This window comes from Phocoena phocoena, chromosome 18 (assembly GCF_963924675.1).
Source record: "Phocoena phocoena chromosome 18, mPhoPho1.1, whole genome shotgun sequence".
Taxonomy (NCBI): Eukaryota; Metazoa; Chordata; class Mammalia; order Artiodactyla; family Phocoenidae; genus Phocoena; species Phocoena phocoena.
This window is the reverse complement of record NC_089236.1, coordinates 21,434,154-21,702,725: the sequence shown is the minus strand read 5'-3', so window position 1 is coordinate 21,702,725 and position 268,572 is coordinate 21,434,154. Positions and strand designations below refer to the sequence as shown.

Sequence of the window (268,572 nt, the reverse complement as noted above, 5' to 3'; positions counted from 1 at the left end):
CCCATTAGATTGTGAATTCTGTGAAGAAAAGAGCCTATATTTCTTATTAGTATCATTTCCAGGGCCTAGCTGAAATATAATAGATACACAGTAAAGTTTGTGGGAGAGAGAGTGTTGGGTGGAAGGATGGATGGATGGATGATGGATGGATACATTAATACACGGAGAAAAACTATTTTTGCTTCCTAAATACTAGCAGTAAAAACTTCAGGTTTTTCCAGAGTGAAGCAGAGCGGAAATGTTAGAGGTACCACAAGGAGGCACTAGAATTCCACATGGGTTCCCTCTGCCAAGAAAAGGCAGATCCAAGTGTCTTGACCTGGGCTGATGCCTTGTGACAGATGCCTGGCTGAGCCCGAATGGGCCAAGAGGGATGATTTGAAAAGGGGACTGAGGGGAAAATTAATGCAAGGCGATTACGGCGCAGCTACGGCAAAGAGGAATGATCGCTTTAAAGGGACTCTAACACAGAAGGACCCTCTCCACCTTTGGAAACATCCCACCGCCCTGGGAAGCCATGTCATGTTGTTGCCTCTCCCATTTTCCTCCTCCACTAATTAAGCAAAATACTCAGGCTCATACTACAGCGATTTCATTCTACGGCCACGATATTTCCCCACTGAATCCTCTCTTCCTCATTCAATGAGAATGAGGAAAATAGAACTGTCACAAATACTATTACCACTTCCCCTTTTTCTTCCCAAGAGGTCACTGAAACTTTCATCCCAGACCTTGGAACCCTGGCTTTCTGTGTAGGCTGGCAAAGAAAAGAAAAAATCCTTTTAAATCTCAAATATATGTCTCTAACTCCTGTGAGGGACTGAGAAATGTAACCATGGAAACCAGAGTATGCCTGTAACCATGGAGACCCATTTAAACCAGCTGGGCCATTATCATCTAGAAGCTGGTAAGGCTTTGGCTGTTAGGAGGCCAGTTAATATGGTTGAATGATTTCAGTTTAGGCGAGTGTTTTACAGACAAGTAATTTCTGGGTACTGCCAATACTGTAAAATGTTAGAGAGAAAGCCTTTTGATAGGACTTCCTCTGTTAGACTAATTTCTAAACGATCTCCCAGATCTTTCTCCCTCACCCTCCAGAGCCATCACTTTATCAGAAAACACACGTTAATCACCTTGGTGTGCAGGGCACTCTGCTGGATCCCACCATCTGTGTATCCCAGATAATACATTCTCTGTCCCATCAGCTTTAATGTTGAGGCAAGTCCTTGAATAAAGGATGTACTTATCAAAAGGCTTCTCGGGACTTCCCTGGCAGTCCAGTGGTTAGAACTCTGGGCTTCCACTGCAGGGGGCCTGGGTTCAATCCCTGGTTGGGGACTAAGATCCCACATGCCGTGCGGTGTGGCCAAAAAAGAAAAAAAAAAAGCCTTCTTTACCAGAACCCATCGGAATTTGGCTTTGTATTTCTAGTACGTGAGATGTGAACTAGCCTATTTTCATTTTGAAGGAAACTTTCACTAGCCAGTGTCTTAGCAGTGCTTCACAAAGTTCACGAGCATTCTGTTTATCCGTTTCTTTTGTTCCTTCCCTGTGTGTGTTACAATTCCATTATCGCCCCTGCAACCACAGCTTCAAAGGCCTGATGACAATTTGCTCTGCGAGCTGCTCTGTGGCGTGTTTTGTACACCAGGGTGTTAAAAGGCAGAGCACTGGCGTCAGATCCCTTGTGTCTGCCACTCACCAGTGTGTGACCCTAGGCAAGTGGCTGGACCTTTCTAAAGTTTCCCCATCTAGGGGCTTCTCTGGTGGCGCAGTGGCTGAGAGTCCGCCTGCCATTGCAGGGGACACGGGTTCGTGCCCCGGTCCGGGAGGATCCCACATGCCGCGGAGCGGCTTGGCCCGTGAGCCGTGGCCGCTGAGCCTGCGCGTCCGAAGCCTGTGCTCCGCAACGGGAGAGGCCACAACAGTGAGAGGCCCGCGTACCGCAAAAAAAATTTTTTTAAAAATAAAAATAAAGTTTCCCCATCTAGAAAAGGGAAGTAAGACCCATGTCTCATTATTATAGGTTATTGAGTAATAACTTTGCACACCTCTGAAGATTTACACTGTTAGCAAGTCTTATCTTCTGGTCTTATCTGCATCCCCCAGCATCACTCAGCACTCTTTCATGTTCTTTCATGTTCTTCTCCTATTTTACTCAACAGCTGGTCCAAATCTTTACAACCTCCAGCTTGCACCCGAAACCCTCTGGCTCCGCAGATAATCATGGAGCAGAAGATGATAGTAACAATAAATGTTATACGGTGCTGATTATATGCCCAGACTGTTCTAAGCCCTTCACATATTTTAACCCATTTAATTCTTACAACGATCCATTGAGGATTATTATCATCTCCATTGTACAGATGAGGAAACTGAGGCACACGGTGTTTGGGTCAATTTCTCAAGGTCATAAGCTAGTGAATGGCAGAAAGAGAATGTGAACCCCAGCAGTGCCCCCGGAGTCTGCACCACTATGGGATGGTCACCCTCCCTCCAATGATGGTGTTTCCTAGCTCACTGAGTGTAGAGTCCACGGGCACAGTCTCCCTCAAACATCTTTTGGTCAGCCCCTACTCTCGCCACTACTAGTAGACATGTTCATGAGCACCTGTCCCCACGCCCTTCCTCGACGTTTCAGAGGAAAGGATCAGCCTTCCTCCAGCCCTGCAGTCCCGTCAAATCCCTCGACGCCTTGATTATCCCCTTCCTTCCTGATCCTCAGTCCATCTCTCATTTGGCACTTTCCAATTGAGACGTAAGTAGGTCCAGTCTGTTGTCTCTTACTAAAAAAAATTTTTTTCGACTGTCTCTGCTCATCATCTTCTCTTTCCTTTTCACAACTCAATTCCTAGAAAAAGCTTTCTACCTTTGTCTTTAGGCTTCCTGACTCCCACTCCACTACGGTTGCTCTTCCAGTGGCCCCCCAAAGTTGCTAAAATATGTGACTTTTTTTAAGGTCCTGCTCCTCTCTGCAGCATTTAACTTTATCCATCACTTTTTGCCCTTAAAACTTTCACCTGGCCATGACCTTCTCCGGTTCTTCCTCCGTCTCTTTTGCTGGCTCCTCCCGCACTGCCTATTCTTATGTCTGTGTGTCCCTGGAGATCTTTAACCTGCATCACCTCTCGCTGGGGACTGTCAGTGTTGAGCCTGTATCTTTATTTCTTTATTTTTTTAATATTTATTTATTTTGGCTGCGCCAGGTCTTAGTTTCGGCACACGGGATCCTCGCCGCGGCATGTGGGTTTCTTAGTTGCGGCACACAGAATTCTTAGGTGTGGCACGCGGATTTCTTAGTTGTGGCATGCAAACTCTTGGTTGAGGCATGCATGCGGGATCTAGTTCCCGGACCAGGGATCGAACCCGGGCCCCTTGCATTGGGAGCACCGAGTCTTACCCACTGGACCACCAGGGAAGTCCCAAGTCTGTACTCTAACCAGAACTTTCTTCTGAGTTTCAGAGCAGTATATAAAAATGCCATTAACCATCTTGACTGGAGGATCGTGGACTCCTCATCCTCAACTCATTACCACCATCCACCGAGGACACCTAGTCACCAAACCAGAAGTCATCCTCCAGTCCTTCTCTATCCCCCATGTCACCAGGACCTCTTACATGTACATCTTAAAATGCCTCTCTGTTCTTCATCCAGCCCCTCCACCAGGCTCTCATCCCTTCTCTCTCAAAATATTCAGATCACCTCCTCACTGGTCTCCCTCTACCTTAAGCCTCAACCTCTGTCAACAATAATGATACCAGCAAGCTGTCTCTAATATGCATATCAGTCCAGTCCTCAAAATTCACTAATGCTAGCATGATGAAAACCAGTGCCTTTGCATAACAAGAAAGGCCCTTCATGACCTGACTCCTGCCTTTCTCTCGAGCCTCATCACTTGCGTCTCTGCCTCCGTAACCACTGCCTCCGTAACCACTGCCTCTCATGCTACGGCTGCAAAACAGGATTGGACGTAACGACCACGAGCATTTCACTCACACTTCCTCACTTGGCACATTCCATCCCTTCTTTCTAGAACTGCATCCCCAGTTTGTCCATCAGGTAAAGCCCTCATCCCTATTCTCTACCCGCTCTGTGCCACCACCCATCCCCTCCCCATCCTCTCACTGGCCTGGCTTCCCTTGTGCTTTCCACGCACTCCCATCCAACAGTTTATCTTTTTTTTTTTTTTTTTTTTTTTTTTTGCGGTACGCAGGCCTCTCACTGTTGTGGCCTCTCCCGTTGCGGAGCACAGGCTCCGGACGCGCAGGCTCAGCGGCCATGGCTCACGGGCCCAGCCGCTCCGCGGCATGTGGGATCTTCCCGGACCGGGGCACGAACCCGCGTCCCCTGCATCGGCAGGCGGACTCTCAACCACTGCGCCACCAGGGAAGCCCCCCAACAGTTTATCTTATTGTACTGTAATTATTTGACTGGTCTATCTCCTTTTCTAGACTTACTAGTTCCTTAAAGGCAAGTACTATTTTTTTTTCCTGGTATTTTTGTCCCTTCAGTGTCCCGCAAAATGTCTTCAAAATAGCCGACATTTATTAAATATTAGAAATTAATATTGTTATCAAGAGGATGACAGAGAAATTCCCTTGGCAGCTAACACTTTTCATCATGATCATGATCATCAGCACACACTGAATGCTGTTGGTAGGAATTTTACTCAGCCATAAAGAGGAACAAAATCATGCCATTTGCAGAGACGTGGATGGACCTAGAGACTGTCATACAGAGTGAAGAAAGTCAGAAAGAGAAAAGCAAATATCGTATAATATCGCTTATATGTGGAATCTGGAAAAATGATACAGATGAACTTATCTTCAAGCAGAAATAGAGACACAGACGTAGAGAACAAACATGGATACCAAGGGGGGTTAAAGAGGGTGGGATGAATTGGGAGAATGGGGCTGACATATATACACTACTATGTATAAAATAGATAACTAATGAGAACCTACTGTATAGAACAGGGAGCTCTACTCAATGCTCTGTGGTGACCTAAATGGGAAGGAAATCAAAAAAAGAGGGGATATATGTATACGTATAGCTGATTCACTTTGCTGTACAGCAGAAACTAACACAACATTGTAAAGCAACTATACTCCAGTAAATATTAATTTTTTTAAAAAATGCTGTTGATAACTGAACAAAGAGCATTGACTATGAAATAGTGTAGAGCCAGAGGGATGTATTAGTATAGATACCCACATGGATGACATAAAATCATTGGCATACAGACATCATAAATTCACATACCAGGTAAGGGCTACACCAGATGACTTCTCAGGTCTCTTCAAACTGACATTCTGTGAATGCAGGTATCAAACCAAGACATCCAATCAATCAGTGCCATTATGTGCAAACTATTTCCCTAAGTGCTGTAATGAATAGAATAGAATGTCACCAGCATTTAAATCAAAGATAAATATAATTAAAGACCATTTAGATGTGAGATTGGAAGAGTTAAATAGGGGGAGACAAAGGAAAGCATTCATTCAATTTGTTCAGCCAACATTAGGGACACTGTTCAGTCTGTTACTGAACCAAATTCGGGTCCACTCACCGGACACGAAGCAAAGCCAATCTACTGACACTGGCTTGTGGTGAAGGAAGAAAGTATAACATTTATTGCAAGGCCAAGCAAGAAAAATGGACAACTCATGCTTAAAAGACCCGAACTCCCCAATGGCTTTCAGGGAAGGGTTTTTTTTTTTTTTTTTCAGGGAAGGGTTTTTAAAGGCAAGATGAGGGAGAGGGGGACTTCCCTGGTGCTGCAGTGGTTAAAAATCCACCTGCCAATGCAGGGGAAACGGTTTGATCCCTGGTCCGGGAAGATCCCACACGCCACGGAGCAACTAAGCCCGTGCTCCTCGAGCCCATGCTCCACAACAAGAGAAGCCACTGCAATGAGAAGCCCGTGCACAGCAATGAAGACCCAATGCTGCAAAAAAAAAAAAAAATTAAAATAAATAAATTAAAAATAGATGAGAGAGAGGGTTGTGGGGTACATGATCAGCTCGTGGACATGCTTCGGACTGGTTGGTGGTGAGGTGACACGGTGGTGTTTCGGGGGTTAACGTCATCAAGCTTCTGATTCCAGCTGGTCTGGGGCCTGCTTGCTTGCGGTCAGCAGGCAGTTAACTTCTTCCACCTGGTGCGGGTTTTAATATCTGCAAAACAACTCGAGTATGGCTCAGGATATTATCTATATCCCTTGAGGAGGAATTAAAGGTCCTTGACTGTGTTTTATGGCTAAACTATTATTATTTTGTCTTGCTAGGCTGTTTTCCTTTGTTTCTTCATTTTCTTACTTCTCTGATTAAATTTGCTCTTTGGAACTCGGGGAAGGTCTAGGAAGCTAAAGGTTTTCTACAAACAAGAGATGGGGGACATGGAGGGAGTCTCTTCCCAGGAAAGCCCCACAGTGCCCTGTTCAGTTTCATGTCAGAAGCTGGGGTATAACAAAGAAAACCATGTGTTCTGTCGTCAGCGTGCTCATGGCCCAGCCAGGCAGACAGACACATGACCGTCAAATACAAAAGGCAGGGGGAAACTGCTGTGATTGATTCTGCCTGAAGAGGGAACGCAGAAGGGAGCACAGGTCTCAGTGAATTTCCCAGACGTGGCATTTGGTCTGGCTTTTGAGGGGCGAGTGTGGTTTCTCAAGTGGAGAAGAGAGAGTTCTACACCGAGGGAACTGAATGAACAGAAACCCACAGGGTTCGAAGCTGAGGCACCTTGGAAACCATTGATTTTTCTCCAGGACACATATAGCAACAGCCGAGCTGCTTGCTCAGAACTCCATAGGGAGTTCCAGAGCCCGAGTGATGATGCATGGGTAGTTCTGGGGGGAGTGATGGGCAGTGGGGAGGTGGGGAAATAGAGCAGGGTCACCGAAAGTTAACTGTTTAATCTACCACTGATCTAGCCTTCCTTCTCTGCATTATCCACACCTTTGCCAGGTAAAGAAGTAACTCTGTATCTAATACAGTAATTTGACAATCTGCGTAGGTAACCTGTGGCTCTCAGATAGCTCACCTTGCCCCCTGCTTCTCTTCCTGAAGGAGTATTGAGTTCCATGGTTTTTACAACCTTATCATGGCCGGGAAGAGCTGGGGACTTCAAGAACCTGGGAAGGCATCTCTTTTCCCTGGGGTACTGCCTGCCGTGCTGGTATCTGAGACTGAAAATCCATGGCAACTCTGGTCTAACTCAGCTGGACCCAGCCCAGCAGCGTTCCCTGAACTCTGAGCCCTCAGTGGGCCCCCGTTGCTCTGAGGTCTGTCTGTGACTCGCCATCAACCCAGGCTTGGGTGTTCTTCCCTGCACAGGTCTTAGCTGTAGAACTACCGCTCCTCTGCCAATCAAGCTCCTCAGCCACACTCGGATTTTATCCGTGCGTGCCGTACTGGAGTTGAGGGAGGCTTTGGACAGCTGAACCTCGGCGACTCCCTCTGTCTCACCAAGATGAAACGGTTGCACCACGAGCAATTCAAAACATTTAAGAGCCCTTGAGGAGATATCTGCACTGTCATGTTCATACACTATAGCCAAGAGGTAGAAGCAGCCCAAGTGTCCAATGATGGGTGAATGAAGGAAGAAAATGTGATCTATACATACAATGGAATATTATTCAGCCTTCAAAGGAAGGAAATCCTGTCACATGCTAACATCGTGGATGAACCTTAAGGAGATTATGTGGAGCGAAATAAGCCAGACACAAAAGGACAAATACTGTACGAATCCACTTAGATGAGGGACCGAGAGGAGTTGAATTCATAGAAGCAGAAAGGGGCTGGAGGGAGGGAGGGAAAGGGGAGTTTTGTCTAATGGGGAGAGAGTTTCAGATTTCCAAAACTAATAAGTTCTAGAGATCTGCTTTACGACAATGTGAATATACTGAGTACTGCTGAACTCAACTTAATAATGGTTAAGATGGCAAATTGTTTTTTTAGGCCACACTGTACGGTATGCAGGATATTAGTTCCCCGACCAGGGATCGAACCCATGCCCCGTGCCTTGGGAGCACGGAGTCTTATCCACTGGACCACCAGGGAAGTCCCAAGAAGGTAAATTGTATGTCATGTGTTTTTTAACCACAATTTTAGAAAACGAAAATATTGAAAAGCCCAGCGAGCACAAACACTGTGCAGTCCGAATGGACACTGGTCCTTAACGAGCCCCATCAGGCAGTCAGAACGGGCTGCAAACTCCCAGGACTGCTCCATGGGTGAAGACCGGCACGGGAGCGTCCTCCGTTAAGGCCTCTGTCCTCCCCAACTGATCTATATTCCATCTCCTCACCAGGCACAGTTCTGCCCACTGTGTTCTCCTCTCACTCCTCTTATTCTTCTCGCCTATTTCTCAAGCCTAAGGAGGCTTATATTACATACTTCAAGTACTATGCATGCACAGTTTTTACATGCAAGGAACAGAACTGACTCTGACATAGTTAAGGGGCAAAGGAACTCATCAGAAGGACATTGGTAACTTGCAGGGTCCTAGGGAGTACCAAACCTAGGCACCGAGGCTCTGCAGCCAGGAATGCTCAGGATAAGGCCTTAGAGACACTGCTGTTGCTATGGACCCTGGACCCCACAGCTTACTCCACTGACAACATTGGACACTGGATGCTGCCAAGGTCACTGTCATCAGCCATCACTGTAACTGACCCTGCAACTCACCTGCTTCTTCCAAATACCAGCTTTCGAATCAAAGTCGGGGTAGATGTATCTGCCTGGCAAGTGGTGCCCTCATGTATATCTCAGGAAGGCTGGGAAAGCAAGTATCTGGTACTTTCTGATTCTACACTGAGTACAGACTCTGCTCAAATAGAGAAAAGGGCTTCAAAGTTTGGATGGTCAGTATGATTAGCATGCCCTAGACTTCGCTCACATCTTATTCTCCTATTACTGTATAAGTAGTACTTGCCTTGCTGTCCTAGATCTTAGGGGTACGACTGTCAAGTTTAACAAATAAAAATACAAGAAGCCCAGTTAAATTCGAATTTCACATTAACAGTGAATAATTTTTTTGCTATAAGTATGTCCCATACAATATTTGGAACAGACTTATACTAAAAAAAGTATTCCTTGTTTATCTGAAATTCAAATTTAATGGGGCATCCTGTATTTTATCTGGTGATCCTCCCTAGGAATATCCTTTTTATATTTCACTATACTTTTCTACACTATACCAGGGCCTGCTTCCTGGGTTTGCTAAACTACTAACGTACAAAATCCGTATTCAAGACAATAACTTAGGGACTTCCCTGATGGCACAGTGGAAAAGAATCTGCCTGCCAATGCAGGGTACACGGGTTTGATCCCCAGTCCAGGAAGATCCCACATGCCTTGGAGCAACTAAGCCCGTGTGCCACAAATACTGAACCTGTGCTCTAGAGCCCGTGAGCCACAACTACTGAGCCCACGTGCCACAACTACCGACGCCCACAAGCCTAGAGCCCGTGCTCCGCAACAAGAGAAGCCACCGCAGTGAGAAGCCCACGCACCGCAACGAAGAGTAGCCCCCGCTCGCCGCAACTAGAGAAAGCCCACACGCAGCAACAAAGACCCAACGCAGCCAAAAATAAATAAAAATTAAATCTTTAAAAAAAAAAAAGACAATAGCTTAGCTGCCAAATCCTGGTTTTGAATTCCAAAAATTGGAAACTACCCTGTCTTTCTCTCAGCTTTCCTCCCATAAAAGATTTTCATCTCCTCCAAATCAGATACATACCTTTACTAAGGTGAAAGTTATGTCCTTGGGAAAGCAAAGGAGAGAAGCACATTAAAACTCAAAAACAAAAACGATCACCCAGTTGCAGTAAGGAAAAGTGGAGTAAACAGTGCAGAAAGATTTCATGAATTTTTTATACTGGGCTCTCTCAAATTCTAGAACCTCAAGTTTACTATGACTCACACGTAACAAGGCTTTAATAGGAGGTGAAATTATAAAGTAAATGAAACCAATTTCCCTGTGCAGCGTATGGAAATGAGTCTCCGTGAGTCAACGATTATTGTTGCTCTCACCTCCCACATAGCAAGGTGGATTCATTACCCAAATGCCAATTTGTTCCTTTCATGCAAAAAGTCAAATGATTTTCAAAACACCGAATTTCAATATATTGTAGACAGAAATTCTAGAACCACGTCCTAATGTTACTTAAAATCATAAATAACACAAACCAGGCACACAACTTTGTCAAATTCCTCTAAGGAACATACTCAAACATTTCACTCATTTACCCAGGTCTTATATGAGGAATAGTTAGACCTTCCCAAACCAGTGTCAGCTTTCTCTGGGCTGCCAGACCAACCGCGGTGGGATATTTCCAAGCCACAGAAAATAAATGGTTTCTTTTAGACCATTAGGTATGCACATTAGAATATATTTCACAAACCAGCCTCAGATCCTTGGGAAGAAAACAGGTTTATGTATTTGCTTCAATTACACCTTTTTTCAATTCCTCAAATATGCCTTGTGCCTTTTCTTCGTACATGCTGTTCTCTCCTCCTGGAACCCTCTTCCTTGCTCCATCTAATCAAGTCCTGTAGATCTCTGCTGAAACAAGTCAATTCCCTGACTCCCCAGACTAGAACAGAGCTTCCTTTTTATGCTTTCAGAGTTCACCCTACCATTCCTTCATAGGTTTTATTTATTTAGTTATTTATTAGTATAGGTGCTGCCTAAGCGAGCACACTTGGTAGGATTTATAAATCTATAGCTGTGTGGTTTTTGGCTTAATGTCTGTCTCCCTGTATGCTTTAGCAATGGAAGTTTTAACTGCATGCATGCCAGCCAGAGACCACATTTCCCAGCCTCCCTTGCAGCTAGATATGATCATATGACTAGAGTCTGGCGAATGGGTTGTGTTCAGCTTCTGAGTGTAGCCCTTAGAAGGTATGGAGCACACCCTCCCTATTCTTTTTCCTCCTGCTAGCAGCCTGGAAGGCAAATATAATGATGAATGGTCTTTACTGATGCAGGGATGAAGGGATGGAAGAACAGCAGGATGAAAGTGGTGAGCATCGCCATAACCACCAGATCAGCCCTCAACTAATGATCAGGATTATTACATGAGAAACACTTAAACTATTTTCTTGTTTAAGCCACTGTATTGTGTCTCTTATTAAAGCAGCCTGGGCTTCCCTGGTGGCACAGTGGTTGGGAGTCCACCTGCCGATTCAGGGAACACGGGTTCGTGCCCCGATCCGGGAAGATCCCACATGCCCGTGGAGCGGCTGGGCCCATGAGCCGTGGCCGCTGGGCCTGCACGTCCGGAGCCTGTGCTCCGCGGCAGGAGAGGCCACAGCAGTGAGAGGCCCGCGTACCGCAAAAATAAAAAAATAACAAAAGATAAAGCAGCCTATAGCCAGCAAATGCAGATTTGAACCCAAGGATACTTGACCCCAAAGCAAGCTTTTGGGGGTTGCAAGCCCCCCAAACCACCACATGATGTTATTCCACACCATCTACCTCTTCTCTGTATATACTTTACATCATATATCACAGATCATATAGTAGAACACTTTGATGAAGGTGGTTCTCACACCCTGGATCTACATTAGATCTCAGAGTGAATAAAAGACGGTACCCTCCAGGAGTTTTTTCCATATTTCTTCCTTCTCTCTCCATTTTCATGTTTTACCTGTGGGAGCTCCTTGTAAGGTCCTAAGGACCACCTTAATGTCTATTATTATAAATAAGTAATTTGGCTCCCACATGCCAAGCAGCAGGCCCTTCCCCCATCACAGCCAGGCGAGGGCAAGCCAGCCATGATCAAGAATCTTAATCTCTCTTAGAGGTCAGTATTGCTTAAGGCTGTCACTCCCTCTGCTAGTAACGTGAACATTTCAGAGATGATGGAATCAAAGCTAAAAAGCAGCCCTTGACCTAAGGAAAGACCTGCATAATTTTTTAACTTAGTTCTTTCCATATCACGTATAATTTTACATAAATATGTATCATGTGCTATTATTATTTTGGTACAGTGCTTTTCCTTTTTTCTTTTCTACTTGGTTTCCTCCTTCCTTTCCTCTTTTTCTTCCTCCCCTCCAACACCAGCCATTCCCACACTAACAAGCACACAAACCAGGTCACCAACCAAGTATGCATTCTCCCACATTTTTCTCCATGCTCACAGAAGCACATACAGAGATTTGGAGGGTTTTTGTCATGGGCAGCGGGGAGGGGGGGCTTTACAAAAGTGAGATCATATTATACACACTTTTCTGCATCTTTCTCTTCTCATTCAACAATAATCTCATAAAAATCTCTCTAAGTCAATTGGTTTAGATTTAACTCAGTCTTTCTAATGGCTGAATAATAATTCATGGTGTTGGTGTGCCATAAATTATTCAGCCCTGGGCTTTGTTTCTTGCTTTTTGTCACAACAAATAATGCTACAATAGCTATCCACGTACATGTGTTTTTATGGTGGTTTTTGTCTCTGTAGGATTGATTCCCAGGTGTGGGCTTGCTGGGTCAAAAGGCATATGAATTTTTAATTTTAATAAATATTATCTTCAGTGGCAATTGATAGCTTGTGAGGTCTTAGTTCCCTGAGCAGGGATCAAACCTGGGCCCTTGGCAGTGAGAGTGCAGAGTCCTAACCACTAGACCGCCAGGGAATTCCCAGAGCCAACCTTTTTTTCCCTTTGCTCCCTATAACTCTCCTCTTTCCCCGCTTTCTGCTACATCCTTTCTCTCTTTCATTTTCTATAATTAAAAGGCTGACATGTTCATTTTAGGTCTAATCTTATAGGCTAAAATGTCATTTGTTTGTGCTAATCTGTGAAAATACAATGAATATTATAAAATTGGAAAAAAAAATCATCGTTGTTTTAAAAGGCTCTCTCAGGAAGAGAGAAGCCCTCTTCTACAGGGAACCAAGTAATTAATAACGTGACCAGAGATATGTAACACAATACCTATTTTCCCTCTTTCTGTATTTAATCAAGATACGTGTTCACAAACATCCAGGCACTATGGTATGGCAACTGAATATTAACAGCAGCAAATTTTGTGATCCCCTGCCAACGTTTCGTAGGTCGTTCATTATATGGAGTACTGCTTTCCTGAGTCATAATCTGCCCCCAAGTCCTGCTCCCAGGACCATGTATTCACTTGACAAATATTTACAGAGTTACTCCTATCCGCTAAACACTGTACTAGATGGTGAACACATAGCACTGAATAAGAGGGACAAGGTCCCGCTCTAGCTCCAGGGAAAGATGTTAAACAACTAATTACACATGTGTTTGGATAATTTTTTTATTGTGATTAATATACATGTAACATGAGACTTATTTAAGCCACTATACCGTGTCTCTTAGTAAAGCAGCCTGTATCCAGGAGTGCACAGTTAACCATTTCTGTGTATACAGTTCAGTGGCATTAAGTACATCCACATTGTTGTGAACCATCAATGACATCCATTTCCATAACTCTTTTACCTTGCAGAACTGAAAATCTATACCCATTAAACAGCTCCCCACTCCCTTCTCCCCCAGCCCCTGGCAACCACCATTCTGTTTTCTGTTTCTATGAATTTGACTACACTCATGTAAGTGAAATCACACAGTATGTCTTTTTATGACTGGCTTATTTCACTGATCATTATGTCCTCAGGGTTCATCCATGTTGTAGCATGTGATAGAATTTCCTTCCTTTTTTTTTTTTAAAGCATCTTTATTTATCATTATACATTGAGATCCAGAGTCAAGTAACTATTCAGGGTTTTTTTGTTTTGTTTTGTTTTTGCGGTAAGCGGGCCTCTCACTGTTGTGGCCTCTCCCATTGCGGAGCACAGGCTCCGGACACACAGGCTCAGCGGCCATGGCTCACGGGCCTAGCCACTCCGCGGCATGTGGGATCCTCCCAGACCGGGTCACAAACGCGTGTCCCCTGCATCGGCAGGCGGACTCTCAACCACTGCACCACCAGGGAAGCCCCAGGTTTTTTTTTTTAACGGTTGCTCCACACGGCATGCGGGATCTTAGTTCCCCAACCAGGGATAGAACCCACACCCCCTGCAATGGAAGCACAGAGTCTCAACCACTGGACCGCCAGGGATGTGTCAGAATTTCCTTCCCTTTGAAGGCCAAACAAGATCTTATTGTATGTGTAGATACTTTGTTTATTTATTCACCAGTGGACCCTTGGGTTGCTTCCACCTTTTGGATAGTATTTTTAAACTTTTTTCCCGTTATTTTATTTTTTATTTTTTTAAAGGGATTTAAGCTCCCACGCTAGACTTACAGAGCAGGTAAAGACTGGCAAATTATATCTCCCACACAACTTTCACTACACATTCCCAGAGAGTAAACATATGTTTGAACTACTATTTTTAAAATATTAACCAATGTTTTCTCTCTCTAGTGATTTCCTTGCCTCTCCTTGCTTTCTCCCTTTGAAATAGTGAGGTTGTGTACATTGCCCCAGAGGAGGTGTGGCAGGGCACAGAGTTTTCCAAGCATCTCTCTGACTGCTGTTGTTCAACAGCCGAGGTGCCTAAGGAAATAGAACCAGAGAGGACTCTGGGAATCTGAGCAGACAGCTTCAGGGACAGATGACACTAAAGACAAAATGATCACCCTCAACGCTTCTTGTCCTCCCCTTCCTCTCTCCAACTATAGAACTTTAGTCCTTCAGAACTAGAGAAACTTTGGGGACCCCCAAGTTGACTGAAACTATATTTCTACCACTGTGGTTGAATGGGATCTTGAAGTATAAATTAAGTTCTATTTCTTGCTCACCTGAGCTGTGGACTATCTCTATGCCTATACATAATGAATGATTTATTACAGTGGTATCACATGCTGTGAAAGAAGGACTGGGTTCTTTGAGAGTATGACAGGGGCCTCATCGGGATGAGAGGAAGGGGATGGCTGGAGATCAAGTTAGATTTTCTTGCAGTTTAGCTGAGAGCTCAAGGATGAATAGGAAGCCCTTAAAGAGGATGTGAAAAAATAAATTAAAAAAAATAAAAAGGATGTGGGCCAAGCACTTCTTATCTCCAGTGCTGCTAGAGTGCATATTCCCATGTCCTCTTCCTGGAAGAAAACAAAAAAATCCCCACCATTGCTTTGTTACCAGGAAAATTTGTCCAGCACATCCCCTTGCAATAGCCCTAGTTTCCCAATTTTTGTTAGTATTGTTGAGATGTCCAAAGCTCCTTGTGGATGTTATCATTTTCTAGGAATTTTAATTTGAGAATTCTCTAGATGTTTCAAGATGCCATCTTGGTCTTTGCAGCATATCTGTTAAACATCTGAGCATTCTTTATACAACACAGACATATCAGCTGACATATTTTTTCCCTTGTGGCATTCATATTCAATCCTAACACTCTATCCTTTATCATGCAAAGCCATCATGTTGAAAAGTAAATAAAGAAAACATATTTTTCCCACGTCATTAATTACTCCATTTTTAAGCAGACACAAACACTTTTCCTCTTTGGCTTTGGAACAGCTACTGTGGCTGCCAGCTGGGACTCCCGGGGGCTTTAAGAGCCTTAATCACTAGAATAAGCTTTGTTCTTTTTAAGGAAAATAAGACTAAATTAAAGGCACACTCAGACATTTTCTTCCTGGTTAGAATAGGCACAAAATCTACCCACCAGTGACTTTTTTTTCAGTTACTATAATTTTAATAAATTTTTATTAAAATGTAAGCAAATTATAATTTAACTATTTAGCCTAAATCTGTTTTCTGAGCTTCAAACTCATTTCCGGTTACCTACAACATCTCCCCTTAACTCTCTCACGAGTATCTGAAGGGAAAAATTTTCTCGACTCACGTTGCTTCTGATGCCAAATGTGTAAGTTCTTTTCCCCACACCAAACAATTTTCCAGTTCTCTGTGGACGCCAACTAGGTGTCCTACAACTCATTTCAGTTCTGACACTCTACCTGGAGTTAGCATCAGATGCCACAAGTTAAGGGTTCGGTTCCACAAGGGCCCTCACTTCACACACCAGTCACAAGTCCCAGGTCGCTACCTGTTCTTCTGACCAACCAGCTAGAAGTTAGGGTTCTCAGGACCCCCTTCTGAGGTGCATAACTCGGTAGAATGGCTCACAGAACTCAGGGAAACATTTTACTTATTATTACTGGTTTTTTATAAAGGATACAGCTGAGGAAGAACCAAGTGGAAGAGATGCATAAGGCGAAGTAAGGGGGGAGGGGTGGATGTGTGCCCTCTCTGGGTGTGCCACCCTCCTGGTGAAACTGTTACCAGAGGGGGACCCCTTCCAGGGCCCGAGAGTGGGCTCCTGTCTAACACTAGGAACTGAATTGTCCGAGGAGACACACATACTGACAAAGCAAAAGACTTTACTGGGAAGGGGCACCTGGGCAAGGGGCAGCAGGGTAAGGGAACCCAGGAGAACTGCTCTGCCACATGGCTCGCAGCCTCAGGTTTTATGGTAATGGAGTTGGCTTTCTGGGTCATCTCTGGCCAGTCATCTTGCTTGTTGCCTGTATGTGGTCTGACTCAGGTCCTTCCTGGTGGTGCGTGCATCTCTCAGCCAAGATGGATTCCCGTGTGTGGGTTTCTGGGAGGTTAGCAGGACATATTATGGGCTGGCGTCTCCTCCCTCCTTTTGGCCCCTCCCGAATTCTCCTTCCTATTGTGAGACAACTCATGCAAGCCGTTATAGCGTGCCTGGCCAAGGCAAGCGGTTTCTTTCTTTTTTTTTTTTTCAATATTTGAATTTTATTTAATTTATTTTTTAATACAGCAGGTTCTTATTAGTTATGTATTTTATACATATTAGTGTATATATTGTCAATCCCAATCTCCCAATTCATCCCACCACCACCAACCCCGCCACTTTCCCACCTTGGTGTCCATACATTTGTTCTCTATATCTGTGTCTCTATTTCAAGGCAGGTGGTTTCTGTCAACGGTTCCTTAACAGAACCACACCCCAGATGGCACCCAAACCCAGTCACACCTCAGATGAGATGCAAACCCACAGTCTTCCAGCTGAAACCGCACAATTCATCTCAGGACTTAATGAAGCTCAGGTTCTTTATATCTCTGCGCAGAAAGAATTCCGTGAGAGACAAAGCGATAGGTAAGAAGTGGATTTATTTAGAGAGATACACATCCTATAAGCAGAATGTGGTCCATATCAGAAAGTGAGAGCAGCCCTGAGAGACAGATGCATACTCCACAGACAGAGTGTGGGCCATCTCCGAAGGCAAAAGAGGCCCCGGAGTGCGTGGGTGGTCAGTTTTTACAGGCTGGCTAGTTTCACAGGCTAAGGAGTGGGAGGATTATTCTACTATACTATTTTGGGGAAGGGGCGGGGCTATCCCAGAATTGGGCCATCGCCCACTTTTTGGCCTTTTACGGTTGGCCTCGGAACTGTCATGGCACCTGTGAGTGTGTTATTCAGCAGATGCTAATGTGTTATAATGAGCGTACCATGAGGCTTACTGGACGTCCAGTCTTCCTCCATCTTGGGCCTAGTTGGTTCTAACCAGTTTATGTTGTATCCTCACCAGCTCTGTCATTCTTTTAATGGTTGTGCCCTGCCCCCTTCCCTCCTGTCTCAGCAGCACCTCCTTGTATTCACCAACTCAGAAGCTCTCTAAACCCTGTTGTTTAGGGTTTTTATTAAGGCTTCATTACATAGGCATGATTGATTAATTAATTGGCCACTGATGATTAAGTCAATCTCCAGCCCCACACCCCTCCCCAGAGGCAGGGTGGGGAGCTGAAAGTTCCTACTCCCTGGTCACAGGGTTAGTTCTTCTGACAACCACTCCCAACCTCCAAGAGTCACTGCATTAGCTTAAACGCAGGTGTAGCGGAAGGACTTATTGTGAATAAGGAAGTTACAAGGATTTTAGAAGCTCTGTGCCAGGAACCAGGAGCTAAGAACAAATGTATGTTTCTTATTATGTCACAGCATCTCAAGATAATCATGTCCAAACCTGAAACCTTGATCTTTTTCCGCAAATTAATATTGTTGATATCCTGCATGTGCCGTTTCCAGATTCTGGAAGGCATTTACACAGACCATCTTCCCTTCCTGCCCAGAATGCTTCTCCCCCATCTTTCAGACTTCAGCTTAAACATCACTTTGTCAAAAAAGATCTTCCTTGATGCTCTCTCAGTCTAAATGCTATTCTCTCAAGTTTCCTTCACTTCTTCATCGCTCTTATTGCAGTTTTAAATAATGTGTTTGATGATTATTTGGTAGTGTCTGGCTCCCCTGCTGGTGTGTTAAGTGTGAAGAAACAGGAGACCCGACTCTTCCTGTGAGCCCCCAGCCGAGTGCCTGCTGCCCAGTGCTCAGTGTTTTTGGATGAATGAGTGAATTGTCTATATCTGTAAGCTCCACAGAAATTGCTCTCACGGATGATGATATATTTTTCCCGACTGAAGGGTTCTGCAGTCAAGGAAGTTTGAAGAATAACGGAGTTAAACAAAGTTAAACAGGTCTCTGTACTGCAGGATTTCTCAGAACCTATAATTTGTCCAGGAGCACTGTGGATACAGTACAGGAGAGGGGAAATGAACTGTAGAACCTTTATATCACAGAGTGCCTTTCGAGACAAACATTCTATAGCTCTTAGGGAAAATTCTAGCAAACAGTAATTATTTAGCATTTAACTTAATAAATACTCCTTTTAGAAATATATCTGTATATAAAGTATCTCCATTCTGTGGTCACTAAGTCTTCTGTAAGCATTATTTCATTTACTTTTTTTTCTTTTTTGAGACTTTATTGTTTTAGAACAGTTTTAGGTTTACAACAAAATTGAGAGGAAGATACAGAGATTTCCCATATACCCTGCATGTGTATACCCTCCCCATTATCAACATCACTCACCAGAATAGTGTATTTTTTAACCAAAGATGAACCTACATTGACACATCATGATCACCCAAAGTCCTTAGCTAACCTTATTGTTCACTCTTGGTGTTGTACATTTTATGGGTTTGGATAAATGTATAATGACATGTATGCATTTAAGGTTCCTCCATTTCTTTTCATGACTTGTTAGCTCATCTCTTTTTAGTGCTCAATAATATTCCATTGTCTGGAAGTACTATAGTTTATTTACCCATTTACCTATTAAAGGACATGTTGATTGTTTCCAAGTTTTGGCAATTATGAATAAAGCTTCTATAAATATCCATGTGCAGGTTTTTGTCTGGACATAAGTTTTCAACTCCTTTGAGTAGATACCAAGGAATGCAATTGCCAGATTATATGGTAAAAGTATGTTTAGTTTTGTAAGAAACCGTCAAGCTACTCCCAAAGTGGCTGTACCATTTTACATTCCCTCCAGCAATGAATGAGAGTTCCTGTTGCCCCACCTCCTCACCAGCATTTGGTGTTCTCACTCTTCCACACTTTGGCCATTCAAGTAGGTGTTTATATTTCATTTACTTTTCAGAACATTCCTTGATAGTATGTAATTTATGGAACATCAGACAGCTTATAAGAGATGGAGTCAGGATTTAAATCTGGTCACGTAGACTGCAAAGCCTAAGCTCTTAACTATGCAACAACACAGACTCTCAAAATATCCTCCAGAATCTTCCACGTCATCTGCACACATAGTCCCCTGACATGGAGATGGTTACAGCTCCACATGTAATACAGCAGCATGTCTTGCACAAAAGCTCTTTTGTATTATTATTATTCTCTTTTTTGTGCACGTAGTAGTTTTCTATTTCTGTATAACAAATTGCCACACATTTAGCAGCTTAAAACAACCCTCATTTATGAGCTCACAGTTCTACAGATCAAAACTCTGGACAGGCTTGATTGGACTCTCTGCTCAGGGTCTTATATGGTGTATATCAAGGTGCTGGCCCACCTGTGTTCCTTTCTAGAGGCAAAAAATTTCACTTCCTAGCTCATTCAGGTTCTTGGCCAAATTTAGTTCTTTGTGGTTGTAGGACTGAGGTCCCTCTTTCCTCTCAGGGGTTGCTCCCATCTCCTAGAGGCTGCACACATTCCTTGCTACATGGTCCCTTCCATCTTCAATGAAGAACCTTCTTCACTCTGAATTCCTCTCACACCTTAAGTCTCTGACTTCCCCATCTCTGACCTCTAGACACTGACTTGAAGGGATCATGTAATGAGGTCAGGCCCATCTGGATAAAATCTCCCTATTTTAAAGTCAACTGATTTGGGATGTTAATTACATCATCAAAATCTCTTCACAGCAGTACCTAGATTATTGTTTAATTTACTAGATGGGAGAAGGTGTTTGCACACCAGGGACTGGTATCTTGGAGACTGTCTTACCTACATGCCTTACCTACCTACATGCCTACCACAATGCATGCATGCTTTCTTCACTGGATCGTAAGCCATCCAAAAGCAGGGACCATATTTTATTCGCATTGTATCTTTAATGTCAGTACTTATCATAGAGAAGGTGCTCACTTGACACTTCTTGATGCTTAGTTATCACCAACCTGTCACCATCATGCACAGGATCCTCCTTGTAAATTTTTTGTCTTTAAGGTTTTTTTGTATGTGTGTTTTTGTTTTTGTTTTGTTTTGTTTTCGGTACACGGACCTCTCACTGTTGTGGCCTCTCTCGTTGTGGAGCACAGGCTGTGGATGTGCAGGCTCAGCAGCCATGGCTCACGGGCCCAGCCGCTCCGCAGCATGTGGGATCTTCCCAGACCGTGGCATGAACCCGTGTACCCTGCATCGGCAGGTGGACTCTCAACCGCTGCGCCACCGGGGAAGCCCATGTCCTTAAGTTTTCATTAATTTATTTTGCTATAAGTGATGCTTTTCAAAATAATGACTAGAAAAGTTAAGTTATAAGATCCAAATTCAACTCTTTTCAGTAATTACTCAGAACTTTGATGTCAATACTATAGAAAATGGGGAGGAGAGTTTCAAAACTTGATGACTCTTTCAGAGCAGAGCTGTGGACCATTATCTAGAAAATTCAGTAATTTCTTCCCTTGGCTATTTTAGAGTAAAAATGTCAGAGAAGGGGTGTGCTAGTAACCTTGCATGCTTGCATTACAAATTTCTTAAATCCGTGAATATGTGCAAATTAGAAAGAAGAGTGCATTATGTAGTTCCATAATAACTTTCTGCCCACAAATCCTGGTGTCTACAACTGAATGCTATGACATGCAAATTGATAGATGCTGCTTTTAGGACTCTGTGGCTACAAATAACAAGAACCAATTCAAGCTGGCCTAAGCAAAAAGATGGAACTTCGGAAGGTGTCAAACTTGCAAAGGCTGCTAGCTCCCTCTCCCAGTCCACCCCTGCCCTGATAAACTGGATTACAATAATGACGGAACAATTCTGTAAATTTATTAAAATTAAAAGAGCTTGGGGACTTCCCTGGTGGCTCAGTGGTTAAGATCCTCCTGCCAGTGCAGGAGGGTTCGACATGGGTTTGATCCCTGGTCTGGGAAGATCCCACATGCCGCGAAGCAACTAAACCTGTGCGCCACAGCTACTGAAACCCGCGCGCCTAGAGCCCGTGCTCTGCAACAAGAGAAGCCACCACAATCTCACCGCAACTAGAGAAAGCCCGCACGCAGCAATGAAGACCCAACACAGCCAATAAATAAATAAATTTTAAAATAAATAAATAAAATAAAATTTTTTAAAAAGAGCTTAACATTTTAATAGGAGGAGACAGATAATAAATAAGTAAATATATAGACTTTTGATGCTAATAAATGCTATAGAGAAAAAGTGTATGGACCTAGAGACCTACAAAGACAGTTGAGAGCTCTTCTCACCTCCCTCTTCGGGAGAGAGAAAAAGTGCTTGTGATCTGGTGCTGGAGGACACTCAGAAAGAAGGAGGGATCTTCTCTTTCTTCTGATGATTGCAGTCTAGAACTAAAGCCAGGTGATCCCCAGTGTGTTGGAGAAGGAAGCAGCGTTGGCTGGAGACCAACCAGAGGAAAGCAAGAATGTGGTATCATACTTTTCTTATGTGGGCGAAAGACAGATTTTTTTGTGTGCAAGAAAGTGCTAGGGAAAAGTAAATATAATTAAAGGTCTTAATTCAGTTTACCCAGTAGAAATCTGGAAAGGAGAGATGAATCCAGAAAATTAAAGTGTAGAAAATATAAGATAAAATGTCAAAAAAAAAAAAGCCAGAAATAAATGAAAATGTTGAACTCACCATTTAGAAGGTAGAGTCTTAAAAAAATTAATAAGATCTAGTAACATTTTAACCACATGAAGAGACACACTTAAAAAGGATCTAGACAGATAAAACATAAAGAGATGGGAAAAGATTAAGGTATGGGAACTGAAAGATAACCAAGATACCAATTTTAATATTAGAAAAAATAGGATTCAAAGTTTAAACGTCATAGACAATAAAGGGAATGTCACATATTGAAAAAAGGAACAATAGATCATAGATCAACAATAACTCCAAAATTTATAAAGCATCAATGGACAGAATCCCAGAGAGAAACAAGTATATCAACAAGTATTTTTGGAGATTTTAAACACAACACCTCCAGAAACTGATAGAGCATATGGGGGGAGGGGTAAGATTATTTGAAAAACTTATTTAACAATTATTTATTGAGCACCTGTTATGTGCCAAGTGCTTTAGATACTAGAGCTGTAGCAGTGAGCAAAACAGTCAAAACCCTATCTTCCAAATTTATAAAGACAGAAGGAGATCAGTGGTTGTCTGGGACTGGGATGGAGGGGAAATTAACTGTAAAGGGGCACAAGGAAACTTTCTGGGGTGAAGAAAATGTTCTAGATATGATGATGATTGATCCATAAATTTACCAAATTAAAAGAACTCACATTTAAAAAAAATTTTTATTGAAATATAGTTGATTTACAATGTTGTGTTAGTTTCAGGTGTACAGTAAAGTGATTCGGTTATACACACACACACATATATATACACGTATGTATTCTTTTTTTTAGATTCTTTTCCATTATAGGTTATTACAAGGTATTGAATATAGTTCTCTGTGCTATACAGTAGGTCCTTGTTGTTTATCTATTTTATATATAGTAGTATGTATGTTTCAATCCCAAACTCCTAACTTATCCCTCTCCCCTTTTCCTTTTGGTAACCATAAGTTTGTTTTCTATGTCTGTGAGTCTATTTCTGTTTTGTAAATAAGTTCATTTGTATCATATTTTTAGGTTCCACATGTAAGCGATATCATATATTTGTCTTTCTCTGACTTACTTCACTTAGTATGATAATCTCTAGGTCCATCCATGTTGCTACAAATGGCATTAAAAAGAACTCACATTTTAGTGTGGGGAAATAGACGATAAGTAATAAAGAAGGAAAATATATGCTATGTTTGACGGTAATAAGTGCTGCAGAGAAAAATAAAACAGGGAAGGGGAATGGAGAGGGAGGAAGAATTGCAAGTTTGAATAGAGTGGGCAAGGAAGACCGCTGAGAAGGTGACATTTAAATGACAATTGGAAGGAGGGGAGAGAGCTTTGTGGAGCTCTGGGTGGAGGGGGGGTGATGTTCTAAGCAGAAAAATAAGAAAACAGACAATCAAAAACCAAAATACTAAAATCACATGAGCTTAAGAAGTCAGAAAATAAGCAACAGGTCACACCCAAAGAAACCAGAAGAAAGAAATCAATAAAAATAAAAGCAGAGAACATCAGCTTTTAGAAAACTAAAAGCTGGGTTTTTTTTTAACTGATCAAGAAAACAGTAGATAAGAAGCAACTAAATCACAAAATAGAAAAGTAACTGCAAACACCGCAGTTTAAAGTAATAATAAAATGAGTAACTATTTGACAACCTAGATAAAAGAGATTTGTTCAGAAAAAACCCAAAAATGTCAAAATTGATACAAGAGGGAAAAGAAATTTGAAGAGACTGATGATAGTTAAAGAAATTGACATTGTTATCAAGGACATCCCCAATCTTACCCTCAATAAAGAGGCCTGCTCTAAATGGTTTTACTGTTGAGTTTTGATGATTTTCAAGGAACAGAAAATAACCATTTATACAAATCATCCCAGAAAATAGAAAAAGAGGGATAACCTCTTTTCTTGAGGCTGGTATAACTCTGATTTCAAACCCAGGCAGTATTGAGACAAGAAAAGGAAATCTGGGCCCTTTGTACTTCTGAGCATGGATGCAAACATCTAAATAAAATATTAACCATCTAAATCCAGCAGTATATTACAAATAAGATACATCACGATCAAGCAGTGTTTTTCCTAGGAATGCAAGAGTGGGCAACATTAAACCTCTACCAGTGTGTATACTGTGGTGTATGATAAATGCTCAATAAATATTATTGGTCATTTATTGATTAGTAATGGTGGTGGGAGCACAAGCTAGTACAATGCTTTAGAAAACAATCTGACATTATCTTGTAATGTTAAACATATGTAACTTCCAACTCAGCAATTCCACTCCTAGAAATATACCCTAAAGATTCTTAATTATGGGCACTTGTAGACATATGCAAGAATATTGTTAGCAGCTTTCTTTGAAATAGCAAAAAAGGAAATTTTAAATTTTTTTTAAAAAGGAAGCAGCCTAGTTCCCTGGTGGTCTAGTGGTTAGGATTTGGTGCTTTCACTGCTGTGGCCTGGGTTCAGTCCCTGGTCGGGGACCTGAGACCCTGCAAGTCACATGTCGCAGCCAAAATTTTAAAAAATAAAAACAAAAGTAAAAAGGAAGCAACCTAAGTGTCCAACCATTGGAAAATGGATAAACAACTTGTGTTATAGTCACAATGGATTGCTATTAAGCAGTGGGATTGAGGTAAGAAAATGGAGGTTGAAGATGAAAGAGGAAAAGGAGGGGGGATTTGTACCATTAAATGAGCCTAGTGTGCTGTAATCTGCAACTGAGTAAGACAGAAATGAAAAGGCAAGCATTTGTTGTAAAGATAACGATGTTACTTCCTGGTCCACAAGCACAGGAATGTGGCTGGGCTCGGCTTCAGAAAGCTACTGAAATTAAGGTCTGCAAAGCTTCTAGGTCTCTTTCTCCATCTCTCATCTCTGCTTCTCCATATGGATTTGTTACACTCCTCTCTCTGAGGACTTATTTCCTCTGCATCCTCTGCAGGTTCACAGTGAAGGTGGCTGCTTCATGGCTGTTAAATTTGTAAGTTGCAGCTCCAGCCACCTAATGTGTACCACCTAATTCTTCCTGGATCTCAATTAAAAATTTCCAGAAAAGAGATTCCTTTACAGGGTCAAGTGCTAGCTCTAAAAACTATGGATCCTATGATACAAATACAGCTGCCAGAGGTCCACTCCAGAGACCTGTGGATCGGGATGGCAGTTCCCCAGAGCAGGGGATCCTTGTGAGCTGAACAGTACTTGCAAATGACCAATGTCAGAATCAAACTGACGGGATGGGGAAGCTGAGACGAAGTGAGAGAGTAGCATTGACGTATATACACTACCAAATGTAAAATAGATAGCTAGTAGGAAACAGCTGCATAGCACAGGGAGATCAGCTCGGTGCTTTGTGACCACCTAGAGGGGTGGGATAGGGAGGGTGGGAGCTCAAGAGGGAGGGGATATGGGGATATATGTATACGTAGAGCTGATTCACTTTGTTATACAACATAAACTAACACAGCATTGTAAAGCAATTATACTCCAATAAAGATGTTAAAAAAAAAAAAGAATCAAACTGATATTCATGTACAGGTCAAAGGACAAGGAGCTTGGCTCTGGTGCCCAAATTCTGGGTTTGCAAGCACAGTCATTTTGCCTACACCCTCAACCAATTCATCATTTGAAGTGATCCAGAGACATCTTCCAGATAGATGTCTGGAAGGGCAGTTTCTAACATTGTCTAACATTGTCAGAAAGAAGGAGGCATTAGGGCTTCCCTTGTGGCGCAGTGGTTGAGAGTCCGCCTGCCGATGCAGGGGACACGGGTTCGTGCCCCGATCCGGGAAGATCCCACATGCCGCAGAGCGGCTAGGCCTGTGAGCCATGGCCACTGAGCCTGCGCGTCCGGAGCTGTGCTCTGCAGTGGGAGAGGCCACAGCAGTGAGAGGCCCACATACCGCAAAAAGAAAAAGAAAAAGAAAAAGAAAGAAGGAGGCATTAAATGGGCATCCCAAGGGAGGAGTGGCAGGGCCCCTGATGTGACCTCTGCACTGCTTCCATATTGGAGTCCCAAATGGGGAGGAAGGAAGGCAGAGTAGGTGGAGTCAGATTGTAAAATATTTTGTGTGCCTGGCATTTGAATTTAATTTTGACAACGGAGGGAGCCCCTGAAGGTTCTAGAGCACAGGGGTGTTGTGTGTGTCCTTTACAATTAAGGCAAATAAGTTCAGAGGACTTAGCATAGTCCCCAAACTTAAATGATGAAAAACAATCATGGTTCCTGGTGGAAATTATTTCTTGAATTTATTCTGGTTTTCACTTAATTTATATTTATTGGCAAATATCTCTCAGATATATCAGAGAAGTTGTTAAGCAGTCGTTGCCCTGGACAGTGAATACACAGAATCCTCTTCACCACCTGCAGAACAGAAGGCAAAACACTACACCTTCACCTGCTGCGCCGTTGGAGGACTTTATACGTAGAGTCTGTGGAGAAGGCTCATTGCATTGTGCCTCCCAGGAAAAGCCAGCACATTGCAAATTCATGGCAGTCCAGTTGCAGACAAAGAGTAGGAGATGCTCTGAAAGTCAGTGATATGAACGAGCCATACTTTAAGCAGGTTGCTCTAAGTGTGCTGCCCTTCTTCTATCTGAATACCAGTATTTCACCCCACTTATAAGGTAACCTGTCCTTCTGTACAGCTTATCTTTCCACACTGATTAATTAACATCTGGTTCAATAAGGTTTCACAGCCCATTGACTTTCTTTTTCTTGAAGTATAGTTGATTTACAATGTTGTGTTTGTTTCAGGTGTACAGCAAAGTGATTCAGTTTTACATATATAAAAATATACAGATTCTTTTCCATATTCTTTTCCATTATAGTTTATTATAAGATATTGAATATAGTTCCCCATGCTATACGGTATGACCTTACTGCTTATCTATTTTATATATAGTAGTATGTTTCTGTTAATCTCAAACTCCTAATTTATCCTCCCCTTCCCACTTTGGTAACCATAAGTTTGTTTTCTATGTCTGTGAGTCTGTTTCTATTTTGTAAATAAGTTCATTTGTATCATTTTTTAAGATTCCACATATAAGTGATATCATACGATATTTGTCTTTGGCCTACTTCACTTAGTATGATCATCTCTAGGTCCATCCATGTTGCTGCAAATGGCATTATTTCATTCTTTTTTATGGCTGAGTAATAGTCCCTTGTGTATATGTACCACATCCTCTTTATCCATTCCTCTGTTGATGGGCACTTGGTTTGCTTCCATGTCTTGGCTATTGTAAACAGTGCTGCTATGAACATTGGGGTGCATGTATCTTTTCAAATTAGTGTTTTCACCTTTTCCATATACATGCCCAGGAGTGGGATTTCTGGATCATATGGTAACTCTACTTTTAGTTGTTTAAGGAACCTCCATGCTATTCTCCGTAGTGCACAGCCCATTGACTTCTGACAAGCTAATCATGCTCCCATAGTGATAATTCTACTTATGTCTATATGAACTCATGGTCCATCTTTATTTCCACTAATCCCACAACAATTCTTGTGCAGGCAGTTGCCAGAGCAGAACTTGAACTTGATTTAACTGTGCGGTTCTGAGTAGCTGTTGCCTAGTCGTGGTTCACCACAGGGCCGAAGAGCAGAGCAAAATCAACACACTGATGGTCCGTGGGAGAATCAGGCAGTTGCCAGCTTTGCCACTTCCACACGTAAAGGCAGGAAAGCATCTCTCCCTTCTTTCCGAGGGCAGTTTGTGTGAGGAAAGTCAAGAAATACAGATATCTTTTTAAATGGAAATAATAACAGCTTCAATTCCTTCCTCACCGAGTTATTATGAAGATCCAATGAGAAGCAGTTGAAATTCCTTTGTAAGCTGTAAAGGGCAAACTTGCTCTGTGCCTAAAACCCCCCAAAGTCTCCCTCAGGTCCTTGGAATGAAATCCAGAGTCTGTGCACGGCTCACCTCTGCAGAGGTCTCCTGTCTCTCAGCCACCTCCAACTCTAGGTACCCCATCACCTTTGCTCAGGCCAGTCCCTGTCTGTAACCTTCCTTCCCTTCTCCTCCCTTTCACCCTCATCTGAGTGGGGGATCCTCATCAGTGCTTCCTTAGCAACTCGTGCTTTCCCCAGGGCAGCGTTTCTCAGTGGCATCACTGACGTTTGGGGCTGGATAGTTTTTAGTGAGGAAGCCTGTCCTGTGCACTGTAGGGTGTTTAGCAGCATCGATGACCTCTATCAACTAGAGGCCACTAACACAACCGTCCCCCCGCCCCCGTTCTGACAACCAAAAATGTCTCCAGACACTACCAAATGTCCGCTGGGGAGCAGAATTGCACCCACTGAAAACCCCTGCTACTGCTTATATTGGGGCCAATTATACCCCAGATACTTTCAGATGCTAAGGAAAAAAAGAAGAAGAAAAAGATTCCATTATTTGCTAATAGTGGTCTGATCTTGCCTTCAAGCCACCATCACACTAATGAGAGAAAACACTTCCGCTTGCTAGTTAAAGGTACCCTGTTCTCTTCTGGTTGAAAACCATCTCTTTCTTGTGTGAAATGTGGAAAGTTCTTCTCTGAAATTTGATTTCATGTTTACTCATGAATAGCAGCTACTCACAAAAGTTGTTCACTTTTAAATAAATTATAAGTTTGACTCTGAGCACATAAACGTCCTAAAGGTTTATTTTATCTTGTGACTCAAGAGAAGCAAGTGGGACTGAATGAGCTGACTGTTGATCAGGTCGCAGACCTGAGAGGAGGGAACGGGCCCTGTTTCTGGCCGTCCCCCTGCCTAGATCTATTTCCAGCTTACCACCTAAGCAGGTGCGTGATGGATTCAGCACTTACCTCAGGGCACTTAATAATGTGCCAATATTTATCCAGAAAAGAGAGGAACAATACCCCTTACTCTGAAATCTCCCCAGAACTTTTCCGGTTATTTAAAACCTCTCCCCTCCCCCAACTTTGGGGAGGATGAAGGAGAGGGGCGACCAGCCCACGTGGTTGCCTCCCCTGCCTTCTTTCTCCTCTGCCTCACCTCTCAGAACCCAACAGGATTTGTTTTTCCTTCCCTGCCTGCCCGGCAGGGATTTCACCCATGTCATATTCCCTTCCTTTCCAAATTCCCTGTTCCGCTTCCCTGCGGGCATAATGGCAGAGGGGCTGTAGTGAAAGAATCACTACAGGGGCAATAGGAGGAGTTAATTGAAAAGTACCTCCCTTTCCTCACACATCAGCCAATGGTCATCTCTTTCCTTGTTGTGTCCCTTGCAGGGCAGGGTTGTGTTTGCCTTGGGGACCATTGTATCCCCAGCACCTAGCATGGTGCTGTGTAACAAATCACCTGGGATGGAGCCCCCTAAAATAACACATATTTATTAGATCACAGTTTCTGTACCTTGGGAGACCTGATGTGGCATAGCTGGGTCCTCTGCTCCGGGTTTCGCAAAGCTGCGATCAGGTGTCAGTGTCAGGAGATGGAGTCTCACCTGAGGTTCCAAGTGCTCTTCCAGCCTTACCTGGTTGCTGGCAAAATTCTCCTTGCAGTTATAGAGCTCATGATGGCTGCTTCAAGGCCAGCAGGAGAACCTTACACTCTCAAGAGTTTCATCTGATTCAGATCCACCCAGGTAATTTCCCTTTTGATTAACTCAAAATCAACTGATGGGCAAAATCCCTTAACCTTCGCCGTAAGTACACAACCTCATCACAGGAGTGACACACGTCATATTCACAGATCCTGCCCACCTTCAAAAGGAGGGATTATACAAGGTCATTGGGTGGTCATCTTAGAATTCTGTGTACCACATCCCCCCAAAATATGTGCCTTTGATTGTGCACCAGATATTCTATACCGTTTCTGTGTCTGGCCCACATTGGCTTCTTTTTCTTCCCTGCCTCTTTACTTCTCCTCATCTATTTATGATCTTCTATCAGCAATGCACTCTTCATCTGCCTTTGTGCTGATAGACCCATTTTTATCACATGGAAACTCCATATTACATATTAAAGTCCCTCCTTTGTAGTATAACATGCATAATACATAAGCAATCATCCCACCACAATTTCACAGCACGCCAGGCATAAATCCAAGGCAGAAGACGTTTGTTTGTATATTTTCATAATTCACTTTAGGCTTTAATTTCAATGAGGCAATAAAAGAAAGATATGAAGACATTGATCTTGTGGCTGGCATCTTCGTCATTCGCTTCGTGTTGACAATTCCCAGTGATATTCAAGCAGCTCTCTCTGCACTTCAGCTGCTGTTCTCCAGTCTGCTGAGAGCGTCCAAAACAAGTTACCTGCAGCCTTATGAATATCCAGCTCATTCTGCCCTACTTCTCCTGAGACACAAAACAAAACAAACCTTTAGGGTATTTATGTGCTCAGAGACAGACTCCTAATTTACTCAAAAGTGAACCTCTTTTGAGAGCAGCTGCTATTCATGAGTAAACATGAAATCAAATTTCAGAGAGGAACTCTTTACATTTCACCCAAATAAACCTTTTAATTGTGACTTTCTTAAAGTCAGACAAAATGGTAAAGGGACCTCCCGAACGTAGCTAGATTGTCCAAAGGAAGATTTTACTGAGGAGATATGAACATTTGGAGCCACAAAGCCTGTTTGCCTCACCCCCTAAACCTGCTCCCTATAAGTATTCCATTCTATTGATTCTCCTTCCACCATCCAACTTGATTCATTGAAATGGAAAGAGGGAACAGCATGTACAAAACATGGAGACATGGAAGAACCTTTCATTGGTGGAAATAAAAGCAGTTAATCACACCTTGAGGTCAGGGGAAATAGTGGGTGTTAGGACTTGAAAGATAGCCGGGACCTATAGTCAGGACCTTCTGTTAAGGAGTTTGTGTTCTTCCCAGAGATGCTCTGAATGGAGTGCCCTCTGATGGTTGAATGGTGTCCCACCCCCAAAAGACTTGTCTACGTCCTAACCCCTGGAATCTGTGAATGTTACCTTATTTGCTGATGTAATTGATTTAAGCATCTTGGGATGAGGTCATGCTGGGTCATCCAAGTGGGCCCTAAATTCAATGACAAGTGTGCTTAAAAGGGACAGAAGAGAAGGCCAGCGTGAAGATGGAGGCAGAGACTGGTGTAATGTGACCCCAAGCCAAGGAAGCCAGTAACCACCAGAAGGTGGAAGAGGCAAGGAAGGGAGTCTCCCCCAGAACCTCCGGGGAAGCGTTCAACCTGCCAACGTCTTGATTTCGGTCATCTGGCTTCCAGAATTGTGGCAGAATACATTTCTGTGACTGCAGCCCTAGGGATCAGATTCACCCTTCCACACCCCGGTCTTTATGGAGATCTGCTGTCCATCTTTCAAACTCAGCTCAGGTGCTGTGCTCTCTGGAAAGACTCCGCTGACCAGCCCAGGTAGAGGCAGGCCCTCCCTGCTCTCAGGTGGCCCCTACTTTCCCAGTGGCTCTCACACTTCCCAGGTTGTTCTTCCCATTGCTCCTTGTTGCATTTTCTGGTGACGCCCAGCTGTCCCTGGCCATCTCTTCTGCACAGGTGCACAACACCTAAACCCTTCTGGGACCATCTACAAGGATTCCCAGACCCCTTTCCAGAGGTGTGACTAAAACCTTGGGACTCAGTCTTACATTTAAGTGATCCCCTGCCCCTTCACTTGCTCACATGGGTTTTGAAGGGAGGGCAAAGCAGATTTAGATGTGTTCCCTAGAACAGTACCAAGAGCAAGCCTGCAGATAAGTTTCTTATCCATCGGTGGCAACCTTTCCTCACCTTCTTCCACTCTTGCCTTCAGAGATTGGCTCTCCTGGCTTCTCTTCGCTGTGTTGAAACAACTCATGAAAGCTGTGCAGCTGCCTTCCTGGGACAAAGGCCAGAACTCATCAACTCACAAAATCTCTAATAAAGAGGTTAAATACATATTCTGAGGCACAACTAACGCAAAAAGGAAGGGAATTTGTGAACTCTAGGAAATGGTACATTCACTTCCAAAATCCTTTCTACTTACCCTGCGTCCGGGGTTTACCTCTCCGTCCTTCCTCTGCGCAGGCTTTCTTGTCACTGGCTTCGGGGGCCTTCCTCTCAGAATCCCCATCCCACCTGCCACCTTCAAATTCTCCCCTCTGGAACACAGAAGGTTCCATTCTGGCTCAGGGCTTACTCTGAAATGCAAGCTCAGCAAAGGCAGAAGCCCATCCTCCTGAGGCAGTTTCTCACCTGAACATCCCAGGGGGAGAATTATCCCTCGCCCCATGCAGTGCATCGTGCATCTCATCCCAGCATACACAGTGCTTTCCTTGATAGGTCAAGTGAAAGAAATTCTGTCCATCTTCTGAAACACATATAACTTTTATAATCAGAAAAAAACTTTACGCAAAAATCAGATAACGTGTGCAACTGTAGTGTATATCATACCCAGGCTGAAATAATTGTGAAGGCGTGCCCTGACTATTGATAGAATTATGGTATCAGGAAATCTTCTAGGAAGTTTGCCAGGATCTATCAGTGGTTGAATATGCTTCCTCTCATATCTGGAAATCCTCCCCCCCTGAGGCTCTATGCCATAGAAGAATCTCTCGGAAGAGTATCTAGATATACATTCAAGGTGCTGGCGTAATAACAAACGCCAGAGAGAGATTGTTTATGGATAAATAAGAAAATAGTTAAATAAATGGCAGTACATTCACACAGGAATGCCCATGATGTATATATTGTGACCTGAAAGGATGCTTATGGTACATTGATAAATGTTTATTCTTCACCTGTGTCAGGGTTGTGAATTTGCTCACACAGCACTCAGATGTGTGAATAGAATGTTAGGCCATCGTATCCCATAACAAATCTGACCTTACGAACTCACATCATTTGGGGTAGCAAGGGTAAAAAGTTAGTCCAGCACCACAATCTTAATCCAGTCCCATGATCTCAATGACCACTTGAGTTACCTCTTCTCTGCTTGGATAACTTAGGCAAATGCTCTGGCCTAGTTCTGTCCAAGAGGAGGTCTGGCTCTACAGGGAGGAGTATGGTTTGGGGGGACTCCTGGCACTGGGGGAAAAGGGGCCTGGCCTCTTGCTCACTCTCATAGGGTCTCACAGAGCGTCTGCTGAGTGTGGTTTGTCCAGTCCTAATCCCTGGATCCTTTGCTGGCGTCACACTCTCCCCTTCCCTCCAACCTGTACCCCAACTGCTGTCAGAGTCATCTTTTTGAGAATGCAAATCTCATCAGGTCACTCCTTTGTATAGCAATCCTTAACACCTCCTCATCGTCCTTAGGAGAAAGACATGAGCCTGAAGCCCATCTGGGAGCCCTTGCACGTATCACGCCTTACTTTCCCCGCTGCCTCACACTGTACAAGCCAACCCCCCACCCCTGGCCCTTCTTTCAGTTCCTTGAACACAGAAGCCTTTTGTACCTGCCGTCCTCCTGTATCCCCTTCCCCTTGTTAATTCCTATTCTTCCTCCAGATCCTTTCCTCAGCTTCACTTTCTTTGATCTCCTTCATGTCCACAGTATACCTCTCTTCAAAGCACAGTTGTAACTATTTATGACACGTATCACAGTTGTAACTTTATTTGTGACACATACGGTGCCTGAACCGTATCAGATGCTGGATAAATATTAATTTCTCCTTCTCCTTCCTGATTTATAATTTAGGCCCATATACCAGGTTGGTGTTCCCCAAGAGAATGCTTGTTATCCTGCCAGCTATTTCCCACTGGAGATTAATAAGTTGAAATTTGAGTTTATAAAGCAGTTGGCGAATTTTGGTTATAATGAATCAGCTCTCCAAAGCCCAGCAGCATGACACCTCAGGGCTGTCTTAGTTTTCTGGGGCCATTGTGGCAAATGGCGACAGACTTGGAAAACTTAGAACAACAGAAATTTATTCTCTCACAGTTCTGGGAGACCAGAAGTCCAAAATCAAGGTGTCCCCAGGGCATGCTTTTTCTGTAGGCTCTAAGGGAGGATCCTTCCTTGCTGCTTCCTAACTTCTGGGAGATCTGCCAGCCGTCCTTGGTACTCCTTGGCTTGAAGACATCACAACAATCTCTGCCTCCATCATCACATGGCTTTTGCTCAGTGTGTCTGCGTCCAAATTTCCTCTTCCAGTAATGATATCAGTCATTGGATTAGGGCCCACCCTAATCCAGAAAGACCTCACTTTAATCTGATTAATTACATCTGCAAAGACCTTACTTCCAAATAAGGTCACCTTCTGATGTTCTGGGTGAATATAAATTTGGGGGGACACTATTCAACCTAGTACAAAGATCCATAAGTCATCATTAATTATGTCTCATTTTTCGACTTTTTAACATGCTTACAACCAAAGGAGTAGTAAACAAACGATTCCTTTCTCTAGGTAATAAAGTCATAGAATAAATCTCAAAGCAAACTGAAGTCTCCTTTAAAAGTAATAGCCACAGCATTTGCTGACATGAAAGAAGGTTTGTGAAACATTGTTCAGTGTTTGTTCTCCCGTGCCATAGCTGTCAGTTCACTCCCACTACACCAGGTCCATAAATATAATGTTGCTCCATTATGTTCCATTAACTTATCTGGTCTCACCTACTGCCACTATGATACGAAAAAGAAAACGCTGGAAGAAAAAAATTGAAAAATAAGTCAAAAGAAATATCTTCAGACTACAGACTTTTCTTCCTTTGTGTGAGTTGAATATTCATTATCTAATTCCTTGTGACTTGAGTTTTCCCCTTGTCTGCTTTAGATGTAATTTCTTATAGCAAATATATTTGTATTTAATACTTTATATTTGATCAATGATTAGTTGGTTTTTTTTTTTTTTTTTTTTTTTCACAAAACCCTGGGACTAAGTACTCTCTTATTTGCTTTGCAAAAGAGAAAATCAAAGCATAGAGAGGTGATCTACCTGAAAAGCCAGGTCCTGAGTCACCTGTCCTGGTCCACAGCGGTGAGGACTCTCTCACTGCTGCCATAGGAATGACCTCTGATCCCTTGGAACTTTAGCCAAATATTTCTTCTTGACAGACTCCCAAGCTCAACATTAAAGGTTAGTGCTTTCTTACCATACTGTTTCTTACCATTCAACCTTATGGACTCTTCAGGATGAAAGAGAGTTAGAGGACATAGCAACCAGTTACAAATGTCTGATTCTGGACTGAATCTTGGTATGGACAAATGAACTCTCAAGGGCATTTCTGGAACAATTATGGGAAACTGAATATGGACTGGGTGTTAGATAATATTAAGGAACTATTATTAATTTTAAGATGCTGATGTTACTTCAGCCACCTAGGAAAGTAAGAAATGTTTTTAAACTTTTAGCAATGCATACTCAAATAAAGCAATTATTTTTAAGCAACATTTTGAACTAGAAAGTTCGAAGAATCAAATTGTTAACAACAGTTATTTACGGTGAAGGGGTTGGAAAAGAGGCAATTTTTATTTCTACTTGAAAGACTTCTCTGAATTCTTTGCAATGCACGTGTAATATGTATATTTAAAACTATTCCATCAAGAAACACACAGATAAATCCAAAATTGAGAGACATTTAAAAAGTAACTGGCTTGTGTACGTCAAAAATATTAAGGATAGGGCTTCCCTGGTGCCGCAGTGGTTGAGTCCGCCTGCCGATGCAGGGGACACGGGTTTGTGCCCCGGTCCCGGAGGATCCCACATGCCGCGGAGCGGCTGGGCCCGTGAGCCATGGCCGCTGAGCCTGCGCGTCCAGAGCCTGTGCTCCGCAACGGGAGAGGCCACAGCAGTGAGAGGCCCGCGTACCGCAAAAAATAATAATAAAAAATAAATAAAAATAAAAATAACTGGCTTGTGTACGTTAAAAATATTAAGGATAGGGCTTCCCTGGTGGCGCAGTGGTTGAGAGTCCGCCTGCCGATGCAGGGGACACGGGTTCGTGCCCCAGTCCGGGAGGATCCCACAGGCTGCGGGGCGGCTGGGCCCGTGAGCCATGGCCGCTGAGCCTGCGCGTCCGGAGCCTGTGCTCCGCAGGGGGAGAGGCCACAACAGTGAGAGGCCCGCGTACCACAAAAAAAAAAAAAAAAAAAAAAAAAAAAAAAAAAAATATATATATATATATATATATATATATAATTAAGGATAAGACAAAACCTGAAAAACTGTTCCAGTTAAGGGAGACTAAATTGGCTTTGAGAACTAAATGCAATTTGTGAGTCTGAATTGCATCTTGGACCAGAAAAAAAGATATTATTTTTATTTTTTCTATAAATAACATTATTGGAACAGTAGGCAAAGCATAAAGTCTGTAGACTAGAGGATAGAATGTTATCAATGTTAAGTTCCAGATTTCGATTATTGTACTGTAGTTATGTAAGTGAATGTTCTTGTTAGAAAATATATACTGAGGGTTATCATGTCTGAAACTTACTCTTAAATGGTTCAGAAGGAAAAAATATAGTGTGTTTGTGCATGTGTGTGTATTTGTGTGTGTATGGAGAGAAAAAGAGAAGATAAAGCAAATGTGGTAAAATGTTAACAAGTGGGGAATCTGAAAAGTAAACAAGAGTTCTTTGTACAATTCTTGCAACTTTCCTTAATTAAAAGTTCCCGTAAGGGCTTCCCTGGTGGCACAGTGGTTGAGAGTCCGCCTGCCGATGCAGGGGACACGGGTTCGTGCCCCGGTCCGGGAAGATCCCACATGCTGCGGAGCGGCTGGACCCATGAGCCATGGCCGCTGAGCCTGCGAGTCCGGAGCCTGTGCTCTGCAACAGGAGAGGCCACAACAATGAGAGGCCCGCATACCGCAAAAAAAAAAGAAAGTTCCCGTAGTATCCCTTCTTTACCTTCAGAAGAGATTGGAAAAGTTGCTTCCTCATCTGCTAATAGAAATAAATAATAGTACTTATCTCTTGTTCATGTGATGATTAAATTAGATAATGTAGGTAAAGGGCTTATCATATCGCAAGACAAAAAGTGAACTATCAACTTCCAAAATAGTTGAGAATAGAATCCTCTCTGGCTAGTTTAAGTACAACCAGATTTATTGAGGGGGACAAAGAACTCACAAAACTGTTGACAAAAACCAAATAAAAATTTTAAAAACTCAAAAACATAGACTCACAAACCAAAACCATACTCACTGAAGAACTGCCGAGTCTGCCAAGATGGCTGCTGCCCCTGCCACTACTAGGAAGCTGTCTACTCGGGAAGCCACAAGACGATGCAACATCTGTCATCACCCAAAACAGCCAAGAGGTGACTCAGAGCCTGATTCTCTCTCCATAGTCTTCATTCCAAGTCAACATTTCAGTTGTGCATCCAATCAGGGAAGCCTGAAATATATCTGGAGCCTAACTGCAAAGGATTCTGGGAGTGTAGTTTCTCGGGTGATATGGTGCAGACAGCCAGGCCAGCAGGTGGTTGGAATGGGTGTGGAGAGTCAGTATCTGCAACAGTCCACAACTGTAGCTACTCAACCTCTGAACTTTCTCATATTTAAATTTCTAAATAACAGACTATCTGCTTAACCTAAGTCACTCCCCTTCTCCCTAAGATGGGAAGCCAAAGCCACATGAGTCCCTGCATCTATTTTTTCTTTTTTTGAATTTTTGAAATTTATTTTATTTATTTTTTTTATACAGCATGTTCTTATTAGTTATCCATTTTATACATATTAGTGTATATATGTCATATTAGTGTATATATGTCAATCCCAATCTCCCAATTCATCCCACCACCACCACCCCACCCCTGCCACTTTCCCCCCTTGGTGTCCATACGTTTGCTCTCTACATCTGTGTCTCTATTTCTGCCCTTCAAACTGGTTCATCTGTACCATTTTTTCAGGTTCCACATATATGTGTTAATATACGATATTTGTTTTTCTCTTTCTGACTGACTTCACTCTGTATGACAGTCTCTAGATCCATCCACGTCTCTACAAATGACCCAATTTCATTTCTTTTTATGATGGAGTAATATTCCACTGTATATATGTACCACATCTGCTTTATCCATTTGTCTGTCGATGGGCATTTCGGTTGCTTCCATGACCTGGCTATTGTAAATAGTGCTGCAATGAACATTGTGGTACATGTGTCTTTTTGAATTATGGTTTTATCTGGGTATACGCCCAGTAGTGGGATTGCTGGGTCTTATGGTAATTCTATTTTTAGTTTTTTAAGGAACCTCCATACTATTCTCCATAGTGGCTGTATCAATTTACATTCCCACCAACAGTGCAAGAGGGTTCCCTTTTCTCTACACCCTCTCTAGCATTTGTTGTTTGTAGATTTTCTGATGATGTCCATTCTAACTGGTGTGAGGTGATATCTCATTGTAGTTTTGATTTGCATTTCTCTAATAATTAGTGATGTTGAGCAGCTTTTCATGTGCTTCTTGGCCATCTGTATGTCTGCTTTGGAGAAATGTCTATTTAGGTCTTCTCCCCATTTTTGGATTGGGTTGTTTGTTTTTTTAATATTGAGCTGCAGAAGCTGTTTATATATTTTGGAGATTAATGCTTTGTCTGTTGATTCGTTTGCAAATATTTTCTCCCATTCTGAGGGTTGTCTTTTCGTCTTGTTTATGGTTTCCTTTGCTTTGCAAAAGCTTTTAAGTTTCATTAGGTCCCATTTGTTTATTTTTGTTTTTATTTCCATGACTCTAGGAGGTGGCTCAAAAAAGATCTTGCTGTGATTTATGTCAAAGAGTGTTCTTCCTATGTTTTCCTCTAAGAGTTTTATAGTGTCCGGTCTTATATTTAGGTCTCTAATCCATTTTGAGTTTATTTTTGTGTATGGTGTTAGGGAGTGTTCTAATTTCATTCTTTTACATGTAGCTGTCTAGTTTTCCCAGCACCACTTATTGAAGAGACTGCCTTTTCTCCATTGTACATCCTTGCCTCCTTTGTCATAGATTTGAATCTGAATGAGGTCCTTGCCGGGTTGAGTAATCTTGGTTGTAGGTTCTTCCCTTTCATCACTTTAAATATATCACACCACTCCTTTCTGGCTTGTAGAGTTTCTACTGAGAAATCAGCTGTTAACCTTATTGGAGTTCCCTTGTATGTTATTTGTCGTTTTTCCCTTGTTGCTTTCAATAATTTTTCTTTGTCTTTAATTTTTGTCAGTTTGATTACTATGTGTCTTGGTGTGTTTCTCCTTGGGTTTATCCTGCCTGAGACTCTCTGTGCTTCCTGGACTTGGGTGGCTATTTCCTTTCCCATGTTAGGGAAGTTTTTGACTGTAATCGCTTCAAATATTTTCTCAGGTACTTTCTCTCTCTCTTCTCCTTCTGGAACCCCTATAATGTGAATGTGTCTGCGTTTAATGTTGTCCCAGAGGTCTCTTAGGCTGTCTTCATTTCTTTTCATTCTTTTTTCTTTATTCTGTTCCATGGCAGTGAATTCCACCATTCTGTCTTCCAGGTCACTTATCCGTTCTTCTGCCTCAGTTATTCTGCTATTAATTCCTTCTAGTGTATCTTTCATTTCAGTTACTGTATAGTTCAACTCTGTTTGTTCTTTAATTCTTCTAGATGTTTGTTCTTTAATTCTTCTAGCTCTTTGTTAAACATTTCCTGCATCTTCTTGATCTTTGCCTCCATTCTTTTTCCGAGGTCCTGGATCATCTTCACTATCATTATTCTGAATTCTTTTTCTGGAAGGTTGCCTATCTCCACTTCATTTAGTTGTTTTTCTGGGGATTTTTCTTGTTCCCTCATCTGGTACAAAGTCCTCTGCCTTTTCATTTTGTCTATCTTTCTTTGAATGTGGTTTTCCTTCCACAGGGTGCAGAATTGTAGTTCTTCTTGCTTCTGCTCTCTGCCCTCTCCCTACATGTATTTCTAAGGGAATTTTATTCTTCTAGATTAATCACATTCTGTCTTAATATCCTGTAATCTGTGGACTAAATTAAAATTTAAGTAGAACCAAAACACATATAAAATAATAAGGAAAACTGGTTAAGGGAGAAGGAGTGAGGCAGGGCAGGGGAGGAAAAACCATGTTAATGCATATAAAAATAAATACCTAACAGATAGAGTTAACAGATACACAAATTGGATGAATGCTTAGTGGCCAAACATTAAAACAAATCCTTTGACAAAGGTCAGACCAAAGCTAAACATTACCATCATAGGACTTCTGGGATTTAACAAGAAATCTCAAATATTATCAAAATGTTTAAATTAGTATTATAAATTTTAGAGGCCTACTTAAAAGTTTTAAAATTTTGTATTGGAGTATAGTTGCTTTACAATAATGTGTTAGTTTCTACTGTACAGCAAAGTGAATCAGCTGTATATATACATATATCCCCTCTTTTTTGGATTTCCTTCCCATTTACGTCACCAGAGAGCATTGAATAGACTTCCCAGTGCTACACAGTAGGTTTTCATTAGTTATCTATTGTATACACAGTATCAATTGTGTATAGATGTCAATCCCAATCTCCCAATTCATCCAACCCCTCCCCCAAAGTTTTTATAGTGCAGAACATTCTCAGCCACTGGCTTATCTTGTGGTCACCATACTGCACATTAGGAATACTAAATCATCACTTGCTTTCAACTGAAGTTGGAAGAGTAGCAAGACTTTTGTTTCTAGCTCTGCCAACAGTCTTTGGCTGGTGGGGATGGTACCACTACAGTATAAAGCTTTCCTTCTTCTCTAATCATAATTGACTAAAGTAAAGACTCATTTTCAACTCCTGGCCTTGAAGATTGGTAAATCATGACAATGCACTTTCTCTGAAGCACCTCACACACTGAAGCCCTGTGCACTGCTTGGAAGTGCTTTCTGCATATTTTCAGAGATAGACAGGAGATTGGAGTAGTGATTTGTGCTCTTCCATTTCTAGCATTTTAGCATGATTTTCAGCTTCAGACAATCACTTATGAAAATTCTGTCCTCAAATCTTGAAAGTAGAAATTTTTCAGGGAACAATATGATTCGTTTGACTAGAGAGAACAAAACATATTTTGGAGACTTCAGTGTTCTCCACCCACTTTCTTCTCTTCTTCATACCTTTTCTATTCTTCATCACGCCTGGATCACAAATTATTGTCATGATCCACGTGATTTTGGAGGGTTTTTTTTGCCCGTGAAATGTTGAGGTGGCAGAGTTGATATTCTACTTTAAAATTAAAATTCAGCATCACGAAATATGAAGAAATCTCTAATAGGACTTAAAAACAAACAAACAAACAGAAAACCCTAAGGCCTAAACTTCATTAATATTGTGTTGGCCAAAAAGTTAGTTCAGGTTTGTCTGTAAGATCGGACCCCAAAACCCGAATGAACTTTTTGGCCAACCCAATACCCAAAAAATTACTGTGTTGCTGGCCAGAGCCAGAACCGAATTCAGGTTTGCTGCTTGCCACTCAGAAGGCCAATACTTGAGAGACAAGTGTTGGTTAAAAAGGAAAAGGTGTTTTATTCAGGAAGATGACAAACTAGTGTTCCCAAAACCATCTCCTTTGTTAGAGGACAAAGGTTTTAAATGGGAGTTTCGGTGGTGTACAGGCAGGGGGGCTACCTGTAGAACAGCACAGTTAGCTCTGGTAATCATCTCAAAACTAGTTGTGTGGTGGTCTGGTTAGTGTCATGTTGATGGCTTTATACACAATTAATCTTCTACTCCAGGGTCAGTTTGCTCCCATTTCCTTGAAGCCAGTTCCTGGAATTGTGCAAGCCACAGATTCAGTACTGCTCAAGATGGAACAGCTTATGTCATGGCTCCAGTCTGGTCATCATACAGTTAGCTTTTTCCCTCTGGTGGCAATTTTAGTATCTGCAAGACAACCCAGGAATGTGCATCAGACACTGTTATCTATGTCCTTTAGGGAGAAACTAAAGATTCTGTGACAGCTATATGGCTGATCTGTTGTTTTCATTGTTACCAGTTCTCCTGGCCCAACTGCCATCTTTTGTTACTGTATGTTCACATTCTTCCAGTCCTTAACTCTTGAGCTAGCCTTTTTTGACTCATGGGAGGCCTGGGAGATTAAAGCTTTTCTACAAACAAGAGGCAGGCAGAGGATATGGCAGTGGAGGGGGCTGGGGGCAGGTCTGTCTGGGGAAGTCTCCATAGGGTCCTGCTCCGTTACAATGTAAATTCTTGGGGACGTCCCTGGTGGTCCAGTGGCTAAGACTCTGTGCTTCCAATGCAGGGGGCCCGGATTCAATCCATGGTCAGGGAACTAGGTCCCATATGCCGCAACTAAGAGGTCATATGCCACAACTAAAAGATCCCGCATGCTGCAACTAAGACCCAGCGCAGCCAAATAAATAAACAAACAAATAAATATTAAAAAAATATTCTTAAAGGAAACACATTTGCCTACTATTATGCTTCAGCCCATTGTAGAAGAGGAACATAAGAAAAAGGGAGTAAAGAACACAGCCAGAAGACAGAAGACAATGAGGCAGACACGGGAGTGGTAGCTGGTCAAACATCCATCCCTGGGGAACTAGATTTGGGGAAGCACGAGGTGCTGAGCTTGCACTTGAGAGTAAGTGCATACTTAAATTTTGAGCCCTGAGTACCTTGTTTACCTGACCCTAGATTGGTACTTCTGAGTTTCCATTAGTATGCATGCAGCAAGGATGCAAGTTGTGAGACAGTGGTCTTCTATGGGTCTTGTTGCAGTGGGGCAAGATGACCCTACAGCAGAGGCTGCAGATGTATTACTGAAAAAGGAAGTGGAGTAAAGGACAGAGATTCAGGGAATAGGAAGGGCTATTGAGACAATGTTCCCAAGAGCATTCTTTTTTTTTTTGGATTCTTCGTTGTAGCAGCCCTCCATCTTCCTGCTCCAATAAGGACTAGTCTCCCAAGCCAGATGTAGAGATGTCATTGTGTCTTTCAACACCTTCTCTCCTGTGTTGTGTCCCCTCTTACTGGTGTATTACTAGACAATTTTGGAGACTATCCTCCACTAGCTTCCTGCAAAAAGGTGCATGGGAGTTTACTTTTTGAAACTTTACATGGCTGAAACATTTTTTATTTCATCGTCAAATCCCATTGATAATTTGGCTGGGAATAGAACTATGCATTGAAAATTATGTTCTTACAGAATGTTGAAAGCAACACTCCATTATCTTCTGTTTCCCATACAGTTTGAGAAACCAGAGAACATGTTTATTTCTTATGTTTTATTGTGTCCTGTTCCCCACCTCTTGCCCTGTCCCCAAATCTCTTAGAATTTTTTTTTGTTTTTTTAGGAATTTACTCTTGGTATATAACTTTCTATATTTATTTTGCTGGGTAATCTGAGAGTATTAATGAAAATACTTAAAGTTTTCTCTTAAATTCCTTTTTTAAAAAAATTATTTGTTTAGGTCTCTGTCTTTCATGTTGAAGATCTTAGTAAACTACTTAGTGATCCCAGGCTGCACATTCATGATAAAAAGTGAGGCACTAAATATCTGATTGGCTTTCTCTGTTTCTGGCCACAGTGGAATAACAATGACCAGATTTATTTCTTCTATTTGAAACAAAACAAAACAAAAAACAGAAAGATGTATAAAACAATGGTTTTCAGACAGTCAGCATCAGGCAGCATGGGACAATGATTTCTGAGAACAGGAAAAATACATAACATAAGCCCTGCAAATGTCCCAGCTTACTGGGTTTAGTACGATTGCAGAATATAAGTTCAATACCAAAAAAACCGAATTGTATTTGTACATACTAGCTTGCACAGAAGTTGAAATTTTAAAACAATACAATTTATGGCCATGTCACAAATGTGAAATATTTAGGAATAAATTTGTCAATGGATGTGCAAGACCTGTATATTGAAAACTCAAAACACGGGTGAGAGAAATTAAAGCCATAAGTAAATGGAGAAATATACTGTGTTTGTTGATCAGAAGACTCAATGTTATCAAGAAGGCAATTCCTTTCAAATTGATCTGTAGAGTCAGTGAAATCTCAATCAAAATCCCAGCAGGTAGTTTTGCAGAAATTGGCAAGCTGTTTCTAAATTTCAGCTGGAAATGCAAAAAGACTAGGATAGCCAAAGCAATTCTGTAAAAGAACAAAGTTGGAGGACTCACAGTACCTGATCTCAAGCCTTATAATAAACTATGGTTATCAAGACAGTGAGCTATTAAAGTAAAGATAAACATATAGGTCAATGGAACAGAATAGAGATATGGTCATATATGACATATACAGTCAGTTGATTTTTGACAATGGTATCAAGGCAATTCAATGAGGAATAGATAATCTCAGTTAATTATCCTGGGATAACTGGATTGTCATATGCCAAAAAAAAAAAGAAGAACTTTTATCCTTACCCTTACCTAATACCATAAATAAAAATTGACTAAAAATTAACCACATGCCTAATGTAGGGTTAAAACTATAAAGTTTCTAAAAGAAAACATAAGAGAAACTCTTAGTAGCCTTGCACAGGCAAAGATTTCCTAAGAGACAAAAAGTATGAATTCTAAGAGAAAAATTGGTTAAACTGGACTTCATCTAAATTAATGACTTTCACTCTTTAAAAGACACTGTCAAGAAAATGAAAAATCAAGCTATAGAGTGAAAGATAATATTCACAAAACACGTATCTGACAAAGGATTTGTATCTAGAATATACCAAGAACTCTCACAACTCAATAACACAAGACAAACAACCCAATTTTAAAAATGGGCAAAATATATGAACAGACACTTAACCAAAGAAGATATGTGGATGGAGAATAAGTACATGGAAAGATGCTCAGCGCTGTTAGTCATTGGGAAAATGCAAATTAAAACCACAATGAAATACCACTACATACCCACTAGAATGGCTTAAGGTAAAAGACTGTCATACCGAATGTTGCAAGGATGCAGATCAACTGGAGTTCTCAAACAATGTTGGAAGGAATATAAAATAGAACAATCACTTTGAAAAACAGTTTAACAATTTCTTAAAAAGTTAAGCATACACCTATGTTATGGCCCAGCTATTCCAATCCTGATATTTACCCAAAGAAATGAATGCATATGTTCGCCCAAAGACTTGTACGTGAATGTTCATAGCACTTTATTTCTAATATTCCGAATGTCCATCAATCAGTGAATGGCTAAACAAATTGTGGTATATCCATATAACAGAACACTACTCAGCTATATAACAGTGAATTATTAATATATGCAACAACATGGCAGAATCTCAAAATTATTATGGTGGATAAAAGAGGTGAAACAAAAAAAAGCACGTACTGTGTGATTCCACATATATAAAATTCTAGAAAGTACAAATTGATCTGTAGGACAGAAAGACTAATTTTGCCTGGACACTGGGGGGGAAGTGGTGGGTCAGGGAGAACCAGATCACAAAGGAACAAGAGGAAACATTTCAGAATGATCAAAATGTTTATTATCCTGATTTTACAAGTGTAGACATAGGAAAAAATCAAATTGTACATATGAAAATATGCAGTGTATTGTATGTTAATACACCTCAATAAAACTTGGGAGGGAACTCCCTGGTGGTCCAGTGGTTAGGACTCTGTGCTTTCACTGCCGAGGGCCCCGGTTCAATCCCTGGTGGGGGAACTAAGATCCCGAAAGCGGCGTGGTGTGACCAAAAAATAAATAACTAAAATAAAACGGGAAAAAAACGTTGATTGGCTTCTTTGTGTGTGCAGATTGATTCAAAAGCTCACTGTGTTGAACTGTCTGTAGGATTTTCTCTGCTGGAGAGGAATACTCACTGTTACTTGTACTCAGTCTAATCCCAAATTTATTAGTATTTCAGTAATTAATGTTCCTTTAAGTACGCACAAACTACTTACACAGCTAATAAATCAAAGTCATAATTTTGCAAACGAGTTTTCTCCGAGCATTCAAACATCAATTGCAAATTTAGTCAGTTAAATTCTTTGCAAGTCTAATGCCTTAGATTCCTTTAGATGCAGTAATTACTTTAAAGGCAAGGAAAACATTTATATAATAGTTCAATGATTACAAAAGTGATTGGAATACTGATAATAAACATGATGAAAGAGTAAGTACTGTTTGTTTAAGGGCCCAGCAGTAAGGAATTGGAGAAACACGAAACAGTAGCCAACACTCAATGCACGAATTAGTCTGTTTATTGGACACAGCACCCAACACAGGTTAGTCAAAGTAGGGAAAAGGGTGTAATGAACCACTCCAGGGAGAAGCGCGGGGAAGAGGCATCTCAGCATGAGCAGTGGTCTGGCAACGGGTTTCCCGACAAGCATGAATGGGAAGTCACCTTCTGCTCCAGCAAGACCCCAGGCAGTGTCCGTCTGGAACAGCTCTCAGCAGCATGGAGTCGGGTCCTCCAGCGAAGGGGCTTCAAGTCACTAAGTCTAGTGGTCTCTCGTTAAGGAGTAACAGTTACCTCTAGGGAAGAGATCTTGACACTATCAGTTGCTCCTTGTGTTCCAGTAATGGGCATTGCCCATCAAACTTCTTATCAAAAGTAATACTCTTTATTTTATTTTATTTATTTATTTTTGGCTGTGTTGGGTCTCCGTTGCTGCGTGCGGGCTTTCTCTAGTTGCGGTGAGCAGGGGCTACTCTTCATTGCGGTGCGCGGGCTTCTCACTGTGGTGGCTTCTCTTGTTGTGGAGCATGGGCTCTAGGTGCACAGTCTTCAGTAACACTTTTTTTTTTTTTTTTTTTTTGCCGTGCCACACGACTTGTGAAATTTTAGTTCCTGACCAGGGATTTAACCCGGGCCTCGGCAGTGAGAGCACAGAGTCCTAACCAGTGGACCACCAAGGAATTCCCTCAAAAGTAATAATCTTAGTTTATCACTCTAAGACACTCGAACTCTTCCAGCAGATGTTTCAAAATCACTAATATGGAAGTTCACGTTGGCCACCGTGATTCCATTTTGAAATACTTAACATGGCTTAACACAACTTAAATACTATACATTTCACACAATATGTGAAATGTATAGTTATAGTAGGAATGTATGGTTATAGTAGGAACCATAACACAAAAGAAATCACATCACAAGTGCTAAAACTATAGACTTAAATTTATTTTTTCATTATATTGGTGTTTATCCTTCCCCTACCTTTGGCCTATTTCTTATTTCTATTTCTTCCCAGGGGCACAGTTTTAATGAAACCCAGAGAAGCCATATTTATTCTCAGACAGGGCAAGCTGGTGGATTCAGGTGGACCATTGACATTTCAGGACAGGAAACAAGTTGCCTGGGAGGCTCTCCCAGGATGATTTGCCCTCAGTCCATCACCCAATCCGCTAGGTCCCTTATAGGCCATTACATCAGGAAAATGTACAATGATCCATCCTGACCAAACAGAAAGAGTCTGATTTCTTCAACCCTAGTTGTGTTTTTTTGGAAGTGCTTGTCCTGAACAGCTCCAGAACACAGACAAAATAGCATATTTCACGAATCCTTGTTTTGAAACATGGCCTGATACGGTTTGCTTAACCTTAAGCTTTTGGTCAAGCTGTTTCACCAAAACTCATAGAAGCAGGAAGTAGAATGGCCATTGCCTGGCACTGTGGGGAAAGAGAAGCAGGGAGCTGTTGTTTAATGGATGGCAAGTTTCAGTCCTGCGTGGTGAAAAAGTTCTAGAGATCTGTAGTGCAACAATGTGCATATAGTTAGTAATTCAGTACTGTACTCTTAAAATTTTGCTGAGAGGGTAGATTTAAAAATTTGTTAAAAAAAAAAAAAAAAATTTGTTAGAGGGACTTCCCTGGCAGTCCAGTGGTTAGGACTCTGGGCTTCCACTGCAGGGGGCCCGGGTTCAATCCCTGGCTGGGGAACTAAGATTCCACATCCCACATGCCATGTGGCGTGGCTAAAAAAAATTTTTAATTAAAAAAAAATTTGTTAGAGAGCATGTGTTTTTCACCACAATTTTTTTTTCTTGTTGGCTATTTATTTTAAATATAGCAGTGTGTACATGTCAATCCCAAACTCCCTAATTATCCCTTCCCCCAACCCTTCCCCTCGGTAACCGTAAGTTAGTTCTCTAAGTCTGAGTCTGCTTCTGTTTTGTAAATAAGTTCATTTGTATCATTTTTTTTTTAGATTCTGCATATAAGCGATATCATATGATATTTCTCTTTCTCTGGCTGACTTATTTCACTCAGTATGACAATCTCTAGGTCCATCCATGTTGCTTTTCACCGCAATTTAAAAACAAAACAAAACAAAACTTTTCTTTTACATTAACACTAAGACAAAAATGACAGTGACAAGAAGTATCAGTAGGTCTGTTCTCTGAGGATTTTCCCTTTTTCCAGAAAGGGAACCTTTGGACTCCTGCCTGATTGCTACACAGATGCTAGCATTCCAGGAGCAAGGCAGCCTCCTTGGAGTTTCACCGTTCCACATGCAAACTTCCCCTGAATCCCCTTCTTTCTGTCTGGATCTTCACTCTTGCCTTCTGCTAAGCCTAGTGTCCTCTGATCCAGAGCCTCTCTTCCTTCAGTTTCTTTAGGGAATAGGTCCTATCTCCATAAGGGAGAGAGGGGGCAAGGTTGAGTGCTGGCAGGATGGGTGTAGGAGACAATCCACAGAGGTGTCCACCTGGATTAGCAACAGGTTTTCAACACATTTCAAGGATTTCAGCTTGCTTTTCGTTCCTTCCACAGGACCTGACGCCTTTTAGGCAAATCACTCATCTTTCGTGGGTATATATGGCCAAGCCTATCAGATACCTACTTGATATCTAGTTCCTCCTTGTGCTCTGCTAACGGGATATCAGTTACCTTTAAGACACAGGTGCCCAGCCTCAGGCAAGGTACTTACTTACCCAGCCTCCCCGTGTAGCCACAGAGACCAAATATAACCACTTTTGTTGTAAGCAGCAGTCTGCTGGAGAGACTTATAAAAACGTTTGTTTTCCCAATAGAAAGGGATGGATGTGACTGTCATGAGGCTTCTCCTTTACCTATTCTTTCTTCGATGCAGACATGATACCTGGAGCTGCAGGGAGCAACTTGTGACCATGAGGCAAACAAAAGTCAACTAGCTAAGGATTGCTGAGCAGAAAGATAGAACCCGGCATAGGTGAATAGCTGAACTAATGCTGGGAAACCACTTTCCTCTGGACCTCTTCTGATATGAGAAAAGCAAACCCTGGATACTGAAGCCTCTGCTTGTTACATAGTCCATTACATGCCGCTGAACACATCCCTAACTGACATCTCTTTCCCCAGGCACTTAGATTGTACCTTTCTCCATGCTGCTGTCAGTCTTCATTCTTCTATCTATTTTCTAGCTTCCCAAATGGGGCTTAACTCTTTCCTCATTTGCTGTTATTCTATTCTTAAAAAAATATATTTAGGGGCTTCCCTGGTGGCGCAGTGGTTGAGAGTCCGCCTGCCGATGCAGGGCACACGGGTTCGTGCCCCGGTCCGGGAAGATCCCCCATGCCACGGAGCAGCTGGGCCCGTGAGCCGTGGCCGCTGAGCCTGCGCGTCCGGAGCCTGTGCTCCACAACGGGAGAGGCCACAACAGTGAGAGGCCCGCGTACCGCAAAAAAAAAATTTTTTTTAACAAATAAAAATGTGTTTAAAGATAACGTCCTTTTAGTGGGAATTTGAGGGAAGACAAAATAGGAAATAAATCTGTAGTTAACACTTCCCGTGTTTGACTGCAAGTCCTTCTACCACCTCCCTGCTCCTAGGCTTCCCCACTCGGTCCACATTCTGGTTTGAGAAATCTTTCTAAATTGCAAGTTTTACCATGGTGTTCATCTGCTTGAATCCATTTGTTTTTGTTACATAAGAGTAATAATGAGTTGGCCCAAGACTTGATAGTAAGAGTTATACTTCACCCGGAATGGATGTGATTAGTTATTTTTTCCTAAGATCCTAATATATTGCCCTGAGAGGAAGAACGAGCCCATATCCCACCGTTTCCACCTGGGGAAAATCACAGGCTACCATTGCTAATTGGTGCATGTTGTATCCCTGGATGCAGTACAAATGAAAAGGTAATTGAGACCCGCTATTTAAAAAGATTTTGTGCAAAAGAGGTGAGGAGTGGAGCCAGTAGAGATGAATAAATGAAAGGTGAAGTCAGTAATGAGCTTGTTATTACTGCCTGACATAAACTAGCTGCACAGAATGGGGTTTCTTGTTAGGGAGGAGAGAGAAATAATAACAGTGATTGCGTGTCCACTGTGATGTGTACCCACAGACGGCCTTCAGCTAATCAGCCCCTTCACGGATTACCTGAACTGTGTAGACAGAAGTCAAGCCCCTTCCTGGGGCAGCCCACATCCAATAACTGATTGACAGAGGGTGTCTGAGTCAGCTCGGGCTGTTGTAACAAATGCCACAGACGGGGTCGCTTAAACAACACACATTTACTTTCTTGCTGTTCTGTAAGCTGGAAGTCCAAGATCAGGGTGCCATCACAGTCAGGTTCTTGGTGAGAGCTCTCTTCCTGACTTGCAGATGGCCACCTTCTCACTGTGTTCTCACACAGTGGGGAGAGAAAGAGCTCTGGGACACACTAATCCCATCACAGGGTGCCACCCTCATAATCACAGTTCAATTTAATAACCTTCCCGATGCCTCACCTCCATATACCATCACATGGGAGTTAAGGCTTTGACTATGAATTTGGGAAGGATGCAAACATTCAGTTCATAACAGAGGGGAAAGAAGGCCTGGCCATATTAGCCCTATTTGGGACAATCCTGAAGGGTCATTCTAGCTTCAGAGCTAATCTGGATTTGTGCAAAATTTACTGTCCCCAGGAATAGTAATTTACACATGCTTTGCAATTTACAAGTAGCTTTGGACCTCATGTTCTCAGTACCTTCTTTAATCCCCATGAACAACATTGTGAGGGCTCACTATTTTTCTGCCTTTAAGGATAAGAGAACTGAAGGTCAGAGAGGGTACTTGCCCAGGACCTTATGGCTTGTTAAAAATAAGATTGGAACTGACCTTTAAGGAGGTGAGTAGAACTGAAAAAACAAAAAAAGAAACAAAAAACAAACCAGGCCTGTGCTATAGGCTGGGTTGGAGAATTTGGTACCCACAGCCAGACCACTCATGCTTCTATTTTCTATAGCAAGGCTGCACTGTCATTTCTGAGAGTGTTCTCATTTAGACGCCAACATGTTCACAAGTTATACTCCAAGGCCAGAGGCACTCAAAACATCAAAGAGACCAGCAGAATTTAAAATGTTGGCTGCCTTAATGAGTTTTCAGGTTTTCTCTCCGGGAAAGTAACAGGCGAAGCTGCTGTAATTCTTTGCAAGCAATATGGCACCTAGGACACAGAGATGCCAATGGTCTCCTTAGCAACCACCCAAAATTGAGTTGCTAGAAGATGAAATCCTGATCTCTATTCATACAACAGATCACATGGGGCCAGGCACTGTTTATCTCTCTGGCAGAAACCACAAGTCACTGGGATTTTAACTGCATCCTTCAGATCAGTAAGAAAAGAAGTAAACAGGAGAAATGAGGGCAGTTACTAACAAGCATGCAGTGAACATAAAACATTCAGCTAGCTCCTTTGAAGCGTAGTTTTGTAAAGTGTGCTTCAGAAGCCATTGCTTACACACACACACACACACACACACACACACACACACACACATTCTTTAGGGCTTCAAACACTGCCTTCTCTTCATTATAATTCTAAACCCACAAACCAAGCTCATTTCTGAATGTTTGGTTTGGGAGGATTTTTCCGTTACATGGTCATTTGACCATTATATGTTTGCCTCATCCAGCATTGCTTTTAACAGTCTTGCTTCCCCAAAGACCTAAATATTGAGCAATCCTGGAGTCAAACTGAAACCAAAGAGTATAAATCAATGTTATCCCTTTTCATTAAAATAGCCTTGCTGTGGTAACAGGCGGTGACTGGTCATGTAACCAGCTGCTGAGTCCTTGACAGATGCGGGTCTAAATTATTTTTTCTGTTGTCTTTCGGAACTCTGCTTCAGTTATTTATTTAACAGATATTTATTGATATGTTCTTGATATTAATATATGTCAGGCGCTCATTAAGATTTTAAAGGACTGTTAAACAGTGGTATAATTATTATGACAAAAATATCCCCCAGGGGCTTCCCTGGTGGCGCAGTGGTTGAGAGTCTGCCTGCCAATGCAGGGGACACGGGTTCGTGCCCCGGTCCGGGAAGATCCCACATGCCGCGGAGCGGCTGGGCCCGTGAGCCATGGCCGCTGAGCCTGCGCGTCCGGAGCCTGTGCTCCGCAGGGGGAGAGGCCACAACAGTGAGAGGCCTGCGTACCGCAAAAAAAAAAAAAAATTTCCCCCAACAAATAATCTGAACCATGTTGTTTAATCACATTTGTATAGATTTACAGGACCAAAGATGTTACAGCCAAATAGCACCCTGCTTCTCATATGCATAAAAAGCGGAAAACACTTTGCAAGGGTTAAAAAAGAAGCGATCTTATAAAATCCACAAAGTATTTTGTGTTAAAAATCAATTTTTTCCTTCAGCCTTTAAGAAGAGTCGTCTTGTAAATCTGTCCACTGAGGGAAAGGAAATGACTTTTTAAAAGAATAGCTTTATGGGATAGGGAGGGTGGGAGGGAGTGAGACGCAAGAGGGAAGAGATATGGGAACATATGTATAACTGATTCACTTTGTTATAAAGCAGAAACTAACACACCATTGTAAAGCAATTATACCCCAATAAAGATGTTAAAAAAATAAAATAAAATAAAATAATAGCTTTAGGGCTTCCCTGGTGGCGCAGTGGTTGGGAGTCCGCCTGCCAATGCAGGGAACGCGGGTTCGTGCCCCGGTCCTGGAGGATCCCACATGCCGCGGAGCGGCTGGGCCCGTGAGCCATGGCCGCTGAGCCTGCACGTCCGGAGCCTGTGCTCCGCAACGGGAGAAGCCACAACAGTGAGAGGCCCGCGTACCGCAAAAAAAAAAAAAAAAAAAAAAAAAAAAAGTTATAATATAATAGCTTTAGCTTTTTCTTCATGACTGCTAAATGAAGGCGTTAGACCATAGGCAGGCAGCCGGGGGCACCTGGGACCAGTGAATAGGAATGGAGGTCAGTTCTGATGTACTGTACTTCTTTTTCATCTTTCTTTTTCTTTTTTCTGTCCGTTTATTCTCCTCCCCATTTTCTTTTTTTTTACTGCCTAAAGGCCTATTCATGAAATTTAAAAGATAAAAGATGTTTCTAGACCTGTGGCTAGCGGCAAATAGCAAGTTTTGGCTTTGTTGTTATAGGTGGACCTCTGCCATTTTTTCTAGCACCATGGCTTAGCATTAGAGATGTAACTTTGCAAGACACAACAGTGGATGCCTGACATGCTGTCAGAATCTCACTGTTTCCAAAATACTGTGAACTTTCACAGCGATTTGTGGAGCAATTCTGAAATTCGAGTCAGAGAACCTTGGAATCCTTAAGGAGACAATTTGTAGCAAGCTGTCAGCGGCAGCAGTGGGTGTTTTAACGTATATGCTCATACTTCTACTCCAGTTTTAGGGTAGAGTTATAATCTTGAAGGAATTTCCACACACACCCCACCCCGCTTTCTCTGGCACCTGTTTTTCTATTCAGAGTTTCATGGTACTGTCACCATGTGATGGTAGGAGAAAAGCTAGAGAAAAATAATTCTACCTGTCAAAGAATTAGATTTCAAAAATGTAAAGCTTTAGAGCTGGAAGAGAACTGAAAGTTTCTGACTTGCCTTGTTCACTGCTCTATCCCCAGTGCCATGAATATTTATTGACTAATGAGTATATGAATTAACCGCCCCCATCCCACCTCCATTCTCAAAGTTTCAAGTGCATATGAATCACCTGGGGATGTTCAAAATGCAGATTCTGATTCAGTAGGTCTAGGGTAGGGCTTTAAATTCTGCATTTCTCACAAAGCTCTGAAGTGATACGATATTGTTAGTCTGGGGACCACACTTTGAATAATGAGGCTCTAAACCATAAATTTTAAACTTCCCATTAGTATTTTCATCTTAAAACATACACAGCTGAATTTTCCTATGGTAGTGGCTATTTTGTTTTATTCATTAGAGTAGAGATTTTTAAATTGGATTGTGTTATAATTGTTGCGTTTACAAATGAGCATTTGGGGACCATATGCATACTAAATAAACTGACTCATCTAGTTGCTGAGAGAAAGAGAGAGAGGAACAGGTGGAAAGCTAGCCTTGTTATCCTAGCCGTGGAAATCATATAATTTCACTTTCATAGCATTCTTTTTGTTTGAAGTGAGTCACTGTATCAAGGGGTAGGGGTCCTAGGCTTCACATTTTGAAGGAAGGACTATCAAAGAATTGAGATATATTTTATTTTATTGTTCAATTTTAATATTATTTTATTGAAATTTAGTTGATTTTCAATGTTGTGTTAATTTCTGCTTTATAGCAAAGTGATTCAGTTATACATATATATACATTCTTTTTAAAATATTCTTTTCCATATGGTTTATCATAGGATGTTGAATGTAGTTCTCTGTGCTCTACAGTAGGACCTTGTTTTTTTTACTTATTCTCTATATAAAAGCTGACATCTGCCAACCCCAAACTCCCACTCCATCCCTCCCCCAGCCCCCTCCCCCTCGGCAACCACCAGCCTGTTCTCTATGTCCGTGATTCTGTTTCTGTTTCATAGATAGGTTCATTTGTGCCATTTTTTTCTTTTTAATTTAATTTAATTTATTTTTTTATTGTAGTATAGTTGATTTACAGTGCTGTGCCAATCTCTGCTGTACAGCAAAGTGACTCAGTTATACACACACATTCTTTTTTTTACTATTCTTTTCCATTATGGTTTATCACAGGACATTGAATATAGTTCCCCGTGCTGTACTGTAGGACCTTATTGTTTATCCATCCTGTATATAATAGTTTACATCTGCTAATCCCACACTCCCAGTCCTTCCCTTCCCCACCCCCTCCCCCTTGGCAACCACAAGTCTGTTCTCTATGTCTGTGAGTCTGTTTCTGTTTTGTAGATAGGTTCGTTTGTGCTGTATTTTAGATTCCACATGTAAGTGATATCATATGGTATTTGGCTTCCTGACTTACTTCACTTAGTATGATAATCTGTAGTTGCATTCACATTGCTGCAAATGACATTATTTCATTCTTTTTTTATGGCTGAGTAGTATTCCATTGTATATATGTACCACATCTTCTTTATCTATTCATCTATCAATGGACATTTAGGTTGTTTCCATGTTTTGGCTATTGTGAATAGTGCTGCTATGAGCATTGGGGTGCGTGTATCTTTTTGAATTATAGTTTTGTCTGGGTACATGCCCAGGAGTGGGATTGCTGGATCATATGGTAATTCTATTTTTACTTTTCTGAGGAACCTCCATACTATTTTCCACAGTGGCTGCACCAACTCACGTTCCCACCAACAGTGTGGGAGGGTTCCCCTTTCTCCACACCCTCTCCAGCATTTGTTATTTGTAGACTTTTTAATGATGGCCATTCTGACTGGTGTGAGGTGATAGCTCATTGTAGCTTTGATTTGCATTTCTCTAATAATTAACGATGTCGAGCATCTTTTCACGTGCCTATTGGCCATCTGTATTTCTTCTTCGGAGAAATGTCTATTTAGGTCTTCTGCCCATTTTTCGATTGGGTTTTTTGTTTTTTTGTTGTTGAGTTGTATGAGCTGTTTTTATATTTTGGAAATTAAGCCCTTGTCGGTCACATCGTTTGCAAATATTTTCTCCCATTCTGTAGGTTTTTTCATTTTGTTTTTGGTTTCCTTTGCTGTGCAAAAGCTTGTAAGTTTGATTAGGCTGGGATATATTTTAAAACCACTCCAGAGTCATAGCCAATGGCAGCAATAGGAGTTGCCCAGGAAGATAGGCAGTAACTCCCGTCCAATAGTAGCTTGCTCTGGCATTCTCTCAATAGAAGTATTATAGTTTTCCTTTTTCTTGCCTGGTGGAATTTAAATAGTACATAGAGAGTTCATCTAAATTCAAATAGTAACATAGCAGGTGCGGCATACTTGCTCTAGTCTGCCTAGTCACACAAGAGGATATTGGTTAAATCTGTCTGGATATGGACAGGAATTTTTATCCTGGCATTTGTCTCTCTACCACCTGCCAACCCCACCACTACAACCAATACGGAAAATCAGGACTGTTAAGTTCACTTTGTAAATCATCAGTGACCCAAGAAAAGACAGACAGATGGGGGCGGGGGGTGGGAGAGAGAGAGAGAGAGATGTTTTAGTCATTGAGGGAAGAGATTCTTGGAAAGAATTCTCATACAATAAATGAATAATCTAAGTCTAAAGATTCACAGTAATTATTTTATTTAGACATGATAGAAGAGAAAAAATCCATTGAAAACAAATCTGCATTAGAGCTAAGTAAAAAAATGCTCCATTATAATATTTGTAAGACTAATGGTCAATTCTTCATCTGGGTTCTTAGTGAGTATTGGATTCCTGATTTACAAAGAGCGTGTTTGACCCCAGGGAAAGCAATTAACACCCTTTTCACAAGAAAGCATTCATGGCTCAAGGTCTCTGCAAGCTGGAAGGAATTGCAAAAGAATCAATATAACAAAATCAATTTTAAAGTGTGATTTACATAATGCTCTTTGGCTTCAGGAAATAGGCAAATTCTCATTATCTTATTAATGAGGAGTACATAGGAACAAAAGGATATAAAATAATAAGTAATTGCTAAGGGCTTTCTCTCCTGCTAGAGTTGAATCTGAGCCTTGAAGCCAGAAAAATAAAATAGCAGTGGACCAGAAATATCACTAACTACTGACTCCTCTCAGGAGTCATTCCGTCTTGATCAGTTCTGTCCTCCCAGAGGACAGTAAACAAGTAGCTTGTTTACTGGTCCTGAGGCATTGCAGAGATGTGTCCACATGGGGCAGCTACTTACAGAGCAGACTTGTGACCCAGCCTAGTTTATCCCCACGCAGAGCCGAACTTTTGTGCAAATTGAATGGAGTTACTCTGCACTTGATTCTCTTAGTTTAGCAAAGACAGTGCTTTTCTTTCTGGATGCTTGAGAGGCAAATGCTGTAGAAATCTATCATGTGTAGAAACAAAAACAATTAGGCAATCAGCCAGTAGCAAATTTGGGAGCTCCAATTTTAATAGGCCATGGAAGCTCTTCTTGGTGGGTGATCAAAGGATGTTGCAGGAAAATAAAACAGAAAAGGCTATGGCTTTGGGGTTGAAGGGTGAAGAGGATGCAAGACTGGGCATCAGAGTACTACAGGTGGATTGAGAGCTGAACCCCCTGGAGTACTCCTCCAGCCTAAAAGTGTCTCTGTTAATGTAGGTTAAAATGTTTAATGTAGTACCTAAGAGATAGTCCATCCAAATAAACCCATACACAGTAACCTTGAGTCATTGTGTCAATGAATCCACATGGGGAGCCTAAGCCAGTGGTGGGTGGGTTGGTGGTTAATGTGCCGCAACCCCTCAGCCCAGGTCCCCACTGGCTCCTCTGGGGCAGCCTCTGTCTCAGGACAGCAGCGACTCAGCCCAGCACCTGGAATATAACGATTTTGCAATCCCTAATGAATTGTTGGGTCTAAGCAATACTCATCGATGGTTGCCAACATCGCAAGAAGGAAAGAAAGCTAGATGTGATCTCTCTCTGGCCGGAAGTGCACGAGAGCACACAGGAAGGAAATCATCTTCACCTCCACCAAAATCAAGCCCGAGTCTGATCGTGCCTCAAGATCTAACTAGCAGTTTGTAGGAAATAAAAGGGAAGGAGAAACATCATAAATGATACCCTCAGATGCAATGAGTGAAATACAGAATGTAGAAAAGTGTATAGTTAAAGAACTATATCTAAGAAACTAGTTTCTTTAACAACGAGACTGAGACAGAGAGAGAAAGACAGAGAGAGACTGAGAACTAAGAGACATTTCAACCAGTCACAACATATGGCCCTTATTTGGATCCCAATTCAGACTACAATTTTTTTTTTTAATTTTAGGTGTTTGTAAAAATTGTGGTACAATATACAGAACATTTACCATCTTATCCATTCAGTGGCATTAAGTTCATTCACATTTTTGTGCAACCATTACCATCACCCAACTCCAAAATTCTCGCATCTTGCAAGACTGAAACTCTGTACTCATTAAACTACAACTCCCGTTCCCCCCTTCTAGCCCCTGGCAACCTCTATTCTACCTTTTTTTCTGCCATGTTTTTATGAGTTTGACTACTCTAGGTACCTCTTGTCGTGGAATCACACATACTCATCTTTCTGTGACCGGCTTATTTCACTTAGAATAATGTCATTGAGGTTCATCCATGTTGCAGCAGGTGACAGAATTTCATTCCTTTTCTAATGCTGAATAATACCCCATTGTATGTATAGGCCACATTTTGTTTATCCATTCATCTGTTCTTGGATACTTGAGTTGCTTCCACCTCTTGGCTCTTGTGAATAATGCTGCCATGAAAAAAATATATTTTGAAGCTCTGGCCAAAGTGATGTATAATTCTTTTCCCCTTTTCCTTCTCCTGCTGGTTGGAAGATGCAGACTTTGTGGTCCATCATGCAGAGGAGGACAACACCCCAGAGATGACAAAATAATAAGATGGAAGAAGCCTAGGTTCCCAGCAAGTACATGGAGCAGAGCCATCATCATCTCAGTTGTTAGTTACATGAGAGAGAAGTAAAAAATGCATTGACAAAGCTATTGCAAGAGCTCTACTTACAGAAAGGAGCCTTAAACTGAACTTTCAACTTTACCCATTGATGGGTAGGCACATCCTTGCTTTAGCTAATATTTTCACCTCACCTTGCATGTGAAAACTATTCCTGTCCCTGATGTTTATGTATTTGGGTGGGAAGTCAGAGCCATCAATAAGGAAGGGCCTCGCTTTTGCTCTTAGCAGGAACATGGACATAATTCCTCATTGATATTCAGCACACATGGCCTCCCTGGCTTTGAAATCTGAACACTAGTGAGGATCCATCTGTTTAATATGATATTTTAGGACTTACTGTTATTTGTGATTTTTATCTGGGCACTTTGATCAAGGGTTTCAGTGCTGTTTCCTAACTATAATTTTATTTAATATATAAAGTATGATATAAATGTTTTGGTAAATCATATATGAAAACAAATTGGACTTCATTACAGCAATGACAAATTAAATTTTCTCATGCTTTATTTAACACTTTATTCCCAGAGTAATCCCTAATGGGCAATTAAACTGACTTACTGAGACTGAGGGCTTTTAGCAGGCCACAGTAACCATATGTTACATCAGACATAAGACACTTAACAAAAGCAATTCAACTGAATTGTGTTATCCATCAGGGAAAATACATGCAGAGTCTTGTCTCATCTCCCAGAAGGAGCAAAGCTATGTGTGTTTATGTGTGTGTCTTTTGTTCTATTTTCTTGTACTGAGTTATCACTTGGTACATGGTCCTATTTTTTTTTCATTGAAGTATAGTTGATTTACAAAATTTCATTAGTTTCAGATGTATAATGCAGTGATTCAATATTTTTATAGATTATACCCCATTTAAAGTTATTACAAAATAATGTCTATATTTCCCTGTACTATACAATATATCCTTGATGTTTATTTTATACATAATAGTTTGTATCCCCTTAATCCCCTCGCTCCCCCCTCCCCTCTCCCCACCAGTAACCACTAGTTTGTTCTCTATATCTGTGAGTCTTTTTCTGTTTTGTTATATTCATTGGTTTGTTTTATTTTTTAGATTCCACTTGTAAGTGATAACATACAGTATTTGTCTTTCTCTGTCTGGATTATTTCAGTACACATAATACCTTCTAGATCTAGAACATTGTTGCAAATGGTGGAATTTCATTCTTTTATATGGCTGAGTAGTATTCCATTATATATATATATATATATATCTCACATCTTTACCCATTCATCTGTTGATGGACACTTAGTTTTCTTCCATATCTTGGCTACTGTAAATAATGCTGCTATGAACATTGGGGCACATGTATCTTTTTGAATTAGTATTTTTGTTTTCTTCAAATATATACCCAAGAGGGGAATTGCTGGATCATATATGGTAATTCTATTTTTAGGTTTTTTTTAGATTTATTTATTATTTATTTATTTATTTGGCTGCATGGGGTCTTAGTTGTGGCACGTGGGATCTTCGTCGAGGCATGTGGGCTTCTCTCTAGTTGTGGTATGTGGGTTTTCTCTCTCTAGCTGTGGCGCGCAGGCTGCAGAGTGCATAGGCTCTGTAGTTTGTGTCACGCAGGCTCTCTGGTTGAGGCATGCGAGCTCAGTAGTTGTGCATGGGCTTATTTGCCCCATGGCATGTGGGATCTTAGTTCTCTGAGCAGGGATTGAACCCGCGTCCCCTGCATTGTAAAGCAGATTCTTTACCGCTGAACCACCAGGGAAGTCCCTATTTTTGTTTTTTTTTTAATTTTTAAAAATATTTAATTAATTTATTTATTTGGCTGAACCAGGTCTTAGTTGCAGCACACAGGATCTTTGCTGTGGCACATGGATCTCTTAGTTGCGGCATGCTGACTCCTAGTTGCGGCATGCATGTGGAATCCAGTTCCCCAACCAGGGGTTGAACCCAGGTCCCCTGCATTGGCACTGTGGAGTCCCAGCCACTGGACCACAGGGAAGTCCCTATTTTTAGTTTTTTGAAGAACCTCTGTTCTGTTTTCCATAGTGGCTGCCCCAATTTACATTCCCACCCACAGCATATAGTCCCTTTCCTCTATATCCTTGCCAGAGTTTTTTATTTGTAGACTTTTTGATGATAACCATTCTGACAGGTGTGAAGTGATATCTCACTGTGCTTTTGATTTTGCATTTCTCTGATGATTAGTGATGAGCATCTTTTCATGTGCCCATTTTCCATCTGTATGTCTTCTTTGGAAAAATATCTATTCAGGTCTTCTGCCCAGTAAATGGTCCTATTTTGCTACACAGCAAGGAATCACAAAGCCTTGTCAATTCGATCTCCTAAATCTGTCTATATGTTTCCAGTTCATCTACTTCTTTTTATCTCCACTTTCCTCATGCAAACCACTGCTCCTTCCAACGTGGATTAGTGCAGTAATGTCTGAACTGGTCTCTTGGTTTCCATTCTGGCCCCTAACTATCCACTTTTTTTCCCCACAGTAGCTAAAGAGATCTTTTTTAAAGTGTAAATTTGGGGCTTCCCTGGTGGCGCGGTGGTTGCGAGTCCCCCTGCCGATGCAGGGGATGTGGGTTCGTATCCCGGTCCGGGAGGATCCCACACGCCACAGAGCGGCTGGGCCCGTGAGCCATGGCCGCTGAGCCTGCGTGTCCGGAGCCTGTGCTCCACAACGGGAGAGGCCGCAGCAGTGAGAGGCCCGCGTACCACAAAAAAAAAAAAAAAAAAAAAAAAGCAAATCTGATAATTTTATACTCAGACTTAAAACTCTTCTTCAGGGAATGCCCTGGCAGTCCAGCGGGTAGGACTCCACGCTTTCACTACTGAGGGCCTGGGCTGATCTCTGGTCAGGGAACTAAGATACCACAAGCCGCATGGCGCAGCCAAAAAAAAACCTGCTTCTTCAAGTTTATATTTGATCTGAACAAGGCCTGCAAGGCCTTGCATGGGCTGACCTCCCATTCTCTCTCCAACTGGTGGCATTATCACTGCTTTGTCACTCACTCACTGTGCCCTGCCTACTGGCATCCCCCTGCTCCACAGACACCAACACATAGGTCCCTTTGGGGTTTGCAGATGCTACTCCCTTTTTTTTTTTAAAATGGGGTATAGTTGTTTTATAATGTTGTGTTAGTTTCTGCTGTACAGCAAAGTGGAGTTCCCTATGCTATACAGCAGGTTCTCATGCTACTCCCTTTTCTCCAGAACACTAATGATTAAATAAATTATACTGAACACCAAGATAATAAAACGAAAAACTCATCACTTCTCAATTATTTTACTGTATTTTACGATTGTCTATGCGCTCTATTTCCATCTAATGTAGCCATTGGGTGAAAATACTATACGATGCCATGCTAATATGCATCTCATCCAACTTCACACTGCAAATCAGGCAAACAGGGACTTCCCTGGAGGTCCAGTGGTTAGGACTCTGCGGTTCTACTGCAGGGGGCCCAGATTCGATCCCTGGTCAGGGAACTAAGCCACGAGGTGTGGCCAAAAAAAAAAAAATTTTTTTTTAAGTAAATAAACTGAATCCTCAAAAAAAAAAATCAGGCAAACATTACAAACCAGGGCTTTTTCTGGGGGTTAGAAAAAGCCAGTTGTTAAACATCTACCAGCATACCACTGCCTATAATAAATTTTTTGTGTTTCCTTTCAATTATTTGACCCAATATAATTAATGCAGTTACCACATAGTTTTCACATTGTAGTGTTAAGTCTTTTTTTTTTTTTTTTTTTTTTTGCGGTACGCGGGCCTCTCTCACTGTTGTGGCCTCTCCCGTTGCGGAGCACAGGCTCTGGACGCGCAGGCTCAGCGGCCATGGCTCACGGGCCCAGCCGCTCCGCGGCATGTGGGATCTTCCCGGACCAGGGCACGAACCCGGGTCCTCTGCATCGAGCAGGCAGACTCAACCACTGCGCCACCAGGGAAGCCCAAGTCTTTTTGCTTTATTTTCACATTTAATCATGTCAGAACTCTACAAGGTAGGTATAATAATCCCATTATAAGCTAGGAATTAGGTGCCGAGATGAAGAAATAATTAAGGTAGTAGGCAGCAATACTATAACTTGAAGCCATGACTCCACAGCTCATGCTCAACAATTTGCTCGTGCTAACAACATGGAAACTATTGGAGGGAGTATTTCTTTTTGTTTGTGGATGACTGGGGAAGAAAGGACTCTGCCGGGGAAGGCAGGTATTCTGTGAGAGAGAGAACTGAGAGGTCAAAGGGAGAGGCAGGGAGAATTTACGGATGGGATCATATAGCCGTGGTGTGATATCAAAGCAAAATTATCGATCTATACCATCACTAGTGTAGGGAAAATCTAATTAATGACCACATTGCCACATTCATTTGTAATTTTTTGGGTTTTTTTTGCGGTACGCAGGCCTCTCACTGTTGTGGCCTTTCCCATTGCGGAGCACAGGCTCCGGACACGCAGACTCAGCGGCTGTAGCTCACTGGCTTAGCCGCTCCGCGGCACGTGGAATCTTCCCGGACTGGGGCACGAACCCGTGTCCCCTGCATCGGCAGGCGGACTCTCAACCACTGTGCCACCAGGGAAGCCCCATTTGTAATTTTTGAATGAAAATCTTTATGTTAATAACCAATACAGAGTAAGTCTGGCTTATCGAGAAGGATTTTGCAAAAGTTACAAATTCCAGTTATAAGATAAATAAACACTAGGGATATAATGTACAACATGATAAATATAATTAACACTGCTGTATGTTATATATGAACATTGTCAAGAGGGTAAATCCTGAGTTCTCATCACAAGGAAAAATATTTTACTCTGTTTCTTTGATTTTGTATGTATATGAGATAATGGATGTTCACTAAACTTATTGTGATAATCATTTCAGGTTGTAAGTCAAATCATTATGATGTATACCTTAAACTTATACAGTACTGTATGTCAATTATATCTCAATAAAATTGGAAGAAAAAAATTTTTAAAAAGGAAGGATTTTGTGATCATGTTTTTCTGCCTATATGAATGCCGCTGAAGGTAATACTTCTCTTGCTAGAATGTTTCTGAGTAAGTATGAACAAAGAGAATCTCTAGAGAGACACTGAGCCTCTATGGGAGGGCCAAGGACAAAATCTGAAAGTGGACTCAGCTACTGTTAATATCATTCTAATTCCCTCAACTCGCTTGTAACATCTCCTCTAATGACTGCTGCTTATCCTCTAATGGCTACATGATAGAACTGTGGTGTTCTAAATTTACAAAACATGTCGTGTTCTTGAAAATTTTCCCGCCATTAGTGAGTTCTTGAGCCTTTCCTCCTTGGCTTGCATTTGTGCCTTAAAAGATTTAATAAAAACTTGAGGGGGGTGGTCAAGGGCGCGCAGACACCCGGTCGCGGGCCGCCGGAACATGCTGAGTGGCTTGTGCGGCCAGCTCGCCTCAGCGCTGCGGGGGACACACGCAGAGCCGTCCGCGGGCGCCCAGAGGCATCTGCACGCGTTGGTGTCGCGGCCGTCCACAGACAAGAGCGAGAGGATGAGGAAACCGCTCCGCGCCTTCGACCCAGCGCTGCTGCTGTTCCTGGTGTGCCCGCTCTCCAAGAAGCCGCTGAGATGTGAAGCATCGACCAATGAATTGATTAACGAAGAGTTAGGAATAGCCTATCCAACTGTTGATGGGATTCATAATATGATACCACAGGCAGCTAGGATGACACATCAAAATAAGAAGCAAGAAGAAATGAAGGAGCCATAGGTCATACTCGAAAACAACAGCACAACTAGATTTTCTAAATTCCATCCACCTTTTAAAAAGCCAGAGTGGGGACTTCCCTGGTGGCACAGTGGTTGAGAATCCGCCTAACAATGCAGGGGACACGGGTTCGATCCCTGGTCCGGGATGATCCCAGATGCCACGGAGCAACTAGGCCCATGTGCCACAACTACTGCTTGTGCTCTAGAGGCCATGAGCCACAACTACTGAGCCCGTGAGCCACAACTGCTGAGCCTGTGTGCTGCAACTACTGAAGCCAGCGCACCTAGATCCCGTGCTCTGCAACAAGAGAAGCCACCGCAATGAGAAGCCCGTGCACCGCAACGAAGAGTAGCCCCCGCTCGCCACAACTAGAGAAAGACTGCATGCAGCAACGAAATAGATAAAATAAATAAATCTATATAAAAAGAAAAAAGTCAGAGTGGTGTGTAAAAAGTGGAGCAAAAGAATGTTTCTGTCTCTTTCTACATTGACTGCCCTTATTCCATTGGTCTCTTTAGCAGGACTGTTATACTCGGCCTCTGTGGTGTGCTTTTACAGTCTGCTCTTGTTGATTACCATACCCATTTATGTGTTCTTCCACCTATGGACTTGGACGGGTATTAAACTCTTCAGACATAATTAATACAACCAGAGCCAAGATGGTGTATCCTAAGGATATGCTTGAGTGTCTGTCCCTGAAAGCTCAACTACATGGAAATACTGGAAACCCACTTAGTTTGCAAGAAAGATGCTTTGCCTAGCTTCTGTCAGAGGTTTAGGACTATGGGAGGCTTAAGCTGCGGAGGCTTCTTTATTGTACTTTGGTTCTGCCCTATTTTTTGGTGGTTTTCATTTATATCTGGGGTATCAGAAAAAACATTTCAACAAAGTGTCTTGTTGGAAATTAATATCCCCGGCCATCATCTGATGACTTTATTTCTTATCCCATTCATAATTAAAAGTTACTAATTTGAAATTTTATACGTTTATTTTACATTCAAAGTCTTTGGTAAAGTCACATGCTAAGGATGACTGAAATAAGTCCAGGGGAGCTCTGTTGAAGGAACTGTAGAGAAATGCATTTGAACTAATGTGGTATAAAACTGTAATAAAATGGAAATTTCTTGTATTTGCCAAAATTCTGAGTTTGTAAAATTACCTTCATTTCTTTGGCATCACATACTTACATTAATAATAATAAGATAAGGTATTGACATTTTCCATTAAAAAAAATCTTGACTAGTCAATCATCTGGGAGAGTAAAGAATTTGTGAGTTTCCTTTTTGTGTGGTGACCTCTGTATCTGTCTGTGATGGTTAATTTTATGTGCCAACCTGACTGGGCCTCAGTTTGTCCAGATATTTGGTCCAACGATATTGTGGGTGTGTCTGTGAGGGTATTTCTGGATGAATTAACGTTTGAATCAGTAGAGTGAGTAAAGCAGATTGTCCTCCCCAATATGGGTGAGCTTCACCCAATCAGTTGAAGGCCAAAGTAGAAAAAAAGGTTCAGTAAGGGAGAATGCACTCTCTCTGCCTGTCTTCAAGCTGGGACATTAATCATCTCCTGCCTTCAGATTTGGACTGGAACTTACACCATCATCTCTCCTGCCTCTCAGGCCTTTGAACTCAGACTAGGAGCATACCTTTGGCTCTTCTGGTCTTCAGCTTGCCAAATGCAGATCTTAGGACTTCTCAGCCTCCATAATCATGTGAGCCAATTCCTATACAGTAAATGCCTATCTATCTATCTATCTATCTATGTATCTATCATGTGTTTCTCTGGAGAATCCTGACTAATACTTATTTGGTACTGAGAATGATCCTAGAGGAACATGGTGTTAAGGATAGGTTTTCCTAAATTGGTTCTGGGTTTTTGGAACTGGCTGTCTAATCTAGTTAGATTTAAAGATGCTAATGACCCTATTTCAAGTAGTAAAGAGAACACCAAAGGTCTCTGGCATGATTGGGCAATAGAGATACCTGAAATATCTGCACTGGGTATGCCTAATTGACCACAAGCAGAAATCCATAGAACCTGTGTGGGAATGGATATTAAGGGTATGGGATCATGGTGGAAAGAACACAAAGCTGGATTGGGCCAAAATTATCGATGTCTGGCATATAATAGGCCCTTAGGAGGGTGAAGGATCTAGCTGTAATATATGCTACCCTGTTGGTCTCCAAAGTAAATCTGTGAATCTGCTTCATGGAGCCCGCATCCTCCTTTCCTCTCACAGCTCATAAGCATCCTCTTCAAGCTGGAAGGAAATTTGAAAAGGACAGATAGAAGAAGTCTGTTCTTTATTCAGCAATGTAGGAGGATGAGGTGCTCAATAAGTTTTTTTTTCTTCTTCTTCCTTATATAATAATTTTAAAATATTCACTTTTTCCTTTCTTCTCTAGGCATTTCTTCTTCTTTAGCTATTTGTTCTCCCCCAATCCCTGTAAACACATACACACACACACACACACACACACACATTTTTAGGGTTCCCATAAGCCACAGATCAAGGCCAAGGTTCTAATCCTTTACTCTAAAGGTCATTACTAGGGTCATCCAGACTACATTAAGTCTCTTCTCTTATGGTCTCATATTTTTTTTTTTTTTTTTTTTTTTTTTTTTTTTTTTTGCGGTACGTGGGCCTCTCACTGTTGTGGCCTCTCCCACTGCGGAGCACAGGCTCCGGACGCGCAGGCTCAGCGGCCATGGCTCACGGGCCCAGCCGCTCCACAGCATGTGGGATCTTCCCAGACCGGGGCACGAACCTGCGTCCCCTGCATCGGCAGGCGGACTCTCAACCACTGCGCCACCAGGGAAGCCCCTCATATTTTAATTTATTCCTTCTATTTGATCAAAGCTTAAAGCAGCTCTCTTTATCCGCTTGTCCTTTATATCTTTTAAGGCCATTTCCCAAGCTGTAACACAAGAATGCAATCTTCCTTTTTAACACATGCCTCGTCTCCTACTTTTCCTGTTAGTTTTCCCAGCTGATCTCAGTGACCTGACAGCTTTTTCTAGCCCTATGCTGTACAGACATGGAATTTCTTCAATTATGTGTACGGTTCTGATGCAGGATTCAATACATTACTTGCCGTTCTTACAATATCTTACTGTCTGTTTCTCTTTCAGCAAATGTTCATTCATCCAAAGCCTATTGAAATCTGACAGGGTGTCAAGCATTGTGCCAGATGCTGTGAATAAAAAATGAATAAAACACTATTTCTGCCTAGGAGGAGCTCATAGTCTCGAAAGCAAAGGCAGCATGTAAACATGTATATTATAATGCATCGTGCTAAGTATCGCACACTGTGATGTGAAGAAAAATGAAACTTCCTCTGGGGGAGTTGATGAAAGAGCTCATAGGAAGTGACATTTCCATTACTCTTGACACCGAAGTAGGAGTCTGCCAATCAGAAGACAGAGGTGAGAATGAGGGTAAGGGAAGAATAGGGCATCTGAGTAAAGGGAATCCAGTGTGCAGAGGCTCTGAAATAACTGAGGAACATTCTGCTGTATTCAGGGAGGTCTGATGGGTTAGGTGTGGATGGATGTGTGGTGCATTGAGTGGCAGGTATCAAACTGAGAGGGCCTGTGTGGAGAGGATTGAATTTTATTCTAGAGGCAAGAAAAGAGAGAGGAAATTCTATAAGCAGGGAAGTTTAACAATCAGATTTGTCTGTTACATGTCTATTGTCATTGACCTAATTACAGGGCTCCGGGTTTTGGAGTCTAAAAGGGGTGCACTCTGCTTGTTTAATTGGAGGTGTTCAGGGTGCCTTTCAATTGAGACCACTTGTGCTAATTCACTTTATTACTCCTACCCTGTCCTCCAAATGCTGTCTCTCTCTCCTTGGCCAGGGTTGGACAGATACTGACAGCCTTTGTCTCTTTGAACCCCATTTTTCTGTTTTGACACCTTCTTTCTTCAGTTACGCTGACCTAGTCTTCGAAAGTATTGCTGACGTTTTGGCCCATCCCACCTTATGCTCTTATCACTCGGGCACAGCCCACGGCAGTAGCCACACCCACTCAAGAAGTTGCCTGCTCAGGAAGTTTGTCTGCAGCAGTGCGCCGTACTGACGGTAGCAGCGCGCAGGCGCAGTTCCCGGCTCCCGGCGGCGTGTTCCTCTTTTCCCGGGACCCCAGCGTCCCAGCAGGTGAACCCCGGCTATACACAGTCAGCCTCCGGCTCCGGCTTGCGCTGTGCTCCGGTCCCTCGCTCCGCAGTCCCCCAGCTTCCGGGGCCGCTGCTCTGGCCCGCACGCCTCCGCCGGCGACAGACCCATGGCCGAGCGCGGGGAACTCGATCTGACAGGCGCCAAGCAGAACACCGGAGTGTGGCTGGTCAAGGTAAGGTTTGCGCGGCTCCCGCTTGCGCTCCTCCTTAAAGTAGTTTCAGTGACTTGAGACTGTCCCACCCCGTGCGCCTTTTAAAGTTCTTTACGGCCTTCTCATTAGAGTTTCAGTTAACTTGAGAGGCAGGATTCATTGTTATGCTCGTTTGCAGACGAGAAGATTAGTTAAGGGACGCCCAGTGTTTTTCAGCCAATTAAGAGCCCGAGCCTGCCTGGCATGGATCTCCTTTCCCCACGACCTGGTTTTTCTGGGGCCCTGTCTTGGTGTCCCCCAATGTGAGCGGTGCGTTTAACCCCAAGCTGAAAAATTTCTGCATCTTCTCTTGGTGAAACTGATTTTAGTTATCAGTCTGTATAAGGAAGTTGAGTGTCTGCTTCCTGTTAAAATTTTCTCAGCCAGAAAGTAGAACTGGTCTCTGCGTACCCTTAAAGTATTCTTTTAGGTTGTTGGTTCTTATGCAGTTCTCAGGAGAGCTGAGAGCTCTGAACTCAGGAAAGGAGAGGCCGTGGACTGGAGTGTTCTTTTAGAGCATGACCTGGTCTCCTGAAACTGTCAGCAAACGTCTTTCCTTTTGTTTTGTTTTGTAAAGACAGCAATCTTGATTAGCCCTTAGTGAGCACAGTATTTGTGCTTTACTTTTTCATATTGGGGAGTGTTGTCTTTTAGGAGGGTTTTATAAGACATATGTAATGTTCAAAATGTGATTGTGACAGTATCCGAAACTCAAGTAAAATGTAGGGACCTTGGTTTGTTAGATTTTTAAAAACTTATATCACATGGCTGAGTTTTCATCAGTTAAATCTGAGAGGCCCGTCCTGTCTGCCTCTCTGAAGTAGCTCTCTTATGCTTATTTGCTAGCCGGTCGAACCTGTATTATATTCTTCAAAGCACTTTTCAGAGTCCAAAGTGATTCTGTGTTCAGTGTTGGTTACCTCCTTTCCCCAGCACACGCACAGTCACATTTCTCGAGACTAGGCTTCTTGCCTGTCACACCCCGATCTGTGTTTGGCACATGGTAATAGCTCAGATATGTGATGAATGAATGAATGAACTCTTATCCTTCATTGCTAGCCTTAGTCTCTGGTACTCATTTGACTTATCACGGCGTTATCAGTGTGATTTAAATAATGGAGTAGAGACTCCCCTGGTGGCGCAGTGGTTAAGAATCCGCCTGCCAATGCAGGGGACACTGCGGGTTTGAACCCTGGTTTGGGAAGATCCCACATGCCGCGGAGCAGCTAAGCCCCCTGCGTGCGCCACAACTACTGAGCCTGCGTTCTAGGGCCCGCGAGCCACAACTGCTGAAGCCCGCGTGCCTAGAGCCCACGCTCCGCAACAAGAGAAGCCACCGCATTGAGAAGCCCGCGCACCGCAACGAAGAGTAACCCCCACTCACCGCAACTAGAGAAAGCCCGTGTGCAGCAACATCTCTCTCCTCCTGCGTGCTAAATGGAGGGGAATCATTAGGGAGGAGAGCTCCTCTACAGACTGAAAGAGCTTGAAAAGATGGTGATGCTTGAGATGATGTGTTTGTGCTTGGAGCACAGTAAATGCTCAAGAAAGGTTGTTTGCCTTACAGAGAGATTTGGATGGGTGGACAGAGTCCACCATAGTATCTCCGTAGTATACCATGGAGAGTGGAACTGAAATGCAGGAGTGAAAATGCACAGTAACATGCTGTATCCTGGAAATCAGAGAGGAGATTATTATGCCTCGAGTAGAGGCTTGGGACTGATCCTGTCACATTGTGAAATGGGGATGTTTTAACTTTAGTCTACAAGAAGTGAGGAAACTTTTGGAGGTTTTTGAGTAAGGCAGGGATGCAAATGATTCTTTTAGGGGGAAAAAAAAACTTGAGGGGAAGATAACAAAATTAGAGTCAAAATTAGAAAATTATCACAGGATCATAGGGGTTTGATAGTGAATTCTGAGGAGTTAGGGAAACTTTTTCAGCAAAAGTTGTCAGGATGTGGTGACTGACTAAATGAGGATGTGAAAGAAAACAATGAATCTAAAGTTAAGAAATTTTAGTGTTCTTTCATATATGGCCATTTGAATACATTTTATCACTTTAAAAACTTACCTCAGACTAAGGATTTGTTCTGTTTTATAAAGGTAGTTATAATGTTTCAATTATTTATTGTTTGCTGTATCATTGTTTCCTTACATCAATTTGGCCTGTAGTATTTCTTCTTTTTCTAACCTTATGTATCAAAGAAAAGTAACAGGCTTGCAAATACTACATCTTTCCAGAGTGTGAAAGGACTTTTTTTTTGCCAGTTCTTGTCCTCTGACAACCTTATCTCTTAAAGAGGATGAGAATTGCTATCAAATACTTTCTGTTCTAAAATCCATTCATGTTCCCTCTTTGTTTGATAACTTTTATTTCTGCTTTAGTTAAAGGAATGCTAGTAGGCAGTGAGGTTTGATTTGCACACCTGTCAGATAGTTTGAATTTGTTTCATTTGCGCTGGGATTAGCATCCAGTACGATTTTCATGCCCATATCCTAAGCATATTTGGATTTTTATCTCTGAATTATAGGAATAAGTTATATGAGAGCTTCAAGTTGTAATGGTTAATTTCATTTCCAGCTTGCTTTGTGTGATGTTAAAATATAATATGTTGTTTATAGAGTTTGTTTTCATTCTTACCCAATTAGAATTTGTGAATAGAACTACATACGACTTTAAATCTTTTCAGTACACGTTAATATTTCTTATAAATAACGCCTTGAGTTCTGATCTTTGAGGATCATTTGTTGTAAAATACATGAGTTTCTTCCTAGAGTGTTGCAAGTTCATGGGCCATTTTGTTCATATTTTATTAATTCCATCACTAGACAGGTATAGAAAAGGATAAATACAAGTAAGGGTTATACATACAAGCTCTCTGAGAGGTTTTTGTTTTTTTTTTTTTTTTTTTTTTGCGGTACGGGTACGCGGGCCTCTCACTGTTGTGGCCTCTCCCGTTGCGGAGCACAGGCTCAGCGGCCATGGCTCACGGGCCCAGTCACTCCACGGCACGTGGGATCTTCCCGGACCCGGGCACGAACCCGCGTCCCCTGCATCGGCAGGTGGACTCTCAACCACTGCGCCACCAGGGAAGCCCTCTGAGAGTTTTAAGTAGGAAAAAAGTTGTTAGGTGGGAACAGGGAAGACTTTGGGGAAGGTGACATTTAAGAAGAGCCTATGGAGTTGATTAGTTAGAAAAGACTTCCCAGCAGGGCTGGTGAGTGTGTTCAGGAAAAGGCAAATATAGTGGAAGATTGTGTACCAGAATATCCACTACCTGTAACTGTTCTGGCCTAATGAAATGCCATTTCTGGAGTTTTGAATATCTTAAATCTACAAGAGAATGATCTAAATAAGTTTTGATAGATAATAGACATGATTGGATTTAACTTCACAATAGATGCCACCTGCTAAGGAACATAAACAGCCGCCGTTTTTACCTGGTCAGGGAGCTAGTCCCTTGTAGTTTGCATTGCCCTATTTCTGTTGCTTAGTCTATGCCACTGTTAGGTTGCCAGCTGGTCACACTACTACTATACACCCGGTATGAAATCAGGATCTAAAAATGATATTTAAAAAAATTTTAGCATAGTTCTTCTGTTTGGCTTCCAATATTTATTTAAAATTTATTTATTTATTTTTGTCTGCATTGGGTCTTCGTTGCCGCACGCAGGCTTTTCTCTAGTTGCGGCAAGTGAGGGCTACTCTTCATTGCGGGGCGAGGGCTTCTCATTGCGGTGTTTTCTCTTGTGGAGCACGGGCTCTAGGCACGCGGGCTTCAGTAGTTGTGGCACGTGGGCTCAGTAGTTGTGGCTCATTGGCTCTAGAGCACAGGCTCAGTAGTTGTGGCGCACGGGCTTTGTTCCTCCGCGGCATGTGGGATCTTCCCGGACCAGGGCTCGAACCCGTGTCCCCTGCATTGGCAGGTGGATTCTCAACCACTGCGCCACCATGGAAACCCAGCTTCCAATATTTAGACTTCTGGAAAAAAATCATCTTATCTAGTTATGATTGGCAGGAGGGTAGGGTACCTGATGGGGAAGAGGGGGAGATAAAGTTGGCAGGGTTTTTAGGAGTGGTGGGGTTTTTGTAAGTAATGAATATCATACTGGAGCTTGAATTATAAGAAATGCTATCTTGTGAGGGAAATGGACAGGTGGAGGTATTGACAAGCGCTGCAATGGGTCCAACCAACAGCTCCCTAGCCAGCAAAAAGGTGTGTTTCAAGCCCCATCAGCCTTCCTCTTATAAGCATTTTGATTGATACTTGTTGGAGGAGAGGATCAGGACAAGAGAGATGGACACCATCCCCTGTGAATATTGGGTCCTCCATTCAACAACTCAGATGCCACCAAGCTCAACTTTTATTTTTTCACAGACAGTTAAACAGTTGGACATTGACAGCCAGAGAGAAAGCTGTGTACCAGGGAGAGATGAAACCGGAATGGGTGATACCTCGAAGTCTTGCAGGAGAAAAAGGAACTTAGATTTATAATGTACCAAGTATTTTACACAGCAAACCTGTGAAGTAGGTACTAATTATATTTTTCAGATGATAAAATTGAGGCTTAGGGAGGTTAATTATCTTGCCCAAGCATGGAACAGTAATTCAAATTTAGGTCTGTTTGGCTACAAAGCTTATGCCAGGAATAGGAAATGTCTTTTTTTCCCCTTGGTTCCCTTTAATGAATCATCTCCCTGGAGACCAGAGGTGAGGTGGGGGACTTTGTGTTTTTTTTGTTTTGTTTTGTTTTTTGTTTTTTTACGGTACACGGGCCTCTCACTGTGGTGGCCCCTCCCGCTGCGGAGCACAGGCTCCGGACACACAGGCTCAGCAGCCATGGCTCACGGGCCCAGCCGCTCCGCGGCATGTGGGATCCTCCCGGGCCGGGGCACGAACCCATGTCCCCTGCATCGGCAGGCGGACTCTCAACCACGGCGCCACCAGGGAAGCCCTGGGACTGTTTTTATGGCCTTGGGTCTTGTCAGCTCCATATGTTGACCTTCAAGTAAACGTGTGAGTAGAAGCTGCCTGTCATAGGTTGGGTTCCCAGGGAAGCTGGTTCTGAGGAGAAGGTTAGCATGCAGAGGTTTGTTATGGAGTGCTCCTGGGATCATCACCTGTGGAAGGAAAAGGACTTATGCAGGATTGGGCACAGGGTGGTTTGCCCCAGGAACAGTGGGCGATCGTGGCCAAAGGGCCTGTCTTCAGTGGAGGCAATTCCACAGAGAGCTAACAGCTGAGGGCTCTCTGTGGTCACTCCCAGCAGCTAGGGGAATAAGGCCTTCAATCCTAAACGAGGAAAAGGGTGTCACATCACTGTCTAATACAGTGTCCAATACTCTGGGAGAAACAGGGCTTTGGAGACTAGTAGTTGGGGAACTAGATATTTGATGACGCAAAGTTGGCAAACAAGCTTAGGGGAGTAACTACTGTATATATCCCCTTAGCACCTTGGATTCAAAGGCACTGTTGACCTTAAAATTGACCTGTAGCTTGAGCGAGCGGATTGATTCATCCAACAAGCTTTCCGTGATCACCAGTCATTGTTCTGGGCTCTGAGTGTGTTATGGTGAGCAAGAACAGACAGGCCTGGGCTCTGTAAACCCGGATCTGTAGTCTGTGCTGGAGAGAGACATCAGTCAAGTCCTAATGAAGGCGGTTCCAGACAGATGAGGGCACTGAAGCAAGGAGTACTGTTGTGTGAGTGTGAATAGCAAAGGAACTTGACTTAGTCTGGGAGGTCAAGGGAGTTTCCCTGAGGAAATAATGCTTAAGTGAGTCATTTTCTGGTCTTGGGAAATCTGAGAAAATATCCCTGTACTCATTATCTTGTCTTCATCTCATTTTCTTTAATGAATGTGTAGACAGTGGAAACAACACAGATATCTCACAAGTGACATGTTGACAAGAGTGTTTTGTGGAAATTTACTAAGAATAGAATTCAGGTGTTCTCATCCAGAAACAAAGGTAATTATGTGAGGAGACGATATGTTAATTAGCTTGACTAGCGTAATCATTTCACTGCATATATCAAATCATCATGTTGTACACCTTAAAAATAAAATATAATGTTTTAATTAAAAATAGCAGCTGTCCAGGGGCTTCCCTGGAGGCGCAGTGGATAAGAATCTGTCTACCACTGCAGGGGACATGGGTTCCATCCTTGGTCTGGGAAGATCCCACATGCCACGGAGCAACTAAGCCCGGACACCACAACTACTGAGCCTGCGCTCTAGAACCTATGCGCCACAACTACTGACCATGAGCCTAGGGCAACAAGAGAAGCCTGTACACCGCAACAGAGAGTAGCCCCCGCTCGCCACAACTAGAGAAAGCCTGCGTGCAGCAATGAAGACCCAACACAGCCAAAAATAAATAAAATTAAATCTTAAAAATAAAATTAAAATAACAATAAAAATATCAGCTGTCCAAAAAAAGTATTTTGGAGCCTTGGAACCATATATACCGTTATTTTTCCTTTTCCTTCTACCTCTTTTTTCACAACTTAATGGGCTGGGACTTCTGGGAAGCCCATTTCCGTAAGCTCTTGGTGTAGAAAGTTATATATGATTGACATAGTATCCTCATTGTATTCTGTTTTTCATTACAAGGGTATAGAATTTTGGCAGCCTTTTGAATTAAATAAACTGGTAGGCTTACCTGGGAACTTCCTTTTTTCTTTTTTTTTTTTTGGCCACATTGCACGCAGCATGCCAGATCTTAGTTCCTCGACCAGGGACTGAACCTGCGCCCCCTGCAGTTGGAAGCGCAGAGTCTTAACCGCTGGACCACCAGGGAAGTTCCGTGGGAACTTACAGTTTTATTATAACAATGATGACAATGCAGTATGAGTTCCAAACTTGTTTTTATCAATTAACTTCTGGGACGTAATCTTTGTTTTAGTTGGCAATTGCTTGTATTAGATACAATTATTGTACTGGATTTGATTCTTAAATTTGTTTTAGTGTATGATATATACTTAACGTCACTTAGAACTATTGTCTTGTTGTTTGGTGGCCTAAATTGTAGTCTCCAGCAGTTTGATCATAGAATCTTCTGACCTGGTTAATGTATTGAAGAACAGTGGTCTCATCAAGAGCTCCAGAACATTCTTTTTTTTAAAATTAATTAATTAATTTATTTTTGGCTGTGTTGGGTCTCCGTTGCTGCACACAGGCTTTCTCTAGTTGTGGCGAGCGGGGGCTACTCTTCGTTGTGGTGCGCAGGCTTCTCACTGCGGTGGCTTCTCTTGTTGTGGAGCACAGGCTCTAGTCATGCGGGCTTCAGTAGTTGTGGCTCACAGGCTCTAGAGTGCAGGCTCAGTAGTTGTGGCATGCGGGCTCAATAGTTGTGGCTCATGGGCTCTAGAGCACAGGCTCAGTAGTTGTGGCGCACGGGCTTAGTTGCTCCGTGGCATGTGGGATCGTCCTGGACCAGGGATCGAACCCATGTCCCCTGCATTGGCGGGCGAATTCTTAACCACTGCACCACCAGGGAAGCCTCAAGAGCTCCAGAACATTCTTGTCTTCCCTTTATCTTAATAACATTTCAGGGAACCAGCAATGAGGGGACAGTGGCAGGTTGGAAAATGCTCCACTCTACTATTGGTGTTTTCCTCTCTTCCCCCATATTTTAAGGTAGATCTCTGAAATAAGGTTTCCCTTTGAGAATGCAGTGAGAGTTATTAAAATTAAATTCTGCATCCTGGATTTATCCTAATAACACCATCATTTTCATTACACTAACATTTCTTCAACAATATCCAGTCATTAAAATAATAACTCTGTTCCTACTGTGTGCCAGGCTATTCTAGATGCTAGGGATGTGGCAGTAAACAAAACACACAAAATATCTACCTCGTGCAGATTGCATTCTAATGGGGAGGGAGAATGGACAATAAACAGATATGTATATAGCAGGTGATTAGTGCTCTGAAGAAAAACAAATCAGGGTAAAAGGTGTAGAAGGTAGCTGGGGATGCTATTTTAATGGCGTGGGGAAGGGCCTCACTGATAAGGTGGGCCTTGAGCAGAGACCTGAAGGAAGTTATGGGGATGCCCTTCAGATATCTGGAGGAAGAGCATTCCAGACAGAAGTAACAACGAATCAAAGGCCCTCGGATGGGATGGTGTTGGGAGCGTTCACAAATCTGTGTGATTAGAGTCGAGTGAAGGCAGTAGGAGGGTCATGAATCCATAGATCCATGAGGCCATGGATTACAGAGGGCTGAATCATCTAAGACATTATAGAGGATTTTTACAATGAGTGACATGGGAAGCGAGTAGCCATAGAGAGGCAGCTTGGCATGCTGACAGTGGGGCTAGACTGCCTAGGTTAGAATCCTGGCTTCCCACCGCTAGTAACTGTGAGACTTTGGACAAATGATAACTTTTTGGTGCCTTAGTTTCTTCATCTGCAAAATGGAATAATAATAGAGTTGTTATGAGGATTAAGTGAAGTAAAATTCTAAAGTGCCTAGAAAAGTACCCGGCACATGTTAAGCACTACGTAGATGTCTGTTAAATAAATTGAAAGGCTTTGAGCAGGACAGGATCATGTGACTTTGGTTTTAATATGGTCACTCTGGCTGCTGTACTGAGGCTAAAGTGTGCATGGACAAGAGTGGAAGCAAGGGAATCAGCAGGCTCTTACAGTAAGAGATGGCTGTTACAAGAGATGATGGTGACTTGGATTAGGCTGGTAACCCTGGAATTGGTGAGAAGGACATGGAGTCCGGATGTAATTTGAAGGTGTTGCTGACAGGCTATGTTAGTTAATTGGATGTGGAATGTGAGAAAAAAGGAGCCATTCAGGGTAACTCCACTTTCAGACTGAGTGCCTGGAAGGACGGAGTCGACTTTTACTGAGATAGGAAAATTGCAGGAGGAACAGGTTTATGAGGGAGAAATAAGAGTTCTGGTGTGGATATTTTGAGTTTGAAATGTCTAGTGAATATTCAGATGGAGAGTTTGAGTAGGCAGTTGGATATATAAGTTGGGATTTGGAGGGGAGAGCTATAAATTTGGGAGTTGTCAATATACAGAGGGTATTTAAAGTCAAGAGATTGGATGAGATTACATAAGATTGAGTGTGGACAGAGAAGAGGAAAGGTCTGAGGACTGAAATCAGGGCCCTCTGAGATTAAGAGGTCAGGAAGATGAGAATCTAGATGTGTGGAGACCAAAAAAGGAGAGTCCAGAGAAGTAGGAGGAAAAGGCAGAGAGATTGGAGTGACGTGAAGCCAAGTAAAGAAAGTGTTTGAAGAAGGAGGAAACAGTAAGTTCTCAAGTATTGTTGATAGGTCTGCAAGACGAGGACTAAACATTGGCTTGGCGATATGGCGAGCTTTTGTAACCATGGGAACCAGTTTCAGCAGAGTAGTAGCGGGGAAGCCTGTTTACAGCAGAACAAAGTGGCAGAGGAGGAACTGTAGGCAGCCAGCAGAGATGGCTCTTCCAAGAGCTTTGCTGTAGAGAGGCAGAGAGACGGGACAGTGGCTGGAAAGAACTTTAGAGCCTGCCCTTACCAGGTGTGTGATCATGAATTACTTTGCTAACCTCCCTGTGCCTCAGTTTCCTCATTTGTAAAATGGAGACAATAAAAGGATTGTGTGAGAGTTAAATGGTTAATATATTTAAAACATTTAAAAGAGTGCTTGTCACTTAATGTGTTAGTTATCTATTGCTATATAACATTATCACCACAGGCTTAAAATAGTGTGCATTTATTATTTCATAGTTTCTGTGGATCAGGAGTCCTGGTGTGGCTTACCTGGGTCCTCTGCTTCAGAGTCTCTCACAGGATGCAGTCCGGGTGTCAGCCAGGGCTGGACTCTCAGCTGAAGCTGTGCCTGTGGAAAGATTGTTTCCAAGGTTCCGTGGCTGGCAGAATTCAGTTCCTCTAAGGTTGTGGGACCGAGGGCCTAAATTCCTAGTTGACTGTTGGCTGGAGCCTGCCCTTAGTTTCCTGCCACATGGGCTTCGAAGCAAGACAGAGATCACAATCTGATGTAACCTAATCACAGAAGTAACATCCCATCCATCACCTTTGCCATATTGCATTGACCAGAAGGAAGTCACAGGTCCTATTCTCACCCAGGGAGAGGCAGTTACCCAAGGGTGCGAATATCAGGAGGTGGGGATCATTGGGGGCCATCTTAGAGTCTTCTGCCACATTTAGTAAGCGCTCTGAGTGTTAGCTCCCACCATCATCATTGTTACTGCAATGGGGGAATGATTACGTAAAGGGAGTGAAGGAAAGGGTAGAATTGAAAGAAAGATGTCCTTGATTAGACTACAGGGAAAAATTCAGTGCACACCTGGAGGGATTGGCCATACATAGTTCACCTGTTAAAAGGGGAAAGCAGAGTAAAAGCCCCACCTGTGGCTAAGCGGTAGATTGATTGATTGACTGACTGATTGATTTTTTGGCCAAGCAGTATGGCATGCAGGATCTTAGTTCTCAAGGCATGTGGGGTCGAACCCGCGCCCCCTGCAGTGGAATCTCAGAGACTTAACCACTGGACTGCCAGGGAAGTCCTAAGTGGTAGATTTGGAAGTATCCTTTTGATTGTTCGTCTTTCCTCAGTGGAAGAGGAAGGAAGAAGTGTTACATATTTGAGGAGTGAAGAGAACGTGTGACCTGTCTGCAGTGGCTTTCCCACTGCAGGTGAGAATTGACCAGGGAGGTCGAGAAATTGCCTGGCACCTTGAAGGGCTTACTTGATGTTAGTAGCCGTGTATTTCAAGGGAGACCGTTGAGCATGATTGTTTTTCTTCAGCTGCTCAGGTGCAAGTGTAGAGGAAGAATAGAGCACGATCAAATAAAACAATAAATAGATAAATTCATAAAATAAGTAGTAGTATAGCTTGGCTTTAATCCGGATGAGGTTCTGCCAGGCCAGTATGATGGAGGGAGTTAGGGGCAAGAGAATGGTTATAAATGATGGGTTGTGAAATGTAGCTCCGTTAAAGAGAGGCGTGAGGACATAAGCAGACAGGGACAGTGTACAGATGTAGAGTCTATGATTTGAGGGATGGAAGAATTGTTGGAGTCGAAGTACTGAGGAAAGGGCCAGGAAGTTAGGAGGTGGTGGTCAGAATTGTTCCTTGAAATACAGTTTGCGGAGAGGGGTACTGTTACTGATAACGAGAAAGTTTTACAGTATGTAAATGTAGGGCTCATTTGAATCAGTAACTTGGAATATGATGAAGAAAAGCCACCATCTTTCCCCTAAAGACTTTGTTAGGGAATACAGCTTGTGATCTCTTGGTAGAGTAGGCTGCTATCTGTAGAACATAATTTTCTCTTTGTGTTAGAGTAATTGACAAGAAGGTTCCCTGGGGCTAAAAATCAAAGACAAGCAAGAAGCAAAGGCTCACTTGTTAGGCAGTATTTCAAGATTGAGGCCATGAGGGAATAATTTACATAGTTCAAGGATTCAGGGTTTTATTTGATGTTGTAACAGGATCTTTTACATACTCTTATTTAGTTGTATAACAAAGAGAGCATCTGACCGATCTGGAGGCCTCTCGCGGCTGTTACTAGCTAACCATGTTATTTCAACCCCCTGAGTCTGGGTTTTCTTATCTATAGAATGAGGAGAGCGGAAGCAGTTTTGCAGGGTGATTGGGAGGATTAAATGGCATAGTGGGTATAACATGTGTAGCCCTGTACCTGACACTGTTGGCTCCCTTCCCCTTCATCTTTTCTAGCATATTGTCTGACACAGTAGTTGTTCAGTACATTTCAGTGTAAAGAATGAACAAATACCATTAGGATCTTCTTTTATTCTTGAATTTTTACTATATCCAGAGCACTGCTATTTGTTTGACTAATGGTCAAGTGGTTCTTTTTGCAAAAGAAATTGTGCTAGATAGAATTTTTTTTTTCCTTTCCAGCCTTGGAAGGTCTCTCTGACTCAGTTACACATTCATGTTCATGTTGTCATTCCAGGATTACTGTGGGAAATAATAATGACACCTGACACTCACTGAGTGCTTGTTTGTGTGAGGCATTATGCTTCATACTTTACATGTACATATAAAGTATGAAGCATACCTTAAAAGTATGTACTGATTCCCGAGTTCAAACTACTTGTTAGAAGAAATGAGATAAGGTCCATAGTAGACATTCAGCATATATTCCCTTAATCTTTTTGAGAATTAAAACCCTTCTGATTACATATATCTAATTTCAGACACAACACAGTTAAGAACATAGATGCTGGAACCACACTGCCTGGATTTGAATCCTGGCTCCTCATTTGCTAATTATATACCGTTGGCTAAATTTTATAGTCCCTGGGTGCTCCAAATTCATAATCTGGAAAATGGGGATATTCCCTGGTGGTGCAGTGGTTAGGAATCCACCTGCCAATGCAGGGGACACGGGTTCGAGCCCTGGTTTGGGAAGATTCCACATGCCATGGAGCAGCTAAGCCTGTGCGCCACAACGACTGAGCCTGTGCTCTAGAGCTCACAAGCCACAACTACTGAGCCTGCGTGCCACAACGCTTAGAGCCTGTGCTCTGCAACAAGAAGCCACTGTAATGAGAAGCCCGTGCACTGCAAAGAAGAGTAGCCCCCGCTCACCGCAACTAGAGAAAGCCCACATGCAGCAACGAAGACCCAACGCAGCCAAAAATAAAATTAATTAATTGATTTTTAAAAAAGTTCCCTGTAGAGACGTGAGGTATAAATGTATAAAAAGTGCATATAAGTGTCAGGAAAGTACTATTATATAACTGTTAGCTGTTATATTGAATAATTTCTTTTATTTCAGCAGATCCTTCCATCATATTGGTCAGTTATAATCTTAGACATAATAAATATATGTAAAATATATAAAAATATAAAATATGACTTTTGAATCATCTTAAGCTCAGTAGTGTCTCTAAATAATATCATGTCAGGTGGCGCCCTGGTGGCGCAGTGGTAGAGAGTCCGTCTGCTGATGCAGGGGACACAGGTTCGTGCCCCGGCCCGGGAGGATCCCACATGCCGTGGAGCAGCTGGGCCCGTGAGCCATGGCCGCTGAGCCTGCGCGTCCGGAGCCTGTGCTCCGCAACGGGAGAGGCCACAGCAGTGAGAGGCCCGCGTACCACACACACACACACACACACACACACACACACTAATAATAATAATAATAATAATATCATGTCAGAATGTTATGCTCCTCCAAGAAGCCTCTTCTGGTAGCCTTTCTCATCTCTGAACTTTTATTGGACTTATCTGGGAACATAAGTTAGCACTTCATTATTGTTAAGTTATATGGCCAGTTTTAGTTTTGTGTCATCACCTCAACTGACTTTAAACACTTTGAGAGCTAAAATCATTTCTTACATATCTTAGTACCTCTTTAGTGCAAAACATATAATGAGAGCTTGCTACTTAATTAGCAATTATTACAGACAGAAAGTATATATAGAAACCATATATCACTTTATGTTTAAAAAGATTTGTTAGCATCTAAAACATAGTCTAATAGTGTCTTATTTTGTTTTAGGTTCCTAAATATTTGTCACAGCAATGGACTAAAGCCCCTGGAAGAGGTGAAGTTGGGAAACTGCGGATTGCCAAGTAAGTTATTTATGAATTTTTGACATTTTATAAAACTTTTTTGAATTTTTTTGTACAAGTGCTTTTAAATGTAATTAGAGTTCTTTTTCAAACAGAGAATTTACCTGAAAAATAAGAAGTAATGAGCATGCCAAGGCTTGTCAAGAGATGATTAGGTGCCCTGTAAGGATTCGTGTGTACACACACACACACACACACACACACACACACATTCCTCTAATGAAAGGTGTAAATATCAAGTAAAATTTATTGGTAAAGCCTATTGGCAGTGAAGTAGCAGAGTATGTAGTTCCCTCATCCATCTGTCCGCTCCGCATCTTTGAGGAGGTATGCTTGAGTTGGGCGTAACTGGATGCACCAAGTTAAGGACTTCAGGAGAAGGATTTTGCCATTGTGCCACCATACCTATTTATAGAGGCTTTGGAAGAGGGTGGGGAACACCTAGTAAACAATCTAAGAGTATTGTTTCCTGGTTGAGAAAATAACCTTGTTTGAAAAGGAAGCCTCCATAGCTCAGCTGGTGTCAGCCATAGGCCTTGTGTTCCCCTCTTACTGTCCATTCATTCTTAATCCAGCTCTAATCAGATTTCCATGCCCACTACTCTATTCAAATGGCTCTTGTATACCACCAATATCCACCTCTTTATCACTGAGTTTTTGTTTCGTAACAAACCACCCCAAAGTTTAGTGGCTTAGAACAAAACCATTTTATTAGCTTATAATTCTATGGGGCCGTTCTAGACAGTTCTGGTTGAGGCTGACCTGGCTGGTCTTCCTGGCTAGAATGGCCTCATTTATGTGTCCGGTGGTTGGCTTGCTGTCAGCTGGGGCAGTTGCCACGTGTTTTTCATCTCCAGCGTGCTTCTTCACACGGTGGTGAAAGAGTTCCTAGTAGCAAGAGAGAGGGAAGCCCCACTACACAAGTGCTTTGCAAGCTGTGCTTGCATCATGTTTGCCAAATGTAAATGTAACTTGCAGTAGACTCTACCTCTTGATGGGATTTGAGGCAAATAATTTGTAGTCCTAAAAATTTTTTTTTTTTTTACAATCTACCACATCCACATTCTTTTTTTTTTTAAGTTTTTAAAAAAATTTATTTTATTTTATTTTTGGCTGTGTTGAGTCTTCATTGCTGTGCGTGGGCTTTCTCTAGTTGCGGAGAGCAGGGGCTACTCTTCGCTGTGGTGCGCAGGCTTCTCATTGCATTGGCTTCTCTTGCTGTGGAGCATGGGCTCTAGGCGCGCGGGCTTCAGTAGTTGTGGCACGTGGGCTCAGTAGTTGTGGCACTTGGACTGTAGAGCGCAGACTCCGTAGTTGTGGCACACGGGCTTAGTTGCTCTGCGGCATGTGGGACCTTCCCAGACCAGGGCTCAAACCCGTGTTCCCTGCGTTGGCAGGCGGATTCTTAACCCCTGCGTCACCAGGGAAACCCCTACCACATCCACATTGTTAAATCTAAGAGTCAACTAGCAGCTCTTCTCAATTGACATTCAACAGAATTTGACATAGTTGATCACTTCTACCCTCAAACCCTTTTTTTTCACCTCACTTCTGAGACATCACTCTCTTGCTGGCTCCTTCTCATCTTCTCAATTTCTAAATGTTATTTGGACACCTTCTGGGTTTTGTTCTTTGGAGGAGCAATCCTGTGTTCTTGGATGATGTCGTGTCTTTAAAGTAAGAAGGTTTGATACTTTCATGGTTTATGCCCTAAATATCAATATTTTTGTTCTTTATCTTACTTGCATTTGTTTCAGACAGATCTTTTAATTCTTCCTTTTGTTTTCACAAGATAATTATTGGAAATGGGCATGATTTTATATCCAAAGTTCTAATGTTAGGTAGAGAGAAGTAACGTCTTCTTTTCTTAAGAAACAGCTACATGTTTCATAGCAGAACTGGGCTTAAATTCAGTCCTTTGAGTGGTAAGAAAACTCCAACAGGTTCCAGTGCCAGCTCTGTCACTTACTATCAGTGAGACTTTGGACAGATACTTAATCTTCTGAGTTTAGATTCGCTACCTTTCCCTACCATGAATATTGCATTCCTGAAAACCTCTGTGTGAAGAAAATACCTAGTTGAGGAATGTAAAATCTTTTGGTGTGGGGAGGAGGGAGCTGGTATGGGAAACAGAGTTAAAGGAGCCAAGCTCTAGGGAAACCTATGTAAGCGCTAAGTACTGCTTTCATCCCTAAGGTAAATATTAGAGATAGCATGCTAAATAAACAGTAGTGGGTGTGCTGTGATCACCTTTTCTTGATCACCCTTTGTTTGGAAGAAAATTTCAAGCTTGTCCTTAGTTTAAAGCAGATGTTTTACATAGTTACATCTAATATGCATAGGGAGGCCGTATCCCTAGGTTGTGACCCGTTTACATGTTTTACAGCGCTGGTTTACATATTTTTCCTGTGTAATTATTAATAGTGTCCCCTCTTTCACTCTCCAGAGTGTCCTGGTTTTGGCAATAAACTGTATGTTTGCCCTTAATATTAACAGATGTGTGTATGTGTATTTTATATGTAAATTAAAAATCTAGCAGATTTTCTACCTAACATGAAATATAATCTTGCCGTGTAGAAGAGCTAGATGCTTTTAATGGTGGGAACAGATTTTTAGTAGTTGGTATCCTAAGATTGCTATGGAAATGCTTGAAAACAGCTTGTTCTAGAGTAGGTCTACTGGCTATCTTATTTATGTTTCTAATTTACTTAGTTTTCATTCTTCTTACTGATTACCAGATTCACTATTAAACAAGTGTAGGATGAGCAAGGAGTGGCTTAGCAGTGCCTGTGACTAAGCTATCAATACTTTAATTTCAGCTAAATATGACTCATCAAGGTTTTGTGGCTATAAACAGAAGGCTCCCTTAATAGATGATTGTTGTTTAGGATGAAGTGGGATGATAACCCCACTCTTCTTTGCCAGTGAGCTTCCAGAGCAAACACTGTGTTCAGTTTTTAGTGCTGCACTTAGAGATGTGGACAGATAAGTTCATTCAGGGGAGTGAGACTAGGACAATGAGAAAACTAAAATCAATTTCCTGTGAGGAACGTTTGAAGGCACGATGGCTGTTTAATAAGAGACGACTTAGGGCAAACCAGTGAAACTGTCTTCAGATATTTTTAAAAACTAGAAGACGTATGATCAACTATTGATCCTTAGAGGCACATTAACCATTTGGTGGGTTATCTGTGTGGTTGAAAAAACGTATATTTGGGTAAAAACTGAAAAATACCTAAGGTTTTAAAAAAGCAGTGTGGTATAGCGATAATGAGTATGGACTCAGGAGTCAGTCAGCTCCGGGCTTTATCCGGGCCTTGTCATTTCCCAGCTCTGTGACTTCGGGGAAGTTGCTTATCACCCTCTCTGTTTCCTCATCTGTGAAAGGAGATGGTATTAATACCTCATAGGTTAAGTGCATGTAAAATACTCCGTAAGTGTTCACCTGCTGTCATGCCCCACATACCACAGAGTACAGGCAGTAGAGCCTGCATCGTGTCTGGCACCTCCCCTCCCCGTCAGCTCTCCCAGAGTTGAGCAGCAGCACCAGCTTGCTGTGCAGTAGGCCAGAAGCTAGGGAGAAGTACATGGTGTGTACGCTGATTCCAGCAGAGACAGGCCCTGTGGAGTAAAGGAGTCAAGAGAGGCAGAGGGGAGGGGAACACGTGCTGCTGGGAGCGCAGCTCTACCCAAATTTGGTTCTTGTAATACCTGAAAAAAGGAGAGTCCAGAATAAGATGAGAGTAACAGCTTCTTTTAACAGTTGGTAACATTTGGGCCATTTTCATCAAGCAATTCATGCCATGTCCCTAAATCACTGTACTTGGACTATTCTTATACCTTTGGACATCTGATGTGTACTGCATTTTAATTGGTCTCTAGTTTTGCTTTAGTTTGTTTAATTTTAAAACCAGCCTTTCTACATTACCACCCTGCCTCAGCAAACTTCAGTGTTCAAAATGTTTGATATATGTCCTATTTTACTGACAGTCATACAGTTTGTGCTAATACAGCTTCTTTCAGAGACGTTTAACTTCTTGTTTTATTTCTAAACACACTTAACTTCCAAGGTCATATCGGAGCCCACTAATAATAGAAAATATGCAAATAAAACACATCAGTGAGATAATTTTTTGTTATAAAAATTGACTAAGTTTAGAACAGTGTTATACTGTTGATAGGAGTTTAAATCAGTACAAACTTTCTGAAGGGCAGTGTGGCAAAACATATATGTATATCAATGCACATATATATATACACACATATACGTATATATACGTATATAATACACACACATATGTACAGATACACATTGCTGATCAAAACAAAGTAGAATAATAATCCCACTGTTTCCTCTGCCGGTTAGTTCACAGTGCAAGCATTATGTTCAGGTCTTGGTGCTGCCCTTACAGGAAGACACTGAGAGACTCAATTTATCATCATTTATTCTTATGTTCAAATTGTCCAAAGTTTAGCCAATGGAAGCTCCTTCTAGCTGGCACTCATGATCTTTGTTTTCTTTATTGTGGTAAAGAATACATATAAAATTTACCACCTTAACCATTTTTAAGTGTGCAGTCCCATAGACTTCGGGCATGTCTTCATCATTCTTTGAGCACTTACTTTTTGTTAAGGAAAGATGTTTTAGACTCATCTTGTACATTTCTGTCTGAGCCCCAGAGTCAGTCATTTCTCCAAAGAGGCTTGGTTTCCTCTAGAGGAAAATGGGATTTGGAAACTAAGCTCTGGATACCACAGGCGCTCATGGCTGCTCCCAGACCCTCTAAGTGGCTGTGTATGTACACACACATACCTCTAGGTCTGCATTTATTTTTATATTTACATGTGTTGAAGATCATGAATTTATACCAATACCCAGGGGCTTCCCTGGTGGCACAGTGGTTGAGAGTCCGCCTGCCGATGCAGGGGACATGGGTTCGTGCCCCGGTCCGGGAAGATCCCACATGCCGTGGAGCGGCTGAGCCCATGAGCCATGGCTGCTGGGCCTGCACGTCCGGAGCCTGTGCTCCGCAACGGGAGAGGCCACAGCAGTGAGAGGCCCGCATACTGAAAACAAATAAAAAATTATACAGTATCCTATACCAATACCCAGCTCCAGTTCAGCACCACAGGGTGTGTTCTAGTTTCCTCCCATTTCATATTCGTACCTCTTTTCTGAAAGTGAGAAACCTGGTTCCTGTTATTCTTAATATATTCACTTATTTGTTCAGGCCTCTGTTCTTACTTGTTCAGAGTCCCCCACTTCTCCCCGCATTGGTGATTGCCCTCCTCACCCTCCTTGCGCTATAGCAACCCTTGTTAGGCTGTTGTTAACCTTTGCCGCCCTCCACAGGGATGCTCTCCTCAGCCCGTCTAGGCTTCCACCCCCTGTTCTGAGACTGCCCTCTCCTCAGAGGCATGCCTCCTTCCCCTGCTAGGGCTCCAATAGCCTGTTTCGGGCTGTCCTTCCATGTGGATGCCCTCGCCTCACTAGGCTCTGACCCATTTCTTGTTGAGCTGTTCCCTTATGGGGTGCCCTCCTTTACCCCACGGGCTCTGGCGCCTTGCCCCGGCCTGCCCTCTCTACCCCAGGCACTTCCTTTCCACTTGGGCTGTGACTGCTCTGCTCAACCCACTCTGCAGAAGCCTACCTTGCTTGGCCTCCCCTATTGGTTTTTGAGCTATATTGTTCAAGAAGGGGACATATGACTAGGAATTCAAAATGAAACAAAACAAAAACCACAAAAAATCCTGTGGGAGCACAGGGTTATTATTATTATTATTTGGTTGGTTTTCTCATCCTGAAGAAGCAGGTGATTTATTGGTTATCAGTGATTAGTGAAAAGTCTGGCCCCATTGGTGTCAAATCTAAGATGTATTTTAAGAGTGTAAGAAAAAGGAAAGACATTAATTTTTTTAAAAAAGGCAAGAGGAACGAGGTTGGAGTCTAAAGAAGTATCTGTGGAGTATTGAGAAACAGACTCAGAGTAACGAGAAACATTATGAGACTTTCAGTGAAAGGGTGGGCCAGGTGTTTACTTCATCCATTTCTGAAGCCATTACTGTGTTTTACAGTAGTGGATGTTTATAACTTTGACCACAGATCATCATGGGAAGGGTATATTTTAGTTGTAATGTAGAATGACAAAAGGTCATGTATACTTCATACGTTCATATACCAAGACAAAGCAATACATAATCCTTTTAAAATAAATTTTAAGTTTTCAAGGGTTAATACTTATTCTAGAAAATTAACTCATCCAGAGTTGATCAATCTCTTATCACTCCAACTAAGGTGTTATTATTATACAGCTGTCCCTTGAACAATAAGAGTTTGAACTGTACAGGTCCACTGATTATATGGGTTTTTTTCAGTCAGTATATGCTACAGTTCCACACGTTTGCTGTTGGTTGAATCCATGGACATGGAACCATGAACGTAGAGGGTGTCGTCTGCCCTAACCCTTGCATTGTTCAAGGGTCAACTGTATATGAAAAGGAAGTTGACCTCCCCTCCTGTGTTCCCTAATTGCATCTGGGTGATTTCTAGTCACTGACGGGAAATGGCAGCATGATCTTTAATCCATCCTTTTTCCTTTGCTGCCCACTTTCAGTCATTTCCTCTTCTATCAATGGTTTTTTTTTTTTTTACATCTGTATTGGAGTATAATTGCTTTACAATGGTATGTTAGTTTCTGCTTTATAACAAAGTGAATCAGTTATACATATACATATGTTCCCGTATCTCTTCCCTCTTGCGTCTCCCTCCCTCCCGCCCTCCATATCCCACCCCTGTAGGTGATCACAAAGCACTGAGCTGGTCTCCCTGTGCTATGCGGCTGCTTCCCACTAGCTATCTACCTTACTTTTGGTAGTGTATATATGTCCATGCCTCTCTCTCACTGTGTCACAGCTTACCCTTCCCCCTCCCCATATCCTCAAGTCCATTCTCTAGTAGGTCTGTGTCTTTATTCCTGTCTTACCCCTAGGTTCTTCATGACATTTTTTTCCCTTAAATTCCATATATATGTGTTAGCATACGGTATTTGTCTTTCTCTTTCTGACTTACTTCACTCTGTATGACAGACTCTAGGTCTATCCACCTCATTACAAAAAGCTCAGTTTCGTTTCTTCTTATGGCTGAGTCATATTCCATTGTATGTATGTGCCACATCTTCTTTATGCATTCATCCGATGATGGACACTTAGGTTGTTTCCATCTCTGGGCAATTGTAAATAGAGCTGCAATGAACATTTTGGTACATGACTCCTTTTGAATTATGGTTTTCTCAGGATATATGCCAGTAGTGGGATTGCTGGGTCATATGGTAGTTCTATTTGTAGTTTTTTAGGGAACCTCCATACTGTTCTCCATAGTGGCTGCACCAATTCACATTCCCACCAGCAGTGCAAGAGTGTCCCTTTTCTCCACACCCTCTCCAGCATTTATTGTTTCCAGATTTTTTGATGATGGCCACACTCCTCCTTGAATTCTACAGCTGTCTGGTTCAGGCCTTCATTACTTTTTATATGCGTTTCTGCATTAACCTCAGTTCAATTCAGTAAACATTATGTGAGTGCCTTCTGTGTCTTTCCCTTTGCTTTGCCTACAGTGCCTCTCTCTTAGGGTAGCTAAATTCAATTCCTCTAGAAGGAAAGTTCTGGAGAGATAGGGAAGGGACTGTAGTGAATTCAGTGCCTGACTGCATGTTGAGGGGATTGTTGTCATGCCGAATTGGGAGCACATTGTTGCCAGATCTTCCGGTCTTGTAAGAGAAGCTGGAAATTCATTATTTTTATGTGAAATCTTAAACTTTTTTCACCTCTTTTCTAGGTACTTCCCCAACAAAAAGAAGATTGACATTGTATTTTAATGTATGAAAGACTGGGAATTCCTACAGTAAACAAATCTCTGTAAGAATCTGGAATCCTTAGTCTGGCCTAAAAGGCTCTTTACCACTTGACTCCAACCTACCGTTCACTGATGTTAGAAGGAATATGCTGGATACTTTCTCATTTCTGGTGTTTAGTTGGATTCTTCTCTTAGCCTGGAATGGCCACTTGTTGTTGATCTCATCCCCCACTTAGTTCATCTTTTCCTAGCTTTCATATCTGCATTTCCATGACAGTTTGTTATACCTCTGTCTTGAAATTATTGTCCTGTTTGTAGTTGTTCTGGATTGGAGCTGTTTTTTTTTTTTCATTAGACTGGGACCTTCTTGAGGATAAAGACCTATATTCATACTATACCATGCATTTGTCACAGTGCCTAGTGGATGTATAGCAGACACTTAATGACAGTGAATGACTGAACCACTGAAGGAAGACAGGTTGGAACTCAGCCGGGTGTTATGGAGAACTAGCAGTTTTCTGACTGGTCTCCATATCCATTCTATGTATATTTTCTGATGTCAGTCTCTTGGAACATGTCTTTGTACTTGTTATACTTTGGTTCAAACAATGCTTGTAGCTCTCCATTGCCTAAAGAGTGAAGTCCATGCTCTGTGCTGTGATATTCAAGATCTTATATGGTCTGGCCCCATTTCTCCTTTATAGTTCATCTCCTACTATTCTTTAGTTTGTACTTTCCCTCCCAGCCAAATCTGATCACATTTTCCTGGCTTTGCTTAGCAATTTACTTTGCTTTTTTTTTTTGGCCCTGTCACGAAGCATGCAGGATCTTAGTTCCCCCGACCTGGGATCAAACCTGCGTCCCCTGCAGTGGAAGTGCAGAGTCTTAACCACTCAACCGCCAGGGAAGTCCCACTTAGCTATTTACTTTTGTTTTTTTTTTTAACATCTTTATTGGAGTATAATTGCTTTACAATGGTGTGTTAGTTTCTGCTTTATAACAAAGTGAATCAGTTATACATATACGTATGTTCCCATATCTCTTCCCTCTTGCGTCTCCCTCCCTCCCACCCTAGGTATCCCACCCCTTTAGGTGGTCACAAAGCACCGAGCTGATCTCCCTGTGCTATGCGGCTGCTTCCCACTAGCTATCTGTTTTACGTTTGATACTATAGCTCAAAAGCTGCCTCTTGTTGAGCCAGTCCTTAACTCTTAAAATGGAAGAAGTGGTGTACTCCTACCTAATCCTAGCACATTGTGGCTCTCTTAATTAAAATTAAAATTTATCTCATTTTATAGTTATGCATTTAACTTTTTTTTTTTTTTTTTTGTGGTATGCGGGCCTCTCACTGTTGTGGCCTCTCCTGTTGTGGAGCACAGGCTCCGTGGTCATGGCTCACGGGCCCAGCCGCTCCGCGGCGTGTGGGATTTTCCCAGACCAGGGCGCGAACCCGTGTCTCCTGCATTGGCAGGCAGACTCTCAACCACTGCGCCACCAGGGAAGCCCCTGGATTTAGCTTTTATATCTTCTGCTGGCTGGGGATAGGGGCCTTCCACTCAGTACTTTGCAGGTATTTAATACATGATTTTCTTTTTAATTAGGCTATTATTAGGGTGTACATTGATCCCATATTTATTAAGAAAAAGAAAAAGAAAAATTTTTAAATGTAATACAAATAAATTAAAAATCGTATGGAAATATATTTACTGGGGATAACAGTAGATGTTAACAGTAGAATCTTGGCTAATTTAAAACTTTTGGGTTGTCTGTAATAAAATTATTTCTACATGGGCATATATTATTTTTATAGCAGAGAAAATTGCTTGTAATTTAAAAATAATTTTTGGTCTTTAAGATTTTGTTAGGTAAGTGAAACTTCTTCAGCTAGACAAAATAAATAGTAAAATTTGTTGAAGTTCTATATATCTGGTATTAAATATGCCATTCACATGCTGCTGAATGCTAAAAATACTCAGAGGGCTACTCTGGTGGCGCAGTGGTTAAGAATCCGCCTGTGAATGCAGGGGACACGGGTTCGAGCCCTGGGCCGGGAAGATCCCACATACCGTGGAGCAGCTAAGCCCGTGCGCCACAACTCCTGAGCCTGTGCTCTAGAGCCCACAAGCCACAACTACTAAGCTCGTGTGCCACAACTACTGAAGCCAGCATGCCTAGAGCCGTGCTGCGCAGTAAGAGAAGCCACCGCAATGAGAAGCCCGCACACCGCAACGAAGAGTAGCCCCCGCTCGCCGCAACTAGAGAAAGCCCGTGCGCAGCAACAAAGACCCAACGCAGCCAAAAATAATAAATATCTAATAAATTAAAATACTCAGAAATTAAAATAAGAATTGTAATAAGATCATTATTTGGATAAAATATTATTAGGTCAGGTTGTAATAGTGTTAAGAGACACAAACTCATAATATCTAAAATACTCATGTGGGATTAATGCGTATTTGTTTTTCCTATAGGATTACAAATAGAATAGTTTAGGAGAGCCAAGGATAAATATTAGTTAATTTCTGTAAATATAATATTTTTATGTAAATATGAAGTAGCATTATTTCTTTTAGTTCTTAGCTTACATTTGAAAAAAATATGAAATTAAATAATTGAAAATTTTTTCTTTCCTCTCTTTCAGAAATCAAGGAAGGACCGAGGTAAGATTATTTCTATGGAAATTTTATTTAAAACATTAGATTATTTTACTATGCATTAGTAATAGTAAAGAGAGGGTAGTGTTTGCGTTCTGGAAAACTCCACATCAAGCTGGTGGCTGGTCAGGAACACATACTAGTATAAATGCCACTCCTGTGTGAATGAATAGGCTCCTTTCTACTTGTTCATGCTTAGCATTTTTCTACTTTGACCTAAATATCCCCTCTCTGGTACTCTGAAAGTTAGTATTGTTTCAGTAATACTTTAAACATTATTTCACGTTGGCAAATGCATTTGATTTGGATTTTTGAAGGCTTTAGATTTTGACCCATTAAGTCCAGGACATAATTTGCAGTACCTGTCGCATAGTAGAGAGATATTTAATAATACTTCATAATCTTTCTACGTGGTTAAGAGTTCAGTATGTTAAGTTTATAAATCCCTTTGATGTAAAATTTGGGGAGATATGGTAAAAATCGTTTTGAAAGAACACCTACTGTGTCTTTTGATTCTAAACCTCAATATTGAGTTATCCTTACGAATATTTAGTTGTATTTGTTGAAATATTCAAAAGTAAAACAGCACCGTGTACTCATACAGTTACTGGATCTAAAAAGAAAGACATCCTCTGCTTATGGGAATGTTTAAGCTTCCTGAGTAAATAGCTCACTTCCCCCTGCTTCAAGTACATTCGCTTTCTTAATACTTTGAAAATGTTCAGTCATTCAGCAAACACTGTTTTCCTTCTGTGTGCCAGGCATTTTGCTAGGAGATGGATGGATGAATGGATGGATAGATCTGTCTGTCTGTCTATCTATCCATCTGTCAATCTATCCATCCATCCATCCACCTAATACTTATCTAATTTATTTAGGGGTATAAATATAACAAGACATGGTTTCTTCCTTGACCTCAGACACCTTAGGAAAAAAAATTTATTTCTATTTTGTAAATAGAAGTTTTTCAGCCATAGACCAGAGAAAACATTTGAAAGCTGTCTGTATAATGGTAGATTAGCCCCATTATTCTGACAAAAGGGGATAGATTCTCTTATTAGGACTAATTAAAAATTTTTTGACGAAGTTTTTAAAAAATGCTTAATAAAATGACTGGAAAAGATTCACACTAAAAAAGTATTTGATTTATAGTTAGAATTTCTGTACAGATACTTTGAATACAAAAATCTATTGTAATAAGCTCTGGTTCGTGTGTCTCCTAGGTGTCATTTACTTTGAATGAGGACCTTGCAAACATTCATGATATTGGCGGGAAACCAGCTTCAGTCAGTGCTCCTAGAGAACATCCATTTGTCTTGCAAAGTGTTGGAGGACAGACATTAACGGTGTTTACCGAGAGCTCATCAGGTAAGTGGGAAGAGAATTATTTAAATGCAATTCCTGTACATGTTGTGTAGATTTTCTCTCTCAGCGCATACTCTAAGGTCATTACCAGGGCTGTTCCACCTGTTGTTCTTTCTACCTCTTATTCATATCATACTACTTCTCTGCTCTAAGTACTTTCCTGTGACTGCTGAAGTTTTGGCTGTTACTGGAAGGGTTTAATTTCCATTTGGGGCATGAAGAAATAGAACAAAGCAGATGGAAGAGTGTGGTGATTAAGCTGTCTTCTAGGATGTTGAGGAAACAGTATTATGAGTTTTGCCAAGGTAAGGTCATCCTTGCCTGTTTTGGTAAATTAATATTCAATAACTATAAGTTGTGTTTTAAAAAGTACTGCTGAATATTAGGGAATATTTAGTCAAAATAGAGGGAATATTTTGGCTCTTGTATGCTTTCTATACTTTTTAATGCATAGGGATTAATTTCTTTTAATCGGTATCAACTTCTAAGAAACTGTATAGTTTTTAATTTTGTGTGTTTGCTCTCAGATGTTTTAACAGTTCAGTAAATCAGAGCAGGTGTTTCAGTTTGTGAATTAAATATAAAGGGAACTTTTTTTGTGGCGTATGTAAGAGTATATGTTTATTTTCATTGTTTCTTGGTTTTTAAGCTTCACTGAATTTCGCATATTACTAGTAAAGCAGCAGGCCACCTCACTTTAACAGAACTAATTTCTCTTACCTGATTCAGAAAGTTTATTGGTTGTTGAAAAGAAAAACATCCATGGTTTTGTTGTATTTTCATTAAACATTACAAAGAAAGCTGTAAGATTGAGGACACGGGGAGGGGGAAGGGTAAGCTGGTACGAAGTGAGAGAGTGGCATGGACTTATATACACTACCAAATGTAAAATAGATAGCTAGTGGGAAGCAGCCGCATAGCACAGGGAGATCAGCTCGGTGCTTTGTGACCACCTAGAGGGGTGGGATGGGGGGGAGGAGGGAGACGAAAGAGGGAGGAGATATGGGGATATATGTATATTTATAGCTGATTCACTGTTATAAAGCAGAAACTAACACACCATTGTAAAGCAATTATACTCCTATAAGATGTTAAAAAAAAAAGAAAGCTGTAAGAAATTATAATATGTTAAGAACATTATTGTTTAAATAGAGTATACAGTTGATCCTTGAAAAATGGGAAGGTTAAGGGCAGCAACCCTCACAGAGTTGAAAATGCGCATGTAATTTACAGTGGGCTCTCTGTATCCGAGGTTCCTCCATATCTGTGGTTCTGTGTGCTCAAACTTAACAACTGTAGATTGTGTAGTACTGTAGTGTTTACCATTGAGAAAAATCCACATATAAGTAGACCTTTGCAGTTCAAACCCATGTTGTTCAGGCGTCACCTGTACTCAGATAAATTTTTTGTGGTGTCTTGGATTGCCAATAGCTGCATAAATTGATGTCAAAAAAATTAGTCATTTTTTTTTCCCCTGGGACATAGAATTTAAAAAAAGATTTGTATTATTACATTATTCTGTTACCATAATAATTTGTAGTATAATATTATGGGAAGTAGAAAATGTTAAACGTATGCATTTTCTCCTGGAGAAGATTCAACCATTCAACAAATATTTATTGTATGCTACATTGTGCAGGGCATAGCATAGGCACATCCAAGGAATCTGAATTAGTCTTGCAACTGATGGGATTTAATAAGACCTATTGAACCTGTGAGGTTTTCTCTACTTTTGTGTGTGTCCCTGGAGTAGAAGAGGTGTTGGCACCAATATGATAAAAAGGAAGCAGTCTGGAAAAAAGCTTGAGGTAGGGAGACTTGAGCTTCCTTGGTAGAAAAAGGTGCCCTATTTCAGATTTTTTACCTCTTATCAAGTTGCTCATTTTTCCGAAGCATGATTCATTGCTGGTACGTATACAGAGGACAGTGGTTTAGAAAGCTAAGGTTTGTTATCCTCAAAATTAATCTTTCATTTTTAACCTCGTAAATCCTTTAGTTAGCATTGCGATCTTTTTGCACATTTTGTATTCACATTTCTGGTTACAGTGTACTCCAAAGTGAACATGGCATTATAAGGATTATCTTGCCAGGAATATGGAAAACGATCAAGATTGTCATCCTTCTTCTGGAGTTTGTACAACATGTTCTTGCTTTGTAGAACTGTGATGATACAGGTGCAGGTCTAAGTTGCTCTGTTAGGTGGTGCACACTATAAGGGAGGTCTTTGCTGCCTAATCTCGGTCATTTCTGTTTCACGTCGTTGTTCCTTAACTCTCTTTGCACCTTTTTAGGCCTTAATTTCCTTATTTATGAAATACAGATAATAGTTATTTACATTAGTGCATAAACATGAATATATTTAAAACACTTTGAATAATATTTGGTATATAGTACATGCTCAGTAACTAGTAGCTGTTATTACTATTATTAATATTAGATTTTACTTTTAAACACTTTAGGTTTCAAATGTATTTTAAGGTGTGTGCATGCATTTTACCTATATCTGGGTGTATATCACTTGATAAAATTCAACCAGAAGAGATTTTTATGTTCAGTGTTTTTAATTGCCTGGAGGACCAGGAAAATTGCTCTAGAATCGTTAACGGTTCATTTCCTTTTCTGAGCCTTGCGTCATTTGCTGTTTCTACTCATTAAGGTATCAGTTGTAAAGCTGGGTTCCTTGGCTCTCTAGGAAGTCATAAATAGACAACAGGGACTCTGTGACTGCTGTGACATGTTTAAAATGCTAGCTAAGTGTATGTCTGCATGTTTTTCTGCAGGACAGGACCCTAGCTTTCATTGGGGTCTCAGAGGGATCTGGGACCCAAAAAAGCTAAAGAGCCACCACTCTAGTATTAGCTTGGTTTGTCATGAACCTGCCAAAGTGTAAGTGAGTGAGTCATCTTACAATGAGCAAGCCTTTTATTTTACATTGAAATATACATGGAGGCGGACATTATCCTGAATATTTTTCCATTTTTCTCTCAAGCATAGAACTGTACCTTCTTATTAAAAAAATTGCTGGGCTTCCCTGGTGGCGCAGTGGTTGAGAGTCCGCCTGCCGATGCAGGGGACACGGGTTTGTGCCCCGGTCCGGGAAGATCCCACGTGCCACGGAGTGGCTGGGCCCGTAAGCCATGGCTGCTGAGGCTGTGCGTCCGGAGCCTATGCTCCGCAACGGGAGAGGCCACAGCAGTGAGAGGCCCGTGTACTGCAAAAAAAAACAAAAAAACAAAAAAACAAAAAAAACAAACAAAAAAAAAAAAATTGCTTTTCTGGGCTCTTTATTTCTTTTTACTAGTGCCCAGGTCTATAAAACAGAATTTTATAAGAAAAGATTAGACCTTCACTTAAGTTCAGTGTGTGGAGTTTTATTTTAATAGCTTTATTTTCTCAGTTAACATACTTTTGTTGGTTTTTGAGAGACCGCTTTTGAGCCAGTTTTTCTGATGGTTGAATTCTACATATTTGAGTGTCTTTGGGGTGATGGGGTTAGAGGGGCCTGATGATATGTTTTACAATGCTTTCTCCTTAATTAAAACAATCTGCATTTTATGAGCATTTGATGAACACAATTCAGTTGTTTCTAGTTGAGCATTCCTATCTCAGAGAATGGGTTTCATTTTTAAGGGCCATTTGGATTAGCCCTTCTTCCACCTCCAGATTTCTCCGTGAAATTCCAGATAATCTGTTTTCTCTATTAAATATTTCCATGGGGATCTCTATTAGCTTATCTCTCTACCCTCATCTACATGGAAAAGCCTCATGTGTTTGGCCTTTTTTTTTTTGTTCTCCTTGGGCCTTCAGTTTAGTATTTTTATCTACTATTTTCTGGTAACCAGATAACTTCTGTTTCTTTTGTCCTTTGTACGACTGCCTTTGCTCAAACTTATGTTTTCATTTTACAATTGCCAATTCTAGACTAAAAGTTGTTCAACAGATATTTTTTATGCTAGGCTCTACGCTAGAATAAGACTTGACTCTTGTCCAGTTGGGCAACTGATATGTGAAAAAATAATTGCTACAGAAAGTGCTCTGTTAGAGTTATGTACAAAAAAGAGTATGTACTTTGCCTGAAGGAACTGGGAGAGGCTTCAAAAGTGGAGAAAATATTTGAGCTGGACCTCAAATATATGAATAAATGCACATCAATAGGAGGGAAGAAAGTGAAGATAAAATGTATTTCTCTCACCTTCAAGTATCCTATTCTTCACTTAGCTTTCTGCTACCTGTCATACTCTGTCATCATCTAAAATCCGTTCAATGGTCCTGGTTAGATCAAAGCAAAAAAGCTCAGTTGTGGATTTCATAGTCTAGTTTAGAGATGAAAATCTTTGTACTGGTACAGTGGCAGTGGAAAAGAGGGCTCCTGTTCTAGAGATATTAGAGGAAATTTGACAGCTTTTGGTGATGAATTGACTGGGCAGGGACTGGAAGAGTGAGAAGTCTAGGATGGTTTCCAAGCTTCTTTGACTTGAGAATCTGGTTGAATGGTGAGACCATTACTGAGTTAGAAAGTATTGGAAGAAATGGGCAGGCTTGGAGCTGATGGAGACAAGGTGACTTTTTTGCTCAAGTTTTCATTATCTTTTTAAAAAAAATCTATTTATTTTAGTTATTTATTTTTGGCTGCGTTGGGTCTTCATTGCTGCATGCGGGCTTTCTCTAGTTGCGGTGAGCAGGGGCTACTCTTCGTTGCGGTGCGTGGGCTTCTCATTGCGGTGGCTCCTCTTGTTGTGGAGCACGGGCTCAGTAGGTGTGGCTCATGGGCTCTAGAGCGCAGGCTCAGTAGTTGTGGCACACGGGCTTCGTTGCTCCGTGGCATGTGGGATCTTCCTGGACCAGGGCTTGAACCCACGTCTTCTGCATTGGCAGGCGGATTCTTAACCACTGCGCCACCAGAGAAGCCCCAGTTTTCATTATCTTTGACCCCTTTTTAGCAGCTCGTTAATTCAGAAAATTGGTATTTGTACCTAGTTTTTGCAAGCCCTCTTTTACTTAGGCCTGCGATACTTCAGTGAGCAAAATCTCAGCTTTCATAGTGCTTACATTTTAGTAAGAGGAGACAGCAACAAATAGTAAACATAATAAGTAAATTGTATTGCAGCCTAGAAGGTGGTAAGTTCTCTGGGAAAAAAGCAGGCAGTGGGATCAGGAGTACTAGGTTGAGGGTGGGGCTTGACATTTTAAATAGTGTGGTCAGATATGGGCTCATTGAGAAGGTGGGATTTGAACTAAGTCTTGAAAGAGGCAAAGGGTAGCCTTGTGGAGTTAGTTATCCAGCTAGGAGTTTTCAAGGCAGAGGGAACACATTTGCCGTAAGGTGGGAGCAAGCCTGGAATGTTCTAGGAGAAGCAAGGAAGTCAGTGTGGGCAGAATCGATGGGCAGGGGGAAGAGGCCATTAAGCTGGAGAGGAAGGGGGTTGGCGGTGGCAGATCATGAAGGGATTTGTGAACCATTATAAAGGTTTTGGATTTTACTGAGTGAAATGGGGAGCCACTGGGGGGTTTTGAGCAGTGTAGTGATATACTCTGACTTACATTTTGAAGGCCCTCTCTGGCCAGTTGAGAAGAGACCATGAGGACAAGGGTAGCAGCTAGAGGCTATTGCAGTAATCCAGGGAGAGATGACAGAGACGTGGACCAGTGTGGCAGCAGTGACAAAGGTCTGTTTTCTCATCTGATGTTCATCCCATCTTTAGTTGTCTTAACAGACAATCCACTTGGATTTCTTATCACCTGAAACTCGGAAGTTATGAAATCAAATTGGCTTCTACATTCCTTTATTCTCTATGTATCCATATTTCTGTCAGTGATAACATCGTTCTTCTGTTCTCTTGGCCATGATAGTTCTTGGCCTCCTCTAACTCTCACATTCAGTCAGTTGCCCACTCGGTCATTCCCATAGTAGACATCACACATACACATTTCTCGATACCACTTAATCCAAAATCCTCTGAAAACTTCACCCATCCTCTCTATCCTCTTCTAGTCCAATCTGCTGGAATCCCTTCGCTCTCACAATAGCTTCCTGGCACTGCTGCCTCTCCTTTTCCCCTTGTTTTCCTCTGCAGGGATTTGTTTGCCTTTTACAGTCATAACCATTCTGCCCTTTATGGCCGTAGCCTTTTGATTTGATTGATTCTTCCTTCATCTGGACTTGTATGGCAGTAACGTTTGTATTACTCATTTTGTCCCGGAATTCAGCCTTATGGGCAGGGGACTGTGGCTCGTGCTTATCTCCAGAGTGTCTATTGTAGGACTGAGCACATAGCACATGGGCTTGTTAAAGCAAATACGTGTTGAAATAGTTTGTTTTCCTTTATTTTCTCCTAAGAATTACTAATACTCTAAAGGTACTCTTTAGCATGTTTTTAAATGAGATGGCTTGTTAGTGACAAAAGGATAGATTTTCTTCCTTCAAAGTTAAGTCTTTTTCTTAGGACACTTGAGGTTCAAAATTGAATATTAAATTCCTTTGTTCCCTACTTTACTTCTTGCTCATTATATTTTTATTTTGGCACAGATGATTCTTCTACTTTCTCTTTGCTAATGAGATTAGTTCAGTGCTGTGTGATGTGACACTTGGTTAACCAGTGGACACATTATAATAATGCTTGGTGCATTTCCCCTGTTTGTTGAGAGTCAGTTGGTTTGAATTAAGCTTGACGTGTATCTGTGTGTGCTTTATAGCTTTCAAACTACAGCTGTTTTCTTTTTTGAATTTTTTTCTTATCACTGCTTTTACATGAATTACACTGTTGCATAAATTATCACCATCTGTATATTACTAATTGCCATTGCAGTGGGACTCTGAGATTTTTTTTTAACCGAAGTATAGTTGATTTATAATGTTGCATTAATTTCTGCTGTACAGCAAAGTGATTCAGTTATACATATATATATATACATTCCTTTTAAAATTATTTTCCATTAAGGTTTATCACAGGATATTGAATATCCCTGTGCTATACAGTAGGACCTTGTTGTTTATCAATTCTATATGTAATGGTTTGCATCTGCTAACCCCAAACTCCCAATCCGTCTTTCCCTCACCCCCTTTCCCTTTTGGTAATCATAAATTTGTTTTCTATGCCTCTGAGTCTCTTTCTGTTTTGTAAATAAGTTCATTTGTATTATATTTTTAGATTCCACATACAAGTGATATCATATGATATCTGTCTTTCTCTGTCTCACCTACTTCACTGACTGTGATAATCTCTAAGTCCATCCATGTTGCTGCAAATGGCATTATTTCATTCTTTTTTATGGTGAGTAGTAGTATTCCATTGTGTATATGTACCACATCATCTTTATCCATTCATCTGCTGTTGGACATTTAGGTTGTCTCCGTGTCTTAGCGATTGTGAATAGTGCTTTTGTGAACATAGGGGTGCATGTATCTTTGAATTATAGTTGGACTATATTCTTGGTTACATTTGCTGTGACACATAGTGCCTCGTTTTATATTCTCATAACTATTTGGTTTAGAAAAATTGAAGGGACTTTGTACTAAGGTTTATGTCTTTCTTGTCATTAAGCAGTGATAGCTAAACAGAAGTAGGTAACCTGTTGACCACTTATTTTGTTCGCTATGTTGAGCAGTTTACAGGAATTATTTATTTCACACAACAAGCCTATGAGGTGGGCACTATTGTCATTTTATTGATGAGAGAAACGGACTTTACATAGGATATAATTTGACCAACATACAGCTTGTAGACCTGTGCCCTTAATCATCATTCTAGTGGTTTTCAGAGTGTAGGTGCAAAATCAATTTTGTGAGTAATTGGCACCATTAAGAAAAAGAAAGCGAGAAATAGAATGGAAAAAACATTCACTTTTTATTTTGGAACATTTCAAACATACACTGAAGTAGAATAATATAATAAACCCTGTGTACTGTCCCCACCCAGCTTTTTTAACGTGCTGTCAGTGATAAAGAACAAATTACTTTTATAAAAAGGTATTTTGCTTTTTTCATATATATATTTGCACCCCTCATTGCCCTGCTGCATTTTGTCTCCTAAGCCTCTGTAAGGCCTATCACTGTGATTTTATCAAAATGATATATAGCTTCACTTATTCTAAACCTCAATTCCTTCATAAATTCCCTATTGGGTTTGCCCTGCAGAAACAAAAATAATCTGTCTGATCATTGTCTGTCTGCAGATTATCAGTATGTTTTTAACCTGCCTCTTTCCAGGTGGGTATTTGTGTTTATGTATTATCTAGTGCAGTGGTTTCCACCTGGGGGCTGCTTTGGCAGCATCCAGAGACGTTTTTGACTGTCACACCGGCTGCATGTTCCTGGCATCTGGTGATTGGGGAGGCCACCAAACATCCTGCTGTACACAGGGACAGCCCCTCGCAACACAGAATTACCCAGCCCGAATGTCAGTAGTGCCAAGGATGAGAAACCCTTGTCTAGTGTAAGAGAAGCTGTTATTTTTCGTGGACAAGCTATTTGGTATAACTACGGATCAGATTAAATTATAAAATAAAAATGCCTTTTTTTTTTTTTTTTTGACGGAGCCAACAGGAGTGACCAGAACCTGTTCACCTCCCCAGTAGTTGGTTTTTGTTCTTCTCCTCCTGTTCTTCCCCTTCCCGTCCTCCTTCTGCCTTTTTTCTTCCTTTTGTTGTATCAGAAGAAATTTCTGTGCTTTTAGGAGACTGCTCTTGAGACAGCTTAACTTTTGTTTGGAGCATTTAATCCATTTACGTTTAAGGTAATTATCGATATATATTTTCCTATTGCAATTTTCTTAATTGTTTTGGGTTTGTTTTTGTAGGTCTTTTTTCTTCCCTTACTCTTTTGTTCTCACCTCTGTGTTTCCCACCTACAGAGGTTCCTTTAGCATTTGTTGTAAAGCTGGTTTGATGGTGCTGAATTGTCTTAGCTTTTGCTTGTCTGTAAAGCTTTTGATTTCTCCGTCAAATCTGAATGAGAGCCTTGCTGGGTAGAGAATTAAAGTGATGAAAGGTTTTTCCCTTTCATCACTTTAAACATATCATGCTACTCCCTTCTGGCCTGCAGCTTAACTTTTCATTGTGGAAAAAATTTTAAGCATATACAAAAGTAGAGAAATAGTATAGTGAAACTTATGTGCCTGTCATCCAACTTCAGATGATCAACATTCGGTCAGTCTTGCTTCAGCCGTAGCCCAGCCACTGCCCTTTGTACCTCACAAGGTTATTTTATCTCACACAGCATATCATTCCATCTTTAAATTCTTAGTACATGTCTCCATAAGGATTCCTTTTTAAAAAATACATAACCACAGTACCATTATGGTACCTAAGAAAATGAACATTAATTCCAAAATATCATCATAGATGTAGTCAGCGGAAACTATTTAATGCTCAGACTCCAATGTTTCTTGATTTTTTTTCCTCTTTACGTTCTGTTTTCTGATTTGTGGTTCAACTTTAGCTGAAATCACAGTGGTTTGCAATTTAACAGCTTACAATGTCCACTTACGAAGGCATCACTGGAGAAAATACCATTCATCAAGTCATTTGTATTACTGTGAAGGCATGTAGCGGTCTTTCTGCAGAACCGCTGCATAAAGGAATTGGCTGGCAAAGAAGTGACAGAATAGGAAATCATTTTTAGAGCTGTACCAAGGCACTGATGTCAAATTTGTAACATTGTTGGAGAGGGAGATACTTAAACTGTGTTTACCGAATGTCATGGATTATTTTCAGATTGCATAAAGTTAAAGTTAACAAATAGATACATTTAGAAAGAAGAAAATGTTGTCAGCGCAACATGACCAAACTCTAAAGGCATAGAGGGCTTTTAAAATAAAAGTTAACAATAAAATAGAAGCTGTGTAAGAATTTATATGATGAATGGACTAAAAAATGTTATTTAATTCAATATAGTTACTATGAGTAGGGAAGTACTAGTTTATCTCAATATAAACAATAGGGGGGCTTCCCTGGTAGCGCAGTGGTTGAGAGTCCGCCTGCCGATGCAGGGGACACGGGTTCATGCCCCGGTCCGGGAAGATCGCACATGCCGCGGAGCGGCTGGGCCCGTGAGCCATGGCCGCTGAGCCTGCGCGTCCGGAGCCTGTGCTCCGCAACGGGAGAGGCCACAACAGTGAGAGGCCCGCGTACAGCAAAAAAAAAAAAAAAAACAAAAAAAACCAATAGGGACATATACAATTTGTGTACAGACCTCAATTTAGAATATCAGTTTCTTGGAAAATTAAAGAAATTGATCAAGAAGACTAGAGAAACCGATCTCATCTAAGTTGAGTTTAAGTTTAAAATAAACCTCTTGAAAGTTAGGTCAATTATATGTCTTTAATGCAAAATGACTTAATAAACATTTTTAAGTTCTTAAATAAAACCTTATTCTTACATGTTCTTACCAACTGTGAGACATAGACAGCTGTGGCCTGGCCAGAGGTGAAACATTGATGGAGAGCCAGCGTATTCTGAAAGACTGTGTTAGAAAAGAAATTAAGCTGAAGTCTGTTTTTTAGTTTATTGTAAGAACCATGTGTATGTGTATCAGTCTGCAGTTTCTTGCTTATATTGTATCATTAGCTATTCCAAAAGAAGAAGGGGAAAACTCTACAGACATACTGTTTTTACATTTTTTTCTCTTCTCTTTAAAAGAGCCTTTCTGGAGAATATTTTATGATCGGAAGTTGTGGCCTTCTCTGCTCATAGAGAAAAAAAGCACACCACCCAAGGTCGTTTGCAGCTTTGGTTTCTTTTATATAACTATGTAGAACTTAATAACTATGAGGATTTGGCAGAGTTTTTCTTTGTAACTTGTTATGTATCATAGCTAAACAATTTCTTGAGAAGAGCACCTCTACTGTTTAGCAGAGGAAAATGTCTATTGATTTAGAGCAGTTCTCAGTCCTTTTTCTGCATCTTCTAGGTGAAGGGTGATGTTTCTTACATTTCCAAGTTAGCGACAGATTCCCCTGGTTTAGGAACTGTGACCTACGTGCCCTAGATGCTCTCAGTGCCCTCCCAGAGTCCCTCAGCCCTTGCCATTTCTGTGCACACTGGCCAACTTCTAAATCCCAGTATCTGTATCTCTGCCTGAGAGCTTTCTCTGTTGCCAGCTGGCCTGGAGGGCGGGTCAGAAATGTCAGGGTGTTAACCCTCACTCTGGGAGCGGCCCTCAACCAATATCTGACAGGAGTTGGTGGATAAGTACCCAGCTCCCTTAACCCTCAGGTGGGGTGACCCGGGACACGCGTCCTACACTGTCTTGCAGAGTTCTGCAGTAGAACTGCAGTTGTTCTGCAGTTGTCCACAGTGGCATGCAACTGGTACCCGTTTTCTAGACTCAGCTCTTTATTGACTTCTTTCTTCTTCCTGTCTCTTTTCCCCAATCCTCTTCCAGTGTTTCCTGGGATCACCTTACAAATAAACTACCTCAACTTTAAAACCTTGTCTCAGTCAGCTTCTGGAGGAATACAAACCAAGATAGAGATAGTAAACTATAGCCCTACCTTTATTCAGAAAGTGAAAATGATGTCTTTATAGGGATTACCTTGGCACCCGTGATCAGGATGACTGATCACGCTGCTGTTGCCTTCACTGGGCTTTTACCACCGTCTCCCCTCAGTCCCCCAAGGTAATCCTGTCTTTTTTCATCCCTGCCCCTCTCTTCATCTGGACTTCGCCAGTCCCTCCATGAACTGTGGTTATGATTCCAATAAAGTTCTCTTAGAGACTGCCTCTGATCTTTTTGGATTTCAGCATCTAGTTTTTCATTTATGCAGTTTCCCTGTATTCTCCAGCTTTTTGAAATAACTACTTCAAAACCGTAGAACTTTTCCATTAGAATATAATTTACTCAGGAAGACAGTTGCAAGGGGAAAATAATACCCGGTTCCTCATTAGCTGAAAAAACTATCACTTGTTGGAAACAATTTCATTTCAAGACTATAAAATTCATGAAAAGTAATTCAAATAAATTAACTGCATCACTGCTTCAACTGACATTCACTTTCCACAAAAGTCTTTCTTTACTTGCTTGAAGTCTTGTCGGAAGAAAATGTTAAAAGATGTTAAGTGGGAGAAAGAAAAACTAATTGGAGCCTATGTGATAAGTTTACCAGACTGTGTGTCTCACAAAGATAACCACAGTCTCTTCCCATTAAAAAAAGAATAGATAGATAGATAGATAGATAGATAAAATGATGGAACCATGACTCTGGTTGGTTTCTTTTTAACATGTTAGTCCTTAAGAAGTTTAATGTTTCTGATATTGCAGTATTTCTAAACAATACTGGTTGTGTCCAATAAGACCTATGCTTGAAAGATAAAAAACAATCTGTATTAGGAAGGAAACAAAGTTACTCAAGATATGTAAGCAATTAGTATAGAAAATTCAGTTTTGAATCCATGAATTCAGAAAGCACAGCTACCAGTGTTTTCTGTTTTGATATGAGTGGTGGTTACATGAATGTGTTCACTTTGTGAAAAGTCATCAAAGCTGGAAACTTATGATTTGTGTACTTTTATTAAACGTAGGTTATATTTCAGTACAAATTTTATTAACAAAGCAAAGCACAAGGAGAAAACACATTTTTCTAAAAATCCAACCGCATCATTTAGTTTGTTCAAAAATTTTTAATCGCAGGTATTAAATCACATTGTATTAGTTTGCTAGGGCTGCTGTAACAAAATATCACAGACGGAGTGGCTTACACAACAAGTTTATGTTCGCACAGTCCTGGAGGCTAGAAGTCCAAGATTAAGGTGCTGGCAGGTTTGATTTCTTCTGAGGCCTCTCTCCTTGGCGTGCCCCCTTGCTGCCTCTTCACATGGTCATCCCTCTGTGAACATGCACCGCTGGTGTGTCTCTTTATGACCAAAGGACACCAGTCGTGTGGCATTGGGGCCTCACCCTGTGGGTTACGTTATTATGACATTTGATTGGGAACCTGAGGATGACTCTGCAGCACGCGATTATGTCTGTCCCATAGTTTATGCATCGTTGGAGAATAGGATACACTTCAACCAGTGGAATCATATTGGCTGAATTTACAGAATTAGAAGGAGTGCTATTTAAATGGTAATCTTCTCACATTATTAGTGGAGAGGGAGATGCCTTATGAACCGGACCATTTCTGAACAGGAGTTGTGTGTGCACATGTGTGTGGGGTTGTAGTGGTATTGAGATATCGGTTGGAAGAGACCTTCGTTTACGAATAAAGGTATTGTAACTCTGACGTTCAAGGATGGTGGCTTTGCTGTACAGTTAAAAGGAGAGTCTAGGACTTTCCCTGGTGGCACAGTGGTTAAGAGTCCGCCTGCCGATGCAGGGGGCACGGGTTCGAGCCCTGGTCCGGGAAGATCCCACGTGCCGCGGAGCGGCTGAGCCCGTGCGCCACAACTGCTGAGCCCATGTGCCACAGCTACTGAAGCCCGTGCGCCAAGAGCCCGTGCTCTGCAACAGGACAAGCAACCACAATGAAGAGTGGCCCCTGCTCGCCGCAGCTAAAGAAAGCCCATGCGCAGCAAGGAAGACCCAAAACAGCCAAAAATAAAAATTAATTAATTAAAAATAAATAAAGTATACAATTCGATTAAAAAAAAAGGAGAGTATATTGGGAGAATAAAAAATCATAGACTGAAGGTAGAGTTTTAGTACTAGGCTAAAGATGTTTTAGGACAAGACATTCAAAGATATTGGTTCATTTTTAGAGTAACATAGGGACCAGCAAACTCTGGCTTGTTGAAACTATCTCCCAGCCATAATGTCTTTAATTTGGAAAACATGGCTCTCATGGTCCTTTTTTTTTTTTTTTTTGAGTTAAATTTCAAAGGTAGAAGAGGCAGTGCTTAAAGATTATCAGGATCAGCAAGGAACTCACGAATATAACTCACAAATTTATGTGTGTCATGGCCACTAAAATACTGCTGGTGTAAGAAACTGAGTCCAGCCTTCAGGTGTATTTTATTTGGCTAACTTTCTGTTTTGTTTTTAGTGAATATTGAGATTTTTAGGCAGGACATTTCTTCTCCAGAGGGCCAGGATAGTAACCATTATTTCTTATTAACTACTCAGTTGTTTTACGTAACTCTTTTACCTGCCCCAATTTGAGACTGCCTAATTTTAGTCCAGTCTCCCTTTTCTTTTTTTTTTTCAGTCTCTCTTTTTGAGGTAGCAAAGTTGTTTTGAATGCCTTTGAGAAATAGAACTAGAGGCCAGTTTTCTTATTCTGTATCCATGTCCTTCCTGCCATTGAAAGAATAGGAAAGAAGTGAAGAGATGAGTAAGAAGCCAAGTTGTATCTCTTTGGACACAGGACAGAATGATGATGTGCTCTGTAGTTTTTGCTTTAGGCGTCCAGACAAAACTTTGAAAGAAACAGGTTTAAGTGAATTGGAGGGTCCTGCCTGACTATTCATTTTGCACCTCTGAGGCAAATACTAAACACTATAAATTTTCCTTTATACCTGAGGTTAGGGGATATTAAACTTTACTTATTTATTTAATTTATTTATTTTGGTTGCCCTGGGTCTTAGTTGTGGCATGTGAACTCTTAGGCATGCATGTGGGATCTAGTTCCCCGACCAGGGATCGAACCCAGACCCCCTGCATTGGGAGCATGCAGTCTTAACCACTGAGCCACCAGAGAAGTCCCTAGGGGAAATTAAAAGAAAAAATTCCTGGAGTGGGAATCTTAATATTCCTGAAGGTTGTCAGATTCATCTTAGGGATGGAATCGTTTAGTTTATTTGGTTAGGGAATTAAGAAATTCGACAGTAGAGACTAACAGGGTGTCTATATTTCCCAACTATAATTTAGGATGAAAAGCACTGTGATTCAGTGTCTAAAAGATAAGTACAGCCTATACAAACCCATCATTTGTACAGTGCTTTTACAAAATACTTTTGCAGTACTATCACGTGACCCTCAAGAATTCTGATAGGAAAAATAAATAACTCAAGGTGGGTTAAGGAGATATAGTTTGACCACCTACTATGAGATCATTATACCAAGCCCTGAGAACGAAATGTTTTGGAAAGACACACAGTTCTTGTCCTCAGAGAGTTCGCTTCTGAAATGGGGGTGGTTTACTGGGAGCAAAAGGGAGAAGCTGCAGCAGATTATCCTGGATGAGTGAGAGAAGCTTCACTGAGAACCTAGCCGGAGTTAAGACCTGAAGTATTAGTTGGGGTTCTCCTTGAGCAAGCAAAGCATGCCTGTGGCCTTCGGAAACAGCGTGTGCAGAGGTGCGAGAGCATGATGGGTTTGGAACTTCGCGAGTGTAAAGGATGAGGCGCGGAGTGAGGAGACTTGGGACTAGATGTGCATACACATCAGAGAGTGAGTCGAGCTCTGATGATGACTGCTTTCCCCTACTTTGCTGAAGGGAAGTGGTAGCTCCTGGAAGTGTGTGCATCTTGGTGAAGATGCTTTGGGAGCGTTAAAGATTGGTAGCATCCTCACAATCCAGGAGGTAGGGAGGGGCTGTGGTGCAGAGCATCTCAGACTGAGCAGTGCTACTAGAATAAAGGTTTGAAGAAAGGAGGAAAAGAGATGTGATATTTAATGCCTGGAAATCGTCAGACATGTAATTCCAAAGGGGCTCATGAGAGACTCAGTATCATTTTGAAGTTAATTGTCATGCAGCTATAAATATTTTATATGCATTTCTATTTCATCTTCTTATTGCTCATACTGAAGAATGAGGAATGTTTTGATCATTTGAGGGTACAGTATTTTTCACAAGACAACTATTATCTTTAAGTGCCTCTTTCACGAATGGTGACTGTTTTTCAGTATTATCTCTCATTACTTTTATTCAGACAATGCACAGTACTTCTCATACTGTAGCACTTGAATATTTGTCATTCTAAAATTTAATTTGCTTTGAATACTTTTGTGAAGGATTTCACATTTTATGATCATTTGTTTCATGGCATTACCCTTCAGTGAAAAGAATTAGCTTTGCTAGTGTTTATAATTCTGTTTAAGATCCTTTTCAGTTATGTTAATCATTAGCCCTTATTTGGAGCCAGTTTTTATTTATTTATTTATTTATTAAAAATTTTATGTATTTATTTATGGCTGCTCTGGGTCTTAGCTACAACATGCGGGGATCTTTTAGTTGTGGCATTCAGGACCTTTTTTAGTTGCGGCATGAGAACTCTTAGTTGTGGCATGCAGGATCTAGTTCCCTGACCAGGGATGGAACCCAGGACCCCTGTGTTGGGAGCATCGAGTCTTAGCCATAGGACCACCAGGAAAGTTCCTAGAGCCAGTTTTTAGTTGTCTTGGTTGATATATTGTCTAACTGACTATGCAAATCGTTAGCTGGGTATAGTGATGTTTTATAAATAGTAAGAAACACATTTAATCTGCTTTAGATCTAATCAGATGGTACATATTTGATATAAGTTGGTAAGAATTTCCATTTTAAAACACTCTGTCTTATTGTGGAGGATACTATAGTGCTGTCTAAGCTGTTTAGGAAATCAGATTTATTTGAAAACCATTTGTACCATTTCTGCAGAACCATAGATATCATTGTAAAACTGATTTTATAGTATTTATTTATTTATTGGCTGCCTTGGGTCTTCATTGCTGCGCGCGGGCTTTCTCTAGTTGAGGTGAGTGGGGGCTACACTTCTTTGTGTTGCACGGGCTTCTCATTGCAGTGGCTTCTCTTGTTGCAGAGCATGGGCTCTAGGCACGCAGGCTTCAGTAGTCGCGATGTGTGGGCTCAGTAGTCACGATGTGTGGGCTCAATAGTTGTGGCACATGGGCTTAGTTGCTCTGTGGCATGTGGGATCTTCCTGGACCAGGGATCGGACCTGTGTCCCCTGCGTTGGCAGGCGGATTCTTAACCACTTCGCCACCAGGGAAGTCCCTGTACTATTTTAAATAATCCTTTGGAAGTTTGGTGCTTAAGGTTATACTTTTAATTTTATTTATTTATTTTTCTGATATGATTAATGTATTATCATCATAAGAGTCTATCTCAAAACCTCCAGAGCTAACCATGGGGTAATTGGATATCTGTCAATACCAGGTAGAGGGTGGGGCAAAAGCAAAAAATGTGCACCTTAATTGTATCCTCTACTGCTTCCTTTGATCTTCCCTTCTTTCCCAAGGTGTGTGGTCCAACTAAGTCTGCATTAAGTGATTTGGGGACTGTTTACCCAGCATTCATACTAATAATGGAATTGGACAGAGCTGATGTCCAAAAACAAATAGCTGGTGAAGTAAATTATGACATATTATATTAGAATATAATATAATTATTGATTTATTTTTAGAAAAATACTTTTTAGTTTTTAATGGAAAACTTCAAACATAGTAGAGAGAGTAATAAATGAATCTCAATATGCTTATTACTTAGCTTCAAAAATTGACAACAGCCAGTCCTGTTACATTTTTTATCTCCCTTTCCTACCTCCCTTATCCACTGCTAGATTACTTCAAAGCAAATTCCAGGTTTATCACCTTTCCTGTGCATATGTTAGTTTGGTCCTCAGATCCTACTCCTTCTTTAAGGATTGCTCTTATCCCTCATATTTAAAATAAAATAAAATAAAATAATAAATGGCTCCAAAATGAAAACTTGTCTGTTTTCTGCTTAAACATTGTATTGAATTTCTGAATTTTTCATAATTCCCTATTTCGTCTATAAGTAAACGTGATGTCATTTAGTGGTCTTGTAAATGAAAAAGTATTTGCATTATATTGCCTTTTTAAATAGAACAGCTTTATTGATACATAATTCACTTAGTGACAATTTACCCACTTAGAATGTACTACAATTCAGTGCTTTTTAGTATATTTGCAGAGATGTGCACCCAACACCACAATCGATTTTAGAACATTTTTATCACTAGAAGAAACCCCATATCTATTAGTAGTCACTTGTTATTTTCACCCCAAACCCCCATCACACAGGCGACCACTAATCTACTTCCTGTCTCTACAGATATATCTATTCTGGGTAGTTCATGTAAATGGAATCATATAATATTTGGTCTTTTGTAACTGGCATTTTTCACTTAGCATAATGCTTCAAAGGCTCATCCATGTTTTAGCATTAATCAGTACTTCATTCCTTTTTATTGCTGAATAATATTCTATTGTATGGATATTCCGTATTTTACTTATCCATTCATCAATTGATGGATGTTTGGATTGTTTCCACTTTTGAGCTGTGATGAATAGTGCCGCTGTGAGCATTTGTGTACAAGTTTTTTGTGGACTTATGTTTTCATTTCTCTTGAGTATATACGTAGAAGTGCTAGATCGTATGGTAACTTTATGTTAAACCTTTTGAAGAACTGCTCACCTGTTTTCCACAGCAGCTGTACTATTTTTCATCCCGCCAGCAATAGATGAACATTCTGATTTCTCCACATCCTCATCAACACTTGTTATTGTCTGTCTGTTTTTTGTTTTTTTTGGCCGCACAGTGCAGCATGTGGAACTTCCCCAACCAGGGGTCAAACCGTGGGACCACCAGGGAAGTCCTATCTGTCATTTTGATTATAGTCATCTTAGTGAGTGTGAAGTGGTCTCATTGTGGGTTTGATTTGCATTTCCCTGATAGCTAATGATGTAAATGTCTTTTCATGTGTATGTTGGCCATTTGTTGTTTGTTTTGGGTTTTTTTTTTTTTTTTTTTTTTTTTGGTTTTTTGGAGAAATTTCTATTCAGATCCTTTGCCCATATTTAAACTTGGTTGTCTTTTGTTATTGAGTTGTAAGAGCTGTATACATGTGTATTATTATAGTTATATGATTGGCAAACATTTTCTCCCATTCTGTAGGTTCTCTTTTCACTTTCTTGATGGTATTCTTTAAAGCACAAAACTTTTAATTTTGAGGAAATCCAGTTTGTCTGTTTTTCCTTTTTGTTGCTTTTGTTTTTGGTGTCATATTTAAGAAGGCTTTGCCTAACTCAAGGTCATAAAGAATTGCTCCTGTGCTTTGTTCTAAGAGTTTTATAGTCTTATCTCTTACATTTCAGTTATGGTCTACTTTGAGTTAATTTTGTATTTGGTATGAAGTGAGAGTCCAACTTCATTTCTTGCATGTGGATATCCAGTTGTCCAAGCACTATTTTTTGAAAAGACTATCTTTTTTTCCCCATTGAATTGTCTTGGCACCATTGTGGAAAATCAGAAATTTTTTTACAGACTCTCAATTCTGTTCCATAGCTCTGCATATCTATCCTTATGCCAGTACCACAGTCTTGATTACTATAGTTTTGTAGTAAATTTAGAAATTGTGAAGAAATTGTGAAGTTGAGAGTTCTCCAACTTAATTTCTTCTTTTCTTTTTTTCTTTTTTTTTTTGCTGTACACGGGCCTCTCACTGTAGCGGCCTCTCCCGTTGTGGAGCATAGGCTCCAGACGCGCAGGCCCGGCGGCCGTGGCCCACGGGCCCAGCCGCTCCGCGGCATGTGGGAATCCTCCCGGACCGGGGCATGAACCCGTGTCCCCTGCATCGGTGGGCAGACTCTCAACCACTGTGCCACCAGGGAAGCCCCTCCAACTTCATTTTACTTTTCATGATTGTTTGGCTATTCTGGGTCCTTGAATTTTCCTGTGAATTTTAGGATCAGTTTGTTAATTTCTGCAAAAATACCAACTGGGATTTTGGGAGGGATTGTGTTGAATCTGTGGATCAATTTAGAGAGTATTGTCATCTTTTTTTTTTTTTTGCGGTACTTGGGCCTCTCACCGCTGTGCCCTCTCCCGCCGCAGAGCACAGGCTCCGGACGCGCAGGCTCAGCGGCCATGGCTCACGGGCCCAGCCGCTCTGCAGCATGTGAGATCTTCCCGGACCGGGACACGAACCCACGTCCCCTGCATCGGCAGGCGGACTCTCAACCACTGCGCCACCAGGGAAGCCCGAGAGTATTATCATCTTAACAATATTGTCTTCCAATCCATGAACATAGATGTCCTTTCATTAATTTCGGTCTTCTTAATTTTTTAATAGTGTCTTATAATTTTAAGAGCATAAGTTTCATACTGTATTGCCTTAAAAAAATTAAGTAATGACTTGTTATTTTTCTAAAAAGAGATGCCTGTTATAAAAAATATTATAACAGTATAGGAACATTCAGATCACCCAGAGTTACACCATCAAGGAATAAGTGTTGTAATTATCATTTGGTGAACATCATCCCAACTGTACATCATAAAGATACACAGAGACAGAAAGAAAGGGAGAGAGAGAGAAATTGTGTTTGTTCTGTTTTTGAAATTACTTTAATTACACTTTTAATTTCAGATAATTGTAGATTCACATGTTGTAAAAACTAACACAGAGATCCTGTGTACTCTTTACACAGTTTCCCCCAATGGTAATGTATTGCCAAACTATAGTACAGTCCACTGGCTTTGATATTGACATCCTTTGATCTTATTCAGATAGCTGTCCCCCATCTTACTTGTACTTACTTGCGTGTGTCTAGTTCCATGCAGTTTTATCACATGTGTAATTTTATGTAGCCACCGCCGTAATGAATATACAGAGAGTTCGATCCCCACAGAGATCCCTTGTGTTACCCTCTGTAACCATGCCACCTTCCTCCCACTCCCCAGCCCCCGCTTACCCCAGCCCCGTCGTCATCCCCTGGCAACAACTGATCTGTTCTCCATTTCTATAATTTTGTCACTTAAAAAGTATCATAAATGTTGTGTAAATAAACGTTATATAAATGCTTTCTTCACTTGGCATAAATTTCCTGGAAATTCATCCAAAGTTTTGCATGTCTCAATAATTTATTCCTTTCTATCACTGAATATTCCATATTATGGATGTATCACGGTTTGTCTAGTCATTCTTTGAAGGATATCTGGGTTGTTTCCAGTCTTTTGCTATTACATATAAAGCTGCCATGAACATTTGTGTATAGATTTTTGTGTGGACGTAAGTTTTTATTTAAGCCCGAGAAGGCATTTGCTGGGTCATATGGTAATGCATGTTAAATTCTGTAAGAAACTGACAAACTGTTTTTCAGAGTGGCTATTTTTAAAAATAACAATATGGATAATTTAAAAAAACATTTAAAAATTTTTTAAAATTATTTTTGGCTGCGTTGGGTCTTCGTTGCTGCGCACGGGCTTTCTCTAGTTGCAGCGAGGGGGGCTACTCTTCGTTGTGGTGCGCAGGCTTCTCACTGCGGTGGCTTCTCTTGTTGCGGAGCACAGGCTCTAGGCGCGTGGGCTTCAGTAGCTGCAGCATGCGGGCTTAGTAGTTGCTGCATGCGGGCCCTAGAGCACACGGGCTTCAGTAGTTGTGGCGTGTGGCCTCAGTAATTGTGGCACGCAGGCTTAGTTGCTCCGCTTCATGTGGGGTCTTCCCGGACCAGGGATTGACCAGTGTCCGCTGCATTGGCAGGCGGTTTCTTAACCCCTGAGCTGCCAGGGAAGTCCCAAAAAACATTTTTAAATGTGAACACTAACATACAGAAAAAATGCATTAACATAAGCAGTTGAAATAGAACATGGATATCTTTTCTCTGTCATAGCTCATTCCTTCCTCCAAGGAGGTAGCCATTATCATTGACATTTATGATAATCACTTTTCCCCCGTAATTTTAGCATTTAAGCCTTCATCCCTCTGCAATATATTTTATGTTGCCTGTGTTTGAATGTTAAATAGAATCACAGAGTATGCACTATTTTTTGGCATGGCTTTTTCACTGAACATTGTTTTCTAACACTAATGCATGTTATATATAGCATCAGTTTATTCATTTTCTTCGCTGTATTCCACAGTGTGTATTTAACTCAGTTTATCCATTTTTACTGTTGCTGGATATTTGTGACTTATTAACAGTGCTGCTGTCGCATGTTTATACTTGTGCCCTGGTACATGAAATTTTAAAGGTATGTTCCTAAGTGTGGACTTTGGTCACAGAGTTTATGTTCACTTCTAGTTGATCATGCCGAACTGTTTTCCGAAGAAGTTACACCAGGTTATAGTCCCATCAGCAGTGTATGTGAGTTCTTTTTGTTTCAATTCCTCTCCAATGGTATTGTCCTTTTTTTTTTTTAATGTTAACTGGTATCGTGATGTGTAGTGACTTGTCTTTGTGGTTTGATTTGACATTTCCCTGATTTCTAATGAAGTGGAACCCGTCATGTATTTATTGTCCATTTGGATTTTCTGTTTTGTGTAATGCTTGTTCAGATCTCTGTCTTTTTTTTTTTTTTTTTTTTGCGGTACGTGGGCCTCTCACTGTTGTGGCCTCTCCCGTTGCGGAGCACAGGCTCCGAATCCGCAGGCCCAGCGGCCATGGCTCACGGGCCCAGCCGCTCCGCGGCATGTGGGATCCTCCCGGACCGGGGCACGAACCTGTGTCCCCTGCATCGGCAGGCGGATTCTCAACCACTGTGCCACCAGGGAAGCCCTCTTGTCTATTTTTTATTGCGTTGACTTTTTCTTTTTGAGTTGTCATTCTTTATATATTCTGAGTATAGCCCATAGTTACATGGGTTATAAATGTCTTTTATTTTGTGATTTGCCTTTTCACTCTCTTAAAGGTGTCTTCTGATAAACAGAAGTCATTGTCTTTAGTGCAGTCCAATTTATTAGTCTTGTCTTTTATGGTTTGTACTTTTTGTGTCCCATTTAAGAAATCTTTCAGCTTCCAAGATCATAAAGGTATTCTCATATCATTTTCCAGAAGCTCTTTTGTCTTTCACATTTAGATCTACAGTCTACCTGGAATTGTTTTTTCTGTATGGTGTGAGATAGGGGTCAAATTTTATTTTTCTTCCTTATGGATGAATATCATGTACTTTTAAAAACCATCTTTTTCTCACCGTTATGCAGTGCTATCTTTGCCTTAAGTATCTATTGAAGCACAGGTCTGGTTTTAGACTTCCTATCCGTTCTGTTAATCAATTCATTTATTCTTGTGCAATACCACACTTTCTTTCCTATTCTAGCTTAATAATTCTTGATATCCAGGGCAGCAAGCCCTCCCACCTTGTTCTTCTTCTGGAGTTTCTTGGTTATTCTTGGCCCCTTTCCATTTCTATATAAATTAGAATCATCTTGAAATTTTCCACAAAGCATTTGACTGGATTTGGCCGGGGCGGGGGGTGTCTTGTATAGCAGCTTATGAAAAATTGACATCTTTTATTGACTCTTGCAATATATGTACATTTATGAAGTCTTCTTTAATTGTTCTCAGTAATGTTTATAGTTTTCTCTGTAGATTTCCTATATTTTTAAATTATAATTCCTATATATTTGATATTTTTGACACTGCTGTATAAAGTATCTTTAAAAAGATTATCCTCTCTTTGTTGCTGGCATATAGAAATACAGTTGAATTTTAACATTGATCTTATATCCAACAACCTTGCCAAACTGCCTTTATACATTCTACTCGTTTATCTATAGACTTTTAAAAAATTTTATAACTGTATAATTATAAGATCTGTGAATATAATCACAGTTTTATGTCTTTCTTTCCAAATTTTATACCTGTCATTTCTTTTTCTTGCTCTGTTTTACTAGTTGGGGAAGTGATGAGGTCACTTTCTGTTTAACATTTATCTTTGTTTGCTGTAACTTTTAGTTAGTTTGCTGTTTTTGGTAGTTAGTCCTCATTGGATTAAGGAAATTCCCTTCTCTTCCTAGTTTGTAAGCGTGTCAATGAATGGATGATGAATTTTATCAAATACCTTTTCTGTATCTATTGAGATGATTATAGGTTTATCTTATTAATGTGGAAAATTATGTTGATTTTTTTACTACTAGTCAAACGCCTGTTCTTAGAATAAGCCCAACTCAGCTTTGATTTATAATATTTTTAAATATTGCTAGATTCAGTTTGCTTATCTTTTGTTTAAGATTTTTACATTTATGTTCATGAGTAATATTGGCCCATAATTTTCCTCTCTCCTAATGTCCTTGTTAGGTTTTGGTGTGTTGAGGTTATACTGTCTTCATGAAATGAATTGGAGAGGTGGCCCCCTTTTTTGTTACCAAGAAGAACTTATGTGAGACTGGGTTTATTTCTAACTTAAATATTTAGCACAATTCACTGATTAGTCTGAGTGGGCAGGTTTTAAATTATAGAACGTTAGGAGACTTTTCCACATCCTGTTTACTCTCACCCTGTGGGTATAGTCTTTTGGGATTTTAATTTTTAAAGTAAGGAACTTCTGTTAGGCGTTCCACCTTGTGCGCCCTCTGGACTTTGATTTCTGTCCGCCCACACTTGCCTTGGACGTCTGTCTAAACAAAGGGTCTCATGTTCTTCGGATTTGCCCATGACCTCAGAGAGTCTTGTTTTCCCTATCTTTGGAGCTTGGTGATTACTTATTATCTTGTAGTCTTTTTAATACTTTCAAAATTTTATTCAACTGTTACAGTTGTTTTTGGTGTGAGATTTGATCTAAATAACTTAGCCCACCATTATAGGGAATAGGAAGAACTCTAGTTAATTTACTTGAATTAACAGAAGAAAGATAACAGAAAGAATTGCTGAATGTCAGATAAATGCTTCTTTTCCACAAAAACTATGAGTTCCCAAGAGCTCCTCCTAAAGTTGGGGGTTGGGGTTGTGGATGTGAGGGGAGAGAAATTAAGGGATAGGAGTCATTACGTTGTTTATTTTTTTTAACTCCAGGTTTCATTTTTTGACAATCTGTTGATTCTCTGTTATGAAAAATTAGGAAATTATTTTCCTCAAAACACAATTTCTCAAATTTCATTGGTTGTATTTTCACTTTATTAAGATTAGCATTCTGTTCTGCAGCTAATTCTCCTGTTATTTAACCTTAGTATTAATTGTATAAATAGATTTGTACTTTTCGTTTAGTCTGGTTGCAGAGCATGGGCTCTAGGTGCGCGGGCTTCAGTAGTTGTGGCTCTCGGGCTCTAGAGCTCAGACTCAGTAGTTGTGGCGCACGTGCTTAGTTGCTCCGCAGCACGTGGGATCTTCCCAGACCAGGGCTCCAACCCGCGTCCCCTGCAATGGCACGCAGATTCTTTTATTATTATTATTTTTTTAACTTACTTTATTTTATTTATTTTATATTTGGCTGTGTTGGGTCTTTGTTGCCGTGCGGGGGCTTCTCATTGCAGTGGCTTCTCTTGTTGCGGAGCACAGGCTCTAGGCATGTGAGCTTCAGTAGTTGTGGCACGTGGGCTCAGTAGTTGTGGCTCTCGGGCTCCAGAGTACAGGCTCAGTAGTTGTGGCGCACGGGATTAGTTGCTCTGCAGCATGTGGGATCTTCCCGCACCAGGGCTCGAACCCGTGTCCCCTGCATTGGCAGGCAGATTCTTAACCACTGCGCCACCAGGGAAGTCCCAATTCATAGTAGTTTTAAGGAAAGTCATTGTCATTATTTCAAAATAATAAATCAGAGTCAAAAAGCTTGGCCCAGAGAGATTTGGGGAGAATCTTCGAATGAATAGCTATAAGACTATTTAAAATGTGTCAGTTACTTACATATGTAAACATCTCTAATGTTCTTAAAAACACTTTTTTGATGATCTGAGCACCTCACCTCTGAATCATATTTACGTTGTTTGATTTAAGTTGTTTGATGAACACTATTTTTCATAGATGGAGGAAAAAGTCAATTTTCTACTTTTCAAAGCTAGAAGGAGAATGTAGGTTGACAGAATGTATGTGGTAGTAATTGAGAATGGGTTCTAGAAACTGACTGCTGAATTAAAACCCTCCTCAGTCTCTCATTAGGAGATCTGAAGTCTGACACACTTCTTTGCCAGACTTCAGTCTCTCCATTTGTAAATTAGTTGTAGCAATAACAATGTTTTTAGCAGAGTGCCTGGCATGATTTAATGCTCATTTTAACCTTTTATTCATCTTTATTTTAATTTAATTTTTTTATTATTATTATACACGTATAATATGAGCCTGTAATTGTGCGGGCTAGGATTTTGAACAGAGCTGAGCAATAAACTTAAAGGTGTAAGGGTCTTCAGCTACAAAGACAATTTTAAATAAGTGTCTGGTGTAAATATGTTTTAAAGATATGGGTCTCATTGCTTTGGCCTGTATCAGATTACAAGAACATTTAAAAGCAGTCTATCATCAATGTGAAGCCAAGCAGGAGATATTATTAGCAGCTTTAGTTAGGTGTATGTTCAATCCAGAAAGATGGACCACGCCCTGACGTTGGACCTGTGCTTCTCTATTTAATTTTATAAAAGACTGGTAGGGAACTAGGGTAGCGGGCATCTTCCTTGAATGTTTTAGAATAAGAACATTTCTCTGTCTGTCCTCATCTGTTTAGTTATTTAATGCACTATAAGTGACCAGAAGTTAAAAGATGCAGGGCAACATTCGGGTCTATTTAATTGTATTGGTCTTAGTTGACATCTTTCATTTATTTGTTTACTAATTTTCGAAATACTTTTTCTTCCTGATGAACTCTTTTACGCTGATGTTCTTGTGTTTAAGTCTTCTAATGATTTATAAATAATTTGCCTCCCATGTGGCTGTGTAAAATAAGGTTTTAAGCAACAATAACTGTATTTTATCTTTTAAAGTTGTGCAATACAAAAACAAGTAGTATGTATTTAGAAGTAAATATAAAATAAATCTGCTAATATGTGCATGGGTATGTTTTGCCTCTTAAGGGATCATCGAATTTGGGTTATATAACCAGAAAAACTCACTTATCCGTGTCCTTTAGGTCACTTTTTATCTGGTTATTTTAAAAAGTATGTGAGCTTTATCATCTGTGCTCCAGTATTTTAACTTAAGTGTAAAAAAGCTAGCAGCAGCTTTTCTTGATCCTTCTGTTAACATGTTCTTGGGGAAAATGTCTAATTATTTGAGTAGTTTACTACAAGCTTATTAATTTGGAAAATTGAAGATAGTACTAGCTACTTAGGGAACAAACAGCCGCCTTGCTCGTTAAAGCCTCGGGCCCCTCTCTGTGTCTGGAGGTAGCTCCTTATGTAACTCTTCATTCATTCATCCCTTACTGTTTCTAAAAAAAAAAATGATCATTATGTTTCCCAGCTTCCACAAGTTCAGTTTTTCAGACTGTTTCTCTTTCTCAGTTTTTTTACTTCATTCCCTCCCGGAAGAGTCTAAAACAGAGCATGCAAGATGCCTTTTCATCCTAAGTATTTTAATTGCTTGATAAGGCAGGGAAGCAGGCGGATTATGCTCTTCTGCATTCCACCCTCACACTCCCCCTCCACCCCCAAAGCAGGGGAGGGGGTGGTGGTGTAAAAGTTGACTATATCTCAGAGATCTGTGAAGTTGTTCCTGTGCCTACCTGATATATAAACACCCTTCCTCTCCTCCTATTTGCATAAAGATATTCTACTTTTTCTTAGATGTTCCCATTAAGAATTTTTAGTTCATTTTTAGAAATCAGTTGGATGGTTATTCCCAGGTAGCTGTTCTTCTGGATTTAATCCAGTAATGAATCTGTACCTGAATGAGGAAAAATCTGCCTGGCTCACAGAGGTTTCTCTCCAGGTTACACTTATTCCCGGACCTATCAGTTACCCCTTTTCCTTTCTGTGGTTGTGGCCCAGCACTTTCTCATCAATGGATCCTCTGTTCTAGTGTGGTTTTTCTGTAGCAAGTCACCAGGCTGACTGGATGCCCTTTTCATTAACTTTGGCGTCTTCCAGTATTTTAAGCCAGGTTTTGGCATAGTCTACTGAGTAGAGGTGCCCTCCTCCCTTCAACGTTATCCTGCCCATTTTCAAGGCTCACGTCTTCTGCTGTCTCCTGCTCAGTTCCTGGTGCCTGGGTGAAAGTGGTCTTACACAGTGGTTGGAGATTGCTTGCTAGCGGTGCGCCTGAGGCAAGTTGTTTAACTCTGTGGGTCTCTTTTCTCATCTGTAAAATGGGGGCTTTAATACCACCCACCTCCATCTAAAGAATCAATGACTTAATGCGTTTTTCTTCTTTGTACAGAAGTTCTGAGGTAAGAAGTGCAGATCTGGTATGGCGGTTCCATGGTTATCAGCAACTGTCTGCCATCATTAGTTTGTGGCTTCCATTCTCAGGGTGATCCAGAATGACTGCTGTGGTTATAAACATCACATGTACATTCCAGGCAGCAAAATGGAGCAGGAGGGCAAGGCAGAAAGGCTCACCCAGCTTTGTGAGAGGACCATATCCAAAAGTCACACCCTCTCAGTTTTGCTTATATTCCGTTGGTCGGAACTCGATAACTTGACCTTGCAGCCACAGAATATCAGGAAATACAGGTTTTTATCTGGGTACAGTTGCCACCTCAATGGAATTAGGGTTCAGTTACTAACAAGTAAGGGAAGAATGAGTGTTGGGGAGGTAACAAGCAATCTGTGTAGCTCTACTAGAAAGGAGATAAGGCAAATAAAGTACTAAGTACTGACTGAGAAATCGTAACGCCTCAGTGAATGCCAGGCATTTTTATGACTTTTGCTAAAAGGTCATATTACCAGCATGTCCCACTTTTTCTTATTCCTTTCCACCCATTCATATACTTTTCAGGGTAGTGATCTTTTATAATACCGTAATACGATAGCTGAAACTTAGAGAAACAACCATAGATGATTTCTTTGAAGGGAAGAGCTAGGTAGGTAGTGGTTGTTCCCTTGTTGGAAAACCATTGGTCTCTGTAGAAGTTTCATCTTTTTTTGCTTCATTAGCAGTTCTTAACATTGGTGGAGTTAATATGTCTTTTTTTACTTTGATTGGTACATATTCTTTTTTTTTTTAATAAAGAGAATTAATTCCACTTAAAAATGTTTTTATTACATCCTTTAGTTAAATGGAAAGTCTTAGGGTGATACAGAATGAAGATTGGGAATGATTTTACTTAATGCTTATTAGCCTTGCTTCATTAAAACACCTCATTGTTAACTACCAAATTTTTAACTACCAATTTTTTTAAGCTTTGCTGTTTTACTATATATTCATCATGTAGTGAATTTTACAATACACAGATTTTTGTTCTATAATAGAGCTATAGTCGAGCCTTCTTTTCTTGCCTCTTATTAAGTACAATTTGCCTTATATCCAAATAATCTAAATTTTGATAAGATAGAAAAAAGAGGGAAGGGATATATAACTGGTAACCAAAATAACATTTTGATAAAGCCTGCCTCCAGGTTTCAAGGTAGCTGAATATTTTTATATTGAATCCCAATGTGTTATTTTCTGGCTGTGTTGTAACAAGTAAGCATATATGTGTCATAAGTGCCTGTGGTTGCATTGTTTTGGTTTTGTTGTTTTATAAATCAGTCACCTGTGACTTTTAGATTCTTCTGATGTTTCTCTCCAGTAATCATCAACCTTTATTAATAATTATTTCTGCACACAGCTGTATGTAGTCTTTCCTTTTTTTATTAGAGTAGAATTGCTTTACAATGCTGTGTTAGTTTCTGCTGTAGAACCAAGTGAATCAGCTGTACGTGTACATACATCCCCTGCCTCTTGCGCCTCCCTCCCACCCCACGCCCCACTGTGCCCTGCGTCTTTCCTTTTTCTTTCCATGGTGGTTTCTTTAAAAATATCTATACGTGGATAGAAAAGATATGCAAACCTCAAAGCAGTTTTCTTAGGATGTCTGCATGTATATTTAATTTTAATGTTTTTTTAAAATAAATCTGAATAAAAATTCATCAAATGGTATGGTACCTGAAGTAAATGCTAAATGTTGTAGTCCTTTGTAAAACCACATTAAGTCATAGAAGGTTATCAAACTCAAGCAACCATTGAGGTTAAAGTTAGTATCATTCAACAATTTTAAGAACCTTTAAAATTAGTTAATAAATCTCTTTTATAACAAGGCAAAATCAGTAGGGTGGAATTGTTTTTAAAAAAATCAGTAAATTTGCCCAATTTTACACTTTAATGATGTAGAAAAATATGTACTAAAGATTCTAGAAGGCCATAGTCAAAATTACTTCTGAAAAGTTGGCCCTTTCTTCAAAAAGAAATTTATAAAATTAACTAGATCTTAAAAAAAAATAACTAGTAAAACTTGCTTTTAAATGTAACTGAATATTCTGGAATCCTTGGTTTGGAAAAACCTGCTGTACTATTAGGTTAACTGTGTTATATTTTATGCTAGGGAACAGTTTTTTAAGACAGATAATAAAGAAGTATATTATAATTGTCTAAGTCTTTAATATCCAGTTCAGTATTTTTTCTAAAATAAGTAGTAATTTAGATAGATTTAGAATTGCCATATTTTACGTACAGAATGCTTAATATTGTATAGTTTTTGCATTATTGGAAAGATTTAATTAAATTAAGTTATTTATAATAGCTTATAAGACGTCTATCAGTGACTTTTGTTTGATAGAAACTCTTGAACTATTGTGTATCTTTGCAAAGAGAAGAAGTAGGAATACAGTCACCTCTTTATAAATTAGGCAAATTTAAAATTTCATCTTATAATGGATAAAGAAGATGTGGCACATATATACAATGAAATATTACTCAGCCATAAAAAGAAACAAAATTGAGTTATTTGTAGTGAGGTAGTTGGACCTAGAGTCTGTCATAGAGTGAAGTTAAGTCAGAAAGAAAAACAAACACCGTATGCTAACACATATATATGGAATCTAAGAAAAAAAAAAGTTCATGAAGATCCTAGGGGCGAGACGGGAAACAGACCTACTAGAGAATGGACTTGAGGATATGGGGAGGGGACAGGGTAAGCTGTGACAAAGTGAGAGAGTGGCATGGACATACATACACTACCAAACGTAAAATAGATAGCTAATGGGAAGCAGCTGCATGGCACAGGGAGATCAGCTGGGTGCTTTGTGACCACCTGGAGGGGTGGGATAGGGAGGGTGGGAGGGAGGGAGACGCAAGAGGGAAGAGATATGGGAACATATGTATATGGATAACTGATTCACTCTGTATAAAGCAGAAACTAACACACCATTGTAAAGCAATTATACTCCAATAAAGATGTTAAAAATAAATAAAATTTCATCTTAGATATTTCCCTCTGCCCAGCACATCTTCCTTTATCCCCACCCCCTTGGTGTTTATTCACAGAAGCAAATTAATTTTAATATTAGCTTAAGCAAAATATGATTAGGAAAATAAGTCTGCTACAGAAGTAGCCATTGTATATTTCAAAGCTAAATACAGCGGGAGTTGGAGACGGGGGAGGGATGGACTGGGAGTTTGGAGTTAGTAGACGCAAACTATCACGTATAGAATGCATAAACAACAAGGTCCTACTGTATAGCACAGGGAACTATATTCAGTATCATGGGATAACCCATAATGGAAAAGAATATAAAAAAGAATGTATATATGTGTATAACTGAGTCACTTGGCTGTACAGCAGAAATTAACACAACATTGTAAATCAACTCAACTTAAATAAAAAATATTAAAAAGCTAAATACAAACAATTTCTAAGTTGCGTGCTGTTTTGGATAGTCCATATTACATTTCTGCTTTATTTGCAAGATAATTATGATTCCGATACTCAGATTTTAACCTTGACTGACATCATTGCAATTTAAGGCATTTGATCATAATTTATTAGGGATATCTTTAAGAGTATGGTATCATGTATTATTGCTGACTGATTTTAAATTGCTGATAAAACAGCTGCAGTGATTATTTTGATCTTGTAGATTTTGTGCATGAAGCTAGAAGATAAAAGTCCCAAGAAAAACTCATTATATGTATTTTTAAACTAATAAAGTTGAAAACTGCATTTGCCTGGAGCAGTTTAATTTAAAGTAGATTCTTGTATCTTATAGTATTCATCACAGTAGTAAGCGTGCATTTGTCAAAAGTTCTCTGTTCTGTTCATGTCTAAGTTGAAAGCCTAATTAATGTAAATGTGCATTTTTGTGCCTGTTCTTCATGGTTATGTCATGAAGGTACCTTTACACTGGATAAGATAATAACCAGTGCATATGGGAAGTCTGTGATGGGTGAGGCATTTTACATGTAATTTAGAATTTAAGCCTTATAAATGCTCTATCAACTAGTCATTATTATCTCCATTTTACTGTGAGGATGTTGAAGTTCAAAGAAGTTAAGTGTCTTGCTTATGGTCATGTAAGCAAATTAGTGGAAGTTAATTGAATTTGAACCCAAGTCTGACTCCAGAGCCTGTGTGTGTTTCACTGTGCCATATTTTTTTCCTATGAGGAAAAATATGTCAGTTCTGTGGACTGTGTAAGTCATAAAAAGTAACCCCCCTTTTCAGCAAACCTGACATGTGAAAATCTAGATTTGCCAATATACAAATTTGGGATATTCTTTATTCTTGTGAGATGATTCATCTCATGTTCTTTAAATGACACGACATGACATTTAAGATATTATTTGCTTTCCCAAAATTCAGCTGTTTTACTTAACATTTTAAGAATACCTGCATTGTGAAATTTTTATCAAGTGAGGCAAACCTGTATTTTGGTATTCTTTATTTAGCATGTTCTTCACGAATGCCTGTTTTAACCTGTTTAACACCAGGTTCTAGGTGCTAGAGAGATAGGTGGCCTGCAAAAGCAGACATAGTTCCTGCTGGCTCTGGAACTGGTATAGCTGGGTTTCAAATGTTGCTTCCACCTTTACCTCTCAATAACTGTATGATCTTATTAGCAGGTTCCTTAGCCCTCTTGGGCTCTTTCTTCATCTGTGAGAAGGAAAAATAATCGTACCTTTCTTAGGGTCATCGTGAGAATTAATTGAGATACGTGCATAGCATGATACCTGGCATGCAATAAAACAATAAATGTTACCTTTTTATCTTAAAAATAACACTTTAAATATAAGTAACTTTCTTTAAAAAAATTACTGATCAAGCTTAATTGGTATCATGATCTTCAGTCCGGGATGGTAGTCATCTTTTTTGTATCACTTGAAAAGTCTCGTAAGTGTTTCCCTTCACTTGTTCTGCACACTGCACACATTTCAGAAATATAGTACACCATAAGCTATGTGTTTATTTTTAATATTTTAAGGGCAATGCCAGAATCACTGTGTGGTGTAATTCCAAATACAGGCGTATATATGTTTGGCTCATGGCCAGTACAGTAACCTATTTTTTATTACCTTTCTTCTGAAAAAGATGACGAGTCACTTTGTGATTTATTCTTTGGAGCAATATTTACTTATAAGAAAAGATTTGAGGAAGAAATTCTTCATTGACTGCAAACAAAAATGTTATGACAGCTTCACTCTGACTTACAGTTGGCATTTTGTATGATTTCTTGAATTTTTTGAATGGAAAGTATTTCTAAGTTTTTTTTTTTAAATAGTGAAATTTAAAAACTAGATATTTTCTGTACACTTACAGTATTTAGGCACTTGAATATGTAAATACAAGTTCAGGTAGTTTTGAATTTAAAAAGGTATATTTATGAAAAGTTACACAGGAGTTATCAATCTAGCCATATTTCCGTGTAGATTCCTAAATTGTTTTAGGATATTATGATTTATCAAAAGCTTGAGGAAAAATTAAATGCATTCCAGAAACGATTTTTTAGAGATATACAAAAACACGAGTGACAAATTTCTTTAAGTAATGGTTTCCATCAATAATTTTGTTATAACAGTTAAACTTTCTTTTTGTGAACTGATGCAAAAACCTCACTTATAATACTTCTAAGGAGATTTGTTCAGCTATATTTCCTGTAAAAAGAGATGTCAGGGCTATTTTTATTATCTGTAATGAAACCCTGTTAGAGAAAATCTTGCTTCGACATTAAATCACTGCCCTTTTTTTCGTTACGAAGTCTAAATGCCAAGGAAAAGTCAACTTGTAAGCTGGAGAGGTGTATAAACAGTTCAATTATAGTGACTGCTAAAATAGATTTTATTATTTTTTTCTGTTTTCATAGTTCTTTTAAATCTTGATTAAGCCATTTTTAAGTACATAAGAGATAATTTGATGCTTTAATAGAAACATTTTTTTCTTATAATACAAAAAGAAGATTGCGTGGTTGATGTAGAGATTTTTGTTTTTAATGTGAATTTTTAAAGGACTTTTTTGTACAAGAGGTTTTTAAATATTTCTTTTAGTATGTACAGCCAACATTTGTATTACCTCAGATGTTGTAATGGGAAGTCATTTTTACTTCTGAGAATGAATATTAGCTTTGCTGAATTTTTATGTGTAAGCAGACTTTTGGCTTATATGCTAACTTACGTAACCTCAGTCAAGATTTTCAGAAATACTTTGTTGAAGTTTATTAAAGTTAAGATTTAATTATCAGTTTTAATGGTTAAATTTTAAAGGAGCGAATTTAAGATGTAATTTGTTCTTAGAAGCCAAAGAAAATAAGTGGCATAGAAATAAATGATTTAGCTGTTCTTTGGGAGGAAAAAAATACACTCACATTTAAAGCTAAGTTTCTAGATTATTTAATTGAGATAGCCATATATAAAACTTAATTTCTAAAAATACCTTCTTGTTTCGTATGAAGCAAAGAAATTACCACAACTCACTGAGTCTGAGTTTTAGCATCAAAAGAGGTGCTGAGAAGAATAAAGTTCTTTCATAAGGATGTTTAGTGATGTTCATCTAATATTTTTGAGCTTGAAAAATGAATAGATAGGACGATTCTGAAAATGAACTCTTTCATTAGTCTCATACCATGTACTACTGTATTGAGACTAAGTTATCCATGCTGTGTTGGAGCTCAGCCTGCAAAGAAATGAATTGGCCGATTTTTGTCATTTGCAAGTCCAGCCAGGGTTACTGCAGCCTGCCAGTTGACCACATCAATGCATAATTTTGTGTGAAGTCGTCAAAAGGTACTATTTGTTTTAAAAGTGACACATTTAACTTTTTACTATAATTATTAATACAAGCAAAGAAGTTAGTAGTGCTTCCTTTTTTTTTTTTATTGTCATCAAGCCGTTTTCTAGGAATTTTCAGCAATATATCAATTCAGCTGTAATTCTAGTATGAAATACAGAAACTATGAACAAGCTTTTGGTGCCTACCATTAAAAATTAAATCCATAACTTTAATTCTTACAATCTCATTTTGTTTCACCACAGCTCTGTTTTAGTAGATCTGCATATCTGTCTTGGTCTCAAGGGTTAATTTTACCAGTTCAGTTTTCTTTGTAGATTTTTGCCATAAGTAGAAAGGATTTAAAATCTTACAGTCCCTTAAAATATTTTATTACCATTTACTTGAAAGAACGATAGATAATGTACATGCTTGTTCATTGTGCAAATACTTAAGACATTCTGATTGAAAGACAGCTTAAGGAAAAATAAACAAATAGCAAAAGCATTCAGTCTTTATTTACAATATGTAGCAGATCACTGTTTTCACTTTAAGTGTGCGAGTCTGATTAGCAGGAACACCCTAGAGAAGGACATCTTTAGCGATAGAATTTACATACCGTTAGCTCACAGTAATTGATTAGCAGCAGGTCTCTGAGTACAGAGCTAGCTGGGCACGTTATTGGGGATGCCTTTGATGCTGTGGTTTTCCGAAGCTTGCTGGCTGCATGCTTGTTGCCTTTGTTCGTGACACAGGTAATTACTTGATAAAATGAAGTGCATCGCTGTGAACAATCGACCCTTTGGAGCAATCCAGGCTGGTCAGCAGTCTAAAACCACACTTTAAGGCCATCATTATGGCCTCGAACTTAAGAGTTTCCAAGGTGCAGACAAAGGTGTTGTCTTCCTTCAGTACAAGTCGAGTGCCATTTTCAGACTTGATGAAGTATTTAAATTGAATGATGTTTGACGATATTGAAAACTCCTCTGGAAAGCCATCCAGCCTGCTTTTGGACACCAGAACAATGCGAGATTTTATTTTTGATATGAAATCAGGAGCATTACAGAAGATTCTCAGTCCTTGTGAGCGATCATGGTTATCTGTTATTTCCAGGAAAGTAGTCTCCCTGGGTGTTAGCTGTTCTTTTTCCCACCTGGACTTCACTTCCTCCGCCAGTCCCTTGAGCTGAAAGAATTCTGCTTCTTGTGCGAGAAGTTGATTTTCTCGAAACCCTTCTGGCAGTAGAAGTTCTCCGTTTCGTAGGAAGTTTAGAACATGCCTGAAGAGGAGCCCATCCCTGTCTATGAAATAATGACCATCGGCATCAAATGGGCAGAGGATTTTTCCATTTACTATACCTTCAAGGAAAGTGTCTGGGTACTTGGTCAGTGTTTGTTTCTGAGTAATGTATAGGTATCCACCAACGTTGAGGGTCATCAGGGTGGATTTGCAGTTCTTTCCCTGGTCAGCATCTTCCAGGCTGTTGTGTTTCCCTTCATACTCCTTTTCTTTTTCTCTTCTGTTTATTTTACGCTCCATTTTTGAAAATGCTATTTCAGTTCGTTCTTCTTGGCGTTGAGATTTTTTAAAAAGAAACACTACCACACAAACACGCCTTTATTCAGCCCCAGCCTGGTGATGGAATGGAAATGCTGGCAGCGTTGCCTGTGCTGTCAGCTCGGTTTTGCAGTAGGTGGCGTGTCAGCTATGTATGCAGGAGCTTTCTGGAGTAAGAGGGGAAAAAGATAATTTGCATTTAACTATATCAGGGAAGGAACTCGCTGTGAAAAGGTTTTCATGTGTATTCTTTGAAGTAATGAAAGTTACTGAATAAATTGAATTTCCTACTGGCAGTTAAGCAGTTACATATGTTTAATTCTCCAGCTAATTTATCCACTTCTAAATGTCTTTTAAGTTATTAATCAGGCAGGCTTAATGTTGAATAATAGTGTCACCTTTTGGAGAATAATGTATGTTGAATTAGTATCATTTTTTAAAGTAAATCATAAGTAGGAAACCCAAAGACAAAGGACCTAGGTGTATAGAAGTTTTTCTCCTAAAAAAAGTCACACATTTCACAAGTGGTGTAGTCATTTTAGAGACACAAGTGAGAATATTTAAACCTGTTGTTTGTGACATTGTACTTGAATTTAATTGGATTTGCCTGTGATTCTGCTTTGTGGATCTTTAGCGAGTGAGAAGAAATTTTCTTCATGTCCTTTAACAAAAGTCTCTGTTATTTTTGGCTTTTTACCCTAAAGGTAAAAAATCAAATATACAGGTTTTACAGTAATCTTTTTTTTTTTTTGGTTAAGATTTCCTGTGGAAAATTCATAAGCTTGTTTCACCCTAAACGTGCTTCACTGCTGAACAAAGACTTGGACTGCTGTGGAAAACACTGTAACCGTGTGTCTGTGTGCACGCAGGCATGTGCTCCCTCGAGAAGATAACAGAGAGACACATTCAAAATACCTGCTGTAAAATAGTGTCATGGGCTAAGTTAGTTGGGTTTCTTTTGCCGCTGTTGGTTTTTTTTTCAGTGTTCACATAGGGGGAGAGAAAAGACCAAAGCCTAGCTGCCCTTTTTTTTTTTTTTTTTTTTTTTTTTTTTTTTTTGGAGCTGGAACAGTGTGAGTGTGGTGGGTTTTTTTCCCCTTTCTTTTTTTTTCTCCTTCCGCTGTAACTTGCCTTCCAAAACATTTTAGGGATCTTGAGTCTTCGTCTCTAGAATTTAAAGACCCAGTGGTAAGAAATGTGAGCATTGTCCCCAGGGCACTATTATTTGGCTGATCTACCTGCCAGATGATTCTGAGGAGCTGCATTGTCCTCAGAATTAGACTTTAGATTTTTTTTTTTTTTTTTTTTTTTGGCGGTACGCGGGCCTCTCACTGCTGTGGCCTCTCCCGTTGCGGAGCACGGGCTCCGGACGCGCAGGCTCAGCGGCCACGGCTCACGGGCCCAGCCGCTCCGCGGCATGTGGGATCTTCCCAGACCGGGGCACGAACCCGCGTCCCCTGCATCGGCAGGCGGACTCTCAACCACTGCGCCACCAGGGAAGCCCTAGACTTTAGATTTTGTTAAATTGATTTATATTTTTATTACATTAAAGGTATTTGAAATTTTTTCAACTTTTTGTTGATAGAAATATTGGTGCAGATTCTTCTAAAAATGCTTGCCTTGCATTTTCTCTAAACAATGTTAGGTTTTCTTCAGATATAAAAATTTTACTTTTAATTATAGCGCATTTTGAATTTAGTATTTACGTGTCCTTGAGCTTATCAAAATTTCATTGAAATTAAACTAGGAATCTAAGACATAACATTTTTAGGGCTGAGTTTTTGCTTTGAGACCATGAAATTGAACCAAAGGTAATATTGAATTCTCGAGAGATTTTAGTGTTTTATGTAGAACTTTACAACTTGTTAATAGTAAGCCAACATTTTGACTAAAACTTCCTGTCAGTACTGCATCATTTAAGAAGAGTTTACTATTATATTCTAACAATTTCATATGTGTTGATTTTGTGGTTTTGGAATCAGGTCTTACCTACGGCTATGACTTTTTCTGAAATATTGAATAGATTTGGGGGGTACAACTTTAGAAATGGAATTGTTGTGTTAATAGTCAATGCACGTGAGTAGTACCATGTAATGGCAAAACCAGCAAAGGCATGCCAGTTTCATTTACAGTTATAGTCCTGTGTCAATGAACTTCGTGGGACACCAGAATCAATAGAACATAACTGTAGTATAGTGGTGGAGACTGTGCTAGAATTTTCTTTGTACGTTTAAATAAAATGATATAGTTGAATTCTATGTAAGGCTTAGTCTGCTTCCTTATACACTGTCTGGCCTGTTTATAGATGCCTTCCTGTTTATAGATGCCTTCCTGGGGGAGCCCTAAAGCTAGTGCTGCTAGAGGATTTGCTTCCATGGGGTGGGGAGGTGAGGCAGGACTGGAGGAAGCTGGACTGCTGATCCCTTCAGCCATCACCCCCAGGGCCACCTTACACTTGCTGACTTGCTCACTTCTGGTTTCTGCTTTCTGCTTTTTAAAATTCCTGGTGTGTGTTCTTTGTTTCTGCTGGATTGCCTTGACAGACATGTGCCTAGACATGTGCCTCTAATCCTTGACCGCTCTTTCTCTGTGGACTTCACTCTGATGTTCTTGGCTTCTGCAGACCTGACCTGTGTGGTTTGTTTGCCGGCCGTGGCCTGGCAACAATAGTTGCCTTACAACAATAACGGAAGCCGTGTCTGACTGGAAGCTGATAAGAATCCATAGGACTTTTCTTTTATGTCGTATTGCTCCCAACTTGTGGTCTTGAGAAAGAAAAATGGTACCCAGTAGGTCCCAGCTTCTCTGCATTACTCCACTCCATCCCCATTAAAGCAAGATGATTGCAGCTTACAGAAATCACGGGGCTTTGTTGATCATTGCTGCTGTGGTGGTTCATATGCCCCTTAGGAGAAAGCCAGGTTGTCTTCTTTTTAGTCTTTTTTAAGCTTATATTTACCTGCTTTGGGGGGCTATAGGGTGGGGAGAGTCATGTCAATCAAGTCCACACATCCCTAAAACTGTAAAAATGGTGCTTCAATAACTATTCCAAGGCAAACATCCATGGATTATGTGACTACATTTCTCTGCCTCACTGCAGATACCAACTGGAAGTAATCAGTTCAGTGGTTTCAGCAGAAGGGCTTAACCTACACATCAAAGATTAGCTCCCGGGCTTCCCTGGTGACGCAGTGGTTGAGAGTCCGCCTGCCGATGCAGGGGACACGGGTTCGAGATCAGCTCTATCAGTGCACTCTCCCACCAGCAGTACCTGTGGTTTCCTGTTTCCCCACATTTTCCCCAACACTTGGTGTTATCTGCCTTTCTTTTTTTGTTTTGTTTTGTTTTGTTTTTTACATTCCACATATAAGTGATACCACATAGTATTTGTCTTTTTCAGTCTGACCTCTTTCGCTTAGCATAATACCCTCCAAGTCCATCCATGTTGTGCAAATTTCATTCTTTTTGATGGCTGAGTAGTATTACAGTGTGTGTGTGTGTGTGTGTGTGTGTGTGTGTGTGTGTATCTTCTCTATCTATTCATCTGTTGATGGACACTTAGGTTGCTTTCATATCTTGGCAACTGTAAAGAATGCTGCTGTGAACATTGGGTGCCTGTATCTTTTCGAATTAGAGTTTTCTCTGATTATATACCTAGGAGTGGAATTGCTGGGTCATATGGTAGCTCTGTTTTTAGTTTCTGAGAAACCTCCATACTCTTTTCCACAGTGGCTGCACCAGTTTAATTCCCATCAACAGTGTATGAGGATTCCCTTTTCTCCACATCCTCGCCAACATTTGTTATTTGTGTTCCTGTTGATGATAGCCAACTTTGAGGATGTAAACAGTGTCATTGTCAGGTTCTTGTTATGAGTATATTCATTGGTTAGGCCCAATGCCTAACCAAATTTTAGCAAAACCTTTCCACTATATGGTGATGCTAATCTTCCACTGTCTGCATTAGGCAGAATTTATTCCAGGCCAATGGGAATTCCCATCTTATCTACCAACTCTTGATAGGAAATGAGGTCATCATCATCAACATTATTGACACAAAACATGACCATAATATATGCTTGCTCCATTTATATGCCAGAGGTATTCTCCTGCCATGGAAGGAAGTAGAACCTTACCAAGAAGGTATCTCTCTTGGTTGGAAGATAAAAGATGTGATAATTCCCCTAGACTCAACAGATCACTTTCTGAAATTCAAGCACTCCTTTCCAAGGAAAAGGGATGGTCTCAGAAGCTGCCGTTATTCAAAACACTGGGCTTCTGTTTCCTCATTCTCTGTCTCTACCAAATCTTTTTGGTTATTTTCACCTGCATACATTAATGCCTGTTTTTAAAAAAAGATTATTTCCTATTACCTTAGGAAGAAAGTAAAACCAACTGCAGAAAGAGCAGTAGCTGTCAATTTTCACTTAAAGCTGGCACTATGTCTCTGCCCTGGTCTTTTGCAGATTTTTTAAGGCTTATTGATCTGGGTCTTTCTTCTTCACTTGAATTTGATACCCATCTACTTGATTCTGCAGTGATATCTTTATCTGTTCATTTTCCAAAATCTGGCTAACCTCTGGCCATCTGACTTGCATGTCCTCTCATTCCTTTTTGCCTTGATCTTCCTATAACTTTTACAAGCTGAGTTTCTCTTTTTTAATGTGTGGCTTTCTTGTTCTTCATAGCCTCCTGTTAATAGCATTGAATGTGAGAAATATTCACTTTGATATTCAGCTGTAATCTTGTTATTTTAGCCTCTTTTTTGGTGTTAAAAATATAAATAAATTACACAGTGTAATGTATTAACATATTTTAAGAATCAAGGATTTTTCTGTGTTAATCTAATTCTATTTGAACATCAAAACTTTAGTTTCGGGCTTCCCTGGTGGCGCAGTGATTGAGAGTCCGCCTGCCAATGCAGGGGACACGGGTTCGTGCCCCAGTCCGGGAAGATCCCACGTGCTGCAGAGCGGCTGGGCCTGTGAGCCATGGCCACTGAGCCTGCGCATCTGGAGCCTGTGCTCCGCAACAGGAGAGGCCACAACGGTGAGAGGCCTGTGTACCGCAAAAACAAACAAAACAAAACAAAACTTTAGTTTCATTTTGAAATATAAAATTTTTCTGCAAAATTAGATGTTGTCTTGTACTGGGCTTGCATCCCCACAAGTACTACCTCACTACCTTATGGAGCCGACTGACCACAGTATCTCACCGCCTGTGCAGAGTGCTGAAGTCCTCCTAGGACACATTCAGTATAGCCTTGGCAGGAAGGTGATGTGGATGTGTAATTCCAGTCAGGTGAATAAGCTTGTAAATGTTTTGCAGTGTTGAATTGAGTCTTCAGAGAAGCCCAGGAAACTTTGCTGCATCAGCAAATTTTTAAACCTCACCTGATGAGTGTAGAAAAGATTAAAACACTTTGTATCAAAAGGAGCACAAATAAAAATGACAGACTAAATGAGAAGTTCTGGCAAAATTCCATTCCACGTTTCTTTGCTTTTCATTACAGAGGTAATCTTGAAAACAAATTATATTAATTCATATTTTAAATGTACTTTGGGAGATGATTATTTCAGGGAAAACTGTGTTTTATAATTCTGTAGGCAGAAGTCATTTAAGTTTTTAAAAACGAGTTTGCTTTTTTTTTTGAAGTGCAAACTATGCATTATTATTCACTGGAAAATTTTATTGTAACTAGATGAGCAAAGCACTTCTATGAGCCATCAAATGAACACTGAAATTATATTGTGTAGAACTCATTTTTATAGTGCTATTTGGCAAAACGGAATTTTGCCTCCTCTTTCAGAAGGAGATGTTTTAAGTTAATAGCCATTGTCTACAATCTCAAAATGAGGGACATGACTTTGAAAAGTTATAAAGTTAATGTTGTTATGAAATCAGTAACCCAAAGAGTCTCTGCTGCTGGTGCGGTGCCCTACCAATGTCCCTCCTGTCATCATCTTGATTTTAGATTCTCTTGTGTCTTCAGTGATGACATGGTGTTGAGGAGAGAGGGGGTCCTGAACCAGCAGGACAGTATATCATGGTTCATAGGAGGAAATGGAGTTCTTCCACAGTGCAGAGTGATTGCAAATCAGGGATGGATAAGTCTGTCATATTGCACACTTCTTCACATTTAACATTTCTGAAATCAGGGTACGTCTTAAAATCATTGGCTTGTAAAATTCTCATGGTAGTATTTTGTGTTTCTTGGTGGCACATAAAATGATGGTGACTATTACAACTGATGGTATCTTAGATTTGATGAAATATTTGAGCAGTTCTGTAAGCTGTTATCCCCATACCACCAGAAAATAAAATTACCAGAGATGCAGGAAGAGGAAAAGATGTAGGGGAGAGGAGGAGAGAAATATCAGGGCAGAAGTTCTCAACCCTGGCTGCTGCATATTAGAATTATCTAGCGAGGTGGTAAAAACACCTCTTGCCCGCACAGTGCAATTAGGGTAGAATCTCTGACAGTGGGCCCAGTAGTTTTTAAGAAGCTTCCCAGGTGATTCTTAGGATCAATCAGAGTTGAAGAACTACCATATACAGGAAATTGGTGAGCTCAGGAAGGGGAACTTACCCCAAAGGAGTTCTTAATGATGAGGGCATAATTTCTACTTGGTAGTTATGAGGATCACTTACTATTAAAGTGTCTTGAAAATTGTAAAGAACTAAACTAGTATGTGGTATTACTACTGTTCCTAAACATGGTGAAGAGAACAGGAGTTATTGAGGATGAAAGTAATGAAACTTGAATCATATTCAGTTGATTTAAAAATGTGTCATTAGATGGTCTATATTAATATTGTATCCCTCAACTATATTACAGGCTTTCTAAGTGCAGGGGTCTGTATTTTTCTTCCTTTGTACCCCTCATCACATCTAGCACAGTGTTTGGCACTATTTAACTGTAATGAAGCACTATAGTAAAAGTCTTTTCTTTTTACTTGGCAAACTTAATCTTTCCTGGAAGGATTTGTTTTTCTGTCCATTTAATCACATTTGCTACTGTTTTTGAATTCTCTCTAATTTCAAGTGCAACAGCCAAAGCTGCATTTGCACCCTTTGATGAAGGTCTAACTAAGACAAACTATCACAGTACTCTGATTTTCCTTTTCATTTATTATTACAACGCAGCAGTACTTCATTTTTTTAAATAAAACTATATTTTATTTCTGGGTTTTATTCAACCTCTTATTTTATTTTCTTTATCCATTTGTCTATTTTTTTTTTTTTTTTTTTTTGCTGTACACGGGCCTCTCACTGTTGTGGCCTCTCCCGTTGTGAAGCACAGGCTCCGGACGCGCAGGCTCAGCGGCCATGGCTCAGCCACCCAGCCGCTCCGTGGCATGTGGGATCTTCCCGGACTGGGGCAAGAACCCATGTCCCCTGCATCGGCAGGCGGACTCTCAACCACTGCGTCACCAGGGAAGCCCCCCATTTGTCTATTTTTTGTTAACATCTTTATTGGAGTATAATTGCTTTACAGTGGTGTGTAAGTTTTGCTGTATAACAAAGTGAGTCGGCTGTCCATATATCCCCGTATCCCCTCCCTCTTGCTTCTCCCTCCCACCCTCCCTGTCCCACCCGTCTAGGTGGTCACAGAGCACCAAGCTGATCTCCCTGTGCTATGTATTTTACATTTGGTAGTGTATATATATCCATGCCACTCTCTCACTTCGTCCCAGCTTACCCTTCCCACTCTCTGTGTCCTCAAGTCCATTCTCTACATCTGCGTCTTTATTCCTTTTCTGTGCCTAGGTTCTTCAGAACCCTTTTTTCTTTTTCTTTTTAGATTCCATATATATGTGTGAGCATACAGTATTTGTTTTTCTCTTTCTGACTTACTTCACCCTGTATGATAGACTCTGGGTCAATCCATCTCACTACAAATAACTCAATTTCATTTCTTTTTATGGCTGAGTAATATTCCACTGTATATATGTGCTACATCTTCTTTATCCATTCATCTGTCGATGGACACGTAGGTTGCTTCCATGTCCTGGCTATTGTAAGTAGTCCTGCAGTGAACATTATGGTACATGACTCTTTCTGAATTATGGTTTTCTCAGGGTATATGCCCAGTAGTGGGATTTCTGGGTCGTATGGTAGTTTTATTTTATAAGGAACCTCCATACTGTTCTCCCTAGTGGCTGTATCAATTTACATTCCCATGAACAGTGCAAGAGGGTTCCCTTTTCTCCACACCCTCTCCATTATTTATTGTTTGTAGATTTTTTGATGATGGCCATTCTGACTGGTGTGAGGTGATACCTCATTGTAGTTTTTTGTTTTTTGGGGTTTTTTGCGGTATGTGGGCCTCTCCCTGTTGTGACCTCTCCCGTTGCAGAGCACAGGCTCCAGATGCACAGGCTCAGCAGCCATGGCTCACGGGCCCAGCCACTCCGCGGCATTTGGGATCTTCCTGGATTGAGGCATGAACCCGTGTCCCCTGCATCGGCAGGCGGACTCTCAACCACTGCGCCACCAGGGAAGCCCCTCATTGTAGTTTTGACTTGCATTTCTCTAATGAATAGTGATGTTGAGCATCCTTTCATGTGTTTGTTGGCAATCTGTATATCTTCTTTGGAGAAATGTCTGTTTGGGTCTTCTGCCCATTTTTGGATTGGGTTGTTTGTTTTTTTGATATTGAGCTGCATGAGCTGCTTGTAAATTTTGGAGATTAGTCCTTTGCCAGTTGCTTTGTTTGCAGATATTTTCTCCCATTCTGAGGGTTATCTTTTCATCTTGTTTCTGGTTTCATTTGCTGTGCAAAAGCTTTTAAGTTTCATTAGTTCCCATTTATTTATTTTTGGTTTGATTTCCATTTCTCTAGGAGGTGGGTCAAAAAGGATCTTGCTGTGATTTATGTCATGAAGTGTTCTGCCTATGTTTTCCTCTAAGAGTTTTATAGTGTATGGCCTTACATTTAGGTCTTTAATCCATTTTGAGTTTATTTTTGTGTATGGTGTTAAGGAGTGTTCTAATTTCATTCTTTTACATGTAGCTGTCCAGTTTTCCGAGCACCACTTATTGAAGAGGCTGTCTTCTCTCCATTATATATTCTTGCCTCCTTTATCAAACATAAGGTGACCATATGTGTGTGGGTTTATCTCTGGGCTTTCTGTCCTGTTCCATTGATTTATATTTCTGTTTTTTGTGCCAGTACCATACTGTCTTGATTACTGTAGCTTTGTAGTATACTCTGAAGTCTGGTGCCTGATTCCTCCAGCTCCGTATTTCTTTCTCAAGATGGTTTTGGCTATTCGGGGTCTTTTGTGCTTCCATACAAATTGTGCAGTTTTTTTGTTCTAGTTGTGTGAAAAATGCCAATGGTAGTTTGATAGGGATTGCATTAAATCTGTAGATTGCTTTGGGTAGTATAGTCGTTTTCACAATGTTGATTCTTCCAACCCAAGAACACGATGTATCTCTCCATCTGTTTGTATCATCTTTAATTTCTTTCATCAGTGTCTTACAGTTTTCTGCATATAGGTCTTTTGTCTCCTTAGGTAGGTTTATTCCTAGGTATTTTACTCTTTTTGTTGCAATGGTAAATGGGAGTGTTTCCTTAATTTCTCTTTCAGATTTTTCATCATTAGTGTATAGGAATGCAAGAGATTTCTGTGCATTAATTTTGTGTCCTGCTACTTTACCAGATTTATTGATTAGCTCTAGTAGTGTTCTGGTAGCATCTTTAGGATTCTCTATGTATAGTATAATGTCATCTGCAAACAGTGACACTTTTACTTCTTCTCTGATTTGGATTCCTTTTATTTCTTTTTCTTCTCTGATTGCTATGGCTAAAACTTCCAAACTATGTTGAATAATAGTGGTGAGAGTGGGCAACCTTGTCTTGTTCCTGATCTTAGTAGAAATGGTTTCAGTTTTTCACTGTTGGGAATGATGTTGGCTGTGGGTTTGTCATATATGCCTTTTATTACGTTGAGGTAAGTTCCTTCTGTACCTACTTTCTGCAGGGTTTTTATCATAAATGGGTGTTGAATTTTGTCGAAAGCTTTCTCTGCATCTATTGAGATGATCATACGGTTTTTAGTCTTCACTTTGTTAATATGGTTTATCACATTGATTGATTTGCATATATTGAAGAATCCTTGCATTCCTGGGATAAATCCCACTTGATCATGTGTATGGTCCTTTTAATGTGCTGTTGGATTATGTTTGCTAGTATTTTGTTAAGTGTTTTTGCACCTATGTTCATCAGTGATGTTGGCGTATAGTTTTCTTTTATTGTGACATCTTTGTCTGGTTTTGGTATCAGGGTGATGGTGGCCTCGTACAATGAGTTTGGGAGTGTTGCTCCCTCTGCTGTATTTTGGAAAAGTTTGAGATGGATGTGTGTTAGCTCTTCTCTAAATGTTTGATAGAATTCACCTGTGAAGCCATCTGTCCTGGGCTTTTGTTTGTTGGAAGATTTTTAATCACAGTTTCAATTTCAGTGCTTGTGATTGGTCTGTTTATTATTTCTGTTTCTTCCTGGTTCAGTCCAGAAGGTTGTGCTTTTCTAAGAAATTGTTCTTTTCTTCTAGGTTGTCCATTTTATTGGCATATAGTTGCTTGTAGTAATCTCTCATGATCCTTTGTATTTCTGCAGTGTCAGTTGTTACTTCTCCTTTTTCATTTCTAATTCTATTGATCTGAGTCTTCTCCCTTTTTTTTTTGATGGTCTGGCTAATGGTTTATCAATTTTGTTTTTCTTCTCAAAGAACCATCTTTTAGTTTTATTGATCTTTGCTATCATTTCCTTCATTTCTTTTTCATTTATTTCTGATCTGATATTTGTGATTTCTTTCCTTCTGCTAACTTTGGGGTTTTTTTTGCTCTTCTTACTCTCATTGCTTTAGGTGTAAGGTTAGGTTGTTTATTTGAGATTTTTCTTGTTTCTTGAGGTAGGATTGTATTGCTCTAAACTTCCCTCCTAGAACTGCTTTTGTTGCATCCTGTAGGTTTTGGGTCATTGTATTTTCATTGTCATTTTTTTCTAGGTATTTTTTGTTTTCCTCTGATTTCTTCAGTGCCCTCTTGGTTATTTAGTAGCATATTGTTTAGCCTCCATGTGTTTGTATTTCTTTTTCCTGTAATTGATATCCAGTCTCATAGCGTTGTGGTCTGAAAAGATACTTGATACAATTTCAGTTTTCTTAAATTTACCAAGGCTTGATTTGTGACCCAAGATATGATCTATCCTGGAGAATGTTCCATGAGCACTTGAGAAGAAAGTGTATTCTGTTGTTTTGGGATGGAATATCCTATAAATATAAATTAAATCCATCTTGTTTAATGTGTCATTTAAAGCTTGTGTTTCCTTGTTTTCATTTTGGATGATCTGTCCAGTGGTGAAAGTGGGGTGTTAAAGTCCCCTACTATGAATGTGTTACTGTCGATTTCCCCTTTTATGGCTGTTAGCATTTGCCTTATGTATTGGGTGCATGAATATTTACAATTGCTATATCTTCTTCTTGGATTGATCCCTTGATCATTATGTAGTGTCCTTCTTTGTCTCTTCTAATAATCTTTATTTTAAAGTCTATTTTGTCTGATATGAGAATTGCTACTCCAGCTTTCTTTTGATTTCCATTTGCATGGAATATCTTTTTCCATACCCTCACTTTCAGTCTGTATGTGTCCCTAGGTCTGAAGTGGGTGTCTTGTAGACAGCATATATACGGGTCTTGTTTTTGTATCCATTCAGCCAGTCTATGTCTTTTCATTGGAGCATTTCTTTCATTTACATTTAAGGTAATTATCGATATATATGTTCCTATTACCGTTTTCTTAATTGTTTTGGGTTGTTATTGTAGGTCTTTTCCTTCTCTTGTGTTTCCTGCCTGGAGTTCTTTAGCTTTTGTCATAAAGCTGGTTTGGTGGTGCTGAATTCTCTTAGCTTTTGCTTGTCTGTAAAGGTTTTAATTTCTCCGTCGAATCTGAATGAGATCCTTTCTGGGTAGAGTAATCTTGGTTGTAGGTTTTCCCCTTTCATCCCTTGAAATATGTCCTGCCACACCCTTCTGGCTTGCACAGTTTCTGCTGAAAGATCAGCTGTTAACCTTGTGGGGATTCTCTTGTATGTTATTTGTTGCTTTTCCCTTGCTGCTTTTAATATTTTTTCTTTGTATTTAATTTTTGATAGTTTGATGAATATGTGTGTTGGCATGTTTCTTCTTGGATGTATCCTGTATGGGACTCTCTGTGCTTCCTGGACTTAATTGACTATTTCCTTTCCCATATTAAGGAAGTTTTCAACTATTCAAATATTTTCTCAGTCCCTTTCTTTTTCTCTTCTTCTTCTCGGATCTCTATAATTCGAATGTTGGTGCATTTAATGTTGTCCCAGAGGTCTCTGAGACTGTCCTCAGTTCTTTTCATCCTTTTTTCTTTATTCTGCTCTGCAGTAGTTATTTCCACTATTTTACCTTCCAGGTCACTTATCCATTCTTCTGCCTCAGGTATTCTGCTATTGATTCCTTCTAGAGAATTTTTAATTTCATTTATTGTGTTGTTCATCATTGTTTGCTTCCTCTTTAGTTCTTCTAGGTCCTTGTTAAACATTTCTTGTATTGTCTCCATTCTATTTCCAAGATTTTGGATCATCTTTAGTATCATTATTCTGAATTCTTTTTCAGGTAGACTGCCTATTTCCTCTTCATTTATTTGACCTGGTGGGTTTTTACCTTGCTCCTTCATCTGCTGTGTGTTTCTCTGTCTTCGCATTTTGCTTAACTTACTGTGTTTGGGGTCTCCTTTTCGGAGGCTGAAGGTTCATAGTTCCCGTTGTTTTTGGTGTCTGCCCTCAGTGGGTAAGGTTGGTTCAGTGGGTTGTGTACGCTTCCTGGTGGAGGGGACTGGTGCCTGTGTTCTGGTGGATGAGGCTAGATCTTGTCTTTCTGATGGGCAGGACTGCGTCTGGTGGTGTGTTTTGGGGTGTCTGTCAACTTATTACGATTTTAGGCAGCCTCTCTGCTAATGGGTGGGGTTGTCTTCCTGTTTTGGTAGTTGTTTGGCATGGGGTGTCCAGCACTGGAGCTTGCTGGTCGTTGAGTGGAGCTGGGTCTTAGCGTTGAGATGGAGATCTCTGGGAGAGCTCTCACCGATTGATACTACCAGGGAGGTCTGTGGTGGACCAGTGTCCTGAACTTGGCTCTCCCCACTCAGAGGTTCACGCCTGACACCTGGCGGGAGCACCAAGACCCTGTCAGCCACACAGTATGTGTTAGGCGTTCCACCAGACTCTGGGAATACCAGCAGGGAACTGCTTCTGCCTTGCTGAAGACAGCTTTTTCTGAGACACAGCTGCCAGCAAACCAGAGGTCCTACAGTGGGGCAACTGTACATCTATGGGGCCAGACGCTGGTTCTGGGGGCTCAGAGTCAGAGGACTGGAAGGGCAAGAGGAGAAAGAGGAAGAGGGAATTGGGAACTAGAAAGCTGGTGTGGAGTGGTAGAGCCAACCTCTTATTCTCAAAAGCAACTTTTAGATTAGGGATTATGTCTGTTTATACAGCATTACAACATTATGCCCACATCTGTATTTGAGGATTTATATTGATTAATTATATATATTAAATTCTATATATAATTATATATAACAAGCAAAAAGGAGACTACTGTGAAGTATAGGAGGAATGATAACTTGTGAACTTGCCTTGTAAACAGTAAAACATACAAATGTTTGTTTTAAAAATGTCGTTCTCTAAGTTATTTCTTTGACGAAAAGTTTGTTATGGCTTCTGTAGACTCATAGAACAATCCAAACTCCTTTGTACACTTAAGGCCTCCATCTTCGATTTTGTACCTTACGTAACCACTCTTCCACTCCCGGACAACCAGTCTTGTCATTCACAGGTACTCTTTGATGAGCATTACAACATCCCTTGTATAGGAATGTACATAAACCTTCTTTCTCCCAGTCCATAGGGGAAAAGTTGAAGAGCAATAGTAGGAGTGAGGAAGCCGAGATGTTTTCTAACCCGAAGTCTAGTCCTCAAATTATGGTTTCAGTATTTGGTTTAAAATTGGGAATTCCCAGCTATTTAGGCATGTTTGTAATTTGAATATCATTACAAGAAAACATATTGCATAAACAGATAATTTGGGGGAGTACATATATGGCTGCTCATTTTGTTGCTTTTGAGGTAATCAAATGCTGACTCTGTAGATTTACTGAAATCTGAGCATGATCTTTTATTCCTGAAATTCCTGAGTATTAGACAGAGATCAGAACATCAATTGACAAATTTGAATACAGCACGAAACACCTTCTTCGTAACATAGGGATTGCAGCTTTGCCCAACTGGTTTGTTAAGATGCCAAGTAGCATGTATTAATAGGCCTTGCCCTGTGAACCACAGGCAGAAACTGCTAGGAAAAGATTTTAAATGAGAACAGTGGAGACTGGTAGGAGTATTAAAAATGGTTTATCTTTTAAATGCTCTTGCTCTGTTGAAATATTATTTCTTTAGTCCTTTTCCAGCGAGGGTAGACACAGGTGTGATGTAAGGAAGAATCAGGAAAGGAGCCTCAGATCTCAAGAATCAGTCCAAAATCTTGCTTCTAACCTTGTCTGTGTTTTAACTTGAGTTGGAAGTGCTCTTAAAGGCCTCCACGTTGAACTGGATCAAGTGGTCTTGTGGAAATGAACGCCTGTAACTTCCTGATGCCCAACATCTTCTTAACACATTACTTCTCATTACTTACATGCCAGTGCTAATAGACACCCTTCCTGTTTACTTCCACTTTAACTTTTTCAAACTAGCCAGGCCCTTGACTTGTAAAAAATGCCAGTCAGTTGTTTCTCTTGGGTTCCTCAACATAGAGTATGTTGGAAGGTCCAGCTTAGAACAGAAGTCTATATATTTTCAAGTCTTGGACAGCTTCTCAACATTTTCTCATTGTCATTCCAAGAAACAGTTCTTCTCTAATTTCTACTCAAAGAAAATTTAATTATATCTAGGTCTTATAGAAAGCATTAGGGCAAACAAAATAAATACTAATGAAATAATAAAACATCCTCAGTTGGAGGGGAAGGCCAGTTTTGTTTTGTTTATTTTAGTGAGAGAGAATTGGAGGAGATCTGAGATCCCAGTGACTTTATTATACATATAGATGCTGAGGCCCAGAGATGTAAAGTAATTTCTCCAAAGTAACACCGCTGTTTAGAGACAGAATCAGAACTAGAACACTTCCATTCTTGTTTTAGGATGTACTTTGTGTGACTTACCCTTTAAAACTTTCTCTCAATTGTTTTCTGAAACTAGGTGGCAGGATATAGACCAATAAAATACCATCACCAAAGGTGTATGTTCATAGTCATGAAGATTCTTTGGGTTACAAGTAGCAGAAACCAATAAGCAAACCAATCTAGCCCCAAAAGCGAGGGAGGTGAGAAAATTTAGAAAAAGATCCTGGAATAGTTCCCAGAATCCAGAGAAGAGTTGAACGAACGGCCAAGCCTAGGGAAAGATAGGAACCAAGCCACGGCTGGGATTTTAGTAGAATGAGCCTATGTGGCTTCTCTTCAGAGTGCTGTTGTGACCATGTCCTTCTAGAGATTTCTGAGGTGGAGTGACTCTGGTATGGGTCCCTTAGTTTAAAATTCTGAGAGAGACAGACAGAGAAACAGAGAAGAGACAAAAGCCATTGCTCATGCTGTTCCCACCACCTTCGGTGCCCTTCTGCTTCACCTCCCACTCTAAATCCTACCCATTTTTCCAGGTCCAGCACAAACATTGCTTTCTCCATCAGAGCTCTTCGTAATCCCCAGCTAGACGTATTCTCTTTGTGTGTATGTGTTTTAATCCCAGTAGTCTGTCTCTCTGTCAGTAGATCATAACCCTCATAAACCATGGCAAATTCTATGTAGTACAGTAGATCCCACAGCCTTTATGGAAGGACTAGCAGTCCTTCCAGTAGTTAAATTAAAAGGTAGGGAATCATAAAAATGATAATAGTATATATTCCTACTGCCTTAAACATTTTAAGACCCACAAATGGACATTTAGTCACCAGCGTGCATGCAGGACAAGGCATTTGCTTTCAGTATAGGGGGCTGACTGAGCATCTGATTTCTCTTTCCTGTGAAAAGTAAACCCTAATTTAGTTTAGATTTTCGGTTTTGGTTTCTTTAAAAAGGAGCAAAAACTTAGACACTGCAAAACAATATGAATGCAGAATCCTTCTAGACTTTTATGTTTCTCTTCTAATCTCTAGTTGTCTCTCCAGTACCTAATTTGAGAGATTTTTAGCAATTTATCTTTATATCACATCTTACAAAGCATTAAACCTAGTTTTTGTAGAAACATCTCCCTCCCCCATACTCTTTTTTTTTTTTTTTTTGGCTGTACACGGGCCTCTCACTGTTGTGGCCTCTCCCGTTGCGGAGCACGGGCTCCGGACGCGCAGGCTCAGCGGCCATGGCTCACGGGCCCAGCCGCTCCGCGGCATGTGGGATCTTCCCGGACCAGGGCACGAACCTGTGTCCCCTGCATCAGCAGGCGGACTCTCAACCACTGCGCCGCCAGGGAAGCCCTCCCCCCATACTCTTAATTAATGAGATTATGTAATATATAATCAAATTGCATAATTACTAACAGAGTAAAACTAGCATAAACAAGTTCTGCATAGTTTGAGCAGAAGTGTGTGGGAGTAGTAGAGATTAACCTACTACCCACTAGTGTATAGTGAGCTGTGGGCATCTGTCACCATAGTTAAGACGGGAACTGAGAGCCTTGGTAATCTAGAAGTTGGTTAAGTGGAGGTCTATCACGAGTGCCTCTCGTGTGTTAAAGTGATTTATATACCTATCTCATCATCCTACTAGACCAGAAGCTCCCAAAATGTGATCTGGAAACCACTGGGTAGAGGGGTCCTGGAGACCCTTTAAGGGGCCTGTGAAATCAAAGCTATTTTTATAATAATACCAAGCCTTTTTTTTGCCTTTTTCACTCTGATTTTGTAAACATTTTTCAGTTTTAGTTGCTAGTGTCATCGATATCCGTAGTAAACCCACATAAAAGGTTCCTCGGGGTTCCTCACCACTTTTCAGGCATATATGCCACACGTTTGTGAATGGCTGCACTAGCCTCTACTGCTTGAGGGCAAGAGCCAAGTTTCATTTATCTTTGTTATTCCTGATGTGTTTTTGTATTATCTTTTACATAAAGGCACTTAGTAAATATTTGATAAATATATGAGCAATAAAAAGATTATTTTTCAAGTATTTCCAGTCTTTCAAACTGGGCCAATGAAGTAGTCTTAAGTCACGATTCCTGTATTAATGAATACGATCTGTAATTAACAGCAGTGGTGTGCAAGTGGGTGCTTTCAAATGCCTTAAAATGGGATATTTAATAGCTTTCCCCTGAAATCTTAAGCAGTGTTTTGGAGAAGAAGAGAAGCATGGTTTCGTGGAAAGAATATGAAAACATGTTCCTGTGAGGCTTTAAAAAGTGTGTGACACCTTTAAATCTTGCTTAGGGGGCTGTATTATAAGTAAATTGGTTTTTAAAAAACGTATTTAGGAAGAGAGCGGGAACGGCAAATAGTTAACAGAGATGTGGGGTTATTTAAGAGCAGCCAATTGGTAGAAGTTTTCATTGCTGCTGATGAAGACTTTTCCTTTCATCTGAGAAGCATTTGAAGGCTATTTTAGATTTGAAAAGGGGATGTGATGGACAGAAAATCATGGTTTGGGGAGGTGAATTTTACTGCTTTGTGTGAGTGAGCTTGATTGAAGAAGAGTGATGAGGGGTGGCCAAGTTGAAATGGACAGGTGCTTTGGATGCTTTTAACCCTTTCAGGTATTACGTGTGGAACGTTGACAGCAGAAACCTTTAACCAGAAATTAAACTCATCTTGTCCACCAGGAGTAGGTACAGATAAATTAGTGGGGAACATTCACAGGTGGTGTTGAAAGGTAGCTTTTTAGTATTCAGCATTAGTAAACACCTGGATATGTAACTAAATTATTTTCAGAGACAGTATTCCAGATCAATTTTGTTTTTTAAAAAGGATTAATTTATGTTTAAAAAGTGAACTTTTGGGGCTTCCCTGGTGGCACAGTGGTTGAGAGTCCGCCTGCCGATGCAGGGGACACAGGTTCGTGCCCCGGTCCGGGAAGATCCCACATGCCGCAGAGCGGCTGGACCCGTGAGCCATGGCCGCTGAGCCTGCGCGTCTGGAGCCTGTGCTCCGCAACGGGAGAGGCCACAGCAGTGAGAGGCCCACGTACTGCCAAAAAAAAAAAAAAAAAGTGAACTTTTCTCATGCGTTTAAGACATTACAGATTGGAATCTTTCCCAAATCTTGTTATTGTTATGGCAACAAGTTTTTCTAGATACAACTGTCAGCTTCAGTGGAGAGGCATGCTCAAATATAATACTTGTTTTTGCTTTAAGAAAATTAAGAAAATTTAAGAAAATTTTAATCTTACTAAATTCATTAATAAGAGGAAATTACTTTTAGATATTTAAACTTAAATTTAATCTAAAATAATTGCGGCCTTCTTATTATTTCCTTCCTGGCATATTTTGGTGTAAGGTAGACGTGCTTCTCATCATTGCTCTTTGCAGTCATCTGTCAGCCTCTACTTGAGGTTTGTTGCATATGTTCCATTGAATTATTGAGTTACTGTGTGTATTAGTACTTAGGGGCTATAATAAGGAGTTCCTAGATTTTGGAGGCAAAATCGAGAAAGGTCACCATAAGAAAAATTTTCTAACATAAATCACGTGGGCATGGTTCTATCTGCATTCTATGTTTTGGTCAACTTATCTGTTCCTCCAGTGAACTGTATGCTTCTTGAAGACTACTATATTTCAGTCATCTTCGATTCTGCAATGCCTAGATGGTTCCCTTCACATCGTAGGCATTTAGTTAATGTTTGTGGAATGCATGAGGTCATTCACCCTGAAAAGATGGATCATAAATGCATTGCTGATGAGCCAGAGGAGTTCCTGAATCTCTTCCAGAAACCTGGGTGAACTCTCCTGGAAATACAACTGAACCATAACTGTTCCTAACCATAGTCGTACATTTCCAGACTGCAGTAAAGCAGATACCATTCGTGGGTCAGTCATACATGCATTATCAAATAAGATGAGGTCTTAAAGTGACTTGGTGCCTAGTAGGTATGCAGTAGGTGCTAACTTTTGTTTTCTCTTGAATTTTGTGTCAGGGTCACCATAAGAATTCTTACTAATGGTGGGAAAAAGTGTCCTTCTGTTTGGACAGATATTCATAGCAGTTAAAGCTCTAGTTTAGACACATCATATTAATCATTTTGCTGGAAAATAGAAGTCAGAGCAACTGGCAGGCAGAACTAGTACACAGTATAACCCAACCAAGGACCTGCCTAGTTCCACAGTATTTTCTAAGCTAGCTGTACTAGTCACCGTGTATTCTAGAATTTTCTTTTTTGCACATATACCTGTGTGTGTGCCCATGCATGCGTATACGTGTGTGTATGAATTTTTGATTTAGTGCCTCAGGCTAGCTGTGTTTTCAGAACTTACTTCTCTCCCAAAGATGATATACCTGCCACACCCTTCAAATTTTTACTTGATTTTTATGCCCTTTTAAGCCACTCTCTTTAGGAAGAGCTAAGTGTATAAAAGCTGTTATTGGCAAGGGGCAGCGCAATAAATAAACCTGACAGAAGCCCAGTTTTTTACTAGCCAAGAGTAAGGTTTTTCTCTATTCTGACCAATGATATTACTATAAACTTAAAAATATTCCTTTTCTTTCCTTGATTTTTATTATTAACTATATTTGATTGTAATCATTGTTACCTTGGCTAGTATGTCAAAATACAGTCTTGAACATGATAAATGTTATTTCTCAATACGTTTGTTAATTTTTGTCTTTCCATTCAAGATAAGCTTTCACTGGAAGGAATAGTGGTACAAAGAGCTGAATGCCGACCTGCTGCCAGTGAAAACTACATGAGATTAAAGAGGTTGGTGTTTTTTAACTTTAAAATAATATGTGATATTTCTTTTTTGGGATTGAAATACATACATTAGATTGTCTGTAGACTGCATGAAAACTATGGTTATTGTTGAAAGTGTTTTCTTCAAAGGTTGTTTGGTTTTAAAACCAAGTAAGAACAAACTTCCAATTATAAAATAAATGTCATGAGGATGTCATGTGCAACATGGTTACTGTAGTTAATAATACTTCATTGCACATTTGAAAGTTTACTGAGGGAATACATCCCGAAAGTTCTTACCTAAGACAAAAAAAATTATTTAACTATTACCTATGCTGGTGGAAGTTAACTAGACTTATTGTGGTGATCATTTCCCAATGTATACAGTTATTGAATTGCTTTCTTGTACACCTGAAATTAATACAATGTTGTATTGTATACAACGGGTATAATGTCAGTTATACCTCAGTTTTTTAAAAACTCAGGAGTTTCTTTGGCAAAAGAACTTTCAGAACCTGGGCTGTTAATTTGGGGTATATTAAGCTACTGTGTTAATATAACCTGGAATCAAATTTTTTAAATGTCTTTTTCTAGTTGTCCTTATAAATCTTGATTCTCCAAAGACATGTAATAAGATCTTTGTACTGTTTTATTTTCAAGGGCTATAATTTTCCCATGATGAATATGTATCTAAAATACTGTACATTAAAAAGCAAGTATAGTTAGTTGCTAGAATACCATCCTTTTCTCTTAATCTACAAAGAACTTTTTAGAAACTTATTACTTTGTTAGAGATTTTGCTTAGGGGTCCTTCCTCCCCACTTTAGTACGTGGTTAACCTTTTGTAATTAATATTTAAAGATTATGATCGTGAATTCCTGATACTTCAAACTTTGTGACTTTCAAAGAGTCAACAATTTTTTAAACCTGGAAGAAATGTATTTATTGTACTTGCTTTATAGTTTATATTGAATGTATTTCAACCCCATGTAGTTTAGAATTACACATTTTTTCATTTACCCAGCACTTACTACGTGAAATAGTAGTGAACAAAACAAATAAAAATCTCTACCCTCATGGAACTTACATTTTAGAAGATTGTAGCTGCTCAGAACTGGTAGTTGGGAGGACACTTTCAAGCGACAGCAGCAGGCCTTATGGATATCCAAACTGGCTGAGCTGGATCAGCTCTCAGTTTCACATTTAAAAATTTTTTCCCCTTTTCTCAATTAGATTGGAAGTCTGTCTCCTGGGAATGAAGCAAAGAGACTGGCTTTGTCCAATAATTCCTCTAATTTCAGCGCCTCCCCGGGGCAAGTAAAAGGATGACAATCAAAATGAAAACTTTTTTTTTGCGGTACGCGGGCCTCTCACTGTTGTTGCCTCTCCCGTTGCGGAGCACAGGCTCCGGACGTGCAGGCTCAGCGGCATGGCTCACGGGCCCAGCCGCTCCGCGGCATGTGGGATCTTTCCAGACCGGGGCACGAACCCGTGTCCCCTGCATTGGCAGGCAGACTCTCAACCACTGCGCCACCAGGGAAGCCCGTGAAAATTTTGTATAACAGTAAATAACTTTGGAACACAGGCAGATGTTTCTCTTTGTTTCTGGCCTATAAAGTTTATTATATAATACAAGTCCTTTTGAGAATTTTTCTTCAAATAACTCCTGAAATTGGAAAATGCAAAATCTGATTTCTCAGCTGCTTGCCAAGATATTTTTCTGTGGTCTTAATTTTCTTTAAAAGTTTCTAAAAATTTCTGATGATGAGATCAGGCAAGTCACCTGCTGTGTTTATGAAATGGCTGTTTTTTCCTTACCAAAAAAGACATTAAAATTGTTTAGCCTTTTGGAGTATGCTAAAAGACCAGCCATTATATATTTCAGTTACTTCAGTGACTCGAGGAAACAGGGTGATTCAGGAGATGATAATTATGTGAGTTAGATGCTATATGACATAAGTCTTGAAGGCTGAGATTTTTTTTGACCAAGTGGAAAAAGACATGAGTAAGAACACTTTCTACACAGAGAGACATGTAGGTACAGAGACCCGGGGAAGGCATCAGGGACCTGTGTGTAGTTCTGCAAGCCTGGAACGCAGGGTTTATTTGGGGCAGAACAAGCAGAAGCTCCAGCCCTTTTTTGAACTGTGAACTTAAATATCCAAAAGCCTGGTTGGATGTCCAGTAGACATTTCAAATATGTCAAAACCTGAACTCCCAGTCTTGCCCCTCAAACCTGCTCCACCAGCATTCGTTCTCATCTGAGCTCATGCCAACTCTGTCCTCCCATTTTTCTCAACCCATAAACCTTGGTTGCATTCTTGACTCCTCTCTCACACCCCACATCCAGTGTGTCAGAAAAATCTTACTGACTGTACCTTCAAAATATTATACATCTGCAGTCTGACCATTTCTCACCACCCACATGATCTGCCGTTGTTTCTCACCTGGATCACGGCGGTAGCCTCCTAGCAGAGTTCCTGCTTCCACCCTTGCCCTAGTGGAGTCTATTGTCAGCACAGTAGCCAGAGCAGTTCTTTTAAAACCTGTCAAGTTGTGCCATTCCTCTGCTCACATGTCACTTCCAGTGTTTCCTGTATTACTCAGAATAAAATCCAAGTCCTTATAATTGTATACAGGGACCTACATGGTCTCCCTACCATTCTCTTCCCCTTCTCCCCATTCGAACCTCCTGCTTCCCTCCATCCACACTGATCTCGTAACAGTCCACGAGCACAGGCACAGTTCCATATGAGGGTCTTTGCACTGGATGTTCTTTCCTACCTGGAACACGTTTTCTCCAGATAACTGCATGGCTCACCTCGCCTCTTTCAAGTCTCTTCTCAAATTCTACTTTTTCAATAAGGCGTACCCTGACCACCTTATTTCCTTCTATGCTTGTATTTTTTTCAATAGCACATATCACCTAATGTAATTTATTTACTATATTTATTACCAGCTTTGCCCTAGTGCAGTTTAAGCTCCCATCGTTTTTTTGTTTTGTTTTGTCTGTATGTGCACCTACTTTGTTCACTGATACACACACGCATACCCCCAAGTGTCTAGAATAGTTCATGACATGTAGCAGGTAGTCAGGAAATATTTGTGGTTTTTTGTGTGCTTTTTTTTTGTTTTGTTTTTAATTAATTAATGGCTGCGTTGGGTCTTCAATGCTGCGTGCAGGCTTTCTCTAGTTGCGGTGAGCGGGGGCTACTCATTGCAGTGGCTTCTCTTGTTGCGGAGCACAGGCTCTAGGCGTGCAGGTTTCCCACCAGGGAAGTCCTAGGAAATATTTGTTGAGTGAATGAATGGCAGGACAAAAGTTGAAATGTTAGTCTCATATGCTTGTTAAATTACTTGTTAAAAGGTCTTCCATGCTGTGGTAAGAAATTTGGACTTTGTGTGCTTTTACTATTAGGGAGGCACTGAAGGATTTTAAACTGATGGAAAGCGAAGGGATTTGTGTGTTAGAAGAGTCATTCTGGCCATAGTACAGAGATTGAAACCAGGGAGATAAATTAGAGGCTGACGTAATAGCCCAGATACAAAATGTCAGAATGAGTAAACAAGGTGGTTAGGCAGAAGGGAGATGAGAAACTAGGTTCTGAGGATATTTGGAGGTAGAGTTTGTGCGACTTGATAAACTCATCTCAAACTTCCATGATTGGGCTTTCCTGGTGGCGCAGTGGTTAAGAATCTGCCTGCCAATGCAGGGTACCTGGGTTCGAGCCCTGGTCTGGGAAGATCCCACATGCTGCAGAGCAACTAAACCCGAGTGCCACAACTACTGAGCCTGCGCTCTAGAGCCCGTGAGCTACAACTACTGAAGCCTGCGTGCCACAGTTACTGAAGCTCGTGTGCCTAGAGCCCGTGCTCCTCAACAAGAGAAGCCACCACAATGGGAAACCCGTGCGCCGCAACGAAAAGTAGCCCACGCTCCTCGCAACTAGAGAAAGCCCGCGCGCAGCAACGAAGACCCAATGCAGCCATAAATAAATAAATAGATAGATAGATAAATAATTTAATTAAAACTTCCATAGTTGTGGGACAGGGGATTTCTCTAGGACCAGACTGATGGTGGTGGCTCTTGTGTTGTGGCCTAGATACACGTCCTGCTGTGAGTCTCAGACTGGCTCCATACCATCCTGTGCAATGCACTGACGAGGTCAGAGGGATAAAGAAGTCCTTACAGTTTAATTTAAATCCTGGTTGACAATTTACGTAAAAACTTAAAGAGGCAGGAAGTACTTAAACTTCAAGAAGCGTAACAATGGGTAAACTATCAAAATAGGAAAGTAATCTAAGTCATAAGTTGTGTCTCATGTGTTTTGTTTATCATTATTCAACATTTTCCAGTGTCTGCTGTGATCACTAAGGTAAGATTCAATTTTAGAAAAATCACTAGATAACTGTTCTTGCTCTAGAGAGCTTTCAGTCTTCGAACCTCAAGAAAACACACACAGAGGATTATTTAAAAATATTTATTGACAGTGTAGTGGGGGAGGAATAGAAATGTTGTGGTACTATTGATGTAAAGTGGAAAGACAGATTTTCAGATGTGGGTGGGTGATCTCAAAGTGGAAGTGTTTGAGAACAGAATTGGTGATTCAATATTTCAGATATCCTGTACCTAGATATTTCATACACAGGCTCAAAGTTTTTCAGGGCCTTCTTCTTCTTTTAATTAATTTTTTTTTGTTGATTTACAGTGGTGTATTAGTTTCTGCTATACAGCAAAGTGTATCTGTTATACATATACATGTATCTACTCTTTTTTAGATTGTTTTCCCATATAGGTCATTACAGAGTATTGAGTACAGTTCCCTGTGCTATACAGTAGGTCCTTATTAGTTATCTATTTTATATATAGTAGTGTGCATATGTCAATCCCATTCTCCCAATTTATCCCTCCCTTTCCTCTTCCCCTTTGGTAACCGTAAGTTTGTTTTCTACATCTGTGACTATTTCTGTCTTGTAAATAAGCTCATGTGTACCATTTTTTTAGATTCCACATATAAGCGATATCATATGATATTTGTGTTTCTCTGACTTACTTCACTCAGTATGACAATCTCTGGGTCCATCCATGTCCCTGTAAATGGCATTATTTTGTTCTTTTTTATGGCTGAGTAATATTCTGTTGTATATATGTACCACATCTTCTTTATCCATTCATCCATTGATGGACATTTAGGTTGCTTCCATGTCCTGGCTATTGTAAATGGAGCTGCAGTGAACATTGGCGTACATGTATCTTTTCAGATTATGGTTTTCTCCCGATATATGCCCAGGAGTGGGATTGCTGGATCATATGGTAGCTCTATTTTTAGTTTTTTAAGGAACCTCCATACTGTTCTCCATAGTGGCTGTGCCAGTTTACATTCCCACCAACAGTGTAGGGGGGTTCCCTTTTCTCCATACCCTCCCTAGCGTTTATTGGTTGTAGATTTTTTGATGATGACCATTCTGACCAGTGTGAGGTGATACCTCATTGTAGTTTTTATTTGCATTTCTCTAATAATTAGTGATGTTGAGCATCTTTTCATGTGCTTTTTGGTCATCTGTATGTTCCCTTTGGAGAAATGTCTATTTAGATCTTCCATCAGGGACTTCTTCTGACTGCCTACTCTTTAATGACATTCAGGGTTTTTTTGATAATCTGGCTCTTGTCTCACTTCCTGGCTTCATTTTCAGCTCTTCTCCTTTACATAGATGTCCGATAGTTATATCACACTACAAGTTGTCTTCCCAGATGTACTAGGCACTTGTACATCTTATGGCTGTGTGATATGTTGCATCCTTTATCTGGAAGGCCTTAACTACCTTCTGCTAAGGGCCTTTAAAACCAACACAAGTGTCGCTTACTCACAGAAACCTTCTCATATCTTCCACTCCCCACTCCAGTCAGGATCTGCCTCCCCTGCCCCTTTCCTATGTTCCCACATACTGTTCTTCTTTAATGGTATGTATAACAGTCTATGTTTTCTACTACTTAGGTGTACATAGTTGCATCTTCTACAAGATTATAAACTTCATAAGAGCAGGAACTGTGAGTTTTATTTTTCTTCCTTTCTTTTCCGTTGTTCCTTCCTCCTTTCCTTTTTGTATCTCAGCACTTGGCATAGCACATTACAAATATATAAATATCCAGAAGTATCTGTTGGGTTGAAATTGATTGAAATAGAAATGAATGGCAAAACTAGGTACGGAAACATGGAAATCAGCAGCACTCAGCTGCTTTAATTTTTTTTTTCTTTGCTCAGAGCTACACTTGAAACCTGGACTTGATTTTTCAGTTCATTTACACGTGCATGTGTGTACACATACGTACACACACACATCTTGCTTTGAGAAGAAAGTGATTGTAAAACAAATATAGAAACATTTTGTCAACAACGAAAAAGTTTTTCAAAGTATAAAATAAGAATTGAATAGTCTTCCACTTACAGAGGACTAGAAAAGAAAGCCTTTGTGTCAAAGACCTTTCTTTCCTTGACTTAATTGAGTGAGGTTTTTTCCTGAAATCAGTGAGATTTTACTATATTATATTTTAGCAAATAGCAGCTGAACTATTCTCTTAGTAATGTAGATGGGTATATACAAAGTGTATTTTATATTTATAAATAATACTCTCTAAGAACGATGTGTTACTTCAGTGGGAATTTAATTTTAGTAGTAGATTCTTATTACAGCTCTCTGTTATTAAAATTTAGCTGATAAATTAGCCAAATGTTATGAGAATTACAACTCCCATATTCATCAAATGTAAGTAAGATTCTGTTAGTTTGTAAGAGTCTGTCATTCATTTAAATGAAGGTGGAAATTAGTATTGCAGTAAACCCAAGAAATATGTAAACCTTTGAATCAGTGAAATTTGAGCCAAGAAAGAAATGAATCCTGTGCTATAATTTTCTTTTGTCCAAACCCATCACGTATATCAAATTTTACAAAAATCCATTTAGCCACACAAGAAAATCTAAAAATCAAATGGGAAAATAAATATTTCCAATGCTTCTAGTACTTTCTCTTTATCTGACATAAATTTGGATGGATCTGAATGATATTTTATTAGGAGGAAAGTTATTTTGAATTGCTAAATGTAAATATATTTAAAATAGCTCATATCTGATGTATTATGTAATTTAAATTTAATTTGTATTGTTTCATTAAGTGTAACTTCACTAATCATCTTGAGTTTTTCCTTAATAGTCAAATGATAAATTACGTAATCCACCTATTTATAATTCATATTGTACATTTTTAAATGTAAAGGGACATAAATATAAGACAATCATCCTAACGTGTTTTCGTGTAGGAAATCCTAGTAATAGGAAAATATATGGCTTTTTAACTTCTGCATGTTTTTGTCACTAAGTCATCTAAAAATATTTGTCTCAAAAATTTTTATTTTTAGTTCTTTCAGTGTTTGTGGGTTTTCTTCAAAAACCTAATAAGAAAAGCTTTTCCGTTTGGGAACAGAACATTGGCTGTAGATGGGTGGAGAAAAGAAAAAGCAGGTTTCTTTTCTATTCTAAGACACCAGACAGAGGAAGCAAGTTGTGATTCACATTCTCTCCTGGGGAGAAGTTACCTTGCTGTACCTGCCTAGATTCCTGATGCTTCATATTATGGTAAAAGATGTCTTAGAACGTCTTATTGTAAGGGAAATGGAAAGGACCCTCTCACTCAGTAGCTCTTTACGTAATTTGTGGGTGATGTGATTCATGCCCAGAGAAGTTTCTGCAAATAAAATTTTTGCTTAATGCAATAACAGCACTGAAGCGTTTTTCTTTTCACCATATTTAAACTAGTTTTCGAATATATTTAGTCCTTGTAATTTTTATTTTTCTTCATACATAAATTACATAGAGAATAATTATTTTATAAATGATACTTCTTATATATTAGGATGATTATCTTATAGCTATGTCCCTTTATATTTAAAAAAGTACAAAATGAGTTGTAAATAGGGTAATTATATAATTTATCGTTTAAAACAGGATACTTTTAAGAATGAAAGTAGGCCTAACCTGAGAGCCACACCGAGACAGCAGTGTAAACTGTCCCACATAAACTGCGATGTAAGATCACCCTTATTGTGAATAGCCTGGATATATTAAAGTGCTAACTTTAAAATGAGAACTTAAAGAGTCAAATAATGAAAGTTCTGGCAATTAGGAATAGAAACTGCTATGGCTGAACATAAACTGCTGTGTGAGTCCCAGTAGCCACCCAAATCTGGGCATATGACAGTGCTATGTGAACGTTTAAATGTATATTTGTATAATCGTAATGTAAATTTGTAGATAAAGTTTATTAAACAGCAAACTGAATAATAAACTAAACTTAGCTTTACAGAAAATCACTTTTCTGTTAATCCTAAATAAAAGGTTATAGAAGTAACTCAGGGTTCAATAAAGATAATTTCATGACCAGGGAAATACAGTATTGGATTTTAGCTTTCTGGTGATCTTATTTGAAACAGATTTTATTGAACAGAGTTTTTGGTGAATGTTGAGGTTAATGGTTAATGTACTTGTATTCATTAGATGCTTTCATTTGTAAGTATCAGAAAACCCAGTGCAAACTGGCTTAAAAATAAAAGGAATTTGTTGACTCCCGTAAATTGAATCCAGTGGTATTGTGGGCTTTAGCCGTGGCTGTACCTAGGAGTTCTCAACGTCCTTAGTGTTCGAGCTGTTTTGAATTTTCTTGGGTCTGTCTGTCTCCAGCTTGCCTGTTTTCAGACTGGCTTTTCTCCTGGTAGCAAGAGGGCTACTTGCAGCTCCCAGGATTATCTACCTCATTCTTTATATGGGGCCTCGGGAGTTAAGTGACCTTGTCTTCAACCAGCCATTAAACAGAACCCTTCACTTCCTTCTGTGGACCAACATGGGTTCTGAATTTATTTCAGAAACCGATAAATGTGTTAATGAAGGTGGGGAGTGTGCACTAATGCTTAGGGCCCACCTGTAGAAATGTACAGGAGGGAGGGTCAGTCCCATCAAACAAAACATGTGGCTGCTGCTCCGTAGAGGGGGGACAGGGTGGGTGCTAGGGAGATAATCCTGAGATCAACAGCAAAACTCTTTTTACCAGAAAAGCATCTTAGGGGTAAGAAACACTCATCAGGGACATTCGTACCCTTCATTGCTTCTCTTGAGGAATGACCGTCTTCTCTCTTGAAAGAGGGTCAGAACTTTTATTAGAAAGCAACTCTGTGAAGATGCCTTAATAATAGGGTAAGATGGTGCAGAGCTTGGGCTCTGGAGTCTCACTGCCTGGTTTCAAAGACTGGATTCCCCATTTACTGGCTCTGTGATCTTGGGCAAAGTACATGGCCTTTCGGTGCCTTTGTTTCCTCATCTGTAAAATGTGGTAGTGGCATTTATCTGTGTTATGATAATGATTAAATAATACTATATAATACATGATGTGTCTGACACAGAGTAGGTACTCAATAAATATTACCCATTACGTTTATGACAGTTGCCTGAGTAAGTACTCCTGTCCTAAAACCCTCTGGAGATATTCCCAACCCAACCCGGTTTGTCTTAGTTCTCCTGATAAGAGACTTGCACACAAGGATTCTTTTTGAATTCCTGCCCTGAAGTAGATAAATTAGTTTAATCATGTTTAAATTGGAAATAGAGCAGAAAGAGAACTAGAGCTAAGAAAAAGGATCTGAAGATTTTTTTATAGAGTTCATGATAATAATTCTCTTTTCAAAACAAAAACCCTAAAGTAGTGGTTTAGAAGTTCCTAGGTATTATCGAGATTCAGACCCAAGGAACTGAGTCTTCACAGTCTTTTCATCTACCCTGTTCTTGCCCTCAAGAACTCCTTAATGTGCCCACCACCATATATAGATCAGAAACCCATGGATTTTTAGTTTATAAATCTTCTACTGGATGTTCAGAATCTTTATGGAAATTGTAAAGGTTACTGATCCTGAAATTTTCCCAAGTTACCTTTGGAAACAGTCTTATCGTCCCCTCCTGCAGTGATACTTTAGCTGGTGACTCTCCTGAGGTACCCAAATGTGTGACTTTTAAAATGTGGGGCTGTAAATCTTCTTCATCAAAGATTTTTTTTAAAGGCCAGAGAACAGGAAGTTCTAAAGAGCTAACCCAAGAAGGCAGCTAACCTTCTTTGCCATAAGTGTGCCCTTGTTCTCACATCCTTTCACCTTGAACTGCTCCTTTTTAACTACCATTTAAAAATGAAGCATTATGTGAAAGAAGCTGGATGTCTTCATTGAAGTACAATAATTTTTAAATGTATTATAAATAAATAGCTGCAGTAAACATGCAAAACTACCAGTGGGATAAAACGACCGTGAAAAGGTAGTCATGGTGTTTTATCAAGAAGTTTTTAAAAGACAGATCTTCATGGGGAATGCTGTTTGGTGCAGGGAAGCCTTCTGTTTGGGGCTGCATTGGGTATTTGTTGCTGCGCGTGGGCTTTCTCTAGTTAGGGCGAGCGGGGGCTACTCTTTGTTGTGGTGCGCAGGCTTCTCATTGTGGTTGCTTCTCTTGTTGCGGAGCACGGGCTCTAGGCACGCGGGCTTCAGTAGTTGTGGCACACGGGCCCAGTAGTTGTGGCACGTGGGCCCAGTAGTTGTGGCCTGCGGGCTCTAGAGCGCAGGCTCAGTAGTTGTGGCCTGCGGGCTCTAGAGAGCAGGCTCAGTAGTTGTGGCGCACGGGCTTAGATGCTCTGCGGCATGTGGGATGTTCCCAGACCAGGGCTCGAACCCATGTTCCCTGCATTGGCGGGTGGTTTCTTAACCACTGCGCCACCAGGTAAGTCCCAATAATGGATTTTTTTTTTACCCCCACACCGTGAGGCTTGTGGGATTTCAGTTTCCTGACCAGGGATCGAACCCATGCCCTCGGCAGTGAGAGCACTGAGGCCTAACCACTGGCTTGCCAGGGCATTCCTGGTGTAAGAAAGACTTCTTAGGGAGATTGACAGTAAAGATGTCCCTTTTCCCTCTGAAGAGCCCTAGCAGCTGTCCCCACAGCCCTTGAGCTGTAGACTGCTCCTAAAGATTTACTATTCTGATGAAACAAGGATTTTCCAAATGATTATAAAAAGTTATCAGGAATATATTGATATATTAAAAAATTAAACCATTGGCATAATTAAACAACAGACAAAGGTTCTATATAATCCTTCTTTCAAGTCCTCAGATATTTTTACCCTAAGATTGCAGGAGGAGAGGGATTTTTTTTCAGTATCTGGGTACCGTTGTCTCACCCTAAACACAGCTCATCTTTGGAATTCCCCACCTCTTCTGCCTGCGTCTTGGTGTTCCTGGGGCTTCTGACCCCTTCTTACTCTGCTGCCGTTGCAGCTCAAGCGCGCACTAGAGCAAACCCAGTCATTATCAGTCTTCCCCATGTGCTTTCGTGTCCCACTGTCTGCTGTGCTCTTTCCTTGCTTTCCTGCTTTCCAGACTCCTGTTCACCCTTTAAGATTCAGCTCAAATGTCAACCTGCACAACTGTTTCTCTCCACCCAAGATAAGTACCATTCCACCAAGTTCCTGCTTATACTTTTTCTAATAAACCACTAATCACATTTTGCTTTTCATTCTACTTTTATTACTTTTGTTTATATCTCTACTAGATAGTGAGCCCCTTGAGGTCAGGGTCTGTAATCTCATTCATGTTTAATCCAACAGCTTTATGTTCAATAAGTGCTAGTGGAGTAATTGACCAAAAATCAGTAGTTTAAAGTTAAGAATTTACATTGTACCTTAATTAATGAATCTCTCCAGGATTAATACTCTTTTAAAAATGCATTTAGCTGTATTTAAGATTCAAATTATAGGTCCTGAGAAACAGTATTGGCATGTGGTGGTGTTTGTACAAAGCCTCACAGCTTTGCAGGATAAAAATACCTCAATACACAATTTCTCTTTGTTCACTCACAATTGAAAATCAACAGGGCTAAACCTTAGGCAAAACTGTGAAGTATGGAAAGTTTATCTTTATTATCCCAGCATCTCCTTTTTTCATTTCTTTTCCTCTTGGTAATGCTGTCTTTACGTATCTATTTACTTTTTTTTTCTTAACATCTTTATTGGAGTATAATTGCTTTACAATGGTGTGTTAGTTTCTGCTTTATAACAAAGTGAATCAGTTATACATATACATATGTTCCCATATCTCTTCCCTCTTGCGTCTCCCTCCCTCCCACCCTCCCTATCCCACCCCTCCAGGCGGTCACAAAGCACCGAGCCGATATCCCTGTGCCATGCGGCTGCTTCCCACTAGCTATCTACCTTTTACGTTTGTTAGCGTATATATGTCCATGCCTATTTACTTTTTATCCTGCTCTAATCTTTTTTATTCTATCAATTCTGAATATATTTTAAGAATGAATGGGCCTAAGTCAAACTGGGTATTTGATTTTAAACCTTTTCTTACTAAATGTGAAATAATAGCCCTCAGGTTACCTGTTCAAGGTATTTGAGTAGGCACATTTTTTTCACGAGAAGGGAGGAAAAGTCATTGAAATTATAGCATTTATAGGTTGGCCCTAAACACAGATTAAATATGCCTTTTTGTTTGTTAGGGGGACTTATCCCCAGGATAACCATCTGTGCTTCCTGGCCCAAGTGGGTAGATCTGGCCTAGCTGCATTTGTTGGAGATCTGTTCTGAGAATTTAAAACTTGCTCCTGAATGTGACCCACAGAAGTGGCCAAATGTCCTTAGGCAGGATCAGGACCACCACTAGTCTGTATTGTACAAATTTTTAAAGGTGATCCTTCCTCAAGTGTTTTTATTTGTATCTGTCAGAAAATCATAGTAATTTACATATTTGGTTAAATAAGACATTACTACCATCTGCCAGAAAATTGTCATAATAATTACACAGATCTTTGCTCTCTCTGATGCGAATGTGCCTCTTCATGTGGCACCACTATACACGCTAAACAGAGAAACCTGGGAAGGAGCTCTACTCTCTGGTTTGCTGCAGGCCTTCAGGTCCTGTTTTCTTACCAGTTGGCTTAAAATTTAAGTTGCTTGCCCAGTCCTTGCAGGCACTGGGTTTTCATCTCTTGGTCTGTGATTCCCTGAAGCACTTGAAAACTGAGGAAAGATACCACATCTTCCTTTATTAGGGAACAAGGGTCCCATTTAGTACGTTGAATCAGTAGGAATAATGACAATCAAGCCTTTAACTTATTGCTAGGACGAACTGATTTAAACTTTGGGATGATCAGGCTTTAAATATTGTTAGTAGTTAGTCAATCAAAGTACAAGAAAACCTGACTCATAAACATCTTATATACTATCTCTTTTGCTTGAGACTCTAATGCAATTGCCATGGGATGTATTTGTAAAGAAAACTTGGATTTTTTTAAAAGAATCTTTCAATTTATAAGTAGAGAAAGAGAAGATATTGTTTACAGATTTTAAAAGACTGTTTTGGGGAACTGATTTTAGGGGTCACACACTCTTAAATGGCTTCATATTTATATTAATTAGATGTTTATTTTAGTTACTGTTTTTTTTTAGTCTTATTTCCATTTTCACAAATGATCATAGAGTCATAGAGAAGTTGTGATTTGCCCAAGCTCACAGTTTGTAAATGGCAAAGCTGGAATTTGAACTGAGATCTGATTGATTCCAATGTGTTAGGTGGCAGGCTGCCTCTTCTGGCTTTTGTAGTTTCAAAACGTTGCCCGGCTTATCCGTAGGCCAAGGGAAGGGAGCTTGTTCTCTTTCTCTCGTCTCTTGCACTGGATGATCATTGCCCTGATGCCCCACAACTTAAACTAATATCGTTAGGACCATAGTTCTGTTTCACTGTACAACAGGATAACATTTATGGATTTATTATATAAAATATATAATGGCTTCATTGTTTCAGTTTAGATTTTTGAAATCAAATTTCAGATTCTACAACTTAAAAATGAGCTTTGTTAGCATAACTTGCTTGAATTTCAAAGCTCCATGTATCTGTAGAAGAGAGGTAGAGTATTAAGTGATTTTATGTCTGTGAAGTTTATTGTTTTACTTTTGTGAAGTTTATGTGAAATTTGTAATACTTTGAGGTACTTTTGATGAACTAGTAGTCGTACCATTTTGAAGATCCAGTTCTCTTTAATATACCCTAGTATTACACTTGTCATATACTGTATACTGATCTGTATGTGACTTTGAAGGCCTCAGAATGTCTAAAACCCTTTTTGTGTAACATGTTATGTATTTGAGGAAAACTGAAAATATGGAATTAACAATAATCATAATGTTAAAGCAGAAACTTTTCAAACTGAAAAATAGTAGACATGTGGGAAAAACAGGGGCGAAAGATGTGGGCTTAGTAGTAAGCTTATGCAAAGCAATATATGCCAATGAACGGTATTCCCACTAAAATGCAGTTCCATGAGGGCAAGACTTCTTGTCTGCTTTGTTCACTGGTGTATCTCTAATGACTGGAAGAGTGCCTGGCGCCTGGTAGGTGCACAGTGAATATTTGTCGAATGAAGAAAGGAAGGCATGAGACTTAGGTTTTGTCTCACAGGCTGCCTAGGGCTTTGATGACAATGAGTCATGCCTTTTCAAGCTGTTGCATGCCAAGTTAATTTATCTACTTCTGTCACTTCCCCATGCTTCATAGCTTCAGAGTGTCATTTATTACTCATTTGCTCAACAGATATTTATTGAGCATCTAATGTGTACTAAGCAGTGTAACTAACATAAAGCAACCAGAGCTTATTTGTTTTGGGGAATGGACCATAGATGGGTCCTAAATAATAATTCAGAGTATTATGTGATTATAATTTTTTATAATCATACTATTTTGAGAAAAAATTATTTTCCAAAAACTGTGTTCTTTGTACTTACGATGTGACTTGTATTACAAAGCACAAATATTCCAGAAAGCACCATTTTTGTTATTAGCAGGGACTGAACCATTTGGGTCACATCACCTTTTACATGAAGAATCACGAGTATTATATTACACAGATTTCAGGATCTACCAGGATGGATTTCCTCCTGGCGTACTCGGATACAGAATTTCCTGTAGATCTTTGTAACAAATTAGCTGATAACTAAGGGGTTCATATCAGCCAGAATAGCTAGGTTATAGCCCAGCGTGATTAAAATCAAGGCCTTAAAGCAATTCACTTCTGATTTATGCTCTACGTCTCATGTTTGTTGGCAGTGTTTGTTTACCACAGTTATTCAGGGGCATGAAAGAGAGGTTGGCACAAGCAGTAAATACCAGGTTTCAGAAAATATTGACTTGGTAAAGTCAGAGAAAGGAGTCATAGTGTTTGACTAGATGAAGAGTGGGAGGGAGGGATTCTGGGTGGAACAGCACAGCATAATTTGAGATAAATCAGTAGGAGTGTTCTGGGAAACATAGTAGATCAGCCTGGCAGATTAGACAGAGGGCTGATTGTGGGGATTTTCAGTGTTAGACTGAACAGGCAGGCGAGCCAGTGAATCAACTGATTGAGCACATTTCCCTCTGAGGGAGGTCCCAGGTCTCCTTCATAGCTCTGTCCTTGGCACACTCTCCTCCCTTTGTTACTGTGGTCCTCTTTAGTTTTCCTCTTGCCTTAGTAGTCTTTGTAGCTCCCGCTTCTGTCTTGATCTCTTCCCCCGCTACATTATCTCGCTGAGTGATCCCATCCCCTTTCACCACACACACACACAGTAACTCCAGAATTTGTATCTCCAGCCCAGACTTCTCTCCTGACCTTCATACTCATACGTGTACAACATTCCCCTTGATAACACCACTTGGATATCACACAGGCATCTTAACTTCACATGCCAGAAATTGAATTTTTGGTTTTTACCCACCCTCCCACCCCTAATGCAGTTCTTCCCCCACTCTTCACCGTTTCCACTCAGTTACTCGGATAAAAAACCTGGGAGTTATCCTTGAGTCCTCTTTCCTTTTTTTTTTTTTTTTTTTTTTTTTGCGATACGCGGGCCTCTCATTGTTGTGGCCTCTCCCGTTGCAGAGCACGGGCTCCGGACGCGCAGGCTCAGCGGCCATGGCTCACGGGCCCAGCCGCTCCGCGGCATGTGGGATCCTCCCGGACCGGGGCACGAACCCGTGTGCCCTGCATCGGCAGGCGGACTCTCAACCACTCCGCCACCAGGGAAGCCCGAGTCCTCTTTTCTTGACAAGACACATGCAGTCCATTTTCAGGGTCTGTCAGCTGTACCAACACTACACACCCTGCTGCTACACTGTTCTGAGCTGCCTTCTTCAGCTATATTTAGGACTGACTACCTAATTTGCAGGGCCTGGTGCAAAATGGAAATATAGAGCACCTTGTTCATAAATTATTAAGAGTTTCAAAATGGTGCCAGCATTGCATTAAATCAAGCGCAAGGCCCTTCTAAGTGCAGGCTCAGTGTGACTGCATGGGGCACTTGCTAGTAAAGCTGGCCTTCCCTCTGCTGTAGCAGACGCCTCCTAACTAGTGGCTCCCTGCTTCCCCCTATAGACCATTCTTCACATAGCAGTCAGAGTCCTCAGAGTAGATCAGATCATACCATTTGCCTGCTTAGAATATACAGGAATCCTCCATGCTCTGGCCTTCCAGACTGTATGTGATGTGATCCTGAAGCTTCTTCAACCTCTTCTTCTACCACACTCCTCTCTCATTCCCTAGGCAGCAGCCAAAATGGCCACTTTTTCGTCTCTCGGAACAAGAACAGTCCCATTTGAGGGCTCTTTCAGCCTAAGCACAAGTCTTTCACCAGATCTTAAAGGGTCAGCCTGCTTTCCATCATGCAGTTCTCAGGTCATATGTTACCTCCTGAGATAGGCCTTTCCTGACCACTCCTATGAAATAGTATAGCCTCCTCCCCGATACTTGCTACACCATTACCCAGTTTTATTGTGTTCTTAGCACTTAGTACTGTGTGGCACTACCTTTATTAATTATTAGTTATGACTTACTGACGGTATCCCTGTCACCTAGCATAGTGCCTGCCACAGGTAATGTTCAATAATTATTTGTTGCATGAATGAATGTTTTTCATAATATTTTTACCCTCTTATATTTTGGAAATTTATCGTAAGATCGACAGGGTTTTTTCCTTTGTTCAGTCCTAATACTTTTTTATTTGTTGAATTCTCATAAAATTGAATTCATTTATATTTAATTTACAGATATTCCAAAGTTAATTTTAAAATCTCAAAGAGATCATTTTTTCTTTAAAATGGCGTGTCTTTGGTATGACACATACTATATGTACTGTAGCTTGGACAGGGAATTAAAGATGCTATTACGTGTTGAAATTGAAGTTAATAATACAGAATGAGTAGAGTTTTCCCCCTCAGAATCAGTATTTTACATCATAATACCAAAGGTTTCACAGCTCAGGCTTCACAAGTTTCTGTAAAATCATTTATTCAGTAAACATTGAGCATCTATTATGTACCAGACACTTTACTTGTCCTTGAGTTGCTCACTTTAGAAAGCTTGTGCTTTTATATGCAACATTCTGTGTAGTTTCAAAAGAAAAATACTAAATCTACTTTATGAACTACACTCTATCTTCTAGCTTTTAAAAAGCCTTACTGCTAGTCCAGAACGATGCTGCTGTATAGAAGAAACACACACACACATACACTTTATGAAACTAACATGAATGTGAAATATTTAAAGTTAATTTACAAATCTGTTGTTTACCAGTACTGTCTGGTACACACACCAGTTTTGGAGGGGGCGGGTGTGGTGGCGGCCAAGTGCTATTGTTCACAGAATTTTCAATGCTTTTTACATAATTACACGGAATGCCATCTGGCATTTTGTTGCAGCTCACTAGGAGTTTATACTTCTATTTGTGTTATCTTTAGTGCATTTCAGTAGCACTATTTTTTGTAATATAAGTGTAAAATATTTCTTTTTCATAAAATATCATGCTTCAAGATGAAAATAATTCATAGAATACAGAATCCTGACTTTTCCAGAGATAACTCCCACGTGGATTCTAAGTGGTGACTAAATGACAGGATATATGCTGTACAGTCCTTCAAATATGGAAAATAGGAATAACTGTTGCTGACCATGTCAACCAAGAGATAACAAATTATTTTTTTCAAGGACTATTTTTTTAAAGATATCTCATTATATATTTTTATTATTTTTTATTTTAAATTTATTTATTTTATTTATTTACTTTGGCTGTGTTGGGTCTTCGTTGCTGCGCACGGGCTTTCTCTTGTTGCAGTGAGCTGGGGGCTACTGTTTGTTGCAGTGCGCGGGCTTCTAATTGCAGTGGCTTCTTTTGTTGCGGAGCATGGGCTCTAGGCACGCGAGCTTCAGTAGTTGTGGCACGTGGGCTCAGTAGTTGTGGCTTGCAGGCTCTAGAGCGCAGGCTCAGTAGTTGTGGCGCACGGGCTTAGTTGCTCCGCGGCATGTGGGATCTTCCCGTACCAGGGCTCGAACCCGTGTCCCCTGCATTGGCAGGCAGATTCTCAACCACTGCGCCACCAGGGATGTCCCCTCAAGGACTACTTTTTAAATTTATTTTTGGCTGCATCGGGTCTCAGTTGCTGCGCACGGGCTTCCTCTAGTTGCGGCGAACCGGGCTACTCTTCGTTGTGGTGCGCGGGCTTCAGTAGTTGTGGCATGCGGGCTCAGTAGTTGTGGCATGCGGGCTCAGTAGTTGTGGCGCACGGACTTAGTTGCTCTGTGGCATGTGGAATTTTCCCGGACCAGAGCTCAAACCCGTGTCCCCTGCCTTGACAGGTGGATTCTTAACCGCTGTGTCACCAGGGAAGCCCTTCAAGGACATTTTGTTTTGAAAATCTCCTCTGTTGGTCTGGTGCATTAGTATCTTTTTTATTCCTGGAACTCTAGAGAGATGAGTTGTTTCTAATAGTTTTCCAAATAGCTGTTACTAAACTGTTTTCAAAAGTTTGTAACTTTAACATTTTTTAAATTAGCTTCATGAATGAAAATCTTCCTAAAATATATTACACATTATACCTCACAAAGTTTATTGGGAACATAATTTAGCCTTCTCTTTAACTTGTTTTTTCTCATGAATGCCTATTTTGGAATTATGTGGTAGCTGCCTCCAGATACATCAAGAACAGTGGGTTGGGCTTCCCTGGTGGCACAGTGGTTGAGGGTCTGCCTGCCGATGCAGGGGACACGGGTTCGTGCCACGGTCCGGGAAGATCCCACATGCCGTGGAGCGGCTGGGCCCGTGAGCCATGGCCGCTGAGCCTGCGTGTCCGGAGCCTGTGCTCCGCAATGGGAGAGGCCACGACAGTGAGAGGCCCAAGTACCACAAAAAAAAAAAAAAGAGTGGGTTATTTACCCTTTCATAATATGGCCACGGAGTATTGTACTTTGTGAGTTCTTTTGATTATTTTATGTAGTTCTTCACTCCCCTCTTAGCAACTATCGTTTTGTAATGTTGATTGTGTTACTGTCAATTGCAGCCCCTCTCTTTGTTCTGATTTAGTGTTTTTAATTTCCTGTGAGCTAGGGAACCAGTTTTAAAATTCGATTAGAATGAATAATGTGTGTAAAAGAGGACTGAATAGACTCTGAGTGAAGGTCTAATGGGCTCACCTATGAGTCAAGTGCCCAGAGCTGTCATACTTGGCCTTGTGACATATGTTTTGGTTGCTGAGATGCTCTTTTTTGCTTCTTTTCTGGTACTAGTTAGGACAGATGTCACTGTGTTTAATAAATCACAAAATAGAAAATATGTAGAATTTGGAACCCTTCCTTTGGATCACTTGGTCCTTGGTACACTGTACCATCTATCTGAAATTCAGATATATAATAAAGTATTGCTAATTAAATTCCCTGACATCTTTCCAAGCGCTTTGCCATGAAACTGAGTCATACAACTTAATGATCTCTAAAAGCTGTTGATTTCCAAATTCAGATTTCTATCATGGATGAAGTATGCAGTTTCAAAATCCGTTAAGTGTTGACAGCATATCAGGATACTCTGCAGTTAGACCCAGTGTACGTTCGATAAACTGCCAACATATATAATGGGATACGTACTTTGTCAGGCATTATCCTAGGTAGTATGCCTAAAATGAATAAGGAAACCAGGGTTTCTGTTTTTATAGGGCTTATGTAGTACCCAGTTGCTCTCAGACTTTTACCTGTGTATACAGATCACCTGGGGACTTTATTTAAAATGCTGATTCCAGGACCCGGCCTCCAGAGTTTTTGTCTCAGTAGGTCTTGAGTTGGGACTACAAATATGCATTGTTAACAGGCAGCCTGATGATTCTGATGTAAGTGGTCCTGAGAGTACATTTTGACAAATATGTGTCTGGCTGATAAGGAATTATTAACAAGGAGGTACAGTCTTCAAATAGTATGTAGACAAGAACAATGTATTTCTGTGTTTAACCTGATCAGTATTCCATCTATAATCTAAACTATCTCAAGAGTCTATTTTTTAAATCACTGGCTTATGTTTCTACTTTTTACCTTTATGTTGAGATAAAATTACTGGAAACTATGATTAAATCTAAGTATGGTGTTTCTTCTCTCTTGAATACCCCACCAACAAGTAATCTTTTCCATGAGAATAACAGTGGCCTATGACAAACTGTCTCCCAAAGATAACAGTTATTAGAGCGCTAGAGTACAGGCAGAACATTTCCACCCAACAGCTTCTTTAGAAATAAAGTGTCAGTGAATGCATCTTGAAGTATATGTGAGAAATTTTGTCAGTGGTTGCCTCCAAGGAGAGGATCTAGATGTCTAGGGGAGACTTCGTTTTTTGTTTAACTGAAGTATAGTTGATTTACAGTATCATTTTAGTTTCAGGTGTACAGCACAGTGATTCACGTATATATATATATTCCTTTTCAGATTCTTTTCCCTTATAGGTTATTAAAAAACATTGAGTATAGTTCTCTGTGCTATAGAGTAGGTCCTTGTTACCTATTTTATATATAGTAGTGTTATATGTTAATCCCATCCTCCTAATTTATCCCTCCCCCCGACCCCCCTTTCCCCTTTGGTAACCATAAGATTGTTTTCTATGTCTGTCTCTTTCTGTTTTGTAAATAAGTTCATTTGTATCACATTTTTAGATTCCATATATAGGCAGTATCATTTGGTATTTGTCTTTCTCTATCTGACTTACTTCACTAAGTATGATAATCTCTAGGTCCATCCATGTTGCTGCAAATGGCATGTTTTATGGCCGAGTAATATTCCATTGCGTATATATACCACATCTACCTGATCCGTTCATCTGTTGATGGACACTTAGGTTGCTTCCATGTCTTGGCTATTGTAAATAGTGCTGCAGTGAACATAGGGGTGCATGTATCTTTTGAATTAGAGTGTTCTCTGAATATATGCCCAGGAGTGGGATTGTAGAATGATAATGGTAACTCTATTTTTTGTTTTTTAAGGAACCTCCTTACTGTTCTCCGTAGTGGCTGCACCAATTTACATTCCCACCAACAGTGTAGGAGGGTTCCCTTTTCTCCACACCCTCTCCAGCATTTATTATTTGTAGACTATTTAATGATGACCACTCTGGCCAGTGTGAAGTGTTACCTCATTGTAGTTTTGATTTGCATTTCTCTAATAATTAGCGATGTTGAGCATCTTTTCCTGTGCCCCTTGGCCATCTGTATTTCTTCATTGGAGAAATACCTGTTTAGATGTTCTGCCCGTTTTTTGATTGGGTTGTTTATTTTTTTGATATTAAGCTGTATGACCTGTTAGTATATTTTAGAAATTAATCCCTTGTTCATCACATTGTTTGCAAACATATTCCCCAGTCTGTAGGTTGTCTTTTTGTTTTGTTTACGGTTTCCTTTGCTGTGCAAAAGCTTTTAAATTTAGTTAGGTCCCTGAAAATGTTTTTCTTAATTCTTTTTACCTGTTCAGTCTTCCATGTCAATTTTAGAACAGTTTTTTTTTTCCAAATTCAAAACATTCCGGTAAATTTTTATTTTAAACCTATAAAATTGTTTGGGAAGGATCAGCTTCTTAGGATATTTAATCTTCCCATTCAGAAATACAGTTGTTTTCTCCATTTATTCAAGCCTTCTTTATATTTTTAGTAACAATGTGTAGTTTTCTTCATATAGAGTTGAACATTTTTGGTAAGGGTTGCCCTGTGTATTTAGATTTTTGTTGCTATTGTAACTGCTTTCCCTTAAAAATATTATATAGCTAGAATATAAGAAAGCTACTTTTGTATATTTGCACTGTTTCTAGTCTATCATTGTTCAGTTATTTCTTTTTTTATATAAATTTATTTTATTTATTTATTTTTGGCCGCTCTGGGTCTTGATTGCTGCGTGCGGGCTTTCTCTAGTTGCGGTGAATGGGGGCTACTCTTCGTTGCGGTGTGCTGGCTTCTCTTGTGAAGCACGGGCTCTAGGTGCGTAGGCTCTAGAGTGCAGGCTCAGTAGTTGTGGCTCGTGGGCTCTAGAGTGCAGGCTCAGTAGCTGTGGCGCAGGGGCTTAGTTGCTCTGCGGCATGTGGGATCTTCCCGGACCAGGGCTCACACCCGTGTCCCCTGCATTGGCAGGCGGATTCTTAACCACTGCGCCACCAGGGAAGCTCTGTTTCTCTTTTTTTAAAGTATATAGTTATATTGCCTGCAAATGTATACTGACACTTCATTGGCATGTGAAATTTAGAAGAGTTTTATATAAATGTATCCATAGGTATCATTCTATTAGAAGTACAAAATAAAACGTCTGTGTCCTTAAGTGCCTGAGATTATTGATCAGAAATAGACAGTAACTTAAAAAAAAAAATTCAGTTTGAGTTTATTGATTCCTCCACAGGGAATACAAATTTCAGCATGGAGGAGCCTAGGTTGTCAGGCTGGGTGGTTTCTCTGAAACAAGTATCGTGTGGTTTCACAGCTATGTACGTATGTGACAACTTATCAACTTGTGCACTTTAAGTGTGTGCAGGCTATTGTATGTCAGTTACACCTCAATCAAACTGTTTTAAAAAACAGTATCACAGAACCTTTGCTTGAGTCAGGTTTCTTCCCCGATAGCCTTGCCTTCATTTGCTTTCACTGAAGATTTCTATTACAGTTTTTGCTAATGAACTTGAAAAGGAGTGCAGATCAGTAGTTACCGTGGTCCCTGACAGGTAATAGACACTCTGAGTGTATTAGGCGGAACGTAATTGAGTAACACTGGATTGCTTTTCCTTCTTTAGTACAATGCTGTCAGCACTCGCCTCGCAGGTGCCTGTGGGAATACTGTTACCCTCCAGTATGTGAGCCATGAGTAAAGAACATGGGAGACGGAGCAGCCGCCTCCGGAGTAAGGGCTGGCTTTGCTGGAGAGGCGATGACCCAGGAAGGAGTTTGCCAGGCAGAAAAGGAGGAGTAAGAATACAAAAGAAGGTGGCAAATGCCAGCGGATCCTCAGAAGTTCTAGAGGCTGTTTTGTTTGGGTAGCAGTCCGTCTCGCCTGCTCCTCCAACAGCTGGTAGCTTTTTCATATGTGTTTCTCCTCCAGTACCTGACACTGGGCCTAGGTTATGTTAGGTCTGCAGAGCCCTCTTGAATTGAGTGTCATATGTACACTTACTGTACTCACATGCCGCTCTGCCCTTCCACTCACTGGTACTGTGTAGCTTCCCTTCATCTCTTGTTTATTGTTCTCCCTGACACCAGTCTCTCCTTACCCTGCTTCATTCTCCGTATTGCTGCCAGAATTCATCTTCATTTTACAGTGAATCCTTTGCTGTAGTTCCCGTGTTTTAACAACTGATTCCTGATAGCTCAGTTTGGCATAAAAAGGTGATTTCAAGCTAATTTGTGTGTCTTGAGCAATGCTGATGAAAAAGCCATTCAAGTAGAAAATAGGACGGGATTAGAAAGTCCTGATCGAAATCTGGGAGGATAAATTGAGGTATGTAGTAAGTGTGGCTTTTACACTTTGACGTTTACACCAATCAAAACAAGGATAAAAACAAGCATAGCATTGCCTAGTATTTATTAGAAATCAGCCATAAAAAAAAATGAAAATTCGCCATTTGCAGCAACTCGGAAGGACTTGGAGGGCATTATGCTAAGTGAAATAAGTCAGATAGAGAAAGACTGTATGATATCACTTACATGTGGCAGCTAAAAATTACAACAAACTAGTGAATATAACAAAAAAGAAGCATACTTACAGATATAGAGAACAAACTAGTGGTTACTTGTGGGGAAAGGGAAAGGGAGAGGGTCAATATAGGGGTAGGAGAGTAAGAGATACAAACTATTACGTATAAAATAAGCTGCAAGGATATGTTGTACGACAAGGGGAATATACCCAGTATTTTATAATAACTATAAATGGAGTGTAGCCTTTAAAAATTGTGAATCACTATGTCGTATACCTGTAGCTTACATAATATTGTACATCAGCTATACTTCAATAAAAAAGTTTTAATTTAAAATAAAGGTCAGGATATAACTAACATTTATGTACAAACATAATATGATATATTAATATAACATATTGTTTATATCACTAGAATTTAGAAGATACTAAAATATAAACATGTCTTTAGTTAGTTCCTATATAGTAGCAGTTAAAAGTTCTTAGAGGCCTTGTAAATTCATGAGGAAAAGACAAAAACATTTGGGTTTTTGTCGTTTCCAGCCTTTGTTTTTATAAGATCAAGTAAGAGTATGTGGAATGCTGGATAATTTAAATTATTTGAGATAAATCTAATTCTAGCATTAATCTTTTATAACTGTGTTACAGAAGTTCATATCCAGCTTTTATTTTCATTCTTGAACGTAAAGTTTAAACTCTTCAAAGTTGGAAGGGTTTGAATTAATTTTCTTGATAGGGAGAAAGTGAGACCATATGGCCTGGAACCCCATTCACAATGGGAAGTCTGAAGCAGTGAGTCAACAGGGAGTCCTTCTTTCTCCCTTTGCTGTCCTAAATGATAGTCTAAGTGTCTCTCACTCTTTAATGTCAGTACCACAGCAGCTGATCCTAAACAGAGCACTCTCTCTTGAACCAAACCACTCCTCTGATTCCCGCCCCCTGGCCTCATTTGGTGCTAATTAATCTCACTTTTTAATTTTTCAAAGGTTGCTAAAACAGCGTATTAAAATTTACCTCATTTTCTCAGAAATTCTCTCTGAATTCCAGCCCACATTGATGGCCACATCCGGCCTGATATTTCCCATCTATTATTCCAGCATTTATAGTTTCATGGAGTCACTAATGAAGTAGCCATTTGCTGTATTTGCATAGTCACCATAGCAACAGTGTCTTGGTTCATGTATGCCCGGGTAGCTTCTTACAGTTTGACATGATATGCGGCTCACATTTCTGATTTCTGCTCAGAGGCAACTGGAAATTTGCAGAATGGTATTTTTAAATTTGCTGAATAGAAGTTGTTTTGATTCCACTGTTGTAGTCTCTTGGCACCCATCACGTAGTCATAGGATCATAGACATTTTAATTTGGAAAAATGATTCATACTTGCAGTATATATCACAGGGACTGGCTAGAGAAACATTGCATTTATCATCATAAGCAGCTTATTAAATCCCTAACCTAAATATTTTTAGGAGTAAAAGAAAGTGATCAGAGGTTAGCAGTTGGGGCTGCTTGATAATCTTGGATGCTTAGCTTTAAACCATTTTAAATAATTCTGGTTATAAGAATTCAAGCTACAGTATAATAAATGTGAAAATTGGAAAGTACTTCTCATCACAGTAATTTTTCCAGTCTTTTATTGTCTGATTTCTGTTAGGTCAGCTTCTTTGAACTGCATTACCTCATTCGAATATTTCCCTTCCTACACACCCGCTCTAAGTTCCTTCAGTCACCACTGAAACTAAGTTACATAAATCTATTTTCATTTTTAAAATGTGTCTTCTTCAGATTTCACATAGCGTAAACATGTACCTTGCAGAAAATACATACTCTCTAATATACATTATTTGGAGAAGATGGTGTAGCCTGTTTGTTGTGATAGAATTCACAGTTTCAAGAATCTGATCTCATCTTAAATGATAAAAAATTATTGCTGTACCATCTGTTTTAAAATATGTAAAAGCTCACTTTAAACCACCAAGTTCATTTCACACCTAAATTGCTTTTATCAAACACACTCTATACTTTAACCCCTACCTTGCGAATGAGTGAGTGAAACCCACAGATGCCCACTTCCCTTTAGTCATCTGTAATCTCGTTTTGATCTGTATAAAAATGCAGCAAGCTCAAATCCTTACTAATTTCTTTCTTGGCTCTGAATATTGGACCTGAAGAAACATGGGCATATTTTAGAATGTGTTTATTCAAATATATATATGTACATATACATACATACATATTTTTTTCACGTTTTCCTGCCTAACTCAGTTACTGAATGGATTCACGAGGAGACCAAGGTTGTATGGTCAGTTGCTCTTTGAGCATGTTACCTTGGATTGTTCCACGGACACAGATTTTGCCCTCGCCTTTAGCTAGTGACACTAGAAGGAACTGGGTGAAAGAGCTTGGTATGAAACCATTACCACAACTGGAAAAACGAATGTAGGAGTTTATGCTTTCTTACTGCTATTCAGCCTCATTCAGGATGTCTACCAAAGCAACATTTACAAAGATTAATGACCCAGATCATCATATCAACACATTAGCAAAATAAAGTGGATTTTGTCCATATAAGTAGCCTGTGTAATAACTTGTAATCATCCGTGCATGTTGATGATGCAGGAAATGTTTTTATACGTTTGTTTGGGGCCCCTAATAGTAGTCATTCTGTGACTAACCAGAGCTACATGAAGAATAGCCTGATATCCCTAATGTTTTATAGGAGTTATAGGCTATAAAATAAGTGACTAAAAGGTAAAGGTACTTTTAAATAGAGCTAGTAATACAAGTAAAATGACACATACAAGTAAAATGACACATAGAGTCTAAATCCATAAAGCATCAATACTGTTTTTGCCCACATCTTGTTTAGAAATCATTTTCCTATATGCTAAATTTATTGTCTTTGTTCTAAGACCAGCTATAAAAATCCTAGATTTGAATTGAACCAGGTAGTGTTTTATATATTTAGAAAAAGCAGACTGAAGCATTTCTATAATGCCTTCTTCCCTCTACTAATAGCAAGAAAAATTATTTTGTTAAACTCATAAAATGATATATTCTTTTTTTTTTTTTTAAATAAGTATTTATTTATTTATTTTTGGCTGCATTGGGTCTTCATTGTTGCATGCAGGCTTCCTCTAGTTGCAGCGAGCGGGGACTACTCTTTTTTTTTTTTTTTTTTAAAGAATGGGGATACTGCTTCACATTTAGTCTTGACCAGTTCCTGCACTTCTGTTTTTCTGATAGGTTTTTTTTTTTTTTAAGATGTTGGGGGTAGGAGTTTATTAATTAATTTATTTATTTTTGGCTGTGTTGGGTCTTCGTTTCTGTGCAAGGGCTTTCTTTAGTTGTGGCAAGCAGGGACCACTCTTCATCACGGTACGCGGGCCTCTCACTGTCGCAGCCTCTCTTGTTGCGGAGCACAAGCTCCAGACGCACAGACTCAGTAGTTGTGGCTCACGGGCCCAGTTGCTCCACGGCATGTGGGATCCTCCTAGACCAGTGTCCCCTGCATCGGCAGGCAGATTCTCAACCACTGCACCACCAGGGAAGCCCTGGGGGGTGGGGGGCTACTCTTTGTTGCGGTGCGCGGGCTTCTCATTGCGGTGGCTTCTCTTGTTGCGGAGCACAGGGTCTAGGTGCGCGGGCTTCAGTAGTTGTGGCACATGGGCTCAGTAGTGGCTCGTGGGCTCTAGAGCACAGGCTCAGTAGTTGTGGCGCACGGGCTTAGTTGTTCCGCGGCATGTGGGATCTTCCCGGACTAGGGCTCGAACCCGTGTTCCCTGCATTGGCAGGCAGATTCCTAACCGCTGCGCCACCAGGGAAGTCCCTCAGTTCTTAATAAATCTATCCATAGACTCTATATAAGAGAAAATTTGCATGTTGGCCAGGTCATGTCAGTGTTCACAGTTCCCCACCAAATGATACCAAACCAGAAGCCTATTTATCAGTCAGTGGATAGGTTTTAGGAGCTTATAAAAGTGGGGATTGAATGTCTCTTGAGAGGGCTGGCAACAAGAACTGACAAAATTGTGAAAATAGAAAACCTTAGTGTAATAACTGCTCTCAGCACTTTATCAATGTGGTGAACATTTCAGCATTAGTGTTTCTGCTATGAAACTGAGTTAATTTTATTATATTAATGGTAATTTCTAGCAGTTTCTCTTTTAATTTTTAAAGAATTTTATCCACAAAGGTAGAACCTATGTGAGACTTAAGCTCTCAAAACCAAATTCAACTTTAAATTAATGAATAAATTTCAATCCTTGATGAAAAGAAAAGGCTTTTGCATTCTGTTTATTAAACACTTGTATTAAAGTGTTTTTAACAAGATGTGTATGATGTGATTCGAGACTATTCAAGGGCTTCGCAACCCCCAGTACGCCACGCTGAGCTGCCACACTGACTGTTTGGCCCGCAATTCTCTCATCCCGTCGTCCTCTGAGTCACACATCCCTGTGGACTTCTGTGGGCTCTTGTTGTTCATGGGGACTCCACAAGGAAACAGAAGATGGGAGTCAGTTTCTGAGCTGGGCAGGAGAGTTCAGGCAGCAGCAGCCGCTAGAATTAGTACTTGGGCAACACCCACCTCCTGCTGATGAAAGTAATCTGGGAGAAGAGATGGGTGGTGAAATCTGAGTGGCATGAGTGAAACGGTGATGTCAAGAAGATCTCTGAACACCGTCTAAATGGATATGCCTCACACAAAAGTGTATGCGGGTCAGTGTGGATAAATGTTGGATATAAAATTCTAAACTACTCCTTAGCGACTATGGGCAGAAAGGTGCCCAAGTACTACTGTTCAATGTTTCCTGCAGGCATTAGCCTCTTTGGCCGATGAGGTAAAATAATGTGTATGAAGTAATCTAGAGCGATTTAGAAAAACTAGAGAAAATCAAGGGGTCCTAGAGAAACCTAGAGAAAATCAAGGACTAAAAAGGTCCAGGAGGTGGAAAAATAGGGCCACTCACCTCAGTGAAATAGATATCCACAATAAAGGGAAGGAGAGGAATAAAACAGCTACTTCATTCAGTTGCACCCACTATGCAGTTTGTCTGGAGGTGACCCTGTCTCCTGGGAAGAAAAATATTTACATAACCTCCTTGAATCATGCTTTAATATGACGAGGAAGATGGGGAAAGATATTTTTGAAACTAATATTTAGTTTTAAAATGGTTGTGAGGTATCTGCATAACTTAGGAAGATGTTCTGCTCAAATGCATTTTTCTACTTTTGTTAAACTCATGTTCTGGTCACTAATGGTTGAAGGTCATATATGAGAGATTGATTGGAGTGCCCTAAGGATTAACTCCAAAAATATTTAGACTACATCTGAAATCCAGTAACTTTTTAAAATCTGATATATGAACAGTTACCCAAAACTGTAAGCTGCCCTGTTGCTGTGGTTAAATTATAATTAGCTCTAATTAGCACTTCCATGAGCATTACACATTTTACCTGCAGCTGAATGGCATTTGGAAAGAAATTTTCTTCTCCTTGAAAAGGTCAAAGGAGATCAAAGAAAGTGCTTTTTATCTGATGTAGCCAAATATCCCCCATCAGGGTAAAGGATGAACACAGATTCCATAAATCTAATCAGTGAAGCAGATAATCATTAGAAGTTATGTTTATTCAAATAACTTCCATACATTTCTGTTTAGTGTGGCTACTGAAGTGATTACAGTAAGTAAAATAATAATACAATGTACTGAATGCGTCCCATGGGACAGGCCATTTATTGTCTTGTAAAGATTATCTCACTTATTTCTGTTGTTGTAATTCTCATTTTTCCCCGTGAGAGCACCAAGGTGTTGAAGAGATTGACTAACTTGACCAAGGTAACACCTAATAGTAGAACTGGACCTTAAAACTGGAGTCTGGGTTCAGACCCTACCATACCATGATATGGTACATTCTTTCTAAACTAAGCATCGTTCAGAGTTGTTCTGTGTGCCATAGGTTTGCTTAATCTCTGACTTTTTTCTTTTTAATGGGAAATTATCAGCATGAATCTGAATACAAAAGGTATTTCTTTGTTGCCTTTTTGAAAACAGTCATCCCTGGGTATCCATGGGACATTGGTTCCAGGACCCCCTGCAGACACCAAAATTCACAGATGTGCAAGTTCCTTATGTAAAATGGTATAATACAGCTGGACCTTGTTATCCATGTGTTTTGCATCCTCAGATATGGAGGACCCGACTGTATTGAGTTATAAATATGGTTCCTGGTCCTTTTGATAGATAAGCTTTTACCTGCCACCCCTGGGAATCATACCAAATTATTTAGGCTTTTTACTTTTCTTGGAGTATGGAGAAGGGAAATAAAATGAAAAGTTCTTAAAAATGAAACAAGTATTTTTGTCATTCATCGTCCTTTGGAGTTTAGGGTAATTTCATTTCTAGCATAATAAGAGTAGCTACTTGGACATGTGTTGAGAAACAAGAAATTGTCCCTGATTAGCTAAACTTTTTTCCTCATGTGTTTCTGCTATGTGCCTCTACCAAAATATTGACTAGGGTGTTTGATTAACAGGAAAAGCATAAGCAGTAAAGGGTTTCTTACATCAAATGCTGTTGCTTCCTTCCGCCCCCCCTTCAACTGCCCCCCTTCTTTTTCCCCTTCCCTATCACACACACTCTTATGCTGAAATCACAACTTTCTAAGGTAAAAAACAATTTGCTTTCATGAGATGATATAAGAAGTCATGACTTTCTTGGACTAAAGAAAAAACACATTGCAAAGAAAAAGTTTCAAGCGACCAAAGTTTATAATTATTTGAACAAAAACTCCGGGCAGTGCAAACCTTAGATACCTTGTTGCTTCCCAGACTCCTAAGAACCAGTTGCATGTGCTGTCTTCCTGACCCACTTCCTCCCATTTGGACATCTGTAGTACTTGCATGCAACCAGAGCACTGGTGACTGGGAAGTAATGCTACTGCTTAGGCTAAAGGTGCCTTCAAGTTCAAGATATTAAGTAGATTACATAAGGAAGGACTATGAGAGAAAAGGAAACTACATAAGATAGTAAGACTGTTCTGGCCATCAGGTAAGATATTTATATTTTGGACTGTTGACTGGAGATTGTGTTGTTTAGCTCACAGATTAGGTAAACAGATACTCTCCGGAGTGTTGGTGATATATGCTCTTCCTGGAGAAGTGAAAATTGGATTGACAGTCTTACAGTGTTTCGGTGAAAAAGAAAAAATTAGGCAAAAATTAAACCAAGACACATAAAATGTCTTCATTACACTGTCATTTATTTTACCTTACCCAACACATACCAGAAACTTGCGGATGGCTGTTGTTTCTAACAAATCTAGGAGAAAACAGGGTGCGTTGTGAATTATCATTTCCCTCGCCAGATGTAGGTCCCTTCCGAACAACTTGCTAGCTAATGTAATGGACACGTTTTGGACATAATATATTTTCTTAAATAGCTATAAATATTTTAAATTGGGATAGTATATGTTTACCAACTTGAAAAGACATCTGGATTGCCTCATTATGTTTAAGATGCAGTGATATAAGAGCACTGGACGAGGAATATTGAATTTTTTTCCCTTTCAGACAAGCTGTATGATCATGGGCAAGTCACCCTCACGCTGGGACTTAATTAGTGATTTGAATTATATTACTCTCACGTAAAAGAATTCAACTCAGCATTAAGTCTTTCATTAAGAGGGAACTGTTAGGACTCACCGACCTAGAGAACAGACTTCTGGTTGCCTGTGAGGGGTGGCAGGCAGGGAGAGGATTGGGGGTTTGGGGTTAGCAGATGCCAACTAGTATATATAGGATGGATAAGCAACAAGGTCCTGCTGGGTAGCACAGGGAACTGTATTCAGTATCCTGTGATAAAGCATAATGGAAAAGAATCTGAAAAAGAATATATATGTATATATATCTGTAACTGAGTCACTTTGCTGTACAACAGAAATTAACACAACATTGTAAATCAACTATACTTCAATAAATTTTTTTTAAAAAATCATAGGGAGGAGAAAAAGAGGGAGCTGTTAGGTTGAATCATATGAAATTGCTAGTTTTATAAAAAGCCAAAAATGATCAAAATTCTGTATTATATAAGAGATATTTTTTGACTGTTTGAGCACGAGCTAAAGTGACCTCTCCTAATAGGAATCTGGGAGAGTCCATCAGCCAGCTCATGGATCTCAGGATGGCAGCGTGGAATTGGAGGTGCAGGGAATTACAGGTCCTTCAACAAAACTGTGTAGTTTTGATGCCAGTGTTTATGACACACTTGTGTCATGGCTTTCTTACATCTAGTTATAATTCTTAGATCTTTGCTGCTGCTTTGCTTAAAACAAAAAACGGGGGCTTCCCCGGTGGCGCAGTGGTTGGGAGTCCACCTGCCGATGCAGGGGACACGGGTTCGTGCCCCAGTCCGGGAGGATCCCACATGCCGCGGAGCGGCTGGGCCCGTGAGCCATGGCCGCTGGGCCTGTGCATCCAGAGCCTGTGCTCCGCTACGGGAGAGGCCACAGCAGTGGGAGGCCCGTGTATCGCAAAAAAAAAACAAAAAACAAAAACAACTCCCTGGGATATAGATATATGGATCAGAGGACTGCTAACTGGAGGCCTGGTATGGCTAGTGTATGTGTTTTTTGGTTTTGAGGGGGGTTTTGTTTTGTTTGGGGGGAGGAGGATTGCCCTTTTAAAAAAATTGAATTAGTTGGCAGTGTCTAGTGAATGATTTCACATAGAAATCTGACTCTGGATTTTCTTGAATAATTAGGCAATCTGGTAATAGCAGTCTTACGCTCCTGCAGAGTAACCTGGTGCTGAGGGCTAGTTGCCCACTTGGGGTGGAGCTTGTGCTCTGTTTCCAGTTCACCACAGCCCTCACCTCTCCCTGTTACTTTTTCTTCTTTACTTGACAGGCCCCTGTAGACACTTGCGTTGGTGATTCTCTTGCGCTCTCCAGTAGAACTTTCTGCAACGATAGAAGTGTTCTGTATCTGTATTGTCCAGTATGGTAGCCACACGTGGCTGTTGAACACTTAATGTGGCTGGTGTGCCTAAGGAACTGAGGTTTTAATTTAATTTAAAGAGTTGCATGTTGCTAGTGGCTACTGTATTGGACAGTGCAAGCAGATAATGGAGTTTATCCCTTTATTGGGTGTTTCCTACAGAGTGAACTTTAAACCTTAATATATTTTACAGTCTCTTCTCTTAGATGCCGGATCTAAATGTTAGCATATATCGCTGTAAGTCTTATGATTTTACATTCAAATTACCATCTCTGATTAAATGCAGCCTAAAACCTTTCTTCTTCTGATCCTTTTTTTCCTCACTTACCACGTTTATATTGCATGCCCATTCTAGGCCGTAGGGATATGAGCAAGGTCCCTGTTTTCATGAAGCTTACAAATAATTCACAGATATTTCTAAGAGATACTTAATTTTAATATTTACTGTCTGTAATCCTTCTAGTAGTCCTGCCAGATAAGGGTATATTTGATTACTCAACTGCAAGTGCTAAAATTTTTTCAAATCCACATTCTAATAGACTAAAATGTTTTACTATTACTATTCCTCTGAGAAGCTCTCTGTCCTATTGAAGCTTCCTATAAATGTACTGTCTTAAAACTAGGCATCATCAGAACCTTTTTGTATTAGTGAATCAGCTCAGCATACACCTGGTTATTCCCTCACCTGGCCTTTCTCCCAGCCTTCTGTCCACCTGCTCCCAAGCTGGGCCTTCTTCTGAAACTTGTTTTTGTTATCTGACTTAGGGCCCAGTGGGTGTTTTCACAGGCAGTCCCAGCGCTCCGGGCTGTTCCTGCTTCTCCTTGCCCAAAGACTTTTCTCTCTCACCCGGCAAACGTCAGCTTCCTTCTCCCCCTTGGGAGGCACTGTTTACCTCCTTCACTGCTTTACTCTCTCCCTTTCAAAAATGAAATCAGCATCTTAAGAAAATTTACCTTCTTTTGTGAAACCTGTCATTTTAAAAATAGCGTAAATTGCAATCAAACGCAGCTAGAGCACAAAGGATAGATGAATGCTAAAATAGTGATATTTACATTATAAAATGACTCCTATATTGGCAGCTGCTGATGGAAACATTTGTCATTCAGTGTTTTTGTAGTTGTTTAACTCTATAGTTAATAACCAGATTAGCAAGGCAGTATTACTAAGGGAGTTTTGCTTAGGCAGGAGAATAGTCTATATGTATAAAATCAGGCATTATTGGGAAATTTGTTAATATGGGATTCAGCTTTCGTGATCTAAAAAAGGTGTCCAATAAAGGTCATTTGTTCATATGCTTAGCCAATATTTTTGAGTTACTTTTACATAAGAAGCATTATATGTAGCAGGGAGGTTAAAAAAAAGATCTGTTGACTAAAATTTGTAGACTTCTCTTCCCCAGTCTGCCAACAGCTTAGAGCAGTAGAATTTGGCTTTTTTCAGTTCCTGTTAGATCTTACCAGTGTTCATACTTTAAAATATTTGGGGATGTTTATGCTACTTTTTTTAAATGAATTTTATGTTTTCAAAATATACTAAACAATTTGAGAATTGAATTCCCACTGTAGTGCATAAATCTTAATCAAGTATAATGAAGATCTTTAAGTAACTTTAATAAGGGTAATTATGCACCATGATTATAGCCTAGTGACTAGTGACATTGACTTAATAGGAATATTTTTTTCAGTGTTATAAAGGAGAATGTGCTCTTCTTTCTCTCTCTCTCTGTGTGTGTGTGTGTGTGTGTGTGTGTGTGTGTGGAATTAGGCTAGTTGAAGGCAGGTTGATGAGCAGCAAGGAGAATTAAGTGTTTTTTGAGCTATAATTGATATACAATATTATATAAGTTTCAGGTGTACAACAAAGTGATTCACAATTTTTAAAGGTTATATTCCATTTATAGTTATTATAAGAGAATTACTTATTTTGATCTAAATTCAATAAGCTTTTAATTAGAGATGTTATTCTATTATATGGCCTTTTAGGGACTGTATAGATTAACTGCTTGAACCTTTGGGTTAAAAAAAAAGATCTGAGTTCCAGTTCTGTTTTGCCTTCTATAAGGAAAAAGCAAGATTGAAAAGATGTAGGTAAAGCTTTTAACACAGTTTCTAGCAACATAGTAAGTGCTTTAAATGTCTGTTATTTGTTATAGTTGTCGTTTTATTAGTGTTTAAGCTCTTGGGTCACGTAGCCCTTGAGCTTTTTCTTTGATGGGAAAAAATGAGAGATAAAACTGACTCTTTAAATAATAATTCTAGAAAGACTGGTAATTCATTGAGTCCTAGTCTTCTAAGAATGTGAATGTGTCTTCTAAATTGTCCTGAAATGGTGGTAGTAATTAGCAACACGTATTTTTTTTTAATGGTTTGTAAAACAGGGCCTAGCTGTGTCTAAATGATCACATAGTAATAGTTTTCTATTACTTCTTGAAAATAACACCATGTGTTTAAATTTTCTGAAAAAGTTAAGACCCAATTTTTTAAATGGTTGGGACAGCAAAACTTTTAGCTTCCTCCCAGTCCAGCATAAAACCTCTGTGTGTAGTTTGCTGTTCAGCTGTACAAACCAAATATTTCCAAATTAAATTATTTTGTACAAGCCTAGTTTTAAACCTCATTTTGACTTTGAAGGCATGTTGAGGTCAGTGATGTTTAACTTGGCGCTTTGTTCAGTGATGAAGTGGAGTTGCAAATTGTTCTGATGCTTCATGAGATAATGTTAAATGAATTATTTAATGTTAAGTAAAGAACCCTGCTAAATTATTTTAAACTATTCAGGTTAGTTCAAGTATTTTAAGATTTAGTTCTTTAAGAATATGTTATATTTTCAGTCCACAGATTAACCTTTTGAGGTGTTTTGTTTTGTTTTGTTTTAATCTACTTATTTATTTATGGCCGCATTGGGTCTTCGGTACTGCGCGTGGGCTTTCTCTAGTTGCGGTGAGCGGGGGGCTACTCTTTGTTGCGGTGCGTGGGCTTCTCATTGCTGTGGTTTCTCTTGTTGTAGAGCATGGGCTCTAGGCATGTGGGCTTCAGTAGTTGTGGCATGCTGGCTCAGTCGTTGTGGCTCACGGGCTCTAGAGCTCAGGCTCAGTAGTTGTGGTGCACGGGCTTAGTTGCTTCGCGGCATGTGGGATCTTCCCTGACCAGGGCTCGAACCCGTGTCCCCTGCATTGGCAGGCAGATTCTTAACCCCTGTCCCACCAGGGAAGTCCCACCTTTTGAGTTTTGAATCATAAAGATATCTTCTTTTAATTAAAACAAAACAGACTTGACTTTCTAAATGTATAATAAAAAGGTTAAATTTTAATGTGAGCTTTTTATTTTTTTAAGTTAATTCAGTGTTTTCCTTTATATATTTAAAAGATTAAATACTTTGAGGATAAAAATGGCATGAGTCATGACACTCTATGGATGATGAAATTGGCTTTTAGAACTTTTGTATTAGAATTGAAAGGAAAGTATGCCACATGAACCTGAATCGGGATGCAGTGGCTGAAAATAAATTCTAGTGTAAGAGCATGACAAGAATAAGCTACCGTTTATAAAAATGCACTTACCTGAACAAACTGAAACCCCAAGGAATTTTCAAATTGTGAAGTAATGGGAACAATCATTTAATGTAGAAGGAAGAAGCTAGCGCATGCCTCCCTCCTTGAATGCCTCATAAGATCAAATTGTGGAGTGAGGTGATTGAATCAGGAAAGATAATTTAGTGGCAGCTTAACGGGTAGATTACCATCTAGAGAGGCCAAACCCCTGAGAACTGATTGCATTAAGGGGATGGGGCTAAGGTTAGAGCACAGAGAGGTGTTCAGAGACAGGTTGCCACTTGGTTATGGGGGGGTTTTTTCCGCCCTTTTTTCAAGGAATTACACATGCTTAGTTCTACCTCTTTGTAAACATTCCTATATCTGTCTTTAATCATTCTTTTCTCTCTAAACGCTTCTCTCTCAGTCACTTTGAGACATCTTCTCAGCTTGGAGGAGTGATTTCTGCCCAGTCTTTTTCGCCTCACCTCTTACAAGTTTGGATTGCCCTGCTCCAGCTTACCCTCAAATGCACATCTTGGAGTTAATCTTTACTTCGTAGCAGCACACAGTCAGTTGTCGTAATATCAACTCCCTGTCCCTCTTCAGTCCTGCAGATAATCAGTTATAGATAAGCGTTTGTTTAATGTTTGTCTTCCACTAACCAAGTCTTTTCTTCAGAGAGAGGCACCCAGTAATCATTTGCTGGATGATTGCCTGTAAGAGGCTCCTTCTAAAGTCTGGTCATGGCACAGCTGGAGCCATGGGGATGCAGATGTGGGAGAACAGTGGATTAAGCTGGAGAGATATCAGGGACTTGATCCCATAGGGACATGCAGTCATGTAAAGGAGCTTATGTGTCACCCAAGAACAGTTAAGAGGCCATTGAAGGATTGTTAGCCCAAGTCCATCTTTGGGTGGACATCTCCCTTCTAGACCTCTAGCTAGTGCCTTCTTCCTGGTTCATAGAAAGTATATTTGGCCCATGAAAAGCAAAGTAACAAACTACATATGGTTTATGGTGACATATACAGTAAGTTTCTAAAGACATTTCTAAAGTACTTTTTTTACACTTCATAAAATAATGAATTTATGTATTTAAAGGATATATATGGATTTATGAGTAATTGGAAGGATTAAAATATTTATATTTTAACACAGAAATGGCTATACTCGATTTGGGGATCATAGTTAAAAATAAAACCTGTAGTATTTATAGCTTTCAAATTAAAAAAGCAATTGGTAGATATTTAATATCTTCTGAGGAATTTGGTATTATATCCCTAAAAATAGGCAGAAATAAACAGAGAAATAACTCCAACCAAGTAATTAAATAATAAGAATGTTATAAAAGCAGGTACCTTTTATACTGCAAGTTGTGCCTTTGAAGGAATTTTATTTTATTTTTTTAACGTCTTTATTGGAGTATAATTACTCTACAATGGTGTGTTAGTTTCTGCTTTATAACAAAGCGAATCAGCTGTACATATACATATATCCCCGTATCCCCTCCCTCTTGTGTCTCCCTCCCACCCTCCCTATCCCACCCCAGCTTACCATTCCCACTCCCTGTGTCCTCAAGTCCATTCTCTAAGTCTGCATCTTTATTCCTGTCCTGCCCCTAGGTTCTTCAGAACCGTTTTTTTTTTTTAGGTTCCATATATATGTGTTAGCATACAGTATTTGTTTTTCTCTTTTGAAGGAATTTTAAATGAAAAGTTTTAGTTCCTGTTCTGTTGAACCAAAGAATTTAAAGTCCCATTAAAATAAAGTAATATGATGTTCAACATGTATTATTTTTAAATGACCAACATTTTTAAGGCTTTCAAACTAAGAAACGATTTTTCGTTTTCCTTTAAGAAAGTATACTTCCTTTTCTGATTATGAAAGTGGTAGATGCTTATTGCAGAAAATTTAGAAAGCATATGGAAATCTTAAATGCATTCATTCTGCTCTCTTTCTTCCCATTCTTTCATGTTAAGTTCCATTTTCTTTAAAAACCCACCTTTTTTTTGTCTGTATCAAGTAGGTAATTTTCTAACATTGTTCTCAGTTTCTTTGCTGTGACCATTGCATTTCACTAGTTCCTTTTGGGTTCATTTTACTTTTTGCTGAAATGAATCCTTGAGTAGTTCTCTCAGTGAGGATCTGTGAATGATAAACTTTGTTTTTGTACAAAAATATTTTTATTTCACTCTTACTCTTCAATTATAATTTAGCTAGACATGGTTGGCAATTTTTTTTCTATAGTACTTTAAATATATTCTTGTATTCTGATATCTTGCCAATGAGAAGTCTAGAGGTACAGTGGAACCTTCTGTCCTTTAAAAAATAGTCACTTTGATTAAAAAAAAAAAAGTCATTTTGAAAGCTACACCATTTTCCCCCTTAAAACATTTTTTAGATTTACTGTGCTCATATACCAAAGAATTAATTTTTAAAATAAGAAGTAAATGGTTGAATGTGAGTCACTGGGTATGGTAATATTTAGTCCAAAACAAAATCTCCTCAGATTGCTATTTGAATATATATATTTATAATATGCTATACCTAGTGTCATAGGTTTATTTTATGGCTCTTTTTCCAAAAGTGATGTTTTTAATTATATTTTAATTTAGATGGATGGAGTCCTACAGTTGGACAACCAATGCTGTCCAATAGAAATGTCTGTGATGATGGAAATGTTATTTATATGCACTGTCCATTAAAGCAGCTACTAGCCACTAGATCCTGAGTGCTGATGTGTCATCTTTTTATCATACTTTAATCTCATCAAATGAACAGACGTTTTGGATTAATACCTTGATTCGTTTTAGACCATGTAACTTAAGATAATTCATTTTTACATGCAAATTTTTCTCTAGAAATTTAAAGCTGATTAGCTTCTTTGTTTTAAAACTTAAAGTTTGACTGCAAAGTATAGGTTTAGAAGGAAGTTGTAGAATTAAATGACATGGTTTGTATGTTTAGCTTATGGTCTGGTTTCTACATTATTGTCATATTCAGTGTGTTTTTGAAGTATTAAGACTAATGTATCTTCTTTATATATTAAGTATTAGTCTTGAAGAATTATAGGAATAACTCTTCAGGTTTCACTCCAGTAAACAAGTAAGTTTGTTAATAATGCCTTCTGTTTTTCAGATTACAAATAGAAGAATCTTCCAAACCTGTGAGGCTATCACAGCAACTAGACAAAGTTGTGACAACCAATTACAAACCTGTTGCTAATCATCAATACAATGTAAGTCTTCATGTCTTTCTTCACTGTTCTGTCTTTAATATCAGACTCTTAGCTTTTGAAAGGACCTCGGCAGTCACATACCTTGCTGTCAGGCGCTTGAGTTATCCAGACTTAGTGAGGAAGTTAACAGTTTGCCAAACATAGAAAAGATGTTCACTGTGTATCCTAAATCATACGATGAGAAGAAGGCAACCACTGTTCAAATGACTCCTGAAAAGTTTTTCAAAGAAATAAAACACTTCATTTTTAAATGTTTCTAATGTTTTAGTGTCCTTAATAAATATTAGTTTTGCTGTTTTTTCTCAATACCTTTATAACTGAGAGTTTTTAGTGTTTTGACCAAAAATTTTAAAGGTCATGAAACAATGATAATTTTTCCCATTGATTATTAAGATGGCTTTGCATAGTTTCAGCTTTTATGGGCATTTTTACGGCCTCACACTACCATTCAAAGCAAGGACTGCCTGTGTGTGTGTGTGTGTGTGTGTGTGTGTATTTAAACCTTTTTTATTGAAGTATATCATATATACTATATTTATTATATATATACACAGCATATATATACACACACACACAGTATGTATTTTCTGTGTGTATAAAATATGTATACACATGTATACATATTATGTGTACTTTGTGCCAGGCACTGTTCTTACTATTGTAACTACTGCTACTATCCTTATTTTACAGATGAAGTAACTGAGGCACAGAGAGGTTAGCTTCCTTGAGGTCACGCAGCCAGTAATTAGCCAGTCCAGGTGTTGAATCAGATAGTCTGTTTTAAGAGCCTTACTTTTTTCTTTTTAGTTGAAGTAAAGGTGATTTATAATAGTGCATCCGTTTCAGGTGTCCAGTAAAGTGATGTGGCTATGCACGTTGTAGGTTATTACAAGATACTGAATATAGTTCTCTGTGCAGTAGGTCCTTGCTGTTTGTTTTATATATAGCAGTGTGTATCTGTCAATCCCATGCTCCTGCTTTATCCCTCCCCCTACTTCCCCTTTGGTGACCATAAGTTTGTTCTCTGTGTCTGTGCGTAGGAGCCTTACTCTTAATGAACCACTGTGCTGTGTTGTTGTACATTATTAGCAGTGCTAAAAGGGCTGAGGGTTCTGGGTCTTGAAGTACCTGCAGTGTCAGGAGAAATGTGATGATTTTCTGAAAATAAAAGGAAGCCTAAGTTAAGTAGCAATTAAGAGTTGCTAACCTGTGTCCTGCTTTGTTGCTTAAGATTCCTCTTGATACTGAGTTTAGGAAGAAATAAACACTCTTTAAGACTGGCCTTAAAAAAAAAAGACTGGCCTTAAGTTCCAGGCTTATTCAGTGACGCGGATAGTATCTGCCAAACCACTGCTTTATGATATTTGAATTTCTTTCAGTTATTTTATGTGAAAGGTAGCAAATGCAAGTGCCTCCAGGACCAAGCAGGCATCTCTCTGGGTGGGATGCTGAAATTTAAGAAGATAAATGGTAGAGACTGATGAACTGGAGTGTATGTGCCCCTTCTAAAGACATTCAGATATTAAAAATTGCTACACTGGGTGGATTTAGTCAAGCAAGTCACAATTCAGCTGCATGCACGCAGGCTTTCGTTTTATAGCCTCTGGTTATGTGTCAGGGGAAAAATAAACTAAAAAAGAGGATAGGCAAGATAAGCGGGGACAAACATAAGATAATCCAAGAGAGGTATTTTTATGATGTCTGTTGATTGAGACAAGTAAGTAGAAGTCTCCTTCTTTGTCCTCTTCTATTCCAGTCTTTTCTGCTCTTAGATGGGAATACATACAACCTTCTGGAGCCAAGTGGAAATAGAGAAGTAAAATAGGATAGGCCTTACTTGTCTTTGCCTCTCTTATTCATTAATATGCTTCTCCTGTAGCCCCTGACTATGCTTTTTTCTCCACTTATGGGTCAGGCTTCTGTATACCTGTTTCTACTCTTGTGTAAGTTTTTGTTGCAGTGAGGACAAGGAAGACCACACCTTCCATAGGCTATAAAAAGATATAGCCTTTCTGGAGAGAAGTTTGGTAATTTGTGTCAAAAGCACTATAAAAGGATACATCCTTTGATCTAGCAGTCTTGTATCTAAGAATTTATCATAGTAAGACAAGTGGCCAAAGATGTATATGCAATAGTGTTTCTCCCTATTGCTTAAGATAGGAAAAGGTCAGAAACACTTATTCCAAAATAAGGATTAGTTCAGTACTTTAAGCTGTTATTTTTTGATGGTAGGCTCTAGAGTGATTTTATCCTAATTTTCCTCTTTATGAAATCTTTTTTGAATTGTTGGAATTGTCACAGTGAGCATGTATTGTCTGAATTGTCACAGTGGGCAGTAAAACTTTTCTGTTGGAATGGGAAAGGGAAGAAAGCTAGGGAAGAGTGTTAGTACTTAGCCATGACAATGTCCTTCCACAGTTATCTAAGGTTTGTCTTCTGTCAGCAAAAATAATATTTTTTTAATGCCTGCTTTATGCCTGAGATACCTACTCTTGGTGAACCAAATAAATAAAATTCCTGTGTTCACGGAGCTACCACTTCTTTCAATTTCTCTGGTCATGCCTTTTCAGACCCCATTTGGGGTATAATCTAGATTTCCTTTGACCTAGTGAGTCCGCATTTGTATATTATAATTGGTTTTCTTAAATTCCATTATAAGGGTCACTCTTGTTATACTACCACATACCATCATTTCTGAGGCAAAAGGAAAATCTCTCTTAGGTCAGTCAAAGCTGGCACTTTTGCTTAGTATTAAAGCTCTGACCTCTCTATCTAATTCATATACAGAGTGGCATTGACACTGTATCTACCTGTCAGGTATAGAAGATACATTCCAAATGTCATTTTTAGAATGTTTTTCATTGCTTTCTTTCTACTGCTAAAATAAATACAAATATATTGTATATTCTAAACCACTCATTAGGATATAAAGCTATCACATCTCAAGAGGGAGGGGATATGGGGACATGTGTGTGCAGACGGCTGATTCGCTTTGTTGTGCAACAGGAACTAACACGGTATTGTGAAGCGATTATGCTCCAATAAAGATCTATTTAAAAAAAAGAAAAAAAAAGCCATCACATCCACTTTAAAGACTCTTTTTAACATTAAGTGACATTTCAGTTCATGGTAACAGCCTTTGTTAAGGTTGTCATAGCGTAAATGAGTCGTTAATATTAACGTAATTACAGTGATGAGTCATATAGTAATCTTTGATTAACAGAGATTGACTGTAACTTACCACATTATGTTATTTGAATGTTTAGTGAATTTTTTCCATGGGATTGTATCAAAATGGGTGAAGGCACCTGCATAGCTTTTAAAAGGATATTCAGTATTATAATGCCACCTGTAAGAAGAGTATAAAACTTCTGTTATTATTGTCAGGAACGTTAATTTTTAAGTGATTGAGAAACTTCAATGTAGTTCATTCAACAAGAATGACTTAGAGATTATGTAATCAAGATGTTCAGTTTTATTTATTTATTTATTTAAAAAAAATTTTTTTTAAATTAATTTATTTTTGACCGCGTTGGGTCTTTGTTGCTGCGCGCGGGCTTCCTCTAGTTGTGGTGAGCGGGGGCTACTCTTCATTGCGATGCACGGGCTTCTCGTTGCAGTGGCTTCTCTTGTTGCAGAAGACAGGCTCTAGGTGCGCGGGCTTCAGTAGTTGTGGTGCACGGGCTTAGTTGCTCCACAGCATGTGGGATCTTCCCGGACCAGGGCTCAAACCTGTGTCCCCGGCATTGGCAGGTGGATTCTTAACCACTGTGTCACCAGGGAAGTACTAAGATATTCAGTTTTTTGTGTTTTTTTTAAACATCTTTATTGGAGTATAATTGCTTTACAATGGTGTGTTAGTTTCTGCTTTATACCAGAGTGAATCAGCTATACATATACATATACCCCCATATCTTCTCCCTCTTGCGTCTCCCTCCCACCCTCCCAATCCCACCCCTCTAGGTGGTCACAGACCACCGAGCTCATCTCCCTGTGCTATGCGGCTGCTTCCCACTAGCTATCTGTTTTACATTTGGTAGTGTATATATGTCCATGCCACTCTCTCACTTCGTCCCAGCTTACCCTTCCCCCTCTCTGTGTCCTCAAGTCCCTTCTCTACGTCTGCGTCTTTATTCCTGTCCTGCCCCTAGGTTCTTCAGAACCTTTTTATTTTTTTTTTTAAGATTCTGTGTATATGTGTTAGCATATGGTATTTGTTTTTCTCTTTCTGACTTGCTTCACTCTGTATGACAGACTCTGGGTCCATCCACCTCACTACAAATAACTCAATTTCGTTCTTCTTATGGCTGAGTAATATTCCATTGTATATGTGTGCCACATCTTCTTTATCCATTCATCTGTCGATGGACACTTAGGTTGCTTCCATGTCCTGGCTATTGTAAATAGAGCTGCAGTGAACATTGTGGTACATGACTTTTTTTGAATTATGGTTTTCTCAGGATATATCTATTTAGGTCTTCTGCCCATTTTTGAATTGGGTTGTTTGTTTTTTTGACACTGAGCTGCATGAGCTGCTTGTAAATTTTGGAGATTAATCCTTTGTCAGTTGCTTCATTTGCAAATATTTTTTCCCATTCTGAGGGTTGTCTTTTCATCTTGTTTATGGTTTCCTTTGCTGTGCAAAAGGTTTTTTGTTTTTTTTTTTTTTTTTTTTTTTTTGCAGTATGCGGGCCTCTCACTGTTGTGGCCTCTCCCGTTGCGGAGCACAGGCTCCGGACACGCAGGCCCAGCGGCCATGGCTCACGGTCCTAGCCGCTCCGCGGCATGTGGGATCTTCCTGGAACGGGGCACGAACCCATGTCCCCTGCATCGGCAGGCGGACTCTCAACCACTGCGCCACCAGGGAAGCCCCTGTGCAAAAGCTTTTAAGTTTCATTAGGTCCCATTGTTTATTTTTGTTTTTATTTCCATTTCTCTAGGAGGTGGGTCAAAAAGGATCTTGCTGTGATTTATGTCAAAGAGTGTGCTTCCTATGTTTTCCTCTAAGAGTTTTATAGTGTCTGGCCTTCCATTTAGGTCTTTAATCCATTTTGAGTTTATTTTTGTGTATGGTGCTGGGGAGTGTTCTAATTTTATTCTTTTACATGTAGCTGTCCAGTTTTCCCAGCACCATTTATTGAAGAGGCTGTCTTTTCTCCATTGTATATTCTTGTCTCCTTTATCAAAGATAAGGTGACCTTAGGTGCATGGGTTTATCTCTGGGCTTTCTATCCTATTCCGTTGATGTATATTTCTATTTTTGTGCCAGTACCATACTGTCTTGATTACTGTAGGTTTGAAGTATAGTCAGAAGTCTGGGAGCTTGATTCCTCCAGCTCTGTTTTTCTTTCTCAAGATTGCTTTGGCTATTCGGGGTCTTTTGGGTTTCCATACAAATTGTGAAATTTTTTGTTCTACTTCTGTGAAAAATGCCATTGGTAGTTTGATAGGGATTGCATTGAATCTGTAGATTGCTCTGGGTAGTATAGTCATTTTCACAGTGTTGATTCTTCCAATCCAAGAACATGGTATATCTGTCTCTCTATCTGTTTGTATCATCTTTAATTTCTTTCATCAGTGTCTTATAGTTTTCTGCATACAGGTCTTTTGTCTCCTTAGGTGGCTTTATGATGTTCAGTTTTAAATTCAGTATGAGGTTGAAATGTTCTCAAACTTTTGCCAGGTGGAGCTATATAAACATGAAGCCCAGTATTTCATTTTAACAGTTGAGGTCCTTTTAATGCAATTTTCAGGACAGAAATAAGGGGGAAAAAAATTTGTACAAAAAATGTTAAAGGAGGTGGAAATGACCTATGTATTTGTAAAAGAATATCCATACATACATTTGATCAGAAAGAAACCACTTTGCATTTACCCCCAGAAACATTTTCACTCACCTGTGACACCTAGATAAATTTACGTTTAGTATATATGATCGTCTCCAAATATTTGAATTCCTACTTTGTACATAGAGCTTTTCTAAGCATTAAATTTAAATTTATCTCTTTGCTTCACAAACTATCTGGGATATGATACCTACTCTTCTTGCCATTCAGAAAGCATTTTGGGAGCCAAAAAGAATGATATTAGTAGCATTATCTCTTAGACTAGTCCTTCCTTGAAAGCTTGGCCGTGAAAACTCACCCTTTAGTAGGATGTGACCTGTCAGGTTTCTCCCTTCGTGGCCTTTCCTCTGCCTTATTAGATCATCATTAAGTTTCTGAAACTTTTTCCAGAGAAAGTTTTTTGAAACACTAATTTTATGAGAATCTCCTTGAAAAAAAGAGTTGTGTAAAAAGAACTGTGTGTTAAAAGAACTTGTAGATTCTGATTATATCCTCCCCCTTCAATATTGACACTGCATTTAACATACTAAAGTTGGGAACCTCTAGGAATTTGTTTAATCCTGCATTTTGTAAACATTTGAACATCACATTCCCCATCCCCCATCCTTTCACGTAGCAAAAACAAACTATGAAAAATAATGGCTGTCAAAATAGGATTTACAAAAAAAAAAAAATAGGATTTACAAAAGGGCCCATTGGGGGAGGGGGAGATTTTGGAACTTATATTTTTCTTGGTTTTTACCTAATAAAGGAAAGAAATTGAGCTCTAGAAATATTTACAATGTGGATTGACCTTGGTACCCTTATGCAGTCCCTGTGCTAATCAGTCATTTTTCATTAGAGGAGTAGAAGTTGTACAACGCAAGGACTTCCCTGGCTGTTTGGTGGTTAAGACTCCAAGCTTCCATCACAGGAAGCACAAGTTCGATCCCTGATCAGGGAACTAAGATCCCACATGCCACATGGTGTGGCCAAAAAAAAAAGAAAGAAATTGTGCAACACAGAGGCGTTGGCATTGGTGCTTTCAGCACCTCACGCTTTTGTTTTCAGCACTTTAGGTTTGGTGCTAAATTTAAGGATTTACAGGTTATAGTATCTATTATTAACTAAATTCAATCTCAAAAAGTGAATAAATGGCTTAAAAAGATTCCAACAGGGACTTCCCTGGTGGTCCAGCGGTTAAGACTTCACCTTCCAATGAAGAGGGTGTGTGTTCAATCCCTGGTCGGGCAGCTAAGATCCCACATGCCTCACGGCCAAAAAACCAAAAAACCATAAAACAGAAGCAATATTGTAACAAATTCAATAAAGACTTAAAAAAAAAAAGATTCCAACAAAGAAACTGTAGATTAAAGATAATAGTAATGAAGCAAATATATATCAACATGAAAGTGGCAAAACTGACACTTCTCTTCTAAAACCATCTCTTGGAATTCCCTGGTGGTCCACTGTTTAAGACTCGACACTTTCACTGTTGTGCGCCCAAGGTTCGATCCCAGGTCGGGGAGCTAATATCCCGTGAGCCGTGTGGCATGGCACAAAAAAAAAAATCTCTTTTATTAGTCACTTTGTGAGGTAGAAACAGTGATGACGTGATCAAATCTGACAAGAACTTGGCCCTCCCGAAAAGGAAATTATCATTCTAAATATGGCTTGTGATCCCCTGTCTTTAATGATTCAGTTAGTGTCTATCATGGAAGAAGAAACAACTCCAGATATTTCAAGCCGAAAGGGACTTAAAGTAGGAAACTGGTTACAAATGGTTTACAGAATGGAATAACAAAAATGGAAGGGCTGAGGTTGCCAGAGATGAGGAAACTGCTGCTTCCAGAGGTGCTTCCACAGCACAATAGAAGAAAACCGCCCTTCCTCCTGCTTCCTTCTTCCATTGGCAGAGCCCCAGCTGGGAACAGGCTGGCAGGGGAGTCTCGGAAGTGTGGCCTGCAGTCCCCTGATGCTGCTACCACCGCCGCCAAGGCTGGGAGCTGAAGGCTTATTGGAAATAATTTGACATAGTGACCCTTGACCTTTGTGTTGTACCGTAAGTTGTATTAGCTGTTGCTGGTTCAAAGCCATCACAGTTTGCAATTCATTTAAAGACTAAGCATCCAGAACATGAAGACAGATCCACTGTATTTTGAGAGCAAAACAAAAAAAAGTGTTTTGTAATTTTGACAAATTAAATTAAAACTTATTCCTAAAATATTTTTATTTCATCTCTTTAAATTTTTTGTTCTTGTATGCTTTATAAAGATAACTGTGCATATTAATACAGAATACATTTTTTAATAATTTTATTCATATAGTTCATGCTTTACATTTTTTACTGATTGAGATTTCCCCAGTGGTCCAGTGGGTAGGACTCAGCGCTTTCACTGCTGAGGGCCTGGGTTCCGTTCCTGGTTAGGGAGCTAGGATCCCACAAGCTGCGTAGCGAGGGAAAAAAAATATTTTTTTTACTGATAGAGTTGTATAATCAAAATATAGAGTCAGCTGATGTGTAAGATTCCTTTCAGCTCCCTCCAGCCCTGATTGCAACTAAGGGTGCTTGTGTATGTGTGTTCTGGTTGACATTGTGGACATCATCATCCAGTCTGTGTAAATGTCACAGTATTCTTATATGTAGTCTCCATCTTATGACCTTTCTCATAAGGAATCCCTTTTCTCATAAGGATTTGTGTCTTCTCTTGTCTAGACAGTGGTTCTCAATGCTGGCTGTACACTAGAATCACCTGGGAAGCTTTTAAAAAGAAAAATACCTCCAGAGATTGATTGTATTGATCTACTATGGAGGCCAACTGTCTTAAATTTTTAAGTTCCCTAGGTAATTCTAGCATTCCGCCACTGATCCACTGTTACAGGCATTTTTTATAGCTCTGTCTGCCATCTCCTGTTGGGGTGGGGGGAGTCTTTCATAAGGATTTAAAATGCAAACCATGATATTCAAGGCTGTCACGCTCACTTTAAAAGTTAAAATAAAAGCCTCCACAAAGACTGCCTTGACAAAGCAATGAAAATATTTCTGCAAACAACAATCTAGAAATTTACAGACATCTGTATTATAATACTTTAATTGGCAGTGGGTGGCATTTATAATTTTAGTCAGTGATTATTGTTTCAGTAATGATGGTTGAACAGCTCTATACCACATCCACAATGGATTTTCAACATTTGGTTGCGTTTTAGTCTTGAATAATTTGTTTTTCATTTTGAAAGTAAAATTGTATATGATGGATTTTTTTGGATTGTAAAATTTTGTAACTACAGATTAAATTTAATGTTTTTTCTGAATTGACATTTATTTCTATGCAGCTGGTTACACTGTAGTCTGTGGTCATTGGGGGCAGATATAAGATCAGTAATTAAAATTCATATAATATAAAAGCTATTTCTAGTCCAGTAACTCTCCTACTAATATTTTGTGGTAGCTGCTAAAAAGTTAGAAAACGTGACTGCTTTGAGTGTCATTTCCTTATAATGCCAGTACAAAACAAAATGCCCAAAGGGAAAAGAGCTAAAATGAGAAGAAAACAGTAGTCTTCTCCTAACCTAGTTCATACCATTTGTAGCTTATTTGTAGAATTAATTTTATTTGTAGTACAAAGTTGTAAGTGCAATATTAAGATTGGCATTTCTACACTGTTTGGCTTAAAAGAGAAAAGTTACCTCAGGGATCTTAGTTTTGTCCTGAGTATGTTATTAATAACTAAATGATCATGGAAGTAATTTCAGTCCCTCTTTATAGTTACACATATATCGGAACTACCTGATACCACAGAGCAGAATTTGGGTTATGAGCCTGTCTTGGACATTATCAAAAAAGATTTAAATAATGCTGTACTGCAGAAATTTTGTTTTAAAACAGTCTTTTCTGTAGGTTATCCTATAGTACAGGCCCTGAGGGCATTAAAGAGATATATGTCTGGGTTTTCAGATTACACTTCTAAGTGTTTTTTTTTTTTCTTTTGCAAATATTTGATCGATTGAAGTATGGTTGATTTACAATGTTGTGTTAGTTTCAGGTGCGCTTTTAAGTGTTTTTATTTCGCTAGTCAAAAGTGAAGTTAGGTTGCACTGTCCCCTGGGTTACTGAGCCATTGATAGACATGGTTAACACAGAAAGACAAGCATACAAGTCTAGTCTGCTTTCTCCGCAATTTAAAGAAGGAAAGCAGCAATGTTAAACACAGTGTTTTGAGATTGAAACATGTAAACCAAGATTTTTTTTTTAATTTCTGCGTAGAATTGGTGCTTTTCTCAGTACTCATTAACATGACGAATCACAACCTAATCTGACTCTTAATCTTATCCTCAGTATTTTTTTAATATCTATTTATTTATGTTACTATTTGGCGGGTCTTAGTTGTGGCACACAGGATTTTTCGTTGCAGCACACAGGCTTCTCTCTACTTGTGGCGCGAGGGCTCCAGAGCGTGTGGGCTCAGTAATTGCGGCGCGTGGGCTTAGTTGCCCCGAGGCATGTGGGATCTTAGTTCCCCGACCAGGGATCAAACTGGCGTCCCCTGTGTTGCAAGACGGATTCTTAACCACTGGATCACCAGGGAAGTCCCTTATCCTCAATATTGATTTTGGAGTTTCTTTATTCTAAATTCTTTTCTTCAGTCCTTTTGGGTCTGACATACGGCTTTAGGGTTGGGACAACTTGATAACAAACACTTAAGTTTTTCTCTCCACTGCCAGCTAGAATGTATGCCCTCTCTGAACTGGGCCATCTTGCTTTACCAGCACGTTTCTTTACTTGAAAACATTTTTGTTCATCTTCCTAGCTTCTCGAGTCTTAGCACAGGCTCCGGACGTGCAGGCTCAGCGGCCATGGCTCACGGGCCCAGCCGCTCAGTGGCATGTGGGATCTTCCCGGACCGGGGCACGAACCTGTGTCCCCTGCATCGGCAGGCAGACTCTCAACCACTGCGCCACCAGGGAAGCCCTCGAGTCATTTTACACAAGGAAGAGATGGCTAAAGGTGGAAGCTGAATATACCATAACTTCTGTTTCCTATTTCCTTAATTTAACTTTTTCCATCTTCTTTCAGCATAAATTAAAGCTGGGACAGAAGAGAAGACAGAATATCATACAACTGTAGCTCTATACTTAGAGTCCAAAGCCTAGCACTGGTCTTTTGCTAGGTCCCCACTTCTTTGTCTTGTTTTTCTTGAGGACCAATGGCTTTTCCCTAAATGAGATCCCACATCCCACTCAAGCCTGCGGGAAGGGAATAGGCTTTCCCCACTCCTCCTTAGTCTGATTCTATCTCCCTCTATTTTCTAGATACCAAGTTAAGTTTCTCTTAGTCCCCACTTGGTCAGAGTAAAGGGCTATAACATCTTCATCCCGTGGTCCAGACTTTCGTACTCTTTTACCAGGCCCTCCTTTCTAGACTGTCCATCACAGTGGACAAAGCAAACCCTTTCAAATACAGTGCACCTGTGGAAGGGAATGTCAGGATGCAAACTAAGTACAAATGTAAGTAGGGGGAAATAATGACATATTTGAGACCTTGGTCAGCAAAGCAAGGCTTAAAGATTAATCCTTTAAGGCATTCCATGATCTCATTCTTCTTTTTAATCCAAAGACTGTTTGGATTTGTGGGTTTTGTCCTGGTCTGTCGTGATTTCTTTCTCCATCATACAGCCACTGTCTTAGTTCTTTCTATCCTTCTTTTGACCCGAGAGAAAGAAAATTCTTCCTTGAGTGGCCCTCAGGTAGATCTCTGTTGGTCTTGGCTGTCTCTGCAGCCTCCTTTCTCTCAGAATTGGGGCAGAATCTGTAATTCTGCCTTTTTCCTTAGGTGCATTTTTTTTCATCTGTTCTTCCATCTTCCTCAAATTGAGAAGGCATGGATTTCCCCCTTGGTCATGGGTTTCTCTGGTCTCTCCCGTCTGCAGTCTTGCTTCTAGCTCTTCTAGTCACTCTGCTCTTTAGCAATTCCTTTGTAGCTGCCCACAGTTGTTTTCTTTCAGGCTCTTTCCACCCAGAAAATCTTGAGACTAGCTAGATTTCATTCCTCCCCAACAATACAGTCTGTGCCGTGCATTTGCACTTTTTTTCAGCGTCATGATCTTGTTCTAGGTAGCTCTGTGCTCTCTATTACTACATTACTACTATTACTACATTTAAAATGCTCAAGGCCCTGTCTGTACATTTTAATACACAAGCCCTAAGAAAGGGATACCTTTTGAAAGAGAGTGTCTTATTTGCCCCATATTTTAGTGCAATACCAAGCACCTAATCTATGCTTAATATGTTGAAGAGATGAATGGGTTTTGAGTTTTACTCCCAAGATGTACATATCATAAAAATTAAGACATTCAATTTAGTCCTTTTTCCTTGTATAGCTCCTAATTTTATCTAATTGAAGGACAGATACTTGTTGTCAGAGTTACTTCTTGCCTCTAATTTGAAAGTCTCTGATATATTATTTAGTCTTGACATCAGTAGAAATTAGACTTTATCTTTTTACATCTCTATTGTTAAAATCCAGAGAATAAGCCTAACTATATGAAGCTGGAATTTGTGCCTAATTTAGTTGTACATTTGGAAACGTATTTCACTGTCTTGGAAGCTAGTCTCTAGATTATAGAGATGCACAGAAGATTGTTCTCTTGGCAGCTTTCACCCCCCACTTCTGCTGCTGTATTTACCAGGTGGGCTGCTGTAGTTTATATACATGTCCTATAACATATAGTTCCTGAGGCTTTATCAAAATAAAGTTTTTCTTGGGCTTCCCTGGTGGTGCAGTGGTTGGGAGTCCGCCTGCCGATGCAGGGGACGCGGGTTCATGCCCCGGTCCGGGAGGATCCCACGTGCCGCGGAGCGGCTGGGCCCGTGAACCATGGCCGCTGGGCCTGCGCGTCCGGAGCCTGTGCTCCGCAACGGGAGAGGCCACAACAGTGAGAGGCCCGCGTGCCGCAAAAATAAATAAATAAAATAAAGTTTTTCTTAAAAAAAAAAAATTAAAAGCTTAATCAACTGACGTGAATGCAAGTAAGTTGCACGTTTTCAATAAAAAGGTAATTTTTTTTACAAATGCACATGTCTCTGGAAGGTAACACTAGGAGAGAGTTTATACACTCTCTTCATGTCACTGCTTACTTCATCTTACAGAAGAAGCAAGTTCAAAGAGGTCACACAGTTGGGAGGAGAAAAGGCCTCCTGTCACCTCCCGTGTGCTTTCCTTTTTACCAATGTTCCCCAGACTTTTCATCCTTAGAGAACCTGTTCTGTGATCTGCCTGCCCCTCAACCCTCTCCCTGCCCTGGAAAACTCCAATTTTGAAAGATGTTGCCTACCAAACTGCATGTAGCAGATAAACTGTTTTACTGAATTTCGGGTAATCAAAAACAAAGAACTGCAAGTTGGACTTTGTGATCAACACGAGCTAACTGGTGGCCACGCTGAACTGATATACTTTCGGTAAAGAAAGGCTTTTTGCGAGGAAGTGGACACATTATGTAAAGCTTTAGGGAATAATGAAAACGGGTTACAGATGGGCTTTAATACCTTCTTGGAGCCTTAAAGTTCTGAGGAGCCCTGGGAGCAGTGAGGACCCCAGGTACTGAACCACCACCCTTTGACCTGCTGCTTTGCAGCTTAAAATCTAAGCGTCACGTGGAGGACTGAAAAGAGAGTGCCTGTGTTTCAGAGTGAGCATGTTGAATTAATGCCTTCCGGGGTTTTTTGCTTTTTGCACCTAGATTGAATATGAAAGGAAAAAGAAAGAAGATGGGAAACGAGCTCGAGCTGATAAACAACACGTTTTAGACATGTTGTTTTCGGCCTTTGAGAAGCATCAATATTATAATCTTAAGGACTTGGTGGACATCACAAAACAGCCTGTGGTATGTATATGCTCACATTGATCCTTTAAATACGTCCTGCTTCATTAATACAGCTTTCCTGAAGAGAAGTGTATTGTAAATGAATAAGTTCACTTGCACCTATGCTGATGTCAGGTTTTGTTTCAACACGGAAAAGATGTCTCAGTGTAGCCTTTTTCCCCCTCCCTCCCTCCCTTCCTCCCCCTCCCTCTCTCCCTTCCTCCCCCCCTTTCCTCCCTTCCTTCCTTCCTTCCTCCCTCCCTCCTTCCCTCCCTTCTTTCCTCCCTTCCTTCATTTTGTTTTCTTACCTCAGCTTCATTGTTTTCAATTTTAAATACATTTAATATCAGTAGTTCCATATGAAGAAAAGGTGGATTTGTCCTCCTTTTGACTGATCCTTGACTTTAAGCCTGAAGTCTCTTTGTTTATATCATTTCTAGTCTGTCTTTTGTTCTCTTACCTCCCTCCAAAAAAGCTCAACTTGGAAGAGTTGTATGGGTCTTTCACGGTGAATGTTTATCCCCATTTTGTGAACTGTTCTCTGTGGATTTTTTTTTTTAATCAGAATCTATCTAGCACTAACATTAGGTCTTTTTAAACTTGAGCTGTACTGCCTCACAATGCTTGTTGAGATTATGATTGCGTTGGGCTATTCTCCATTTTCAAGGAAATTTTTAATAAATTGATGTTTTAGAAAGTTTTTGTTTGTTCTATAAGTAATCATTTTTAATCACTTCTCCAGACTCTTGTGCCTATTTGCTAATAATTTGTGTTTCTAATCCATTTAAAATGTTGGTAACAAGTAAGGGATCTAAACCCTTTCTCCAGCCTTGGGTCACATTTCCTTCCATTTAACTTTCTCACACCTGAGATTAGCAAAGTATCAAATTGAATTATATTTTAGTATTTTAAGTATTTAAGTATTTTAGTATTTTACCTAAAGTATTTTACTTTACAGGTTTTTAAAAATTAGATGGAAACCCCCTTGTTTTTGTCCTCTTACCCACTTTGCTTTATTATTTTGTCCGCTTTGCCAGGATACTCAAGAATATGTTAATTCTAAGGGCTCCATTTATTTGCTTCAGAATATGTAACAAGATAACTGCTTTTGTAAAATATTTTAACATAAACGGCTTGGTATAATTTTTTTCTGATTTATTCAGAGCTTTAGGAAATTATTTCTGAAACTTCAGTATTGATGGTACGGCTTCCCACTTCTGTAGAGATTTCTTTACTGTTATATTTCATCCTTTCACTTTTTCATTAAGAAAGAAATTTGAATTCCAAAAGACCCAAGTACTTTGTTGTTGTTTTTTTTACCAGAGAGGAGGAAGGTGCTCTTGCCGGCTGTATTATCAACTCATCTTAATGACTTCGCTCCCTTCAGCATCAAAGCCTTAGAAACAGCATTCCAAGCTAGATAAAAAATTTGAAATAGAATAATTCATAAGCTAAGCTCTGTTTCTTCTGGTTTTAATGAAGTTTACCTTTGTATTTTATATATACATGAAAAGGCCATTCCAGAAATTCTGGATGCAAACAGTATATTCTCATAGAAAAACACACACACACACACACACACACACACACACAATTAGATATGGGAAAATAAGCGTTTGTAGAGGGCCATTCAGATGATACTAGGGAAAGCACTTTCTTTGCCCTTAACATGGGATGACATATTTTTAGAGTTTACTCATTTTGCATCAAAGAAAAGGGGTAACTAGTATTTCTCTCAATCTTTGTTCTTCGGATAATTTTTACATGGTGGAACTCAGTGAATCTCTTATAACAGAGCTTCTTAATTCATGGTCAGTAGATGGGCTTTAGGAGATCCAGCAACCCCCTGAATATGTACAAAAATGTGTGGATTTTTCTGGGGAGCAGATTTATAGTTTATATCAGATTCTCGTAGAGAGCCTGGGAACCTCAAAGAGCTTGAGAACCACTGATCTAGAAACAATTATTTTATAATAGTTTTATTATTTAGGGACTAAATTGCCTCGGCAAGTGTAAAGTTTTTGAAGGCAGGTTTGTATATTATTCATATCCCTAAATATTCATACATTCCACAACACAAACATAGTAGCAATTCAGTAATTGATTTAAGAATCAGGAGATGGCCCATCCTCTGTATTTAAAGACCACCGTATTTTCCTCAGATGGATTTTGACAGGCCTCATGTCGTTTATGGCAGGAGCAGGGTAGAAAGAGCCATCTCAAGAAAGCATGGAATGCCAGAGCTACCGTTATCCTCGCATAGAGGGGAGGAGAGGACAGGAAGTGGTCAGCATGGACTCCAGTCCTGCCATTTACCTCAGTGGGATCTGGAGAAGTCACTTCCATTGCTAAAATTGAGGAGTTGGACTGGATAATCCTTGTGAGCCCTTCCAGCTCTCCATCTGTGATTCTTTCTTTCTCCTATTTCATCTCCTCCTCTCCACCTCCCACTCACATTTGAACTGAGTTGGCAAAGCCCCTTGACCTAGAAAGAAAGTGGCCAGAGCCCAGCTCTCCTCTGTGTAGGTAACTGTCCCCTTTAAAAGGTTCACAGGGCATAAGTCAGTCTGTACTAATGGTCATGAATATACCCTTATTAATTTGATTTTAGTCTGAGCAATACCAAGAGAATAAAGGAACCCAGTGTCGCATGAAGGTCAGTGATCCAGGAAAGAGATTTCCTGGTATGATGGAAAGAGCACAGGACTGTAAGTAATAGGATCTCAGTTCAAGTCCCAGCCCTGTCATTTAGCCAAAGAGTCCTAGGTATTTAAATGCATTTAATGTTTAATACATTATATAATTTAATATTTAATTTACTTAATATATGACATTCTTAATATAAAATTTACCAATATATTCAAATTAAATGTTTATCATATTACACTTTGTAAATATGTTTTTAAAATACCTAGTTTACAGGATCCTTATAATAATTAATGTTTATGAAAGTTGCATTTGTCAACAGCAAAGTATTTTACTATTATTATTAGTGTTATTAAACAAATTTTTGAGCCCTGTGTAAAAGGGAAGAAAAGAGATCTTTGTGTTAATCAGTTCTTTAGTATATGCATTTAATGACATGCTCTTGTTTTCTTTTTTTTAATTAATTAATTTATTTATTTATTTATTTTGGCTTTGTTGGGTCTTCGTTGCGGTGCACAGGTTTCTCATTGTGGTGGCTTCTCTTGTTACGGAGCATGGGCTCTAGGGGCCCACGGGCTCAGTATTTGTGGCACGTGGGCTCTAGAGTGCGTGGATTTCAGTACTTGTGGCACGTGGGCTCAGCAGTTGTGGCTCGTGGGCTCTAGAGCACAGGCTCAGTAGTTGTGGTGCACCGGCTTAGTTGCTCCACGGCATGTGGGATCTTCCTGGACCATGGCTCGAACCCGTGTCCCCTGCATTGGCAGGCAGATTCTTAACCACTGCGCCACCAGGGAAGTCCCTGCTCTCGTTTTCTGATGGCCCCCAATGCCACTTTTGATACCAAGTTTCTAACCATGAAGTGTATTGCTTTAATACATCCTCTTTGTTATTAACACTACTACTGTATTCTTAAGTTACCATCTGCTTTCTGACCTTTAGAATGTCATTTTTGACATTCTGAGTGAATCTGAAGTATTTTCTTGTTTTTCCAGTTCCTTCCCTTCTATATTCTTCTTCCTAAAAACCTTCACTTCTACAAGCAAAATTATTGATTAGAGAAACTGCCCTTAAGGGCTAGCCTTTTTCTCTCATTTGCCGGTGTGTGACTTGCATAAGCAACCAAAGAATTAAAGTTACTCATTAAGGGCGAATAAGCCAACTTTATTAATATGCCAGGCTCTGGTAACCGATAAAAAGTTGGAAACACGGTATCCATTTAAAGAAGTGTTTTTATGCAGTTTAAATTTTGACTTTTTTTTCCCCCCTCTCTAAAGTAAACTATCAGAGGAAGCCTATTATTTCTCTCCTGGCAGTCTTTGCTCTTTCACCTTGAATGTGTTACGTCTAGTCTTTCTTCATATTTTATTATATCTGTAAAATAGAAACATAATATCATTTCCTTCAAAAATACAAACCAGGGCTTCCCCGGTGGTGCAGTGGTTGAGAGTCCGCCTGCCGATGCAGGGGACACGGGTTCGTGCCTTGGTCCGGGGAGATCCCACATGCCGCGGAGTGGCTGGGCCCGTGAGCCATGGCCGCTGAGCCTGCGCGTCCGGAGCCTGTGCTCTGCGGCGGGAGAGGGCACAGCGGTGAGAGGCCCGCGTACCGCAAAAAAAAAAAAAAAAAAAAAAAACCACTAGGAACTGTATATAATTGCTCCCTTTGAAACACCAAACTGCGAAGACCATTTTGAGCCCTAGCATACTGTTCTCTTAACACAGCACCCATTTCCCAGTGTTTCTCTAAACATCCATTTCTATTAGAAGTGTCGTCGAAAATCAGCTCTAATTATAACTGAACCTCTTCATTTCCTTATGCTCTAAATCCACTCAATTTTACGTCAAGATTCAGGGAAGTTTATCTTTAATTATTGATGACCCTTCTAAATCAGCAGCCCCAATCATGTCGATCCAGTGGACCATTTACTTTTTAATTCAGTGTATGTAATTGAACAATTTGCATGCTTTTATAAAGTAAGTTCAAATCAACAAGAAAAATGAGGCGGAGATTTGCATGGCTTTGATTGTGAAGCGGCTTGGTACCCGCACTTCAAATTGCCTAGCACTAAATAATGCGGAACAGACTTGTTTATTTGCCCAAAGTAAGCTTTTGATAAAACCGATGCAGCGATAAGGTAGTGTTAACATAATCCTCAGACTTTGTTTCCAGACAGGCCTAAATAAATGCTTGAACAGAAATAAGTGAAATTCGGCATCAGTGAGATACAAGAAGATATGCTTTTTTAAAGGATAAAATAGCTAGGGAATTTGATATACTGAGCATTTCTCCTGTCAAAAAAATAAAATTTTATTTACAAGTATATGCTCCTATAGATCTGTGAATTGGTAGGGACTCTTTCAGCTGCAAAAAAGAGAAACTCAGCTCAAGCTAGCTTAAACAAAGATAGAATTTATAGGCTCCCGTAGCTGGGAAGTTCAGGAATGCATCTTGCTTTAGACGTGGCTAGATCCAGCTACTAATATTATTTAGTTAGAACTGTCCCTCCCCATCTCTCCACACCTTTCCTCATCATTCTGTGTGTTGTCTTTATCCTTAGGCAGGATCTTGCCATGTGGTAACCAAAGTGGCCTCCTGAAGCACCTCACAGCTAGCAGCCTCAAAGCAGAAAGACAATATCTGTCCTGATGATTCCAGCAAAAGCTCAGGGAGGACTTTAATTGCCCTGATAGGGGTTGTATGCTTATTCCTGAGCCAAGGGTACGGAAGTCCATCAGCCGAGCCCACTGCCTCTCCCACCCGTGTGCCACACTGCTTGGTACAGAAGTAGCACTTGATGAGTCATAATCATTTGATTGTTATCTCAAATTTAGTTTGTTGAAAACAGAACTCTTGATTTCTACACCCCTCCAACCCCGACCCCCCAGACTTCCCCATTGCAGTGACACCACCATTCCCCAAGTTACTCAAGCCAGACATCTGTACTCCTGTTTCCTCTTCATGATATCTATATTACACATTATGGTACATATATATCATATATATGCTATATATCTCTGGGTCAGGATCTTAAAAGTAATCCTAGAGATAATCTAGTCTAAGTTATAGTCCCAGAGAAGGAAGTTGCCTAGTGGCTTGAAGGCATCTCTTACCACATTGCCTCTTCTATTCAGACATGTGTATACAACCAAAGACAAGCAAAGAAAATGTTTTTCTGACAATAGGAGCCCCTTTTTAATGAGCAGGGGGGAAGCTAATTTCTCTCTCAGGCAGACTGCTTTCAAATGTCTGTGTTATTAAGAATCACCAGGCTTCTCTGGTGCAGTGGTTAAGAATCCACCTTCCAATGCAGGGGACACGGGTTCGAGCAACTAAGCCCGTATGCCACAACTACTCAGCCTGTACTCTAGAGCCTGCGAGCCACAACTACTGAGCCCGCGTGCCACAACTACTGAAGCCCGTGCGCCTAGAGCCTGTGCTCCACAATGAGAGAAGCCACCGCAGTGAGAAGCCCGCACACCGTGATGAAGAGTAGCCCTCTCTCACGGCAGTGAGAGGAAGCCCGCGCGCAGCAACAGAAGACTCAACGCAGGCAATAAATAAATAAATAAAAATAAATAAATTCATTAAAAAATTAAAAATAAAAAAAATTTAAAAACCCATTTTTACTTTGGATTAGAAACTGAATGAGCTAAGATAAAGCTTAGATTCCATTCTCTATGTACTTAGCTTAGATTAACGATGATGATTCTTTTAAGTTGGTTTCAACTTTTTAATGATACAATTTTTAAAAATTGATTAACCAATTAATTTTTACTTTTGGCTGCGTTGGGTCTTTGTTGCTGCACGTGGGCTTTCTCTAGTTAGGACGAGCAGGGGCTACTCTTACTTGCGGTGTGCAGGCTTCTCATTGCGGGGGCTTCTCGTTGCGGAGTACGGGCTCTAGGCGTGCGGGCTTCAGTAGTTCTGGCTCGCGGGCTCTGGAGCGCAAGCTCAGTTGTTGTGGTGCACGGGCTTAGTTGCTCCGCGGCATGTGGGATCTTCCCGGACCAAGGCTAGAACCTGTGTCCCCTGCATTGGCAGGCGGATTCTTAACCACTGTGCCACCAGGAAAGTACCCAAAATGGGTTTTTTTACATGTTTGAAGTTTATTCCCAAATGTACTACTGAATAATGCTGTTTTTATTATAATTTCTTGTTCTGACATATGCTTTCCCTTTTTTACATGATTCCTTTTTTTTCTTTTCCCCTGAATCTTTATCATTTCCTTTCTATTCTCTCTTCATGTCTCCTATAACTGGAAGTTTTCAGTTTTGAGTGGTACTACCAAAACTAAAAAGACCACCAATTTCCCAGCAGAGCATATTAGCTAGTGACAGCCCTCTGTGAGACTTTTTTTTTTTTTTTGCTGCGTCCGCTCTTTGTTGCGGTGTGTGGGCTTCTCTCTAGTTGTGGTGCGCGGGCTCAGTAGATGTGGCACGTAGGCTTCGCTGCCCCGCGGCATGTGGGGTCTTAGTTCCCCGACCAGGGCTCAAACCGACGTCCACTGCGTTGGAAGGCAGATTCTTAACCACTGGACCACCAGGGAAGTCACGAGACTTCCATTTTAAAAAATAATTATTTGCAGCGGCTGGTTAACTTAGTTGGTTAGAAGGTGGTGCTAAAAAATAACAATTTGCTTGTGAATTTGAGCCTTAATTAAAAGCTTTAGAATATGAAATGTCATACTAAAATAAATTATTAACTATGTTGAATATAAAAGGATAAAAGTTGAGCACATTTATGAAATTTTAATGCTTTCCTTATGAGTAGAAGGTTCTAATAACTAATAGATTTACTACTAATGAGTTTATTATGAAATAGTAACGTTTTCTCTTTTAATTTATTGTACGGTTTGTTTCAGCCTTTTTACTGTTTTTTCTTTTTTACCTTATTTCTGCGTGGGGTAAAATTGGGGGTGAATTTACTAACATAACCAATTGAGTCCATATTTTACGTGAGATATTACGTAGGTAAAAGCAACATCTGACATAGGCTCCCAGTATGCAAAATTGGGCATTATTTACATACAGAATTTACATAGAGTTTTAAATTAAGCAGTAGGGCACACAATTTATGTTTATTCTGAAAAGTGTCATTATTCATAAAATCTCTTTCTCCACCCTTCCAGTCCTATTTAATTTTAAAGGGAGGGAAAAGTAAATGTTTAAGCTCATTAACTGCTTTCTCCTGATTTCTTTATTTAGTCCCTGAGCAAGCTAGAAGGAAGGACTTGTTTTAAGTTTGCCATCCTTATGGGAATTATCTTATCCATGGCTCACGGGCCTAGCCGCTCCGCGGCATGTGGGATCTTCCTGGACCGGAGCACGAACCCGTGTCCCCTGCATCGGCAGGCGGACTCTCAACCACTGCGCCACCAGGGGAGCCCCATCAATCCTTTTTTAATCCTTAGCCAGCAAACCTTTTATCTACTATTGCCTTAAAGTAAAACTTTACTATCTATTCCAAATATTTTAAGGGTGAATAATGCTTCATTGTTGAGAATACTAGCTAATTTCCTAAAAATTCTTTATGGTAAAATATATACCTAAAGAGTCTCATTGCTTGCCATTTAATTTCTAGCAATATTTTCAAGTGGACTAATAATAACTCTGCCAATTGATATCTTCTTATTTTTTGTACGTTCTAAAACTACTTGTCACACCAAATGCACTAATAGGTAGTTTCCATGGTTCTAAATGCAAGAATTCATATTTATATTTCAATAGGAATTTTTTTCATCTTTATTAAGTTTTAGATATCTTTGTATGTTCCTAGTTAACACTTTTAACATTAACTACATGAATATATGTATGTTTTTTTCCCCCAGTTGGAAGCCGTCATATCCCAGCCTTGGAATACCTAGCAGTATTCCAAGGTTAAGTTATGTTTAGCATACAAATAAACTAATACACTTTAGAAAGCATGTCTTTAAACATATAGTTAAAATTAAAAGTTTTGGCCCAAAGGAAGTAAACTTTATCTGAAATATGGAAGTATGTGAATCATTTGTGACTCACTGCTGGACAGATGAAGTGTTAACTAAAAGTAAGATGATTTACCAGCACATGAATATTAATGCAGTAATAAATTTCTTCTTTAGAATTTGGATTAAGCCATAAAGTAGGGCTGGGGGTGGGTAGAGTTTGTGGCTTGGCCATTTCATTACCGATCATCTCTCTGCTTCTTAGAGTTTTACAAAGGGAGGAATGCAGCCTGTGGGACCCTGAGAGGAGGACAGGGTGGAGACTAGTATAAAAACAGAGGTGAAACCAGAAGGAAAAGAGGAGAAAAGTGCTGAGATGGCCCATGTTGCAGAGATGCCCTCAGTACCATCTTCCCTCTCCTGTTCACAGTTCTGTCTAAAGGAATGAAACATAGGTTGCCTTTGTTCACAGCTTATGTATAATGTGCAGTTTGTTTATCTTTTTAATGAAAGAATTTTGTGCCTTGGAGCCACTAACATCTTCATCAGTAAGTCCTCTGTTCTGTTAACCTTGTTTAAAGGAGTCACAGTTAGTCACATGAAAATCACATAAATATGAAGTGATACTTTGAAATTATCACGTAACTGATCATGAATGCCCTTGCCTCCTGGGTCACTTTATAAAACGCAGGTAGCAGTTTCCCTATGGTGACTGTTAACCAGTGCCATCTTTGGTATTGATTTACATGATGCACATTTATTCCAACCTTTTTGGGAAGATTTTGTGATGATAAGTCTAGTAGGGTTATATCTTTAGCTTATCTAAAGCATTATTATTTGGTGATCAGCTCTCTGTCAAAGATACATGTTTTTTATCAACTTCTAGGAATTTAGTTATAGTTAGTCTGTCATTATGTATGTTAATGCTTAACACTCAAATGCCCGATAAAATGAAATGCAGATAAATCTTCCATTTGGCTGGCAGAGCAGTAGAGGAAAAGATGGTATGAAAAATGGCAGAGGTGGAAGCTGGTAAGGAGGGAGAAGAAGAGAGGCTAAAATAGTAGGCTGTGACTCTACACAGGTTTGTCTTGATCTTGGGGGGGATCAGGAATTTGATCTGTGAGTTTCCAGCTCTTTGGCCACCACCATTTTGTCTTGATCCACACATGCACACCACATCCTACTCACTAGACCTCTCTGCTCCAGTATGTGCTTTGCCTTTCCCTTGCAAGGAAGGTGTAATGTTCTATCCCCTTTTTCTCTGCTTTCGGGCTTGCTGTAAATACCCTCCCACACATCTCTTTGATGATGAATTGCTGGACCTGAGCCAATTTGTTATTTCAGATCTTGTTCTGCAGAACTGCCCACAGTTGGTAATGAGACATCTTTCCAATCCTACGTGACATAAAGGTGATCTACTCAGTTCTGGAATCTGGTGTTTAAAATACAAGTGATGAGGCAAAAGATTAAATTGCAAAATCAGTGCTTAGAATTAGTAAGAGGAGAACTAGTTTCCCTTGATCCCTGCAGAGACTTGCCATTCAGTTCAAATGATCAAATGTACATCCTCACAGAACCTAACATCTTGACTCCGGCTGGGTTAGGTGCCCCTTCCAAGTGCTCCCATAATGTCCTGCGTGTTATGTCCTATTACTGTGCTTCTGTTTTAGTTTATGATTGCCTGCTTATAGGCCTTTGTTTCCCCCATTTAACACCCTGATCTTAAACTGTGAACTCTGTGATGATGACAGCAGACTGTGTGCCACTTAGCCTGATACTAGAATAAATATTAGTGTGAAGGTATACATTTTTTAAAAGGAAAGTTAGATTACCAATTAATCTTTAATCCTGCTAAAACCTTTAAAATCTCCACCTCGGACTTCCCTGGTGGTGCAGTGGTTGAGAGTCCGCCTGCCGATGCAGGGGACCCGGGTTCGTGCCCCGGTCCGGGAAGATCCCACATGCTGCAGAGCGGCTGGGCCCGTGAACCATGGCCGCTGAGCCTGCGCGTCCGGAGCCTGTGCTCCACAATGGTAGAGGCCACAACAGTGAGAGGTCCGCGTACCGCAAAAAAAAAAAAATCTCCGCCTCAGTTGGCTTTGTCTCAAATAATATTTTAGCAGTATAATACAGATTTTAGTAGTAAATGTCATTCAGATTCAGGTAATACAGTTTAATCAATTTTTATTTCTCAAACCGGGTCATTGCCCTATATGTTAATGAGATGAAAAATGAAAACAACTAGAATTAGAGGTTTATTCCTTTGGGCCTTCTAAGTGATCTCCCCACAGCCAACCACGCCGTCCAAAACCCTCTTAGCTCCTTACTCTTAAGCACACCCATTTCACTCACTGTCAGTGCGCTGCAGCTCTGATGTGCAGTCGGGCCCTGCAGTGGGAGCACAGGGTTTGATGGGAGAGATAGACATGTACACAAACAGTTATAATATAGTTGAGGGCTCTCCCTGAAGTATGTACAGTGTGAAATGTAGATCTGAGAGGTAGGACCATTAGGGAAAGTTTCTCTGAGAAAGTGACATTTGTGCTGAGTCGGAAAGGATGAGGAGTTCAGATCTGAGAGAAGGGGATGCGCATTACAGGGAAAGGGTAGAGCACATGGAAAAAAACCAAGAGCATGCAGACGCAGAAATGGCAAGTGCGCGTATGGGGAGGTATTAGAGAAAGAGGCCAAAGGGCAAACACAGACCTGGGTGGATGCCTGTGAAAGAATTTGGAATTTAGCCTGTAGGCCAAAGGGGAAGTCAGAGAAAATTCTGAAACAGAGAAATGACATAATCTCACTGTTCTCTACCTATGTCTTTCCTTCAAGGATTTTCTGACCTTGTTTTTCTCTATTGTTACTACCACTTTCTCTGCTAATGCTTTGTGCCAAGTTAATTCATTTAGTTATAGTAGAATGGTCTTAGGTTGCAGTTTGGAACATTCTCAAACTTCAGAAGTTTGCCCCTCCCTCCCCAAAAGATTTCTATACCATGCTAGATATGGCGACCCTCATCCCATCGTGTTACCTGACACATTGGCAGACTGTGACTGTCTCATTGCATTCCTATTGTTAGAAAAGAAAAAAGAGCAACATCTTTATAAAAAACAAATAACTCCATAACCTTATTATACTATTGATAGTTTAATAAAGTGAGGATGGGCTATACATGAAGACAACTGAATTTGTACCCTTAAGACTTTCTTAATATTTTGTGTTTAACCCTTTCTAGGCTTTTCATCTTCTGTATCCAGATTATAAATGACCCTGCTAGACTGGAAGTGAAGAGCATCTGTCAGGCAGCCACCGTGCTCCTGGCGCTTGCTCTGTTCATTTTTGACCCATCACAGTGCATCCACAGTTGCATGATTGTTTGTGCCCAGAGTCTGGCCATTCTCACAATAAACCATTCTTTGGAATTTTACAAAGAAGTCATTCATGGCACCTAAACTGAAAATCAAAGCCCAGCCCATCATTTTCCACTTATGAATCCTGTTTATTAGAAAGTAGTTTGCGAACAGTGTCCCATTTTTTTCGATGCAATCTAAAGTAGCAGATGACAGGCGTGCACATTACCTGGCCGTCTGAAGCTCACCTGAGTAATTCGCTTACTCATTACGGGTGGGTCCTTCGGTGAAGCCAGCTGCAGAAGGTGTGGGAGGCAAGCAGGCCTTCTCCTGGGGAAACCCAGGCCTCCTTTGGTTCATTGCTGCCACCTGCTGGGACCTGGCTGCCGGGACGGGGAGGCTGCTCCAGCGAGAGCTGAGCCATCCAGGGCTGTTTGAGGGACCCGTATGTAGTTCCAGTGCTGAACAGGTGGCCCTAAATGGAAGTACTTTATCAGCTGTAGAGCATTATACCAGTCTGTGTAAGGTGGTGTTAGGTGACGTTGATTCACGCATACTCTTCAGCGACCGTGAGGCTGAGAAAACTAAGTAATACTTGGAGGACCCAAAGGTGCCAGACTATTAGAGCCAGAAGAATCCCTTAGGCAGATGCTGTGGATTTTAGTGTAGTTAAATCAGGCTCCTGGGGGCTTGTGAAATGCATAGTCCCGCCTAGCCCCAGAGATTTTGATTCACTATCTCTAAAATGGGGCTTATCTCACAGGCTCCCCATGCGGTTCTGATGCCGATAGTCTAGCACCACACTTGAGAAAGGCACTGCCTTAAACATTATCAAGGTAGAAGCTTCTCAGCCATTTTTCTAATTAGTGCCTCATTTCAGTAAATTTTTAAAATTTACATAATATTACATCTTCCATCCATGGGATGGGTCACTGTAATGTACCTGTAACTGGTTCTTTGAAGCATACACATAAAAATTATTGTTGGGTTCGTTTGTTCTGCAGTAAAAAAAGAAAAAAAGAGTCCGTTTTAAATGGTTAACTTTTCTGTCTTCCCCAAGAAGGAAGTATTGTAGTTTGTATTGATCAGTTGATAGTGAAATGCTTTTTCACCTTGGGCAGTGGCAAGCAGCGGTGGGGTTTGATATTACATTTGTCATAGCCATCATTTTCATGACTGTAGTAAGCATTTGGGTAACACTGAATTTTCAGGTGCCTGAAATACCGTAATGCAGTGTTCTGCCTTCCATCATCACTCACCTCTTTCCTTTGGTGGAGCCAAGCACAAGAAAGCTGCAGCCCCCAGAAGAAAAATAAGTGGCCCAATAGCAAGTTTGAGAACTCACCTTAGAACTGAGACTTCTGGGTACCTATCATGTGCTTGCTTCATAGAGTATTAATGTCCCAAAGATATATGTCATTTTTTTAATATATGCTCCTGCTTCTGAAACAACTGTTTCCAATCCAAGAATAACCCTATCTGACTGTGAACTCAGTGATGCCACTGAACTCAAGGGCAGATCACACTTGGTGTGCTGTGTAATCTTAATGAATTAAGCACCAGCAAATTTTCTAGTGTATTTTCATCTAGACTTTTTTTCTTCTTCTTTTTTTTTTTTTAGCTCTCAAGGTTGCTGGCATTCAGGACTTCCAACCCCTTTAATGCAAATGATCATATATTTAACGCAGTTTTCATGTATTGTATGCATGGAGTCAAAACAGCAGTTTATTGAACTTCTTTATAGAGAAATCTTGTCAAGCTTTCAGGATCATAATTTTTATTACTAATAAAAGTGTGGTTTAGTGTATCATTTTATTTTAAATCTTGTTTCCTGCGTTCGTAATCTCATCTGTCAAGGTTATTTTGTTTTTGTTTTTCAGTCGTACCTGAAGGAAATCTTAAAAGAAATTGGTATTCAAAATGTAAAAGGGATCCACAAAAACACGTGGGAGCTGAAGCCAGAGTACAGACATTATCAAGTAGAAGAAAAGAGTGATTAAGAAGACACGAAGCCTGCCTGCTAACAGAACAACTAAAGGGTGATGCACTAAGCAAACGGCCTTGATACGTGAAATCCTTGAGCACCATCTGTTATGGGGGGAAATGACTGGTACTTTAATTTCTCTAGGTAAATTTTTTAAACAATAATTCTTGTCAAGTTGCTTAAGTGATTTTTGAGGAAAAAGAACACATTTATTTATATACTTAATCAGATTATTCATGATGCGGTTGGGGGTTGAAGAAGGCTTTTCTTTTTAAATACTAACTTTTAAAATGTAAAATTAGGAAATGTTTTCTAAATGAGGACTCCCTGTACTTGTTTCTCTCTGAGGAGCTGAGGTAATAGAGATCCAAACCGAATGGCATAGCAGGAAAAAAGTAGTCAACTACAGAAACTCTCAAAAGGAATTAAAAAGAGTTCCTTCTTCTGAAATTGTCGAAGACCAAAGCTGTCTTTATTTTGTTTAACAGGTGTCTTGTTTCATGTTCACGCACATTAATGAAAGGATAGCATTTATGTTTGTACTAAGATGATTATCATTAGCTTATTTTACCCTAGCGATAGGGACATGAGAAATGGAAAAAATCATGGTCAATTAGTCTTTCTTTCTTCTTTTAAAATAATTAGAAATTGGGAATTCCTGGCCGTCCAGTGGTTAGGACTCTGCACTCTCATTGCTGAGGGCCCGGATTCGATCCCTGGTCGGGGAACTAAGATCCCACGAGCCCTGTGGTGTGGCCACAAAAAAAAAAAAAAAAAAAAAGAATAAAATCATTAGAAATAAATACTTTTCCAGTTCAAGATATTTATCCCCCACCCAGATTATAAGTTTCTCAAAGACTGACTTTGCCCCTCCAGCTTTTCCTGCACCCTCGACGGATGTGCACTGACTCTTGCTGTTTACAGACTAGATGCGGGTTGTAGGGGTGAGGCTGATAGGTGCAGACAGAAAGGTTGATGCCAGTCCCTGGGGAATGAAAGTGCTTCTTTTATCTTTCTCTTTAATTAATTTAAAATAAAAGCAACACATGTCCATGGTTAAAGTATTTCTAGTACAAAATATTATATATTAGGCAATCCAAAAGCATACCCATGAACAAGACCACCAGAACCAAAGAAGCTTTAGCAAACTAAACACAATGAAAAGCGTCTTTTTTACTTGTTAATTTTGTCAGCTGCAACCAGGAAGCAGCAAATGCCAGAATTTGTTAATGTTATGTAATTAAAGCAAATCAAGGAAATAATCTATCCACTGAGATAAATATTTTCCTGCATTATTTGATTTTTAGCAGTAGAGCACCAGGATGCTGAGGCTGGGTACCACTGCATTAAGAAAAATTTTGTCCTTGCATTCCCACTGTAAAATGAAATTGATTGAGGAGGGTGGTCCCATTCCCTCCCCCACCTCCAGTTGTCTTATCCTGCCTTGCTGTGGCGCAGGAACCAAATGTCGTATCCCCATTACCTTTCAATTCCTAGTTACTTAAGCCTCGGTGTCAGAAAGCAGATGGACAATGGCGTGATAAATCCGTATAGAGCTGAGAATTCGGGACACCTGTCATGCGCTTTGTTCATAGTACATACCTTCCCCCCAAACCTTGTCTTTTTGGAGGTATGGTGCTGCCCTGAAACAGACCTGTGTCTCCTCTACCCCTGCCTTTTGTTTTTGTGGTGACAACACCTGCCAGATTGAACTTGCTGGCTGCTGGTAGAGTTTCCAGGGCAGAACTTGGTCTCATTTGAAGCTACGCTTTGGTATTTTCTGCAAACCTGGTTTCTTTAGCTTGTTTTAGTGACCTTGTACCTCATCACACCTGATAGTATCTGCTTGTGTCTCTTCAACAACTTGTTATCTATTCAGTAGGATAGCTAATCTAGGTGGTCGACTGGTGCCGTTCCTGATTAATTTTTTTGAAATTGCTTTCTTATTTAGTACAAAAATACAGCTATTGGCCATGGAGGAGACTCTCCCTTCCACCTGGGTTCCCTTTTTTCTTTTATTCCAGGATTCTCTTGCCCTGATAAACATGGTTTTGGCAGCCAAACATCCTAAACCCTTATAACCACTGTGAGATGGAGAGAGAGGAAGGCTGATAAGGGAGATACACATCTGGTAAGGTGTCACATCGTAAGAGGAGAGGAAGGCCATATTTAACAAATGAGATTGTTAAACTCAACTAGTGCACCCACTTTGGGGATATTTTAACTGACAGAATGTAATAAGATTATAGTTGCTGGGCAGTGGAAAGCTTTGAAATCACATGTTGCCACAGTAACATCTAAAGTGATATATCTTAAAAAAGTAAACAGGTTTTGCTCTATTGTAACAGAAGCAGCTCTCCTAGATTTCAGCAGAGTTGCATTTGTTCCTAATGGTCTGTGAATACATTTTCTTTGAAGCTGTTTTCATCATTGTTGGTACATATTAGTGATAATGAGAGTAAACAGTGCCTGGCCATGTGTTAAATGCTCTAAAATATTATCTCATTTAATCCTTAGAATTAGTGCTAAGACATTTTTTTTTTAATTTAGAAGTATACCTTATATAAGCACCGTTATGTCAGTAATATAGTGTTTTGTCATCTTATTTTTATAACCTCTTTATAAACTAAAAATGAACACGTATTATACAGAGACATTGAAATGACATGTACAGTATTTGTTCAGTTACTCTTGCCTAAGAGATAGTCAGGTTCTTTCTAGTTTAAAATCTATTTCTATGTCTCTGAAATGAAAAGAAACGAATGATTCAACATATACTTAGATCTAATCACTAGATGCCCTTCTGCTCTACAGTAAACACCGTCAATATCATCAAGCGGTTAGCTTGATGGACATAAACATATTCACTCTATTAATGTGCTTATTAACCTTATTGATAAACTTGTTAACCACTCTCTCTTACAGATATTTTATGCTATTGACTAAATGCTTCTTTTTTATTATTAAAGCTTTGCTTAATTGTGTAAGTAACACAGGCTCATGTAACTACATAAACGATCTAGAGATGTGTAGTGTAATGACCAGGTATTACACATAGAGAGGCACATTGCAGCAATTCAGTAATGACACATTTCAGCAGATGCAATCAGATCTCTCCCGGGTTATGAATTAGTGCTAAGTAAGGGTAGATAATGTCCATTTTATAGAACCATTTCCTGCCCAACATATTATCATGAGTACTGATCCCTCTTTAGGGGAATTCTACCCTTGGGGTAAAGTGAATACCAGAGTATACTTTCCCAGAAGCCCACACATGCCTCCCTCCCCCCAGTCTTATCTCCATACCAGGAAAAGGGCTAAAAAAAAGGGCAGCCAAATTGTCTTTGGCATCCCTGCTTGAATCCAGACACCCAAACCTCCCTTACCCGCAGGATGAAGATTACATTCCCTCCTTTAAAGTCAAGCTCCTTTTGCTGACATTTTAATCCCTATTACACTTCAGGTATCCAGGTAGGGTATGCAGCTTTAGAGTGGACTCTTAGACCTGCATAGGAGTTCAGGATGGCAGTGGAATGTGACAGGAGGACGGGGCACTAGCTGATGGCCAGTGCATCGGCCATTTTCCCTGGCATTTGTGTGACGGTCCAGGAGGTGGTAAGCTGGTTATCTTTTTGGTTCAGTTTTCATTGCTATGTGAGTCCAGAGCAGGTTCCTAAGCCTATATCATTTTCATAGTGTGTAAGAGGAGGGAGCAGAGGTCACTTTTTAACATTAGTTTTCTTCACATACTCCCATCCTTTCTTCTTCCTACTTCCTTTCCTTTGAGCAGGTAGCACCATTGATTGATGTAACATCTGACAGACCAGCAGTATAAGTCTTTAATGGTTTAATATAAGAAAATTAAAAGCAACTATACTTTTGTGTCTTAGGAATTATCAGTGGTTAATTGATAATTATCAATAATTGGTTACTGATAATTGGTTAATTATCAATGGTTAAAAATTTTTTTAATTTAAAAAAGAAAAAAACAAAAAATTAACAGCTTTTATCTGATTTTGTTAGAAATCGTCTAAGTTAAAAAGGACTTTTTCAATACTCTAGCTTCCAGTTTAAACTAAATTCTGTCAAGTCATTTAGTCTTAAATTTTAGGGTTTTAAAGAATGATTTCTTGGGAATTCCCTGGTGGTCCAGTGGTTAGGGCTTCGTGCTTCCACTGCAGGGGGCGCCGGTTCGATCCCTGGTCGGGGAACTGAGATCCTGCATGCTGCACAGCGTGGCCAAAAATAAAAAATAAAATAATTTTTTTTTTTTTAAAAAAGAATGATTTCTTAAGGTATACCATATTTTTAAATGTTGACATTTGTATTTAAAAGGCCTTAAGAAGATAAGAGTTTTTAACTCTTTTGTAAATGTAAGTACACCAAAAGAGTATGTTGCTGGACTAAAAGCTTCAATCTGGTGGGGTTATGGAACATGGCGGCTGTTTATCTGGCAAGTATTAATTGACCGTGAATACATCCCAGGCGCTGTGGATATAAGAGTGCTAGGCATTAGAGGCATTCACAGTCTAGTTGGAAGTAGAGAATGTAGACGGATTATAACACCAGGTGAGCACAGAAGTGCGAACTCAGTGTTACAGTCAATCAGGATTTTCCAGTTAATTCATGTTGCCATTTATGCTCTACGTGGATTTCCAATTTCTAAAGCATCTGGATGCAGTAGTATATACTTAATTTTAAAACTCCTTTGAAAATAACCATTGATAATTCCTAAGACACAAGAGGATTTATACAATGCCTAAGAATCGTCATTATGAACACATGCAGTGGATGTCTTTAATACATCAGTCTTGTTAATAGAATACTAAAGTGCTTACTGGGCTAGTCCTCGTGACATTTAAGCGTTACTTCTTTTTGCTATTCTAATTTCTCCTTGAACAAAAGCCTACCAACCACTTTAGCCATTTATTCGTTCGTTCATTCAGTGAAAACCCACTGACTGCCCACTGTATGCCAGGCGCCAGGGGTAAGGGTGGCGTTTGTGATAATGTGCCTTACATGCCACCAGTTCTCTGCCTACCTTACTAAATAAGCAGGAAGAATAGCTTGTGTTTATTGGACTCCTGCTATGTGCCAGACACTGTGCTAAGCGTTCGACTCCTATAACTCATGTAATCCTAACAACCCTACAACAGCATGGGTTCTCTTATCACCCTTGTTATATAGATGTGGAATTCCAGGCACTGAGAGGTTAACAAGCCTGACCAAGGTCATACAGCAGTCAGAGGCATTGCTAGGTTCAAATCCCAGAGCAGCGCTCTGCAGTGGAGGCTCTTAGTTACTGTCCTGTGTTGGCAATGGGGGCTGCGTTGCTGATGACCCAAAGCTGTAATGCACCTGCCATGTTTGGGAGGTTTTTGTTTGCTTTGTTCTTCTTATTATTGAGATATAATTGACATATAACTTGTGTTTGACTTCTAACTAATGGGCAGCAAAGTCTCTTCTGAGTTGTTTTGTCTTCAGAGATTCATTTCCAACTCTTGTTCAGGTTCTAGAGTCTCTTACTTGTGGGATGAAGTTCCTTTTTTTGCTGTAGATTCAGATGAGGTATTTCCCAGGAACGAATGCAGGTGGCCAGTGCATTTGATTTGCTTACGTTCTCGACTGCCCAGTGCATGTCCAATCCCAGGTTCACGAGAAAGATGCTGACTTGGCCGGTCCCAGCTGAGGGTCTCTGCCATGGCCTAGTGAGCGCAAAGGAAGTTCCTCAGCATAAGACTGCAGGTACAGAGCTGAGCAAATAAGACAGGTCCTTGCTTTCAAAAACTCACAGTGTTGAAGAGGACTTGGAAACAAATACATGGCAATACAGTGTAGTAAGTGCAGCAGTAGAAATACATGGCAAAACGTTTTAAGAGCTACCCGGATTCAAAGCCTGTGACTTACAGCAAGTTGTTTACCTTCTGTTCCTCAGTTTCCTCATCTGCAAAATAGGAATATTAAGAGTATCTACTGGGCTTCCCTGGTGGCGCAGTGGCTGAGAGTCCGCCTGCCGATGCAGGGGACACGGGTTCGTGCCCCGGTCCGGGAAGATCCCACATGCCGCGGAGCGGCTGGGCACGTGAGCCGTGGCTGCTGAGCCTGCGCGTCCGGAGCCTGTGCTCCACAACGGGAGAGGCTGTAACAGTGAGAGGCCCGCGTACCGCAAAAAAAAAAAAAAAAAAAAAAAAGAGTATCTACTGAATAGAATGTGGTGAAAGTTCAATGAGTCAATATATGTAAAGCGCTTGGAACACTGCACGACACATAGAAAGTACTTTATAAGCATCAACTTCGTTATACACAAAATATGTAAAATACAGAAGTAGTACGGAGCGTGAAATGATTGATTACATCTTTGAGGAATCAGGAAAGCCTTCTTAGAGGAGTTGGTATCTGAAGTGGGTTTTGAAGGGTCTAGGAGTTTAATAAAAGTCAAGAGGCAGGAAATACAGAAAGAACAAGCGTAAGGATATTAGGAGCAGCCTTTCTTCACAAGGTAGTTGGAGTGAGAACCCGCACACCCCTTCAGTGTTCTTACAGATATCGCTCACTAGCAGAGGAGTGCAGCTGGACGAGCTGAGTCCAGCCTCAGTCTCGTGGCAGAACTTGGAGGTCAGGTAATCGCACCCTGGGCCTAGGTGGAATGGATGAGGGTTTAGGCAGGGCTCACCTCCTTCGGTTGTACACACAAACTCAAAATGATGCAGACAACGCAGTTGCTCCCTTATTTGTACAAAGCATGCTTTTCACGTTGATTTATTCCTGAACACATTTCTTTAGTATGGGCCTATTAAAGTAGCAGTCCAAACCAACCTTAGTGAATTATGTGTTAGAGGTTTGAGGTTCCAATCATTTGCCCCTCACCACTGCAAACTAATCAATAAAGATAAATAGGGAGTAAGAGCTAAAGGGGTCAAATGATTCCGCTTGGAGGCCCACTAACTCCTAGGTGGACTGGAGGACCTAGCTAAGAGCTGAGGCTGAAATAGAGCTTTCTTTACCTATCCTTCTCCTCAGTTAGTGACCACTAGCCAGCCACGGGTTGTTGCTTGGCCTGACTTAACCATTTGCAGGTGAGAAATCTGGAGCAGCTGGAAGAAGACATCCAGATGGCCAACAGATACAAGAAAAAATACTCAACATCACTAATCATCAGGGAAATGCAGATCAAAACCACAATGAGCTTTCACCTCACACCTGTTAGAATGACTGTCCTCAAGAAAGACGAGATGAGAAGTGTTGGTGAGAATGTGGAGAAAAGGGACCTCTTGTATACTGTTGGTAGAAATGTAAATTGGTTCAGCCACTATGGAAAACAATACCAAGGTTCCTCAAAAAATTAAAAATAGATCTACCGGGCTTCCCTGGTGGAGCAGTGGTTGAGAGTCCGCCTGCCGATGCAGGGGACGTGGGTTTGTGCCCCGGTCCGGGAGGATCCCACATGCCGCGGAGCGGCTGGGCCCGTGAGCCATGGGCACTGAGCCTACGCATCCGGAGCCTGTGCTCCGCAACGGGAGAGGCCACAGCAGTGAGAGGCCCGTGTACCGCAAAAAAAAAAAAAAAAAAAATCTACCATATCCAGCAATCCCACTTCTGGGTGTATATACCCAAAGAAAATGAAAACAGGATATCAAAGAGATATGTGGGGCTTCCCTGGTGGCGCAGTGGTTGAGAGTCTGCCTGCCGATGCAGGGGACACAGGTTCATGCCCCGGTCCGGGAGGATCCCACATGCCGCGGAGCGGCTGGGCCCATGAGCCATGGCCGCTGAGCCTGCACGTCTGGAGCCTGTGCTCCGCAACGGGAGAGGCCACAACAATGAGAGGCCCGCGTACCGCAAAAAAAAGAGAGATATGTGCACTCCCATGTTTATTGCAGCATTATTCACAATAGCTAAGATATGGAAACAGCCTAAGTGCCCATCAATGGATGAATGGATAGAGAAGACGTAGTGTATATGTATGCAATGGGATATTGTTCAACCATGAGAAAAAGGAAATCCTGCCATTTGCAACAACGTGGATGGACCTTGAGGGCATTATGCTAAATGAGATAAGTCAGAGAAGGACAAATAGTGTATGATATCACGTACATGTGAAATGTAAAAGAGCTAAACTACTAAAAACAGAAAAATGGTGGTTACCAGGGGCTGTGGGGATGGGGCAGGAGAGATGCTGTTTAAGGGTACAGACTTGCAACTAGTAGTGAATAAGTCCTAGAGAGCTGCTATGAGTAAAGGCAACACTGTTGTATTAATAATCATCAAACTTGCAAAGAGACTAGATCTCAGTTATACCAGCCACAAAAAAGAAGTAATTATGTGATAGAGGAGCTAACTATCACTACAACGGCAACTATATCACAGTATATAAATTATCAAATCATGTTGTATACCTTAACACAGTGTTTTTATGTCAGACGTATTTCAGTTAAAAATAATAAAGTCCAAAAACATCCGGACTTCCCAGAGGCAAGCACAGCCTGGCATGCTCACCCCATGAGGAGTGAACATAGGGGTTCAGGAACGGGGGATGGGAACAGAGGAATACAGCGGTGTCAGAGCTGTTTGATACGCTGTTAAGGAATCTTTGTTAATTCAGTGGAAACAGAGAAGATGGGCTTTACATACGATGGAATGGTAGCTACCAAAAGAGTTCTCAAATGAGTCCCTTCCTTAAGTCAGCATACTGCCCGATTCCCCCCAGGACTCAGCTGAGACATCAGTGAGCATTCATTCAGCCATATGTTCAATTAACATTTGTCACATGTGGATCTCCGAAGAGCAGTATAGCATGAAACTGCTGACAGCACTTCAGAAATAAGTAATGATCTCTCGTCAGTGATGTTGAAAGGGAGACTTCAAACATTCTATACAGGAGAATATATTTGTAAAATACAAATAAAAGACTTGTATCTAGACTGTATAAAGATCTCTCAGGGCTTCCCTGGTGGTGCAGTGGTTGGGAGTCCGCCTACCGATGCAGGGGACACGGGTTCGTGACCCGGTCCGGGAAGATCCCACATGCCGCAGAGCGGCTGGGCCCGTGAGCCATGGCCGCTGAGCCTGCGTGTCCGGAGCCTGTGCTCCGCAACGGGAGAGACCACAACAGTGAGAGGCCCGCGTAACGCAAAAAAAAAAAAAAAAAAAAAAAAAAAATCTCTCAATTCAATAATAACAAAACAACCCAACTTAAAAATGGGCAATAGATGTACACATACGCCTCACCGAGAAGCTATGGATGGTCAAAGAAGCACATGAAAAGCTGCTCAACATCGTTGGTCATTAGGCAAATGCGAATTAAAACCACAACAAGGTAAGGTTGCATACCTACAAAGATGGCTAAAATTTTAGAAACCTGACAGTACCAAGTGCTGATGGGTATGCAGAGCAACCAGAACTCTCACACGTGAGAATTGCTCATGGCAATGCAGAAATATACAGGTACGTTGAAAAGTAGTTTGGCATTTTTTTTGTAAAGCTATACATACCACCATACAACCCAGCAATCCCACTCCTAGGTATTTGCCCAGGAGAAATGAACATAATACATGCACACAAACAGCTGTACACAACTGTTTAAGCAGATTTAATTCTAATTGCCAGAAACTGAAAACCACCCAAATGTCCACCAACTTGTGCCTAGATAAACTGTAGTGTAGGCATGCAGTGGAATACAACTCAGCAATGAAAGTAAAGGACCGAATGATACAGCCATTTGGATGAATCGCCAATGCCTTGTGCCAAGTGAAAGAAGCTGGACTTGTGGGGCTACATACTGTATGCTTCTGACTGTATGACATTCTGGAAACAGCAAAGCTATGGGGATAAAAACAGGTCAGTATTTGCCTGGGGTTGAGGGTGCGTGAACGGGTTTACTACAAAGAGACACAAGGGAACTTGTGCGGTAATGGAACTCCTGATCGTGGTGGTGGTTACATGACTGTGTTTGTTAAAACATAATCTGCACATTTAAAAGGGTGAATTTTACTGCATATAAAGTATACCTCAATACACCTGGCTTTAGAAAATTAAACTGGATGAAAACTGGAAAAAATATCCATCAATAGGGAAAGGTTAAACAATGACTCATCCGTATTATGGAATGTCTGCAGCCGTTAAAAAATGAGATACAAGAATGTATACTGCCATGGAAAGAGTTCAGTATTCTTGAGTGTAAAAAGCAAGTTTCAAATCAGTGTGAATAGTAAGGTCCCATTTCTGTTAATAAAAGCAAAACAAAGTATGTATTTCTACATGAGCACACATGTATATAAACAAGAAAAAGTCAGGAAACACACCAAACTCTTTAACAGAGCTACCTCGAGGGAGGAGACTAGAATAGGGAGAAGGGCAAGGGGGAGGTTTCTCTTTATGTGTGTACAGTCAGTCCTCTTTATCAGTATTCATTGTACTGCGCCATTGTTTATGAGGGACTTGAGCACCCGCAGATTTTGGTACCCGAGGATGCTCTTGGAATCAATCCTCTGGATACCGGAGGGATGGCTGTATTTTTATAATGAGAGTGAGTATATTACTGACTTGAATACTTGAATATGTGTTTATATATATATGTATGTATATATATTACACTACCTATATTTTAAAAGGAGAACATGCCTTTTATGAAATAAACTAACTTACAAAGATACACCCTACTCCATTTCTACCCCACTGGACAATAGGGTTAGAGAATACGTTAAGTCCAGCCATCAAGGAAGAACCTCTCCCTAGAGGACTAAATGTGGGAGAGAGGCTAACTGCACTTCAGACATGTATTGAATTTCACCTGCTGCGTCCTAGGTGCCACCCAGCTGCTGGGTTGGGGGAGCCGAATGAGGCTCCATCCTCATCCTGCACTGCAAGCCCGGGGGTCTGTGGATCTCTTCCGTCAGGGAAGGACATGAGAAGTGGGTCAGTACCCTTTTAGAGTGTTTGAGAGAGGCCTGCTCTGTTGCCTTGACAAATTCTCTTAGGATTAACAGAGGTCAGTTCCATCTCCGAAAAGGAAGAAAGTGCCCAGTATGTGCAACGATGAAAGCCTTGAGTTAAGTCCACTGGGAGAGGGTCCACGAAAAGTCAGCAGTGGGATGAGTCATTTATACACGCACAATAAATTTGGAAGGTGAGTGTCACTGAGGAAAGAGAAACCGCTCGCTTCTTTGATTTGCTGAATGTATGAGAAAGCAATTTTTAATAATTATTTCCTACTGTAGTAGGGGAGGTAAGAGATGTGCTGGTTTTAAAGCAGAGTAAACCAAGATAAGTTCTCGAGCATGTCACCGTGGGACTGCGGAAAAGCTCAGGCTAGAACTTGAGTCAGCTTGAGCTGAAGCTCTTGCTAATGTTGCCGGCCCCACACCATCCACCTTCTCACGTCTCATGCCTCCAGGTGAGCAGCCTGATCCCTGCATGGAGCCAAGGGTCTGAGAGGAGCGCGAGGGCCCCCTCGCTTCCTGGGTGCAGGCCAGCCTTGCAGTGAGCCCAGGCAAATGGACCTGTTCAGATGCAGCTTCTGGAGGTAGTGAGTCCTTATTACTCACCAAGCTTTTTATCCTCTCAGAAAATAAAACGTATTAATCGCCTTCAGACAGCATTGGCAAGTGAAACCTTAACAGCATCAGTCAGTCAGCACTGAGATTGCATTCTGTTAACCACCTACACAAAGATTCATCTGAAAGCCCACAAACCTTTGCCTGCAAGCTTAGTACATTGAAATGAGAACACCTCTGCGTGTGGATGTCTCGAGTTGAATGCTGGTGCAGCTGGTTACCAGGTAATCAACTGGGAAGGGACAGGAAAGAAAAACAGCACTATTGGACTTCCCTGGTGGCGCAGTGGTTAAGAATCCGCCTGCCAATGCAGGGGACACAGGTTCGAGCCCTAGTCCAGGAAGATCCCACATGCCGTGGAGCAACTAACCCTGTGCACCACAGCTACTAAGCCTGTGCTCTAGAGCCTCCGAGCCACAACTACTGAGCCTGTGCTCTAGAGCCTGCGAGCCACAACTACTGAGCCTATGCTCTAGAGCCCGCAAGCCACAACTACTGACCCCACGTGCCGCAACTACTGAAGCCCACGCTCCTAGAGCCCATGCTCCACAACAAGAGAAGCCACCGTAATGAGAAGCCCACGCACCGCAACGAAGAGTAGCCCCCACTCGCCGCAACTAGAGAAAGCCCGCGTGCAGCAACGAAGACCCAACACAGCCAAAAATAAATTTATCTTTAAAAAAAAATACCCAGCATTAAAAAAAAAAAAAAACCCAGCATTATCTTAAATAACATTTTTAAAAACACTTTTCTGTTGGGCCCAAGTAGTTGATTTCCTCAAGAAAATACTGAGTATGGCAGTCGAGGCTGGGGTATCATGTGCTAAAAAAGAACAAGGAGAGAGGCCAGGAAGTTAGAATTGGGGTTTCACATTCTCCATCATATCTAATACTTATTTTTGCCAGGTGCTTTTAGGTGGTTGCTATCACTAGTATTCTGGGACAGAGAAACTTGTGGTTTAGGGCAAGTGGCTGGAGGGAGACTGGTCAGCAGAAGAGGGCATCTGTACTTGGTGAGAAGTTGGCCAGGATGATCTCCAGCATCCTGTCTGGTTTTAGGTTTCCATATTTCTAAGCCGTGGGCCTGGCCAGGCTTGCCCGTCACTCTTGCCCATCCCGAGACTGGAACGGGGTTTATTATTCTCCCTCACAGCTTCTGCACATGGTACAGCCCCAGCTACAGCACACACGCTGAGTTGTACACATCTATGTCCCGCTGTGGACAGGATGGCAGGCACTAACAGGCGTGTGTATTCTGGGAAAAGACCATTCGCTACTTGGCTTCGCAGCATCACCTGCCCCCCACTGCAGGCGCCCCTGCTTCTGCACGTCTTGCCCGCGCCCGGAAATACTCACCTGTCACCCAGTCCTTACTCAACTCCGTCCTACGCGGGGCTCTTCAGTTGTAAGAAAGAGAAATCCACTCAAGTTGGCTCAGAGGCAGGAAGGACAGTCCTCCGGGGGACTGGCCCTTCTTCCCTCCTGCTTAGAGGCCATGTGGTCTTTGCCGTTGGTTTGCTTCCGTCCTGCACTCATCAGGCTTCCCTGGCTCCAGAGATCCATGTTTCCCCAGAACTGCAGCACGCACTTTGCTTTATCTTCCGCTCCAGCCTCACTTCTCCATGACTTTTCAGCCCAGCTTCCCACAGCTGACTGACTCTAACTCCGGGTCCCATCTCCAACTTTCCTGCAAGAATCTGCTTGCTGCCGCTCCTAATCTGACCAGTGGAGGGAAGTGTGTATCCACAGAGCCCCCGCCAGTGCGGGGACAGGAGGGCTTCCCAAGGAAGCGGTTCTGCTAGCCGAGCACCCCCGAAGGCGACCGCGGTGCCCTCCCAACAGAGTCACTCAGGAATGCACGTCTGGGGATAGAAGAATCCTGGGGTTCTGCTCCAGTGTATCGCCTCTCCGGTGAGAGTCTGTGCCTGGAGCCCCACAGCTGAAGAGAGAGGGCACTGGGGAAAGATGCACCAATGAAGCTCAGGTAACGGTGAGAATTACGAGAAAAGGGCCTTCCAGCTTTAAATTCCTGGGATTCTCCTGTAAAGACAGAAGAACAGAGACTACTCAACCGATAGAAGAGAAGGGTGACTTGCTTATGTGCAGATTCAGCTAATAAAGGACCATTTCACACATACTATTAGCAGAAGTTTTAAAATATTTGATTTCCAGTTCTGAGAACGTTGAGGTGATACTTGTATTTACACACTGCCAGTGTGCCCCGAAAAGGCACTTTTAACATCTCTTACAGTTCAACAGCCCTTTCTGTCCCCATTCTACAGACACAGAAAAGCACGGAGAGGTGAACCATCCCCAGCGCCATGGTCTCTGCAGCCCCAGGTCTCTTGAAGCTCCCTAGTCATAATAATCATTGTGGCGGGAGGGGGCGTGCAAAATGCAGAGTGCTGGGTGCCACCCAAGAGCTGAAACATCCCTGGAGTGGGGCCCTGGCTCTGTATTTTAATGAGGTTCCACAGTTACTTCTTCTTTTTATTTATTTATGTATGTATTTATTTTTGGCTGCATTGATGCTCGTTGCTGCGCGCAGGCTTTCTCTAGTTGTGGCGCACGGGTTTCTCGCTGCAGTGGCCTCTCTTGCTACAGAGCATAGGCTCTAAGGCTCTAGGGCGCTCGGGCTTCAATAGTTGTGGCACGTGGGCTCAGTAGTGTGGCGCATGGGCTTAGCTGCTCCATGGCACGTGGGATCTTCCCGGATCAGTGTTCGAACCCGAGTTCCCTGCATTGGCAGGCGGGTTCTTAACCACTGCGCCACCAGGGAAGTCCCTCCACGGTTACTTCTGACAAGCATCCAGATCTGGAAGCAGCTGCGCTCGTCAAAATTTCCAACCCCAGAACAAATAAGGGAGGTTGTGTTTTCCCGACCGTGAAGGGCTTGTAGGAGAGTTTCCAGCTTTCCTGGAAAAGTGCGTGGTATCTATTATGTATGCATCACACCCCACACGGCCTGCCCTGAGAACCTGAGGGTGAATCCACACTGACCGTATGACGTGGACACCTCATGAGGCCTCCCTGCTCTCATCTGAAGTCCAAAGATGAGAATACTTCCAACCGGGACTGGAGGGTTACGTGAGAGTTTGTAGCTCTTCTGTCTCAGTGTCTGCCACATGGCATATGTTCAAAAATGTTTATTGTTGAATCTGTTTCCAGAGATAGTGTCACTAAATGATAAGGGTAACCTGCACTTTTCATCTTTCATTTCTAGCCATTTCACAGGAAATGGTCAAAACCATTAACAGGGATGAAAAGCAGAAGACCTAGGAAATCCAATATTGGATAATGACAATTTTTTTTAATCAAACAGGCCAAATATTAACTCCAGTTTGGGGTAAAACAAAGGTAAATATTGACTGGCCCTCAAGCCTTGCTAACTGGTGTAGAACCCTGTGGGTTCAGGTGCCCCAAGACCAGGTCTCCCCTCACCTCCACTCGCCCCAGCAGGGCTACCAGAGTGGGCAAGCCAGTCTGTCCAGGCCTGGATCCCACACCTCCTCTCAGTTTTCCTATCAAGTCCCTCCTTGGCGTGAGTGTCCCAGTATAAGCAATGGAAGGAGGAGGCACTTGTTCCCCCCGCTCCCAGTGTACTATGCACAAACTTACCCTCCAAAACACCAGTCGTTTGGGATTTTAGGTCCCTCATTTCCTTCAGTGTCTGCTCCGTACATCTCAGGAGATAAGAACACTAAGAATAGATGGAGAAAATACCTCTTCATGGTCACTCCTTGGAAGGCAGGCACTTTCAGTTGTACCCTTAAGTCCTACACGCTTTGGGGTCCACAGTCGTGAAAAATAGAAAGTGTGTGACACTCGGAGTTCTCACTGGGTTGGTGCCGTCATTCGCTTTGGTGACACACAAGGAGACGTAGACACCTCTGAACAGGGGAGACCCTCACCTAATTGGGTGACAAGGAGTCTGGACACATCTTTGTTTTGGTGCAGTGGTTGGCTTCTCACACCTTGAACGAGCTTGATATGAGGACCTATCTCCAGATCGTGTTTGTTTTAATGATGAACAAACCGTATCTTGAAAACAGTTTGCTGCCTCATCGTGGACTGAGTGCACAACTCTGTTATTTATCAAAGCAGAGGCTACACCTACAGGATCTACTTTGGGTTTGAAGAGGGTGGTGATGCCACAGCTCATGAGGACTGACTTGCCAAATTAATCTAAATTGGGTTGAATAGCAATTCCAGCAGGTGGGCTGAAAACACTCGGACTGACCTCGGAGCTCGGGATGGTGGAAATGAGCGTGATACAGCCAGCAGTGGGGTCAGCTGCTGACCCCAGACAAAGGAAATTTAGAAGTTCCGTCAGGCCTGCAGGAGCCTTCTCTAGTTTTCCTGGCACCTGACACCATCCCCTCACTTGGCTGCAGAGAGACTTGATAATAGGGACAGAAATAGCTCATGCCTCTTGAGTGGGAAAGGAGAAAGGAAGTGTCCTGGCTGAGAAGTTAGCGATTCCCTTAAGGCTTTGACTAAACCTGTGTAAAGGGAAGTCTGGGGTCTCGCATTTTGCCTATGTCAGGCCCCATTGTCCAGAATTTGAAAGAAATTCAAAGGACCTAAAGAAATCAGACTGTGGGAATATTCAGATTAATGATCAGTGAAGGGACTTCCCTGGTGGTTAAGACTCCGTGCTCCCAGTGCAGGGGGCCCCAGGTTCAATCCCTGATCGGGGAACTAGATCCCACACGCCGCAACTAAGAGCCCGCATGTGGCAACGAAGATCCCGCGGGCCGCAACTAAGACCTGGCGCAGGCAAAATAAATAAATATATTTTTTAAGAAAAGCACTATCATTAAAAAAAAAAGTCAATGAAAACATAGCTCCTAATTGCACTGCTTCAGTTTATCGTGTGTAAGTAATGTGAACCACACCCACCCTCAGAAAGTGTTTGAGACCACTTAAGAAACTTCCTGTACAGATGAGAGAAGGGGGTTCAGTAGAAAAGAGCAGAGGCTCTGGGGCAGGAACTCGGGCTCAAATTTCAGCTGTTTGGGGACAGCCTCTGTCTCTGCGTTTTCATTTCTTCCATATAAAGGGTACAACAAAGTGCCTGCCTTACGTTGTTTCCTGTAAGGGTAAAACCATAGTCTGTCAAAGAATATGTACATGTTAATTCTTTTTATTAGTGTGGGCCCTTTGAGTTACAAATGACAGAAAGTCAAACTGGCTTAAGCCAAAAATAGAATGAATCTGCCCCATGGACCCAGATATAGAGGATAGAAATGCAGCAGTGTAATAATGTAGTTTATAGGTCGTTTTTTTTTTTTTTTTTTTTTTGTGGCCACACTGCACAGTATGTGGGAACTTAGTTCCCCGACCAGAGATCAAACCCGTGCCCTGCAGTGGAAACAAGCATGGAGCCCTAACCACTGGACCACCAGGGAATTCCCTGTAGGCCCGCTTCTTGAACACGCATTCCACGATGTTGTAATTTATTGGAGGCTCATCAATAAGGAACTAAGCTCCCGCACCCCGGCTCACTGCATTCTGAGACGGATTCAGTCCAAGTGCTGAGCTTGTCCCCTGTGTCTTCTTTCTCAAAGCTCCACGCTTTTAGAGCCCTGACCTCCTCTTCCCTAGTATCACTCTGCTGGCAAACATGCCCAAGGAGACTCAGGAGGCTTCTTCTTGCCGATGTTTTAAATCTCCTTCAAGAAATGGTTCCAGAGTCACAGGTTTTAGGGGGATACGAGAAATGTCAAGTAGTGGCACTGCGGAAACTCCTAGGCCCTGCGGAGGAAGTTGTGTGAACAGAACCGCTCTTGAAGCTCAGACTGCCCGGCCTGCTGGGTCAGCGGCGGGGGGAGGTGGAAGAGGGAGACCCCGGGCTGCTGGGTGAGAAGGCCACATGCGGGTCCTCCTAACAGGTTGGCATTTGGAATCAGTGTTTGACCCTTCTCTGGCACAGTGCTTGGCACACGAGACATTTCATAAAGACTTGTGAAATGAATAAATGGATAAAGTTGAGAACTAAGGTGGAAATGGATAAGTAGAACAGAGATGTTCTGAAGAAAGAAATAACCAGTTAGTAACTTATATGGGGGATAAGGGAGAAGAAAGATCCAAGATGAAATGACGATTTTGGATTTTTTTTTTTTTGCGGTACGCGGGCCTCTCACTGCTGTGGCCTCTCCCATTGCGGAGCACAGGCTCCGGACGCGCAGGCTCAGCGGCCATGGCTCACGGGCCCAGCCGCTCCGCGGTATGTGGGACCTTCCCTGACCGGGGCACGAACCCGCGTCCCCTGCATCGGCAGGCGGACTCTCAACCACTGCGCCACCAGGGAAGCCCTGTTCACGTTTTTTAAACAAGGGAATTGCATGTTTGATTTGGAGCTCTGTGTGTGTGGGCAAGACTTTCAACTAACAGACTTCACTTTGTGGTGAGCAGGTTGGGAACTTGGCCATGGTTCTGGGGATCCTGAAATGCCAGCATGTGGAGGACCTAAATATGGGACATCACACATTCCCACTGCCCTGATTTTCCCCAGAGTTTATCTAATTTTTTAAAGAGAAAAATCCTATGTAATGTCATGTTATGTTTCAGATAGGTAGGTAGATAGGTAGATAACCTCACAACTAACTAGGAAAATAAATATTATCTCCATGTTTCAGAGGGATACAGTTAGCCTTAGAGAGGTTAAATAAAGCATCCAGGGTCACACAGCCAGTGCGAAGTGAAAGGAGAATTAAACTCAGGTCTCTCTAACTCCAAAAGTCATATGCCCCTAACCACAAGAGGTGGATGGTTTTGGTGGAGCTTGGCTTACCTCCCTTCCCCACTGAAGGATCTTTGTTCAGGTCTTATATAGAAATTGTAGGATCTTAGTGTTGAGAGAGTTACCTTGCTTTTAGCCTCTATTCAGCCTTATTCTTTATCCTCAAAAGAAACAGCCAGATTCCCTGGCTGTTTGTTAAGCTTGACTTTCTTGACACAAAGAAAAGTTCTTGGCTTGGCATTACCCTTTCAGGCCCTTTCCCACCAAAGCTCCTTGCAAAGGGCATTGCACTTAGGTATGTTTCTGAAGCTGAGGGCTACTCTACTGGAATTGTTGTAGCACCATATTGTGCTGGGGTCGGTGACAGAGCTGTCTGATGCCTGGGCACTGCCTCTGTTGTTGACAGAAGTGGAGGCTGTCTGCTGAGTGATTGTCAGAGCCTTTCTCCCTTAACTTTTTTTTTTTGCGGTACACGGGCCCCAGAACCATGGCCAGGTTCCCAACCTGCTCACCACAAAGTGAAGTCTGGTTTTTTTTTTTTTTTTTTTTTTGCGGTACACTGTTGTGGCCTCTCCTGTTGCAAAGCACAGGCTCCGGATGCGGAGGCTCAGCGGCCATGGCCCACAAGCCTAGCCGCTCCGCGGCATGTGGGATCTTCCCGGACTGGGGCGCGAACCCGTGTCCCCTGCATTGGCAGGTGGACTCTCAACCACTGTGCCACCAGGGAAGCCCTCTCCCTTAACTTTTTAATGTCATCCAAGGTCGCTGTGAATTAGAACTGAGTTCTCAGCCATTCTCCAGTTCTGAGGTTGCTTAGAACTTCTCTGCCTTAGAGCCCTCATTTGTGAAAAGAGAACATAAGAATCATTCCAGGTACTATTCAGGGATGGCTAGTGTCATGTCATACAAGAAAAGTCTTGGGATTGTTAATTATGAAGCAAAGTGATCCAGTAACTCCCTGAATGACTTTATTGAATTTTATTGTTTAATATAACTTGTCATTTTCTAGAAAGTCTGCATGCAGAAAGCAATGAGAGCATTCCCATACAGAAAGTAGACAACTTCTCCCTAAAGCATCCGTTTTTACAGTTGTGAGACATTATATATATATATATATATATATATATATATATGATAGGACACACATACACACCCAACGCACACCTCTTTAGAAATCGTTTTCTGATCCACAGAGGACGGAGGTCTTTGTACTCATAGGAAAATAAACTTCTGGTATACATTTAAACATTTCTTTAAATACACATTTTTAAAACAGGAACAGTAACATTAAACATGTAAAATGTGCACTTGAAAAGATGTTTAAATATGCATTTTGAAAACAAAGTGAGGGGCTTCCCTGGTGGTGCAGTGGTTAAGAATCCGCCTGCCAATGCAGTGGACACGGGTTCGAGCCCTGGTCCGGGAAGATCCCACAGGCCACGGAGCAACTAAGCCCGTGCGCCACAACTACTGAGCCAGTGTTCTAGAGCCCGCGAGCCACAACTACTGAGCCCACGTGCCACAACTGCTGAAGCCCGTGCTCTCTAGAGCCCATGCTCTGCAACAAGAGAAGCCACCTCAATGAGAAGCTGGCGCACCGCAACAAAGACCCAACACAACCATAAATAAATATTTTTTTAACCATTAAAGAAAAAAAAAGAAAACAGAGTGGTAGCCAGCCTCCAAGAGGCTCTCCTATGACCTCCTGGTATTCACACCCTTGGGTAGTCAGTCCCCTCCCACACTGTGTAGGGCTAACTTGTGTAACCTTTAGGATGTTGAGGAAATAATGGTGTATGACTTCCAAAGTTAGGCCACAGAAGATATTGTGGCTTCTACCTTACTTTCTGTTGGATCTCACTGTGGGGGAAACCAGCTGCCTATTATGGAGATACTCAAAATAGCCCTGTGATGAGATCCACAGGTCAAGGAATTAAAGCCTCCTACCAACAGCCATGAGAGTGAGCTTCTTGGAAGTGGATCCTCAGGCCTAGTCAGACATTCGGATGATTGCAGATTCAGCTCATATCTTGACAACAACAATTTCGTGAGAGGCCCCAAGCTAAAACTATCTAGCTGTCACACCTGAATCCTTGACCTATAGAAACTGCAAGATAATGAACGTTTATTGTTGTTTTAAAATGCTAAATTTGGGGGTTATTTGTAACACAGCAATAGGTAATACAGTTAGTCACAGTAAACAAGACAAAAGAGATTCCGATATGTATTTGAAAATAAAAGGAATCCCTGTATTCATTCAAAGCTTTTAACTTTTAGACTATGACAGAGTTCTTCTGATTAGGTAGAGCTGATTTCACTCACTTTCTCCTCTGTATATGTACACATCCCCTCATTCATACCTATATATCCATTAGGCTGTAATTACACCTTTCCTGGGATTGTCGTTGTCCCGCATTGCTGTAAGTACCCTTGGAGGTGGACAAGTTGAGAGGGAGGGGAGAGAGAAATTCCTACCAAGTGGCAGCAGACCACAACTGAAAACAAGGTCCAGACTTTCTCATCCACCAGTGAGCATTAGCCGAGCCATCTTCCAGTTCCTACTGATGGTCCTGAGGTTATCAGCCCTGCTTCTGCACGCCACTTTCCAGGAAGGAGACCTCTAGGTGTTGAACCTTCATGGGCTTAGTCCGTCCTTTGAAGTGCAACTTGCAGTTTTGTAGGAAGCAAGCTTGGGCGCCCTCTTCTGGCCTTTTTGTGAACTACACCATCCGTACTTTTCTGGGCTCTTTATTTTTAAGTACCTTGGCCACATACGTGTGGATTTAACCCAAGTCCGTTTTCTATACATGTATTATGGATGCAGCAGCTGGGAGTGTGATTTCCCCAGAAAGAAAACTTTTACCTACGTACCTTTTTTTTTTTAACCAGTTGAGATATTTCTCATTCCTTTCCACATTTATCTATACCTTAATGGTGCAACGAATGGGTTATGGTTATTGGCTGTACAAATTTTAATAAAATCATAACAATCCCATTGTTTAATTCTAATTCTCCAGGGAAGTCTTGGAGAACTGGTTGCAAAGTTTATTAAATTTTTCTTGAGAGCTAGAATAGCAATGGTTGACTCAACTTCTCTTTTAGTCTCACGTTTGCTGGTTTCAGAAGCCCCTGGCACAAGATTTCAGGTATTAACTATCAGTTTGTTTTCCTTCCCCAACCTGCACCCCTACCAAGTCATCATCTTTCCTGCCTTTGCCTTTTCTGAGGGGGTAGGAAAGAGCAGGAATAGGGCAAAATGTAGTCACAAGATATAAAAGGGTGATAACAGATGTAGGTATGAAGAGCTTTGCATAAAGACAATTCCGTGGTGATGCACATGGGCTCTGCTTATACAATACTTAATATCTTCGGAAAGAACAAATTCATAATAAACATGCTAACCACTTTGGCAGTCTTAGAATGCCCACACCATAAATTAAGAACAGAATTAGACTGAACTTAATGTACCAACAGCTCCATTTCCATTCATTCCCAAGGGAATGTTTGGTAGCTTTCTGCAGAGAGGTATTTGGAAGCAAAAACTACTCTCGCTCTACTTAGCCTTCAAGCATTTCAATTATGAGATGAGTGGCATCCATTTACTTTGTACCACCTGCCTTTGTAAACGTTCACCTTAATGGTTTTTATTAACCCTTTAACTTTACGTTGCTAAGCAACAGGCCAAGTCCGGGCTCTTCTCCACCAGGCTATAAAAATATCTGCTTAGTCCTGGTTCTGAAGGAGACTTGACTCTATCAAAAAGATGCTCTTCATTGTGGTTTTCCTCCTGACCGTTTTTCCTTTTTTTGCCCTGAACCGCTCCCAACAGGGACGTAGCGACGCTTCCATACATCTCAGAGCCGCAGCCGCGCAACAGGCGCCCCCTCCGGGCGACATCTCCCATACGCGGACTCGCGGGAGAGAGGCGAGAGGCAGGGCCATTAAGCGGCTTGTGCTGCGAGCCCGACTGTCTGTTAGGAGTTCATTTTCATTCTCCCGAGCCAAAGAGATCAGCCGTTTGGCTTATACAATCCCTGCAGCTGCTATGGCCCACACTCTGTAATCAGCAGAAGCCGCTGCTGATCAGAGCCCCCGGAAACGGAGTGGAGGAGGAGGAGAAGGTGGATAATGCTGATGATTGCCTTTTTTTCGTTTCTTTGTCTGTGTTGAGTCTTCGTTGCTGCACGCGGACTTTCTCTAGTTGAGGCGAGTGAGGGCTACTCTTCGGTGTGGTGCACGAGCTTCTCATTGCGGTGGCTTCTCGTTGCGGAGCACGGGCTCTAGGCGCGTGGGCTTCAGTAGTTGTGGTGCGCTGGCTCAGTAGTTGTGGCTCGCAGGCCCAGTAGTTGTGGCGCACGGGCTTCCTTGCTCCGTGGCATGTGGGACGAGGGCTCGAACCTGTGTCCCCTGCATTGGCAGGCAGATTCTTAACCGCAGCGCCACCAGGGAAGCCCGCCACCACATAGATGCTTAAACCTTTGTAATTTGCTAAGTGATGAGAGCATTAGGCACATCTTTTGTTCAACAGCTCCCAAAATAGCTCCAGAGGATAAAGGTGAACTGTGTTTTAGTGGTTTGTTGTTGTTGTTTTGTTTGTTCGTTTTTGGCCACCATGCGGGGCTTGGGGGACGTCAGTTCCTCGATCAGGGATTGAACCCGCAGCTTCAGCAGTGAAAGTGCAGAGTCCTAACCCCTGGGCCATCAGGGAATTCTCCAACTGTGTTTTTTGTATTCATGACAAGCCCGTTTCAACCACACCTGACTTTATGTTAATGGAAATGACTTTTGTAAAGTCCCACAGGATAGGGGCTAGTTTCCAGGGGAGAAAAAAACACGCAATTAGAGGGTTGGAACTTTCAGCCTGCCCCCACACCCCAGACCACCAGGGATAGAAGAGGGGCTGGAGGTTGAGTTCGGTCACCAGTGGCCAATGATGCAATCAATTATGCCTATGTAATGAAGCCTCCATAAAAGCCCAAAAGGACAGGGGTTCCAAAAGCTTCCAGGTTGGGAACACATCCACATGCTGGGAAGTGGTGCACCCGAAGAGGGCATGGAAGCTCTGTGCCCCTTCCCATGTACCTTGCCCTATGCATCTCTTCCATCCAGCTGTTTCCAAATTACAGTCTTCTCTCAGTATCCGTGGGAGATTGGTACCAGAATTCCCCTTGATTACCAAAATACATGGATGCTCAAGCCCCTTATATAAAATGACCTGTATTTATATATTGGTCCAAAAGTGCCTTCAGTTTTTAAGTAAAAACACATATTTTTCATTTTCACCAAGAACTTTATTGAACAACATATTGACCCTTTTGTTCCACTACCTTCTGCCATTTTTCAGGCAACTTCGTAATTCCATCTTCCCAAAACTTTTTATCTTTTTGAGCAAAGAACTGTTCCAGGTGCCTTTTACAGTCTTCCAGGGAATTGAAATTGTTTCTATTAAGAGAATTTTGTAAAGCCCTAAGTAAATGGAAATCTGAAGGTGCTGTGTCTGGTGAATAGGGCGGATGAATCAGAACTTCCCGGCCAAGCTGTAACAGTTTTTGTGGTCATCAAAGAAACGTGCTGTCTTGTGTTATTCTGATGGAAGATTATGCGTTTTCTGTTGACCAATTCTGGACACTTTTCGTCGAGTGCTGCTTTCAGTTGATCTAACTGGGAGCAGTCTTGTTGGAATTCATCATTTGGTTTTCCAGAAGGAGCTCATAATAGAGGACTCGCAGTCCCACCATATACACAGCATGACTTTGGATGAAGATCGGCCTTTGGTGTGCTTGGTGGTGGTTCATTTCACTTGCCCCACGATCTCTTTCATTCCACATGATTGTACAGTATCCACTTTTCATCTCCCGTCACAACTTGTTTTAAAAATGTAACATTTTCATTACGTTTAAAATAGAGAATCGCATGGAGAAATACGGTCAAGAAGGTTTTTTTCGCTTAACTTACGTGGAACACGAACATCAAAGCGATTCCCATAACCAAGCTGGTGCAAATGATTTTCAGTGCTTGATTTGGATATTTTGAGTATGTCGGCTATCTCCCGTGTGGCATAACGCTGATTTTTCTCAATTAATGTCTTGATTTGACATTTGCTCCTGACCGTGGAGCCTCATCCAGCGAGAAATCTCTAGTGCGAAACTTGGCAAACCACTTTTGACATGTTCAATCAGTCACAGCATCTTCTCCATACACTGCACAAATTTTTTTGCGTTTCAGTTGCGTTTTTACCTTTCTTGAAATAAAGCATAATATGCCGAAAAAGTTGCTTTATTTTCTTCCATCTTCAATATTAAAATGGCTACACAAAATTTCACAAATTTTGATGTATTCTTTTAAATGCACGCTGAAATGACAGCTGTCACATACAATCTAACAAAATTGTTTCGAATGAAGTTAAGGACAACTAAGTTCTACTAGAGACATCTTACGAAGAAAAGTGAACGAACATTTTGGCCAACCCAATATAACCTACACACATCCTCCCATATACTTTATTCTTTTTAATTTAATTTTATTTATTTTTTTATACAGCAGGTTCTTATTAGTTATGCATTTAATACATATTAGTGTATATATGTCAATCCTAATCTCCCAATTCATCCCACGAACACCCCCCCTTTCCCCCTTGGTGTCCATACGTTTGTTCTCTACATCTGTGTCTCTATTTCTGCCTTGCAAACCAGTTCATCTTTACCGTTTTTCTAGGTTCCACATATATGCGTTAATATACGATATTTGTTTTTCTCTTTCTGACTTACTTCACTCTGTATGACAGTCTCTAGATCCATCCATGTCTCTACAAATGACCCAATTTCATTCCTTTTTATGGATGAGTAATATTCCATTGTATGTATGTACCACATCTTCTTTATCTATTCATCTGTCGATGAGCATTTAGGTTGCTTCCATGACCTGGCTATTGTAAATAGTGCTGAAATGAACATTGGGGTGCATGTGTCTTTTTAAATTATGGTTTTATCTGGGTATATGCCCAGTAGAGGGATTCCTGGGTCATATGGTAAATCTATTTTTAGTTTTTTAAGGAGCCTCCATACTGTTCTCCATAGTGGCTGTATCAATTTACATTCCCACCAACAGTGCAAGAGGGTTCCCTTTTCTCCACACCCTCTCCAGCATTTGTTGTTTGTAGATTTTCTGATGATGCCCATTCTAACTGGTGTGAGGTGATACCTCACTGTAGTTTTGATTTGCGTTTCTCTAATAATTAGGGATGTTGAGCAGCTTTTCATGTGCTTCTTGGCCATCTGTATGTCTCCTTTGGAGAAATGTCTATTTAGGTCTTCTCCCCATTTTTTGATTGGGTTGTTTGTTTTTTTAATATTGAGCTGCATGAGCTGTTTATATATTTTGGAGATTAATCCTTTGTCTGTTGATTCGTTTGCAAATATTTTCTCCCATTCTGAGGGTTGTCTTTTCGTCTTGTTTATGGTTTCCTTTGCTGTGCAAAAGCTTTTAAGTTTCATTAGGTCCCATTTGTTTATTTTTGGTTTTATTTCCATTACTCTACTAGGTGGATCAAAAAAAATCTTGCTGTGATTTATGTCAAAGAGTGTTTTTCCTATGTTTTCCTCTAAGAGTTTTATAGTGTCTCGCCTTCCATTTAGGTCTTTAATCCATTTTGAGTTTATTTTTGTGTATGGTGTTAGGGAGTGTTCTAATTTCATTCTTTTACATGTAGCTGTCCAGATTTTCCAGCACCACTTATTGAAGAGACTGTCTTTACTCCATTGTATATCCTTGCCTCCTTTGTCATAGATTAGTTGACCATAGGTACGTGGGTTTACCTCTGGGTTTTCTATCTTGTTCCATTGATCTATATTTCTGTTTTTGTGACAGTACCATACTGTCTTGATTACTGTAGCTTTGTAGTGTACTCTGAAGTCAGGGAGTCTGATTCCTCCAGTTCTGTTTTTTTCCCTCAAAACTGCTTTGGCTATTTGGGGTCTTTTGTGCTTCCATACAAATTTTAAGATTTTTTGTACAAGTTCTGTAAAAAATGTCATTGGTAATTTGATGGGGATTGCATTGACTCTGTAGATGGCTTTGTGTAGTATAGTCATTTTCACAATATTGATTCTTCCAATCCAAGAACATGGTATATCTCTCCATCCATTTGTCTCATCTTTAATTTCTTTCATCAGTGTCTTATAGTTTTCTGCATACAAGTCTTTTGTCTCCCTAGGTAGGTTTATTCCTAGGTATTTTATTCTTTTTGTTGCAATGGTAAATGGGAGTGTTTCCTTAATTTCTCTTTCAGATTTTTCATCATTAGTGTATAGAAATGCAAGAGATTTCTGTGCATTATTTTTGTATCCTGCAACTTTACCAAGTTCATTGATTAGCTCTAGTAGTCTTCTGGTGGCATCTTTAGGATTCTCTATGTATAGTATCATGTCACCTGCAAACAGTGACAGTTTTACTTCTTGTTTTCCAATTTGTATTCCTTTTATTTCTTTTTCTTCTCTGATTGCCATGGCCAGGACTTCCAAAACTATGTTGAATAATAGTGGTGAGAGTGGACATCCTTGTCTTGTTCCTGATCTTAGAGGAAATGCTTTCAGTTTTTTACCATTGAGAATGATGTTTGCTGTGGGTTTGTCATGTATGGCCTTTATTATATTTACATAGGTTCCCTCTATACCCACTTTCTGGAAAGTTTTTATCATAAATGGGTGTTGAATTTTCTGAAAAGTCCTTCTGCATCTATTGAGAGGACCATATGGCTTTTATTCTTCAATTTGTTAATATGCTGTATCACATTGGTTTGTGTATATTGAAGAATCCTTGCATCCCTGGGATAAATCCTACTTGATCATGGTGTATGATCCTTTTAATGTGCCATTGGATTCTGTTTGCTAGTATTTTGTTGAGAATTTTTGCATCTATGTTGATCAGTGATATTGGTCTATAATTTTCTTTTTTTTGTAGTATCTTTGTCTGGTTTTGGTATCAGGGTGATGGTGGCCTCATAGAATGAGTTTGGGAGTGTTCCTCCCTCTGCTATATTTTGGAAGAGTTTGAGAGGGATGAGGGATAGCTCTTCTCTAAATGTCTGATAGAATTCACCTGTGAAGCCATCTGGTCCTGGACTTTTGTTTATTGGAAGATTTTAAATCACAGTTTCAATTTCATTACTTGTGATTAGTCTGTTCATATTTTCTGTTTCTTCCTGGTTCAGTCTTGGAAGGTTATAGCTTTCTAAGAATTTGTCCATTTCTTCCAGGTTGTCCATTTTATTGGCATAGAGTTGCTTATAGTAGTCTCTTAGGATGCTTTGTATTTCTGTGGTGTCTGTTGTAACTTCTCCTTTTTCATTTCTAAGCTTATTGATTTAAGTCCTCTCCCTCTTTTTCCTGATGAGTCTGGCTAATGCTCTATCAATTTTGTTTATCTTCTCAAGGAACCAGCTTTTATTTATTTTTTATTTTTTTTTTACTTTCACTAAAAAATAATTTATTAAAACACACAGCTTCAGCACTAGCCTCCTATGTACAAGCACACACCCTCCTAACTACCCTAACTAGGGGATCCTCTTCTTCCCCCTTGCCTTGCGGACCTCTTCTTCCTGGAGTAGGGGGTCAAAGAGATCACACCTGTCATCCAATGTGGCCAAAAGCTCATCTGGCATGGTTTCCAGATCATCTATACCCAACAGAGCATTAAAATCAAACTCCTTCAGATCCATTTTCTCCACCATCCAATCTGCCCCGAGGGAAAGCATCCTCCTTGCCGTTATTTGAGGCACTGACCAACCCATCCACAGCCAGCCATTCGGAGAAGCCCGCCTTAGCCTTGTCGCCAGAGAACCCATGAGGTTTGAAGTGCTTGGCCACCTCCAGGTAGTCATCTAGGAGACCCAGGCTCTCTTCAGCCCCCAAACCCGACTGGTCAAAGGGAGACGTGAACTCCCCCACCAACACCTCGCTGCTCAGGAAGCTCATCTCGGCCATGTTGCGAGGTTTTGGTGGAATCGAGGAATGTGCTTAATTCGAAGGTGTCTTTGTCGGTTACAGCAACGCTGCTGCTGAATGCCCTTGAAAAGCGCCATGGCTTAAGCCGCTGGGGGGTGCTGCTGCCGCCGTTGCAAAAGCCAATGCTGCCGCAGGCACTGCTGCCTCTAATACGCCATGGTGGCCGCGAACCCTGTGGGAGTGGAGAAAAGAAGGTGCACACTTGCACGGAGAAACCACATGTATAGGCGGAAGAAGAAAAAATGGCCCCAGCTTTTAGTTTTATTGATGTTTGCTATTGTTTTCTTTGTTTCTATTTCATTTATTTCTGCTCTGATCTTTATGATTTCTTTCCTTCTGCTAACTTTAGGTTTTGTTTGTTCTTCTTTCTCTAGTTCCTTTAAGTGTAAGGTTAGATTGTTTATTTGAGATTTTTCTTGTTTCTTGAGGTAGGCTTGTATTGCTATAAACTTCCCTTTTAGAACTGCTTTTACTGCATCCCATAGGTTTTGGATTGTTGTGTTTTCGTTGTCATTTGTATCTAGGTGTTTTTTGATTTCCTCTTTGATTTCTTCAGTGATCTCTTGGTTATTTAGTAGTGTATTGTTTAGCCTCCATGTGTTTGCGTTTTTTACGTTTTTTTCCCTGTAATTGATTTCTAATCTCATAGTGTTGTGGTCAGAAAAGATGCTTGATATGATTTCAATTTTCTTAACTTTACTGAGGCTTGATCTGTGACCCAAGATGTGATCTATCCTGGAGAATGTTCTGTGTGCACTTGAGAAGAAAGTGTAATATGAAGTTTTTGTATGGAATGTCCTATCAATATCAATTAAATCTATCTGGTGTATTGTGTCATTTAAAGCTTGTGTTTCCTTATTTATTTTCATTATAGATGATCTGTCCATTGGTGTGAGTGAGGTGTTAAAGTCCTCCACTATTACTGTGTTACTGTTGATTTCCTCTTTTATAGCTGTTAGCAGTTGCCTTATGTATTGAGGTGCTCCTATGTTGGGTGCATATATATTTTTAATTGTTATATCTTCTTCTTGGATTGACCCCTTGATCATTATGTAGTGTCCTTCCTTGTCTCTTATAACATTCTTTAAAGTCTATTTTATCTGATATGAGTGTTGCTACTCCAGCTTTCTTTTTTTTTTTTTTAAAGAAGGTGTTGGGGATAGGAGTTTTTATTAATTTATTTTTGCTGTATTGGGTCTTAGTTTCTGTATGAGGGCCTTCTCTAGTTGTGGCAAGCGGGAGCCACTCTTCATCGCGGTGCATGGGCCTCTCACTATCGCAGCCTCTCTTCTTGCGGAGCACAGGCTCCAGATGCGCAGGCTCAGCAGTTGTGGCTCACGGGCCTAGTTGCTCCGCAGCATGTGGGATCTTCCCAGACCAGGGCTCGAACCCATGTCCCCTGCATTGGCAGGCAGATTCTCAACCACTGCGCCACCAGGGAAGCCGTCCAGCTTTCTTTTGATTTCCATTTGCATGGAATATCTTTTTCCATCCCCTCACTTTCAGTCTGTATGTGTCCCTAGGTCTGAAGTGGGTCTCTTGTAGACAGCATATAGATGGGTCTTTTTTTTTTGTATCCATTCAGCGAGCCTGTGTCTTTTTGTTGGAGCATTTAATCCATTCGTGTTTAAGGTGATTATCAATATGTATGTTCCTATGACCATTTTCTTAATTGTTATGGGTTTGTTTTTGTAGGTCTTTTTCTTCTCTTGTGTTTCCCAGTTAGAGAATTTCCTTTAACGTTTGTTGTAGAGCTGGTTTGGTGGTGCTGAATTCTCTTAGCTTTTGCTTGTCTGTAAAGCTTTTGATTTCTCCATCGAATCTGAATGAGATCCTTGCTGGGTAGAGTAATCTTGGTTGTAGTTTCTTCCCTTTCATCACTTTAAATATATCATGCCACTCCCTTCTGGCTTGTAGAGTTTCTATTGAGAAATCAGCTGTTAACCTTATGGGAGTTCCCTGGTATGTTATTTGTCATTTTTCCCTTGTTGCCTTCAATAATTTTTCTTTGTCTTTAATTTTTGTCAATTTCATTACTATTTATCTCGACATGTTTCTCCTTGGGTTTATCCTGCCTGGGACTCTCTGCACTTCCTGGACTTGGGTGGCTATTTCCTTTCTCACATTAGGGAAGTTTTCGACTGTAATCTCTTCAGATATTTTCTTGGGTCCTTTCTCTCTCTCTTCTCCTTTTGGGACCCCTATAATGCGAATGTTGGTGCATTTAATGTTGTCCCAGAGGTCTCTTAGGCTGTCTTCATTTCTTTTCATTCTTTTTTCTTTATTCTGTTCCGCAGCAGTGAATTCCACCATTCTGTCTTCCAGGTCACTTATCCGTTCTTCTGCCTCAGCTATTCTGCTATTGATTCCTTCTAGTGTGTCTTTCATTTCAGTTATTGTATTGTTCATCTCTGTTTGTTTGTTCTTTAATTCTTCTAGGTGTTTGTTCTTTAATTCTTCTAGGTCTTTGTTAAACATTTCTTGCATCTTCTCTATCTTTGCCTCCATTCTTTTTCCAAGGTCCTGGATCATCTTCACTATGATTATTCTGAATTCTTTTTCTGGAAGGTTGCCTATCTCCACTTCATTTAGTTGTTTTTCTGAGGTTTTATCTTGTTCCTTCATCTCATACAAAGTCCTCTGCCTTTTCATGTTGTCTGTCTTTCTGTGTATGTGGTTTTCCTTCCACAGGCTGCAGAATTGTAGTTCTTCTTGCTTCTGCTGTCTGCCCTCTGGTGGATGAGGCTATCTGCTCCCATATACTTTCAGTCACTTCTAGATCACTTTTAATAATTAAAACAATGTAAAAGCCATGTAAATAGTTGCCAGCATGCTGCAAATTCAAGTTTGCTTTTTGGAACTTTGTGGAATTTTTTTCTTTTGGTCTGAAGCTGGTTTGAAACTGTGAATGTGGAAGCTGTGGATATGGAGCAGTGACCGTATATCGTTTTCTAGCAAACTGGTAATCTAGAGAGTAAGATATTCTCCTGAGGTCTGTAAGCTGCTCCAACAAATTAATCAAACCCATGGAGGGGGTGATCGGAACCTCTGATTTATAGCCAGTCAGTAACCTGAACCTGTGATTGGCACCTGAAGTGGTGGGGGGAGCACTCTTGTAGGACTGAGCCCTTAACCTTTGGAATCTGATGCTCTCTCCAGGTAGATAGTGTCAGAACTGAATTGAATGGTAGGACACCCAGCGGGTGTTGCAGAACTGCTTGTAAGGGGAAAAACTTACAAATATTTCGTGACCAGGAGTGTCAGAAGTGAAGTAGAGTACTGAGTGTAAGGGAGACATACAGGAGTGCTTTTCCTTTAGATTTTTAAATTCACTTTTCTACTAATTCACGTGTATTATATTCTACAAAGTTACCAGTTTATGACCGATTAGAAATATAAAGAAATCAGCCCTTTACCACAGATAGTTTGCGCAGCACTGGACTAGAGTCAGAACGATGCAAAACAAGATTTTTTGTCTGATAGTTTACATTAGATTCTTGGGGAAAGGAGAGAGGGAGAGGAAAAGAGACAGCGTGCTCACTAATTAGAATTTGGCTTTAAGAAACTTCTGGTTTGCCCAGGGTGTGGAAATGTGGAAGGAGTGTGAGTGGCAAGGGTAAGCGGGACTTAAAATAGCCATTTAATGACAGTGCTATTGGTTTCACACTCCTGCAGTGCACCCCGAACCTTGTACTATATATTCAGATTAAAGTCTAGGCTGCTATTAAACAAACGAAGAACAAAATAAGGAGAGGGGGAATTGAAGCTTTCTTCTTCTAACGCTAACTTCCTGCTATAATCTGGAAGGTTATAGCTACTTCTAAATTTTTTAAAGAAATTATTTATACATAAGGGAAATGATTTTAAGAAATGAAAGGAAGGACTAATGTAACAAGACGCTGCAGGGAACCATCACTGTGTAATAACTCCCATATGGGGTAGGTGACAGGTTTTGGGCTGCGTGTCTAACAGTGCACCGTGACGTTGTACAACAAGAGACACCCTCCTCCAGGCCTCACTGCCTGGCACCACGATACACAGCTTGTGTGACTGCGCAGAGCACACTGAGAAACGGGTACAGACACATTCCCAAGGCAAAAAGACGATCGGTAAAAAACAACCAGCCCTTGGGGACTTCCCTGGTGTTAAGAAACTTGTGGTGTTTAAGAATCTGCCTTCCAATGCACGTGACGTGGGTTTGGTCCCCGGTTGGGGAACTAAGATCCCACATGCTGCAGGGAGACTAAGCCCATTGCCACAACTACTGAGCCCACAAGTTCTACAGCCCACGTGCCACAACTAGAGAGAAGCCCACACTCTGCACCGAAAGATCCCGCATGCCGCAAAGAAGATCCTGTGAGCCACAACTAAGACCCGACACAGCCAAAAAAAAAAAAAAAAAGTCCTTTTAGCATAGGGAACAAGATTATCTTCTTGAGGACTGAAAACTGTGACTAGTTTGCCTGGGTCCTGGTCTCCTAGTTTGCCTGGGTCCTGGTCTCCTAGTTTGCCTGGGTCCAGGTTCACCACGCTTCGAGGGCAGCCAAGATTTCGAGATTTTGACCCATGTTATGTGAAATAAATTATGTAAAAATGTGTTTCAATCCATAAACATGGTACAAATCTGAGGAAGACATTCTAATGCCCCCTAACTGATGTTCTCATAAGCTTCTGTGTGCTTTTTTTCCCACCCGCCACCCCAGTGTTACCTGCAGACTCTCAACACCCAGCCACATGCTAACAAGGTGGTCTCTTCACATTAGAGTCCTGAACTAGAAGCAGTGAGGTATTGGTCTGTGCTGCTATCATGGCGTAGCCTCCAGACGCCTTGTATGAGAACCTCCTCGGAGGCACTGTTAGCTGTGTGACATCCAGATTACACTGAATTTCATTCCCAAGAAGCATGCTCAGGAGACCCAACATTTGAATAATAAGAAATCCAGAAAGTAAGAACTGAGAGGGTGGAAAGAAAATACTATTTTTTTTCAAGAAAATCCCTAAGAAATTAAAAACATATATCTAAGTGGAAATGACTGTCAGTCATTTACAACGACATATACCAAGGAAGTTAAGAACACCAGTAACAAAGAGAAAATCCTAAGAACTTCCAGAGACAAAAATAAGCAAGTCGGGGCTTCCCTGGTGGCGCAGTGGTTGAGAGTCCGCCTGCCGATGCGGGGGACACGGGTTCGTGCCCCGGTCCGGGAAGATCCCACGTGCCGCGGAGCAGCTGGGCCCGTGAGCCATGGCCGCGGAGCCTGCGCGTCCGGAGCCTGTGCTCCGCAATGGGAGAGGCCACAGCAGTGAGAAGCCCGCATACCGCAAAAAAAAAAAAAAATTTAACCTCCCAATAAGCCATCAGAGAGCTGCTTCACCAAGACAGAACTTCGGTGAGTAGTGAAGGGAATCCAGGCTGAGGAGAGAGGTCTCCATGCGACCACAGGCAACAGGCGTGGATACCAGTGTGGACTGGAGCAGGAAGAAAACAGGCTCCACGAGGGAGCCCTCCAAGAAAATAAAAAGTGGGCCTAGTAGGTTCCTGGAGCACTTCAAGTTTTGAGAGGAAATTCACATTTCTTGCAGAGAGCTTAGGGGATGGATTAGTGATGAGTAGCTAGAAAACAAAGCAGCAGGGAATATGAGAGTTATTAACTCCAACAAAAATTAAAAAACAGATGGCTCTATTTGGAAAAATACATAGTCTTGTCATGATTGTTAATTTAACTAAATTGTGAGATAATTGTATGGGAGGATGGAGAGGGAGAAGTGGCAGGGCTCGGAGGAGAGGAGAGATGGGAGTGAGGGACAGCAAGAAAGCTAAATCCTCATCTTCCAAAGAGAAGTCAAAAAATAATACCTAAACTCTGATACTGAAAAATCAAGAAATAATAGTTGAGGGAATTCCCTGGTGGTCCAGTAGTTGGGACTCGGCACTTTCTCTGCCAAGGGCGTGGGTTCAATGCCTGGTCGGGGAACTAAGATCCTTCAAGCCATGTGGTGCAGCCTAAGACAGAGAAAGAAAGAATCGTTGAAGCAAGTTATTTAGAAATAAGGATTCAAAAAGAAGAAACAGTATGAGCAGAAAGTAGCGAGTAGGGAGGAATGAGGTGGAGCAAGGGACTGATTTTTTTTGCTATAATCATTAATTAATCAACAATTTAAGCTGTGCTGTGAAAGACTTGGACTTCTTTAAAAAGAAGCTTGTCCAGGCCACATTCAGCACAGTATGTGTAGTATATCCTGTCATTCTTTTAACCCTGTGACAAACACGCACGGAGCATCTACCTGCTAAATGCCAGACACTGTTCTGAACACTCAGGATGCAGCAGTGAGCAAACTAAAATAGAGCCCAGCCAAGCTCTCTTGGTGATAAATTAGCAAGTAAGATAGATGGTGATGAGTTCTATGGAGAAAAATAAAGCAAAGAAGGGGGCTGGACATACCAGGGTGTGGGTGTAGGCTTAAGTGTGCTCGTCAGGGAAGGCCTTTCTGATTTTGACAAAATGACCTTTGAGCAGAGACTTAAAGGTGGTCAGAGGTGAGCGCTGTGGCTGTCTGGGAAAGCATTTGAGCAGAGGAAACCGTCAGCGCAAAGACTCAAGGGGAAGCATGCCTGGTTAAGGTTGCCAGGTAAAGTACAGGATACCCAGTTAAATTTGAATTTCAGATAAAAGAGGCACAATTTTTTAGTATAAGTATGTCCCAAATTGCATTAGGGATATTTGGTGTGGGAAGAATGTAGTAATCAAGATAGAGAAGGAGATGAGGTCATCAAGATAGTGAGGGTCCAGCTCCTGAGGGACTTCCCAGGACATTGTAAAGACTTTGGCTTTTCACTCTGAGAGAGATGTGGAGCCACTGGAGGATTCTGAGCGTAGGAGAGGCGTCATCTGACTTGTTCTAGAAAGGTCACTCTGATGGGTGTTAAGATTAGACTGTAGGTTGGCCAGTTTGGAAGCGGGGAAGTCAGTCAGCATGCTGCTGTAATAATTCAGTCAAGAGATGGTGAGGGCCCAGATCAAGGTGGTAACCATGGAAGTAGTGAAAAGTAGACAGATTCTGAATGTATTTTGAAGGTAGAGCCCATGGGATTTGCTAATAAACTGTACATAGAGTGTGAAAGAAAGAAAAGTCAAAGATGAGGCCAAGGTATCAGCCTGAACCACTGGAAAGATGGAGTTGTTTTTCATTTGTTGAGATAGGGAAGGCTGTGGCCATAGGAATAAGTTTGGGGGTATTATTCTTGGGTAGGTGGTTGGATGTATGGGTCTGAAATTCAAGGGAGAAGTTATGCCTGGTGGTATAAATGTGGGAATCATAGTTCTAATTATCGGAACCATTCCTTTGTCTTCTCCTGAAATGGTTAATTATTACCAAGGTAAGGCTGCATAATAAACTAACCCAAAACGTAGTGGCTTAAAATAACTGCCATTTGCTTAGCTTAAGCTTTTGTGAATCAGCAATTTAGGCTGAGCTTAGCTGGTCAGTTCTGGTCTTGTTTCATTCTGGCCAGGTTTTCTCGTGCATCTGCGTCAGCGGGCAGGTCAACTGGCTGTTCTAGGATGATCTCAGCTGGAATGACTCACCTCTACTCTGCTTGGTCTCTCATCTCCCAGCAGCTAGCCCAGGACCATTCTGGTGGAGGCAGTGTTCCCAGAGAGCAGAAATGCTCAAGGTCTCTGGAAGCCTAAACTTAGGACTGTCACGCCGATGCTTCTGCCACGTTCTCGTGGTCAAAGCCAGTCACAAGGCTGCAGGTGGAGGGGCGGGCAATAGACTTCATCTCTCTCTTTCTTTTAACAAAGAGGTTGTTTTTAAATATTTTATTTTTTTATTTTTGGCTGCGTCAGGTCTTCGTTGTGGCATGCGGGATCGGATCTTTTTATTGTTGTGGCGCGTGGGCTGTTCGTGGCAGCATGTGGGCTTCTCTCTAGTTGTGGCGTGGGCTCCAGAGCACGTGGGCTCTGTAGTTGTGGCATGAGGGCTTAGTTGCCCCGAGACAGATGGGATCTTCGTTCCTCGACCAGTGATCGAACCCGAATCTCCTGCATTGACAGGTGGGTTCTTTACCACTGGACCACCAGGGAAGACCCTAGACTTCATCTCTTGATGGCAGGAGCTACTGAGTCACATTGCCAAGGGCAGGGGTCCTGCTGGGCCATTGGGGCCATGTTTCATTCAATTTACCACATGTCCCAACTCTGAAACATTTTCAACCCAGCCATATTGAAGTCTGGAGTCATCTTTTCTCTCTAAGAAGGACTATAAAAAAGATCTGCCTGTGATAGGCAGGAAATAAGTGAGGTTGGTCCAATTTTTGGCTTCAGTTAGAACTTCGGGGGGAGGGTGGCAGCTTCCAAGAATATCAGGACAGAGTGAAGTGAGAACATCTATTTCGAGGACCCAAGCATGAAGAGGAAGGAAACAATACTCTGTAACCCATCACGAGGCCTGGAGAAGCCATCAACCACAGGCCGGAAGGCCACCTGTCACCGCGTGCTTTCACGCAGCACCTTGCCTCTATGAAGGGACATGTGAAAATCTTTCCAGAATGATATCCAGCTTTGCCACATTAATCATCCCATAAAACCTTGTTAGCAAGTCATGTCAGTGCCTGATAGCCTGGTGGAAGTTAGGAAATTCCTCCTTTTTCCTATCATAAATCCCTCTTTCCACAGCACTCTAAACCTGGGTCTCCTTAGATCTCAGATTCTCAGAAAGGAGAGGACAGCAGTATTTGTTGCCTTAAATGTCTTTAGCATTATCCAACTAGGTGTTCATTCTCCGTGTCGACAAAAATTAATCTGTCGATCTAAGAAAGAACTGGAAAATTTTATTCGAGCCAAATTAGAGGATTATAATCCGGAAAGAGATTCTCAGAAAGCTCTGAGAACTGTTCCGCCCATCAGAAGTCAAGATGCAGTTTATATAAGCTTTTTGAGAGAGAGGGCTGTGCATCAAATGATGTATTATTGACAGTTTGCACAATCTAGATCTATTCGCCATTTTGGTGCGTCATTACTCCCACCCCATAAGCTCAAGAAGGAATGTTATCTTTAAGAAGTCGTCAATGCTAGGAGAACGTTTTTCTTTATGGTTGAGCAGGTATTTCTGCCGATGGGAGAGGTTTGGTCAATGCATAATGCAGATACAGAATGCACAGTAGGGGGAAGAGAAGAGGCCAAAGGGCAGAGAAGAATTGTTATGTTTAAATATTTCTCCTCGGGCTTCGCTGGTGGCGCAGTGGTTGAGAGTCCGCCTGCCGATACAGGGGACATGGGTTCGTGCCCCGGTCTGGGAAGATCCCACATGCCGCGGAGCGGCTGGGCCCGTGAGCCATGGCCGCTGAGCCTGCGCGTCCGGAGCCTGTGCTCCGCAACGGGAGAGGCCACAACAGTGAGAGGCCCGCGTATCGCAAAAAAAAAAAAATTTCTCCTCTTGCCACAGAATATGAATTTGATTCCATCAGTCCTTGGACACATATTTTCCATCCTCCTCCCAGTCTGGGCGTCTGCAGGAAGGGCTGTGATCTGGCGTCTCCATCCCCAGGTGCAACAGCATGTATGAGCCTTTCATGCACCTTTCCAGCACTTCTTCTAGAACCAGGCCAAGAGCAAAGGCACTAGCCTTCAAGACTGGGATCAAGTTTGCATTTTTTTTTTGGGTGCACTGCACAGCATGTGTGGTCTTAGTTCCCTGACCAGGGATCGAACCCGGGCCCCCTGCGTTGGAACCGCAAAGTGTTAACCACTGGACCACCAGGGAAGTCCCAGGCTCACTCGTTTTAAAGTGACATCTAACTACTTGTTAACCCTGAGTGAGAATCTCGGAGTGGCTCAGACAAGTTTTAATAAAGAAGCAAAGGCTCTAAAGGCTCAGGAAGTATAAATGTATAGAAGATGGAAAGGACCTAATCATCTCATTTTGGATGATGGCTCTGTGGCCTTGAGGGTCTGGGCCAACACCAGAGCCAGGACTCATGGCTCCCCATCCAGGGTTTACTCCACAGACCTGTGTTGCCAACCATCTCCCAAACCACTAAATGTGTGATGGCAAGGAGATTTTGAGTGAAAATAGGGATTGAGGGCGTGACCAGGCAGTATGCATATGAGCTAAAACAATTCTTGAAACATTTTCTCAGGGCTACATAAAAGAGAATGTGAATGGGCATCCTGTAGTTTGCACCTGATTCACAGTAGAGACCAGAATTTAAGAATTTCTTATGGTAAAAAGACTCCTATGACAGCCTCCATTTGCTGAACCAGCCAACAAGGTATTAGTCTCCCTTTTCTAGATGAAGATACTAAGGCCTAGAGAAGTTAAGATGTTGCAGTTCTCACAGTTAGTAAGTGGTGGGGCTTTAATTAGAACCCAGATTTCAAAACGTCACCACCGCACTCATCCTACACGCTTTCTTCCAGAATTTGAAGTCATTTTTTCTTTTTTTTGACATTTTTCTTATGTTTGCCAAATGGATGCAAAATGGTATCATCTTTCATTTATTTTAGCAGAGCTAAAATGGAATTTAAAAGAAAGAAAGAATTAGGAAGGAAACCGTGTACAGCACAAATCAGATGCTGAAACATCTGGTGTGCAAAGTGAGAAAATATTATCACAATGTCAGTTCCTGCATGTGTAGCCAAAACCCACCTGCACCCGTGTCTGTGTGGGGCATACCTGGCTTGCAGCGGCAGTCATGAAGAAAGACTTAGGAGTTTCAGCTGGTAGAAAGCTCAAAATGAGTCACCTGTGTGATATTGTTAACCGCACCCCGCTCCAAATGTAAGTTTAGGCTTCATTAAAATATTATCGCATTAACATAGCATGTGAAAAATGAGGCCAAGCCCCCTGCAGAAATGCAAAGCTCTCAGGGCACCTTGGTCAAGATGGCTGTAGGTTGAGGGCCCTGAGCATTGGGCAGGAGCATTTGTTGACTTTTGAGACTTCTTTCCACTCTGGTGCTTTATATTTTGTTCCAGCAAGAGGGTGGGAACTGTGAGCCAGCTGTGTTGGTTGTTTCCCATTTGGTTATCTAATGAAGTCATTTCCTGCCCATAGTTCCTGCTACAGGAGTGATTCCTTAACCCCTAACTGGTGGCAGAATCTCCAGAGGGACTTTTAAAATGTAGACATTCTGATTCAGTAGGTTTGATATGGGGCTCGGCATTGTAAAAAACTGAATTCATGGGCTTCCCTGGTGGCGCAGTGGTTGGGAGTCCGCCTGCCGATGCAGGGGACACGGGTTCGTGCCCCAGTCCAGGAAGATCCCACATGCCGCGGAGCGGCTGGGCCCGTGAGCCATGGCTGCTGAGCCTGCGCGTCCGGAGCCTGTGCTCTGCAACAGGAGAGGCCACAGCAGTGAGAGGCCCGCATACCTCAAAAAACTGAATTCATTTAATGAGTAGGTAGCACATTATTCAAAAATTACAAAATGTATGCCGTGAAGAGCCTCCTTTCTGGAGTGTTTCCAGTTTCCTTCCAGAGATTTCCTATCTTTGTGTATCCTTTAGAGACCTTCTATGCCCATACTAGCAAATAAGTTTTTTTGTTTTCCTGAACACACTATTCTGCACTTTGCTTTTTCACATAAAAATATTTTTTGGTGATTATTTCATAGCAGTACACAAAGAGTTCTTCATTCTTATGGCTGCATAATATTTCAATATACAGAATATTTCAATCTACATAACACCTGCTATAGATTGAATGTTTGTGTGTCCCCAAAAATCATATGTTGTAATCCTAACCTCCAATGTGATGGTATTAGAAGTGGGCCTTTGGGAAGTGATTAGGTCATAAGGGTGGAGCCTTCATGAATGGGATTGGTGCCCTTATAAGAAGAGACCCTAGAGAGCTCTCACCCCTTCCACCGTGTGAGGACACAGTGAGAAGCTGGCTGTCTACAAACCAGGAAATGGGCCCTCACCAGAACCCAAATATGCTCCAGCCTCCAGAACTATAAGAAACAACTGTGTTGTTCAAGCCACCCAGTTTATGGTACTTTGTTATAGCAGCCCAAATAGACTGAGACAATACCATAATTTATTCAAACAGCCCTCCATTGCTATCACAAATTATACGTCAGAGAACAGCTTTCTGTACACATTTGTTCATTTGCAGTGATTATATAAATAGATTAAATTCCTAGAAGTGGAAGGACCTGGTCAGTGGTTACATGCATTAGTGACGTGATGTCTGGGGGTGCTTGTTTCCCTGCAGCCTCCACAACAGAGGGGTAGCAAAATGTTTTATCTTTGCAATTCGATAGATCAGAAATTATAACAGTGCAATTTTAACTTGTATTTCTTGTATTCTGAGTGAGCTGGAGACTTTTTTCTGTGAACTCTCTGATTATACCCCTTGCCCATTTTTTTATAGGATTGCTGTTCTTTTTCTTATTGGTTTGCAATGTTGGAAAACAATTCTCCATGAATTTCTTTATTTTTAAAATTTTTTAATTTTTAACACCTTTATTGGAGTATAATTGCTTTACAATGGTGTGTTAGTTTCTGCTTTATAACAAAGTGAATTAGCCATACATATACATATATTCCCATATCTCTTCCCTCTTGCGTCTCCCTCCCTCCTACCTTCCCTATCCCGCCCCCTAGGTGGTCACAAAGCACAGAGCTAATCTCCCTTGCTATGTGGCTGCTTCCCACTAGCTATCTATTTTACGTTTGGTAGTGTATATATGTCCATGCCACTCTCTCACTTTGTCACAGCTTACCCTTCCCCCTCCCCATATCCTCAAGTCCATTCTCTAGTAGGTCTGTGTCTTTATTACCGTCTAGCCCCTAGGTTCTTCATGACCTTTTTGGTTTTTTTCTTAGATTCCATATATATATGTGTTAGCATACGGTATTTGTTTTTCTCTTTCTGACTTACTTCACTCTGTATGACACTCTAGGTCCGTCCACCTCACTACAAATAACCCAATTTCCTTTCATTTTATGGCTGAGTAATATTCCATTGTATATATGTGCCACATCTTCTTCATCCATTCATCTCTTGATGGACACTTAGGTTGCTTCCATGTCCTGGCTATTGTATATAGAGCTGCAATGAACATTTTGGTACAACTCTTTTTGAATTATGGTTTTCTCAGGGTATATGCCCAGTAGTGGGATTGCTGGGTCATATGGTAGTTCTATTTGTAGTTTTTTAAGGAACCTCCACACTGTTCTCCATAGTGGCTGTATCAATTTACATTCCCACCAACAGAGCAAGAGGGTTCCCTTTTCTCCACAGCCTCTCCAGCATTTATTGTTTGTAGATTTTTTGATGATGGCCATTCTGACTGGTGTGAGATGATATCTCATTGTAGTTTTGATTTGCATTTCTCTAATGATTAATGATGTCAAGCATTCGTTCATGTGTTTGTTGGCAATCTGTATATCTTCTTTGGAGAAATGTCTGTTTAGGTCTTCTGCCCTTTTTTGGATTGGGTTGTTTGTTTTTTTGATATTGAGCTGCATGAGCTGCTTATAAATTTTGGAGATTAATCCTTTGTCAGTTGCTTCATTTGCAAATATTTTCTCCCATTCTGAGGGTTGTCTTTTGGTCTTGTTTATGGTTTCCTTTGCTGTGCAAAAGCTTTTAAGTTTCATTAGGTCCCATCTGTTTATTTTTGTTTTTATTTCCATTTCTCTAGGAGGTGTCCATGAATTTCTCATATTCCTGTATGGTCTGGGTCTTCTGACAAAAGGGCATATTTGGTGGGGTTTTTTTTTTAATTGAAATATAGTTGATTTACAATGTTGTGTTAGTTTCAGGTGTACAGCAAAGTGATTCATATATTTTTTTTTCTTCTTTTTCATATTCTTTTCCATTATGGTTTATTACAATTACAGAATATAGTTCCCTGTGCTATACAGTAGGACCTTGTTGTTTATCTGTTTTATATATAGTAGTTTGTATCTGCTAATCCCAAACTTCTAATTTATCCCTACTCCTCCCCTTTCCCCTTTGGTAACCATCAGTTTGTTTTCTATGTCTCTGAGGCTGTTTCTGTTTTGTATATAAGTTCACTTATATTAGTTTTTAGAATCCTCCTATAAATGATATCATACAATATTTGTCTTTCTCTGTCTGAATTCATTCAGTATGATAATTTCTAGGTCCATCCATGTTACTGCAAATGGCATTATTTCATTCTTTTTTATGGCTGAGTAGTATTCCATTGTGTGTGTGTGTGTGTGTGTGTGTGTGTGTGTGTGTGTGTGTGGGTACACTGCATCTTCTTTATCCAGTCATCTGTGGATGGACATTTAGGTTGTTTCCGTGTCTTGGCTATTGTATATAGTGCTGCTATGAACATTGAGTGCATGTATCTTTTCAAATTAGAGTTTTCTCTGGATATATGCCCTGGAGTGGGATTGCTGGACCATATGGTAACTATTTTTAGATTTTTAAAGAACTTCCATACTGTTCTCCATAGTGGCTGCACCAATTTTTTACATTCCCACCAGCAGTATAGGAGGGTTCTCTTTTCTCAACACCCTCTCCAGCATTTATTATTTGTAGACTTTTTTTAAAAGGTTTAAATTAGTTTTCTTATTTATTTATTTATTAACTATTATTTTTTGGCTGCATTGGATCTTCATTGCTGCACATGGGCTTTCTCTAGTTGCAGCGAGCAGGGGCAACTCTTCGTTGTGGTGCATGGGCTTCTCATTGGGGTGGCTTCTCCTGTTGCGGAGCGCAGGCTCTAGGTGCGTGGGCTTCAGTAGTTGCGCCATGCAGGCTCAGTAGTTGTGGTGCATGGGCTTCGTTGCTCCGCAGCATGTGGGATCTTCCAGGACCAGGGCTCGAACCCGTGTCCCCTGCATTGGCAAGCAGATTCTTAACCACTGCGCCACCAGGGAAGTCCCTGTAGACTTTTTGTTTTGTTTTGTTTTTGTTGTTGTTGTTGTTCTTTTTTCTTTGCGGTATGCAGGCCTCTCACTGTTGTGGCCTCTCCCGTTGCGGAGCACAGGCTCTGGACGCACAGCCTCAGCGGCCATGGCTCACGGGCCTAGCCATTCCATGGCATGTGGGATCTTCCCGGACCAGGGCATGAACCTGTGTCCCCTGCGTTGGCAGGTGGACTCTCAACCACTGCGCCACCAGGGAAGCCCCCCTGTAGACTTTTTAATGATGGCCATTCTGACTGGCATCAGGTGATACATCACCATAGTTTTGATCTGCATTTCTCTAATAATCAGTGATGTTGAGCATTTTTTCATGTGCCTATTGGCCACCTCTGTGTCTTCTTTGGAGAAATGTCTATTTCAGTCTTATGCCCATTTTTTGATTGGGTTGTTTGGGTTTTTTTACTATTGAGTTATATGAGCTGTTTGTATATTTAGGAAATTAATCCCTTATCTGTTGCATAGTTTGCAAATATTTTCTCCCAGTCCATAGGTTGTCTTTGTTTATGGTTTTCTTTGCTGTGCAAAAGCTTTTAAATTTGATTAGGTCCCACTTGTTTACTTTTGCTTTTATTTCTATTGCCTTAGGAGACTGACCTAAGAAAACATTGTTACGATTTTATGCCAGAGAATGTATTGCCTATGTTCTCTTCTAGGAGTTTTATGGTGTCATGTCTTATATTTAAATCTTTAAGCCATTTTTAGTTTATTTTTGTGCGTGGTGTGTGGGAGTGTTCTAACTTCACTGATTTGCATGTGGCTGTCCAGCTTTCCCAACACTACTTGCTGAAGAGACTCTTTTCTCCATTGTATATTCTTGCCTCCTTTATCAAAGATTAATTGACCATAAGTGTGTCGGTTTATGTCTGGATATTTTATTCTGTTCCATTGATCCATGTGTTTTTGTGCCAATACCATGCTGTTTTTATTACTGTAGCTTTGTAGTATTGTCCTAAGTCTGGGAGGGTTATACCTCCAGCTTTATTCTTTTCCTACAGGATTGCTTTGGCAATTCTGGCTCTTTTATGATTCCATATAAATTTTAGGACTATATGTTCTAGTTCTGTGAAAATGTCATGGGTAATTTGATAGGGATTGCATTAAATCTGTAGATTGCCTTGGGTAGTATGGCCATTTCAGCAATATTAATTCTTCTAATCCAAGAGCATGAGATTATCTTTCCATTTATTTGAATTATCTTCAAATTTGCAAAGGATATATTTAAATAACACACATCCTTGGAAGCTACAGATAAGGTATCCCTTTGAAGAGACACCTCAGAGCAATAAACTAGAGATACCTTCCCTTTTTCCCCAGAGATTTGCCTACATTCCAGGTACATGAATAATGTGCTTATCCAGAAGGAAGGATGGGCAGATGTGTTAGCAGCCTTGTAAGCTCAAAGTTTCCTAATTTCAGGGTTCCTCTGCTATAGTGCTCCCACTGCAAGTGCAGGAAGCATCTGGCCCTCAGTATGTCACCCTGTGGGGGGGGGGGGGGTGGGACCCAATGCAAGATGCTGCTCTGGCTGCTGTTTTTGCTGTGAGGTTATCTCTGACCTAGAGGTCTTATGTCTTCTCATAAAAGGTATATGGAACTATGGTAAGCTAACTTGTTAGCCTGAAAATAGGATAAAATCTCAGATTCTTTACAGTTTCTAACTTAACATATAAAAACTCCTCTGTCTGTAATGTGGTGTGCAAAGAATTCCATCTGTATTTTTAAAAATCATACCAGGTAATTCTGAAGTGCGACCAGGGATGAGACAAGGGTGTTACATTTTTCCAAGACTCAGCAAAATGCCACATCTCCCACCATGGAATCGCACATCGGACATAACTTTGGAATCTAGAGTAGGATAAGAAAAAGCCCATCATGCAGTAGCAAATGCAAAGAGCATTACAGTTAACTCTAGACCCTAGAGAAAGCTAAGCATTTACAGACATGAAGTGCTCTGAAAAAGAATCATTTCACCATTAAGGCAGAAGAGAAGCATTTTGCATTCTTTGCGATTAGGTACCTCAGCCTTTGACTCAACTAGCAAACTGCCGGGACCGGTGACTCGTGCGGAAAGCACTTCAGGTAGAAGATACTGCTCTCTTTCAGACCAAACATTCTTTTTTTTTTTTTTCTTTAACATCTTTATTGGGGTATAATTGCTTTACAATGGTGTGTTAGTTTCTGCTTTATAACAAAGTGAATCAGTTATACACATACATATGTTCCCATATCTCTTCCCTCTTGCGTCTCCCTCCCTCCCACCCTCCATATCCCACCCCTCCAGGCGGTCACAAAGCACAGAGCTGATATCCCTGTGCCATGCGGCTGCTTCCCACTAGCTGTCTACCTTACGTTTGTTAGTGTGTATATGTCCATGACTCTCTTTCGCCCTGTCACAGCTCACCCTTCCCCCTCCCCGTATCCTCAAGTCCGTTCTCCAGTAGGTCAGACCAAACATTCTTGTCTGGTTACCCACTTTTCCAGAATTAGAGACTGCATTTGAAAACAGGAGCGGCACAGGGAAGTGTGGTTCAAAGTACTTAAGGGACTCGTGAAAGCTCACGATTTACTCCAGCAGCAAATCCATACGGAATGCCATCGGCAAAGAAGGAAGACTGACAAAACCCCGCTCCTTGCTTTCAGGAATAACAGTGACGCAAAGGAAAGGAATTCAGTGACTTCAGTAAAGCGGGAGAGGGTGGATGCAGAAATCAGTAACTCTTCCAAGATGAAACGCAGCGCAGTCCTGTAGAAAAGAACGAGACTTCCGTGCAAAGAGTCAGAGTCACGCCACCTGCGTTCCCCTGGCAGCTGAGGGAGGATGGGAAGGAGAGGCAGGTAAGCTTGAACAGGTAAGCAAGTGGCCCAGCTATGAAAGGTTTTGTACAGAATTTCCTTAAAACTTTATGTTGAAGGAAATAGTGTGTTCCTTCAAAAACAGCTTTCCATTTGCACCTTCCCAAGTTGTACACCCAGATACAAAGCAGAAAGAGTAAATGCACAGTGGCCGGCTGGCAATTTGGATACACCCTCTCGGTGAATAACCCTATTGAAATTCCCTATTGGTTATTCCATCAAATGGGTCATTCCTGGGTTGTGTGCTCACGGGCCTTAGCCATGATTTAGCAAAAACCAAAAATCTGTGTCTGGGATGTGAAGGCCGGTAGAGTGTGCTCAACCTCTAAAACCCTCCTGTTCCTTGTAAGACTGCAGCTATTCTCACATTTCTCCCTTGGAGAAGAGGCATATGTCGAAATCCACCTAGTCAAAGCTCACATTTGCACTTTTAGTCCATAGGAGCAAATTTGATTATATGTTGGTCAGCTGCCTATTATGTGCACAAGAGGACAAAATTCACTGGGGCCAACAAGCCGCCTCCATTTCTCCCGACCAGCTTACCCTGCTCGGCTTGCCACGGATTACCAGCCTCTGACAGTATACTCACCTCTCCCTTCCGCCCAGGCATGATTACAGGCAGATCGGGTGGGAGGAGTGGGAAAGAGCTTCAGACAACCTGAGGGGGTAGAAGAGAATATTCAGCAAGATTACCAGAGGATATTGACAGAGGAAGGCTAGCAAGGGGTTTTGCACAACTCTCATCCCCATGAACCATAGGGTTTAGTAACTCCCTCCGAAAAACAAGCCTCCACGTGGCTCTTGGGATGCTAAAATCTCTGCTGCTCCCACATTCACACCCAGTCCTGCCCCCGCTTGTCTGTGGAGCAGAGAACAGGTGGCACATTACTTAACCAATTTTCAAAAGCTTAGTCACTTCTGCTTTTTTTTTTTTTTTTTGTGGTACGCGGGCCTCCCACTGTTGTGGCCTCTCCCATTGTGGAACACAGGCTTAGGATGCGCAGGCTCAGCGGCCATGGCTCACGGGCCCAGCCGCTCTGCGGCATGTGGGATCTTCCCGGAGCGGGGCACGAACCCGTGTCCCCTGCATCAGCAGGCAGACTCTCTACCACTGTGCCACCAGGGAAGCCCACTTCTGCTTTTAATAGGTGCCAGCAGTTGGTATTTACCGTCCCGCTGATATTACGGCAGCCATCAAGGGTACTGCCACCCAGCCCGTGTTCCACTTGACACAATCCATCCACGTGGAGTTAACACAATGGAGGAAGCTTAGGCAGGATGGGGTGCTTGCCCGGTGATGGAGAAAGACATTATAATGCATCACACCAAGAGTTGAGTTGACCTGGCTTCCAGTTTTGTACTTGCCGTCTGCTGATAAACATTATCTCACCTCCCTGAGGTAGTCAAAAGAGGCGTATGTTTTCTTTCTTTTTTAAAAAAAATTTATTTATTTATTTATCTTTGTCTGCATTGGGTCTTCATTGCTGCGCGTGGGCTTTCTCTAGTTGCGGCGAGCAGGGGCTACTCTTCATTGCGGTGCGTGGGCTTCTCATTGCAGTGGTTTCTCTTGTTGCAGAGCACGGGCTCTAGGTGCGTGGGCTTCAGTAGTTATGGCACATGGGCTCAGTAGTTGTGGTTCGCAGGCTCAGTAGCTGTGGTGCACGGGCTTAGTTGCTCCGCAGCATGTGGGATCTTCCCGGACCAGGGCTCGAACCCGTGTGCCCTGCATTGGCAGGTGGATTCTTAACCCCTACACCACCAGGGAAGTCCCGTATGTTTTCTTTTTAACTTCATGGGCAATAATTGTCCTCCTTTCACTTGCCAGTTTTTCCCCCCGGGTTGAACATCAGTTTGGGTATTTGACTCAAACTATAAATTGGCAGTTCTTGAGGGAGACTTCCAAATTAATGTACTCAAGGAGAAGGAAATTACGTATATAGCTCTGTTTTGAATAGATGTCCACCAAATACCAACTCTCTGTGATTTGCCAAATTTCTACCAGCTGCTCAGGGAATGGAAGGTTATGAACTTGGTGGAATAATTTTATAACCCTGCACTGTAGATGAGGCCATAGCAAGCTGCGTTTGATAATGAACTAGGGTTTCCTGCTGTCTCTACACATGAAGAAAATGGCCAAGTACACGACTGGATTTCTAGCGTCATACTAAATGTTAGAAACTCAGGACTGAATGACGTCTAGTAGCTCTGTGAGGCTATTTAAAATACTATAATCTTTATCATTTTTTAAAATTAATTTCTACTGGAGTATAGTTGATTTACAATGTGGTGTTAGTTTCTACTGTACAGCAAAGTGAATCAGTTATCCATATACATATATCCACTCTTTTTTAGATTCTATTCCCATGTAGGTCATTACAGAGTATTAAGTAGCGTTCCCTGTGCTATACAGTAGGTCCTTACTAGTTATCTATTTTGTATGGTGTATATATGTCAATCCCAATCTCCCAATTTATCCCTCCCCCTGACTTTCCCCCTTGGTAAGCATAAATTTGTTTTCAATATCTGTGACTCTATTTCTGTTTTGCAAATAAGTTCATTTGTACCATTGTTTTTTAGATTCCATATATAAGCGATATCATATATTTGTCTTTCTCTGACTTACTTTACTCAGTATGACAATCTCTAGGTCCATCCACGTTGCTGCAAATGGCATTATTTTGTTCTTTTATGGCTGAGTAATATTCCATTGTATATATATAAATTTTTAAATTTTATTTATTTATGTTTGGCTGCATTGGGTCTTCATTGCTGTGCACAGGTTTTCTCTATTTGCAGCGAGCGTGGGCTACTCTTCGTTGTGGTGTGTAGGCTTCTCATTGTGGCGGCTTCTCTTGTTGCGGAGCACGGGCTCTAGGCACGCAGGCTTCAGTAGTTGTGGCATGCGGGCTCAGTAATTGTGGCTCGTGGGCTCTAGAGCACAGGCTCAGTAGTTGTGGCGCACGGGCTTAGTTGCTCCGTGGCATGTGGGATCTTCCCAGACCAGGGATTGAACCCGTGTCCCCTGCGTTGGCAGGCGGATTCTTAACCACTGCGCCACCAGGAAAGTCCTCCGTTGTATATATGTACCACATCTTCTTTATCCATTCATCCGTTGATGGACATTTAGGTTGCTTCCATGACCTGGCTATTGTAAATAGTGCTGCAATGAACATTGGGGTGCATGTATCTTTTTGAATTATGGTTTTCTCTGGATATATGCCCAGGAGTGGGATTGCTGGATCATATGGTAGCCCTATTTTTAGTTTTTCAAGGAAAATACTGTTATCTTTTGACTGGCAATTGTGGTCTGTGTCCTCTCCCAGAGAACCCCTCAAGTGAGTCACCTAGTGTTTGAATTCTCATTTCTCCTAAATGGTGACTCACACATAAAGAAGCACTGCATATGGTGTCCCCCTGTCCCCCAGTCTCCTGGTCCCCACTCTACCTCAAAGCTCGGAAAAGAGCACCGTGCATTTATAAACGAAAGCAGATGTCAAGTGTATCCTGGAGTGGGAGGGGGGAGGTCAGTCATTGAGAGAATCATCGAGCAAGCAATTACTTTGGAAAGAATCCCCACCCAGGCTCATAGTTGGCAATTTTCTCACTGAATTGTGTGGACTCCTGCAAAAACCACATCCATTTGAGGCTCTCAGGGCTCAGCGTAAGGAGAACTCTTAAATGTACGAAACCACGTATAGTAGCACAAATCCGCAATGTACAAGCTCTCAAACAAACTGGAACGTGCTGGTAGTTGAAAACATGCCCGCACAGTAGTGGAAATCTGCTTTGGACAGCCAACAAGCATGCAGTCCAACGTACCACCGCTGAACTGAGGGATGGACTTGGAGGACTTCAGTGGGATAAATATAAACTACCAGCATTATTATCATTTTTAACTTTATCTGCAAACTCTAAGTTTAAAGAACCTATCCTATTTGAGATGGCTGTCATAACAGCCGACTTCAGAGGGACTTCCCTGGTGGTCCAGACTCCGTGCTTCCAATGCAGGGGGCGCGGGCTCGATCCCTGGTGGGGGAACTAAAGATCCCACTTGCTGAGTGGTGCAAGGTATCTCTCCAGGTAGATAGTGTCAGAACTGAGTTGAATGGTAGGACACCCAGGTGGTGTTGCAGAGCTGCTTGGTGAGGGGAAAAACATACACACATTTGGTGACCAGAAGTGGAGTACTGAGTGTAAAGGAGACACACAGGAGTGCTTTTCCTTTATTTATGTTTTTTTGGCCATGCTGCACGTCCTGTGGGATCTGAGTTCCTAGACCAGGGATCGAACCCGCACCCACTGCAGTGGGAGCGTGGCCTCTCAACCACTGGACTGCCGGCGTAAGTCCCTCCTTTAAGATTTTTAAATTCACAGCCAAAAAAAACCACTTAATTCAATGAAAGGTGTAGAGCATCCTTTACTTGTGTGTGTTAAAGTATTTCAGTCAAGGACTTCTCCTTTGGAATAATGCAATATTAAATGTCAACAAAAGAACCAAATATCCAAAGAAGTAGCTCACGTTTTTATGCAGTATCAAAAAAAAACTTTTTCAATGAAGTGATTTTTAAGTATGGTCCACAGCCCCAGAGGACCATAATCTACCCAAAAACCAGCA

General features: G+C 40.7%; 4 protein-coding genes across 4 annotated transcripts; 3 read left to right on the top strand and 1 right to left on the bottom strand.

The window, feature by feature from the left end:
- Positions 1 to 62,252: 62,252 nt before the first annotated feature.
- On the top strand, positions 62,253 to 218,342 carry GTF2F2 (general transcription factor IIF subunit 2). The gene is made up of 10 exons (XM_065896101.1): positions 62,253 to 62,266; positions 68,518 to 68,535; positions 68,570 to 68,765; positions 82,298 to 82,371; positions 92,865 to 92,883; positions 94,101 to 94,245; positions 150,404 to 150,485; positions 190,206 to 190,305; positions 203,867 to 204,010; positions 217,789 to 218,342. The coding sequence occupies exons 3-10, from the start codon at positions 68,700 to 68,702 to the stop codon at positions 217,906 to 217,908; spliced, it is 750 nt and encodes a 249-aa protein (XP_065752173.1). The 5' UTR covers positions 62,253 to 62,266; positions 68,518 to 68,535; positions 68,570 to 68,699; the 3' UTR covers positions 217,909 to 218,342.
- On the top strand, positions 64,068 to 64,412 carry LOC136137524 (protein preY, mitochondrial-like). Its single transcript, XM_065895925.1, has one exon. The coding sequence runs from the start codon at positions 64,068 to 64,070 to the stop codon at positions 64,410 to 64,412; it is 345 nt and encodes a 114-aa protein (XP_065751997.1).
- On the top strand, positions 64,879 to 65,055 carry LOC136137819 (phosphatidylinositol N-acetylglucosaminyltransferase subunit Y-like). Its single transcript, XM_065896288.1, has one exon. The coding sequence runs from the start codon at positions 64,879 to 64,881 to the stop codon at positions 65,053 to 65,055; it is 177 nt and encodes a 58-aa protein (XP_065752360.1).
- On the bottom strand, positions 129,047 to 130,596 carry KCTD4 (potassium channel tetramerization domain containing 4). The gene has a single exon (XM_065896230.1). It carries the CDS (start codon positions 130,488 to 130,490, stop codon positions 129,711 to 129,713), a length of 780 nt encoding a protein of 259 aa, XP_065752302.1. The 5' UTR covers positions 130,491 to 130,596; the 3' UTR covers positions 129,047 to 129,710.
- Positions 218,343 to 268,572: the final 50,230 nt, after the last annotated feature.

Coding starts and splice junctions, on each gene's coding strand:
- LOC136137524 (XM_065895925.1), top strand. CDS start 64,068: ATGCTGAGTGGCTTGTGCGGCCAGCTCGCCTCAGCGCTGCGGGGGACA.
- LOC136137819 (XM_065896288.1), top strand. CDS start 64,879: ATGTTTCTGTCTCTTTCTACATTGACTGCCCTTATTCCATTGGTCTCT.
- GTF2F2 (XM_065896101.1), top strand. CDS start 68,700: ATGGCCGAGCGCGGGGAACTCGATCTGACAGGCGCCAAGCAGAACACC. Junction 94,246..150,403: donor GTTTACCGAGAGCTCATCAG/GTAAGTGGGAAG, acceptor TTTCCATTCAAG/ATAAGCTTTCACTGGAAGGA. Junction 190,306..203,866: donor TTGCTAATCATCAATACAAT/GTAAGTCTTCAT, acceptor TTTTGCACCTAG/ATTGAATATGAAAGGAAAAA.
- KCTD4 (XM_065896230.1), bottom strand. CDS start 130,490: ATGGAGCGTAAAATAAACAGAAGAGAAAAAGAAAAGGAGTATGAAGGG.